The 288,358-nt window shown below is 39.4% G+C and overlaps 3 protein-coding genes, 1 non-coding gene and 1 pseudogene across 5 annotated transcripts; 4 read left to right on the top strand and 1 right to left on the bottom strand.

Annotated features, from left to right (window-relative positions):
• The first annotated feature begins 4,502 nt into the window (after window positions 1–4,502).
• On the top strand, window positions 4,503–6,039 carry LOC144255173 (gamma-crystallin C-like; annotated as a pseudogene).
• A 6,504-nt stretch (window positions 6,040–12,543) lies between these two features.
• On the top strand, window positions 12,544–14,169 carry LOC113186970 (gamma-crystallin D). The gene is made up of 3 exons (XM_026394600.2): window positions 12,544–12,552; window positions 12,653–12,895; window positions 13,897–14,169. The coding sequence occupies exons 1-3, from the start codon at window positions 12,544–12,546 to the stop codon at window positions 14,167–14,169; spliced, it is 525 nt and encodes a 174-aa protein (XP_026250385.1).
• A 6,215-nt stretch (window positions 14,170–20,384) lies between these two features.
• LOC144255171 (gamma-crystallin E) lies at window positions 20,385–22,748 on the top strand. 2 transcript variants are annotated; one of them, XM_077799299.1, is made up of 4 exons: window positions 20,385–20,393; window positions 20,494–20,736; window positions 21,379–21,386; window positions 22,481–22,748. In XM_077799299.1, exons 1-4 carry the CDS (start codon window positions 20,385–20,387, stop codon window positions 22,746–22,748), a joined length of 528 nt encoding a protein of 175 aa, XP_077655425.1. The 2 variants fall into 2 exon arrangements, with proteins under 2 accessions (XP_077655425.1, XP_077655427.1); XM_077799301.1 differs by lacking the exon at window positions 21,379–21,386 and having other exon boundaries at window positions 22,476–22,748.
• Window positions 22,749–79,390: 56,642 nt separating this feature from the next.
• Window positions 79,391–256,067, top strand: Plekhm3 (pleckstrin homology domain containing M3). The gene is made up of 8 exons (XM_026394591.2): window positions 79,391–79,491; window positions 97,527–98,443; window positions 125,778–126,713; window positions 150,563–150,708; window positions 163,548–163,741; window positions 187,004–187,067; window positions 234,116–234,273; window positions 254,767–256,067. Exons 2-8 carry the CDS (start codon window positions 97,831–97,833, stop codon window positions 254,942–254,944), a joined length of 2,289 nt encoding a protein of 762 aa, XP_026250376.2. The 5' UTR covers window positions 79,391–79,491; window positions 97,527–97,830; the 3' UTR covers window positions 254,945–256,067.
• A 25,133-nt stretch (window positions 256,068–281,200) lies between these two features.
• Window positions 281,201–281,277, bottom strand: Trnaa-ggc (transfer RNA alanine (anticodon GGC)). Its single transcript has one exon. It is a non-coding gene; the product is annotated as a tRNA-Ala (tRNA).
• Window positions 281,278–288,358: the final 7,081 nt, after the last annotated feature.

The following is a 288,358-nucleotide window of genomic DNA, read 5'->3' as shown; positions in this document are numbered from 1 at the left end:
ATTGTTCTTAAAAATTATTCTTTAAAATTGGTTGTTCCTATTCCTGGTATCTAGGCAAAGAGAAAGTTGTTCTCCCCTTAATCCCAACATGAAGAGAAAGTCACCTGGGGAATGACCTGGGGAAGAGATATGCCCAAACCCACTCCTAATTCTACCCTTTACTCCTTTCTCTCCCTCCTCTCTCTAGTGCAAATGCTGGGACCTCAGAGAGTTGAATGAGAGGAGGAACTAAAATGAACCAAGAATTTGAGACAACCCCAGTTCAACCTACATGCTGTTCACTCTAGATACTGCCTGCCCCCCATACACACACAGGTATTTCCAAGTCCAGACTTAAAACTTTCTCTTCTTTTTTTCCCCCTCTTTTCGCCCTTTGAATCTGCAATATCTTCTTGCCCATTTAATCTTACTAAAATGTCCACCAAACAATGAAACCAGAGTGGAAGCTACTACATAAATGAGTGCCAAATATTGCCATACCGAGTTATGTCCCCAAAGGGGTCTCAGCATGAGCTTTTCCCCCAATCTTGCCATCCTGCTGTTATGGGGTTAGGTCCTGACGTTAGTATGTGTTCTTTTTCTCTTCCCTTTGGAACTTGGGAGTTCAAATTTTCTTCTTTGTGAGTTTGTCAGAGCAGAAGTGACAATGACAACCACCTATTGCTTAGACAAAAAGAAATATATCGTCAATTTGTTCCAAGGGGTATCCTATAGGAGTCTAGCAAAGGCAGGTCAGTGATTATTCCTCTCTTCTTGCCACTGGTTGTATGATCATCAGAGATAAACTGAGAAAGAGAACCAGAGGCCGGTCTCTTGTCCAGTCTCTTTGTTTGGGACACTTTGATCTACATGGTCACCACTCAAATGATCTATGATTATTTAACCAAGCATGTATTTAATACAAACACCACATTAATTGCTAAGAAGCAGAAAGGTAGACGATAACATCGACTGCTATCTGGGCCTCAGACACCAGCAAAACTCTGAGAATTGCTGCTGCTGTTGCAACACTAATTGGTCATTTCACAAGACAAAAAAATTCAACAGTTAAAATGACTGCAGAGTCGAGGGCTTTGGAGACCACACAACATTCTTGTTTTCTTCCTTTTGCTTACTCTTCTCCACCATTATAAAAGCCCATTAGATAGATGAAGCGTGGAGTGTGTCTTTCTACACACGGAAGGTTGCGAATGCTGAACTTAGATATGAATGATACCCTATGAGCTCCTGTGAGCTGAGCATTGGAAATCAGTCCCAGGGACTACTATGACAATGAATTTCAGACTAGAGAAAAACATTCATTCATTCCCCCACCACCACCCTAAGCATTTACAGAGTAAACTTTATGTGCCAATTTGTTTTGTCAATTAGTGAGAATATTAAAACAAAGATAGTCCCTGCCCTCCTGGGGCTCCCCATATCTATTTTGAGGGTGTGATCTCTAAACAAAATAATCAAATAAGTGAAGGTTACTGTTACAGTGGTATGAACACAATACTTGGGGACCAAGGGAACCATATTAAATTCAACCCAGAAGATTAGAAAAGGTTCTAGAAAATCTTTACAGTGGAATTGATGCATGAGCTGAGCTTCCAAGAAAGGGTAACATTCCTCTGGGTGAAAGGTAGAGAATTGGTGTTTCCATGAGAAAGATCATTATATTGAAAACCAAGAGCAGTGTGAAAATAACATCATGTGTTTAGGAAATGACAAATGGTTCAGCATGATCGGACAGTGTGGCAAGAGACAGAGGCGGTCATGCCTGGTGCTAAGAAATCAGGACTTGATCATTAAGGCAACGGGAGTCAGGGAGCGTTTGGAACAGATGAGCATGTAACTTGATGTGTTTCTATTCCCATCATCCCAGCATCTTAGCAGAGTGCATCATAGAGAGGAGGCAAGACTAGGCAGAATCTGGAGACTGATAAAAATCACCAAGATAGAATAAGGACCCTAAATACCCTTCTTTCTTCTTCACCATTAAATCCCTTGCTCCCTTGGGGAGAGCGATTTGAGTAGGGTAAAGCATAATGCAGAACTATCCTAGCATCCCACTGTGTTTCCTGGGCTTGAGATGCTGGACAGCATCCAAGCCAGACTGTTGGTAATGTAGATCTCATAGTGTGGTATGGGGACCTTTGGAGTTCCCAAGACATTTTCAAAGTATTCATGAATACAAATTTGTCAGGACAAATTTCAAAATGATTTTGAGATGTTATTTGCCTGTTTTACCAGGGTGTGATTTAAGTGCTGGTAACCTTGCTTTGGTTCTCCAAATTTTGTAGAACAAGAAATAGTGCTACAAAGCAGAGTATGTTTCTGTCTACAGGTTTAAAGAGAATCTTAGCAGAGATGTTAATAAGGCCTTACCTGGGGATGGCTAAAACACATGATGTCCTTCTCAAAAAATGAAGGAATAAATCACAGAAGTGTATTTTTAAATTTGGTCCAAGAACTAATTGGTGCTGGTTAAAAATATAGGGGTCTTGTTCTGATCTAATGATGTCAAATCTTGGGACTGGTAATTTGCATTTTCTTTTCTTTGTAGTAATTTGCATTTTTAACAAGCAAGGTGATTCTTTTTGGGAGAATGGGTACTGGGGATTGAACTCAGGGCACTCTACCACTGAGCCACATCCCCAGCCCAAATTTTTGTATTTTATTTAGAAACAGGGTCTAGTTGTTTAGCACCTGGCTTTTGGCTGAGGCTGGCTTTGAACTTGCAGTCCTCCTGTCTCAGCCTCCCAGTAGCTAGGATTATAGGCATGCACCATGGTGCCTGGCACAAGGTGATTCTTAGGCATAACAGAGTTTTTAAAAACTAAAATTCCTTTCAAACCTAACTTTGTTTTTTATCCCCCCCCCAAAAAAAAGACTTTGTAGAGAATAATTGTCTCAGGAATCCTTGAGATTCTTTATCTTTAAGAGAGATAAGTAGGCTGAAGTTATCCTTGATGATGTCACTCACTTCATTACCAGTATCGATGTCACTAGGATTACTAAAGCTCATTTGTGCCCATTATGTGCCACATACATTATACACATAATATCATTTACTCATGCCAAAGTCCTTTAGCTAAAAACCACCAGGAATATGCCTGTCTTTAAACAAGTTAGGCTTATGACTGGTTGTGTCCTGGGAGAACTCACATGATGGGGAAGACTGGAATGTTTTCCGTGAGAAGAGGTTGAAAGGAACCTATTCTAGGACTTGTACTTGGTTGTGTGATTTGGGGAGGGGTCTAAAAAGTGGGGGTTCACTCTTGATTAGATATCATCATAAAGCAGGATTAACTTTATGATTGGTTATCTCTATAAATCTTGCCCATGGGAAGAGGAGGCTAGAATTAGGATAATTATAATTGACAAACAAGTAGCAGTTAATTATTTTGGCTGAGAAGGGGGTGTTTGTTATTTTGTGGGTGACACATCAACTTTATTTATGCTTGAGTTTAGACAAATTGGTGAAGTGACCTTATTTCATCTCATTTTATCATGTCTCAGAGTAATCTTGCCAGAAGTTGGCACTTTATGGGATTGTTCATGTCTAATAGAAGAGTAAGCATGGCTTAGCTGCAGCTTCTAAATGTCAGGCTGCTCCTCTTTTGCTTTCTTCCTCATTCTTCATATTCTCTCTCCCAAGTAATTTGTGCTTTGAGAAGTTTGTGCTTTGAGAAGTTTGTGCTTTGAGAAGTTTGTGCTTTGCCATGGCCAGGCCATGCTGCTATTCGGTGGACTTGAGTCAGGACAGGCCCAGTCCAAAGGTCCCCTCTTGCCTGGGAAAAGCTTCCTCTGCCCTTGGAAAAGGGGAAGCCATCCATAAAGTCATGCGCCTCTCAGTCTCGGGCCCCACGACCACAGAAACCTTTGCTCTGTTTCTTATAACAAGTTAATAGACTTACATAGGGTGCACCCACCAAACTAGGCATTAATAACTATGTTTTAAAGCATAAGGTCAACACAATCAGAAACAGTCAAGAGATCTGAATCTAGATTTGTGTCCTGCATTGAACTGGCAACTTATGTAAAGAAAAAAAAATAAAAATAAAAACTAAGATAGGCCAGCCTCTGTCATCTAAAAATATCAGGAAAATTCTCTCTCAGAATTCAAACCTCCCAGAATTCTGGAGATACTTCCACAAAGGCACAGATTTTTTCCAGGAGACTCATGAGGTATAATGGAATCATAGTGTGGAGACATGAATTTTAGGTCAGAAGTTCAGACTGGTGTGCTGATAAATTTAGAAAACAGTAAGAATCCAAATAAAAGCGACACAGAGCAGCACATACAGGACAGTGTTAGAATATACCAGAGAACCAGGGCAAATCTTTAATCACTGCCCCTGAATGCAGCGTGCAAAAGGGATCCATAAAATCCCCTTATCACCCTCCCCGGCCCCTTTTGTGTTTTCCTGCCAACGCAGCAGGCCTCCTGCTATATAGACCTGCTGGGGCTGGCCGCTTCCAATGTACTGAGCTCGCAAGGTCTGTGTCAACCGGCCATGGGGAAGGTAAGCAGAACACAAGTTAAAGAAAAATTTTAAAAAAGAGGAAACAAAGCCTTTGTGCTTTGGGAACAAATGATTTCATTCAAATTACTTTTCCTTTGCAGATCACTTTCTACGAGGACAGGAGCTTCCAGGGCCGCTGCTACGAGTGCAGCAGCGACTGTCCCAACCTGCAGACCTACTTCAGCCGCTGCAACTCCATCCGTGTGGACAGTGGCTGCTGGATGCTCTATGAGCGTCCCAACTACTAGGGCAACCAGTACCTACTGCAGCGGGGGGAATACCCCGACTACCAGCAGTGGATGGGCTTCAATGACTCCATCAGCTCCTGCCGCCTCATCCCCCAAGTGAGTCCTGCTGCCTAAGGGACTCACTTGGGGGATGTTTTATTGATGTGGGTTTGAGGGAAAGAATTTTCCCTTTAAAAGTTAAGTGGGCTTTAGACACCTGCCTGGGCCTAGATGTGTACAGGCATGAAAACAAAGAAAAAAAGAACCCACTTAGAAGTGCCAGTTTTATTTTTAATTTCTGTCACCATTAGGTCAAAGTTGTTTGTGACAAGTGTAATATCATAATGGGATACACAACAAAACTTGCAGACGGAAAGTTGGCTGGGCATAAGATGGCACTGTTTCTAGCAAATATATTTTTATCTACATGAAGGAATTTCTAATAAATGAATTAAACACGTTGTACTATAGACTAGAAAACAATGAAAACTCAGTTTATCAAGATAGGTTATGGAAAGGTAGTATCCAAGTTTGGAAAAGTCTTTTAATTTGGAAGTGACTATTAAAACCAAAGTTTCATTGAATTACATTTTTAAAATCTTAAATCTGCTGTTAAGTTTATATGTGTATTAATTGGAAGATATTATTCTTATTAGGAGAATACTGGTCAAAATAGACTATTTGTTTTTACCCAAAATACAGGTTTAAGCTAACACAGGGAGTTAGTAATCAAGATATTTGAGTTTGTAATCAATTCTGAGAGACTGCACCTCTTTAAAATCCCATCTCCTAGATTAGAAAGAAAGGAAGGAAGGAAGGAAGGAAGGAAGAAAGAAAGAAACTAAGCATATGAATATTTGCTAAATGATAGCAGAAAACTTCCATGTACAGCCCTCGCAGCAGTTTTGAGTCTCAGATTCTATATTCACAACCACAACACCCTGGCTTCCAGATTCATGTGGTGTTTGGATGAATTGTGGAAGAGACTCACTTACTTTTTCCCATTCTTCTTTTTGTGGATGGAACAGGCAGGCTCCCACCGGATACGGCTATATGAGAGGGAAGACCACAAGGGCCTCATGGTGGAGCTAACCGAGGACTGCTCCTGCATACAGGACCATTTCCACCTCAATGAGGTTCCCTCCCTCCAAGTGCTGGAGGGCTGCTGGGTCCTCTATGAGATGCCCAACTACAGGGGACGGCAGTATCTACTGCGGCCCCAAGAGTACAGGCACTACCAGGACTGGGGAGCCGTAGACGCTAAGGCAGGCTCTTTGAGAAGCATGGTGGATTTATACTAGAATAGGTTAACACTTCCATTTTCTCATTTTGGAACCTAATAAAGTATTTAGTCTGTATTGTAGGCAACTGCTTGACTTCTGTTTTTCTTTAATTGTGTGCAAATCAAGCCACCTGTAAATGTTAAAGTTTAATAGATACGGGGCACTCCTGTAATTCTAGCTACTTGGGAAGCTGAGGCAGGAGGATCTCAAGTTTGAAGCCTGGGCAACTTTGTGAGACCCTGTCTCATAATGTTTAAAAGAGGAAATATAGCTCAATGATAGAGCATTTGCCCTGAGTTCAATCTCCAATATAGGAAAGGAAAAAAAGAAAGAAAGAAAAAGAATGAGGGAGGGACCTGTTCAAGAACTTGTGAGTTTGAACAAGTTCCATAAGTTGGAAGGGGGGGCGGCGTGTCAGAGCCGGAGACATGGCAACTGGTGAATGGAGTGAATATAGGAAATGTGATACACACACACACACACACACACACACATATATACCACATATATACCACAGTGGACTTTACTACTTTACTCAGCCAAAAAGAAGAACTAAATTGTGTCATTTGCCAGAAAGTGGATAGAACTTGAGAGCATTATTTAAACAAAATAAGCCAAACTCATAAAGTCAAGGGTCAAATGTTGTCTCTCATATAAGGAAGATAGAAAAAAGAAAAAAAAAAAGACGGGGTGGGGTGGGGAAGGTGAGGTCTCATGAAAATAGAAGGGAGACCAGTAGAGAAAGGCAATTAGGGGAGAAGGAATAAGGAAAGAAGGGGTATCGGGAAAGTAAACTGACCAAATTATATTGTTATATTACGTGCAAGTACAAATGTGTAATAATGAATCCTACTATTATGTATAATTATATGGCACCAATAAAATTTTGTAAAAAGCTAGAGACATGGGAGAGAGCAGTTGCTGGGAAAAAAAGCATTCAGCTGAGGGCCTTGAAGAACAGTATTCTAGAAGTTTCTTTCTGACCCAAGAAATGGTTGGAAACCCCAAAAGACAGAACCAGATGAGTTGTGAGGGCAAATTCAACTTGGCAAAAAGCCTAACTATACTATATAAGGAACTGTAGTTTTATTCACTTTCAAATACTATACTATGTAACTAAGGCCAGGGCTGCCAATGATCATTGTTGTGCTTTTGTACAAAGTTACAGGCCCTTCACCTTCTTCAAAAACAGTTCCCCTGAGTGTGACTCCTGGCCAGTACTGGCCTTGGACCAAACATGCAGAAACTGAATGGACATAACATGGCACCCAGCCAATGCAAGTATATGCCACAAACAAAAAGATCTTTAACTACCCAAAATAGGCTCAAATTTAAAGGCATGTTAGAGAAAGCCATAATTTCTATCAATTTCATATAATTTTTATATGAAATAAATTATATATAAATATATAATAATTATAATTTCTCTTCTAGAAATCTTTCCTTGTTTATATAGATACCTTGTGAAACATGTGCTTCTTTTCTTTATGAAAATGAAATCATGCTGTACATATTAGTCTGCAACTTACTTGTAAAGTGGAATATAATATGGACATGTACCTAGGTTAGAATCAATCTCATTCTGTTTTATGGCAGAATGACATCCCATTCCAGAGGTCCCCTAAATTATTGTACCCTTTCTCCATCGCCATAGGGATTTTCCATTGTTGCTTTTATATATAATGCTGCAAACAATATCATTGTAAATGTTCTCTTATCTTGACATGGCATAATTTCAATAGAATAGAAACCTAGAAGTGACACTTCTTGCTCATTGTGCAAGTTTATTTTTTCTTTTAAAAGACCGCCTAATTATTAGATACTAGGGATCCTTACTTCTCTGAGATAGGATCTTTTTTATTTGAGCATCTATTATGGACTAGGTATACATGGCACTGAGGGTGAAAATAACTACCCAAATGAACAAATGGCATTATCTTTATTGCCACAGAGTTCTATATAGAAGAAAGTGTAAGTATTAAATCTAACTAGTAATATCTAATCATTATTTAAGTCAAGCACATTACCAAGTGCAAAATAATACAGATTAATCACTTATTCATTGAATACTTTCACTAAGCATTTTAAAATCATTTCATGACAAATTTTTATTGAAAATTAAATGGAATAATATTTATTTATATATTTCTCCTGTTATGTGCTTATATTTGTTAACATTTGGGTTGGGAAAATGTTTTTCTGACATGACATACATATTTAATACTTCCTTATGCATCTTACCTTTCTATATTTCTTCTTCTTCTTCTTCTTTTTTACCTGCTATAGAATAATATCTCCAATGGAAAAAGTTTCTAGTGTGTAGGAAACACTGTCCTCTCCATGATAGTTGGGTAACAGCGGAAGAGTTGCATTGTAGGAACAACCACTTCCTGCCTTTGATTCTTTGGCTGGGGAACAGGAGGCCAAGAAGGAGCTTGTCCCAGGTTCTCTCCCTCTGCCACCTCCAGCTGATCCTCCTCCCATCCCACCTCCATCTCCTACCTTTATTCCCTTTCATTCACTTCTCCAGTACACAGGTCTTGGGGTACAAGCAAAGTGAATCCTCCAATACCCCCATTCTATAGGAAGGGAGGAATTTCAACAAGATCCAGTGCTGCCAGCTCCTTGTGCTAAAATTATCTAAGGTCCACTTGTAAATCTTCTAAGGAAGGAAAATCCTAAAAAGAATCCAAATATTTTGTAAACAACTTATTTTTTTCTTTCTCTCCCACAAAATTAAAGTGAGTTTGCCACCCAACATGAAAATGGCCTCTTTTTTCTTGAGACTTTCAAAAGAGAAATACTAAGGAACCAGTTTCCCATCACTTTTATAGTCAGGTTTGTGCCTTTCTTGGTGAATCATACATCTCAGTGAAGGGTTTTAAAGAACAATAAATATTAACGATAGTTAACAATTTAGGTGGCAGATAGGGATGAAGGTGCCTGGGTAATACCACTTCATTCAACATGAAATGTCATGTGACAAAAAGAGGATGACAGTTTTATAATAGAAGCTGTTAATAAAGAACATTATCTTGAAGTTTTTAAAAAAATAGCTCAATCACATAGGCAGCTTCTATTCTGAACAAGAAGCCTATTATTACAATACTTATGAAGAAACAGATGTTCTGTTACACTAAATAACACACCCGGCTTCTCATACCTAGTCAGAAGTAAGGATAAGACTGCCACTCAATTTGTCTAATGTCCCTAAGTCCATGTTTGTTCTAATATGGGGAGTTCTATGGAGGAATCATTTCTGAAATAATTCTAGGATAGAATTTATCCTAGAATCTTCAGAATTTATAATTATTTGAAAACACTGTAACAAGAAGATCCACCACCCCCAAATTCTTACCTTATTTTTCATATAATTTCAATCAAGCAGTTCTCAACATTTTAGATTTCCCAGGCCAATTTTCTTCAAATGGGTACATAATGTTGCCAACTTGTATTTTGATGGGCAAAGACATTTAAAACATAAAAACAAAAGAAGAAATTAAAAACTAAGTACCATCTATTCTTACATCATTTTATAAAAGACAGTTGTAAGAGGGCATTTTAGATCCCCAAATTACAAAAGTTTCTACTAACATACACTGCAGTCCAGGAAAGAATTCTTGGAAACTTTGACACGATGTATAGGTTTCTCAATTGGTAAAAAAATGGCCAAAGTTGAGCAAATTTGAAAACTCTTGTTTGGAGTTGCAAATCAATGCCTTTGGGTGCCAGGGAGATAGTGTCAATAAGTGAAACACTTCCATTAAGACAACAGGAATGCTGTGGAGTATGTGGAACTGTGAACAGTGTGAACCAATACAAAGCATTATAAAAACCATCTATACACTGCAGCAGCCAAACAAAATATCTAACCATGGACACTGTAGTAATTCCCCATGCATCTTCTCTCCCCATAAGGAAATGCTGTGGCACTATGTGTGTGTGTGTGTGTGTGTGTGTGTGTGTGTGTGTGTGTTGTGTGTATATATATACAACACACACACACACACACACACAATCTTCCTATGGAGCTTGTGGATGTGAGAAAAGAAACTCTGACAATGATGAACATTAAATTTTCTTTCCATCCTAATGGAATGAGACTTAGCTTCATAAAATATTTTGAGTTCTAGAAAATAAGAAGAATGGTATTTTTATGTGCTTCATTTTATAGACTATTATTTACACTAACTATACAAATGATTGACCCTGCATACAGCAAATCCCTAACCTGAGCAAGTCTCTTTCACCATCACTTTTGTTTGAAACCACCCCAAAATGTAGGCAATGTTACTGGACTAGACAGAGCTCAAGACCATAGTGCCTGTCCTTCAGCACTGCTTCCCCCTCCAATGACAGTCCCAATTAGTTATCCTAGGCAAATTGTGAAGAGCTCTCTGGCATAGCTTTTGTGCCACCACTGTAAGGATTCTCGGGCTTCATGTTTACCTAGCACACTATGTATAACTAGAACTTAAGTCTTACATACATTTGTCACTCCTGGAACTTTCTGTAGAATATTTAATCAAACTACATTTTGGCCTGAGGCATTAGCTTTTAAGCTCTATGAGAAGTCTGGGGTACTTTCTTGTTTCTTTAATGCCAGGCTGATATAAAATCTTCTCTCTTCCTGATCAAAGAAAAATCCAAGTTCAAATCCCCCTGATTGTATTTTCCATATGCATCCTATATTTCAGCTATAATTTCCTGTCAACAAGGGCAGTGGTTGACAGGAAATTATAATGTCCCCACTATGCTTTTTGAGTTTTTTTGCCTTACTTATTTACTTCCTGAACCACACTGTGCATACTCTCTGGGACTCTGAATTCTAGTTTTTTTGTTTGTTTTGTTTTTTACTTAAAAAAAAAGTACAAGAGATTGAACCCAGGGGTACTTAACCACTGAACCACATCCCCAGCCCTTTTTATTTATAGACAGGGTCTCCCTAAGTTGCCTAGGGCCTCAATAAGTTGCTGAAGCTGGCTTTGAACTAGCCATCCTCCTGTCTCAGCCTCCAGAACTGCAGGGATTACAGGCATGCACCATCACACCTGGCTCTAGTTCTTTCTCATATTTTACTGCTTGCATCCATCAACCTTCTCCCCACGGAATCCTGGACTCAGAAACAGCACTGAGAAAAACATGGTTTCAATTTATTCTTTATTACTTTAATGTTTAATTATAAGGTTATTTTTTTATGTGCTATGTTCTGGCTACTTATTTTCCACTACTTAAACATAAGTAACTTTCAACATACATCTTTACATAGTGGCTAACAAGAAACCAGAAAATAAGAATCAAAAGCATATTGCATATAGTCGCCATTTATTCATAAATACCAACTTACAAAGATTTATGACTCAAAGACTTCCATGGGTTGACAGAGGGCTGTGACTCACTCTTTGAACATGAAAAAGGCTAGACACATAGGCTATCTTCCACTCCAGTGCTCTTTCCAGTCCATCAAACTGTTTTCCAGACGAATAAATATTTTCTAAAGTCTTCCTAGCGTCCCAGCTTCTAGACATTTATTCCTTCCTCTCCCTACACCATTCCAGCCATAGCTCCTCTTTGTGTTTGTACAATTAATTTCCTCTGAGTCAAAGGGCTCTGTTTACTCTTGTTCACCAGAGAACAAAGGCCTGTCTTTGATCCTACTAGAAATGTGTTTCTTAGGAATTTGTTTTTATCTTATAATAAGCTAAGAGGTAATCTGTTTTGGTGTTTTAAATGTATTCGGTTTTCTTATTTCCTTAGACATCTTCTTTTACTTCTTCTGAGTATCTTAAAACAATTTTCCCTTTGGAATCACAGAACCACAATTAGCTCAGAGAAAGGTCTAACTCTCAGACTTCTTGCCCATGCCTCTGCAACAAAAGCAGAACCATGAAGATCATGGAGTTTCAGTTCATAGAGTTTCAGAACTCTGTTTTCTACCATATGGAAAATCTGAAACTCTATGAACCCCCAGAGGAAAACACTCCAATTTCTTCCGTCTTCTAATCCTGAAGTTCTTCCAAGGGACTAACTTAAATTTTCAACATTCGTTTGGATCCATTTCCATCCTTTTTCATAGCCAGTATTCTAGATGGGTGCACATAGACATCATGGAAGTTCTTAACAGATTAACCTATATTTATCATTTTAAGACTTTGCTTTTCTTATTCCCCCACTTAGACTTCTTTTGTTTTTTCCCAACCTGTATGAATAAAAGTGTGGACTATATATGAAATGGCTGAAGCTCTATTTCTATTATTAAATAGACAATGTCCCAAATTAGTTTTTTTTTTCCCCCCAAACCATCTCAATAGCATCAGCCAATGATACCAACCCGAATCCTCCAGAGAGAATGGGACCACAATGAGTCCCGTGGACTATGACAGCAAAGAGAAAAGAGAGAGACCTGCCCCTGCCCCCCGCGGGCCCCTTTTGTGCTGTTCTGCCAACGCAGCAGCCCTCCACTATATAGACCGCCCGCCGCGGCCCCACACACTGAGCTCGCGCCGTCCGCCTCCACCAGCCATGGGCAAGGTGAGCCCGGAGGGCGCCCGGGGCCCGGGGAGGGGCGCTGGCACCCGGGGACCCGACGCCGCCTCAGGCCTCTGAGCCCGCGCCTGGCCTTGCCTTGCAGATCACCTTCTATGAGGACAGGGGCTTCCAGGGCCGCCACTATGAGTGCAGCAGCGACCACTCCAACCTGCAGCCCTACTTCAGCCGCTGCAACTCGGTGCGCGTGGACAGCGGCTGCTGGATGCTCTATGAGCAGCCCAACTACTTGGGCGGCCAGTACTTCCTGCGGCGGGGCGACTACCCTGACTACCAGCAGTGGATGGGCCTCAGCGACTCTGTCCGCTCCTGTCGCCTCATCCCCCACGTGAGTCCGGTTCATCCCAGGACGAGGCCCTGAGGACCCTGACTGCATAGTTTCCTGCAAAGGTTAATCATTTGAAGTACAGGTGATCATTCAGAATGAAAAACAACCTGTTTGGGAAGAAGATCCACAAAAGCTGTAGTGGATTCCTTCAGTCCAGTCCCCTCACCCACCCTCCCACACACAGAGACACAAAAGCAAAGCATTACTCAGATACCCACTAAATCTATCGATATTTATTACCTAGAACTGTGATGTATATGATTCAAGTCCTGACCTGGAATCATTTAGAATGGCAATGTAGAAAAATCACTAATACCTAATAGAAGAGTGATTATGTGCCTGATGGTATGGTAGTTATTGAGCATAAGTGATTTTTTTTTTAAAGATTCTTTCCCTTCTTTGCTCCCAAAGTGAATATTTTAGTTCACCTCGAAGTACTTTTCTCAATAGAGAGCAACAAAGAATTTGCCCATGTGCCACATATATTTCTGTGTGTTTTAAAAACACTAAACTTTGTGAAAATTTAGTCCTTGAACTTCCTGGTTTTTCTTTCCAATTTTTCCATATTCTATTCAAAAATTGAGTATGGATTGTCTGAGACCTAAGATGTTTAGTGTTTTACATTTTATATTTTATTTCTGTTTTAATATAAAACATTTCCTTAAAATGGGGGGGGGGGGAGAGAGAGAGAGAGAGAGAGAGAGAGAGAGAGAGAGAGAGAGAGAGAAATCAGCTGTTAAAGGTTTGTCTGTAGTACAGGGGGTAATATCAATGTATTCAGGAGCAGTATATCTTTCTTGGTCATTCAGTCAAACTTTATCTTAGAAAGATACTAAACCTCGGCCCTCAGTAAGGAGAAAGTCCTAAAAATTAGGGATTCTTTTTTTTTTTTAATCTACTTCAAAATGACTCCAACCAGTTCTCTCCAAACTGGCCTGCACTAATGTGTTAACGTGATTTCTTTTTTGCTTTTCTCCCCTTCCTGTTTCTGGGCCTGCCAGGCCGGCTCCCACAGGATCAGACTGTATGAGAGGGAAGACTACAGAGGCCAGATGGTAGAGATCACTGAGGACTGCCCCTCTGTTCAGGACCGCTTCCACTTGAGTGATATCTACTCCCTGAACGTGCTGGAGGGCAGCTGGGTCCTCTATGAGCTGCCCAACTACCGCGGACGGCAGTACCTACTGAGGCCGGGGGAATACAGGCGTCACCTCGACTGGGGCGCTGTGAACGCCCGAGTGGGCTCTTTGCGGAGGGTCATGGATTTCTATTGAAATGTGTTCTCCTCCATTGTTTTTCAATCTGGAAACTAATAAAATATTTTCTTTGTGTTCCTGGCATCGATTTGCTTGTGTTGTTTTCTTATCTCCTACCTCCTAATAATAATTTTATTTGCACACATCTGTGCAGGCACATGCGTGCACACACACACACACATACACACACACACACACACACACACACCCCACAGTGCAAATGGCAAACCAGATGTGGGATCCACAGGTAAGAAAGGAAATTCTCACAATACAAATAGAAGTACACCTTCATATTAAGAGAACTTTACGGTTTACAAAATACTTTCATAATATCTCCTTGTACTCTAGACATTTAAACAATTTTACTGCTTCAAACGAGACTTTTAGAAATCTATTCAGTTTTTAGTTTTCTCTGAAGACTGAGACTCTTAAAGTCAAGACCCAGACAGTGTGACCTACTTTTGAGATCAGAGATTCTAAACCTGGTTACCATAAACCATTTTGGAAGGTTCTGAATCCCCTAAACTTGTAGACAATAGTTGAGTTCATGAATCTGTCAGATTCCCTTCCTGCTGAGGTGACCATGTAACACTCTCCTGGCCATTGAAACATAATTGGAGAAATGTTAATAGGGAGATAGAAGAGATGGTTCTGGAAAAATGTCTTTCTTTCCAAAGAGAGGGAGCAGATGTTCCTGGTGCCACAATTCCCTCATTTCTGTCAACTTACACACAAGAAGTGACAAGTGTGAAAGAAAGGTCAGGAGAATTGCGGAGATGTTGTCCTGATGTAGTGGAGGTTCTGAAGCAATGCCAAGACCCTTTTTCCTTGAGATTTCCAAGAAAGGAAGTAAAACAAACCCATATTTGTTTAAGCTCAGTGTTAACTGGGTGTTATCTGCAGTTCAACCCAGATTTCCAGATGAACTACAGGTGAATTTTCTTGTTTAAACCTTATTCAGAATCTCAGAGTTCCCTGTTTGAAAATGAAAAATTAAAAAGAAAAGAAAAGGGAGGGAGGAAAAAAAAGAGAGGGAGGAGAAGGAGAAAGTAGACATTATGGAATAATGTAGTTATGTTTTACATAACTTAGACCTGTGGACCAGCTAACCTAGAAAATTCATTTTATACAAGGTAAACTGAAGTCCAATTCTATTGTCACATGGTCAGTTATAATAATGTGGCATCAGAATTCAGAATCACAGCTCAGAAAATTACTGATTTCCCATTATGGAATCAGGAAGATTTTTGTCAAAGTAATGACAGCACTGGCTTACAGATTCTTACCAGGAAATCTTTGCAAACAACCAATCAGAAATTGAATTGAATACTTTGGATAATCCAGAATGACATTTCTCCCTGTACAGGCATGCACACATCCACATACATGCAGTTACATATTTTTATCTAGCTTTATACATACATAGTATGTGTGTTAGTATAATATCTATAAAAACACAGGGAAATAGAACATTGTATTTACTTATACACGCTCTGTCCCCACCCCTTGCTTCTCTTTTCCTTTTTTTTTTTCCTTTGTGTACTTGAGATGGAATCCAGGACCTTGTGCATGCTAGGCAAGTACCCTACCATTGAGCTACATTTCCCACCCTGTTCTATCTTACTTGTGCTCTCACTGCTAGAATTTTAGAAAGGAGGAATGACTAAGTGCCTAGAATCATTTTCCTGATTAAAAATCTTTGCTGTTTCTCTATTACACAGAGGAAAAAAATAAATTCCTTCAAGAACCTGGCCCCAACTTGCCCACTTCATTACCTGTTACCTGGCCCCTGTAGTTCTCTGCATCCGTCTTGCTGAATCCTCCATGCACACCAAAAATGGCCACATCTCTTTGTCCTTGTTCACATCTTTTCTTGACTTGGATTACTTGTCCCTACCTTCTGGTGTTCTGCTTTTCCTTCAAAGCAAGGTCAAAATTTGTCTTTAATCCCCCATCCCAAACTGCATCTGAGCCAGTTAGGATGCTTTAGAGTGAAAGTAGCAGCAACGCCATGCATATGCAAGAGGTAAGCAATACAGAAACCTATTAGCTCAGATGGCAGGAAGTCCTGAGATAGCACAGGATTTAGGGATGGTTGATTCAGCAGCTCAACACTATCATCTGGGCCCCAGGTTTTTGTCTGTTTCCCACCATACTTAGCATTATCCTGAAGCTGGTATTCCTGGTAACCATGGGATAACTGTAAGTTGCAACTGAGGCAATATACAAGAAAGGTTGATGAAGGAAAATGCCAAGAGCAAAGTTGACCTATGTAATACAATTATGCCCAGACCACAAATTCCCAGGATTCAAGAGGATCTTTCATATTATCAGGTTCTTGAATGTATTTTTTGGTGGAATAAAGACATGGAGTGAGTAAAGGGAGATAAAGGGAGGAATTCCAGAAAGAGAAAGGTAGTAATAGAAAAAGAAATTAAGGTATTAATTATATTATTTGTCATTATAAAGTAAGATGACCACAAAAATTTAAAATAAAGTGTTTTAGATACTTTTAATTCTCTTATAATCCCTGGAATTGATCACATTTTTTGGGGGGGGGCATTTTAATAGTACCTACTATTGAAAAACTTTTATAGTCTCTTATGCTTGTGTGATAAGGAATGTCCTTAAGAGCAGCAGAGGAAGAAACATAAACTTTTGACCCAGTGAGTTCATTTCTAGGAAACTGTCCTAAGATACAAATTCTAAACATGGAAAAAATGTTGTGCACAAACGAATCATTCAAGTAATAGTTACATAATAAAACAAGTGGAAATTGCCGACTTTTCCAGCAGTAAAGGAATAATCAACAGTGGCACTTATACTTAATGAATACTTCAGTGTTTTTCAAATAATTATTTATGAAGTGGTAACCTGAAAAGCCATTTGATGTAACATTCACTGAAATCGATAAACTCAAAATTATATTTGTATGTATTATATTTGTATGTTTTCCTGGTAGGTGCTACATTTTCTTGCTGAAATACAACAGAATTTTAATAGTTGCTTAAAAACAATGCACCTATTACTCTCTTTATTCTGACTTGGAAGTAAAACATTTTTGTCCCCCAAAATATTGAGACATAAGGAAAAATTATTGAGGCAATAATAAAAATTACCCCACTCTATAGAAATGAAAATAAGAACAGAATAAACACTGTTAAAATTTTTAGTTCATGCGATATTTTTAATGCATATATTTTTCTTAACTAGTTAACAATATTTAAAATGTGACATCACCACTATCCTTCTCTAGAACTATTTCATCATCCTCAACTGAAATTCTATATCCATTAAATAATAACTCATGAGGTGCAGTGGTGCACTCCTGTAATCCCAGCAACTTGGGAGGCTGAGGCAGGAGAATTACAAATTCAAAGCCAGTCTCAGCAACTTAGGGGAGACACTGCCTCAAAAAAGGGTTCTGGTGTAGCTCAGTGATAGTGTCCCTGAGTTTAATTTCCAGTACCATGCACACAGGTGCGTGCACATACACACACACCACACACATACACACACACAACTCCTTATTACCACCACCACCCCAGGCCATGATAACCAGGCTTCCATTTTCTCTCTTGCTCTCTTTGCATCAAAATCTTCTAGGTACCTCAAATCAATGGGAACAGCATATTTGTCTTTCTGTGTCTGGTTTATTTCACTTAGCATAATGTCTTTTCCCCATTGAGTGATCTTGACACTCTTGTCAAAAATAATTTAGCAATGCATAAGGATCTTTTTTCTGGACTCGCTGTTCTATTGGTTTATATGTCTAGGTTTATGCCAATACCACATTGTTTTGATTACTATAGCTTTATAGTAAGTTTGGAAATCAGGAAGCATGAGTTCTCCAAATTTGTTCTTTTTGAAAACTGTTTTGGCTATTTGGGTCCCTTGAGATTCCTAAAGAATTTTAGGATAAATTTTTCTGTTTCTGCATAAAATATTGGAGTTTGGGCAGAAGATTGCATTGACTATGTAGCTTGTTTGGGGTAGTTCTACCAAATTAACAATATTAAATCACCCAATCCATGAACATAAGATTTCTCTCCATTTATTTCTCTTTAATTTCTTTCAGCCATATTTTGTAGTTTCCAGTGTATCTTATATGTGGCTTTTTGTTTGTTTGTTTGTTTTAAGTTAACATCTGGTGAGTATTTCCATATCTTTAAATAAATTTTTGAAGGATGTGGGTTTTGGTAGCTCCACAGCTTCTTATCAAATAGATGTTACATACGAAACTTATTGAATGGGCCATTTTGGACATTCTATTAGTATCTAATTTTCTATATTGTGAACAGTGTTTTGATTAATTAATCTTTATAAGTATTTACTTCTGTTGGACAAATTCCTGGAGATGGCCAAAGGAGTGAAAATTAAATTTTTAATATACATCAACTGTGCTTATTATTATATAAGACTAGGATTTAAATTTCTTCTCCTTTTTACACCTCTATAGTTTCCAAATTTTCCATCAAAGTTATAATTTTCAAAAGAAAAAGATGTGACTAGGCTTATTAAGCTTTTGCAACCCAAATGAAATTTGTAGAGGGAAAATTGTTTTTAGTATTAGACTTAGGTAGCAAGAATCCCTACTAAGAAATGAGAGTTTGGCAAGGTTATATCCATCAGAGGACTAGAGTCTTCTAAACCAATGATTCTCAAAGTAGAAGGAAGGGGACTTTGTTCTCCAGGGGACATTTGGCAATGCTAGACATAGTTTTGGTTGTCACAACTGGAGAGTGGCACTACTGGTACTCAATTGGTTGAGGCCAAGATGCTGCCACATATCCTGTAATGCACAAGACAACCTCTCGTAACAGAATTTTTTGACCACAAATATCAAAATAGTGCCAAGGTTGAGAAACACTCTTTGAGAGAGTGGAGCATCCAGAGTTGCCATTTTGGGTACACATATGGAGTCTCTAGCTTTTAGATCCAGAGCCTGCAGTTAGAAAACAACCAGGTTTTTGCCACAGGGTGAAGAAGGTATAATGGGAGGGGGAGGAGAATAGAAGTTCATTGGAGTAGACAAGGGGAATGAAGGGAAGGGAGAGGAGATGGCAATAGGAAAGACAGTAGAATGAATTGGACATAACTTTCCTATGATCATATATAAATATACCATCAATGAAACTCCACATCATGTACAACTGTAAAAATGAAATCCTAATTTGAATAGGTTATACTCCATGTATATGTCAAAATACACTCCACGGTCACATATATCTGAAAATAACAAATAAAAATAAAGTTACTTTTACTTAACTGTAAAAAAAAAAAGAAGGTAGAATCTTTGCAAGATTTGGGGATTTGAAAAGTGTACTAGATACAGCAAAATAAATAAATAAATAAAATTTAAAAAAAGGAAAAAAAAGAAAAGTGTTACATTTGTGAGTTAAAGGTATATTCGTAGGCAGTTAGAACCAACTAAGCGGAATCCTTAATTAACAAATATACAGAATAAACAGAATAAACAAAACAAATAAACAGAAAGTTACCAGTATAACAATCACCATGGGTCACCCCGGGAATCCCAAAATTGAAGGTTTCAATGACTGTGAAGTGGCAAGCACAGTGCTGAGGTCCAGGGAGCAGCGTTGAGGCCAGGATTTAATCAGGTCTTCCTCCAGGGGAACCTCCTGTCACTCACCCCACCCCCCATCAGTTATCTGATCCTCTGCTTATCAGCACACAGGATCACAGCAAGCTTCCACTTGGAGGAAACCCCATCCTCCTTTAAACACCTCTTGGAGAAGATAAATTTATCCTCAGATTCCACATTTTCACAAGAAGAAAACACTCTTTAATCTAAATGCCCCCTGCTATGGCCCATTCTAACCTCAGACTCAACTCTACCTTCCCTTGATCCAAAAGACACCCTAAAGTTTTGTGTTTTTTTTTTTTAAGTAATCAAGCATTTAAAACAATGGTTAACTCATTAAGCATCTCTGCTTAATTTCAATTTCCTAAACAGGCTTCATTTAAAGGCCCGAGCGGCATCAAGTGACACTGCTAACCAGGTCATCAATTCGAAAGCTCTGGAGATTCTAAGAGAAAACATACAACAACCCCCCCCCACCCCCACGGTCATTCTATAGAAAAGAGAGAGACCTGCCCCTGCCCCCCGCGGGCCCCTTTTGTGCTGTTCTGCCAACGCAGCAGCCCTCCACTATATAGACCGCCCGCCGCGGCCCCACACACTGAGCTCGCGCCGTCCGCCTCCACCAGCCATGGGCAAGGTGAGCCCGGAGGGCGCCCGGGGCCCGGGGAGGGGCGCTGGCACCCGGGGACCCGACGCCGCCTCAGGCCTCTGAGCCCGCGCCTGGCCTTGCCTTGCAGATCACCTTCTATGAGGACAGGGGCTTCCAGGGCCGCCACTATGAGTGCAGCAGCGACCACTCCAACCTGCAGCCCTACTTCAGCCGCTGCAACTCGGTGCGCGTGGACAGCGGCTGCTGGATGCTCTATGAGCAGCCCAACTACTTGGGCGGCCAGTACTTCCTGCGGCGGGGCGACTACCCTGACTACCAGCAGTGGATGGGCCTCAGCGACTCTGTCCGCTCCTGTCGCCTCATCCCCCACGTGAGTCCGGTTACCTGGTCCCTTCCTGCCCTGTGATCCAGTGATCCAGACGTGTTGTCCACACCATGGACTAAGGGTGGGATGGCTGTCGCCTTCTTTCTGGCCATAACTATAGTCTCTCTGTTTATTAAGATCTTCAAGGTTTCCTTCCACTGAAAAGTATATGGTGCAAAGCTTTTAACTGGACAGTTTATTTTTACTTTGCTAAATCAAATTCCACTCTGCTGGTAATGCGTAGTGCAAGGTTTAATTCAGAACGTATTGGCCACAGGGGATGAATGGGCAATGGATAACTCCTTCCCTTCGTGAGGCCCAATAGAAGGCCTTGGGCTGGTTTCTCACTTTCTTTACCTTGTAAAATGGAGCTAATAAGAGAAATTCACTAACAGAGTTGTGATAAGGATAAAAGGAGGTCACCTGGCACTGGGAGAGCTGCCCCTCCCAAAGTATTAACTATTATTATGAACGTTAAGGGTCTCTGGCCTTTTGATGAGGCAAAACAAGGAACCAATAATAAGATTCCAAAAGCTCCTGCAGAGCCCTCTGTTACCCAAAGGAAGCCCACAGAATTTCAGTGCGGCTTCTCTAATATGGAAAATGAACCACTTCTGTGAAGTTTGAACCCCTGGGGGGGGGGTGCAGGGTGCGGGGTAAATACCTTGGTAAGGCCCAGAATGCAATTAGGAGCCTAAAATCCTGGGTTTTCACTTCCTAGTCCTGGTACTTCTAATTCCAGGCTGCAAGCTCTGGGCTTCATTTTCTCATAAAAGAAGGAAGGGCTTATAATGGTAGTCTCACAGGGGCCAGACAGTCCTGCAGATCAAATTTGGCTGCACACATGTGAGTCCTTTGCAAGCTGTGAAACACTGATCCGAGGGAAGATACATTAGGAGCAATCAGTTTATACCTCAAACTGAGTTGTTTATGAGAATCCTTCCTCCAGAGGGTTTGATGGGGGAAGAAGAAAGTCACTGAGACACCAGGGGCCTGCTGGGAAGGAACTAGCAGATGCAGGAAGAGAAGGAGCTCAACATACCAGAGAGGATTTGCTCTGTACAGACATTCTCACCTCCATTTTTTTTTTTTTTAAAGTTTTATACTCTTGACCCTGTTCAGGCCTTCTTTATGAGCTTGAATTTATATTTTTGTTCATCAGAGCTGGGAACCCAAGCCCAATATTAAGTTGCTCTGTTTTTTTCTGAAACAGAAAGGGACAGCAGGGCTGCCTAGGCTGAGCTTTCTTCCTGAGTTGCAGCCAGTCTGTGCCTCTTGCAGGAAAAACAACCTGACTTTCTCTCTAGCTTCCCTTAATGCTACTGAGATTCAAAATAATGCCTTTTGCCAGAGGTATATTTGTCTTTTTACTCTAATGTGTAATTATTTTGTATGTCATCCAAGGAAAGCCTTAGTTAGACCATCACAAATCTAAGAAAGAAATAACAAAACAAATACACAAAAAATAATTACTTCAAAATGGTCCTGAGCAGGGCCACTCATATGGTTCCTGCAGCTTGTGGTACCAGAAAACGCTAAGGAGCATCCTTCAAGTCAAAGGAAAGGTGGATGGCGCCCTCTTGAGTTTCACTTTTGTAGAGGTGCTGGTTTGGGCAGTCTCTTAATTTGGTCACCTCGTTATGAAAAAGTAAAGAAGTGCCCATACGCAGGGGCGGGTGCGATAGGTTGCTAAAATGCGGTCAGGTTTTCTGATGTCCCCTCCTCTGCTCTTGCTGGACCCACAGTCCAGCTCTCACAGGATCAGGATCTATGAGCGAGAGGACTACAGGGGCCAGATGGTAGAGATCACCGAGGACTGCTCCTCTCTTCAGGACCGCTTCCACTTCAGTGACATCCACTCTTTCCACGTGCTAGAGGGCTACTGGGTCCTCTATGAGCTGCCCAACTACCGGGGGCGACAGTACCTGCTGAGGCCGGGGGAGTACCGGCGCTACCTCGACTGGGGCGCCCTGAGTGCCCGAGTGGGCTCTTTGCGGAGGGTTATAGATTTCTATTGAAATGTTTTTACTCTTCCTTTTTCTCCATCTGGAAGTTAATAAAGTATTTCCTGAGTGTTTCATGCAATAATGGACCCCTCTGTTCCTTTCAGCCTCCTTGGAAAGGCTCAACAAAAATGTAACCAGGAATAATGGGGATTTTCTTCTCAAAATAAATAAATAAATAAATAAATAAAAGGTGGTATAGAGTAGTATCAAGAGCACAGCCTCTGGAGCCAGGGTGCCTGGGTCCCACTTACTAGCTACCGGTGTAGGGCAAGTAATTTAGCATTTCTGTGCCTCAGTTTCCTAGTTTGTAAAAATGTGGGGGTAATATACTTTTCACCTCGTGAGGCTTAAAGGTAGATGAAAAGAGCTACTAATAGTAATTCTCTTACAATGATGCCACAAAGTAATTACTGTACAATAAGGATTTATAACCTTGCTTATTATTATTTGGATTGTATATTAGTGTTTTTCACAAAGTATCAATAGCGGGTTAAAGATCAACTGCATCAGAATCTTCCTCCCCATACTCATGCTTGTTAAAGTTCAAATTTCTAGACCTCCAGCCCAGGTAATTATTATGCAGATGACGTTTGAGAACCACAGTTCTAAATCACATGTTTGTAATACAGAATTATATCCAAAAACATGCACACCCCTATTTACATACTGCACTTTTCACTGGGAAACAATGATCAGAATGACACACCTGAGAGCTCATAATGGGAGAGCTGAAGATCCTATAGAATTTGTACAATAATTATCCCAGTAACAGACTAGCAGCACGTGGGTCTAAAGAGTGGTGGGAGCATGAGGACAGGAACCCAAGACACTAGGTAGTCTTCTGAAGTGCTCCAAATGCAACCACAGCTAGGATGGACTTTGAATGTTCCGAAGACCATGCAAAGCAGATCACTGCGCACAAGTATCAAGGATGCCGCTCCAAAACTGATTGGTAAAATATCTAACATTTTCTAGAAAAAGAAATTGAAACAGTCGTCACACTGACATGACAGGCAATACCATTAAGGGATTGGAACTCTAAAATGTGATTGAAGTCTGAGTGGTAGGGCTTGACTCTGAACTGTGCCTTGTATTACAAAGAAGAATCTCAAGCGGGGTTTCCCCAGACACAGATCATGAACCAGTGACTCAGGGGGAGGTGAGTTATTACTAGGGAAGTGCTTCCAGGGGAAAAGATGAGGGAATTGGGAAGCAAGACATACTTTGGGAAGAAGCTGGCTGGGCCTGATCTTGGGAGAGCCCTGGGACAGAATCGCAAAGGTTCCAGATGCTTGAATCCCACATCAGTCTCTTCTGTCATGGGAAAGGAGGACACAGGACTCTCAGAGCCTTCTAACTCTCCTTACTAGTGAGGGGCAATCTGCAGAAGATTGCAGGGCAGGTTTCAGCAGCAAAGCCTACAGAAGCCAGTCTGAGCACTGAGAGCTGCTAAAGAGGTCCTGTGGGGATCTGGGCAGATCAAAGCAGTAGGAATGAAGGGTCTACCTTGTAAGGTATGGGCTTAAAATGACATAATGACCCATATGCACTTCTCATCAAGTGTCTGCTATTATTACTATTAGGTTCTGAAGATTTGGGTAATAGAAATGTCGTGAACTGATTTTGTCCTGTAGAACCATAGAAAGAAGGCATGACACATACCAAGGAAACACTGAGTAATTCAAGTTGGCAGAGACATGAGTAGAAAGTTTAGAGAGAAAGTAGTCAGGCAATTGAGGCAATATTGATGCAGGATAGAAGTAAAACAAACAAACAACAACAACAAAAGAAAGTTACAAAGGAGACAAAAGGAAGCACAAGGAGATATACTTTTAATTTAAATTTCTTCGTGTCTTTCCACGCCTGTCATTCTCCAAGCCAGTCTCGGTTCCAGGCCTGCCACGAGGAAATCTGTAAATCTTAGAGTTGCCATAAGTTTACTCACTTATGATAATTACCTTGTGCACTGCTAACTAGCCTGTGCAATAAAAATATTAGGCAAATTGAGGTATAATATTTTTAAAAATCTATGATTTAGGGGGATTTCCAGTATTATCTGTTCATCAAATAATGGAGACTATGTCAGCTTAAAGAACCCAAGAACAACCAGACTACCATAAATCAGACTGATGCCATCCCCACACACCTTCCCATGCCCACGCATCACCAAGTTTCTTTTTTTTTTAAAAAAAAAAAAAAGGTGGGGACTCCAAAAGTGCATTCTCCTCTTGAGATGGCCCATATTCTCCCTTGAATGTGTATCTGCTTTTCTAAATAAATCTCAGCCTCTGACTGACATGTGCTGAAATTTTTTCCCACCATCTATATCAAGGACCTCAGGTGTCCTGAGTTGAGGAACCCCTCTCCAGGAATTCCTCTTCTGGTGCCAAAATCTGGAAAGGAAGTGGCATTACTGATCAGCTTAAACTGAGACAGAATGATGTCATTAGAGGGCTAACAATGGGTGTCTGGAACCTGAGCTCCAAAGCAAAGGAGACCAGGAAAACGATGGAACAAGCAAAACCATTTCAAACTCATAGGAGCAGAAAAACATTAAAGAGAAGCATCAGTATAAAACATTGGCCCTGCTCCTTCCACTCCAAGCAAGGCCACCATATTCTCCTCCCAAAGCTGCAGCATGTGGGGCATGTGGACTCTGAATCTGAAGAGGTTGTTGTACAAGAATCAACGAAAGCTATTTAAAATGCTTCCATTTTCCTTCTGCTCCTCTCATTTCCCTCCATCTGAACTATTTTAATGACTTCTTAACTTAGTTACCTATATCCAGACCTTCCAGCTTTTGTAAAACAATTTTTCCTCTAAAAAGAAAAATTGGAATATTGTATACAGTTGTTTTGTTTACATATAAAGTGTCCCCCCAAATGCTCATGTGTTGAAACATGATCCCCAGCAAGGTTCAGAGGTGGGGCTTTTAAGCAGTGATTACTGCTCTGATCGCATCAGTGGATTAATCCATTTGCTGGGTTAATTCATTGACAGCTCAATGGACTCCTGGATGTAATTGGAGGCAAGAGGGGCATGACTGGGGACTACATATTGTCCTGTCCCCTTCCTGTCTTTTTGCTTCCCAGTTGCCATTCTCTTCTGCCATGATGTTCTGCCTCACCTCAGACCCAGAGTAATGGAGCTGGCCAGCCAGGGACTGAATCCTCTGAAACCTTAAGCCCAAAATAAACTTTTCCTCCTTTAATAGTTATTGTCAGATATTTTGGCCACAGTGATGAAAAGCTGACTAACACAACAATGTTTTATAATATGGGTTATTTTAGTTCTATTGTCTGCTAAGTTTATTTAAAGAAACTTTTATTTTAAGAGAGGAAGAGGTGAGGAAGAAAATAGTGGCCAGCTGGCAAATTGCTGCTGTCATTCAGGCAAGAGGAGAGGGTGGCTTGAGGCAGGGTATTGGCACTGGTAAAGGTGCAAAGTGTTCAGACTTCTAATATATCCTGAAAGTAAAACCAACAGAAACTCCTGATGGGTTAAATGGGGCACAAAAGAGATTTGGTCCAAGCAACTAATTAAAAGGATGGAACTGCATTCAACCCAAATAGGAAGGGCTGCAGGGGAAGGAAGAGTTGGGGAGGAAAGTGTCCTATTTGGGATAAGAAGAGTTTGAGATACCCATGATCATCCGAGAGAAGTTGTTAACCAGGCAACTAATTACATTAGACTGGAGTTCAAGTAAAAGGTGTGGGCCAGGCTCTGTGTCCCAGTGACTCAAGAGGCTGAGGCAGGAGGATTGCAAGTTTGAGTCCTGGCAATTTAGTGAGACTCTGTCTCAAAAAATAAACGGACAAGGAATGTAGCTTAGTGGCAAAGCGCCTCTTGATTCAATCCCAGGTAGAAAGTAAGAAAGGGAGGAAGGAAGGAAGGGAGGGAGGGAGGGAGAAAAGGAGGGAGAAGTGTGTGGGCTGGGAATAAATGTTTGCAAATTATTAATGAGGAGATGGGATTTAAAGTCATAAGTTTGGATAAGGTACCCAGGGTGGTATGTGTGTACCTGTATGAGAAGGCCCTGGGCAACCCAGCTATAAGGGCAAGGCAAAGAAGAATAAATGGGGGGCGGGGCTGGGTTGTGGCTCAGCAGTAGAGTGCTCGCCTAGCACATGGGAGGCCCTGGGTTTGATCCTCAGCACCACATAAAAATAAATAAATAAAATAAAGATATTGTGTCCAGTTACAACCAAAAAATAAATATTAAAAAAAAATTTAAAAATAAAAAGAATGAATGGGTCAGGAAGGCTACCTGCTGTAACAAAGCCTAAATAAATAAATAAATAAATAAAGGAAGAAAAAGAAAAAAAAAGTAAGTTAACTTAAAAGTTAATTTTAAAGTAAGTTAACTTCTAAAAATAATTTTTGAAAATGATAATGACTGTTAACTAATTATTTAGATAAGTCTGGGATCATTGAAGTCAGCAGGAACAATGTAGTATAATCACAGAAGTGGAATAAAATTGTTTTGTATCACTTTTTATTCCCCCCCATTATATTAGAAACTACTACCTACTGACTCATTAAGGAAAATTTAAAAACTAAAGAAAAATTCCATAATGTCCATGTACTCATATTTGGTTAAAAGAGAGATTGAGACTTTGAAGTTCTAATAAGCCCAGCAATAGGAACCAGGTGCATAATGAACTCCCTAGATTAAGTGAGGGCAGCCACCCAACAGTACAGGGCATGCCCTGAGCTCACTAAAAAGGCAGAATCTTGGGATGCACCTCAGATCTGCTGCATTTTAATGAGCTTCTCAGCTGGTCCTTATATACACACAAGTTTGAGATCCCACAGCTAAAGAGTACAAGTGTATCCTAGAGTGATAGTGTCCCCCCACCACCAACCCCCCCAAAATAAATAATATATGGATCTCTCAAGTTTAGCTGTACAGCCACTATAAAGCTATTTTAAGTGTCAATACTTGGGCCCCACTCATGCATTAATTCTGAATCAATTACACAACTTACAAATAACTTCTCTCTTTTGATTTAAACTCTACCAACTCTCCTTAGGTATCCAGATATTCCTAACACTCAAGAAAGATAAATCTTGGGTAGAAAGCAGGGTCAAGATGGGAGTCCCTACTTCCTTACAAATTGACCTAACTACCAGACACAGGCAGAGGCAGCTGTCCACTTGCAGGTGCCCTCCTGGTGGCAGAGCTAGGCACAGTAGATGGCCCAGCAGAGAGCCAGGAAGAGGCCTAGTGACAAGGGGGCCACAACCTATCCCAAGGTGGGCTTTTCACTGGTTAGGCCAGTTGAACCACCTGAGGACCAACAAGACATTTATTTAGCTTAAGAACAGGATTCTTAGAACATGAAAAATCTTTAGAACCCAGCTAGACTTAAAGTCACTGTCAGTTTTTCATTCATGTGGCATGCATCTCTTTCTCTTTGTGCCCCATTTCTCACCCCTTTCTTTATTATTGATTTATGGCTCTTTTATTTTTTCCCTGTGTTTTCTTCCCTTTTATCTTTCCCTTCTCCTTCACTTCTTCTTCTCCCTAGTAAAAAGTTGGAAGTCCCTTTTGCATAGAGATTAAACAGATAAAAATTCCTGAAGTACCAACTCTTTAAAATAGCCGGTTTTTCTTCCACTTAGACAAAGTTTTTATTTAGTTTGATCAGATCTCTACCCAGTGCTCACCAGAAGGAAGGTGTGGTTTAAAGACTTTTTTCAATCATTTCGCACCTTTGAATATACTTTGCTATGCAGTGTGTGCAGAGTAAATTTATAATCTGGCCAGAGTTCATTAAGCAAATATCAATCTTATTTAAAAAAAGAAGTGTTGTTTGCATGTGTGAGGCCTGCCCTGGGTTCAATGTCCAGCATAGATTTTTGACATCTCATAAGCATTTCATGAGTGGCAAGACCATTGACCTTGAGTTCCCCAGAGCAGGTGGAGGCCTTTTAAATGGGTAATTCGTCATGCCTACTGCATATTTTAATAGAGTTCAGTGCTGCCCCCCACTCCCCTCATCCCTAGATCTCAATGTCCCACTGATCTGCTTCTGGTTTATGAAACTTTGAGTTCATGAGTAAAGTAGATCTCACATCCTTGTCCAAATATTTCCTCCATTTTACCTTCAAACCCAATCCTTATTTATTTATGATTTCTCTTAAACAACTTTTCGATATGCACTGTATTTTTTTTCTTATCATTGTATATGAATACTTTTTCATGCAACTCTTGATTAATCTCCTTTAGAAAAGGAAAAAAGAAAAGATATCTATTCTAAATCTTGTTGATTGGCTTCTGCTCTTCTATCCCTCTCTCAATATCTATAGATATATAAGGATGCAGTCATCCCACTCATCTTAAAACATCTTAAATAAATCTAAGTATATTCAGAGATAATGGCAATGTTGTTCCTCTGCTGCCCTCCTTACATTTGAAAGCCATAGCCCTGACCCTAAAAAAAAAAAAAAAAGAAAAGAAAAAACACCAAGCAAGGCATCTCTAGGCTGTTTGTCTTCCTGCCTGAGCTCTTCTCTTTCTGGCTTCTATTAGGACATATAAACTATTGATATGGCTAACAAATCTAGTTGGTGTTCTCACACCCTTTGGACTTTGTTACACATTCCTGGAAGCCCCTTCTACAAGCACAGACCCCTGCCAATAAAACCAGATCCCAAAGCCCTTCACGGATCCACCAGATTCCAGCTTTACCCTCTCCTTTTCATTCTGATTTTGTAGGCACCTGCCTTACACTCTCCGGTCCTGGATTGGAAAACAAGATAAACCCTTTCTTAATTCATCGTCTTTTTCATCAGTGAAATTACATTAGTCCCTTAGCTAAGTCTCAGCATCGCTCTCCATAGGAACCCACCATTCTCCACATTTCAGATTGTTCTCCATGGTTTTCACGTTCCATGGTTCCCTTTTTCCCTTTAAATAATCTTATTGTATAGTACTTTTCTTCTTGTTAATCAAGCTCCACTTAAACTTTTTCTATTCCTCCCTCGTCTTCCATTATAAACCTCCATTCAAGGATTCATGGTACATCATACTGCATTTAAAAAGAAGAAGTAACAACAACAAATTCAACAAATGACTACCAGAACCTTTAAAATAACTTAGTAGTCACGACTACAGTTCACTAGACCCATCCAGCTGGTTTCTTGCTAGAGGTATTGCTCCTATATTCTCAATAGCTTGTGAACAAGAGACCTAATTCTGGAAATCAAACTGAGATTCCAACTACCACGAACTCATTGTGATATGTTGGGAAGCCATTTAACCTCTCTGAGCTACAGTGTTTGTATTTGTGGTTTTTTGTAAGTTATCATGAAGTCCAAATATTAATGAGGAGTGTCTTAGGTATAAAGCAGTTTAACTACAACTAATGCAATAAAAGTGTATTTATAGACCTACAGTCCTGGAATACAATAAATAAATAAATAAATAAATAAATAAATAAATAAATACTGTTCTTCAAAATCATCAAATAAATTGCTCAGTCTAGGCAATGCATTGTAAAGAGATTATTCCTAAAATGTTCTATTTTCTAAAGAAGACATCAGGATTGTGAGGGTCTAAGAACCTTTTAATAATTAAAGACTAAAAGAACCTCACATATATGCTGCTTTCCAGTTAGTGAAAATATTTCTCACAAGGGTGTGCGTTACCAATCTTGAATTGCTATACATGCATGTACAAATAAGTAAATGCATTATAGTTAATGAGTAGGAAGATATAAATAAGGAAAAGGGAAGGTTAAAATGAACACTGGAGTGTTGGACTAGAATCTAAGGTTTCAATGCAAACTCATGGCTTGATTGACAGATAGATATTAATATGTGTTTATGTGAGTTAGACATACACATATTTTGTAGTTCAATCTGCTGAGAAAGTCTAAATACACTGATATTCAAGGCAATAAGAACACTCCTAGATCTTGGTCTCCAATTTTATTCTATTTTATTTTTTAAATTTTTTAAATTAATTTTTATTTATATATGGCAGCGGAACATTTTGCAATTCTTATTACACATACACAGCACAATTTTTCATATCTCTGAGTGTATTCAAAGTATATTCACACCAATTCGCGTCTTCATACATGTACTTTGGATAATAATGTCCATCATATTCCACCATCATTGCTAACCCCATGCCCCCTCCCTTCCTTTCCCACCTCTCTCCCCTATCTAGAGTTCGTCTATTCCTCCCATGTTCCCCCTCCCTAGCCCACTATGAGTCAGCCTCCTTATATCAGAGAAAACATTTGGCATTTGGTTTTTTGGGACTGGCTAACTTCACTTAGCATTATCTTCTCTAACCCCATCCATTTACCTGCAAATGCCATGATTTTATTCTCTCTTTTTTTAATATTTATTTTTTAGTTTTCGCTGGACACAATATCTTTTTATTTTATTTTTATGTGGTGCTGAGGATCAAACCCAGCACCCCACATATACCAGGTGCACGCGCTACCACTCGAGCCACATCCCCAGCCCGGATTTTATTCTCTTATTGCTGAGTAATATTCCATTGTGTACATATATGCCACTTTTTTTTTATTCATTCATCTACTGAAGGGTATCTAGGTTGGCTCCACAGTTTTGCTATTGTGAATTGTGATGCTATAAACATTGATGTGGCTGTGTCTCTGTAGTATGCTGTTTTTAAGTCCTTTGGGTATAAACCAGAGTGGGATAGCTGGGACAAATGGTAGTTCCATTCCCAATTTTCCAAAAAACCTCCATACTGCTTTCCATATTGGCTGCACCAATCTTCAGTCCTACCAGCAGTGTGTGAGTGTACCCTTTTCCCTATATCCTCGCCAACACTTATTGTTGTTTGCATGCATAATAGCTGCCATTCTGACTGGAATGAGATGAAATCTTAGAATAATTTTGATTTGCATTTCTCTAATTGTTAGAGAGGATGAGCATTTTTTCATATACTTATTGATTGATTGTATATTATCCTCTGAGAAGTGTCTGTTCAGGTCCTTGGCCCATTTATTGATTGGGTTATTTGTTTGTTTGTTTGTTTTGATAAAAGGAAAACAAGATTCCTAGAATGGTTCATCCCAGGACTGGAGCAGAGAAAATACAATATGGGTCTGGGGAGCCTTATGGTGCCAGAAAGTAAGGAAATGCTTAGAAAACAGGAAGGAAGGAAGGAAGGAAGGAAGGAAGGAAGGAAGGAAGGGAGGGAGGGAGGGAGGGAGGGAGGGAGGGAGGGGAGGGGAGGGGAGGTTGAGGGGGACAAAGGGGACACAAGAGCCCACTTGATGATGCTCCTAATGATGAAAGCTGAAACAACTTAAATTGTTCTAGCTCAGCTTGTCCAGGGCTGATGAGGATTGATTGTAACTGCTGCCCTACAGGGAGCTTTAAACTATCATGAGCTAGAGAGAAGGGGCTTCTTCCCTATCCCTTTCCTCACTGGAGCTATTGATGGTATTACATCTATTAACTCAAGCAACAAAAAATCTCCCCGTGCCCCCCCATGTAGTGCAATACACATTGTGATCGCTTTAGAGATAAAGCCTAACCTACAGTGCTTAGATGATTCTCCCCTGAGGTTTTACTGCACAGGACATACTAAAATTCTTTAAGCATCCATTTCCATATATCTATTTCTGGCTGGTTGGCACTGTGTGGTCTAACCCACGCATTGTGAGCAATGACAGAGCAGGTGAGAAGGACAGCAGTTCTGGGAGGCTGTCCTTCCACATTTACCACATGTCTTTCTGCCACGCAGCCCATAATAATAATTGACGACATATATAGCCTGTTTCTGGTGTGCCAGGCATTGTGCCAGTGACATTCTCCTTGTTTGATTATTCGATTCTTTTACAACAACCACATGAATCAGGTCAGTAGTCTCTGCACTTAACATGGGTACAAATTCAGAGATTAAAGGGTTAATCCAGTCTACACAAATAAAAAGAGCAGAACCAGATTTGAAGCCAGGATTTCTCGGATTCCAGAATCCCCACATTTCACCCGTAAATGATCTGCCTCTGTGCCAATAAGAAAACCATTGGAGAGAGGAAGATGGAGTAGGGGATGATTACAAAGAGACATGCATGTTATTCCCTGGACGTGGCATCTTGTAGCAATTTTCTCAAAGGCTGCAATTTTCTCATCCAAAAGAAGAAACCACCCAAGGGAGAGGCAGGAAAAGTTCGCCATCTACTGGACTGGAAGCAGAGAGCAAGGAAGACAGGAATCCAACTCAAAAGTGAAATCTGCTTGGGAGACTTCAGGCCTGGGAAACCCAAGATGGATACTGTCACTTCTGTCATTTTATTTAAGGTGGCCAGAAAGACCAGGAAAGGCGTGATCCATGGAAAATCAGGCAAGAAATTAAAGCCAGGGAAACAAAATACTAATTCCATTAGAAGAGTGGGCAGGCTGGTAGACAGAAGTAGCTTGATATCAAGAAAAGAATCTGGGGTATTGTATACCTCTATTGCTTTGAGAACCCTGAGTATAACACATGTGGGTAGTAAAAGCTCCCACACCTGAGAGTCAAGGTTCCTTTATCTTAACAAGTAAACTTTCTCTTCAGCTTGATGATCAGGTCAGAACCTGAAGGTAACAGGTATGGCTGATAGCTGGGTTGACGCAAGCCATGAGGGACTAAGAAGGATACTAGAACAGCCAGGCTCAGTATGGCTAAGAGATGATATACCAGTCACAACAATCAGATCTGAATACTGCTGAGTTAAGCAGAGAAATTTCATAGAGGATAAGTCAGTCACTGCCATTAAGGAGAAGGGGAAGGAAATACCACTGGTTGAACACTTGCTCTGCACCGATCAGATCATGATAACAGGTTTGGGAATGCAAAGAGGAATAAGATGGGCCTTTCCTCTTGGGGAGCTCAGAGTCTAGCAGAGGAACCCAGCCCACAATTATCTCAGTGAGGTAAAAGTGTGTAGGAGACAAGGGTGTGAAGGGCTACCAAAGCACCCTCCATGAGTAGGTAAGGAGAATTGCAGAGTAAGATCTTCTATCTCCTGAGGGGTTGACGCTTGATGGGTTTTAAATTACACATAGGAATTTAGCAATTGAGAAAGAAGAAGGGGATTGTTGGCACATGATCAACGTGAGGCACAGTGTAGTGTGTATGTGGGAAGCTCTTCTCGGAAGCGCAGGGCAGAAGGGATGGGTGGAGGCAAGGGGTCAGAGCCGGGTATGAAGGACTTTCAAATAACAGGGCACCATGGAAGTCTTCCGTTAGCCCAGGTTTCCCAAGAACTGGCAAAGCTGAATATCAGGGAGCCACAAGAGTATTTGCAGAGAACTGGGCCAGCTCCAAATGCTACTATCTACCCCCACTCTGGTTCTTAATGTCTCTTAAATGTTTTGAAATCATCACAAAGAGAAAGCAAAACATACTCAGTTAAATTTCTGCACATTTAGGAATAAAAGAGAGACTTAAAATCCAGACAGTGTAATTTGGTTATTAATCCCTGGAGTCAGTTCAGCCTGGGTTTGAATTCTGGTTTTTCCACTAACGAACCAGGAGGTCATGGGCAATTTAGATTGCCTCTCTGAGTCTCCTGATACAAGACCGTTAGCATGGTTTCTGTGAAAGATAAATATAAATTGAATAATGTATTTAAGCATTTAGCACAGGACTTGACATACAGTAAGTGCTCAATATATAAGCTTCTGTTGTATCTGTTGTATTATCTTATACATTGTGCCTTGTATTATTGTCTAGTTGATGTGTCATTCTCCATTTTATAAATTAGACTTGACATTTTCTTTATAGTTAAAGCACCACAAGTAACTATGATAGCCTAAAAAAGAAAGAAAGAAAGAAAGAAAGAAAGAAAGAAAGAAAGAAAGAAAGAAAGAAAGACCCTGTCTTCAGTTTTCACATGCATGGTAATAAAAAAGATATAAAAAGTCTAACTTTTTCAGCAATGGATTTTTGTAGACATTTGTAATAGCCTAACCTGAACTTATAATTAAAGATAGAATTGACTGCTTAAAGAAGATGCCTGAATGAACAAGTAACTCCATAGCTAAAGATAAGATGCTTTACACTTAATCCCCAAACCCTTGAGATCCAACTTTGCTTAGAGAGCATTTAACAGAAGATTAGCAGCCCCTGTTGATCTATCCTTGGCTCACATTTCTGTCTTCTAGCAGAATAGGAAAGGTAAGATTAGTCTACCTGGGATCAGCATACAGAGAGTCCCAAATGAGATCACTGTTTTAATATATTGGGAAGGATTCTCAATTTTAAGTGAGTGGAAACTACCTCAAGCTTGGTGCAGTGCCACATGCCTGTGGTCCCAGCTATGTGGAAGGGTGTGGCAGAAGGACTGCTTGAGCTCAGGAGTTCAGGGCCAGCCTGGGTATCATTTCTGGGTATGCTGGAACTGAGTAAATTCCTTGGGATTTTGAATGTTTTTTGAAAAAAATATTGGAAGGATTTAGAACTAGATAAGAGCTTCATCTTGGTAAGGGTGAGAAGATTCTGGAGTGAAATTACTGTGTAAAGTCACAAGATTTTTCTACATTGAACTGTCTAGAAAATAGAGCCAATGCCCAACTATCCCTCTCTTCAGTTTATACCCCAAAAGACTTAAAAACAAAACAGGGACACAGCCACATCAATGTTTATAGCAGCACAATTCACAATAGCTAAACTATGGAGCCAACCTAGATGCCCTTTAGTGGCTGAATGGATAAAAAAATTGTGGCATATATACACAATGGAATTTTACTCAGCAATAAAAAAGAACAAAATCATGGCATTTGCAGGTAAATGGATGGCGTTGGAGAAGATAATGCTAAGTGAAGTTAGCCAATCTCCCAAAACAAATGCCAAATGTTTTCTCTGATATGAGGAGGCTGACTCATAGTGGGGTAGGGAGGGGGAGCATGGAGGAATAGATGAATTCTAGATAGGACAGAGGGGTGGGAGGGAAAGGAAGGGGGCAGGGGATTAGCAAGGATGGTGGAATGTGATAGACATCATTATCCAAAGTACATGTATGAAGACACAAATTGGTGTCAACATACTTAATATACAACCAGAGATATGAAAAATTGTGTTGTATGTGTGTAATAAGAATTGTAATGCATTCTGCTGTCATTCATTTTTTTAAAAAAATTAATAAAAAATAAAAGAAAGAAAATAGGGCCAATGAACTTGCTGAACTCTTACAGGCAAGTACTGGAGTGATCTACAAGAAGTCCCATCCCTTTCAATGGCCAAGTCTCCCCATGTATTAGGATTCTTCAGAGAAACAGAACCAATGGGATATGCATATAAAAGATGAACTATGGGAATTGGCTCATATGATTATGGAGGCTGTGAGAGTAAAGATTAAAGAGGAATCTTTCTTGCAAGCAGGAAAGCTGGTTGGTGGTGTGATCTCATGGGAAGACAGTCTGAAGGTTTGACAACCAGGAGAGCCGATGCTGTAAATCTCAGTTGGAACCCAAAGGCCTGAGAATCAAGAGCACTAAATGTGTTGGCAGAGAAAGATGGATGTCCCATTCAATGGCTGCATTCACCCTTCCTACATCGTGTTGTTCTACTGGGGTCTAAACGCACTGGCTAATGCCTGCTTTTCATCTATGAGGATGGCCTTAAACTTGAGTCTAAGCAACTCCATTTAAAAAACTCCAGTTTGAAACCTGCAGTCTCACCAGGCATAGCTAACAGAGCCCTCCAGTACGGCCCTCAAGCACACTTCTCCCCACCCTGATAAACTCAGAGTAAAGCCTCTGTCAGGCTATCCTGGCTGATAAGAGGGAAAGGCGAAGAGATCAGGGTGGGGACCACCAGACCAGATGTTTTAACCCCAGGATAAATTATGTCACTGAGAAATCTGGTGGCAGCTGATAAGGATTGAAAGGGGGGTCAAAAGCCCCCAAATTTTGTATAAGTAATAGAGCAAACAAACAGATACTCAGCCAGCCGATACTGGTGCCCTCATGCTGAGAGCCTGTTGCTGATCCTCTGCATTTTCCTCACTGCTCTCAAACTCTCCAGTCACATTTTGACCCTGGTGAGAGCCACAACTTCTCCCTAAGACCTTCTCCTCAACTGGCCGTCAGCTCCACCCCAGGAGGAGCCTGCCTTGGTTCCTGATGGATCACCATGGTCTGAGTGAGTGTGTAACTGCTGGACTTAGAGCCTAAGGCTTGAGACTTTTGATCTAACACATGAACTTAGCATGCAGAGGGAATGTCTGTCATGAGCCTGTCATGATTAAGTGTGTTTGCAGTGCTTAGAATTAATTAATCTAGAATTGTTTGCTGTGAATTGATCACGTCTATTGCAGTACCTAGCATTAAACATTGTCCTTTTCTTGATTAAAAACCTATAGAGTAAAATTGTATTGAGTGATTTGAGTGAATAAAGCAGAAGTGCGTGGACATTCTTTATTTCTCCCCCTCGACTGCATACACAATTTTTGCCCCTCAAGATATCACTATCACATATGAAGATAATCAACTCAATAAGAAAAAGGGTTTATCTTGGCTCACAGTTTTGAAATTCCAGTCCACAATTGGGTATAACCATTGCTTTTAGCCCTCTGGTGGGGGAGGCAGCACGTCGTGGCTGGAGCATGTGGTATAGCTAAGCCACATACCACATGGCCAGGAAATGGGAAAAAACAAGAGGGATATGCCAAGGTCCTACTGTCTCCTTCAAGGGCACACCCCAGTGATCCTAGACCCCACCTCTTTAAGTTTCCACCACCTTCCAATGGTGTCAAGCTGAGGCCTGAGCTGTTAACAAATGGGCCTTTGGGAACACTCCAGATTCAAACTGTATCACATGTCAAGGTGGCGGCAGAAACTGGGAGAAAGGGACACATAAATCATCCGTTTAAAGCAATCTAACAAGTGTTTCAGAAGGAATACATAAGGACAAATTGCAATGACACCCCAGAGCCTCCTGGGTTCAAGCTCACATGTAAATGTGTAGTCCAGACTCTTCTCAGAACTTTAAGTCTATTAAAGGTGGGGACAGGGACAATAGCCATTAGGAAGTTATTACAATAACTGGGCAAGAAACCACAGTGCTCAGAGACGGATTCAGAGCTCATCATTACCCACTGGGATTACTGCCACAGCCTTCTACTTAATCCCCATTCCAACTGATGGGGTGTAGGACATGTTACCTCAAAACATGGCACCTTGGCACATTGATAAATTGCAGAAGCAGGCAAGTGACTATGGCCTTCCATTTGCCCTGTTTCCCACAGCAGGTCAGAAAAACCTAGCAAGGATTTTCTGACCTTCCCTTAAAGGTTATATGAGAGGTATTCCCTCTCCCTGTATCCAGAGGGAAGGAACATCTTATCTGCAAAGATGAAAGGTCACAGAGAAGAATCTGAACCAACAGGCCTGCTAAGTTTCCCTGGTTTATTACCATTAGATCACACTCTTTTGTTGACTATCCATTCTTCACCAGACCTACCAAAAAAACATTCATTTTTAATTATTTGTTTGTGTCTTAATTTTTTTCAATTATTTTATTTTTTTATTTAGTGATATTAGGGATTGAACCCAGGGGCATTCTACCTGAGCTATATTCCCGGTCCATTTTATTTTTTATTTTGAGACATGGTCTCATTAAGTTGTTGAGACTGGCCTCAAATTATGATTCTCCTGCCTCAGCCTCCTGAGTAGCTGGGATTACAGGTGTGTACCACCATGCCCAGCTGAGTCTTTATTTTCTTATAAAGTTTTCTATATCATATAAATTTGTAGTAGATAAATTTGCATGCTTTTTTTTTTTTTTCCTTGCTAATCTGTCTTCTGTTACAGTACTTCCCAGGGAAGCACTCATTTCCTGAGCTAAGAACTCAGTAAGGGTAAAGGGAAATTATTTTGTTCCTCCTCTACATGACTCTGTAGGATAAGTATCAGCACCCTCATTTTAACAGATGAAACTCAGATATTGGATGACTTGCCCAAAGGGCAGAAATTGTAAATGACTAAGTACAAACTCAGCCCTAGTTATTCTTATTTCTTTCTTTCTTTTCTTTCTTTCTTTCTTTCTTTTTTTTTTTTTTTTTTTTTTTTTTTTTTTGCTACTGGGGATTGAACTCAGAGGTGCTTTACCACTGAGCCACATTCCCAGCCCTTTTTATTTGAGACAAGGTCTTGCTAATAGCTGAAGCTGGTCTTGAACTTGTAATCCTCCTGCCTCCGCCTCCCAAGTTGCTGTGGTGGCCCATGCCTGGCAAGTCCTAGTTTGTCTAACCATAAGTTTAGTGTTCTCTTTACCTCCACACAATCACCTCCCCAGAGAAAAGGAAGTTTCTGTACCCTCTCTATGTGGAGAGTGGAGTGGTCAGGTTGAGTGAGCATTGTCTTGTGCTATATTCGTCATCTGTCCTATAGTTGTGTAGCCTTCAGGCTTTTCCAAAAAGCATCATTCACTTTTTCTGCACATCTTTATCAACACCAATACATTGAAATGTGTCTTTACACATTTCAGATTTGTTAAGGAAAAATAAATGGGTTGCAAAACAGTTTACCAGATTCAGTTCCTTTTACTATTTATATCATTTTTCACCTTCTTCCCTCAGACCTCAAAGCACTCAGCTTCACATTCCGTACCCTAATCCACCTATTCACCTCCAAGCAGGAAAGGAACACACACACACACACACACACACACACACACACACCAGAAGAAGCAAGGAAGTCAAAAGATAGGAAGACACATAGAAAGAAGCCAGTGTTCATGGAACCCAGAGATGGGAGTGGACATCAGAGCAGAATGGACTGCGGACTAGGAGAGAACCCAAAAGCATTGTGGACTAGGAGAGAAACAGTCACACAAGGTGGAATACAACGAACTTCAGAGAGGAGCTGGGCAGCTCTGAATCACTGTTTCAAGTCTCAAGTTTATCTTTAGAGATTGCTTTTCTGACTGATCAAGCAAGATTATGCTCAGTTTAAGACACATTGTGGGCTGGGGCTGGGGCTTAGAGGAAGAGCGCTTGCCTGTCACTGGGTTTGATCCTCAGCACCACATAAAAATAAAATACAGGCATTGTGTCTATCTACTAGAAAAAGTATTTTTTTAAAAAAGAGACATTATTAATTACCACTTAGAATAATTGAAACAGCCTTTTCCCGTTTTAACACAAATATAATTTCGGATCTTTGGAATCACTATTTAAAAAGCAATATAGGGCTGGGGATGTGGCTCAAGAGGTAGCGCGCTCGCCTGGCATGCGTGCGGCCCGGGTTCGATCCTCAGCACCACATACAAACAAAGATGTTGTGTCCGCCGGAAACTAAAAAAATAATAAATATTAAAAAATAAATAAATAAAATAAAAAGCAATATAGACAGCAACATGGATGAAAATGTAACACACAATGTAATCACAAATGTAATATTGGGCAAAAAAAGATAAAAACATACAAATGGGTATATATTGTACAAGGTTATATTTTATAAAATATAAAAGCAGGAAAAATGAATATATACTGTTCAAGCCACAATAGTGGTTACCCTCAGGTAGGGTAGGGACCAGAAAGGATTCTGCATTTCTGGGACATTCTGTTTCTTGATCTGTATACTGGTTGCATGTATGTGATCATTTTTGAAAATTTATTGAACAGTATATACACTAAAATTTGTGCACTATTCTATATGTATGTTATATGAAGAAAAATGATTTCTCTAAAATTAAGTAACATAACTTTTCTAAAGAAAATTTCCAGCACAGATGTTTTGAACTTAGTTTTTTTTTTTTTTTTTTTTTTTTTTTTTTTTTGATACTGGGGATTGAACTCAGGGACACTTGACCACAAGCGACATTCCCAGCCCTATTTTGTACTTTATTTAGAGACAGTGTCTCACTGAGTTGCTTAGTGCCTGGCTATTGTTGAGGCTGGCTTTGAACAGTTTTCTCCTATCTCAGCCTCCTGAGCTGCTGGGATTACAGGTGTGCCCTACTGCGCCGGGCTAAACTTAAATTTTCTATTACTCACTGAAGTCAGCTAGAGGGAAGAAGTGTTAGAGACTCTGGACATTCAGCCCTTTAACATATATTTATTGCAGAATGATGCCAGGGAAACAGTCCCTGCCTCAGACAAAGTACAACTTGTAAAAGGGGAGGAGACAAATGCCAATCAAATAGGCACACAAATCAATATACGAGGGATAGGGAGGGGGGAGTTGAGAAAGGGGAGGAGCCATGTCAATCAAATAACCACACAAATCAATATGCAAGGATGGTGAGGAGTAGGGGTGGGAAGAATGCGAGAAGCCTGAGTCTAAAGGGTGAGTTGAAAATGCTCTGGTCCAAAAAGATTGGTCCAAAGTAGCTTTAGACGTTAGACGAATGTGGTCCACTAGAGGGCGATCACAGACAGGCATTTATGGCAATTCCTAATGAAGTTTGCTTAGCCTCATCTTTGATAGTTTTGGAGGAGCACAAATTACTCAACAGAACCTCAGAATTCGAGGGCAAAATTAGAAATTTAGATGCTGCTGGTTAGTCCGCCAAACAACAAAATGCAGATTCTTTACCAAATGCAGAATTACCTTAAAAAGAAAAAAAATTTAAAGGTTATTAAGGCCTGATTAAAGGAATCTATCTAAAGAAAAGCCTTTTCTTGACTTTCACACATTCTTAGAGAGCAGACTGCAAGATGGAGACACTCTGACTTTTTCTTATTTATTAATACCTCCCCTCCACTACCAGGCTCCTTACATCTGCTGCACCCCAAATTCCTTACAGAAAGTATTCCATTGTGGATCTGGTATATGACAGTAACAGTTTCTCATTCAGGCAGCTAATGAACTAGTACAATTTTATATGCTATAGACAAACAGAAGGTAGGTATGCTGTGTCACCCTAGTGTAGCAAAAGTGTTTTGCTCAAAAACTTGAAGATGAAACGTCAAAAACAACTAGCCGAGAAAGCAAATCTAGTGCGGATTCTGAATATAAGATGGATGAAAGCAGTTACACTGATTCAGGTGCTGAACCTGGAACCAGTTTGTATGTTCTATAAGATGATGTCTTCATGGCAATTTTTAGAATAAGAAAAATGATAAGACTCTTTAAATTTTGTCTGAGAAATTCTCTTTTGCAACAAAAACAATAAAAAGGAAACTGTGTGTCATTTCAACTGCAAAACACTAAAACATACACAAGAAAATAGTTGAAAAAATTTTAAAGACCCTAAATTGTAATTAAAAAAAAATGTTTTTTTCCTTACTGGAGATTGAACCCAAGGGCACTTCACCCCCTGACCTACATCTCTGGCCTTTTACAATTTTTTTCTTATTTTGAGACAGAGTCTCACTATGGTTGCCCTGGAAGTTGCAGTCATCCTGCCTCAGTGTACCAGGTAGCTGAGATAAAATTGTTTTATAACCACTGAAGCTAGCTCTGATGGAAGAGAAATGTTATGAAATTGAGAGAGATGTTAAATTGCTTAAAATCTGTTTGATAGTAATTGAGCATTAAGTAAATATAATGCAAATCTTGTTATCAAAAACAGACTTCTGTTTTGAGCAGTCTGCTTTTAAAAGACATTATAATCAAATTGCTTAATGCATAGAAATGTAATTTCTCATTAAATATTTAAGCAATGTTAGTAGTTGATGAGGTAGAAAACTTTTTTACCTTGGCAAACAAAAATGGAATAGCTCAATTAGCAGAATCATTAATGGAAAGACTTTTGTGTAGGAAAATATGCTTTATCAGAAGAAATACACTGGCTGGAATATAGCTCAGCGGTAGAATGTGTCATTACCATGTACAAGGTCGTGGGTTCAATCCCCAGCACTGGGGGAAAAAAAATAAAAAGAACAGTGAATGTCACTGGGGACTATTCCACCATGAAGTCAGAAATTGATCTAAAATCTGAATTAGCAAAGGCAAATATTGACTTTAAAAGAAAAATCAAAATCAGACAATTTTTTTTTTTTTTTTTTTTGTTACCAGGGAATGAACTCAGGGACACTCAACCACTGAGCCACATCCTCAGCCCTTTTTTGTATTTTATTTAGAGACAGGGTCTCAATGAGTTGCTTAGCAACAAAAACAATAAAAAGGAAACTGTGTGTCATTTTTGCTGAGGCTGGCTTTGAACTCATGATCCTCCTACCTCAGCTTCCCAAGCCGCTAGGATTACAGGCATGCACCATTATGCCTGGCAGAAAGACAATTTTTTCATCATTATAAAAAGAGAATGAGTTTATGATAAGTAATATATATCTTAATTTGAAGATGCTTCTAGACATGCTCTTAATAATTTAATTAACATTAGCACAAAATTAAAGAAACATTCAACATATGGAATATGTTACATGAAACAAAGACCAAGACAATCAACACAATTCATTCTTTTTTTTTTTTAGAATTTTAATATTTATTTATTTTTTTAGTTTTCGGCGGACACAACATCTTTGTTTGTATGTGGTGCTGAGGATCGAACCCGGGCCGCACGCATGCCAGACGAACGTGCTACCACTTGAGCCTCATCCCCAGCCCTACACAATTCATTCTTTCTGTTTTTTTTTTTTTTAACTTCTTTTTTGGAGGGAAGGTTTTTATTTTTTAATTAAATGAAGACTAGAAACTATCCCTTGACTGGTCAATCTTGTCTTAGAGATTTCAGAAATCTCATTTTTTAAATAAAATTTTAATTTTATTTTTAATGTTACATTAAAAAATTTAAATTGTACCTATTAATGAGATAACATACATGATGAATAGTATAATGAATATATAATGATACAATGAATGATTGTATAATATTTAAATTAGTTTAAATATATGCATTTCCTCAAACTTTTATTATTTCTTTGAGGTAAAAACTTTCAGAATTCTGTCTTCTAGCCTCTGGAAACATACAGTAAATTACTGTCATCCAAGTCACCGACTGTATGGTGGTACACCAAAACTGCTTTCCCTTAACTGTCGTGGTACCCATTGGTAAACTGGTCCCCATTCCTCCCCCTGCTCACTTTCCCAGCCTCTGGTAACCACCACTCAATGGTCAACGTCTATGAAATCAGCTTTCTTAGATCCCTCTGAGTAAGATCAGGCTGTATTTGTCTTTCTGTGACTGGTTTATTTCACTTTACATAATGATCTCCAGTTCTATATGCTGTCTGTCACAAAAGATAGGATCTCAATGTTTTATGGCTGAATAATATTCCATGATACATGGGCCAAATTTTCTTTATCCATCCATCAGTTCATGGGTACTTAGATTGCTTCCACTTCTTGGCTATTGTGAATAGGCTGCAATGAATGTGGGAATGCCAATGTCTCTTGGAATTTCGTTTTAAGAAAAGATAACCTTTAAATTTTAAATGTTTGTGCTATTATCTTTCAATTGCTTAAATCATTTTACTTGGCATTTACTGTGAATTAATGTTCCCTTCTTTTAATATTTTATATTCTCAAATGCCAATATCAAGTAGAGATCATCAAAATGTACCATAGGGGCTAGGGTTGTGGCTCAGTGGTAGAGCTCTCTCCTAGCATGTGGGAGGCCCTGGGTTTGATCCTCAGCACCACATAAAAATAAATAAGTAAAATAAAGGTATTGTGTCCAACTACAATTGAAAAATAAATATATATTTTTTTAATGTAGCATAATCTTGTCCAAATATATATGCCTATGGTAATAATAAACCATACAACTCTAGAATTTATTACCAATGTTTTAGTTCTTGAGTTTTGCTTGTTTGTGTGTTTTGTTTGGCAGAAAAACCTGAGAAACTTTTAGTATAACCCCATCACAGAAAAATGGCTCTTTGTTTACTTCCAGTCCTTATTATTTTGAAACATACAAAGAAGGTGTTCTGGAGAAAGTACAGAATGACTTAAAATTTTGAGGACTCCCTGAGAATTCTAATTTCTTGTTCCAGAATCCTAAAGATTGATATCTATTAGGAATTTTCAAACACGGGGTCAGTGCCTGGCATGGGAGTAGGTGCTCCACATACAGTTAGAATGAGTGGGTGTTATTGTGTCTAATAGTCATGGAAGTTCTATGCAGTAGATGTGAATGTGTCTACATTACCCTCTGGAAACACCAAGGCTTCCCTTGAGGGTGATGTGGGACACTGCTTTAAGTTTCCTAAAAGTTCTGCTGTTTACTGAAATGGTCTATGAGGCACAGTCTTGGGATTCTCTTTTTTTAAATTTTTAATTAATTTATTTTTTTTAGTTGTTGATAGACCTTTATCTTATTTATTTATATGTGGTGCTGAGAATCGAACCCAGTGCCTTACTAGGCAAGCGCTCTTCCACTGAGCTACAATCCCAGCCCCACGGCCTTGGGATTCTAAGGCCTGAACTTACATTTTTCTAACATAACCTCTTTCTTTTTTTTTTTTAATTTTTTAATATTTATTTTTTTTTAGTTTTTGGCTGCACAACAAACATCTTTATTTGTACGTGGTGCTGAGGATCAAACCCAGGGCTGTGTGCATGCCAGGCGAGCATGCTACCACTTGAGCCACATCCCCAGCCCTCTAACATAACCTCTTGATCTTAGCTCTGAAGCTCCTTTTCCTCCTCCTCCTCCTCCTCCTCCTTCTGTTTTTTTTTTTTTTTTTGTTCTGGGGATTAAACCCTGGGGTGCTTAACCACTGAGCCATATCCTTAGCCCTTTTTATATTTTTTATTTTGAGACAAGGTCTCACCAAATTGCTTAGGGCCTCACTAAGTTGCTGAGTTTGGCCTCAAACTTGCCATCCACCTGCCTCAGACTGCTGAGTCACTAGGATTGCAATCATGAGCAGTGATCAGCTCCAAAGCCACTTCTTATGCGTGAATCTTTTTTTTTATTTAAAGTATTTTTTCAATTGTAGGTGGACATAATACCTTTGTTTTATTTATATATTTTTAGGTGGTGCTGAGGATCGAACTCAGTGCACTGAGCCACTACCCCAGTTGCTGTGTGAATCTTTTGATGGGAGAGGCTGAAACTAGCTGTAGTTTTGTTTTAGAACTCAGCAAATCCTGGGTGTCCCTGTATTTCCTTCCAATTCTGCTAAAAACTTGGACAATTTATTCTTTAGAGCAAAATCAGTTCACATTATCTATTGCTGTGTCATAACTTAGGGGCTTGAAACAACAATTTATTATTACTATATTCCAAAATGGCACAACAAGGAACAAAATGTCTGGGGCTGGCTGCACTGTGCTCTCTCTCTTTCCCCTATTTCCACACACCTTCTTCCTGCAGCAGCTTAGCTTCCTCCTTTGCTGGCATCTACCCATAGTCAGACTTCTTACCTGGAAGCTGGGTGCTCTACTCAATGTCCAAGTATTAGCAAATGGAAGCTACCAGACTTTAAAGGCCAAGCCTGGGAACAGGGCTGGTGCCACTCACAATATTCTGCTGGCCAAAACAGAAAGGGAGGAGTCATAGGCTCCTTTTTGAGAATAGTGTCAAATAATGTGTGGTTATCGTTCTTCCCCTATGCTTTTAATACCTTTATTCTAAAATACAGTAAAGCTCTGTGATACAAAGATTTAGATGTGATTTTACTTCTGCACAGACCCATTCTCACAAAGCGGGTGGCCTCAAGTTCTTGTGATCATTTTGACGCTCAGTTCAGCACACAGAACCACTGGGTTTGAAATTACTGACATGTGGCTAATTTCCCTTTTGTTTCTCCAGGGACTGTCTTTACTCTGTTTCACTGCTCCATGCCCCAGGAAGCTGATTCCTATTTTCTGACTCTGGTACTAGCTGAAGTTCACTGGAAGCAGATGAGGATGAGTGGGGTCGCTGTGTTTGGTCCCCCACCTCTTTCTCAGCGGAGTCACTGTGGTTTGGCTTCATGATGCTACCTTCTCCTTTTGTTGACACCATTTTCTCTCTGAGTTTGCTCAGGCCTAGCATGGTAATGGCTTCCTGGTCCTTGCTAACTCTAGGGTACTGTACCACTCTCGTTTATTTCCCTTAACCTTGACTCTTGATTAAATTCTCCTAGTAGAGTATTTTTTTCTGTTAATGGAAGCTGGGTGCGGTGGCGCACACCTGTAATCCCAATGGCTTGGGAGGCTGAGGCTGGAGGATTACAAGTTCAAGGCCAGCCTTAATGAATTTATTGACATGTGGCTAATTTCCCTTTGTTTAGTGAAACCCATAGCAACTTAGTGAGAGAGACCCTGTCTCAAAATAAAAAATTTAAAAAAGGAATGGGCATGTAGCTCAGTGAAAAAGTGCCCCTGGTTTCAATCCCTAGTACCCACCCACCCCCACTTCAAAAAAACTAATGGAGATTGATATAGATGTTCTATTTCTTAAAGTGACAAATTGAAAATCCCCCCCTTTCCTTATGAAGATTTTCTACCAGTGTGTAGTTAACCCATTTTTCTATCAGGTTTTTGGTCTAATACCCCTCCATTTTTAAAAGTTCTTTACATATTAAGAATAGTCTATCTCTGTACATATTAAAAATATTTGTTACCAATTAACTCATTTGTGTGTGTGTGTGCGCACATGCGCACGCGTGCGTGCATGTGTGTGTTCTGGGGATTGAACATAAAACCTTACACATGCAAAGTGTATACTCTACCACTGAGCTACATCCTCAGCCTTGCTCACTGTTCCCTTAAAAAAACAAAACAAAACAAAACAAAACAATGTTTGTCATGGGTTTCACAGTGGACTTGTTCATGGGTAAGCAATAAATTGATTTAGGAAAAACTGACATGTCCCCTAAACCTGATGACTTTAAATTAGATATTTTAAATATACACACACATGCACAACAGATTCTAAAAACTCATCCCAGATGTGGAAAAGATCAGTTTCATTCAATTCAGCAAGTATTTTGTTTCACCTACTGTTTGTAAATTACTATCATAGAATATAAGATGAGTGGGTTGGTCTCTGTCCTCAAGAAGATAGCCACCTGAAGCAGGTGAGAAGCACTTACATAAATGATTCTAGCGAGGCTTCATAGCTTTCAATACAGTATCTTTCAGGTTAGCGTCTCTCTGAGCCACTGAAATCTGCAGTCCAAACATCCAGTATTTGCAAACAGCCCATGGTGGAAATGTAATTTGTTTGCACTTCATATTTCCTCTGGCATGCTGATTTATAGTCTTCGGGTATCCTGATTACCTCTCACATGAAGCCTCATTCTCAAAATAGTTATGGAAGAAGAAAGGATAATGATGAGACCATTTATTCATTCTACAAGTATCAGAGTGCCTTCTACATGTGAAGCACTGCTCTGGAGCTGAGCACAGAGTGGATCACAAGAAAGACCACATCTTTCCTTGTGGAGATGGCATGCTGGAGGCTGAAACAGAAAACAAGTTAAATGATAGAGCACAGTTCAAAATATAATTAAATTTTTAGAAAAGGGAAGGAAGGAAGAGAAAGGGAGGGCTGCCATGAGGGAACACCTTCCTGGGAGAGCCACTTAGGCAGATTTGAATTGCATTGATTAAACCACAGGAGGTCCTTGGAGGACCTGCAGTCCTTGGAGGGACATCATGGGTGCCCGCACAGCTAGAGGAGAAAGCCAGGGAAAGATATGCAGAAAAAGGCTTAAAGTCAGCTGAGCCTAGATCAGGGAGACACTCTGGATGAAAAGGATTTGGGATTTTGTTCTGTGAAATGGGATACCTTTCAGCAGGGGGATGACATATGTGATCTGATTTACATCTTGCATCTGGCTGCCATGGAGAAAACAGATGGTAGTGAGGGTACAAATGGGAGACCTGTTAGGAGTCATTTTGCTGATCATGCAAGAAATGATCAGAGCTTGAGCCAAGCTTCTTCTGGGGAGAGGAAAAACAGCAGAGAAATGGAGGAATGTGGGAATGTTTTGAAGGCCCGCTAACAGCACTTGCTAATGGGCTCAATTTGGGAATGAAAGGAAAAGAAGAATCAAGAGTGGCTCTGTGGCAATTGGGCGAGCACCAGTACAGCAGATCAGGAAGGGCTGATGAGTGGAGAAGGAGTAGGTTTGGAGTAAAAATCGAGAGATCTCTTTTGGACTCCTAATTCAAGATACTTGGTTCCTTCCCACTAATTTTCTAATGTCCCAGCATAAGCTATGTTTTCCATTTCTGTTCTTCTCTCATCTCCAATTAGAGTTGTTCCCAGTAAGATGATTATTAAGTCAGATGTCTTAAGAAGTTATGGTAAATAATTATTTGATCTTTTCTCAAGGTCTTAAACATTATCATTATCATTCTATAAAAATGATTAAATCAATACTATTGTTGACATTAAAAGCTCTTAGAGGGCTGGGGATGTGGCTTAGTGATAAAGCACTTGCCTTGCATGCACAAAACCCAGGTTCAATCCCTAGAACTAAAAACTAAATAAGTAAAAGCAGTTAGAATCTAGCCAATTTCAACTGTAATCAAGCAAGGAAAAAAGCTCATACGGGTCAAACTATGTTGTCTGCAATGGTTCACATGGTCAGGAGATGAATTTATAATTTGCAGCCATCTCTGTTCAGGCCAATAGTACAGATCACAGTGCTTTGGTTAACTGGTAGGCTGATGCCTCAAGATATAACCAAGCCCTGGTGTGATCTCTGAACTGGAATTATGGAACATTTTCCTGGTGACAATACCCTGTGCCAGGGATGGTCACCGCTTCGTATTGTGGCCCTGCCACTGTGGGTCTTGGACACCACTTTATTCCCAGAGAGTATCCCATAATTTCTTAGATCAATTGATGGTTTGGGTTTTGTCTGTGGAACTGTGAAGTCTTTCAAACCCATCATGTACTTGAATAAGACCATAACAGGCTAAAGCCTATGCAGTGTTTTACGATGTTCAGGTCAAAAACGTGCAAGAGTGCCAATTAATATTATCATTTACTTAATATTACTTTTTACTTAAACAAGACAATAAACAAAATATAAGTTTTTAAAAAGCTGTGAAGTTGGGCTGGGGATGTAGCTCAAGCGGTAGCGCGCTCGCCTGGCATGCGTGCGGCCCGGGTTCCATCCTCAGCACCACATACAAACAAAGATGTTGTGATCACCGAAAACTAAAAAATAAATATTAAAATTCTCTTTCTCTCTCTCTCTCTTTTAAAAAAATAAATTAAAAAAATAAAAAGCTGTGAAGTGGATGTACTTTATAAAGTCCTTAGGATCTGCCATCAATTCTTTCCTGGATAATGAGAACCCTGATATTTTGTGAATGATGAGAGAGCACGACACTCTGGGCCTCAATAGTGGGAAATAGGAGATAGAGGAAGGCAGAGTGCCTACAGTCACTGTGAATTGTGTATTGTTTTGCATTTTGTGGAAAAAGAACAATGAGATTAGACCAATTATGAATGATTTATGTTTTAAAGCATCATATATGAAATGTTTTCCTCCAGGAAACAAAAGGGTTTTTTCTTATAAGAAAAATAATGCACATTTTATATAAACAAATTAAAAATACATAAAATGATCTTTAAAAGAACATTTAAATTAGCTATAACCACTACTCAGAGACTATCTGTTAATATTTTTACTCATATACTTCAGATATGCATGTATGTTTATGTGAATATATTTATATAGAGAAATCACCTTTTTAGGACTACTGATTTCTACGAGTATTTTCTTTAAGAGAACATGATTTGAAAGTTGAAAGATCAACTTCTAAAAGAACTTTAAAGTTATAGTGAAAAGTTGTTTAGCATAGGCATACCAATTACTTAGATTTTATAGCATATCAGACATAAATTATCTCTTTAAGTATCGGTAGTAGCTAATGTCATTAACATAACAATAACCTTTAGTGAAATATTAGTAACAGAGGAAAGAACATCTTGCTTAAGTCCTAGAGGCCTAAGTCCTAGCTCCAAGTTATGATTAGACACAAGACGATAAACTACTTCGAGTCTCAGTTATGTGCCCAATAAACATCTTGGACTAGATGAAGTCTGAGACCTCTTCCAATTTTAAAACCTTGTCCAAGTCTTATTTTGGAATATGGACATTTGCTGAGATACATTTTCTGAGATGCAAATTTTTACTTTCAAATATCTTATTCGCAATGCACCTGTTTTCAAGCTAAGGAAAATGGATCACATTTTGAAGAAAATGTGAAGTCTTTGAAGATGAGGCCTATTTACAGAGACCAATTTGTTTCTCTGCATTATTTTAGCATGCAACTCTATTCCAGAAGCCTCCCGACTATCCCAGGCTTCTAAAAGTGGGGGTAGAGGAAGCTTATTACCATGGAGACAGATGGGAGCAAATGGTCACATCATCAAAAGCAAACTAGGGATGTACAAAGCTTTTGTGATGCTGATCCTTTTTCTTTTTTTAAGTAAGAAGAAGAAGGGAAAAAAGGCACAAATAAAAGGACAGATCTCTCTCATTAAATCCAACACTAATTTAGTAATCAGCGAAATAAAGGTACCCTTGAAAGCTCGCTGCCAGAAAATACAGTACAACAAAGAAGCACAAAAGGTTGCTGGCTGCCAGGTGTAATTTCCAGGTACTCCAAGTGCATTTGGAGTCCCTGTTCTCTAGCTTTTCTTTACAGATTGGCTGTCTTCGTGGTAGATTCGAACTATCCATTTAGTCACCCTAGTGTGTTACCCAAATATTTAGAAGGAGAAAAATTGCAGAAAAATAACCTTTAATTTTATGATTCTGTAAGGGAAACTTCAAATTTATAAGGTATGAAAAGCTACTGTTTATTGCCTATCACTTTGGATAAACTGGAAATAGTTTTGACAGCAGGATAAGAGTTAAAGTCAGGGTAAGAGTCCAAATTTATATACAGTAGCTCATATCAGAATATAACAACCACCAATTGGATTGCTTGTATAGATATCTTTATTTACCTATCTATCACCTCTCTCTCTCTCTCTCTCTCTCTCTCTCTCTCTCTCTCTCTCTCTCCTCTCTCTCTCTTTTCCAGTTTTCTGTCACACCCATCCATTACTCTATTTTAGTCTTGTAGAAGCTGCCAAAAACCTGAAGGAAGAAAAGATTCACTCAATTTTTCATAAGTGCCCCCAAAAAGACATCACTTAAGAATGATTATACAAAAGGGAAAATTTGATCAAGATTCTGTTTTGAACTTTCAGTCAAGGCATGATTATGGGATGTTTTAGAAATTAAAGTGATGTTTTTAAAGTGTTCGGTGCTATTTAGAGGAAAATGTGATAGATAGATAGGTAGATAGATAGATAGATAGATATAGATAGATGGAATTTTATTTTTGTGGTACTAGAGATAGACCCAAGAAGTGTTTTACTATTGACCTACAATTTAGCCTATTTTTTTTTTTTTTTAATTTTGAGACAGGGTCTCACTAAATTACCAGGCTGGTCTTGAACTTGTAATCCTCCAGCCATGGCCTCTTGAGTTACAGATGTGTGCCACTGTACCTGGTTATATTATATTTTAAAATGTAAATTATGAGGAAACTTGTTTTGTTTTTAAAAATCTCCCTCTTTTTCCTTTTCCTCCTCTTCTTCCTTTTTTTTTTTTTTTTAACATCAAATTTCTCCTCTTGGCCTACAGCACTGAGAGAAGACTATTCATAATAATAAAGACATTAATTTTCTTAGTTGATCTATCAGTTCAATGCAGAGTCAATTAAAACACCAAAATTAACCTAAAAAATACTAAAATTCATCAGGAAATATACATGGTGAATTATAAAAATTCTGAAAAATAAGAGTAGTGAGGGGCAATTAATTTTTAATGATAAAATATTTTATTCTAGAGAAGAATGAGTTAGCTAAATAGAATGACCTGAAATAAACCCAAATACATGTACAAACTTAATGTGAGAAAAGGCAGATGAGTCAAATTTATGTGGGGTTTGATGGAGGAAGGAAGTTGATAAGTAGTGATGGGTAAACTCTCTAGGAAAAATTTTAAAAAAAATCAGATTCTTTATATCTCAAAACTTTCCAGAAGCTTCAAAGATTGAATTGTAATATATAGATAAAGAATATACATAATTCAAAACTTTGGTGAATTTATTTTTGCATAATCTTGGAGTATAAAAGGACTTTTTAAGTAAGGTACACAATCTCAAATCACTTAAAGAGGACAAAAAAATTGAACATATAAAACTGGAAAAAACTGCATTATATTTGGCAAATAAAGAGATAAAGGCATTAGTGTAGGCCATCTTGTACAACTTGAAAAGTTGAAACAAATCAAAAGGAAAATGGTTAAACGCATTAATATCTTCATCTTATTCACAATTAAATAATGATAACTAAAAACAATTAATATATCCATACAATGAAGTTATCTGGCAATAAAAATCAGTATTATTAATAATAACCCCAAAGTATAGACAACTCAAAAGCTATGAACTGGTGAATGGACAAACAAGATGGGATTCCACTCATTCACATATGGGCTATTATTTAGCCATGAAAGGGGGTGAAATTTGGACTCAAGGACCTTGGAAACATTATGCTAAGTGAAAGATGCCAGACACAAGACCATTGTCATATGATTCCAGTTACATGAATTGTCCATAATAGGCAAATCCAGAGGACAGAAAGTAGATTCATGGTTGCCTAGAGCTGGTATAGATGGGAACTGAGGGAAGACTGGGAGTGATTGAAAAGGGGTAAAGAATTTCTTTTGGTTTATGTATAACTCTGTGATATACTAAAACCATTAAATTGTACACTTTAAATACATAAGTTGTCTGGTATATGAATTATATATCAATAAGGTTATTTTTTAAAAGTTTATCTAAAAAAAACCATAAGGTGTGTTGAACTTGTTCACTATATTACAAAGCTAGTTAATAATGAATGTTGTAAAGTATATTGGATACAGATTTTCTCATACTCTGTAGGTAGAAATGCAAATTGGTACAATTTTTTTAAAGGACTATTTAGTAATATCTTTTAAAATTTAAACATATCACATCCTTTGATTCTTCATTTAAATATGAAAAAATTACTAAATGGATGTACTTGCAAAAATTTGCAAAGATGCATATGATAGTACCTTGTTTGTAATAGGAAAATTGGAAAACATGTAGATAGCCATTAAGAGAAGCTTTATATTGCCTTTAGTAAGTATTATAGGCTGCAAATATAGCTCAGTGATATAGCACATGCCTAGCCTGTGTGAGGATCTGGGTTCAATCCCCAGTACCAATAAAAATATATACATATAATAAAATAGTTATATATATAATAGTTATATATGAGATAACTATATGAATTGATATGAAGATATCTAAGGGGGGAAAACTAGTATTTATTGAGCATGACTATATGACACTCTTCTAAGTGGTTTACGTGAAATAATACAAATAACTTACCTACTCCTCTTTGCAATCTTATATTTTTTGTATATTTTTACCTCCAATTTTACAGGTAATACTGCTGAGAGGCACAGGTAGATTGAAGTAACTTGCCCAAATTGCTACTTTAATGGTAGACACAGAATTCAAACCCATTTGATTACATTAAAAACTATAGCTGTACAGAAATGTGGCTTCATGGTTAATTATTCTTTCTAGAAGCTTATGTAAGTAACTGGTGAAGAGAGGGGACTGAACTGCCTCCTCACTGGTTGATAGAAGGTAAACTAACAAAAACTACAGAGTGAGGTGAGATTGGTGAAGGGAGCTGGTTTTAGTTTGTGTGTTGTATTACTGCGATGAAATGTTTTAGAAGAGAAAAGGCTTATTTTGGCTCATGATTTTGGAGATTCCCCTACAAGATTGGGTGAACACATTGCTTTGGGGTTCTGGTAGGAGTGTCTGAGGGCAATGGTGGGGAGCATATGGTTGAGCAAACTGCTTGTATCATGAGCAGGGAAACAGAGCAAGAGAGGAAGAAGAGACTGGGGTTCCACAATCCCCTTACGTGCATGACCTCGATGACCTTCCATAGACCCCATTCCCTAAAGGTTCCACCATCTCCCAGTAGCGGGAAGCCTTGGAGATGGTGATCATGAGGACCAAGACTTTAGTACATGGGCCTTTCAGGGACTTCAAGAACCAAACAATAGCATATGTTCTATCTTTTAATGTCCTCACTACTGATTTAAAGCAGAATACTAAATCCATAATCCAGTCAAACAAACAGAATTTGTATGACATTCTTGGATATGAAAAATCAAAGGTCAGCTCAACAAGCCTAAAACTAAATGGCTAATCTTCTTAACTTTGATCTCTTCCTTAAATGAAATAGTGAGTATACAAATCTAATTTGCCTTTCTCAGGATGTCTAAGACATGACTATCTTTTCTGTCTATTTATGCCTGGCCTGCTCATAACCAGATCGCAGTCCAATCCAGCAAAAAACACTGTCCATGGTATTTGCTACCCACTGGTTTCATCATACCACTCCCTTCCTTACACTATAAAAGCCTGTAACTCTTCCAGGGAGGAAGACTTCATCCTTAGATCAAGTTTCAAGCCTGATCTGGCTGAAATCTTTCTTTCCAGTATCATTTCCCACAACTTCACCCTCCTCACCAGCTTTACTGCTTGCTGTGTAAGACTTTTGTTATTCCTAAATCAGCCAGTCTCCTTCCTCTCTGGCCCTCTCTATCATAGCCTCTCATCAAGGTCTAATTTGCTACCTACCCTTACCTACGGCCTTTTCCTGACCGCCTGTTTAGGTTGGATATTAAATGTTCACCAAAGGCCGGTGTTGGAGTCTTTGCTGCCAGCCGTGGCGCTGCTGGGAGGCAGTGGAAGCTCTAGGGGGTGGAGCCTAGTAGAAGGAAGTTAGATCAATGCCGTCATGCCTTTGAAAGAGATATTGGGACACTAGTCCCTTCCTCTCTCTCCTTTGGCTTCCCAGCTGCCATAAGCTGAACAATTCTGTTTCACTATGCCCTCCCTACCATGATGTTCTGCATTACCACAGGCCCAAAGCAGTTGGGCCAAGCAACCATGAAATGAACTATCAGCCAAAATAAATCTTTCTTCTTTGTAACATATTTATCTCAGGTAATTTGTAACACACCATCCCAATTTACTAAAGAAATACATTTACAACTTATTTCTCATAAGTGCATCCAGGAATACATGTCTTCATGGTTTACTTCACAATGGAATAAATGGCAACCCCTCCATACAGGCTCTGGATTCCTCTTCTCTCCAGGAAGCTCACACTATAGATTATTCTTTCTCACCCCTGTATCTTTTATTTATTTATCTATTTTTGCATCCCAATTAAAAAAAATTTTTTTAAATTTGTTCTTTTTAGTTATACATGGCAGTAGAATGTATTTTAATATATTATATACATGGAATATAACTTCCCATTCTTGTGGTTGTACATGATGTGGAGTTACACTGGTTGTGTATTCATAAATGACCATAGTAAAGTAATGTCTGATTCATTCTGCCTTCCTATTCCCATTCCCCCTCCCTTCCCTTCATTCCCCTTTGTCTAATCCAAAGTACTTCTATTCTCTGTCTCTCCCACCCCAACTAGCCTTACTCTGTGTTAACATCTGCATATCAGAGAGAACATTCAACCTTTGGACTTTTGGGATTGGCCTGTTTCACTTAGCATGATAGTCTCCAGTTTTGTCCATTACCGGCAAATACCATAATTTCATTTTTCTTTATAGCTGAGTAATATTCCATTGTGTATATATACTGCATTTTCTTTATCCCTTCATTTGTTGAAGAGCACCTAGCTTAGCTATTGTAAATTGAGCTTCTATAAACATTGATGTGGCTGCATCACTATACTATGCTGATTTTAAGCCCTTTGGGTATATGCAGAGGAGTGGGATAACTGTCACCTCTGTATCTTTAATCTCTCACTCCTACTGGTTCCTTCCCATCTCCATATTAAATTTTCCCCCAAATCTCCAAGTACAAATGATAGCACAGAGAAAGTTCTGGTCTCTATAAGTAAAATGCTAAGAAGGGAGTAAAGAGAAAGCAAGCTGTGGCTGTCATTATGAAGAACAGTGTAGAGTTTCCCCCCAAAATTAAAAAATAGATCATTATTTGATCCAGTTATTCCACTTTTGTATATATATCTAAATGAAATGAAATCAGTATACCAAAAACATACCTACACGCCCATGTTTATTGCAGCCCTATTCACAACAGCTAAGAAAATGTGGTACATACACACAATGGAATATTATTTGACCTAAAAGAAGACTGAAATCTTGTTACTTGCAGCAAAATTGATAAAACTGGAGGGCATTACTCTAAGTAAAATTAACAGATACAGAGACATATGTGGAAACTAAAAATAATCAACTTGAATAGTGATTACTAGAGGTTGTGAAGTGGGGGTGGACAAAGGTAAATTATAACAAACATTTTGGAAAAGAATTTCACATTAAAAAGTTGAAGATTATTATCTCCTATGACCCAGAAATTCCATTCTTAAATGTAGACTGCAAAGAATTTCTTGAATATGTGCACCGAGAGACATGTATAAGAGTACCCAGGGTAGCATATTTATCATAGACCATGGACTCAACTCAAATTTCTGTCAAGGGTAGAGAAAATAAGTAATATATGATCGTATCCTAATACACATAAATGTATTATGGTGCATATGATATGTTGAACAGTATCCTATAGAATGGAATATTATTGAATATAATAGAATATTACTGAGTGGCAAAATGAATAAAACATGGCTACAAATAACAATGTCGATGAATCACATCTATGTTTGAGAAAGAGAAAAGCAGCCCCTGCTATCCAAGAGCAGCTCTGGGATTATCAGATGTCCACTCATGGGTAGACTTGGTGTTCCAGTGAATGTAAATAATTTCACATGACATAACACAAGACAAGGCCATTCTGTTGCCTGTGATAGATGAAGACAAAAACAAGACTTCTCTGTAATAATAACTGACCACAGACAAAACATGGATAGTGTCCAAACCACAAAAAAATGACCAAATATTCTCTTATCTTACCTGATATGATTGCTGCTTCTTTTCCAGTTACAATTTTTGCCTTGGTCTAACCTTCCTTTCTTCTAAATAAGATTTAGAGTGATATCCAATCTAAGAATTACACCCCCCACTTCTTGACAGTATCCAATACCCAGCACAGCCCGCTTCCTTAAACTCTCCCCCAAACCAGTTAACAAAAGCCCAAGGCCTCTAAGTCCTAACACTCTGTTCCTGAGATGCTTCCTGCTTCCATGGTTCACATCCCCTTCATTGTGATGAGTAATTAACTCAACTTGTTCAAGTACAGGCTAGTTCTTATTGGACCGGACTGTGTGGATACATTAAATTAAATGAAAAAAGCAAGTCCCCCAAATATAAAACCCCATTTAAACAAGGCCAAGAAAAGGTAATTCAAATTAAATTGTTTAGGAACACATTACCACGTAGGTGATAAAAACTACAGAAATAAAAGGGAAATGATTATGTCAGGTGTTGGTGTAGGGTTTGTTCTAAGGGGAAGAAAGGGACGGCCTGAGCTGAGCTAAGGGGTATTCACAGAGTGGATGCCTGGGAAGGATGAGCACAGGGGAAAGCCAGCTCCTACCCACAAATGGATCTGAGGGCTCTGAAGGCGACCTCTCCTTCAAATATGTCTGGGAAAAGGATCCAAGCATTCTTTCACTCAATAGGGAAAGAACAGATGTAGGGAGAAAGCTTCCGTCCAGACAGAGCATACTTTATTCCAGGATGGGTAAGAGAAGAAAATACTGCAGCCTAGGAATGCTGTTGCCCAAGAGGAGGAAGGGAATAACCTCCAGATGAGTTCAGGGGAGAGCTTGTCCCCAGAATCCATCTACTGGAGGATCCAGAAGAAAACCACAGGGAACTGGTAGTCTTCATAGGATTTTTTTAAAAGGAAAGTGTTATGTGTTATTAAAAGAGGGGAATAAAATGGAATAAAAATACAATGTATTGGTCTGTGTGGGTTGCTATAACAAAATATAATTGATTAGGTGGTTTATAAACAATAGAAATTTGTTTGTGGTAATTCTAGAGGCTGGGATATCCCAAACTAAAGTTTTAGTGTGATAGCGTGAGAATGATCCACCAAGGACCATGCCTAATTCTGGTGTGATAGACTAATTGCTATAGGCCAAAATTATTTCATGTTGGTACTTTTTGTATCTTAATGTTTTTCCACTTATGCCATTTTTCTTTTTTACAACCAAGCAGTGTTAAAATAGTCCATTGTCATATTCCATCACCATGAATAAATATCATAAAGTCCAGAGACTATCAAAACCAGAAGCAAGCCACTCCAAAGGCAAATATTGACTCTTTTTTTTTTTTTTCACCACTTGTCTCTCAAGTTCTTGAACCTATTTAGAGTTAAAAGCAGCAGTGGCCCAGTAGCAATATTAACTATTTACCATTTACTTAGTTTTTTTTTTTTTTTTCCCCCAGAAAATCTGATATCCCATAGAGGAACTGTCCTCCCGAAGTGCTCTCATTCAAGGGTCCCAAATACATTTGTTTTCAGAGCCAGAGCCAGAAAATGTTCTGGAGCCTGTAGTAGTGGAATAGACTGTTGCAAACTCTTATATAATTTTTGTCCTCTCTCAGTTACTAAGAAAATGTGCAAACCTGCAAGCCCCAGTTAACATGCATCCCATAAACATCTCTTGGCTCTCATCCTGCAGAGGACACAGAGGACAAGGATCCTACTCTCAAGGAGCTGACAATCTAATGATTTGTGTTTCATAAAATCAATGAAACCACAGAATGAGTCTTAAACTTTTGAGTCCTGGATCCGTGCCACAAGCACCAACACTATTTGAGAGTCCTGTTGGAAACGCAAACTTTGGGCCCTGCCCCAGTCCTACTGGATCAGAATCACTGGAGGGTGGAGAGACAGGAAATCTCTGCAGGGAGGTTTTATACACACTGACCTTTGAAAGGCATTATAAAATTGAGAAAAGAAGAAGTTGGAGTAGACTAGGAACAGGGGGAGGGAGAGATTCAAGGAGGCCCTTGAATTGAAGCTGAAGTGCAGGTAGCTAGAGTTTGGAGTAATAAAGGGCTCTCAGCAGAGCATTCCAGGCAGGAGGAACAACAGGAGGAAAGGCAAGTAGAATGCTGGTGGCAGAAGGGAACCTGATTGAAGCTGAAAGCCCAGGAGTGATAAGAAGGAAGAACGAGTAGGAGGGCAAGGCCGGATCTTGTCAGGAGGTGGATTCAGAAAACATGTTCCCTGTAAAATATGAATATGAGTATGTGTGTGTGTGTATATATATATATACTCTGATCTCAAAGATAATTTATTTCTGTATGAAAGTATAAAACGCTAGAGAAGCAAATTATACAGCAAAATGTAGAACATTTCTCCATGATCTCCTTCCCAGCAAAAATTTTAAAAGGGTAGCATTTCGAAAATATTCCCCTAGAATATTTTTTTGTTCTTAGTCTTATCATCCTATTCCCACATACACTAAATAAGATTGTCCTTTATTCTCAGCTCTGAAACTTCCTTTGTTTACATATTTTTGTTAGAGGTTAATAGTTCTCCATCGTAGTTGGGTTCATCCTGACATAATCATACATGGATGGGATTTGACTTCAGTTCCCTTTTCTCTCCATTTTCTTCCCCTAACTTCCTCCCCTCCCCCATTCTCCTTCCTCTACTCTGCTAGACTTCCTTACACTCTTGTGTTTATTTATATTCGATCAGTTATTTTTATTTACACAGAAAGGTGAAATTCCCTGTGGTATTTTTATATATGCATATAACATTATTTAAAAAATTAATTGCCTATTGCCTCCTCTTTCCCATTCCTCCACTCTGCCTCTTGATCTTCTATACCACTGATCTTCCCTGTATCTTTACAATATCTATTCTTCCTTTCTCCTTTCTTTCATTTTATTCAGGCTTTCACATAGGAGAGGAAACATTCAATCTTTGAGTTACTGAGTCTGGCTTACTTCATTTAGCAAGATGTTCTCCATTTCCATACATTCTTCTCTATGGCTGAGTAGAACTCCCACTGGAAAAAACATATTCTTATAATAAGACTTTCTTTGGTTTCTAGACTGTCCCCTAGACTGGTGGAACCCTGAGGCTGGTGGATACAACTTGATTATAATAGAGTGGTCTAAATCTAGGTGACCATGGTAAGTGTGAAATGCAATCCTGAAATTGACTTGTAGCTTTATTTTTGTTTTATTTGTGGTGCTAGGCATAGGACTGGGGCCCCTGTACATGCTAGGCAAGTACTCTAGCACTGAGCTGCAGCTCCATCCCTTGCTTTATTTTTTTAAACAAAGAGGGGATACATGAACTAGTCAGCACTCTGTATGAATCCCTGGCCCATTCAGTGTGAATTGGGTGTATCAGCTGGCTGCATATCAGCTGGCCTGATGGCCTTCTCTGCAGGACAGCCCAAAGCCACAGGACACACACCTAACGCATGCTGTTAGTCTACACCCACTAAGGCCCATCCTTTTTGTTCCAACCAGTAGAGAATGTCCCCAGTTTTCTTGGGGACCACAGACAATGGGTCCACCCTTCTCTGTGCAAGCATGCCTGGAGCGCTGAGAAAATGTAATCATTGACTCCCCTCTTTAGGTAGATCCTCCATTCTCCTTCCTATGGGGTCTTGAGCATCATTAAGACCTGTGTGTGTTCGTTTGAGTTACTGTTTAAAAGTTGGCTTCTTAGGAAAATAAGAATGTGCTTCTAATTCTACCTTGAGGACTAGAAAAGTAGTCCTTAATCCTATAGGGAATGAAACTGAGCCCTTTACATTGATACAGGGAAATATAGGATATAAGTGGTCTCCAAATACAGCAGTCATGGGAAACTCTCAGGGAGCAAACTTTGGTTGATAATGAAGGGCTGGGGGTGTGGCTCAGTGGTAGAGTACTCACCTAGCATGTGTGAGGCACTAGGTTTTATCCTTAGCACCACATTAAAAAAAATAAACACAATAAAGTTATGGTGTCCATCTACAATTAAAAAAAAAATTAATTTTTTTTAAAAGAAAGGAGGTTTAGTGCTTTAAATCACTATCTACAACACCACAAATATTTACTAAGCACTCAGGTCAAACATTGTCTTGGGTACTGAGGATGTAATGGCACACAAACACAGACATACTTATTATTTATGGAGCTTATGGTTGTTATCTTGATGCTTACAGTTTCACAGGAAGGTCATTACAAATCTAAAAGCATTCTGATAAGTATAAAAGCTTAATTATTGTAAGTGATGTAAAGAGGAACATATGGTACTTGAAATTAAAACATGAGACAGAAGTCATCAATCTAGAGAGGCAGTAAGGGAAGACTTTACTGAAGGTCTGACACTAAACTGAGAGCTGAAGGATGACGGGGGATTGCCAAGGCAAAAAACATTCTAGGCAGAAAGATGTGCAAAGGCCCTATGGCAGGAATGTGCATGGCTGGTTCATGGCACTGGAAGAAGGTCCCAGTGACTGAAGCAGATGTTTGCAGGCAGGTGTTAGTAGTAAGATGTTGCTGTAAAGGAAGAAAGGACGAGAGTATGTGTGGGGCTCCTAGAGCACAGTAAGAATTCATATGGGCAACAGGAAGCCTCTGAAATTCTGAACCAGGATTCTGTTTTGAAAGACTTGTCCTGACTATAATAGGAACATGGATGAGGAGGGCTGACCTTGCCTCTGGGAGACTTTGCAGGAACACTGCAGAGGAGAGCAGGTAGAAGCTTGGTCTGTGGTTGAGCAGCGGAAACGAAGAATCATAACGTCTAAAAGTTCCCTAGGGTACTGCAAGCTTTCAAGAGAGCTGGGGGCTTGCCACCCCTGTTCTAAAGCTGGCTGATTCTAAAACAGCAGTCTGTATTGAGGTGGTCATACTAAATTTGAAATGTGAATGTGTGATTGACTTCCAGCTTTGTGTTTTAAAGGAATAATGGGACAGGCAGTTTTTCTAGACAAGTGAATCCTAGAAAATGAGTAGAAGCAGCAGAAGACAAATTCCTTAGGAGTGTCATTCTGCTTTATGACCACTGAGTGCTGCTGTTTCCAGTGACAAGTTCCCAAGAAACCAAAGGGGGAGCACCAATGAGAGAAACTGGGAAGGGGGGTTAGCGGGTGTGGGGGGGTTAGCGGGGGGGGGGGGTAAGGGAATCACCTTATAATACAAGAGAGCCAGGAAGACAAAGAGGTTTCCTAATTTTGATAAATCCGAGTCCTAAGCAGCAGGGGTCCACACCAAGTTTTCGTGAAGGTCATTTTGCAGTATGGTAACTTCTGGCTTTACTGTCAGCATCTCTAAAGACAGTCCAAGTAACACAGGGGCCAAGAAGGGGCTTTTTTAGAACCATTAGCGTCCTTCCTCCCCCACAGTCCCATTAGAGGGCCTTATTAAACCAACGCAGACAAAGAGCAAAGATGCCCTAGTTAATGGAGAGTCTCCGATAATTACTCTGCTCAGCCGCTTCTTTTAGGGTCTGAATGGTCTTTAAATAATGTTTCTCTTGCTGTGGTCATAGACAATGACCTAGCAGTCTGCTTTAAGCAGTGCCAATCCCATTAGCCGAAGAATAGCAAAGCTCTGGGTGAGTGTGCAGCGTGCCAAGGAGAGAGAGAAAGAGAGAGAGAGAGAGAGAGAGAGAGAGACAGACAGACAGAGTGTGTGTGTGTGTGTGTGTGTGTGTTGGGGAGCTTGGCTTATGGCAGGGATCAGGTATATGTGTCCTTTCCTCCCTTCCTCTTTGTACCCATCTCTCCCAGGAATCAAACACACCCTTGTGTCTATTAGATTATTAGATTATCTATTGCATGCCACCCAGTCTTTTCTGAAAATGGCAAGGAACTCCCTCAAATACTTGAGGAAGATGACACTTATTCGCTAAACATTTTTTTTTTAAGAGAGAATTTTTTTAATATTTATTTTTTAGTTCTCGGCGGACACAACATCTTTGTTGGTATGTGGTGCTGGGGATCGAACCCGGGCCGCACGCATGCCAGGCGAGCACGCTACCGCTTGAGCCACATCCCCAGCCCTCGCTAAACATTTTTTTCTGGAGGATATGATATCAAACATGTCCCTGTCCTCTAAGAAGTTCAAGTCCCCAAATCACGAGATTACAAGCAATACGAAGACACCTCCAGTGAATGCCTGCCACCCAGATTTGGAAAATGAGGAAAGTTTCACTGGAAAGAAAAGGAGTGGGGGAGGGGCGAATGTTGTAGGGGGAACCTCAAGGTCCTTGGGATGTCTTCCTCTCTAGCCCTCCTGGTACTGGCAACTCTTTTCTTCTGAGACTCAGAATACTTGGTTATATTTAAAGACAATTTATACCTGGGAACAGGCATCTGAATTCATCCAGGAAGGATCAAACTTTGCAATATGAAAGCAAGTGAATTCAGTCACGAGCTGCCCTGTCATATAGATGTACAAAATGACAAAGTCACCGCAGGAAATGGAACCTGCTTTTGCCCACCTTTGGAAAAGTTTTTTTTAGGATTCTGGAGTGGTCTGAAGTGACAGTTTTTGAACAAACTAGGTGTGAAAAGAGGTTAGCATAAGGAAGTTGTTAACTCTCCTTCCACAAATACATAGAGTGAGTTATGTGCACATCAGTGAGAACCACAGGCTCTGCAGCCACCAACATACATATGTCACCTGCCAACTCCTGGGAGAAATGACAGACTGCAACCAACAGGATCAAAGAGGCATTTTCTGGTTCTGACTTCTAGAAGACACCATATGCAAAGAAATATTCTACTTGGCAAAACTAAGAGGCTACTCCGTTCAGTTCTCACACCCTTTAACTTTGATCTGCCTGTCATTTGAATGACTCTGATCAGCTTATGCATGGGGTTCCTTCTGTATTATTTAATTTAAATTTCTGATGTTATTAATTTTCAAAAGCATGAAATTACTATTATTTGAGAATTGCTGGCTTCCTGTATAGGTACCATTAACAACCTATCTGTGGGGGTAATAGCTTTCATTACTATAATAATTATTTAAATAATTAAATAATTAAAGGTGCAAAAATAAGGAATCATCAGTAGAAATGAACTCGGTGATTTTGTTTGTTAGTTTTTTTTTTTCTGGTGCTTTGTTGTTTTTTACAGTAGGGGGGATGAAACCCAGGGCTTCACATGAGCTAAGCAAGTGCTCTACCACTGAGCTATGTCCTCAGCCTCACTCTTTTCTATGCTTTTGTGTCATTGATTCCGGTTCTGGGGCAAAGAACAGAATAATGGTATAAGTTTACCTGGGCCTTAGGGTGGTACAGGGGGAAGAATTTTAGATCATATGGGAAAAGGACAAAGAGATTTGGCTTTTAAGAGTAAGATCACTAGGACTGGGGATATAGCTCAGTTGGTAGTGTGTTTACCTTGCATGTACATGGCTCTGGGTTCAATCCCCAGCACCACAAAAGAAGAAGAAGAAGAAAAAAAAGGATCATAGCTTGGGATAGATTTTAAATATGAAAACAAAAGCAAACACAAAAGACAAACAAAAAGCATCCTGAAAGCAAACTTAAAAATCACTTTTGAGAGCCAAATGGAATTCTGGAATCATGGCAGTCTTGAGTATTATAAATGTAAATTGCTCATTAAGTCTTACTATGGATTATCACTGTGCTTGGTGTTTGAAGAATAAAAATATAGCAAAACCTCTCTTATGACATAACTACCTCATCACAGCATCATATGTGCTAAGGATGAAATAGGATGGATCCTCAGTAGAACCTCCAAGTACTGCCCTTAGACCTGGAAAACTGGGTCACTGACCTGGGTTCTATGCTCCAGGGGGTCCCTGTAGACATCCTCTGGCTGCATCTGTCCCTGGCCAAGCAAGCAGCATTGGTGCTCCTGCCTTCTCAATTAGGTATCTAAGGTCTCAGAATTTCTTGCCCCAAAGTTGGGGGGCTGCTCTAAGAGTTGCTAGGAATTTTCCCCAGGGCTTGTCCTCCTGGGGGTCGATCAGCTGTCAATGTATCTTTGTCATGGTTTAAAGGTATCCCTCCAAATTCATGTTTTGGAGACTTTATTCCCAAATTCATTTGTAAATGGTATTTCAAGGTAGGGCCTTTGGGAAGTAATTAGGATTAAATAAAGTCATGTGGGAAAGGCCTGCAGAATGACATTCGTAACTTCTTGTAAGAAGAGGAAGAGAGACACTGGCTAGCACTCTTCTGTCTCTCCCTGGGATGTTATGATGCAGCAAAGGCCCCATCAGATGCTGTCACCATGCTCTTGGACTTCACAGCCTCTAGATCTGTGAGCTAAATCAATCTCTCTCTCTCTCTCTCTCTCTCTCCCCCCCACCCTCTTTGTAAAAATTTTTTTTATACTGGGGATTGAACCAGGGATGCTTAATCATATCCCCAGCCCTCTTTATTTTTTATTTTGATACAGGGGCTCACTTCGTGGCTGAGACTGACCTTGAATTTGGGATCCTCTGCCTCAACCTCCTGAGTTGCTGGGATTGTAGGCATGAGCCACCACTCCTGGAATAAACCTCTATTCCTTATAAATTATCTGGCCTCAGGTGTTTTGTTAGAGCCACAGAAAATGAACTAACACAGTGCTCACAGCCTGAGGAGTGGCTGCAGCTCGGAAAATAGTAAAGTTTGGACATGGCAGTTAAGGTACTTACATATAAATGTGAGTCCTTGTGGTGCAGGACAGGGTGTGGGCTGGGAGACTGAGGGCAGCCAATCATTTTTTTTTTGTCCTAGTCCTTATAAATATCAGGGTGTGCCTGCCATCAAGGACAAGTTGTAATGAAATGAACTTTTGCTTTTTGAAACTTTTTTGGCAATTGAATTCTGATCACATGTCAAAGTTTTGTTACACTCTTGCTGCCAGAACAGGCCAATTCCACGGTTCACTCTTGTTAGGACATTTTATAGGAAAAGAGAATAGTTCATCACTTCTGGTTAAAAGCCATTATGGGGGCTTTGGTTATTATTATTTTTATTATTATTGTACTATTATATTTTGCTGCATGCAATAATATTGGAGATCAAATATTACCAAGCACTATTATAAGTTCTATTGTGAACTAATTGATTCCTCCAGCACTTTGAAGTAGTTATTATTACTATTATTATATCACTATTATTATAACCACCCCAAATGCCCCATGGGGAAACTGAGGCAAAGGGAATTAGTTTGTTCAGGGCTCAAGAACTCAATGCTAGAGCCAAGATTCTAATCACAATGCAATGCTGCTTTTATTCAATGTCCTCTGCTTTTCTATTTCAGTTCTGTTTATCCTTCAAGGCAGGCTCACACCCTGGCTCTTTCGAGTCCTATTTGTGCAGCTCTGTCTGATTTCTTGGAATTCTGGAGTGCACTCTGCCCTTGTCACTTCATGGGTATTTACTGTTGAAACCGGTATCACTCAGCTTTTTTGTCACTATGACCAAAATACCTGACAAGAGCAACTTAGAGAAGAAGTTCATTTTGGCTCACAGTTTCAGAGGTTTGGTTGGCTGATTCTATTGCTCTGGGCCTGAGATGAGGCAGAACATCATGGCAGAAGAGTGTGGTGGAGGAAAGCTGCTCAGCTTATGGCACCCACAAAGCAATGTAAGGGACCAAATATAAACCCCAAAGGCTTGCTCCTGGTGACCTACTTCCTCCAGTCACACCTTACCTGCCTACAGTTATTACTCAGTATTAAAGTCCTTTCAAATGATTAAATGATTAATCCACCTGGTGGATTAATCTACTGATTACAGTTCTCATAATCATGAGCTTTTGTGGGATACCACATATTTAAACCACAACAGGACAGCAGGGAAGCTTCCCTATGTTTACATACTAACTCTACCATCTAAGAGTGGAAGATGACTGCACTCTTGATTGACAGTTGAGTGGGAACATGACTATTTTTTTTCAGAATAAGTATGGTGGACTCTTTGGTGCAGCTATGCAAATCCAAAAAGGAGTTGCCTTGGCAACTTGGAGTACTGTCAGCAGACTGTCCTTAAGTGGTCATCCCCTTCAAGAATTGTGTCAGCTGCAGAGAACTGCCTTGTCTAAGGCTGTGACACCTCCCAGAGAATCCTACATCCAATTACTGAGGGATGTGGGAGCATAACCTCCTGACTTTCTGGGGAAATCACATGCTGGAGCCAGCTTTTCCTGACTCTTGAGGCCTGACTGTATACTCTACACTATGTTCTGTGATGGTATGTCTAGATTCTGAAATTAGATATGATAGAGGTATTTACATCATGGAAATTGGTAAAGAAATTGAGGTTTTTGCTTTTTCAGAGTTGGTTTATCAGCACACCACTGTTGCAGGCCCAATCCAAGATTACTCTGCAGCTCTGAAGGATCACTCTATCTCTGAGATGTTTGTGGGATTAGCTGAGGCTGTTTTGGGGCCTTATGGCTGTGACTCTTCCCCTAATTTGACTCACCTTCCCTCCCTTGAACATATGTTGATTCCAAGGGCACTCCTTGCATGCCAAACTCTATCAAAGCTGCTGTCTGAAGAATCCAACTTGCCAAAACAACTCTCAATGCTTTTAAACTTTAAACTTTGCAGATTACCTAGGCATTTTATCAGGAATGCTGGGCTTTTCCAAGAAGAAAGTAGAAAATATATCATACAAAAAGGTTCTATTCCATATCAAGATTAAGACAGTTTTCCTTTTATAAGGTTTTAAGTTTCTGGATGATTCTCTCAACCAGTAAGCTCTTAATAAAGTTTCCTGGTTAGTAGTAACCATTATACAAGCTACTATGAACCCATGAGGACAATAAATTTCTGCAGAATATGCTTGTTGAATGGCCACATTCAAATCTCCTGATGAAAGAGTCTTTCTGTAAATTCTATCACTTATTCTTAATCTTTCTGGTTGAAAAGGCTTTAATAGGTGATAGTAGGGGGACTCATTGAATAGTTTGCTTTGCTGAAAGCTTTTTAGTATTTTTTATTATTCATTGTTCAAAACATTACAAAGCTCTTGACATATCATATTTCATACATTAGATTCAAGTGGGTTATGAACTCCCATTTTTACCCCAAATACAGATTGCAGAATCACATCGGTAACACATCCACATTTTTACATAATGCCATATTAGTGACTGTTGTATTCTGCTACCTTTCCTATCCTCAACTATCCCCCCTCCCCTCCCTTCCCATCTTCTCTCTCTACCCCATCTACTGTAATTCATTTCTCTCCTTGTTTATTTTCCCATTCCCCTCACAACCTCTTATATGTAATTTTGTATAACAATGAGGGTCTCCTTCCATTTCCATGCAATATCCCTTTTCTCTCCCTTTCCCTCCCACCTCATGTCTCTATTTAATGTTAATCTTTTCCTCCTGCTCTTCCTCCCTGCTCTGTTCTTAGTTGCTCTCATTATATCAAAGAAGACATTTGGCATTTGTTTTTTAGGGATTGGCTAGCTTCACTTAGCATAATCTGCTCTATTGCCATCCATTTCCCTGCAAATTCCATGATTTTGTCATTTTTTAGTGCTGCATAATACTCCATGGTGTATAAATGCCACATTTTTTGTATCCATTCATCTATTGAAGGGCATCTGGGTTGGTTCCACAGTCTAGCTATTGTGAATTGTGCTGCTATGAACATCGATGTGGCAGTATCCCTGTAGTACGCTCTTTTAAGGTCTTCAGGGAATAGTCCGAGAAGGGCAATAGCTAGGTCAAATGGTGGTTCTATTCCCAGCTTTCCCAGGAATCTCCATACTACTTTCCAAATTGGCCACACCAATTTGCAGTCCCACCAGCAATGTACAAGAGTACCCTTTTCCCCACATCCTCGCCAGCACTTGTTGTTGTTTGACTTCAGAATGGCTGCCAATCTTACTGGAGTGAGATGGTATCTTAGGGTGGTTTTGATTTGCATTTCTCTGACTGCTAGAGATGGTGAGCATTTTTTCATGTACTTGTTGATTGATTGTATATCCTCCTCTGAGAAGTGTCTGTTCAGGTCCTTGGCCCATTTGTTGATTGGGTTATTTGTTGTCTTATTGTCTAATTTTTTGAGTTCTTTGTATACTCTGGATATTAGGGCTCTATCTGAAGTGTGAGGAGTAAAAATTTGTTCCCATGATGTAGGCTCCCTATTTACCTCTCTTATTGTTTCTCTTGCTGAGAAAAAAACTTTTCAGTTTAAGTAAGTCCCATTTGTTGATTCTTGTTATTAACTCTTGTGCTATGGGTGTCCTATTAAGGAATTTGGAGCCCAACCCCACAATATGTAGATCAGAGCCAACTTTTTCTTCTATCAGACGCAGAGTCTCTGATTTGATATCTAGCTCCTTGATCCACTTTGAGTTAACTTTTGTGCATGGCGAGAGGAGAGGATTCAGTTTCATTTTGTTGCATATGGATTTCCAGTTTTCCCAACACCATTTGTTGAAGATGCTATCCTTCCTCCATTGCATGCTTTTAGCTCCTTTATCAAATATAAGATAGTTGTAGCTTTGTGGATTAGTCTCTGTGTCCTCTATTCTGTACCATTGGTCTACCCGCCTGTTTTGGTACCAGTACCATGTTGTTTTTGTTACTATTGCTCTGTAATATAGTTTGAAATCTGGTATCGCTATACTGCCTGATTCACACTTCCTGCCTTGAATTGCTTTTGCTATTCTGGGTTTTTTATTTTTCCATATGAATTTCATGATTGCTTTATCTATTTCTACAAGAAATGCTGTTGAGATTTTGATTGGCATTTCATTAAACCTATAGAGAGCTTTTGGTAATATTGCCATTTTGATGATGTTAGTTCTGCCTATCCATGAACAGGGTATATTTTTCCATCTTCTAAGATCTTCTTCTACTTCTCTTTTTAGGGTTCTGTAGTTTTCATTGTATAAATCTTTCACCTCTTTTGTTAGGTTGATTCCCAAGTATTTTATTTTTTTTGAGGATATTGTGAATGGAGTGTTTTTCCTCATTTCCGTTTCAGAAGTTTTGTCGCTGATATACATAAATGCCTTGATTTATGTGTGTTGATTTTATATCCTGCCACTTTGCTGAATTCATTTATTAGTTCTAGTAGTTTTTTTGTAGACCCTTTTGGGTCTTCTAGGTATAGAATCATGTCATCTGCAAATAGTGATAATTTAAGTTCTTCTTTTCCTATTTTTATGCCTTTAATTTCTTTTGTCTGTCTAATTGCTCTGGCTAGTGTTTCGAGAACTATATTGAATAGAAGTGGTGATAGAGGGCATCCCTGTCTTGTTCCAGATTTTAGAGAGGAATGCCTTCATTTTTTCTCCATTCAGAATGATGCTAGCCTGAGGCTTAGCATAGATAGCTTTTACAATATCGAGGAAAGTTCCTGTTATCCCTAGTTTTTCTAATGTTTTGAACATAAAGGGATGCTGTACTTTGTTGAATGCTTTTTCTGCATCTATCAAGATGATCATATGGTTCTTATCTTTAAGTCTGTTGATGTGGTGAACAACATTTATTGATTTCTGTATATTGAACCATCCTTGCATCCCAGGTATGAATCCTACTTGATCATGGTGCACAATTTTTTTGATGTGCCTTTGTATCCAATTCACCAGAATTTTATTGAGGATTTTTGCATCTAGGTTCATCAGAGATATTGGTCTGTAGTTTTCTTTCTTTGAGGTGTCTTTGTCTGGTTTCAGAATCAGGGCGATGTTGGCCTCATAGAATGAATTTGGCAGAGCTCCCTCTTTTTCTATTTCCTGAAATAACTTGAAAAGTACTGGTATTAATTCTTCTTTAAAGGTTTTGTAAAACTCCACTGTATACCCATCTGGTCCTGGGCTTTTCTTGGTTGGTAGTATTTTGATTGCTTCTTCTATTTCATCCATTGAAATTGGTCTGTTTAAATTGTGTGTATCCTCCTGACTCAGTCTGGGCAAATCATATGACTTAAGAAATTTATCGATGTCTTCACTATCTTCTATTTTATTGGAATATAGGTTTTCAAAATAATTTCTAATTGTCTTCTGTATTTCTTTAGCATCTGTTGTGATATTGCCTTTTTCATCCCGTATGTTAGTAATTTGAGTTCTCTCTCTTCTTCTCTTCGTTAGCATGGCTAAGGGTCTGTCAATCTTATTTATTTTTTCGAAGAACCAACTTTTAGTTTTGTTAATTTTTCCAATAGTTTCTTTTGTTTCAATTTCGTTGATTTCCTCTCTGATTTTAATTATTTCTTGCCTTCTGCTACATTTGCTGTTGTTTTGCTCTTCCTTTTCTTTCTTTGAGATGAAGTGTGAGCTCATTTATTTGTTGGTTTTTCCTTTTTTTGAGGAATGACCTCCAGGTGATGAATTTTCCTCTTAAAACTGCTTTCATTGTGTCCCATAGATTCCTATATGTTGTGTCTGTATTTTCATTTATCTCTAAGAATTTTTTTATTTCCTCCTTTATGTCTTCTGTAACCCATTGATCATTTAGTAACATATTGTTCATTTTCCATGTGATGTAGGATTTTTCCTTCCTTCTTTTATCATTGATTTCCAGTTTCATTCCATTATGATCAGATAAAATGCATGGTATTATCTCCACCCCTTTATATTTACTGAGGGTTGCCCTATGGCATAATATATGGTCTATTTTTGAGAAGGATCCATATGCTGCTGAGAAAAAAGTATATCCACTTGATGATGGTTGATATATTCTATATATGTCAGTTAAGTCTAGGTTATTGATTGTGATATTGAGTTTTATAGTTTCTTTATTCAACTTTTGTTTGGAGGATCTGTCCAATGGTGAGAGAGGTGTGTTGAAGTCACCCATAATTATTGTGTTGTGGTCTATTTGATTCTTGAACTTGAGGATAATTTATTTTATGAATGTCGCAACACCATTATTTGGTGCATAAATATTGATAATTGTTATGTCTTGTTGGTGAATGGTTCCTTTTAACAGTATATAATGTCCTTCCTTATCCCTTTTGATTAACTTAGTCTTGAAGTCGATTTTATTCGATATGAGGATGGCTACTCCTGCTTGCTTACGAGGTCCGTGTGAGTGGTATATTTTTTCCCAACCTTTCACCTTCAGCCTGTGTATGTCTTTTCCAATCAGATGTGTCTCCTGGAGGCAACATATTGTTGGATTTGTTTTTTAAATCCATGTTACCAGCCTATGTCACTTTATTGGAGAGTTTAAGCCATTAACATTTAGAGTTACTATTGATATATGGTTTGTACTGCCAGCCATGTTTGATTATTTATCTTTTTTTTTTTAATTTAGTTTGTTTCTCCATGATTAGCTTTCCCCCCCGCCCTCTGTCATTACCGAGGCACTTCCCACTGATGGTTTTGGTTGTTGTTTTTCATTTCTTCCTCGTGTAGTGTTTTGCTCAAGACACTTTGCAATGCTGGTTTTCTGGCTGCAAATTCTTTTAGCTTTTGTTTATCATGAAAGATTTTTGTTGTTGTACCTGAAGCTTAATATTGCTGGATACAGAATTCTTGGTTGGCACCCATTGTCTTTCAGTGTTTGAAATACGTTGTTCCAGGATCTTCTCACTTTCAGCATCTGTGATGAAAAATCCGTTGTTAACCTTATTGGTTTACCACTGAATGTAATCTGCCTCCTTTCTCTTGTAGCTTTTAATATTTTCTCTTTGTTCTGTATATTGGCTATCTTCATAACAATGTGTCTTGGTGTTGGTCTACTCTGATTTTGTGTTCTCGGTGTCCTGTATGCATCTACAATTTGGATATCCGTTTCCTTTTTTATTTCTGGAAGGTTTTCTGTAGTTATTTCATTCAGCAGGTTACTCATTCCCTTGGTTTGAACCTCTGTACCTTCCTCTATCCCAATGACTCGTAAGTTTGGTTTTTTTGTTATCCCATATCTCCTGGATGTTTTTCTCGTGATTTTTTACCAGCCTTTCTGAGTTGGCTAGACTCTTTTCAAGATGATATAATTTGTCTTCATTATCTGACATTCTGGCTTCTACTTGCTCCACTCTGTTAGTGATACTCTCAATTGAGTTTTTTATTTGGTTTATCGTTTCCTTCATTTCTAGAATTATTGTTTGATTTTTTTATAATCTCTATCTCCTGATAAAAATGCTTAACTTCTTCTTTTATCTGTTTATGTAATTCATTTTCAATGTGTTCTTTCACTGTTTGAATTTGCTGTCTCATATCCTCTTTAAGGTTCCATTCCATCTGTCTAAGGTATTCCTTGAGTTCTTTATTTGACCATTTTTCTGATGACTCTGTGTCCTCCTGAATATTTAGGCTGTCCTGCATTGTTTGTACTCCTTTTCTTCCTTGCTTTTTCATGCTGCTCATGTTACTTCTTGTTCTGTTTGACTGCTGAGTTACTATTTTCTCCTATAAATTTATTTGATGCTTGGGTGGAAAGGTATTAGAAGGGAAGGGAAGAAGTCACTAAAGAGAATGAGAGTAAGTAGGTAGAATTCAAGGAAGGGGGAATAAGAAAATTGAAAAGAAATGAAAAGACAAAAGAAAAAAATAGAAAAGAAAAAAGAAAAAAAATTAAAAAAAATAAAAAAATTAAAATTAAAATTAAAAAAATAAAAATAAAAAATTTAAAAAACAACAAAAAATGAAAATGAAAAGAAACCCAAATTAAAAAATTAATAAATGCAGTCTTAAAAAATTTAAAAAAATTTTAAAAAAAACCAAAAAAATGAAAATTAAAAAAAAACCCAAATTAAAAAAAAAATTAATAAATGCAGTCTTAGAGTTTGATTAACTTCTCTTCCAGTAGGTGGAGCTGTGCTCACCGGGCCAAGCTTCTCCTCTCAATAAGCAAGAACCAATCACTGTGCAGCAGCTCCTCCTCCCAGACTGGGCGGGTCTCCAATCCTGAGTGCCTAGGGCCTCCACTTGTGTCTAGTCACTTCCCCACTTTTCCTCAAGCCAGGCCCCACTCACCGGTGACGCTCACCACAATACTGGCTACATGCCAGGTCTGCTGCTCCCAGGAGCCCTGTTTTCATGAATGAGTGGACACACTCTCCCTGTTTGCCATTCCCTCAGACCCTATGTTTGTAGAGCTTGAGGCTGAGAATCCTCAGCGAATTTTGCTTGCCCTCTGGTAGCCATGCCCCTGGTAGCTGGTGCAAGAGATCTCAGTTGTCAGCACTGGTGGGAGCGGTAGCCGGGAGTTCCGCATCAAGGGTCCCGCGCCACTCCTGATTCCCTCGGTCTCACTATCGCGCTTGGGAGAGCTGGGAGGGGCCCTTAAGGTTTCCCTGCTGTGTGGAGATGGAAGGCTAGGGGGTTACCCACCCTAGCCTTCTGGTGACATCAGTTCTCTGCCATGGTGGTATCTCATGCAAATGGCGACAGTTCGTTTCCCTTTGCAGGGTGACCAATGCAATGGGTGGGTCCTGATTGGCTCTCCCAAGCCCCGTTTCAATCCTGTGGCCACTGCCTATGAAGGCTCAGTTGGCATTTACCTTTGTAGGTTCAGAAGGGCCGACCAGTTGTTTCAGCGGGATCCTTTAGTGCTGAGTCACAGCAGTTTGTCTGCGAGAGGCAGGCTAACAGGAGCTTGAATTCAGCCGATCTGGGCTCGGTGTGTGTTCTGAGAGGCCCAGACTGTTCGCCCCAGATCCACGTCAGCTCAGCATTGCCTAGTGATCCTGAGCAAACAGCATTTAGATGGTTTATGACTCCCTATGCCCGCGCAGCTGAAGAGGTCAGAGACTTGATCTCTCCGCGCTCGCCGCCATGTTGGATCCTCAATCTCCCATCGTATTTTTGTTAATCTACTTGTAGGATTGATCATCCAAAGATTATGAAAAATGTATGGCCTGGCCATTGACTTATCAGAAAGAGTCTTGGCTATAGTTCAAGAGCTGGCTCTTGGTGAGTCTCACCATTCCAGCCAAAGAAGGTTAGGAATTAATCTTTAGGTGTTGGATGTGGAAGTTTCCTTGGAAATAAATCTTAGATATCTAGAAAGCTTAGAGAAAGAATCTAGTTACTAACTTGTAGGGAGCAGTTTCAATATTTTAACAATGGGCGTGGCCTTGCAGGGGCCTGTCCACTGAATGGCAGGCACATTAAATTTTTCAGGGAGTAATTCCATTTGCGACTTTAAATTTTTCATCTCAACTAGTTTCAATTTATCTAAGGTTAGAAATTAATTGTCATATTGCTCTTAATGAATATCCTAATTGTCTTTGGGCATATTTGGGGGAATAGATGAGGTATATTGCTGAGGGCCATTACCAAGTAGGTATGACGCATCAAAATCTCCTTGCCAGCGTACCCCATGCTGCTTAGGACATTCGATGGGACATTGCATGTACCCTTTAGTAAGATGACCCTGCTCAAGGTGATCGAGGGTGGATCCAGGTTTGAGGAAGTATCCTGCAGGTTTGAGGAAGTATCCCGGTCCTTGGGTTTAGGGTGTTCACGCTGGCAAGGAGATTTTGATGCGTCATACCTACTTGGTAATGGCCCTCAGCAGTATATTTTGTTTGTTGGTTGGTTTTGGTACTGGGGATCTAACCCAGGGGCCTTTTACCATTGAGCTACATCCCCAGCTCCCTTTTATTTTTTATTTTGAGACAGGGTCTTGATAAGTTGCTGAGGTTGGCCTTGAACTTGTGATCCCCCTGTTTCAGCCTTTAAGTCGTTGCAATTACTGCATCATGCATCACTACACCCCACTTGCTTTTATTTCTTGAAAGACAGCATTGCTTTATTGAATTCTGGCTTGAGCATTACTTTAGTAAATGAAAACTAAAAGGAAAAAAAATTCTAACAAATGAATAGAATAATGGCATCTCCTTACCTGCCATTTGGTTTCATTTTAGCAAGTATTTGTTGTGATCATTTGCTAGACTATGATAAGTGTCATGGTACATGAAAATATAAATATGTTAATATATCTGCCTTTTAGGTGATAACAGAAGGAGGTATAATGGATGAAACTCTTTGTTAATAAATCTGAAACCTCAATAAATCTGAAACATAAACAGGGGAATCTGAAGCAGGATAATAAGAAATGAAGTATGTCCAGGAGTTGTTTAAAAAAAAAAATTGTGTCTGAAGTGTAGACCGGGAAGGAGGGAGTATGTGGAAGGTAAGTCAGGAAAGGTGGAGTGTCAACCAAGACACTTCCAGCTGTAAATGACAGAAAGCAATTCAAATTACCTTGAGCAAATGCAGACTTAACTGTGATGTAATTGTGAGGTCTAGAAGGTGGAGTTGGCTTCAGGCCTGAGGAGATCATGAAATTCAAATAAGGTTATTAGCTCTTACGCTCTCTTTCCTCCACCTTCCCACTCCTCTCATATAAATTTTTCACCCCTTCTTCTATAGAAAGCTTTGGAGATGTTCTAGGAAAGATGACTATTGGAAGCCGTCAATGCATGTCCTTTCTAACCTATGACCCAATACACAAATCACTTTCCATAATTTCAAGCAGAAAAATTCCAATATATGATGATTGATTGCCTGGGTTATGTGCCTGTCCTTGAAGCAACCATGGAGACCAGGGTACCATAGGTAGTAGGATGTGCCTAGCATTGATGACATGCTTATCCTGAAATTTAGAGGTAGAGGCAGTTTTCCAAAGGAAGTGGGAGCGCTGAGTAGAGAAAAACAAAGTCATATCTCCAACATGTAGGATGCCAATGAGGTAGAGAGCCTGAAATGTGGAGCCTTAGGCTCTGGAATATGAACTCCTTCTGGCAATAATAAGGTCATCAAATTCTTTGGAGTAAGAAAGTGGCCTTGGATCATGGTTGGAGTAGATCATCTTTTGAGTTTCCATTCTGTGTTGAAATTATTCTGAATTTGAAAAAGATGGTGGTCTTGATATAAACTATAGACTTTAGGTGATAATGATGTGTTCATGTAGGTTCATGGATTCTAACAAATATACCACTGTGGTACAGAAGATGATCTGGGAGTTTGTGCATATGTGGTGGCAAGAGTATATGGGAACTCTGTACTTTCTGCTTAGTTTTTCTATGAATCTAAAAATAATCTATTAAAAAATGGTGGTGCTGCTGTCAACAGACAGCCTTTTGAATGAAGTCAAGAACTTAACTATTTTTAACACAGAAATGTAAAATGTCTCCAGTTGACAAACAGACCCACCAGTCAGCAGCTGCCCAGCTGAGATTATTCTGGGTCTTCATCTTTTCTCCAGAGATCACCACTTAACTCTGATGCTGAAGATCTACATTAATGATAGTAAGTAAAGTTAGTGATTTTGCAAATATGGCTTCTTTAATGCATTTTACTTGCCAAATGTTGTGCTTTAATGCATGGTGCACAGACCCATCAAAGTGTGGTCCATGAATGACCTACATTATAAGTACTTGGTACTTGTTTAAAAAAATCACATAATTCAGGATCATATTGCAGGTAGACCTTCAAAATAATTATCTGCAGGTATATGACTTAGGAATTTTGACACTCAAAATGTGGCATCACCTAGAAGTTCACTAGAGGTGCTGAGATCCCAACTCAGATATACTGAATCAGAATATGCATTTTAAGAGGCTCCTCAAAGCTTAAAGTCTGAGAAGCATCATTCTAGAAAATTCTGTTACACTAAATTTTGAGAATCACTCATCTAACCAAAGGCTAATGAATGTAGAGATGATTACAGCACAGTGTGATGAGTGTATTTACAGAGGAATGTGTGATTTCCTCTAGAAGTGCACAAAAGTAGTAAATTCCATGTCAGGGAAGGTTTTCAGGAAAGGTGTGATGTTTTATACTTCTAAAAGAGCAAGGAGATGTTAGCCAGGCTAGGAGGGTGGGGAATCTCATCAGTGGGATCCACATGTACACAGTCTTGAAGCAAAAGAGAATACTGCAAGTTCAGGTAACAACAGCAAACTGTACCTCAAAGTGCATGGTTTGGTAAAGAGTTTATTTAAATTCTGAACACCAATTAAATGAGATTAAAAAAAACCTCAACAGTTAAAGATTTGCTTATCAATCTTTGGGAAGAGGGGTTGGAATCAAATTTTTAAATTTCTATGATGTCACTTTCTCTGACCCCTCTGATGATTTCTTTTTGCATCCTTTATTGATTCACCTATCCATTCAAACATACATACATGGTCCCTGTGTTAGGTTCCTAGGATGTGGTGGTGAATGAAACCAAACTGTTCCTGCCCTCAAGGGATAATTTATAGGTGAGACTAGGGAGGAGTGGAGAAATTAATAACAGTATGATGTGATGGAGAATAAGTCAGGAAACCACAAGGAAGATCTGTTCCCATTAGACCTGAATATCCCTACCAAGGGGCCAAAGTCACTAGAGCGAAGTGGAGGGGGTTCTATGAGAAGCATCCTGTCCCCATCCCATCCCCAAGTGTGTACACACACTTCTGTTTTCCTGGAAATCTTCTGTGGGGTAGAAGACCTCCCCTCAAAAGCACTCACTTTCCACAGGCTGGAAACAAGAGGAAAGAGCAGTAAAAACTGACTTTCATCCCAGCTCCAAACACAATCTTACTTTGGGAAAGAACTGAACCTCAAAACTGACCCGGTTCTGGTGTGTTCCAAGTGACACTTTCCAATTGCAAACATCCATCTTGGAGTTGGGAGGAGCAGTGAGGAGACTCTGCGGCACGCGCCACTGCTTTTACAATGTATGTGATAAAAAAAAAAAAAAAAAAAAAAAAAAAAACGGTGTATTTGAAAGTAAAGAGATAAGGATGCCCCGGGGAGTGCGGTAGGGCGCTTCCCGCCCGGTCAGTCTTCGCGGCCTGGAACCTTGTGTGTCGGGGCCTGGCTGCCGGGCCTCCGGGGGAAGCATTTGGGAGTGGGACCGCGAGCAGCCGCTTGTAAACAGAGCCGGGCTGGGATGGTCAGCGGCCGGACCGGCTGTCACCGTGCGGCGGGCGGGCTGCCCAGGCCGGGACCCCGCCAACAGTAGGCTGCAGGCCCCGCCGCTGAAGGGAGACGAGCCACCCGGTGAGCATCCGCTTGCTTCTGTGCTGCCTACCGGAAACGGGGAGGGCCAGGGATGGGGATGACAGCGTGGTAAAGACCGAGCAGCTCCCCGGGGTAGCGGTGATGTTGCTGTTTCTTCTCCGCACAACGTTTTTTTTTTTCGTGCCGGAGACTGCACTCCATGGCAATGGATAAAGAGTGAAGGGAGATTACGTGATGCTCTGTTGCTCATTTTTTTTTTTTTTTTTTGGTGTGAATCAGGTAAATATCTGAGTCGAAAGTAGTTGATGTAGGCGGTCTTGCTCTGTGCGTTGCTTTTGGTCCCCTCTCTCCAGGGGTCATGGAAACCAAGTCTCAGCAGAGCTTTTAGTCACATCAAGCCAGGCCACCCCGAGAACACAAGGATTGCTCTTTCTGACGACTCTGCCCATTTTAAATGTATAGTAAATGACACCACATGACTGATGACAAGCATGGGCTGGTCTTCTATGAAAGGATTACTAAGCTAAAAAAAATCAACATAGGGAAATCTCAGGCCCACTTCTTAAATAAAATAAATTACTACCGAGAAATACTACTGGATGACAAATTGAGACTGCTTTTTATGTATATAGCTCGCAAAGTAAAATCAGTTTAAATTTACTTGGTTAAACTGAGGTGGAGCCATGCGGTTGTAAACTTATTTGGAAGGTATTTTTCCTCTTTTTATTTTTTTTCTCATTGGAAGAAGTTAAAGGGAAATAGTTATTTCCCCCATATTTTAAAATTTCAATAATCACAGTGTATTGTGATTTGTATTTTTAAGATATGTTATTATAAAACATCACATGTAAATTATAATTGGTTTTCTTAAAATACTAAGTAGTGTTTGTCTCATTAACTTCAAGAAAATGCCTTAACAGAGACCAGGCTACATATATTGTCTCTAAAAGGTCAATAGACATGTGTCACCTTGAGACAAATATTAGGTTAAATTGCACATAGAGACATCTTTTAAAATCACGCACCAAGAAATAATATTAATGCCTGTTGAGTTTATTTTTACAATGACTATTATCATGATGTCATGGTTCATAGCAAGAACTATATAAAGTCAGACTACTTCAGTTTAAATTTCTGCTTGATCACTTCCTACTTGTGTAACTTGGGCAGTTTACTTAGCTTTGCTGTGTTTGTATCTGTAAAATAGAAATAATAACTATACTGACTTCACTAGAGTTTTTATGGGGATTAAGTTAATTTTTTAAAGTGCTTAGAACAGGGCCTAGTATATAGTAATTACTATGTACATATTTGTTAATAAATATATAAAGTAAATACATACCCCTGTTGAAATGTAGAATGGTGATTACCAAGGGCTGGGGGAGGGAGAGAATGGGGAGTTGTTCTTTAATGGGTATTGAGTTTCACTTTTGCAAGATGAAAAGAGTTTTGGAGACTGTACAACAATGTGAATGTACTTAACTGAATGATATTCTTAGAAATGTTTAAGTGGTAAATTTCATGTTATAATTATTTTACCATAGTAAAAAAAAAAATCACAGTTGACAAAGTTAGGCCCTCAAGATCTTTATTGACACACAGTATCCCATCCACAGTTGCCTTTGCCATTGTGAAAGTGCAACTTCCAAGTAGTCATCAGGAAGATGAATTTATTTAGTGGATGCATGCAATTGGGATTCATCATAAGGAGTACAAATAAATTATATGAAACAACACCTAAGACTCTGGGGCAGGCACAATTCTAAAAATGCCTCTCCATCAAAGTTGTTGTCCCTAATCCTTGGAACCTGTGCATATAAGATATCACTCCCTTGATTGTATTCTGCTATATGGCACAGTTGAGTATAAAATGAGTAGATTTCCTAGGTGGCCTAATCTAATCACAAGTGGAGGGCTTTCTCTGGCTGGGAAATCTGAGAGATTTGAAGAATGAGAAGCTTAGCATGTTGTTGCTGTTTTAAAGATGGAACTGTATAGTTGAGAAAGAATTCAGGCAGCCTTTAGGAATTTAGAAAGTCTGGAATTACTGAGGGGGTGGCCCTCATCTGACAACCAGCTTAGAAGTGGGACCCACAGAAAGGCCACGGGCACTGATTTCTTTCAACAACACAAATGAGCTTGAAACAGGATTCTTTACCAGAGTTTCTAGATAAAAGCCCAGTTTAGTGTGGCCAACACCTTGATTTATAAGAGAGACCCTTAGCAGAGAACCCAGCCCGACCTATCCAAACTTCTGATTTTAGGAACTGTGAGATAATAAATGGATGTTGTTTGAACTACTTAGTTTGTGGAAATGTATTATGCAGCAGTAGAAAGCTAAAACAGACTCCAACAGAAAAATGGCAAAAGAAATGAAGAGACTAACTACTCATGTTTGGATCTGAATATCCCCCAAAGGCCCATGTATTAAAGACTTGGTCCCCAGGTTGGTGCTATTAGGAAGTAATGGAACCTTTTACAGGTGGGGCCTAGTGGGAGGCCATTAGATTTTGGGGGGCATGTCTCCAAAGGAGATTGTGGGGTTCCAGATACTTACTTGTTCTTTTTGTTCCTAGGCTCATGATGTAAATGATTTTGCTCTACGAGGCATTCTGACTATGATGTGCTGCCTCACCACAGGCCCAAATAAAATGGGGCTAATAATATACTGAAACTTCAAAAACTATGAGCCAAATTAAACCATTTCTCTTTATAAATTGATTATCACAGGTATTTCATTATAGTGACAGCAGGCGAACATACTGTTCATAGAAGAGAAAATCAAAAGCCAATAAATATATAAAAACATTTTCTTTCCATTAATCAAAGAAAATTGAAAATATAGCAAGGTACCATTTTCCCAGCTCTCCAATTAGCATAATTTCTACAAGTTCTCATTCCCCATTTCAGTAAGGGTTCAATGGAGTAGACATTCTCAAATACTTTGAGAAGCACACAATTATTATGACCTTTCTGAAAAGCACCTTGGCTAAGTTATGAAGAGCCCCAATAATGCTCCTAACTTTGACCTCTGCTAACATTCCTTTTCTGGAAACCTAATGAGGAATATTTTAAAGGTTAATATTCAAAGATGCTCAGTATAGCCTTGTTTAGAAAAGTATTGGCAGTAACCTAAATATCCAATAATAGGAGAACAGTTACTATGGTATCATAGAAAATATAGTATTATATAGACATTAAAGACCCTGTCTCTAAATAAGATATAAAATTGGGCTGGGGATATGGTTCAGTGTGTGAATGCCCCTGAGTTCAATCCCAGGTAACCCCCCACAAAAAAAGAATATCTATAGGTGCTGGATGTCGTGGCTCATGCCTGTAATCTCCGTGACTCAGAAGGCAGAGGCAGGAGGATCACAAGTTCCAGGCCAGCTTCAGCAGTTAACAAGACCCTCAGCAACTTAGTGAGACCCTGTCTCAAAATGGGACTGGAGATGTAGCTTAGTAGTACAGTGACCTTGTGTTCAAGATCCCCAGAATGAACGAATAAATAAATAAATCTATAGGGAAGGACTGAAAAGGCTAAAATGGTGCAGTGTTGACTAAGCATTGCTTATTTTGCCTTTTATTCTTCTGTGTTTTCAAGATGCTGAACAATATACTTGTGGCACTTTTTTTATAATCATGGAAGTCAATAAGCTATTTAAAAACCTGTCTATATTGTGGGGAACACAATGAATCTAAAACATTGTGCAGTCAAATTATGAGGATAGTAAAATTCATAAATATGTGGCAGAAATTGACCTTTTTAGAAAGTAATATGAGGCAGGAAGCAATAAATATTATTGGAAAGATTAAAAATAAAGTTGGATAATATTTCTTGTTATATAATCATTGAAACCTTTGTGGTGGAAAGATCACCTAGTATCATGTAAAAGCAATAGAAAAAGAAGGCACATGGCTGAATTTTTATTAAAAGTCCTCCCCCCCCCAAGATTAATAGATTTAGGCTTTAGGTTATGGATCAAGTTTACTTATATAAAGGAAAAACAAAGAACTATGAGAAATTATGTGACCATTTGTCAAAAAGAAAGAGCTTTGCACATTAGGACTGAGAAACCAAGCTGGACATAGACCAGTATAATCTGCATTAGAAACATCCAAAGCTAATATTTATTGAATATTTATCAGAGACTTAACATACTCTAACTGTGGTTTGTATGCTTTTGGAAGTCTTGAAGTCATTTGTTTCCCTATTTCAGAAGCAGGCAGATAGATGGTTACTACTCTAATCTCTACTTTCAGAAGACCTGATTTTAATAGGTCATTTGGGCAGAGATTTTAGAGTTCTCCATCTCTAGACAGTTTCCAGAAGTGCTTGGCTACTGCTGCTCCCACTTTTATTTTCCTGTTGGCTTCGTTTCTATTTTCACTTCACCCTATGCTTCCATACCCCTAGAGAAGTAGGAAAAGTGTCTGCTGGCCCATTGGCTGCTAGCCAGATGCTGATTTGCTTCATGGGGAATGTTAACCCTTTAAAAGAAGAGGTATGGGGGGATATCTAGCAAGGAATTGCTTTTGTTGTTATTATTATTTACTTGAGGAGCAGATTTGGGATTTGATTCATAAAGACTTGAACTGTTTTTTAGCTTTTGGTGCAAGCCAAATGATTTCATGAACATTACTGGTAATGATTAAGAATGTGATAAAAATGACCATCAGTAATAAAGTCCACACACTGTTTGCTCTCATTTTGTTGGGTATTCTGGATCATAATAAACACTGAAAATCTCATGTAATTTACCTTCCAACCGACAAGAGAGTGAAAGCTTTATTTGGCCAAAAAGTGTAATTAATCTTGATGGCAGGATGAGTTATGAGCAAAAACCAAAATCAAAATATAGAGGCCATTGCATTGAGATGTTACACATGCTGTTTCCATTAACATTTCATTTGTTTTTCATACTCTGATTAATTGTTAATTGGAGTTACATGTTTCAAATCGGATTACCCAATTATATGCCACATTTATGAGTATGGTAGAGATTTATTTATCTAATTAGCTTGATTAGTGTAGCCAACTTATAATTCCATTCAAAGTAAAGCTATGCTGTTCAGCATTATCCAGTTCACTTGCAGACATTTATCTAATTGGGAAATTGTTAATTATTCACTTCACTTTGTGGTCTGTAGATGTGATTTTAAATGTTGATCTTCAGTCACAGAATGGGGAACATATATTATGGGTTAGAAAACATCAGAGATGTAATCAGCAGTTTTCATGTCTAGGAAATTAGCTAAATGATCTCTTCCCATGTGTTTACCAGGACTTCAGTTTTCCAGAACAATTTTTCTGCTACCTTCAGGGGTCTATTTATTCACTGATTCAACAAATGAGAATTGAACATTTACTTTATGTCGTGGCACTGTACTTAGAGCTGGGAATACAGCCTTGAACATGACAGGCATAGTCCTTGCCTTCATGAATCGTATAGTCTTTGGTGGAGATAGAACTGACCATTTTTTGAATAATATAAGAAGCATTCTAATGGAGGAAGTCAGGGTACTGTGGAAGAGTATAGGAGGCCTGTTCAAAATGAACCTGGGAGGTTCAGAGACATGATTCCTCAGCAAAGACCTGAAGGCTGAATTAAAAATTAGTTTGCAGGTGGGGGTGGGGGAAAGGTATGCTTAGGGAGGGAACAGTAGTGGTAAAGGGATGAAGATGATGGTGGCGGGAAAAAGCATTTCAAGGCAGGCAAAACAGGATAGTTAAGAAGCATGTAGAAAATTATAGTTTGTAAATTCTTAAAATTTTTTTTTAGTTGTAGATGGACATACTTTTTATGTATTTATTTGTATGTATTTATTTATATGCAGTGCTGAGGATCAAATCCAGTGCCTCACACATGCTAGGCAAGCGCTCTACCACTGAGCCACAATCCCAGCCCCTAGTTTCTAAATTCCTCATGGCTGGAGACAAAGTAGTATTTCGAAGGGAGAATCAAGACATAAGCCCAGGAAGGAGAGTGGCTATGAGCCTTTTCCGGTCATGTTAAGAAGTAGATGGTTTACCCAGAAGCCCTTGTAGAAAGCCCACTTTGATTGCAGTGTGGCAAATGAGTAAGAGGAAGATTAAGACTGAAGGGAAGACAACTGGATGGTGATGACTACACCAAGGCATCAGGGGTGGGGAAAATGGATAGATCTGGCAGGTATCGTGGAGGTAGAATTCATGTGAGTTGCTGAGGTGGAGTAATTGTAGGTGAGAGAGCTAGCTGCAAGGACCAAGGCTGATATTCATCTTTTGGGGGCAGATAATGATATCCTTCACTCTCAAAAATGCTGGGACAAGGGACAGGTTTGAAGGGCAGATGAGGAGTTTGGTTTTGTGCACATCAAGAATTAGGGAACCTACAGAAGGCATTTGCTTATGTGGGTCTAGCGCTCAGAGAGTGATCTGTTCCTCCTTTGCTGTGTGGATTGGAGATCACTCAGGGAGGGCAGAAGAGGAACAGATAAGAGGATTATAGGTATAACAAGAATACTCACATTTATGACATTGGCATAGAGGGGAGTGAGAGGAGCAGCTAGAGATGGAGAAATTCCATAGTAGGTTGGGGGTTGAGAGCAATAGAGTGGGTGCTCTGTAGGCCACATGCCCAGTGGTTAGTGAGATGCGAAGGGAGAACCTGGATTTAGTAACAGAAAATATTGGTGCCCTTTGCCTGTGAAATTTCAGCTGGAGCAGAACCGACTGCTTCTGGGGGGAGAACAAATGGGTGGTGAGAAATGGAGTCTGCAAGAATAAAGAATGAGTTTCTTCCAGAAACTTAGACAAAGAAGAGAGGAGAGGGAATGTATCCTCAGTGTGGAAGAGCTTGGGAAGCAAGAAAGGGGTTTATTTTTGTGCTGTTATTTGAAAAGATCTGTTCCTTTTAAGTAATACAACGCTTGCCCCACTGAATTCCTCCATTGCAGGGCCACCAAAAAAATGGAGGCAGATCAACTCCTGCTGGCTTGGACAAGGCAGGAGGCACCCTTGAATAGGTTAAAACCTATCATAGAGCTTTTAAAACTGATTGCTGTCACTACTCTGTGACTTTGTGTTGGTTTTAAATGGGAGAAGATCAAAGAGATGTGGTGACCTTTTCCTTGGTATCAGACAGACACCTGTGGGCATCCTTTGGCCTGATTTGGAGTTCATCAAGCACTACATTATGTTATATGACTTGTGCTCCAAAACCACATTTGAAAGTGAGGCAGGTATCTTTATTCACCCTACTTTGTAGACAAAGTAAGTGAAATCCAGGTTCCAGTGGCTTTCACAGAATCACACTTCTGGTGGTGGTGCATAGAAGATTGAGACTCAGGTCTTCTAATTCAAGATCTTATGGTCCAAAAGTAGTTGTCTTTCACCAAAAGGTTATATATGATGTCTGTATTTTCATTGTAGTGTGGCATTATTATCTTTTAGTAGATTTAAAGTAAGACTGAAGATTGTGGGCCAATTTTTAAGTTTTGTTTGAATCCTATGTGTCTTGATATTTGTCACCCCTTAAAGTCAAGTTGGCGTTAGAAGGAGGTAATTTATTTGAATATGTCTTAATAGTTAAAATGTTTGAATTATCTATAGTAACATCCAATTTGAAAATATTTCTCTGTAATTCTTTTGACAGAAACATTTGTTTGCAAGTTCTTTTAAGCAAACATTTTTACAAGTGTTTCTATTTATTGGCTAAATGAAAAATGATGTCTTAGGGAAACATTAGTAAAAGGTTCAGGCAATTAGGACTATGTAAACATTTGCAAAAGCTCTTGTTTGGCCTAAATGAAGTAATAGTTATTATACCCTTGCAAACATTCCAAGTAATGTGTCCAAGGTCAAAAGAGAATTGAGTTTAGTTATTTAGATAGAGAACAACTTTTTAACTCTGTTCAGGGGCTTCTCATCTACCATTCCCTTAAAGAACTTACAAGTGATTTTTTTTTTTTTTGGTAAATTAAATATCAACTATTTCCCTGGGTGAAAAAGATGATATTTATCAATGAACTCCCTAAATCATGGGATTAACAAATAGAAAGATTTAAAAATAAATGTTAAAGTGGCTGGTGTTTGACCCTAAAATTTGAAGCACTATGTGTGTAAAATGTCAGCATATTATTTTAGGATAATTAATTTTTTTTGAATTGTCATATAGACTGTGTGTGTATTTTAGGCACAGTGATTAGAAACCTTGCTCCTTAGACAAGTTGCTTCATCTCCTTACATCTCAATCTCCTTGTCTGTGAAGTGGTAATAATAATAACAGCTCTCTAAATAGTGTTGTTGTGAAGTGAGGATTTAACAACACCGTGTAGGTAAAGGGCTTTATATAATGTCTGCCTTTTAATGAGTTAAATAATTTCAACCTTTAAAAAGTTAAATAACTATACACCTTTTAACCTTTAAAAAGTTTAATAACTATTACTTAATTATTATTTAATCTGGTCTTGGCTTCGGAGCTATAAGAATTACCTTGATTTTATTTTTAACCATTTGATTAAGTACATCATTCCACTTCTAACACATGACCATCCATATCAGAGGGAGCCTCTGCAGGACATTAGTATAGTTCTAGTTAGTAGTCCCTAATCATGGGCAGCTATTTATATGCTTGTTATCATAATGTCAGGTTAAAACAATCAAGAAAATGTAGATTAGAACCCTAAAATTCAACTCCCAAATATTCACACATTGCAGAGTTGTTTTGTAAAAATCCATTGTACACTAATGATAATGATCCTTAATAGAAGATATTTAAGCCCAGATTTGGGTAAAAATATTGGTCCTACTATTCTTTTCTTTCATACTTTTAAAACTTTCCCTATGTCCTATATGATGGGAAGATTTTTCTGGCCTGCATATTGAACATAGTTAAATAAGAAAGACTCATTCTGTTATTTTGCCTTATCATTTAGGGTCAAAGACAGTGTTTTGTCTGCATTTGCCAGCCTTGCTTGCTTCCTGACTAAATTGGTCATAGGCTGATAAGTAGCTAAGGTCATTGTCACAGATTAAGTACAAAAGTAACCAGGGGTGATGGATGTAGCCTATCACCATGGCAGACAGAGTTTATTGTTTCAAACTAGAGTTGAGTCACCTTTTTGGACCTGATCATTGGTTTGGTATTCTTGGGCTGCCATTTGACAAAGATCCAATCTTACTTTTTAGCAGGTTCAAGTGAAGCAGAGAAAAGAAAAAAAAAATCCTTTAATTTTCATGTGCATTCACTGTTAAGTGCCTATAGGAAGTGATTTTGTGAATATGTGCTAACCCATAAGCTAATGGTTAAAATTGTAAGTATTCTTCCTTCTGCTAATCAGCTACAGTAACCTAAGAAGTTAAAGTCAACAAAAAGTGAATCATTTCCCATGACATCTCAGTCACCAGCAAAGGCCTTCTGTTGGACAGGAATGTTTCTATAGGTCAGAAACACTTGAGTAGTACGTGAAGAAGGTCTTTACATTCTTGCCTTCTGTGTGTTTGCTCATGTAGAGCTCACTCTTTGATGAGACCCTGGAAGCTGTTACTATAGGCTGACAGCTTCATGTCAGAAGGAGCTTCATTTCTAGATCAGGTATGATTGGCTTTGTTTGTATGTTTCCTTTGTTTTTCTCTGAGATTATCTCTGTTTACATATCATTGTCACTTAATTCTCTTTCTTTTCCTTTGATTAGTAGTTTTGTCTCCCCATAACACCTTTTGTATACTTTTGCTGAGGCACTTTTTAAAATTTTTATATTTATTTATTTTTTAATTTTTAAATTTATTTTTATTTATTTATATGTGGTGCTGAGAATTGAACCCATTGCCTCACACGTGACAGGCAAGTGAGCTATTGCTGAGCCATAGCCCCAGCCTGCTAAGGCCCTTTTTATATTTGTTTTTGTGTCTATTCCCCACTAGCTATTAATTACTTCAAGGGCAGGAGCTGTGTTTTGTGTCTCTAGTATTTAAGTAATGTTTGGGTACCTGATCCATCCTTTGTAAATACTTGTTGAGTAAGAATAGTTGTATATTTAGGAATCAGCTCACTTCTAACAAAAATAATAATTATTTTAGATTTTGCAAAGAACTTCCACATGCATGACCTACATTTGTGCTTCTCAACTCTCTAAGGAAGATGGGAGCAAGTGTTGGCAGGATTTCCATTTTACACCGGAGGGCCAACAAGCTCTGAATTGGCCTGACTTGCTGGATGTCATTCATCTTAGAAGACAGTGCTGGGACATGGACCCTCTCCTGGTGTTAAAAATTTTGTTTTGCCCATTGCCACACCTTTGTCCCACTGAACAAACTCAGTATTAGCCTGGGCAGCTCATGTGTTGGGTTCAACCTACTTACTCCCTGTTCTATCACCAGGGCGCCTATGAGATTTAAGGTGATTTAAAAAATAATTGAACTTGGGTGGCCCACAAGACTCAGTAATTAGACAGGGATTTCAAGAACTTCTTTTTCTTCCCCATGGGCCTTTACCGACAATAGATGAATCATCTTGGTCTCTCTTTCATCATCTTTGAAATAGTCCTATTACTTTACCTACCTCTCTCTTTTGAGATTACTACAAGTATTTATTAAGAAGCTTATCAAGCACTTTATAAACCACACTCTAAAGCATGCCTGTGAAAAATGAGTATTCTCAGTAAAACCAAGTGATTTTCCCATAGGTTAACTTTGAGGGGTTACATGAGAAAAGTGAATGAAATTCAATCCTGTATTGGTTTTGGAAACAGAAACCCATTTTCCTGGTTCAAGTAGAAGACTCTAAGTAGTTACATGGGCTGATAGATATCTTTAAATCTGAAGCTACTTCCCTAACTCTTTTAGGGGAGCTCAGATCTTGGGTTCTCACTGCACCTTCTTGTTATATTCCCGGTTGTGGTCTGTCACACATTCACCCTGTGCCAGCTAACTTGGCTCCAGTGGTACTTAGGTACACCCAGCTAGTTATTTCTGTTGCAGTCTAGAAATGTGGTTTTTACAATGGAAGTTTTCACCTTTTTCACCCTGGTCGTAGGATGAGGTTTCCCCTGTTTGCTTTGAACTTACCATTCCCTTCCAGGGAGGCAGAGAGAGATGGAAACATCAGTCTGCATTTTTAGTCTACATAACTGAACTTTGTTTCTGTGTGTTTTGTTTTCTAAGAGCAGGACACATTGGAGTACTAGTGGTTTTATGGAAATGGGCTTCCCAACCAGAAGCTTTTGGTTTTCCAATTCAGTGGTTGACATAGGGTTGTAATAACACTGCTGCTTTTGGTAGCAAAGCAGCCTGAGATTTGAAAAACCATGCTTATTTTAGCTTGGTTTTTGGGAAAACATCTTGGGGCATCAAATATCTCAATGAATTTGCAGGTGGAAAACAATAAACATGTGCTGAGATGTATTGAAAAAGGCTTTGAATTGATTGAAGTTATTTCAAAGGGAACATCTTATTACCCCAGTCAAAAGAGCTGGAGTTTTATGTTACTGGCAAATGAGACCCACCAAGTTGCCTGATATTGTAGTGGGTCACAAAATAATTTCTAAGTTCTGTAATAGCTGCTTTTGTTTCTATGAAAGGTCTAAGTGTAGTCTTTGCCACCTGACTTTTGTTATATTATTTTTCAATCCTGGTTTTAATAGCTAGGAAGCTTTTTCTACTAAGAAAAAAATTAAAAGCTTGAATCAATATAATGTCTTAGAAAGTATGTCAACTTTTACTTAAGCGAACTTGCAAAGAATTCAAATATACCTTTGCCAGAAAACTATACTTTTACATATCTTTATATATCTTTACAGATTTCATGCTCTGAAAATTTTGTTCTTTATGCTCTCTATCCAATTATTTATTCAACAAATATTTACTGAATATTCATTATGTACTAGCCACAGTTTTAGGCCCAGTGAGGGTTATAAAAATAGAATAGAGCTGAATTGCTGCTCTCAAGTTGCTGTAAATTCAGTAGGATAAGTGTGTGACCTTAGTCAAGGTAGCCCCAGTTAAGTCTTGGTTTCCTCATTTGTAAAGTGGGAATCACAGTGCCCACATTTACACGTCCTGACACTTAGAGATATAAAGTATCATGCCACATACCTGGACCAAAATAGGATTTTGATAAATATGGTTATCATCATCATTATCTCAGAAAGAGGATAGGGCATGAATGTATGTTGTGGAGGTGGTACTAAGATATTCTATGGCAGTTTTAAAAAAGAAGAGATCATTTTAGAATCAGGAGTAAAAAAAGAAAAAAAAAGTTTGCAGAAGAGTTGGTGTTTGAGCTGGGCCTTGAGGAGTGGATAGAATTTTAGTAGGTGGAAGTGGGGCAGGGAAGCTCAGTGATAACTGCTGGCAAAGGCTTAGAGTTGGAAAAGCATAAAAGTTAGCATTATCATTCCAGTTGGGAGAAAAAGAGAAGTGCAAAGTTGGACAGGCAAGCTGAACCAGGGTTGAGGATGGCCTAGAATGCCAGGTTGAAGATTTGAACCTTATCATTAATGGAAGTTTCTTTGAACTTTTTGTTTTTGTTGCTGTTTCCCCAGTACCCATCCCATAGTGGTCACTCAGCAATTATTTACTGAATAAATAATTGAGGGTGATTTTAGACACATTAGGTTTAATTTTGCCATGAAGGAGGGCAAATAGAAATGCCCTACAAATAATTGGGAACACAGGGCCACATGCCAGGTCTGAGATTGAGGCTGATGGTAGAAATTTGGGTGACATGAATATAGAAGTCATTATTGAAATTGCACTTTTGGTTTCATTGACTTAAGGAGAACATGTAGCTTCAGCTTTAGAGAAGAGAGCTCAGGCAATGCCCACATTTCATTAGGAGAGCAGCAATAAAAGGAGGAATACAGAGATTAAGACTGAGTGAGTAGAAAGAAGAGGAAACCTACGACTATAGTGCCCATGAAACTCTGGGAGGAAACTTTTAAGGAGGGTTCATTAACAGTGTCAAAGATAGTAAGAACTTTGAAAAACTGTAGTGGCTATATAAAAATGAGGTCACTAGATAGCTGTGAAAGAGAAGTTCAATGGAGTGGGGTCTTATGCCAGTAGTAAGGTGTCCCTGGGGCTGGCCAGTGGCAGGCTTACTTGCTCTCTTTTCCTTCTTCTTCCTCCTCTTCTTCTTTCTCCTCTTCTTCTTCATTAGCATTTCTTGCTGTTCACTTTTGGAGCATGTATTTAAAGAGACAGTGTGACCAAACTATATATGTAATCTTGATTCCAATTTAATACTGGCTAAAAAATCGCTGTTAGTTTGCTTTCCCTGAGTCATGATATTATGACTGATTTTTCTTTTCCATATTTGTCAGAATTTTCCAGAATTTCTATGAGTACTTATTACATTTAGAACAGGAAAAAATACTATATAAATTATTTGAATGAATGGGATGTTCAAAAAAATAGCATAGCAATAGTCTTACCATTTGTTGGAATTTGAATACACTACAGCCATTTAGTGTTTCCTCTAAATGTATAAAAGTGGGATGCCATCTGTGTTTCTAGTTGTCCATCTCATCTGAAAACCCCCTGAGCTCTTTATATGAGGTCTGCTCCAGCACCACTTCCTAATCTGCTTGTGGCATGGCTGTGCACCATTAGTATACTTACATTGTCTTTATGACAAAACACCATGAAAAATCATAACCTCATGGTCCAGAGAGGTCATATTACTAAAGTCAGATCCTCTTTTGGTGGGACCATCATGTTATGCATCTCAGAAATTTCTTAGTCAACCACAACTTTAATCGAAGTAAAGAATGTGAGAACCATGAGTGCTGACTGCCCTGTGACCACCCTTTGTTCTAATTTTTGAAAAAGGATTAGCAGAAACAAGTTATCATAGGTATCTTTGGCACTGCTTTTTTTCTGTCCAGTCCAGCTGCTTCTAAAACTACATGGCCTCAGATACCTCCAGCATTCATTAAATTCTCATTACAAGTCATTTGGTCAAGGAAAGAAGTCAGCGTTTTTGCCAGTGAGCTCAGGAGAACATGGCATTTCTGTGTGGGAGGGCTGTCTGCTCCACCTCTGTGTGGGAGGGATGCTGTATTCATCCTGTTAATTAGCCATGCCTTCTGAGCATGTAAGGAAGATTGTCTTGTTAGAAAATAGCAGTAAGCTGATTTCCTATGCAGTTACATTTTGATACATGCTTGGGATTCTTGGGGTTGAGCTCTTTTATTACTGTGTGGACAGATGGACCTCAGTTTCTCAACTATATTAAACAGGAGATATATTTCCCTTTATAGAAAGGGTATTCTATATAAATATAAGATAAAATATCTATAGGTCACTGATTTGGCTGAGAAGTAGTGTTCTATAAGAAGCCAGTTGCTGACTTTGCTTCCTCAGGCAGATGAATCTAGGGAGAAATCAAGAGCACATGGTTGTTGAGTCAAATCCAATGGAGTGCTCCATACTTATATTGCAATTTGCATTTTTAAAGGCATACTAGAATAGCTACCTAGTGAATGATCCACATGCAAAGCAATTTGATATTAGCAACTTTGTTGGAAACAGGTAGTTGAGTTAGGCACCCAGAGGTTAAAAGGTTTGCCAGAGGCTACCCAGCAAGTGTTTGGTTGAGCCAAATTTAGAACACAGTTCAATTGGCCCCTTTGCATTGATGCACACCATCAGCTTTGCATTGATGCACACCACCCTGTACCCACACACTGATGTTCACTTTGTCAGAGGAAGGATCACTTAATATTTTAACCTGTCTGAATATGTTGTTATTTTTTTTAATTAGCTGATTCAAAACCAAATAAGCCAGGCTAGTAAGAGGTATTCAATTACAGAGACTAAACTCTATTTAAGGGCAATAGAGCCCAGGAAAAGATGATGCCTGATAGCAAAAACAAAACAAAATGAAGAAGTTTGGAAAACCGAGCCCAAGGGATGAAAACAGATTGTGTGGGAGGATGAATAAGGCTCTGTGCCTGCACAGAGCTCAGAGTGGGGTCTAGAGAAATTGTCCCATCATTTCAGTACAATATGGCAAACCCAGAGTGCCAGGAGAGCCTGGGCAAATAGAAAAGATTCTCCAACCTGAACAAAAGCACAGAGGAGTAGAACAGTGAGGTGGCAGTAGGGTGGGGGGATAGTCCAGGAAAGGTCATGAGTGCCATGCAAAGGAATAACAAAGTGTGTGTCATCTATTTAATGCCTTTACATGTGTGCCAGACACTGTTCTGTATACTTGGGATACCTTGGTGAAGAAAATGAGCTTACATTCATGGACTTGTAGAGCTTATGTTTTTGTGGGGAGAGAAAAACACTAAATAGTAAGTAAGTAAATTAAGTGATATGATGGAAATATAAGGTGGTAAATGCTTAAGGAAAAAGGGCACCTCAAGCCAGGTGATCAAGGTTAACATGAACAGTAGTAATAGTCACGTTGATAATATGTCATCATGATATATGATGAGAATGGCGCTTCACTCTGCGGTCTTCCTCTCCAAAACATAGCTCTGGTCTAATCATGAGAAAAACATCAAATTGATCCCACAAGGCAGACATTCTATAAGATATCTTACCAGTTTTCCTCAAAACTGCAAGGTCCTCAAAAACAAGCAAAGTCTCAGAAACTGTCACAGCCAAGAGAAGGCTAAAGATACATGACAACTAAATGTCATGTGTTGTCCTGTATAGGATTCTGGAACAAAAAAAGGACATTAGGTGAAATTGAGAGAATTGAAATAAAGTATGGGTTTTAGTTAATTCTAATGTGTCACTATTGGTTCATTTATTGTACAAATGCGCCATACCAATGTAAGATGTTATATAAAGGAAACTGGGTGTGAGGTATATAACGACGCTCTAATATATTTGTAATAATTCTGCAGATCTAAAACTCTTTCAAGATGAAAAATTTATAAAAACAACAACAGAAAAAAAATGCAGAGTAAGTGAGATCAAGAATCCAGGGCAGAGCTGGGGATGTAGTTCAGTGTAGAGAAGTTGCCTAGCAGAGCTATGGATTTGCTCCTCAACATCACTTGGGGTGGAGGAAAGAGTTCAGTATGGAGATGTTTTAGATTTAAATAGAATACTCAAGGGGCAAGCCTCATTGAGAAGGAGACATGAATAATCACTTTAAGAGAGAGTTGGCCATGTTGGTATTTGGGGGAATAGTTAAAGACCTGAGGTGAGAACATGTTTCCCTGTTTAGGAATTAACACAGTACCACTCACGGGACCTCTTAATCTCTCTGGGCCTCAGTGTCCTCTTCTGTGAAAGGCTGGGGTTGAAAGGATGATTTCCAAGGCTGCTTCCTGTTTAACAGTCTGTGGTGTTGCCATGTGTGATACAAGACTTCCAAGGCCTCAGTGCTGGCCATCAGCAGTTACTTGCTTCTAACCAGCCTGTGAATACCCAAGCAGAGAGCACAAAAAGTGTGTTCCTAGATATTTTGACAAAGTTTTAAAAACCCACCTACCTTGCAAGTATTTATTTTCTCTCTAGCATGGTTTAAAGATTGGATTTGAAACATGAGGTTAAAAAAAAGAAAAAAAGAGTATCTGGAATCTTTTAGGATTAACTTAATGCTCTGTATCTTAGTATCTCTTCTGTAAAATGGGAATCTTATATTTTGTATTCATTTGAACTTCTGGTAAAGAAAGAATTAGAAGTTTTAAGATTGATTGTTTATTTCTTTTTCATAGTCTCTGGTATATAAGATGCAATTGAAAAAATTCCAAGTTTCAAAATTACAGAAATACTAAAACCCTGTTACTCAATTCAAAAGTCTTAACTTTAGACTTGGGGGGGAAAAAAGGAAAAAACAAAAAGGAAAACAACAAAACCTCTTTGTATCTAGAAAAATTTTATGAAGTACTAACAGTTCATATAAAAATATACAAAAGTAAATTCATCATAGTCATTATCACTTTACAAGAGGTTAACTAGTTTCTGTGAATCATATCCTTGATAAATCTAAAACAAAGGTTTATATATTCTAGTTTCATTTACATATGTTAATCAATGTAGATTAGTGCTATTGATATAATTGTTTAATAACCTAAGTGATAAAAATTAATTAGCCATAAACATTTTCACGTTTTGGGAAGGAAAGCATGTCTGTCTACCTTTGCAGCAACATGTAATGGTGTTACTGATTGACTAATTCTACTTGTTTATTCACAGTGAAAGAAAAACCTTTGGCTAGCTGTTTTGTTTATGTATTTGATTTTTGTAAAGGTACACAGGTATATGCAAATGTTGTGCAGTTTTGCAAATGTGGCTAGTGTGACCAAGAGACTTTGATTTTACTAAATTTAAACTTAAATGGCCATATGTGCATAGTACTACTGTATTAGATTGCATCATTGTCAAGTTCTGCTCTATTTAACCTAATCTTGGAGATCTAGTGTTTCCCAGAGTTAGTTGGTTTTCCTGTAGGATTCTTTCTCCCCAGGCAGAGCTGTAAGGGGTCAAGGCTTGAGGTCTCAACTAAAGCCTGTGCTTAACCCATAGACGCCCCCAGGCTAGACCTGTACTCTGAGGCCAATCCTGGAAGCCTCAGGGAGTTTGGAGCCTGAAACCAGTTTCCAAGAAGACTGGAGGAATCCTGAAGTCTTGGAGTCATCATAGGGCATTATATAATCTCACCAGAGTCACAATAACATTCAGGTTTGATAAAAAGAGAGAGTTTCCTTCTCTACTTCCCTCTTGCACCTTTAAGCCCAGCAGATTATCAGTGCTTTCAAGGTTTGTAAAGCATTTAGGACTTTCAGACTAATTATGATAAAGGCCAGTCACAGAAATGCTACTCTCTTTTGCTTACTATTTTAGGACAATGTATCAAAGCTTTTGCCAGGGTAGTCTTTTCACAACTACTTTCAAAGGTTTCTCTGTGTGAGTAAAAGCTATTGGCCTTATTTCTCCTTATGAAGAATTCCATCCTGCTCTGTGTAAGTTCTAGTACAAAGCAAGGAGTAATGTGTCCTCCTGACAGTGGAACTTTGTGTACATGGAAGGGTTGTAAAGATTGAAAAGTAATTGGGCAGATTTGAGTATTATAGTATTATAGTACTCTGAACCATGTACCAATGTTGTCCTATTTATTTTATTCCAGGAAATCAAGAATTGCCACTGCATTACTTTGACAAGCACTACCTGTTGTCTTCAAGAGATTTCACTGAAGAATAAGCTCAAAGAAACACCTCTCTCCCTATACCTCTGTTAGCTAGCAAATGTTTTCAATGACCAGGAAAACATCAATCACTCTTGAGCTTGGCCTGTTCTAGGCAACTGAACGAAGGTTCCTTCCAGTGGTTTTCATAGCTCTATTGCTGAAGCAACTCTCTTTGTTGGATGAATGTTCATGAAGCTCTTTCCTGAACCAGCTTAGGAGGCCTAGGCCTCTTGGAACCTGTGAAATGGAAGCTTTGGAAGTGGATGATATCAGCCCAGCATTAGAAGTTACTGAGGATTTCTTTAGTACTTTTGATAGCAAGCTAGAAAAGGCTGTTCAGCAAGCAGAAGTTTATGGGATTCAGGAAGTCCCTGAACTGGTGGGACATGAGGTACTCAGTAACATAACAGACAATGGTGCTATGAGAAATGTTGCCTCCCTGGGCAAGGGGGGCATGATCTGGGACCACTGTAAGAGCAAGCTCATAGAAACCAAAGCTCAAAATGTCTTCCCTGCCAAAGAACAGTTTGTGGTCCAGAGAGGGACAACTCCAGATAATCTTTCCTGGATGGAACAAAAGGAAGCATCAACCTTTAATTTTTTCAATATCTGTCAGCGTCGAAGGGATAGACCTCGTTCTGTGAATGACTTATTGGATGAAACTTCTACTTTCAAGCCAGGGCATGCTCGATCAAGGTCAGATATTACCCAAGTGGACTGGCGCATGGTCCTCAAAACCATGCCTTTGCAGCAACAGCAGCAGCAGCAGCAACCTTCTCTTCCAGGTCCTCCCTTCACCAGGCCACCTTTTCTGTTGCCCTCTCCAAGTAAGGTAGAAGATGCCCAAGGAAATACTGGTATGTTTTTATATTTGAAGTTTATTGAACAATGTTAATTTTTTCCCTTTGTCTCTCTTGCATCTGCTTCAGGAGAATGTTACTGTCTAGTATTCACGTCTGGCTTTCTTTATTGAAGTTCTCTCTTCCATTTACGTTTGCATTTTACCTTACCTCTAGTCAACAGTCCTAGTATCTTCTTAAAAGGCATTTAGCAAAAAGACACCTATGATTAATTCTTCCTTTCTAATCTTGTGCATTAAAATCAGAATAGTCTCATATTTAATGTATTTTCCTTTGAGTATTGTATGTTACTTGTGTTCACATTAATAGCTGCTGATTGGTACACCTATTGGGCTGAACCTTGTGTTGTGATGGATTTGAAGACCTGTGAAGAAAACACAGTTTCAGCCCCCACAGTGCTTCTGTTCTAGCTGAAGGCATCAGACACTAATGAAGACTCAAGAAGTTCCTTAGTAATGAACGACGGTAGATGGTCAACTGAAATGTTTGTGGGGAAACATCTGCTTTACTTTATAGCTGAGTGAGTGGCAGGGACTATAGAGGACAGAGGAGGGAGAAGACAGTGTAGACAGTGCAGACCTCAGGCTATAGGGCCTTGAATTTCACTTCTCCTCACATTTTATACATATACATGTGCATGTGTAGGTAAAACTCACGTACTTACACATGAAATTTCTCTTGTGTAAGTCCTAACAAAAATCTTTCCATTTTCCTTCAAGATAACCTCATTTATACAGACTATCCATTTTTATTCCTGATGATTCTTTAATCACTCTGCTTGACCCTTAATTTGGATGGCTTCTCCCCCAATTAATGGGGTTTCTGTGTATGTGTGTACTTTATATTGTTTGATAGTTACTTTCATCTGTAGCATTGCTTGGCAGTCCATTGATACATTTTACATTATAATGTATAAAATTAGTTTGTAAGTGCAACCCGAGGCAAGGGTATAGTTTAATATGTATATTAAGGAAATGAGCTGTCCCTGCCACAGTGCTGCAGTTTCACATATAGTTCAAATTCATCCTTTTAAAATTCTTTCTTAGCCAGATATGGTGGCGCATGCCTATAATCCCTGTGAGTCAGGAGGCTGAGGCACTAGGATCATAAGTTTGAGGCTAGCTTGGGCAGTTTGCAAGACCCCACCTCAAAATAAATTGATAGATAGATAGATAGATAAAAATAAATTACAAGTCAAATTCATGACTCGTAATTTCTTTCCTCCTCTCCTCAGTCTTCTTTACATCTAGCCAAGGGGGATGACCTTGGCAATAAAAGGAAAAGGACATTATAAAGCAATTATAAAGCAAGGATATGGTGACTGATCAGATAGTAGAGGAAAATTGAGTTGCTAAGTCCCATTCATATCTAGCAGAATGATGGCTTTGCCTTTTAACTGCTTGGGTGCCTGTAACACGTGTACTCTTTGATTAGAAAATAACCTCAGCTGTGTTTTTGTTTCTTAAAATTCATTAGAATTTTATCACTAAGTCTCCTTGACCATTCTAAAACCCTGGCATAAGCCAAATTAAAAGGATGTCATATTTTCAACTTTATTTTTCCGATATTCTTCAGCTTTAAATTCAAGAACTAGACCTTACTTCTCTAAAGTCCTGAACTTTTCCTTGAGTATTTGACAAATATGATTATTATTCTTTAATTCTCAATTGAAAAAAAAGTCAAGGGAGAGGGAGGAGGGGAGGGAAAGAGGAAGTAGTGGGAATTGAAATGGAGCCAATTATGTTATATAAATTTATAAATGTGTCAAAATGAACCCCACTATTATGTATAAGAATAATGCACTAATAAAAACTTTTAGAAAGTTGCCTATAACTTTATATTAAAATAGATCTAGTGAGTGGTATTTTGAAACAAACTGTAACAAATGGCATTTGCAGGTATTTGTATAATACATTCTGGACACTTTGGGTCATCTACAAAGTAGACATCCGAAAGGAATCAGCAAACTTGAGCAAAGGACATACTGAGCTTCAGATCCATTTTTTCTGGCATGCTTTGGTGAGCAAGTAAGATAGGTCATGTTTTATTGCTCACTAGGTCAAGTGCAGGAGCAAGCAATGGCCAGTCATTCTTGGGCTGGGAATAAAGATAAGTTCTAGATTCATGGATGATCACCCTCTCCAGTGACTAGTTCTCACAAGCATTTGAGGAGAGATGTGCCAACATCTGGTGCATACTAGTCAAAATCAGCTAATATCATTAGGTAGAGTTTATTTCAAAATCTTTAAAATTAGCCATACAAACTGAAGAGAGGCTCCTTGTTTCCCCTGAGACATATCCCAAAAACCGAGGGAGGTGGTGTAGTATCTTGGCTAGAACTGGAGATGAAGACCCATTACTTCTGAGTCAAGCCTGAGCTGCAGACTTCCATGTCCAACTGCTTGGTTAACATCTGTGTTGGACTGTTCCACAGGCACCTCAAACATGTTTATATTATATCCCAGAATGTTTCATAATCTTATCATCTCCCACTTCTGCTGTTCTAAGAATTAACAAAATTTAATGAGAGACTGGGGGATCCTGAGAAGAAATGATATTTAGTGAAATGTATTTATTTTGATGTGATCAACTTGGTTTTGTGTCCAGCTCTGTCATTCTTATGGGCTTTATTACTACATGGTCTTATATTTTCTCCAGTTGATATTCATTTTTTATCCTGTCTTTTTCTGATCTCACTTTGAATAGTTTAAAGACGTATCAGGAATGACTTTCCTTCTCCTTGTCCATCTCTTCTTCTTCTCCTACTTTGTATTATCCCCTCTTCTTCCTCCCATAACAAGTTCAGAGGTCTTTATTAAGTAGGACCTCAGTGTCTTCTGCCACCATTGATGATGAACAACTGGCTCTTGAGCCATATCAAGGTAAATGATGCTTTGGGCACAAAGCAGATTCTGTTCTGGTGTAGTGAGGGCAGCGGGTAGCTGTGGGTGGTAGCAGCTATTTTGCTGTCTGAAGAAGACCTTCTGATCAAACAAATAGCATTTTAGCTAAAAACACTGACTCTGAACTTAGATTGCTAGAGTTCCAAACCTTCTTCTAGTCCTTTCTAGTGGGGCAACATAAGACAGGTTTCTTAATATCTTTGTTGTTCACTTATTTTTTCCATAAAATGTGGGCTAATAGTAATATACATTCAATTCTTGTGGACATTAAATAGGAGACATTAATACAGGAGAAACTGAGGCACACAAAAGCACTCTAGCTAGGCAAGGACTGTCTCCTGCATTTAGAATACTTACTGAAATACATGGCTACCGCAGAACTGATCACAGTTCTTTGGGGGACTGGTGAATATGCAAAAGAGAGACTGTAACTTTGCCTTTCACACTCTTAAATATTAGCCACACAGAGAGCTGAAGTGAACTGACCCCGCAGATTTGGAAGCATAGAATAAGGGCCTTGGGTTTTGGCCCATCTTTGGGCCATCTTACTTAGAGGCCTGTGAATACATTCTAGAGATTGTGTTGCCTCTGGCACAGGCAGACCCAAGGCTGACTCATTAAGAAGGAATGTTGCCTGGGCCCATTGAAGAAGGGTGCTGCCAGGGTGTCTGTGCAGGTCAGTGGGGGTGTGGCTTGAATCCAGTGTAATGACTGCTGTCTGCATTCCCTGAGAATAATTGGATAGTAAGGTCAACAGGTTAGGTTCTAAAGTGATGGGAGGAAAGACCTCAGGCAAGGTAGTAGCAGAGGCAGTTATTTCTAAAGAACCTCCAGGTAGGTGGTGGAGAGTAAAACTTCTTCAGGGTAAGCTCCTTTCCTTACTGACAACCCAGTGTCTGACATGCCCTGGACAGCTGTTGACTGGGAATTACTTTGAGGGAGAGCCCTAATCCACCACCAAAATGGCTGATTTCTAGTTCTAGCACACCTTAATTAAAAAGACATACTCTTGATTAGTATCCATACTTAACCCTCTTCCCCTCTGCATCATTGTCTGCTGCTCACTGAATATTGATACAACCATAGGTACTAGGAATTTCCCATAGGGTGGAGAAGGCAGAGTCCTAACATTACAGAATTACAATTCAAATATACACATACCTTTTAGGTAAGAACAACAACAAAATGAACATGGTGAATGTTAGATATGTTATATATTTGAAAGATAGGTTATAAACACATACAAACACACACTTGTCTCTACAAATGAAGACACATTGTAGAGGAAGGTGAGATTTTATGGAACTCAAAAGTGTCTTAACTCTACTTCTAATTAAGTAAGTTTGGAAAAACCACTTATCGAATGTTGCCTTTGGTTTACAAACCTACAAGGCAGTTAAATGATCTCCACAGTCCTGCCCAGCTCTAAAACTGTCTCTTTTAGGACATATTAGAGTTGACCCTGACTCATGGTTGTGTTGGAGCTAATTAGTAGTCAGATCTGTAACAAAAGATCAGGATGAAACATGGGTATGGTTGAAATTATTTAACACTGAAAATTTTCTGTGTGCCCTGTAACTCTACTTCTGGATTAACTGTAGTGGCAATTTTTAAAAATCAGAAATGTTAAAAGAAATCTTTTGCATTGGCTAGAGAGCTTTGAAATTCAACAAACTGTCAGAATCTAACTTACTTTCCCTCCCTGGCTGTGTCCACATTTTCATCTGCTTGGCAAGCACCATAGTCACCGAGCTTCTGTTTCCATAGGTCTTACTCTCTGGTGACCTAGTACCATTCCTATGCTTGTATTTTCTTGTTCTGAGTACTTCAGGAGAAGGTCTCAAGCAGAGATTTTCTTTAGGACTAGAAAAACCATGGCAATATAGTTTCTTTATCCTGGGTTTTATGTTACTCTGTTTCGGTTTCTTTTTTCCCTCCTGGTCTTTCACTTAAAAAAAAAAAAGCCAAATATGGGACTTAAACTAAAATGACTGCTATTTCAATTATGATGTTTCTAAAAAGACTTGGAATCAGTAGAGGTGGGAATATTCCTGTGGGCTTAAAATAAGTGAGGTCACCAGGACAAGGTTTCTTGCTGAATTTATGATTCACCATTCAACAAGATTAGTCAGTACAAAGAAGTTGCTAAAATAGGCTATAGGAAGTTGATTTTGTATGGTCATAGAGTCTCCCTGGGTTGCATTGTTGAATGTTGGTTTGTGGCAGCTCTCTGGAAACCCTCCATGCTCATCGACAGTCTGCATTCTGATTCCTAACACTTCTGTGTGGGAATTGTGAAAACAGTGTCTGATATTCTTTGTGGTTATTCTTTTAATGTCTTTTATCTTTTTTTTGGCTAAGGAAAACTATGGTTATTAATTTTACAAACTGACAGAGTTATCTTCCTCAAACATAAGTCTTTTCATTCTTAAAAATGAACCCTGGATCCCCATTACTTGAAAAATTAAGTGTAAACTTTATAAAGCCTTCTGGTTTCTTCCCAGCCTCATCGCCCACACCTTCCTCCATCCTAACCTTTTCTGCCAGTTTTTAATGTGCCATGTGCTTTCAAGTTCCTGGGCCTTTGCTTGTGCTATCTCTTCATCCCAGAATACTTTCTTTGCCCTTTTCACTTACCAAGAATTTTCCATTATCTTTCAAGGACTAATTCAAATGTCACATCCTCCATGAGACCTTTCCAGTTTGTTTCTCAATTAATATCCTTTTCGCCCTTTACTTCTGTTTCCCAAGCACATTTTATTCTGTTGAACATTATTGTTAATTGCCTATCTAGCCAGTTTTCATACTAGGTTAGAAGTCCTTTTTTTTTCTATTTTTTTTTTTTTTTTTTTAGTTGTAGAAGGACACGATACCTTTATTTATTTATTTGTAGTGCCAAGGATCAAACCCAATACCTCACACGTGCTAGGCAACTGCTCTACCACTGAGCTACAACCCCAGCCCGATTGGAAGTCTTTTGAAGATATGAACCGTATAGCAGAAGACTTTGTACTGTACCATATATAAACCAATGAAAGGTTGAATTCTAGTATCAATGCTTAGAAAATCAGGACAGAATAGTTACAATTTTTTTTCCCCAAGAGGAAATGCTTTCTTTTCTCATTACGTACACCTTGTGTCAAGTTGAAAGAAGTTTGTTATTAATGTTTCAATGAGAACTATCATTAAATGAGGGTTACCTTTATACCCAGCCCTCTGTTAAGTATTTATTCTTTATCTTAATGAATATTCTCAGTAATTTAACATGGTAGGTGATAATGTCCTGATTCTACAAATGAGGAAACTTGGGCTAAGAGACTTGAACCCACCTAAGGCCATCCACAAAGTGTGTGGTGAGGCTGGGATTCCAAGCGAGGCCCAACTCCAGAGATGACTCACAATTCCTCTGCTAGACTATCTTTCAAGCCCAAGGACATTTAAGCCTCATCCCTTCAACACAAATAAAACAGTTTGCCCTATTTCGAACATCTGGAGTTCTACTTGCAACTTGTCTACTTTGTGGTATGAACTTGGTGAAGTCATTTCACCTCCAGAAACCTCTTTCCAAATCTGTTAAATCAGAATGTTTTCAGAAGCAAATAAGAGAATACTTGACTAAAAGTGGCACAGGTGGTAAGGCCATTATCATCTTATTTTTTCATCTAACTTATATATAGCTATTGAACACTTAATGAATGTCAAGCACTATTTCAAGAAGCCCAGAAGTGGGTGGTCCCAGTGTCATTTGTTTTTCTGCCTTTTTGCTCTTTCTGTTCTCAGTGTATTGGTGATGCCTCTTTTCTTCCCTCATTGGTACAACAATGAGGGGATGGGATGTGCTTATAAAATATGACTTGGTTAAAAAGAATAAAATATGAATTGGTTTCTGAATTATAAGATCATGAACCATTTTTATTCAAATTTTCCTGCATTTAAAAGAATAGCCGGGGTGTAACTCAGTGGTAGAGTGCTTGTCTACCATGTGTAAGGGCTTGGGTTGGATCCTCAGCACCATAAAAAATAAATAAATAAATAAATTTTAAGAAATAAAGAACACTTTTTTTTTTCCTTCAAATTTTTATACTAGGATTGAATCCAGGGGTGCTTTACCACGAGCCACTTCCCCAGCCCTTTTTAAATTTATTTTTTAAATACTTTTTTAGTTGTAGGTGGACAAAATATCTTTATTTTTGGTGTGTGCTGTTGAGGATGAACCCAGTGCCTTGCATATGCTAGGTGAGCACTCTACCACTGAGCCACAACTCTCCTGTCCCCTCCCTTATTGTTATTATTTTTTTTTAATTTTAAGACTTAGGGCCTAGCTAAGTTGCTGAGGCTGGCCTTGAACTTGAAATCCTCCTACCTCAGCCTCCAAAGTTGCTTGGAATACCAGGTATATACCACCATGCCTGGCAAGAACAAATTCTTCAAAGAGAACAAATTGACACTGTAGTAAACCCTAGCCTTTCTTCTAGCTGGTGATGGCCTTCGGGTCTTGGGTTTTGTCATCTCAGCCATTCTAACCCACATCCACAACTCCAGAGGTTTCTTTGTCCACAAAGACAATCCCCTCCACACCCAGACCCACAGCATCTGGATTTCAAAGACCAGAAAACCCATCACCATTTATTGATGAGTGGACTTTTGTCCTTTCCAACTTTCAGTTGTTCAAAGGAAGTTCATTTAAAAAAACTACAGCATCCATTGCCACAAAACTGAGCCTATTTTCTTACCCTTTATGTAAATGGATTTGAGCTTATGAGTCCTTTCCAAGAAAGGACAGTTTGCAAACTTAAACAAATGTGCACAAATATCTGTATAACTTCTCAATTTTACCAAACTACTGAAAACATCCTCAGTGCAGTGTTAAAAATGTCCACGTGCTGCAAGAAATCAGGCCTGTGCTGAAGTTACTCAGCAAGGCAAACTTCTGCAGAAGGATGTGCTACAGAACGGTGAACAATCTGGCAAGCAAGCATGTGTAGGCAGGTAGTCTGTCTGCTTTTATCCATATCAGCACTGCGCTTGCTCTGATAGAAGGAGCTCAGGATTACAATCTATGTGATTGGCTCTGAAGAGGGCAAAGGGAAGAGCTACAGTTAAAATGGCTAGACTGGATACAGGTTGGGAATCTCAAACTAGCTCTGATTGAATCTTAACATCCCACTTTTACACTTAAGCCTAAATACTATGTTCTGAAAATAGACCACCAGACTTTCTATTTCTTAGGAGTGCAAAGCCAAACTGTTCAACTGTTGAGGGAAGGGTCTTTTTTGAAGGAGTCCACTCCTGGAGGACTCTCCCAACAATTATTTTTTTGTAAAATATTAGAAAAAGTCCAGGGAGTATGTAAAAAATCAGAAAATAAAAATGGTTTATCAAGTGAGGTTGTGCATGTCTGAATTCCAATTACTCAGGAGGCTGAGGCAGGAGGATCACAAGTTGGAAACCACCTAGACTAATTGGTGAGATTTCTGTCTCAAAAAAAAAAAAATAAAAACAAATAGAGATGTAGCCCCATGGTAGAGTGCCTCTGGTCTCAATCTAGTTTCCAAAAACATAATTTTAGTGGTTTTTAGCAAGGTGTGCAAGCATCACCATTATCTAATTCTGAGCCATCTTCACTACCCCAAGAAGAAACCCATGCCCATTAGCAGTCACTACCCTGTTCCCTGCACCTTTCCTGTCCCTGGCAACTACTAATAAAGTCTCTTCCATGGATTTGCCTATTATGGACATTTCACATAAATGGAATCATGTGGCCTTTCCTGACTGGCTTAAAAAATGCCCCAAATTCATTTTTTTAGGTATCAACAGCCAAAGACAGGAAGGGCAAGCAGGACATTTCCTCTGGGTCTCTTTCCCAGATGCTCCCAGTAGAACCCCCTCAGTGCTAGAACCAGGTCACATGCCCCACCTCATGGCATCTCTGGTAAAGGAAGATAGGAGTACTGATTAGTTTGAACAAATTATAATTCTTTCCATGAAGCAGGGTAAAGGCCATTGCCCCTCACCATATTAACCAGCAAACCTAAATAAAATCAGGGTTTTCTTGGCAAAGGTAACTGACAGGTTTTGCACCAGATGGGGCTGGGCTGATGGGATTTCTGGGATCCCTTCTGGTTCTAAGTTTCTATTATTCTGTAGATGGACAAAGATATAAGTAATGGAATGGCATTTATCTTAAAATCTGTCATCTGAAGTTTTGTTTTTTGTTTTTGTTTTTGTTACTAGGGATTGAACCCAAGGGCACTTAACCACTGAGCCACATCCCTAGACTGGGTCTTGCTGAATTGCTTAGCACCTCACTAAGTTGCTGAGTTCGCTTCGAACTTGCAATCCTCCTGCCTCAGCCTCCTGAGTCATTGGGATTACAGGTGTGTGCCACCACACCTGACTTTTGCCCTATGGCAAAGCATGAGGAGCTAACATTTATTATTGCTTGTGTTCTTGATAATTGCCATTCTGACAAAAGTGAGTAGTTTTGATTTGCATTTCTCTAATTGCTAGAGATGTTTAACATTTTTTCATATATTTGTTGATCAATTGTATTTTTTCTTCTGTGAAATGTCTGTTCAGTTCCTTAGCCCATGTGTTGACTGGGTTATTTGTTTTCATTAGTGTTAAGTTTTTTGAGCTCTTTATATATCCTGGAGATTAGTCCTCCATCTGAGGTGTGTATGGTAAAAGATTTTCTCCCATTCATAGGCTCTCTCTTCATGTTATTGTTTCCTTTGCTGAGAAGAAGCTTTTTGGTTTGAATCCATCCCATTTATTGAATCTTGATTTTATTTTTTGCATTTTAGGAGTCTTGTGAAGGAAATCAGGTCCTAAGCTGACATAATGAAACTTTGGGCCTACTTTTTCTTTTATTAGGTGCAGGGACTCTGTTCTAGCGCCTCCACATTTGTTCCACTTTGAGTAGAGTTTTGTGCAGGGTGTAAGATAGAGGTTTAATTTCATTTTTCTATGTATGGATTTCTAGTTTTCCCAGCACCATTTGTTGAAGAGGTTATCTTTTTTCCCAGTGTATGTTTTTGGCACTTTTGTCTAGTATGAGATAACCATATTTATGTGGGTTTTTCTCTGTGTCTGGAACTGTAAATCAGTGCAGCCACTCTGGAAAACAGTATGGAGATTCCTCAGAAAACTTGGAATGGAATCACCATTTGATCCAAGTATCCCACTCCTCAGTTTATACCCAAAGGACTTAAAATTACCATACTACAGTGATGTAGCCACATCAATGTTTATAGCAGCTGAATTCACAATAGCTAAACTATTAACCTAGATGCACTCCGACAGATGAGTAGATAAAGAAAATGTGTTATGTATACATAGTAGACTAGTACTCAGCCCTAAAGGAGAATGAAATTATGGCATTTGCAGATAAATGGATGGAGCTGGAGAATATCATGCTAAGTGAAATAAGCCAAACTCCAAAACCCAAAGGCTGAATGTTTTTTTCTGATAAGCAGATGCTGATCCACAATGGGGGCAGGGGAGAGAATAAAAGAACTTTAAATTGAGCAGAAGGGAATGAGGGGAGAGGAGCCGGTAGGGGGGTGGGAAAGATGGTGGAATAAGATGGGCATTATTACCCTGTATACATGAATGATTACACTGCCAGTGTGACTCTGCACCATGTACAATCAGAGGAATGACAAGTTGTGCTCCATTAGTGTACAGTATGTTAAAATGCATTCTACTGTCATATATAACTAATTAGAACAAATTTTAAAAAATGGGTTTGTGATCTCCTAATCAGGTTCACACTCAAGGAGGAAAATCAATCAAGGACTGTATTGGTTGTTATCACTGTTGCCCACAGTAAAAAACTTACGTAGAAAAATATCCCTAAGATGATGTATCTAGCTATGGAGCTAGGTATGTTAGGGATTCGTTTCCTCTGCAGCCTACACAGATAATAATCTGCCTTTCCCCCTAGGTTTATGAGGAGACAATGAATGAGATATACTCTATTTAGGTCTTCAAAGTAGCCATAGAAATATTATTACTTGTACCTACATCTTTTCTGACAGAATAAGTTTGTTAAGAAATACCTATGGGATAACATCTGTGCACTGTGCTGCCCAGCACTATGCTAAGTAGGGCCTGTGAAGCAAATTTACAGTGTACAAGACACAGTCACTCTTTGGTTCCATAGTGTCCTTCTCTTCATGTTTTTGCTATGCATATTTGTAGCAGTGTCATGACTAATGTGAATCTTATTAATTTCACTTCTCTCCTATTCTTGTAATAAGGAGAACAAAGACCTAAAATTAGTTAAAAGTGTTTTGCCAGTTTCTGGATTAAACATAATTGAGTACTATAACATGAAATAATTGTGCTTGGAAACTGTTTTAACAACCAAAAATGCAAAGAGAAGAGTGATGATCGTGATCTAGAATGTCAGAGAAGTCTTCCTTGAGGAGAGCATATTTCAGCTGAGCTTGAGGGTTGAGCACAAAGCCCAGGTGCTGAGCACAAGTACACATGAGGGATGGCCAGGAAGTAGCCTGGAACTGGTTCATTTTGGATAGCAGTGGACTGAGGTTATGAAGCTATATATATATATGTATATATATATATATCTCATAAGATTATATTTAAGCCAGACAAATAAACTTGGTGTGATGTTTGGCAGAAAGCATTTGAAAATTTCCTGAAAGTTAAGATTAGAAGGGTACTTTATTTTTATTTTTTATATGTAGTTTTTAGTAACACATGACAGTAGAATGTATTTTTACATATCATACATAGGATAGTATAATTTCCCATTTTCATGGTTGTACATGATGGGGGGGTTACAATGGTTGTGTATTCATATATGAACATAGGAAAGTTATGTCTGATTCATTCTACTCTTTCCCATTCCCATCCTTCTTCCCTAGAAGAGCACTTTACAAGAAGTTCACAAGTTACCAAGGGTAATAGGGTGGCAGGACCCTCCTTTCTGTTAGCCGTATGCTGCCCCCATCTAGTACGCAGCTGAACTAAAGTCACTCGTGTGAATTTGGGGTGACACAGAATACCTTTTATAAGCTTCAGGACAGCTTTCCCCAGCTCCTGGCCTTAGGCTCCCCAAAAAGGGGGGCAAGAGAAGGTCCCAAGAGGCTGACGAGAGAGAGAGAGAGAGAGAGAGAGAGAGAGAGAGAGAGAGAGAGACAGAGACAGAGACACAGAGACAGAGACAGACTAGATATAGAAATGGGCTTTTTGTGGTGGGGGGGCAGAAGGAATAGCTTTACAAAGGAACAGGTGAGTGTAACTTAACCCTAGCAGGTGACTCCTACTCTTGGAGCCACACCTTGTTATCGGAGTTGGGGTAATACCCAAGTAACTGCCACCTGGTTCAGAACCCCTTGCTTCAGGACTTAAAGCCATATTCATCCAGGGTGGCTTCCCACAGCCTTATGTATCCAATAAAGAGACATGCATTGGAATAGCACTTTTGACCTCTCTCCATTCCTTTGCACACTCCACCCCTGAGAAGGAGGAGTGACTTATTTGCAAGCTTACAAGAGGAACCAGGTAATTTGGCTCTCTCACAAGAAGCACTAATTCTGGCCAGCTCCTACAGATCTGTTCCCACATGCAATCCACCATTTATGTATGGTCCCCCAGGAGGGGAGACCTGGAGCTATCCAATGTTGCTTGTGACTCAGAGGTAGGTCTGTATAATCCTGGGATTCAATTTATTGCTACACACCTAATCCGAATGCTCTAATTGGCTTATATTTTTATTTCCATGTGTCTCAGTACCCACTGTCAATCTCAATTGGTTCAAAACTTGGGTGAGAAAAGGGGATGCAATCTACTGTCTCCACTAGCCCAAGCAGTAAGTATAATGTTGGTAGGTGGAAAAAAATCAGAGATACGGAAACCAATTAGAAGGTTCTTCTAGTTTATCATAATGTGAGGTGATGAGGACTCAAACTAGGGTGACTGTGGCACAAAGAGAAAGTGGGACTTATGAGAAGAAAAAGAAGGGCTGTAACTGAGGATAGCTGAGTATACATCAGTGAAGGAGAAAGAAAGCCTCACCCTTTCCGCTTTCCTGCCTTCTTCAAATACTGTCTTCCATGTCCATCTCTGACGCTGTCACCTCCTCAAGATTCTCAAGAACTTCTCAGGCAGAAGTTCTCTCTTAATTCTCCGAGACTCAGAGCCCTTTAGCTGTACTTGTCAGAAGGCTCTGAGCACTTGGTGCAGAGCCTTCTGGGCCTGTGTTTTTCTTTCTGTGGGCTATAAAATGTCTCAGGGGTGGAGTGTGCAAAGGAATAAAGAGAGGTCAAAAGTGCTATTCCAATGCATGTCTCTTTATTGGATACATAAGGCTGTGGGAAGCCACCCTGGATGAATATGGCTTTAAGTCCTGAAGCAAGGGGTTCTGAACCAGGTGGCAGTTACTTGGGTATTACCCCAACTCCGATAACAAGGTGTGGCTCCAAGGATTTGTATCTGATTCATTTGGCATTTCCACAGATTCTAGCACAGACTTTTGTTGATACAGTCAACAAATATTTTTAAATTTATTATTATTTTTGGTACCAGAGAATTGAACCAGGGGCACTTAACCATTGAGCCATGTCCCCAGCCCTTTTTATTTTTATTTTATTTAAACACAGGGTCTTGCTAAGTTGCTTAGGGTCTCACTAAGTTTCTGAGGCGACCTTTGAACTTGTGATCCTCCTGCCTCAGTCTCCTGAGTCACTGGGATTACATGTATGCACCAGTATGCCCAGCTTACATTCATCAAATATTTATGGAGCCATCCACTGATATATAGGGGTGAGAGTTATCAAGATCCCTGCCTTCAGGAGAAGGAGAGGGCACTTTGAAGGAAATAAAGCAAGGTGGTATGACAGACAGACAGACTGAAGGGCTCTTTAACTTGAGTGCAAGGGATGGCTCCACTGAGAACAGCACCAGTTAGGTAAAAAATTGAGAGATGTAAATAAAGCAGTGGAGTTGGGGGAAGTGTTCCAGACAGAGGGTGCAGCAATTTCAAGGGCTTTGCAACTAGAATGTGCATGACTTGTTTAAGGAACATAAGAGAGGATGTGGTGAGAATGAGAGAAGGGATGTTAGAAGTCAGAGCAATAGTGAGAGTCCCGACGACTATGAGCAACAAGAAGTAGAGTCATTGTAAGAACAGCCAGATTCTGCCATTGGAAAAGTATGATCATGTTCATATTTTTTTTTTTAGTAAAAACAGTGAATATTAGAAGATAGAGGAAAAGAGGTTAGTAGAAGGAGAGTTTTAAAATGTTTCAGATGACAGGTAAACAAAGTTAAGATTGTTAAGTACCTTATAATGAAGTGTTCTCAAAGGTCTAGGATGTTACTATTGTGAAGAGAGATTTGGTCTCTGGAATCAAAGAAAGTAAGGAGAGGTGCTGATAAAGATCTTTAAACCAGACAGCAAATGCATAATGTAGATCTTTACCACCACAGTGACACCACAGCACTGTTTTCTGCTGAGTCTAGATGTGGTCTTAGCATCTTTCACAATACAGAGCTTCAGGCAGTTATTATCAGTTAATGGAAGATGCTTTCTGTCTCTGCTTCAGACAGTGCTAGAAGGAACCATTACTTTAGGCCCAGGATTAGGGGAGCTAAAAGCCAGGCAGTCTGTAAGCAATGAGGTCCAGGAGCCCCTGGAATTAGAGTCACTGGCTCGAGGTTGTAACTGCTCCTCAGTTGCTTTTTACTTCCTTACTGATTTTCAGAATAATTTTATAAAATTTGACAAATATTTTATGAATGTGAAATAGTAGAGCCATGGGGGTACAGAGGAGGATGGTTATTTTCATCCTGAGGGTTTGGAAAGACTTCAGGAATAGGTAAGATGTTATAAGAGCCTTTGAGTATGAGGAGAACTTGGTGAGCAGAGATGAAGGGAACCCAGGAAGGGGACCCATGAGAGAAAATGCGTGAAAGGTTGAGAGAGGTGAGCAATAGAAACAATCATCAGGTGGAATACAGATTCAACCTCGAGATCCAAGTAGCACTTGACAGAAACCACGAGAAATGGAGGAACATTTAAGCAATATTATGGAAATAGACTTGACCAAATCCAGAATGCAGAAAATTTATAGGACAAATAAACCAATTTCTTCAATAAACACAGGTAGAGTTGGGGTACAGTTCAGTGGTAGAGCATTTACTTAGCAAGCATAGGCCCTGAGTTCAATCTCAAGCACCAAAAAAGAAAATTAAAATGAATAAATAATATGTGGAATAAAAAAAAGGAGGAAGAGGGAACTATTATAGATTTAATAATATGTCAACCAAATCAGTATATGAACTCAACTTGAACAGACCAGCTGTATTAAATGTTTTGAGACAACCTGGGCAAGTTAGACATAGACTGAATATTATTACATAAGGAATTTGAGGGGCCGTGAAAGTAGTTATCATATATAATTTTTATTAGAGTTTTATAGTTATACAAAGTAATTGGGTTCATCCAGACAAACTCATACATGCATAGAATTTGATTTCAGTTTATGATCGCCCTTTCCCTTTCCTTTTTCTCTCTTGTCCTCTTTCCCCTCTCACCTTCTGCTTTGTCTACTAGACTTCCCTTTGCTAATCTATTAATTTATATTTGATTGGTTCTTTCTACTTATTCATAAAGGTGAATTTCCTTGTCATATATTTATGTTTGTACATAACATGATTTTTTTAAGAATTCATTCTTCATTTCCTTCTCCTACTCATCCCTCCACCCTTATCTCTTGACCTCTTTCTTTTATATTATTGATTATCTCTTTATCTTTATGTTATCTTATCTTTCCTTCCCTATTTACTTTGTCTCAAGCTTTCACATATGAGAGAAAATACTTGACCTTTTAGTTTCTAAGTTTGACTTATTTCACTTAGCAGGATATATTTTCCATTTCCATCCATTTATCAAAAAATGCCATAATTTTATGCTTTTATATTGGCTGAGTAGAACTTTAGTGTTCTACACACCCCACAGTTTCTTAATCCATTTATCTATTGACAGGTATCTGGGTTGATTCCATAATTTAGCTATTGTAAATTGTGCTGCTATAAACATTGAGGTGGCTGAATTGCTGTAGTATGCCAATTTTAGATCTTTTAGGAAAATACTAAGGGTGGGATAGCTAGGTCACATGGTGGTTCCATCCTTAGTTTTTTGAGGAATCTCTTTACTGCTTTCCAGAGTGGCTGTACTAGTTTGTAGCCCCACCAACAGTGTATAAAGTGTGCCTTTTCTCCCCAAACCTCATCAGCATTTGTTTATATTCTTGATCATTGCCATTCTGACTGGAGTGAGATGAAATCTTAGTGTAGTTTTGATTTTCATTTCCTTGATTGCTAGAGATGTTGAACATTTTTTCATATATTTGATAGTCATTGTGTTTCTTCTTTTGAGAAGTTTCTGTTCAGTTGGCTTGCTTGCTTTTTTGGTGTTAAGTTTTTTGAGTTCTCTGTATATTCTGGATATTAATTCCCTATCAGAGGGGTTGTTGGCCAAGGTTTTCTCTCATTCCATAGGCTCTCTCTTCATACTCTTTTTTTCTTTTCTTTTTATTATTTTTTTAGATGCATGGACCTTTATTTTATTCATTTATCTATATGTAGTGCTGAGAATCGAACCCAGTGCCTCACACATGCTAGGCATGTGCTCTACCACTGAGCCACAACCTCAGCCCCTCTCTTCATACTCTTAATGATTTCTTTTGCTATGCAGATGCTTCTTAATTTGATGGCATCCCACTTATTGATTCTCAGTTTTATTTCTTGCACTTTGTGGGTCCTGTTAAAGAAGTCAGTATCAGCCCCTATATGATAGAGTGTTGACTCTGTTTTCTTCTAGCATTTATAAAGTTTCTGGTCTAATTACTAAATCTTTGATCCATTTCAATTTGAGTTTTGTACAGTGTGAGACGTAGGGGTCTAGTTTCATTTTTCTATGTATAGCTTTCCAATTTTCCCAGCACCATTTGTTAAAAAGACTGTTTTTTAATCCAAAATATATTTCTGGCAGTTTTATCAAATACCAGATGATTGTAGGTATGAAGATTTTTCTCTGTGTCTTCTACTCTGTTCCATTGGTCTTCCTGTCTATTATGGACTCTCTCTCTCTCTCTTTTTTTTTTTTTTTTTTTTTTTTTTTTTTTACTACAGCTCTATAGTATTTTCAGATCAGGTATTATGTGATTCCCTTCTTCCATTTTCTTCCTTAGTGTTGCTTTGGCTATTCTGAGTCTCTTATTCTTCCAAATGAATTTAATTTTTTTTATAATTCTGTGAAGAAGATCATTGGTATTTTGATGTAGATTGCATTTAATCTGTATATTGCTTTTGGTAATTTGGCAATTTTGACAATATGATTCTGCCTAAGAACATGAGAAGTCTTTCCATCTTCTAAGGTCTTCTTCAGTTTCTTTCTTCAGTATTTTATAATTTACATTGTACAGTTCTTTTATCTCCTTGGTAATTCCAAGGTATTTAAAAATTTTTTTGAAGTTATTATAAATGGGATGGTTTTCCTGATTCTTCCTTGGCTGAATCACTGTTGGAATATAGGAAAGCTATTGATTTATAGGGTTGATCTTTATCCTGATACTTTGCTATACTCATTTGTAAGCTCTAGAAGTTTCCTGACTTCTAAAAGTTTTGGGAGTCTTCTAGATATAGGACCATATCGTTGGCAAACAGTTTTTTCTTATTTTCCTATCTGTATCCCTTTATTTCCTTTTCTTGCCTGATTGCTCTGGCTAATATATCAAGGACTGTATTAAAAAGGAGTAGTGAGAGTGGGCAGCCTTATGTTGTTTCTGATATTAGAGGAAATGCTTTTAGTTTTTCTCCATGCAGTATGTGGTCAGCTTTGGGTTTGTCATAAATGGCCTTACAATGTTGAGGTAAACTCCTTCAATCCCTAGCTTCTCCAGCATTTTTAACATGAATGGGTGCTGGATTTTATCAAAAGTCTTTTCTGCATCTATTGAGACATAATGTGATTTTTATAATTAATTTGGCTTCAATGATGCATTATATTTATTGATTTGCATATGTTGATTCAACCTTGCATCTCTGGAATGAAATCTGCTTGATCATGGCTTATTATCTTTTTGATGTGTTTCTAAATGTAGTTTGTTAATATTTTTTAAGAATTTTTGCATCTATGTTCATCAGGGATATCAGTCTATAGTTTTCTTTCCTTGATGGATCTTTGTCTGGTTTTGGTATCAGAGTTATATTGGCTTCATAGAATGTATTCAGGAGTGTTCCCTCCATCTCAATTTCATGGAAATACTAGTGTTAGTTCTTCTGAAAAGGTCTGGTATTCAACTGAGAATCCATCTAGTCCTGGGATTTTTTTTTTTAAGACTTTTAATTGCTGCTTCAGTTTCAGTATTGGTCTGATATTGGTCTGTTTAGGTTTTCCATATCTTTGTAATTCAATTTGGGCAGGTCATACATGTCTAGAAATTTGTCAATGTCTTCCAGATTTTCCAGTTTATTGGAGTATATATTTTCAAAATAGGTTCTAAGAATCTGGATTTCAGAAGGGTCTATGGTAAAATCTCCTTTTTTAAAAATCTCTGATCTTGTTGATTTGAGTCTTCACATTCTTCCTTTTGGTTTGTTTGGCTAAGGGTTTGCCAATCTTATTTATGTTTTCAAAGAACCAACTCTTCATTGCATTGATTCTGTTCATTGTTTTCTTATTCTTCGTTTCGTTGATTTCAGCTCTGATCTTAATTTCCTATCTTTTGCTTTTAGAGTTAGTATATTTTTCTTCTTCTAAGGCCTTGAGGTGGAACATTTTTATTTGGGATATCTAATTTTTTAATGTAGGCACTCAGTTCTATAAATTTTCCTCTTAGAACTGCTTTCATACTGTTATAGAGATTTTGATATGTTGTATCTCTGTTCTTGTTCATTTCTAAGAATTTCTTGATATCTGTTCTCATTTCTTCTTTGGTCCATTCTTCATTTAGGAGAGTATTATTCAATTTTCATGTGTTTATGTGGTTTCTATTTTTTTTTTTTTTTGCTGTTGATTTCTAGTTTCGTTCCATTATGATCTAATCTGATACATGGGATTATATTGATTTTTTTGGATTTGCTTCATAACCTAGAATATGATCTGTTTTGGAAAAAATTCCATGAACAGCTGATACAAAGGTTAATTTAACTGTTTGAGGGTAGAATAGTCTGTAGATACCCATTAGACCCATTTGACTTATAGTGTTATTTAGGTTGCAGATATATTTATTGATTTTATGTTTTGATGACCTATTGGTAATAAGGGTGTATTGAAATTACCCAGTATTATTGTATTGGGATCTATGTGGAATTTAATATTCTGGAGGGTTTTTTTTTAAATGTAATTGGATGTGTTGGCATTTGGAGCATAAATGTTTACTATTTGTTATATCTTTTTGTTAGATTGTTCATTTTACCTGGATGTAAAGGCCTTTTTTGTCTTTTCTGATTAATTTTTACTTGATATCTGCTCTGTTAGATATGAGAATAGCTACTCCTACGTGTTTTCAAAGTTTGTATGCATAGAATATTTTTTTCCATCCTTTTACCTTTAATCTGTAAATGTTTTTGCCTATGAGTCCCTTGTAAACAGCATATAGTTTATTCTTGTTTTTTGATCCATTCTGTTAATCTATATCTTTTAGTTGGGAAGTTGAAACCAATAACATTCAGTGTTAGTATGAATATGTATTTGTGGTTTCCTGCCATTTTGCTTTTTGCTGTATTTTATCCTGTCTTGATTCTCATTTAGCTGTTTATTCTTCTATTGAACTTCCTCTGTTTGACAATTTGAGAATTGTTTTTAGTTCCTCTGTGTGCAGTTTATCTTTGAGTATTCTTCTTGGTGCTGTATTGATACTCATGAATTCTTTTAGTTTATTCTTGTGGAAAATTTTTATTTTCCCCTCAAATTTGAAACTGAACTTTGCTAAGTATAGCAACCTTGGCTGACAGGGGTTTTTTTGTTTTTGTTGTTTGTTTGTTTTTGTTTTTTTATAGCTTGGGATATCTCATTGCAGGTCCTCCTTGATTTTAGGGTCTGAACTGAGAAATCAGAAGTGATCCTTATTATTTCGCCTCTAAATATGACCTTGTGTTTCTTTTGGGGCTTTTAATATTCTTTCCTTATTTTTAACATTAGGCATTTTGATTATGATATGTCTTGGTGAGCTTCTCATTTGAATATGTCTATTTAGGATCCTGTAAGCCTCCTATATGTGCATGTCTATCTCATTTCTGATATGGGAAGAGTTTTCTGTAACTATCTCATTGAAAATGTTCTTTATAACCTTCAGTTTGTATCTTCATGTTCTCTTCTATCCCAATGATTCTCAGGTTTTGTCTTTTCATGTTATCCCAGAGTTCTTACATATTCTGATCATGTTCTATAATTTTTCCCGTTTTTGCATTTTATGTACTCAAGATCATATAGCCTGTGCTCAGTGCCTGAAGTTCTGTCTTAAAGGGCTGAGGTTCTGTTTTCTATGCAATCTGATCTGATTAATGCCTTTAATTGAATTTTTAATTTGATTGATCGTGTCTTTCATTTCTAGTAGTTCTGTTTTTTTTTTTCTCCCTATTTCAATTTATTAATGTGGTCTCTCATCTCCTGTAATTGATCTCTTAATTCCTTCCTTAGATCTTCTTTTAGTTCATTGAACATTATAATAATCAGTTTTTATACTCTCTTTGGGATTTTGTCCACCTCACTGTCAGTAGGATCCTTTGTTGGAAGATTGTGTATTTTGCAGGGTGTTTTTTTGTGTTTTCAGAGATCCTGGACTTGTGCATCAATTGAAGTGGATTCTCCTCTTTTTTAGGCATGTCCTTTGTTTGTGATTATCTTATTTATTCTGGAACTTCACTCTGTTTTTGATATATGAGTAGATGCCAAAGGGTGGGAACAGAGGTCCCTCTTGGATTCTTTCTGCTGTTTCTTTTTATTGGTTTGGGGCTTTTGTCTCCTCACTTCTTTGTTTTGGAATAATGTCAGGGTTTAGATAGGATTAGATTATGTGTGAAGTAAAATTTTTTTATTGCTTAGTTGAGATGTATTTCACAGCTGCAGGATCTACTCTGTAATCTTGAACTGTCCCAATCTCTTTCTGGCCCCTCTTAGAGGGAGGAGGAGCCAGAAGTGGCATTAACATCAACAACAAGAGTACAGTTTTATGTTAAATGTCCAATGTCTACTTTGAACTCTGTAATACTATTTGCTATCTATATAGGAATGATGAGGTCAGCATTTAACAACAGTACTACCAATTACAAAATGTTAACTAGGTCAGGAATTCAACAGCAAGTGTCTACTATATTGTCTAGTATATTTTTGATCACTCCAACTTGAATGGAGTGGGAATTACATATTCTAATCATTAGTTTTGGTTTTTGTCTCTTCTATTCTTTGCATTAAAGTATGGCTGAAGATTGACTGTCATTAATTTATGTATGGAGCAAAGTGTGCTGCATTTTGATTGAGTTTGGTTCAGCATCAAAATCTCTAACCTGTGAATTTTTCGTGTCCCTGTAGGTTCCCAGCACTTCAGAGAATAAAGCAAAATACACAATAGTGACAACCATCACAAACAATACACAGCACTAAAGTAGAAACCCACTTCCTACTATGATATCTTCAACCTTAAATACCACCAAAAATCAGGAATGGTGGGTTCAGCAATTGTCAACAGTAAAACCAGTAACTATGCACTAGGTCTAGCTTTAAAGCAAACATCAAATGTCAACTATATTATTCACAGCAGTAATGATTGCATCAGCATTAGTCAATTAGTTCTGAAAGAAGGAACAAATACAGTTAAACAGAGGAAAATAAAATGTGTTAGAATTAGAAAAGAATTACAATTTCAAATATGAACAGAGAGGATGCAGAAGAGAGGTAGCTGGTGATGTTTATATAGAAGGAGGGGGGAAAACAGAAGAAGCAAAGCATTGGGAGGGAGGGTGGTAGGAAGGGAGGGCAAGAGAACAATAAAATCTGGCCATTAGAAGGAGAAGAGAAGAGAGAAAGAGAAACAAGAGAAATAAACAAATGAAAATAATACAAAGCTAAACCAAAATATATAATCCCCAAACCCCAAATCTTCAAAAGACAAGGCAAGGAAAAAAAACTACATTTTTAAAATGCTAAAAATGAGAGAAAAAGAAACAAATAAGTATATGTATATAGGTCCCTGAACTAATCAGCACAGCATGAATTCACACACACATACACACACACACACACACACACACACACACACACACGAAAAGACAAAAAAAATTCTTGGTGAAGAATGAAGGAAACTTCCTCACTGAGGTAGTCAAAAAAGACCAGATTGAGTGGTCACTGTCTCTGTCCAACAGTCTTTTTTTTTTGCACTTCTTGAGTTATGTACTTATAGAGGTTGTTAACCTCTTTTTGTTTTTGTGTTGCTCTCTGAGCTGCCATTTGGAGCGGCCTAAGATTGAAGCTGTTTCATGTAAGACTCAGTTTCCCTTCTTACCAGAGTGAGTGGGAGAGGTTAGGTAGTACTGTTAGTTGGCATTTTGTCCACTGAGACCAGTTCAGTGCCCTTCCAGGGTACAGCTTCTGCAAAGTTCTTGGGGGCATTCTAGCAGGTCTAGTCAGGCCTCAGTGGCTTTGTTGGGTTGGGCCTTCTTTGGAGAGATTAGATCTATCCACCCGCAGGGCTAGACAGTGGCTGATCTCTGATATGGGTCCAATTCTCAGGAGCCCTATACTGATCATCCATTCACTGCTGCCCATGAGCACAGCCTTCCTGGGCTTAGTCCCCAAGTGTATTCACTCACACCAGCTTAGGCTCCTGGCTCTCTTCAGCTGCTCATGTGAGCCACTACCACAAAGGAGAAGCTAGTCAGGCTCCCCTTCGCCCTACACACTTGAATCCCACTGGGTACAGACTGTTCCTATGTTCAGCCAGGCACACCCTAGGTCACCCATTTGGTGCCTGCCAGGATATTGTGGCAGAATTTGCTCTGATCTCCTGCCTCCAGGAGGGAGCTGTCCTTACAGTGAGATTGCCTCAAAATGGCTCCACCCCAACTCTCTCTGACCAGTTGAGATACCGAATGTGCTTTTCAAGCACCACTGTACGGTACAGTCTCTGGATTAGCTAAATTTAAGCAGCTTTTAAAAAAATTTTTAATTTTTTTTTAGTTGTAGATGGACACAGTACCTTTATTTTATCTATTTATTTTTACGTGGTGCATAGAATCGAACCCAGCCCCTCACGCATGCCTCACACATGCTAGGCAAGCTCTCTACCACTGAGCTAAAACCGCAGCCCCTTGGCAGCTTTCTTTTGATCTTAGCTTTTTCCTTACCAAATCTCTCTTCTCCCCTTCCCTCTGTGGTGAGTCGGTGCTGCCATCGCCACTTTTCCATGCTGGGGTAGCCAGGTCAGCTCCAATGTATTCTTTCTTCTTTATTTTTTGTACTCAAATTCCTGAGTCTGTAAGCCACTTTGAATGTCCAAAATTGAATTTTAGTTCAATCCCTATTTTACCCACCTCACTGAGAAGCTGTACACCTACTGCTTTGGTCCTAAGCCACTGCACAACTTGGAATGAGGCTGTCCTCTACTCCACAATCTTCCTTGTGCCTCATATATAGATTTTGAAGTTTGAATTTAATAGATTTTACAGGTAAAATTATAAAGTGTCTGGGATTTGCTTTCAAACATTCCAGAAAAAAATTAGAAAACGTGGAAAAAAAAGAGTTGGAGAGGGATGGGAGAAACTAAAAATGTTAGAAACTTGAAGGTTTCTGAAAAGCTAAGTGGTAAGTACTTAGTGTTCATGTTTACTCTTCTACATGCTTTTACGTGTGTTTGAAATTTTCCATAATGAAATGTTTAAGGCCACACTAAAGAGTGTGAACTTTTCTCTGTGGCTCCCTGAACCTGTGAAGAGTTTTGGCCTGAGGAAGGGCATGGGAAGGGCTATGAGACCTTAAAAAGCTTAACCTATGACAGTACCAGGAGGAGAAGGATCAGACCTTGATGAAAGTGGTGGCTATGAGAATAGAAACTTTTTAAAGAACTTATAGAGGATATAAATGCAAAAGAGGTACTCTGGTGGTTTGGTAGTACAGAAGTGAAACAGATGCTGAACCAGAAAATTCCCCTGTTCCTCTTTAGTCAATAGCAATTTTTGTCCTGGAACCAGTATACTGGGGACTGTAAGGACAAGGAGGAGAGGGAGAAGGGATCTTCACTGTGGAGGAACTGAACCAGGTCTTTGTACTAGATGAAGTGGAAACCAGTGGAGAAATGAAGAGTTCTGGGCTGGTGTTTTGTTTTTCCATGAGTAATTTCTGTCTTGTAGTTTCATTATAAAATTCATGGGTAAAATGGTTTGATCATCTGTCTCTATTTTCACTGGGGAAATGGGAAAAATATTGTTAATGATACAAATCACTTTTATTAGTTAAGATTGAATTATGTTGTTCATTTATGAAATTGAACACTTTAAAGAATATTTGTCTTTAATCCCTAGTACCACCAAAAAAATTAAAAAAAGAGAAAGAGAATATCTGAGGAGTTAATTAAATGAGTTCATTTATTTATTTTTAATATTTATTTATGTATTTTTTTTAGTTTTAGGTGGACACATTATTTTGTTTTTATGTGGTGCTGAGGATCAAACCCAGTGCCTCACGCATGCTAGGCGAGCACTCTACCACTGAGCCACAACCCCAGCCCCAATTAAATGAGTTTAAATGACAAGGTCTGGGAAAACAAAACTTTGAGCTATAGCAAATTAATGAAATTTTAAATTTATGTAGCTTCTGATTTATCAATAGCAAAAATATTAAAAATAAACTCTAGATCCAATAGAAAGTAGCAGTTGGTAGAGATTAGAGAGAAACAGTAGTTTTCCACCCCTCTGTAGTCAAAGATAACTAGTACATCACATACAAACTATTAATAAGGTATGACATAACAAGACCAAGAGATACCCCAGCAAGAAGTTTCTTGATCACCTTTGCTGCCTTCTTGATTCTTATTTTTCAAGAGATTCCACTTTTAACTGCAGGCTATAAGAATAGATCATTTCTATGATTAATGCCACATCATTTTCTGTCTCAGTGTAACATACCATCTACAAAGGACTAAAGCTAAGGTCAGGGAACAGAGATAAGACCTGCTGTATCTAGTGAGAGGGAAAGCAGTGTTGGAACACACCATATTCTTTAGCCTTACTACTTTGGAGATTCCCTGGCAGGACTTATTCCCTTAACCCAAGCTGTCATCTACCACCCCTATGCTTATGCAGTCAGAAAGAAGTGAGGTTTTGGTCAGATTTGCTGCTGGATTTGGGACTCAATTAAAATTGAACTTCTAATTCATGGTAGCTGTTGTAAAAAGCTCTCAGGAAAGTAAAAAGAGAAGACTGCAATTTCTAGCTAAAAGCAAGAGAGGTGGTTTCTATTTTACTCAGGAACTCATGGCTAAGCCGCTGGGTCACAGGAGGATTGAGGATAGAGGGACACATAGTTGTAAGTCGTATTATGGAGAAGGCTGAACTGTCATCAGTGCCTGATGGAAATGAGAGCGGGGAGGCGGCAGCAGTGTCTCTAACAGCACTGCCTCCCTTATTGCATTGTCAGAAGAGAAAGATAACCTGAGAATAGGCATCCATTATCTCTTTCTACAAAGGGATTAGTGTGGGTTGCAAGAAATTAATGGCTTTTGAGTTACCACAGAATTACTAATGAATGTCAGGACCAGAGATGTAAAGCAGATAAAATAGGCTTTTCTCTGCCTTATTTCTCTCCTTTCTCTTTTGGTTTGCTATGTTAAGATCAAGATCTTACTTTCTATAGTCAAAAGCAAAAATTTTATCCTCTGGGTGTATGACTTGCGTTCTTTAGGGAATGATTCAATTAGTTTTTTACTGTCTCCAGTGTGTGCTGGCACAGATTGAGAAACATCTCAGAAATTAAAACCTTGACCAAGGAGGAGTGCTTCCTTTTGCATGGCTGTCATTGTCATGTCTGATTAAAGTCTCACGTGGTTCCTCAATTGACAGTCCCCTTTTACTAAAGTATTAAACTGGAATATATTGCCACTCATCAGGGATTATAGGTGGCTTGATTAGATAAACACATGAAATGGAAATGGAGAAAAGAGGAAGGCAAGAGAACTAGACATACTATGCACTGGACATTGTGCTAGAAGCTTGATTTATAATTCAACAAGTACTTATGAAACACCTACTAAGTACCAGGCATAGTATTGCATGCTATCGCATAAAAACGAAAAGAGAGCCAGGTGTGGTGGTGTGTGCCTGTAATCCCAGTGGCTCCAGAGGCTGAGGCAGGAGGATCTAGAGTTCAAAGCCAGCCTCAGCAAAAGAGAGGCACTTAGCAACTCCATGAGACCCTGTCTCTAAATAAAATACAAAATAGGGCTGGGGATGTGGCTCAGTGGTGTCCCTGAGTTCAATCCCTGGTAACCTGCCTCCTCACCAAAAAATGAAGAGAGCTTACTATGCCGTAGGGAAGGCAGACTTTTTTAAAAAACAAACTTTAAAATGTATTTTTTTTGTTTGGATATTTAATTAAACTATTATAATGCAGGCTGTTAAAAGCCTATGAAAGAGGAACATAACTGACCCAGGGAGAAGTGTGTTCACATGAGGTGGGGGAGGGGCTGAGAGCTGGACAGACTGTCTTTCTGAAGGAAGGTAAATATGTAGTCCCTGGTTGAGGCAATGGAAAGGAGCATTGCAAGCTAAGGGAGCAGCAGCATAAGCACATTGAGGCTCCGAGAGAAAACTGCATGTAAACAGAAGCCTAAAAAATGAACTGAAGGGGCTTACCAGAGAGAGGCCCATGAACTGGCCTTGGGGACTAGTGGGTACTCTGAGAAATGGGAATTTGTGAGCAGTACACTTCACTGCTTTTTTTCATTGACCCTTCCTGGCATCATGAACTTAAGGAAGGATAAGAGAATCAGCAGGAATTCATTCACATGGCAGGTTTTCTCTCATGTATTTAATACTCTGTAGACTGTTACCTAGAAAGCAAGGAATCCCAAAAGAGTGTGATTGGTCCTAGGCCTACAGGGTATATTAAATCACACTTTTTTCCAGTATTGCTGTTTTCTGCACAGACTTCGTCATATCACATTCATATCATACACCCCATTACTTACTTTTATACTCTCTCACCAAGGTAGTTCAGTTTTTAGACAAGAGATTTTTCCCCAGCTACATTTTGCCCATTAGATACTGTCCTGGAATTTTACCATTTATACTTGGTTTAATTTGAACCAGGAAGATATCAACCTTTGATCTGTTTGGCCTCTTGCACTCACCTTCTTATAACTAATCGATACTTTTATGCCTCCTTTTTTTTTTCTTTCTAGAACACAAGCAGACATTCCCAAACATTCTGAAGAAGGGTTACCTGGAAATTAGAAAGGACCATGACAGTTACTGGCAAAGCTGTTACGCAGAACTGTCACCTTACAACTTATACTTCTATAGCCTCGACAGCAGTGGGAATCAAAACCCCTATGCCACGTACCAACTTTCCCACTTCCAGAGCATCTCTGTTTTGGGCAATCTTGAGGCCAGGATGGTAGACACCGTTCTCTATGACAACACTCAGCTACAGTTAAAGGCAGAGTCACCGTGGGAAGCTTTGGACTGGGGACAGAAGCTTTGGGAAGTTGTGCATGCTGCAGTGCCCGGTTACATGGGACGGCAGGATGAACTGGCAAACTCACCAGGGCTCGGCCATCATGTTGACTATACACAGAATCATTGTTTACAAGAGAAATCCAACGGGCTGCTACCACCGTCTCCTGTCTTGGATAGCTCCAAACAGTACCAAAACATCCTCAAATCAGGGACACTCTACAGACTAACTGTCCAAAACAACTGGAAGGCATTTACATTTGTGCTGAGCAAGGCCTATCTTATGGCTTTTCAGCCAGGCAAGCTAGATGAGGATCCCCTGCTGAGCTACAACGTGGATGTGTGTCTGGCTGTCCAGGTAGACAACCTGGATGGCTGTGACTCTTGCTTTCAAGTCATTTTCCCTCAAGATGTCCTCCGCCTCCGAGCTGAGACCCGGCAGAGGGCTCAGGAATGGATGGAGGCTCTGAAGACAGCTGCCAATGCAGCGAGGAGTTCAGAGCAAAACCTGCAAGTCACACTGAGGAGCAAACCCAAGGATCAGCTGGGTGGGCATGAACTCAGGAAGAACAAACGTCAGTCCGTGACCACCAGCTTCCTGAGCATTCTGACAACTTTATCTTTGGAACGAGGACTCACGGCTCAGAGTTTCAAATGTGCAGGTACAGAGCAAATTTTCAGCTTAAAGCTCATTAAAGAGCAATCTTGAGTCCTGCAATTGGAATTTATTTTTTAAACACCCTTAATAAGACAGTCATAGATATCACCTGTTTACAAGAAGCATTTCTCCTGCAAGGAGTTTACTATGTTAAAAAAAAAAATCTGTCCATCCTCATACTACATTGATTAATAGAAACAGCTATGATATACCCCACTGAATCAAAATTACTTGGCTGAAGCCTAACCAGACTGGAATTTAGGCTTCCTAAGTAGGATGTGATTCCATTTCCTCTGCCTGCTTGCATAAAGTCAGGGTGACTATAGCTGTCACAGATTTTCTCATGAGAGACATTCAGTCCAAAGCTAAGTACTCACACTCCTTAGGCAAAGCAAATGTCCATAGTCAGTAACTGTCATTGATCATGACCTTGTCAAATCCTGTTAAAGTGGAATCTGGAAAGTCAGCCTTGACAGAAAATGTAGAAATAGCTAAAAGCAGGGTAGATGATTATTCAGCAGATGACTACTGAGTCACAATGGATCTGTGCCTCACCATGAGGAAGCCTAGGTTTTTGGAATTGCTGTGTAAGGGTGAGTCACAAAGTGGAGTCCAAGGCCAATACTCTGTTATGTCTGAAAACGTCAATACTGCTTCTCTCCTCTACTCCCTATTCTTCCTACTTCCCCCAAAATGGAGGGGGGTATTAAAAATGAAATCAAAATTATTTCCTTTTTATTAACCCCACAATATTTGATAATAAATTTACTGTGAAGATAACTTTAATTGGAAGTCTGTTGGGGAAGGTTTTAACTCAAGTCTATTAGATTTAATAATGCTGTTTAAAAACGAGCAAGAAACTTACCTAAAGCTGAGACTACATTTAAAATTTTATTCTTGCTCCTGCTTTGAAAGCCAAATTATAACAAAATGAAAATCCACATTAAAAAAAATATATATATTAGTTGTAGATGGACAGCATGCCTTTGTTTATTTTTATGTGGTGCTAAGGATTGAACCCAGTGCCTCACATGTGCTAGGCAAGCACTTTGCCACTGAACTACAGCCCCAGTCTCAAAATCCACATTTTAAATATGGTTAGTTGTGATGATGGTCTTTTCTACTGAAGAATAGTTTACTTAAAGGGAGGGAGTAAGTGAATAATCCTTGCTTTGCCCCAAGGTCTTTAGTGATTGTGGAGCAGAAACATGCAGGGTGGGATTGGAGAGATGAGAAGCTCCAAGCTAGTTAAGAAGCCATACCAGGTATGTGCATGTATTTGCAGATATGACAGACCTTGTGTTAAGTCAGACAGTTTCTTGGAATTTTCTTTTTTTCTGGTATGGGGGATTGCACCCAGGAATACTCTACTACTGAGCTACATTCCCAGCCCTTTTTAGTTTTTATTTTGAGATAGGGTCTTGCGAAGTTTACCCAGGCTGGCCTCGAACTTGGGTCCTACTGCTTCAGCCTCCTGGAATCACAGTGTGTGCCACCACATCCAGCTTTGAAATCAGTTTTGAAATAGGAGACACCAGTTTTAATACAGTTTTTAAGAAATTATTGACATTTCAGTGTCTTCTTATTCTGGTGTATATAGTATATTTCAAAGTTCAGGCATTTGACGGTAATTTATTGTGCTTACTCTGGACATCCTGGAGTTATGATACACTTCTGTGGCATTATATTACTGAGAGTCCACAAATCTGTTGTTTTCATGGAATAAGGGAGAACAGCCCAGCTTAGTTTTCAAGGTAGAGACTGGCATATCTGAATCACAAATCCATATAGTAAAAGAGTGAAGAAAAGTCTCAAGTGCTACACGAAGGTTGTCACCTAGCTGTCACTTATTCACCTTCCTCTCAGAAGTTTGTATCCTGATGGAATGTGCATTGCCGCCCCGTTCTGTACGGCAATATAGTGTTCTTAGCCATCAGAGGGAAGAGAAATGTCAGACATAGAGAGCCCACTGCATCCAGCAGTAGGAGAAATGAAAACAGGAAAAAGATAAAAGAGAAGTGAAAAGAGACAGGGAAAGGGAAGCAAGGAGAAAAGAAGAAAGTATTATAGAATAAGCAGGAATGGATCTTTCTGGTAGCTCCTTTGGGTTCTGTGTGATAGGATGCTTCCCTTTGCTGTCTAAATTTGGTGCTCACTAAATTTGGCTGATTGGAGGGCAGTGGGAAAGGGTAGGGGAAGGGACTCAAGGGGGTAGGATGACAAGCCTGCAGTTCATTTACTCTGCTTTTACCTTCATGCTTTGGTTTGGAACTAATGGGGGTACGGGTATGTTTCTAATTTTGGAGAGAGGATAATGCTGATTTATATAGTAGGGCACATTCCAAAGCAAAAATTGATGTATTTCATTTAAATGTCACCTTTTCTATCAGAGAGTACTACATTCAGTTGCTTTGTGATACATGTGGCTTACTTGCCTGCTTTTCATTCTTGATGCTAGCATGTGGAATATTGGTTTCCAGACACAGGCAGGAGCACATTATCTCCTGTAGGGGGCAGAGTCTCAAAAGAAAAAGGCAAAAAAAAAAAAAAAAACTTGTTAAGCAGAGCTCTGGATGTTTTTTAAATTACTTGGGAGGCTGTTCATTATATCAAAGATTATTATAGCAGATGGAACAGTAAAAATTGACCTGTGTTTCTCAGAAACACAGTTAATTTAAACCAGCTGCTTCTGCCTTTTGTACCTTTATTGTCTAACTTAGCATCCTCATAAAAAGACACATTTAGTAAAAAGTAACATAGCATGTTTACCTTCTAAAACACCCAAAAGTTTAATATATTGGTTGTAGTGAGTTTGGGCTTTATATACTAGTTTAAGGAGAAGTTACTTCACAGTATTACATGGCTTTAGTGTGTCTCTTTAAACTATAAGTTCATATATGTATACATGCATATGAAGTTCTTCCTCCTTTAAATAGTTTGGATGAATAAACTTTAAATGTGGAAGATTACACTGAGTAGCTCCTTATTATGTCATTGAGTTGCTATTCAGGGGAGCCACAAGCACTGGCTTTTAAGTCTATAAAACAGTACTGTTGGCCATAGTTCACTAAATTCTTTCTATAAGTGGAGACTTTTCTATATCCTTCTTTAAAATTTAAAGAGCCCCTGCAGAGAAAATGGACCATGACCATCCAAAAATGTCTGAGGTTATGGTTTTGAAAATATATGCTGATTGTAACTATATCTTTCTTTGCATGTGCTTGGACTTTTGATAGTTATATTTGATTGTGTGTGATTACTCCATAACTTCCTTTCCAGCTCCTTGGCTGCCTGTGCTTGGGAAGCCCAACCACTGTGGTCTTGCTGTTCCTAAACTTACAGGGGTCCTGCCTGCATCCAGGGCCTTTTCACTTGCTAGCCCTACTTCCTGAAATTTGAAAATTGAATTCTTCCATTCATTCTGTCATTTATTGTTTGCCCAGAATCTTGGGTGCACCCAGACATACAATTTAGTGTTGCAGGAAAGAAGATAAAAGTCCTTGTCCTCAGGAAACTTGCAGTCTGCTAGGAAACACAAGTTGTTTATCAAATAATTCCAATAGTGGCTGCCAAAAAGGCAGCTATGACAAGAGCCTTCTAAGTGGGGCCCACATATCAGAAAACTGTCAGAGGTGGTGTGAGGTAGAACTAAATTAAATCATAGACCTCCAATCAGTTTTAGCCCACAAAAAAACAAAAAACAAAAAAACAGGCAGTTGATAAAGTTGAACTTAATATTTCACCTTGAAGTCACAGAAGATTTTTGTACAGAGGAGCGCATACCAGAAATGATATTGAAGAACTGTTAATTTGGAAGTGCTTTAGTCCAACTTTTCAGGAACACCTCTGTAGCAGAAAATGAGGAATGTGCTTTCAGTAAAATTGCTGGTTAGAATTCAAAATTATAGTTGGCAACAGGGCATCTGTGATGTTTTGATAGTAATGCTAAAACAAATAATTATTTAGCTTTTTAAAATATTTAGGAAGGATGTACATGGTAAGTGGTTATAAGACTATTCCTAAATGCTGTAGAGATTGGATTATAAGGTAGCAACTGTGTTTTCTTTAGGAAGTTGACATGTGTACATACCTGTTTACACTCAATAGAGACATGGTTTTCTTGGCAGTAGCACACACAGATGTTTTTCCTTTAATTTCTCAGCAATCAAGAAACCTAACAATTGAGTAGTACAATCAAAGAGCCCGGGGACTTGTTTATAGGTGTGACAAGAGTAGCAGAGCTCACCTTTGAAAGCATTCCTGTGTGACTGTTTTGTAATCTGGAGCTAAAACTGGATGACCCACTGTGGGGCAATGTTCCTGATTCTGAACTGAAGTTGAACATGTTAAGGAAGAAAACAGAGAGCCTTGGGGATCTCCTACACCATTTTCACAATGTTAGTTTTTATGGTTTTACTCCTTTGGCTGCTGTTTAACCTCTTGGGACTGCTGTTGATAATTACATCTCTCTGGCATTAAGAGCTTTTTGCTTTCCTTTTTCTTGCATCCAACCCTTGGGAGGGGTAAACCCAAGGGGGGGAAAAGTTTTGCTGTGAATTCTTCAGCCATTTAGTGCAAATTCCTGTAATTACCGGCATTGTGTCTTCTCTGAATGGCACATAATACAGCAGAAGCCATTCCTAATTGAGACCTTACAGGAGGTACAAATCCCCTCTTTGTTCAGCCTGACAAATTAGTGCCAGAAAGTGGCAGGGTCCGAGTGGGAATCAAAGGCAAGAAACACAAAGATGGAACTTAAGGCTACAGTAATAACCCTCTCTTGTCCTGAAGGGAAAAAAAGTAATGACCAATGAAAAATGAAGGTTTTTTTTTTGTTATAAATTCCCTTGACGTGACAGCACCTCGGGGCTGCTCTATTTATTTAGCAAAAGTGATTAAATAGCAATACAACAGGGCGGCCCCTTGTTTCCCTAGATGCCCCCCACCTCACAGACCCCTGCTGCCTTGGCTAATTGATTGACAATGAACCTCTGATAAAGAAGTATGTTGTTAGGACCTGGGATGGAGGGGAGCATCCCCCCACTTTGTGTGTGTGTGTGTGTGTGTGTGTGTGTGTGTGTGTGTGTGTGTGTGTTTCATTTTTGTTTGAATTGCACTCTAGTTTTTTCCCCTTTTCTCTCCCTTGCCTTGTCTTCCCCTTACCCTCCCCACCCCACCACAGAGATTCAGACAGGTATAGCTATTCAAATTATAGCACAGCTTTTGACAACTTCATACTTGGAACCAACTTCCTGGATTGCTGTCCCCCTGCTCCCAGAGTAAGGCAGAACAACAGTGTGAGAAAGGGAGAAGGTGCCACTTTCTGGTACTAATTTGTCAGATCCCTGGCACTTTAAGGCCAGAAAAGTGGTGGGTTAGTTTTTCATGTGTAAGAATGGATATCTGAAATTAGTTTTTGCACTAGGATTTTCTCTTCAATTCCTTGCTCAGTTTAAAAAAAAAAAAAAAACCCACACATTAAAAGCATATACATGGTGGGGGAAGGGGTTGTTGTAGAGTAAGAAACAAAGACCAGAAGTTGTGTGTCTCCCCTCAGTCCTCAAGAAGCCAGGATTGATTATTTGAGGATCAAATCTGGCTGCTTATGGTGTAACTCAGTACCCCAAGGATGCTGTAAGTTGTGGGAAGGTGACCAAAAGCCTCTAGGCAGATAATTAATAGCTCCTGGTTATATATGCTCAACTAGCTAAGCTGAAGATAAATCCCTAATTTAGCTCTGTTACAGCTGCAAAAACAAATCATTTCAAGCCCCTAGGAAAGCAAAATATATTAAACAAACAGTATCGACCTTGTTAATACCACATGGCATTTCATGTGATAAATGAGGGCGTATTTCTGGCAAAGGCCTGTTTTATGACATCCTTTAGACATAAAGGACACCTTTACCCTAGCAATACAAGCATCCCTGATAGAAAGTATGAGGTGGTTAATTATTCATTAAATAGCTGCCAGACTGGAAGTAAGCAATATTTCTGTGTTGGGCCTAGTTAGTTACTTATTGGCCTTGGGGTAAACCATGCAGAATAGCAATTGTTAAGAAAAAGAGAAATTGAATCTGGGAGCTGATTATGCATGTGAAATTGCAGATCTGTTGGTTTCTAAGTGCCAACAAGGGCAGTAGTGTATTACGCTCTTGGAAAAAATAAAAAAAGAGGTTTAGGGTAGCCAGAATTTGTTTGCAATCCCATGTGAAAAATTAGGGGTTCCTTTATTGCTCAAAATTCCAGATCTAAGGAAATGAAGATGGAAACAAAAAGAACTAGATTTTTCTTGATATTTTTAATTCTTATCTTTATTGCTATTTTGAAATTTGTCTCCCACTTAGTAGGAATAGCAATAAGTTGAAGATTTATTTGATTTAGGGAATAGGCAGATAGCCTATTCCCTAAATAGACAATGAAGAAAAACTCAGATATGCCCCCTACAGCATATGAACAGCTTGGATAAGTGAGAATGGTGTAATCTGTTGTTGCCTTCTCATATTGTATTGTCCAAGTTAATTTGTTATTGTTTTCAATTGTTGTCTCTCAGAGGAGAAATCCCTAGGGGTATGTGCACTAACAGGCTAAATTTTATTTCCTCCACTTTAAATATGACCATGGAGGGGTTGCTGGTAGCAAAATCCTTAAGTGGAGTTTTAGGGAGAGTTCATTTCAACAAGCATGTATTCATCCCCTTATGTGTGCCACACATATTCTGTCAGGCACCTTGGGAATATGCAAATAGGAATGAGGCGCAGATTGTTCCCTTCAAAGACTCACAGAATCTTCCCTCCCAAAAGATGGTGAGGACTTGAAGTAGGTGAGCAGGAGTATGGGACTGGTGACCAGGGGGCAAACCATCATGGAGACTCTTACATCCTTGACTCTGCTTATGCCAAGGAATCCATGTTATAGCGAATTTGAAAGCTCATAACCCCATAACCCATTTTAAATTTGTCCTTATATTTTCCACAGAATTTAACTCAGGGGAAATCTTCTTGGCTTTTAAAATAGTCTGTCAAAAATAAAATTTGAATTTCTATTGAGTGCCCATTGTATAGTAGGTACTATGAGAGATAGTTACAATACAATTATGATATGTAGCCCCCAGGTCTCTACTCTGAGGTTGAGGAGCCACAGAGGAAAATGGGGACTACTAGGCAACTAGGCCAGGTCTGTGCTGTACAGTGCTTAGTGTTTAGGAAAGCATTTGGCAAAATCCCAAGACAGAGAAGCTTGGGTTATCAAGAGATTATAGTTATGCTGTTTTTGTGAATGACTGGCAGTTTTACCCAAGGACTGTTGACTGATAGGTCCCTTTCAGCCTAAAAGGTTGTTGGTAAAGATACATGAAAATAAGCAGCATAGTTGAGTAATTAAGAGCAAAGACTGGAGTCTTTTTGCCCTAGTTTCCAAATCTGCTGCTCACTGGCTATGTGACTCTGGATAAATTACTTAACCACCATGGACCTCCTTTTTTTCATCCCATATGTGAGAAATAATCACATGTACTTTATTAGTTTGTAGTGCAAATAAATTGAGTTAAAGGGCTTAGAATACTATCTAGCATTTATAGTAAGTGCTACAAAATGGTTATTAGTATTTGACCACCTATGGTAATAATTACCAGGATAAAGATATCATAGGTATATTTACTAAAATTGTAGCCATTACAAAACTTGGTTGGACAACTAATATGTAAAAATGACAGAGTTGAGATCCTGAAATGCAAGCCAGAGGAATGGATCAAAACAACTTAGATGAAGTTTATAGTCCAGATAGTCCTGTCCTTACACTCAGAAGATCAACTGCATAGATACAAAGTAGAGGAAACTTGACCTTGCAGAGGTCATGCAAATGAGGCAACTGGGAAGTGAGCATTTGTGCTTCTATGGCTGGACAAATCAGGTCCAGGAAAAAGAGATAATATTCCCAGCAAGACCTCATCCGGAAATTTGTTATGGATGCTGCTTTTTTTCCTTCTTCTTCCTGTTACTGGGGATTGAACTCAAGCCCTCACACATGCTACGCAAATGTTCTACCACTGAGCTATATCTCCAGCCATTTTTTTTTTTTTTTAAATTTGAGTCATAGTCTCAAGTTGCCCAGCCTGGTCTTGAATTTGTGATCTTCTGGTCTCAGCCTCTTAAGTCACTGGGATCACAGTGGTGAGCATAGTGCCTGCCTAGACTTTGCTTTTTGAGAACAAATGTGTGATAAGATAGTGAAGGGACTAAAAACCATAGCACTGAAATATAACCTAGGATAGGGATGACATAGTTTTCCCTCTGCATGTTTGAAAGCTGCCATTTAGAGAGAAAATAGGCACACTCTGTTTTATCTATTTCATAGGATGAAGGTAACTCAGAATGGACTGGATTTACCATGGTCATAGGTGAAAATGCAAGATCCTGACCAAGGAGATTGCAAAACCTGGAAATCCTGACCTCAAGACAAGGTGCTTAACTTGTCTGATTTAGAATTTTCTCATCTGCAAGATAAAGAGATTTATTCATTCAGCCCTTCTACAAATGTTTATTGAAACCCTACTAAGTACTGCACTATGCTATAAAGAAAATAAGACAATACCATTACCCATCCTCACAGAATAGGAAGAATTAGAAGGCAGACATAGATAAGCAGTTGTGACACACAGTTGAACTACAAGGTCTTTGACTCTCCTTCCAACTCTTCTAGCTCTGTCTGGCATATTTTAGAGGGAATGCCCTTGCTCTATGCAGTCTCTCCCTTTCTCATTCTGTGATTCTTTGAATGTCTATAGAAGATTAGAGAAAATGAGATTAATGTTCTCCAGTTAAATCTCATTTAATAAGTAATACTTTATTCCTTTGGGGAAAAGTAAAACTAGTCGAAATATCAATGACTGAGGGAATAGGAGATGGGAATCCTTTTCCTGGCTCTGATGTCTATCGTTGGAGGAATTACTTTTTACAGCCTAAGTTTCTAGGTCCAAGAAATAATTTAAAATAAAAATAAGTGGAGGATAAGAATGTGAAAACATGCTAAAATAGTAATGTGAGTCTACGAGAGAAGAAAGTGTTATATAATTTGTATTTTAAACTGTTTCACATCCTGAAATTCAAAGAGATTTGATCACTTTATATAAGTAGGCCTTTTGATTTTATAGGATATAAATTTGCTTTTTTGATTTATTCCTGGTATTCTCATCATAGAAGTCACATGTTCCTCTTTGATATGTTTCAGAAGAATAAAATCATTTTGAATTTCAGAAGATATAGATCTTTTGATAGACCTTCCTGAACTTCATAGGCCATAGCTGTGCTCTTTTTTTTTAAGCCGTTCATTTCTCCCAGTCTTTGTTGCTATACTTTGGTCTGGAAAGTTCTTGTCCCTTTTTGTAGCTTCCTTTTTGGTTAACATTGTTCTCATCACATGCTCATTTCTGGCTAAACTTCTAAAGAAAGTGTTAATGTACCATTGGACTCCACATTGAGTTAAAAGTTTCTATTTACTGACCTTTCACTGGGAGAGAAGTTGGTCTAGGTATGGTTTTAGGATAGACTGGGGTAGGTCAAGATATTCCTTAATTTCTACTAGTTCCTTGCAAAACCTAAGCTTTTCATGGACCCATTGAAAGAATTGCTTGAGAGTTTTCTAAAATCTGTTATACTACCTGGAGTGAAAAAATTTGTCATTTTAAAATACATCTCTAGATAAGAAAATCTGATAAATTAACAATACCAAGTTATTTCTTGCCTTAATATTTTCATCAAATTATTCATTTATTCAACAAATATGGGCCACAAATAGTGCCAGAAATTGAGGTATGGGACTACCAAACTTAATTTTGTAGTAGAAAATACACGTATATGCTTTGAAATATGCCAACACTGAAAATATTTTAATTAAATCACATGAATAAAAAACAAAGAGCATAAAAGTCCTTTCCTCTCCTCCTTTTATTCTGACCTTTCCCAGATCTCATCTCACCTTCAACAAGTGTGATTTGTTATAATTCAGATTGACCCTAGTCATCCTCTCCCTATGGCTATTCCATGCCTTCCCAGTTCTTTCTCTCTCAGCACCAGCAACATTTCATGACCTGCCCCTCTTGATTGCAGCTTACCCTTTGCAATCCCACCCCCCCCCCCCAACTAAGTCCAGCCACACTGCTTCCCTCTGTTTCTCAAGTGCATCAGCTCCTTCCCTCTACCTCAGAACGTGTTTGGGTGCCTCTCCCTCATCCCCACCACTACCCCCAACTTAGATGCTCAAGAACACCTTCTCCAATCTCTCACACTGATTATTAGATTCCCTCCTCTCTAATGCTGATTTAGTGCCCCCTAACTCTAGTGCTGGTCATAACTGAGATTATATTGTCATTTGTGTTATTTATTTAATGTCTGTTTCCTCCACTTGGTGCACATGCTCTGATGGCAAGGGCTGTGTTGGTATTGTTTCATCTTTTGTTGTTGTAGTTGAGCTGTTTTTTATGTTGCCATGGCTAGCCTTGAGCTTGTGGCTCAGGCAGTCCTCCCGCCTCAGTCTCCCAAATAGCTAGGACTATAGGTATGCACAACGGTACCTGGCTCTGCATTGGTCCTGTCCATTGCCAACTCCCTGGTTCTGCATCTGGCACACAGTAACAAGTACATAGTAAATATTTCTGATCATCTACTGTTTTGGACTCTTGCTCTCTATTCCCATCATTGGGTTTTCTGCTTTCACCATCTTTTCTATGAGTCCTATATCATCTATAGATAAAATCAATGTGTTCTCTACTCGATCATCTTGGTTGTTAAAAATTACTTATAAATGATGGTACCAGCATTTACCGTTTGGCAAACTGGTTAAGATTTTGCAAGTTTCCAGGGACTTTTAAAAACATTTTGACTACAGGTCCTCTCAGAACCTTTATTATACCAAAGTGAGGGATAAATATGGAACATTTCCAAACTTACTTAACCATAATACCCCCTCTTAGTGGAACTAGGATTCCTCAACGAGGTTGCAAACCCCCTGCTCTGGGAACTGTATTGTTAGAGTTTAGTTGACATATTTGATATAGTTGTGCAATCAACATTTTGCAGTTCAATTCTAGCACTGTTAGCCCAGACCGCACAAGTTAGGGGTTCAGTTCTCCACAAGATTGCTCCCACTTTAGATTCCAGCCACAGGTTTAGGGTTTGGGCCACCTCCACTCTGACTGGATACAAGTTCAGACACTCCCTCAATGCACTCAGGTTTCACTACTTGCTAGGAAAAACAAAAACAAAAACACAGAACTCAGGAAAATGCTATATTTAACAATTACAGTTTTATTGTAAAGAATACAAATTAGGAAAGACCAAATGAAAAGACTCAGAAGCCAATGTCTAGGAGGGCCCCCCAAACATAATTCTGTTTTCTCTCCTTATGGAACCAGGGTAGATTACCGTCCCATCAATCAGTGAGTTCAATAAGAAAGTCCCCCTGAGCTTCAGTGCCTGGACTTTTTTGTGGAATTTCATTTTTGTAGGTATAATTGAATCAATTGCCATGTGATGGAATTAATCTTCCAACTCCCTTCTCCCTAGAGGTTAAGCTGGCTCAAAAATCCAATCCTCTTATCACATAGGTTGACCAGATCTAATCCTAAAGCTGTTTAGTGGTTCACCTATTAGCATAAACTCAGGTGTTTTATCTGAGGGGCTCATAAATAGCAGACACTTGTATCATGTAGGGAGATTCCAAAGTTTTAGAAACACTCTGCCAGAAACCAAGGTCAAACACTAGACAATTATTTATTACACAGTGGCTTAGGACACTGAATGGGCTATTTCTACAATAAAAATGGCACATGGATGAAAGAAGGATGAACATTGTATATGGTTGCCCCTCAGAAAATGAGGAAGCCTCATTTCATTTGCCCTGTCCCCTCATTTCTAATCAGCTACTGTGATGTGGCTTTCTGCACTTATTGCATCTACCTGGGCAAAGGAAGTTTCTGGTGGTATCTTCCTGTATGCTTCTAGAACCAAGCAACTTCAGAGACAGACAAGAAATTGACCAGCTCCCGGCTGCCCAGCCTGCTGCAGCCTCCCTGAGCCCCAACTCAGGGTGGTGGGATGATGTCCAGAGGTTTTGTGGTCCCAACTCTCTAACCCAGATACTACACTCAGATATTGGTTTAATATAGAGAATGTTTCCTTTTTAATAGATATAAAAGTCACTACTAAAATTTATTTACCTTTAACTGAAAAAATTTAAATTATGCTATATACCATTTCTAGAAGGAAACTAAGATTCTAAAACTTAAGACGTGTGAGCTCATTTCAATTTCTTATAATATTGAAAATCACATTATAACCAGGTACCAAGGGTTTTGTCTTCCTCATATTTTTTCAGTAAAATAAGTAAATCATGTAGAGCTGAACCAAAAGCTTTCCTGAAAATCACTACCCTTTCAAATCACCATACCTGTGCTTCTGACACAGAGGAACAGACTTTGAAAGTCTTGGTCTCTTTCTCCATCTCCATCAATAAAGATGATCTTCTCAAGCCCCAGACTGTTAGACACTAGACAAAATTTTAGATACACTTGATGCAATGGCTAGGAGGCATCCAGATCCAGAAGACTAAGTAATAAATTAGGAGCACGAGAACTTGGTCTTCCCTTTGTAGCTGTGCTACTGGTGTGTTAAATAACTTGGAGCCCACCTTACCAGTCCTGTGGGTCAGCATCTACAGTACACCATGTTGAGGGAAGATTAAACTTCCTTCCTTGGCTAGAAACAATTCAAATGTTTTAAAATATTTGCTGAACCAAAATTAATGTACAATATCACTGAAATTTTGCCCAGAAAATATGGGGAGGTCCTTCAAGTGACCCCTTTAAGAGAAGTCTTTCTGTGGCCTACCCATGGCCTTTGGGAAAATGATGTTTTTCATCATTAAGATAAAGAATTTTAGCTTGAGCAAAAGGTGCTTGATAATGCAAATCATCCCCATCTCTTCATAATCTTTACCCAGTGTCTTGAGTGTTGTTACCATCACATTTGCCTTTCCTCCCTATTCCCGCTGTTGGATGCTGTCTGAGCCATCATCCTTAAGGAATTTACCAGGCTAATAAATAAAGAGGTCAGGAAGTTGGAGATCAAAATATCACATGTACTGCTTAGAGATCACTTTTATTATTATGTAATAGATCCCTAAATTAGACACACACCAGAGTCAGACAAAATAGTAGACACACATGGTGTGGTAGCTGGAATCTCTAAAGCCAGGCACTTCTTCTAAACTTACCAGTCAGATGCCTTATTTCTCCACCCATAAGGGTTGGATAAGGGAGAGAAGCAGGGTATGTTACTCTAAGAAATGCCTTTCAAATGGCAACCTGAGGACCAGAGAATAGAAGTTCCCACTTATGGCATTTTTCTGTCTTGCCTCTCAAGTCTAAATAATCGATTATAAGCAGTGTATCTTCAAATACTAAACATTTAGTTAAAAGATTGGCTTTGGAGATGGTCACATGTTTAGAGAGACAGAAATTAGAAGGTGTAAGATAAAAGAATAAAGAGGAAAAGCAAACCAAAGGCATTCTCTAAATCCAATAGAACACAAAGAATTTGGTTTGGGGTGAAAATGAAGAAATCCAAGCATGGATTTATGAGAAGCTGATGAAAGTAATCTTTTTCACTTTGAGACTGTTCCTAGTACTACTCAGATCCACTCTCATGACTTTAATTTTATCAAATTGTTGTCATTACCAAAATAGCGCAAGTAGACATTACTCTAAGAGATGCTGTCGGGGTTTTTTCAAAGGTTTTAGCAAAGAAGAGGAAAGATTGTGTTTAAAGATACTGTAAAGTTCAAAGAGATGAGATGCTTGTAAAATATAAGAGAAGCAGGTGTTAAGAATGGGGAATGACGTGAAAGAGAAGTCAGGGGGATGCTGTAGAGGCACTGCATGTGATCAAACTGCAAACCTGATGAGATTAATGCAAGATGTGACTTCTAGATCCAAGCTGAGGGAAAACCAAGTTTCAAAAACAGAGTCAGGAAAGACGGGTTGCTTCCCCCGCAAAATAATCTGAACTTCTAAGCCAATAAGAGTTGTTGGCCTTTCCAAGCATCCTAATAGAGATGTAACTGGGGAACCACAAAGAGAGTTAGTGGAGGTTAATAACATGTTAAATACCTAGGGAAATCATTATCGAAAGAACATAATTGGGGCATACATTGGATTCTCTGAAACAAAAGGGACAAAGCAGGGTTGGGACTAGAGTAAGGTGAGTGAAGTCTTTGCTTTAGTCTTTTGCTTTAGAATTTAACGGGTGTCCCAAAACCTTGGCAAACAAGATAAATAATATTTTAATATTATTAAACATTAAAATTAATTCTCAACAGTCCTTGATGAACAAAATATAAAAAGTTAAGAGACAATGTCATTATTACTGTTTTTCCTTTTGCTTCAGTCTAATCTAACTCAGCACTGGTTTGGAGGAACATTCGAGTAAGACAGTTTACTTAATAAGATATCTTCCCCCAAAGTTCTTAGTGCATAAGTTCCACAAAGCCCATCCTTGCATTTGTCTTTTCACAAGGACAGTGAAGTTGATCTGTCTTTCCTGTCTGGGATTGTAGGAGAACACACAAGGAATCCTAGTATCCCTATGTTTAAGATTCAACTGACAGAAAGAGATAAACTGGAACAAAGGAGTGTCAGTCCCACCAGCAGCAACTTTCAGGTCTGAAACAGCATAGCTGAACTTTTCTGGTTTTGCACTTATTTTTCAAGTAAGAGTTCTTGGTTGACAAGTGTTTTACCAAAAGGATTAGTATGCATAGAGAAGAGCCCCAAGCCTGGCACTGATCATCACTCATGGTCACCTAGTGGTACCATGTGGACAAAGTCTGTCTTTCATGATACTTCTTCAAACTAATTGAGCAGCAAGAATCTATTTTCTTACTATAAGAAAGCAGAGCTGGGGAAAAAACTCTTCCTCCTCTGTAATAGATGTCATACCCATCGCGGGCAGAGAAAAGTGACAAAGTAGAGTCAGTATATGGAAATCTTACTTGACCCTCTTGTCTTGGTACTGTCACTGGGCTTATCAACAGTGGCACTATTGGCATGTGGAGCTGAGGAATTTTTTGTTGTGCAGGGCTGTTCTGTGCATTGTAGGATGTTTAGCAGTATCCCTGGCCTCCATCTACTAGATATCAGTAACTTTGTCACTCCCCTTTTCTGACAATCAAAAATGTCTGTTGGGACAGATAACTCCCCTGGCTGAGAACCACTGGGCTGTCAAGAAACCAGGATTGTCAACTATGTCCAATTTTCCTCATTCAGCTTTTTCTCACTTCTTTGTAAAATAATAAATGTCTTTTGCTGAAATACATGTTGATTCAGACCAATTAACATTTTATAATCTAAGATCTCTGCATTTTCATGGGTTGATTTAATTAAAAATAGTAGGTTATAGAAATAGAACCCTCACCAACTAACTTTCCATATCAAATATATCTGATGCTTTCAATTACAAGAGAATATCCAATTTAATTTGTTTTGTACAATAAAGAGTAATCATTCTCAAAAAACTGAGCTCTTGACATCAGTTGACCTGGTAGCTCAAATTTTTAAACTCTGTTTTTTTGGGAACGAATACGCCAAATAGCATTGCCCCCACCTCCAACCTCCTGCCCCTCTAATAGAGCTCATGTAATCGTCACAGCTCAAAACATCATTGGCATCTTTGTTGGTCCCTTTTCCAGACCCCTGACATCAGGTAGTTGCCAAATTGTTTGCATTTTGTTCTGTAACATCTCTTTCTCCCTTGCTGTTCCCAAGCCTACCACCTTATCATGCACAAACTGGTACAATAACTTATTAACTGGTTCTCTCCCCTCCCAGTATTTTCTTACTAATTAATCCTCTCAAAACTCCTTCTCGAGACAACTCAGCTGTTCCTTTATCTTATTGATTAGTAAGGACCCCTCACCCTGAGCATTTGGCATTCTTATGTTTTAGTTTCACTTTATCACCCCAAGCTCTTCTCCCAACATCCGTCTACTTATGACCCTCATGTTTTCCAAACATACTCATATTTTTCTGATTTCAGCCTTTACTGATATCATTTTTTCAAAATCTTTTTCTTCAAGATCCAGCTCAATTGCTCACATGCCTACACCACCTTCTTGATCTCCCTAGTTAGTTGTGATTGCTTCCTCCTTTGTCTTTTTTTCTACCTTGTAGATTTGCATTCTTGCTCCCCATCTCACCAAATGTGTTCAGAGGGGACGCTAATGCTGGTAAGGCCCTAGACCAAATTCATTAATGAACTGAACCATGTTCTTTTGTATAAATTAATTAATTTTTTGTCCTTGTCATTTTGTCATCTACAAGGAGACGATTTTTATATCTTCCATAAAATACCTGTGCAAAAATTCATTTTTATAGTTGCTTGACGTTGCTCATCAAGGGCCACTTCAGCCACTTCTGTTGGACTCAGACTTTTCACCATCTGTACAACTGCGGACAGAATTGTTTTATCACTCTTTGTCAGTTTTTTAATTTGTAAAACGGGGATAATACCTACCTTGTAGAATTGATATGAAGACTAAATGAATACATTCTCATGTGCATATGCACAAGTATATATTATGGAAGATGCCTATGAAGCACCATATATTTGTTTATCCATTTACCTATTATTATTATTATTTTGATTTTTAAATTTTTCATTATTCTCTTGAAAATCTCTGGGGAAAGGACAAACACAGAAATAAATGAGAAAATCTAGTTATTGACCATTATGAGGAAAACAAGATGGAAAAAATATTAAATTTAGATTGACTTAAACATTCTAGAAGCTGAATTTATAACATTGCATTATTAATGAATTTTACACCAATGGAAACACTATTATTGATGTATCTTGCAAGAAAAATAAAAGTAACTTAACAACATGCCAGGCACAGTGGCACATACCTGTAATTCCAGCTACTTGGGAGCCTGAGGCAGAAGGATTAAAAGTCTAAGACCAGCCTGGGCAATTTAGTGAGACTCTGTCTCGAAATGAAATTAAACAAATGACTGAGATGTAGCTTAGTGGTAGAACACTTCTGGATTCAACCACAGTTTACTGCCAGAAAATAAATAAATAAATAACTCAACAACTTAAATCATACCTTTTGGAAGTAAGAATCTGTTACAGATTATTTTATTTACAACTCAAGGCAGATATCTAGTAGATAGAAAAGCAGATTCTCTAGAACAGTGCACATGTTTACTTAGTCACCTTAGCAAAAATCAAGATTTATTGCCTTTCAAGATAAATTTTGACTAAATATTGACTTTAGGTTCTCAATCATTGTTTACCTGAAAGGCCAATAAATCTTGACATTTCTCAATGTGAGTTGGAATCTACTTGGTATTTATTAATTTATTTCACACAATTTTTAATCTTAATAACAACATTCCATGAGATTAGACAAATATTGTAGAGTTTAGCAAGTTTATATTTTCAATCAGCAGTAATTACCTACACATGATATTCCCTTCACTTCTTATTTAAATATATTACTTTTAGCACTGTTTATACAACCTGGGCCCTACAAGTCAAAGCTGTCTTAGCTATGTAAATATTCAGTGCAAAACAAAAGCAAAATCTCACCAAATAACTTACAGGATACTTTAAATTTTAAGCCAATTAGTATTCAGATTGGTTGTCCTTTTTAATTGCCACAGTTCTGCAGATTAATCAAGTAATACATGAATCTGCTTCACAGATGACCTCTGTCTTGACAGTAGATATCTTTGGTTCTGTCTTGGTCTCATCTGTTGCTCTGTCTCTCTAGATGTAATGCATCAGTATGCATCAGATGCATCAACTCTTGCTGCATCTATGCCCCGTGCTAATACTTTCCAAGGATAACATTTACCATATTGCTGTGTTAAAAGGAAGATTCTTTAGGTGCCTCCATTTTATTTCAGAGGAGTTATTTATTCCTGCTATATTCTTAAGGACATAGCTCGCTAGCAACAGCTGTAGTCCATTCTACAGTTGCCAGCTTAAGTTGACCTAAATGTGTGTCAGCCACAGTAGGAACAATTTCCTTTCAAGTATGATTTATGCTTTTGAACATGTGTCAGTCCTCTGACCGTTCAGAAGAACTTTATGAGTCAAAGTTTCAGCCAACAAGGAGTGACAATTTCCCATGGATAATCTCTTGTTCCTATAAAATTTGTAGATGTGCAAAATATGAAATCCATCAGAAAAATGTCCTGTTCTGATGAACAGAAGAGAATTTCAGTATGTAGCATTGGAAATAACCAGTGAGTATATTTGAGGATTGTTTTAGCATGTATATTTCCTCCTACCCACAAAGTTTTAATCCCCTGGGAAGATAATTCATTACTAGGGACTTAAAACCTCATAGAGAAAATAATTTTGAAGTGTTGCAGTCTATAGTGGATCCATAATTCCAACAACCACTTCATCATATTCATTATTAGCAATTACAGGTGGTACACAATTGATTTTTTAAAAGTTCTCCTAAGTAAATGCCTTTTACTCTATGGGTCACCACCTGGGCCCAGAGAAACTTGGATGCTTGAAACAGGAAAAGTTTTGTATCACTGGTTTCCAGGTAGTTATTTTTCAGTGTCCCTCACCCTTTGCCCCCTTTCATTCTACAATTGTGTAGAATTCCATCTTCTCAGTTCCACTGTGCTAACTGAAATCACATGTGTGTTCTTGTCTCTTACATCTCAGCTCTGTCCCTTCTGACTGTGGAGGATGCAAGTCTAGGGCCCAGGTTTGTTTTCCACTTCCTTTAATCAACACTAAGGTTACACTGAAAAAATTGCTTGTGCTGGGTCAGGCAGACCTATGTTTAAATGTTGCCCAGCTTTTTGCTAATACCAGGTTGAATAAACAGAACTTTCCATTTATACCAAATTTAACACTTTCTTTTAAAAAGTATAAGTTCAACACTTAACTACTTAATGAGCCAATGGTTATAGACTGTAATCTAGGAAAACTAAATTCTTCATGACTTTCCCCACTAATTCTTGTAAAACAGCAAGTCATTGAAACTCAATTTCTGGTTTCCTTCATTTTGGAAAATCTGGTCTCGAGAGCCTATGATCAAATCCCAGGTCTTCAAGCAACATTTTATGTCACACTTACCCCAGCTCACTGATCCCTGCCAAGACCCTGGAAGAAAAGAAGGGAAGGAGAGGGAAGTCCCTTCATCTCTTCTGTGGACATCTTGTTCTACCCTGTGCAAATGGTTAAAGAGTGTGTGACACCAGGTTTTTTCTCTTTTTACACAACAGATGAAAATTTGTCTTCTCACTTTGTTTATCTCTTTTCCTCCCTTTTACAAAGGCACCTTCTCTTTCTTTTATTTGCCTTTATTCTTTTCTTAGAGCGTTTCTTACCTCCAGATACAAAGAACTGGCTTTACCTTAAAATTAGGTAAAAGCTTATTTTAAGGGACGGGAAGGGGGTGGTGTAACTGACCAAGCTTAAATGTGGTCTGTGCATGCTCTCCTCCATGAGGGAGATTTACCTGGGCCCAGCACAGCTGATGTTACTCCCTTCAGAGACCTGTGCATTCTCAACTCCTGGCCAGGAAGGCGGACTGAAGTTGGTAGCTATGAAGTAGGAAGAAGGTGTTTGGCTCCTGCTCAAGATCTCAACTTCAGTAACACCACACTGCAGCCAGCTGAGCTCACTAGGTACTCTTGATAGAAGAAAGACTGTGCTTCATGGAAGTTCATGCCAAAATTTCTGCTTCAACCCCCAGCAACAGATTCTTTTGGGTGTCTTAGTGAAAGGCCATTTGGGAAATGGACTGTACATGCAGCAAATAGGATTTCAGTTAAATGGTGACATTTGTTTCCAAAAGTGTATCAGAGGGGAAGCTAAGCTCTTCAGAGCATGTGTTCATTAAAGATTTGAAGTGGGGTGGGAAGCAAAAAAAAAAAAAAAAAGGCCAATGGGTTCTCTTGTGAGATAGTTTTTTGTTCCTATGAATTGAATACACTGAAAAGTTTCAAAAAGAGACTGGGAAGAATGTATTTGCTTTGATCTAACATGTAGAGTGTTCCCTTCTACAAATGCCCTTTAATTTAGAAACATTGTTGAAAAATCTGTTGGAAAGTACATAAAAATATATGTAAATAAGCTCTAATTAGTTATTTCAATTAATTATTTTTTGTCCTTACTTTGCAGCTCTATTTTTCTCCCCCATAATGTTGCTTTTCAGAATCCAGCTTTGGCACTCTCCAAAAAATGTGTTTTTTAACACTCATTATTAAGAAAACACATTTTTTCCCCTGTTGAAACCTTACAATGATAAAGTAAAATCCAAGATTGTGTATCTTTATGGAGAATTGTTTCAGACATTATTAGTCCATGATTTGCTAGTATGATATTAAAGGAAATCTTGCAGTTAATTGAAAGACCCAGTGTTTCTTTGTTGAAATAGATGGTATGTGTTGTTTTTTAGAAAATGAGTCTACATCAGGCCAGTAACTAGCCTCTAATCTTTTTTCTCAACCATCCTATGCTCTTTCAAAGACAAATACATTGGATTTGGGGGTGAAAATTTTTATTTCTTTCCAAGTTGAATGGAGTACTTCCTAGTGGAGATAAGAATGCTCTGAAAAATATATGTAAAATGAACTTAGCTTACATCTATACTGCCAATATTTAGAAATTGACTAAGAACCTGAAATGCTGATTTTGAAAGCCTAGAAAGTAAACTATGTGACAAATAATGAGATTTACACTCAGCAGTCTGTGTGTCCTCTGCACTTTGGTTGAACAGAAAGTCTTAATAGCTTGGAGGGACCTTGGAGGAAACCTAGAAATCAGGGAGCAGACCTTAGCTTTTATCCATCTGAGTCCCTGGTAGAGACAGGGAAGGATGATCATTAGAAATGCTGATCATCCTGATCAGCTACTCCAAATCTACACACTAGAATTCATTTAGAGAAAGGGGTCCAAGTATTTCACCACCATCTCCAGAACATTCTGGTGTTGAATTTGACAGTCTAATTTAGGTTAACCCCTTTATTTTGTGGCAAGGAAGCAGGCCTTGAGAGTTTGATGGATCAGGCTCACCCTGAGCCCTGGGTAAGAGGAGACCCAGGTCTCCCGACTCTAGTCTATATACAGTGTGCACAAAGCTGTGCCCAGGCAAATGGACAAGTTCAAGCTGACTTCTGGGTCAATAGGGTGATTTCAGCACTGAGAGAAGGACTGCATGACTAAATAGGGTATGAAGGTGAAGATACCCAGGGACTAGGGGTAGGAGTTTAGGTGCTACTCCTCTTGTCTAAACTAAACCCTGAATGAACCCTAGCCATATGCTCTCATCTTTTTAGCTTTTATGAGCCCAGAGACCTCTCTGCAAAATTGTGAGAATGTTTGGCTTATTTGCTCAATAGTTGAACCCCCCAGCTTTGGGCCTATGTGCCCAACTGATTTAAACATTTTTAGGCTATGTGTTTTTTTCAAATGCATATTTTAATATTGCCTTGTTGCATCCAGAAAATTATAATGAAGTCATTAAAATCATAGGCTGAAGCCTAGCAGTACCTACTAAAGAATATATAAACATTTAGGAAATGCTTACTGATGTTTACTATATCCAAAATTCAAACAACCAAAAAGCTAAAATAATTTTTTTTTTAGTGTTCTATTGTGACAATTTAAACTATAATGATCCTGAATTTCTGCAGGATTCACCTTCTAAATCATTAGGAAAGATTGAATTCTATTCTCTGTTGCTTCAGTGTCGATTTAGTTTGGCTATTTCTAATATTTGGAAACAGCAATATTCTAGTGTCTAGGATATGTTAGGTTCCACTGAATTTTGTCCCATAGTTTATATGTGAACACATTTCATATACAGTTCATAGAATGGGCAACATATTTTAACAAGGATGTTAATGAAAGTGGACCGTTGTAAGAGACAAGTGGTCAGATTAAAAGGATTACTTTTGGAATAGCTATGGGAAATTAAATTCTCTTTATGTGTACATGTGCCAGATAATACTTAGTTTATCATTCCTTCAACATAAACATTTATTGATGGTCCAGTATGTGTAAATCTCTGTGTTAAATGCTGTGGATAAAAATATATATATATCTGAGAAATTTAATGTGGCTGGCTGGAGAAGCCCATAGAAAGGCAAGACCATTTAAGGAGGCATGTGCTAAATGCCAAGTGAGTAACACAGACAATGAGTGCAGCAAAAAGCATTCCAACATCCACAGCCTTGGCTTGCGCAGCATCTCCTCTGTAGAGCAGGAACTTGTTTGGTTCTTCGTTATCTTTCATGCATTCTTTCTCCTTCCTCAGCCAGCCTGACAAACAGGAGCTGGTAATGATTTTGTTGCTGCTCAATAGTAATGAAATCCACTGAAGGATCAAGTTTTTGAAGCATAACACTTACATATTTACTTACTATTTTTCAGTACCTCTTGTGTTTACCAAGAGTAGGATCTAATTCTCTTTCTGGAAGATGCACCGTGAAGCTACTTGATTATGAATGTCATTTTATTTGTGATAGAAGTTCCATTGGGTGTTCTGATACTTTTGTTTTAGGAGCTCATGTGAATCAGTATCTTTTTAGGTTGGCAGTTTGTTGAATAAATGTGTCTGAGCTCCTTGTATGGAAATGGAGTGCAACACAGATCATTACATGATTATTCTTGTTATTGAAACAGTAATTCAGTTTTCTGCATCATGAAATAGTGTCAGATCTCTTAGATCAACATAGTTTTTGGCACCCAACCGTGAGAAGTGCCATAGTGGAAGGATTTCTGAAATGGAATCTGCAGATCGGAAATGTCAGAATAGTCATACTGTTTGTGTATTCTTGATCATCAGTTCTGGGGCTGCTAGGATTTTGTCCTTTGGGATGATCATAACAGAATTTCCATTCTAATTATGTAGGAGGTAGGACTTCACTTCCAAAGAAAAATAATGGCTACTTTGTGGCAGGGCCATGATTATTACCAGGGCCCCTGGCAATAGCTGGACAATGCTCACAGAATCACAAACTTTCTGAAATATGAAATGGGTGTTAGCAGTCACTTGCGAGCAGCCAGTGCTCTTGAATAACGGGCAGGATTTGTTGGCGTAGAGAGCAGAGAAGGTGTTGTATAAGGAGAAATAATGTGAGCTACTAAGTGAAGGGTAGAATGAGCACATTGTGTTTGTTTGGGGAGCCATGTGGAGAGTTATCTGACTGGAATAAGAGGTTGTATTCCCATTGGAGAGTAGTGAGAGGGAAAGGTGAGATGGGGCTAGTCAGTGGCCAAATTCCTTACATTGATTTTGTAAGCAAAGCAAGGCTACATATCAGATTTTAGAATCATTTTAGCATCAGAGAAACCTAGAGCCAAATCTAAACTCCACCATTTATTGGCTTGATGACCTCAAACAATATGTGTAACCTAGCAAAAAATCTTCTTTTTTACATAGATAAATTAGAGCTGATGATATCTTCTTCATACAAATGTTGTGTTGGTTAGGCCAGAGCCTGTATGAGAAGCTCTTTGCAAACTGCCTGGTACAAATCAAGTTTCTGCTCTGAGAAGCCAGGAGATAATGGTGTGTTTATAGAGAAACTGCTCTCTAGCAGCTGAATGAAGAAGAAATAGAATAGATTCAGATGAGACCAGAGACAGGAGAGCAGTTAGGTGACATAGTAGCCCCCCAAGTAGTGAGAGAGGGTGGAGATGGTCAGACCAGGAAGAAGGGAACTCATCTGTACCCTGTTGCAGACTTTCATTTAATTTGTGTAGCCTTGTCCTCTGGTATCAAAGCACAACAGTCATAGACTTTCTTCTGCCTTGAACAGGCTGCCATCGACCCATTGGCCTTTCCAACGGGAAAGCCAAGGTGTGCAATTACAGTGGCTGGTATTACTGCAGCAGCTGCCACGTGGACGACAGTTTTCTCATCCCAGCACGCATAGTCCACAACTGGGATACTTCAAAATATAAGGTAAGTCCAAAAACTGACTTAGTAGTAATTCAGGTGTCCACTTGTTGCAGGTAGATTATAATAAAAGATAACAAAATAATTTAAAGCAAATTTGATTAGGTAGTCTCATAAGAGCTGCCAGATTTTATTTAATATTCTTACATATCTCTCAGATTAAAGGCTTCTTAACTATGACTCATTAATTTCCTAATTTTAAAAGATACATAGCAACTTAGACTTTTTGGCCTTGAAAATTAATGATAGAGGTTAAAAGAGAATTCTGATAGGCCATTCTTTTTTTTTTAAATTTTTTCTTTTTAGATTTACATGACAGTAGAGTGTATTTTGACATATTATACATACAGGCAGTATAACTTGTTCTAAAGAGGATCCCATTCTTGTGGTTGTACATGATGCACAGTTTCACTGGTCATATATTTATTTATATATGAACATAGGACAGTTATGTCTGATTTATTCTATTATCTTTCCTATTCCCATCCCTACTTCCCTTCATTCCCTTTAATCCAATGAACTTCTGTTCTTCCCCTGCCCCTTACTGTGTGTTAGCATCCACACAGAGAGAATATTTGGCCTTTGTGGGATTGGCTTACTTTATTTAGCATTATAGTCTACAGTTTCATCCATTTACCAACAAATGCCATAATTTCATTCTTCTTTATAGCTGAGTAATATTCTATTGTGTACATATGCCACATTTTCTTTATCCATTCATCTGTTGAAGGGCAAACTTGGTTGGTTCCATAACTTAGCTATTGTGAATTGAGCTGCTATAAACATTGATGTGGCTAAATCATTGTAGTTTGCTGATTTTAAGTCCTTTGAGTATATGCCAAGGAGTGGAATAACTGGGTCAAATGGAGGTTCCATTCCAAGTTTTCTGAGGAATCTACATACTGCTTTCCAGAGTGGTTGCACCAATTTGCAGTCCCACCAGTAATGTATGAGTGTACCTTTTCCCCACATCCTTGCCAACATTTATTATTACTTGTATTTTTGATAATTTCTCTTCTAGAGTGAGATGGAATCTCAGTGTAGTTTTAACTTACATTTCTCTAATTGCTAGAGATGTTGGACATTTTTTCATGTATTTGTTGATCATTTGTATTCTTCTGTGAAGTGCTGATACGCTACTCTCTCTCTCTCCTTTTCTCCTCCTCCTCCTCCTCCTCCTTCTTCCTTCAGTGCTGGGGATGGAACCTATGGCCTTGCTCATGCTAGACAAGACTCTATCACTGGGCTACCCCTGGTCTTTTTTTTTTTTAATCTTATCTCCAACATCACAAGGTTATGGGATGATAAAATGGGAAAATAATGTATGAGCATGAGCATCTGGTGATCTTTGGAGAAGGCTTATATAACCCAGATGCTTCTCATGGTGGAGTGGCTGTCCTCCTCATATAAAGGTCTGTCTTCAAACACATTCAGCCCCTGGAGCTGGAGCCATGAGAGAAGTTATGAGGTCTTCTAGGTGGTGGCCTACCGAAGGAACACTTTTCAGAGGCGTCCTCAGACCTCGTGTGGACTGTTGCTTATTTGATAAGGGGAGCAAGTGAAGAGCCAAGGAGGCTGCCCAAGAAGTACAGGTAGTAGGTTGTTTAGCTATAAAACTGCAAGTCGACCATGATGGGGAGAAGACTCAAGCCTGGGGGCACTCCAACTCAAAGAGGTAGAGAAAAGAGGAGGACCAGCAAAGAAGGCCAAGAGGCTACGAAGGGTAAGCAATGAGGTAGAAGAAGCCCAGGCTATCTGACAAGCCATGTGAAGAAAGTGTTCCCAGATGAATCGTGACAGATGCTGATAGGTCAAATAAGATGAGCAGTAAGAATTGACCATCAGCTTTAGTAATGTGGAGGTACTTAGTGACTTTAATGAGAGCAGTTGAATGGAGTAGTAAGAGCAGTGGGTTCCACATAGACAAGGAAGGGACAAAAGACAATTCTTTTGAGAAGCTCTGTGCTAAAGGAAAGAAGAGATGGGGAGAAATTCAAAGAGAAGTGAGTCAAGTTAGGTTTGATTGTTTTTGTTTTAGTGGAAAAAAATAATAGCACATTTTCTCTGCTGATTCAGACTATCCAGGAGAGAGGGGAGAATTGCTAGAATGATATGGTTGAGTCAGTGAGGGTAGATTCATTGTAGACAGGAGGGTTTGGCCATCACTTGGAGCATGTAATGATAAAAATGGCAATCTATGCATGTGGGTGAATGGGTAGGTAGATGTGATATTTGGAGCTTATAGAAGCCCTTCTATCTGCACTAGTATTTTCCACCAATTTGTTTTATTTCATCATCAAAAGAAACTAAGGACCCAGATCCAGTTACTCTGAGAATTGCCTTTACCTTCTACTTCATAGGGAAAATTACATGATTGGGTAATAGTTCCATCAATTCACCAAAAAACTTGTCTTCATCTACACACATCCTTTTTGCCCTCCTTCCAACCACAGAGGACCACTCTTAGAGAAGGTCCATTCCTCTGCTTCTGATCATGGCCTTAATTCCTCTCTTCTCCGACACAGTTTTGACCAGTCGAGTTGACCTGTGACCATTTCCTATTCTGCTGGACTTGTCTGGTATATAGTACTTGAGCAGGTGGACCATACTCCCCTGGAATTCTCCCACCTTGCCTTTGATAACACACACTTTGTTCTCTTCCTCCTTTCTAACTTCTTTCTCAGTTACCTCCCTTGGTTCCTTGTTATTGGCATTCCTTGAAACTCATTCTTTGGTTTCCTTTTCTCACTTTATACTCTACTAGATTATCTCCCTCTATTCTTTTTGTTTTGTTTTGTTGTTTTGTTTTTTGGGGGGTACTGGGGATTGAGTTCAGGGGCACTCAACCACTGAGCCACATCCCCAGCCCTATTTTGTATTTTATTTTAGAGACAGGGTCTCAGTGAGTTGCTTAGTGCCTCACTGTTGCTAAGGCAGGCTTTGAACTCAGGATCCTCCAGTCTCAGCCTCTGGGATTCTATTCTGCTTTAACTACTAGGATTCATATGCTGATGATCCTACTTTTAACTCCAATTCTACTTTGCTACTGAAATTGAAGACTGTGGCTTTAATTGCCCAATAGACATCTTAGCCTTAGTTTTCAATCTAGTAGTCTTTGATATATATGAGTTAACTAGCTGTATTGTTCAGCATTGTAGAATTTGGCAGATCCAGCAATCTAATTCCCTACTGGAGTGGTACTCTAAATTTAGAATTCTGTTATTGGTTGGGTGTAGTGATGCATACTGAGTAATCCCAATGACTTGGGAGACTGAGGCAGGAGGATGGCAAGTTCAAGACTAGCCTCAGCAATCTAGTGAAGCTCTAAGTAACTTAGTTAAAAAATAAATAAATAAAAAGGTCTGGTAATATAGCTTAACAGTAAAGTACCCCTGGGTTTAATCCCTGTAACAACAACAACAAAAAAAAAATTCTGTTATGGTCCTGTGTCTTGCCCACAGAACAGTGAACCTTGCATGCAAGACACTTACTTATTTTTATTGTAACTTTGTCATCTGGAGCAAGTAGGTGGAGTCTTTGAAGCCTAAAATGAACATGAAAATTGTGAGCAGCCAATTGACATATAACCTTTTCTATGTCCCTGGGCAGCTCTGTCTCCTGTTCTATCCAGTAGCCAAATTTTCACTGTCCTTAAGATTCCTCATCCCAATCCTTCCTGGCATCTTACCTTGCCTTCTACTGCAAGGAAAAATGGAGGTTATGAGATATTAATGGGAATATCTATGAATCTATCTATATTTGTATTTGTCCTTCCTACTTTCTCTCCTAAGCTGGGAAAAAGAACAGCACTTTCTCCCGTTCAGTGATCATCCTTCCATGTGTGCTCCAGATGTTTTTATCCAGCTAGTGGATCCCTGTTCATTCTTCAGAGTGAGTAAGAGCACATCTTCTGGTGAAATCGCTGTTGCTCCTCATCCCTCCTCATTTGCTGCATCAGTGGCTGTCTCTTCTATGTCACCATCATGTCAAGCATGGGTCTCAAAAATTGTGCTTACTTAGGGGTTTAATAGCAGAGGCTTAGAGTTAAACAGGGATTTGTCCAAAGCATACCTCTGCCTCTTATTAAGTGCTTACTTTTTGGGGAAAAAAATAACTCAAATGGGATTGAGTCTCAGTTTCCTAATTCATAAAATTAGCACAAACTGTCTGGGTTCAAGTCTTGTTTTTATTGCTTATTAGCTATGTGACCTGGACAAGTTATTTGACCTGGACAAGTCTCTCTGTGTTTCAGTTTCCTCATCTGTGAAGGAGGGTAATAATACCTCATAGGGTTACTACTGTTCAGTGGGTTCAAGCATATGCTCTTAGAACAGTGCCTAGCATCACTAGTATATGTCAAAGAAGCATTTGTTCTTCTTGTAATTCATAATTTACTTAAAAGAGTTGTGTGAATCGGGATAATAGAAGGAAGGCACTTATCAAATGACTGTGGTAAGCACTTAATGAATGGAAGCTCTTTTCATTGTCACCACGTCTATTCAACAGCCAGTTGCTTGTCTTTTTTTTCCTCTATAATGAAAGCAAGCTCCTTGGGCATAGGGAGAGTATCTTAGCACAGTTCCTGGCACACAGTAGATAGGCATGGATGTATACTGAGTGAATGGAAGAATGAAGCCTGTCCCCTAACATGTCAAACTCAACATGATCACATTGCTCACCAAATGTCTCCCCAGGTATACATTGCCTGCCTTGGTGTCACCACTGCCAGATCTGGGAGATATTCTGGCCTCCTCCTTCTGCTACACCTGCCCTTCCTAAGCAGCCAGCATCATTAGCTCAGAGCTCAGCATCATTCACAGGAAGGAAGTTAATAGCCTTCTAATGGTGCTTCTGAGCCTCACCTCTTCTGGTCCTAATCTTACCCGGGGTCAGTGCCTTATACTCTCCTAGTCTCAAGTTCTTCACCATTACAGTGGAGATAATAAAAGTCCCTGTTCCATAAGGTTGCTGTTTGTTTAAATAAATGAGTCACAGCACCTAGTACAGTGTCTGGCACATAGTAAGTGCTCATTTGGGACAGTGTTTACCATAATTGCAAGAGAAATACCATTCCCTTAGCTGATGTACAAGATGTTGCTGCACTCCTGTCCCTGCCTGTCTTTCTAGACTTTCATCACCCCCACTTCCATTGGTCTCTTCATTAAGATCACATCCTTCTTTCCTGTTCCTCATCAAGCCAGGCTGTCTCACACCTCTTGGCTTTCTTTTGTCCTCACCCAGCCCAGCAAATCCTAAAAGCCATCTTAAACCTCATTTCCTTTCCTAATTCTTTCCTTCCCTTCACCAGAAAGAACTATCATGCTCTCCTCTGTACCTTATACTTGACACTGAATATAGGCTATAAATATATTGTCCACATGTGTATTAGATAAAAACATAGCGAGAGGGAAAGAAGGCTGGTTAAGTTTGGTTTAGATTAATATGTTCTAGCAGGGCTTTGACAGTATAGAGAGCAAGCATGTGAGGCAGTCCCAGCCCTGTGATCTGCTGAGAGCTTGGGCTGGTAGCACCTGCCAGCAGAATCCACATCAATTAGTGGAGCAAAAGCAGAGAGAGGTGGCACTAGCTGAGAAAATGAAAAAGTCAGAGATGGTTTCCAAAGGCATGACATGGAAGAGCAGATCCAGGTGTGTTTGGAGTGTGCTCTGAAGACCACGGAAACTATCAACATAGAGCTGTCACTGACACTTGTACTCTGTCTATAAAGCAGGCTGTTGTATTGTGGCAGTCATTCAAGTAACTAGATTTGATTTTGAGAGGATAGGTAGCTAATTGAAGATATCTGCTAGGTATACTCACTTCATCCATGCTGCCTGTGATGAAAATCTCCTTCGTCAGACCACTCCTTCCCTCGTTCTCAGTGGACCAGGGAAGATTTTAAAGCAGGAACATAGCTGGCTGATTTTATCTGGATCAGCTCTTACTGGCATGAAATAATTCCATTTACCAGTGTCTGTCTCTTTGCTCAGACACCAGGATTTAACTTAATGCTCCTAATTGTGAGGATCAATTTGGACCTATCAGTCTCTAAAACCAGACATCGTTCTATTGGATCTGCTTGCTTCCTTAATAGCAAGTACGTGACTGGCTTAAACATCCATTTAAAAGAGCAAAAAAAAAAAAAAAAAAAGGCTTTTCAGAACAGAGTAAAATCTGTCATCTTAAGCATTTCCTTGTCTGTCCTCTGGAGTATTAATAATCCTAATTATTTTAAAGCAATATTTCATCTATTTTCTGGTATATATCCTGCATATTGAATCGAGCTTCAAGATTAAGAAGCTGCTAAACCCCACCCTCAAATTCTATGGCCATTTTCTAATGAAATTCTCTTTAAGGGTAACCTGCCTACAGTTTAAAAATATCAGGCATGACAAAGAAGTGGTAGGCAATGTATTTAATTCAGCTCTTCTCAAACCTTTCCCCATAGCTGTGCACTTTCAGAATTGTTTCTATGAGTGTGTATCAGCCCGAATATTCACATTCCACTTAGCTAGGGGTTTTCCGTGTTGCATAAACCATTTCTATCTCTACATCTGAAGAGGCAGTCAAGGCAAGCTCTATGGCCCTTGCAGAGCTGGAGAACAGCTTGATGATGGGAAAAAGCACTTGATCGGAGCCATTTAGAGAGTTTGAGAACAAATTGTAATTAAACTTAAGGTCTTCTGATTCCTCCTCGGTTAGCTGACAGTCCCTATTTTGATAGGAACAAGAAGTGTTGTGGTTGGGATTGATTTTGTTAAGACTCCAGATATGATATTTCATAATGGAGATGGAAATAAATACTGGGAGGAAATGTTATACCAAAGCAAAAGAGGTTATTTTACTGTGGCAAGATTGTGGATAGTTTTTTCTTTCCTGATTCTTATTCTCCAAATTTTCAGTAATGTGATTGTTACATTTTTAATTTTGTAAATTTTAATGATCCCTTATCCATTCTATTTAAGAAAAATATATATTAGAAATAAGCCTTTTTAATGCCTCAGAATTATAATCATAAATACAAGCGATCCTTCTGTCCTGTGATAGAGAACTTCAGAATTTGATGTGGTTTTTCCCTCTAGATCTTGCACTGCTTATACTTACACAACTGTACTCTTATTCTTTATTGTTTGAATATAATATTCTTTCACAAAATTCAAGATTCAGAAAGTAAAAAGAGCATGCATATATAGATAATTTCCCTCCCTCCCACCCATCCACCTTCCTCAAGCAACCAAATTATTCCCTTCCCATTTATCCTTCAGGATATTTTACATACATGTGCCTTTTCATATAAAAATGACAATACTCAATGTAGTATATACTCTGTGCTTGGAGAGCTTTCCAGTTAGATCATAAAACTCTTCCTTGGACCTTTTTTTTTTTCATTTGTTTTAGTTGTAGATGGACACAATACCTTTATTTTATTTTTATGTGGTGCTGAGGATCAAACCCAGTGCCTCTCACACATGCTAGGCAAGTGTTCTACCACTGAGCTACAGCTGCAACCCTTCCTTGGACCTTTTAATGGTCATTTCTTTGGTCTACTGAATCACACACGCACGTCTAACCAATCATTTTTTAATGAAAATTTAAATTTTTTTCAGTCTTTTACTGAGAACAGTAATTCAATGAATAACTTTGTGCATCACTTTGAATATAATTTCTCTGATTCATGAATGAGACTATATGTAGATAATTTCCTTGATATAGAAATGTAGATTTGTGAGTTTGGAGGATTTTGCCAACTTGCCTAGAGTCAGGGTTGTTCAGTTTAGTTTTTACCTTCTGTGTCCTTGCAGGTACCTTTCTTCCTTTAGTACCAGGATGTACTGTCACTTCTGTTGTTGCTTTTCTTCCTGTAGCTGCTCTTTTCCTGTCTTCTTTATTGACTCTAAATATGTTATGAACTTAGAAACAACCAAGTTGTTAGAATTGTATCTAAAAGTAGGAGTGTGTGGTTCAAAGTCATGGCTAGAGGGTTGTAGATTAATCATTTGTTTGTTATCATCCTAAGCAATTCCTGCACCTATGAATCAAACCTTTTATTCCAGAGAAGGAGAAAGACAGTAAACAAGTATACAAATAAGTCACTTTTGCATAAAATAAATGTTATTGAACTTTAGCTTTTACTTTAGAGTTAAAATCCAATGGGAGCCTACATACCAATATACATTGAGGGTCTGTCTCCATTTACAGCCTACTTGCTTTCTCTTTGGCGGGGAGGAAGAACAGAGAAGGGTCAGGGATCACCTCTACTATAAAACCATAAGCTGACAGGTTCTGGGAGAGTAATGAAAAATAAAAAGAACCATGACCGTAAACAAGCTGCACAGCACAGAGCAGGGTGTCCAGAGATCTGAGTTCCAGCTTTAGTTCTGCCACAAAATGACCATAAATAAGTCACTTAAACTCTAGACTCAATTTTCTCTTCTATTAGTTATGGATAATAGATTCATTTGGTATATTTCAAAGTTTTGTACATGTTAATAAATATTATTGAAAAAGAGAGCTCCATGGGAAAGCCATCAGGCCAGCTCTATGAGGCTTGGCAAAAGAGTCCCCCTGCTCCCCAACACAGCACAGTTCATCAAGCTCACAGCTTGGCAAAGAGGATGGAGTAGAGTGAAAGTAAGATACCCGCTCCTCTCATTGGTAATCTGGGCTCAGGCAGGATCTTACCTCCCACTCCCCTACCCCGTTTAAGCCCCACATAGTACTAAAGAGCTGCCCTGTCTGTAGTCAAATAAATCTGGAAGTGGCTAGATTAAGTAGAATTTTTCAGTGTGACATGTTCCCAGGTTTTAATGTGCCAAAAAACTGCACTTTGAATCACCAATAAAAGAAAGTACTGTGTGGCATATTTCTTTTTTGGAATTTAGAACATCTTTTTTTGTGGGACTAGTATTCCTTGGAACGTGAAAAGAAAAATTGAACAAGATTGTCTTTACCTGTCCTTGGTATTCCAAGATTATGTTCTCATCTGGTCCTCACCACTAACACCGCACTATCTCTACACTGTTATCTATGGTTAGCCATTCTCTTGGCTTCATTACATTTTTTTTTTTTTTTTTTTTTTTATCCAGGGCTGTTTTGTGGAGGAACATACCAGCACACCATTTCACAGCCTCTCCTTCAGGATTACTCAAACCTAAACTGAATCTGAGAACTTTGTTTTTAAGTGGTCATTGTCACCAGCATAACAAAACATGGATTTTACTAGAATCTGGAACAACTGCAATTAGTGTTCCAATCAAGTGAGATATGTGCTTTTTTAATAAATATATGTGTAAATAGCAAATTTAGGGTAATTATAATGTGATTGTGCTGCTGTCTTCAACTCCTGTATGTCAGGTGGAGGGGCCTGTTTCCACCCAGATTTTCTCCTTCTTGCCGCTCGAATCATACAGATGCAGGCCTTTGAGTGGGTTCATAAACTGCAGCACAATCACAGTCGTGGCCCTGAGTTCTTATGGCTTGAACCATAAGTTTATGAATACTGCTGTCAGTAGCTGCTGTCAGTAGCTACTTACAAGCTAAAACAGCAATGTGAAGAGATTCATTTATGTGCATAATGTGATTATCACTACTAAATGTTAAATATTATTTGGTAATACTAATAAGCTAAAAGGTTTAAAAAAAATGAACCATTGACCCTGTAAAATGGATTCTGATGTGAATGAAGTGCGATCATAGAAAATAGTGCCAGCTAAAACCATTTATTTTTAAAAATAAAGGACTCATCCATCTGCACCTGATTCATGAGCTGAGTTGTTATTTACACCAGAAGCACCATCAAGCAGTTCATGTTTTTCATAATTCACTTGGCAAGAGTAGGACAGTAGCTCTTAGCTCTTAGTTGGAACATATTTGGTGTTCACATATAACTCAAGTAATATTTATCTTAACAAGAAAAAAACTTTCTCTCATGTAAACTTTATCACCTAAGAATATCATTGGCTTCTTTCCCTAAGTAATTTTTTAAATTTTCTTTTTAAAAATCCTTTTCATTTGTATTTGAGTTTGAGAATGGAATCCTTATGCCAATATGAGGGGTTGTTTAGAACTTAAGAAGTCAGCAGAGATACAGTGCTCTATTTTGCAAAATTAACATTCCATGCCAAATTTTGAGATTTCTAAAAAATATCCTCACTAGTCTTAGGGGTCGAGTCTCCACACGAAGAACATGTGCTCAGCCTTGTTGCCCCAGGTGGCTGCTGTGGTGGATTTGTTCACATGCCCGAGCCATGGCATCAAGGGTGTTCTCCATGTACTCAAGGCTGCCTAATCACTTGTGAAGGCAGTGCCTTTGAGTTTGTGGGACTAGCTCAGCTTTTGTTTTCTGTCATCTCAGTTTATGAATACTGCTGTCAGTAGCTGCTGTCCCATTTGTCTCACTGCTTTTACTGTCTCTGTAAAAGATTTTTTTCTCTCTCTCTCTTTTTGCTCTTGGGCTTAAGTACCACCTGAAGAGAGAAGCCTTTTAAGGCCTGGGAGACTGGCCAGTGCCCTTTGTCCTTCTGTTCACCTACTAAAAGGTAGCATTGTTAACCTAATTCAGCAGGGCCCGGACTCAGTATAAACACTGTTCAGTAGAGCCAGAAAGACTAATTGAATTGTACAATACATCATTTTTTAGCAACAGTTTCAAGTGGTTGTACTTTATTTCCTAGAACACTGTCGGTTTTTTCCTCATTGAAGACATTTAGATACAGCAAATATTTAAACATGATAAATAAAAGATTTGATCCAATTTCATCTTTCCTTACTGAATTGGAAACCACCTGAGGACCAGGTCATGCCTGTTTTAACCTCCAGCAAAGGCCTACCTGCTATGGTGTCTGGCATGTACCTGTGTCTATATGATTTAAAAATAAGAGTGAGGATTATTTCATTCAGTCACCTTGTTATTTCCAATCTGGTTAAATACTCAAAGGTTTTGGCTAATTCCAGGTACCCTTTGTGACCTGGATTTGCAAAGACTATAAACTCCTTTAACTCTGTACCTCTGCAGGATGCCATAGAATCAAACAACAAATAGTTATCTCAAAAATAATTGTTTTAGGAAAAAAGTTATTTTTTAAAATGATGCATGTTTTTGCCTTCCCATAAATAACATAAACTGTGTTATGAATTTAACAATATAAAAATGATAATGTTGAATTTTATATATGTGTACCTAAATGTATGTTTTTAATGAACGCACAATAGCCATATATCTAATGATCACATGTATATATTGAGGGGGTTTATGATTGTGTCTGCCTGTTGTACTCTCTTTGGTCCCACCCTGACCACCAAGTGAATTTCTTTCTATTCATCTTTCTGGATCTAAATCCAATGTCTTCTGTTTTTCCAGGCCACCCTGGCTCCTGGCCCTCTAACCAGGAGATGTAATTTCTTCCTTCTTTAAGCTAGCAAGGGGCCTCATCCATACCTCTGTAGCAGAGGATAGGGTATGTGTAGTTTTTGTTATAAATATTTGTCTTTTATACTAAACAAGGAGCCCCTTGAGGGTGAAAACTGTATCCTATTTATCTTCATTAGTACGCTTCTGGTCTAGAGTGTGAAGCATAGTGAATTTTCAATTTTCTTTTTAACGAGCATAGTTATTTGTTTATCTTAATGCTGAATTCCAGCATTACTCCTAGAGAGGTGATAGAAACTTTTTGGAGAGGTTTTACCTTCCATAAATAGAAAATGAGCCTACTCAGTGTATCACTAGCCAATTTACATCTTAATAATCAGTGAATTGGCATTTAGAGGTTCCAAAAAATTATCCAAATATTATGCATTATTTAAGCTACTTCCTCTGTGTCTCTGGTTAATTGTATTTCCAATGCACTATTTATTTCTACTGTTGACAATGATATTTAAAAATCAATTTTCAAAATCTTATTTACTACCAGAAAAAGTTGGATGGATATGTTGGTCAGAGTCAGCGCAAAGTCAAAGGTGTTCTAGTCAGAACAACTTCTTTCTGGGCATTGAAGTATTGTGTTCAAGCCTGTTTTCTATTCAGTCAAATTATTCTGCATGTAATATTTTTTTTCTTTTTCTTTTTCCTTTGAGAATATCCTTTTATTCCTTTTAATTTTGTAATATGTGTGTGGTTTACTTTTTTTAAAAAAATGTCTACTTATTTAAAGAGTCATGGACTAAAAATACATATATGTAAATTTTTTAAAATCAGTGTTGATTTTAAGAGGATCCTAATTAATTCTTTTTTCCCTTACTTTCCATTTTGAAATAATCACAGATCCATAGGAAATTGCATAACCAGTACAGAGATACTGTGTATCTTTCCCTCAGTTTCCTCCTTTGGTTACATATTAATTAGATAACTACCAAAAGATATAAAAACAAAGTAGGAAATTAACATTAGTATGATGGGTCGCCATAGTTCGGTGTCATTTTATCACGTGTAGGTTCTTTTTTTAAAAAGAGAGAGAGAAAAAAAAATTTTTTTTTGTAGATGGATACAACACAATGCACAATGTCTTTATTTTTTATGTGGTGCTGAGAATCGAACCCAGGTCCCGCCCGAGCTAGGCAAGCATCCTACCACTGAGCCACTGAGCCACAATCCCAGCCCACATGTGTAGATTCTTATAATCACTACTATAATCAAGATACAAATTAATGAACTTTTTCCAAGTTTTACCAGTGGAGTTTCCAGAAGAGAAAAAGGGAAGCCAAAGTTTGTATTTTGTTTAAGTATGGGCTTTTTAAAAGCTGTGTTCAGAAAATAATGTTACTTTGGTATTTAAGCTTTGGTTCCTAGTTTGAGCTGGTGTGGAAAGCTGATGATTGGCCAGAACTGACTGCCCAAGCTTGTTTTGTAGGTGTCTAAGCAGGCCAAAGAATTCCTGGAGTATGTGTATGAAGAGCCCCTGATCGACATCCAGCAGGAGAACCCCATGCTGTATCTCCACGCCGAGCCACTGGCCACGGTGGTGCGCCTGCGGCAGCGGCTGAAATCACTCCGAGCCTATTTGTTCAGCTGCCGGGCAGCGGTGGCGGAGGATCTGCGTCGCAGGTAAGAGTCATAAATGTTTGATGGTCCAGGTTGCCTTACCTCCCTGCCCAGGGAGGATGATTAGAAAGTCTTCAAGGACCTTTCCAACGTGGACCTACTGAAATTCTGTGGGTCTCCCTCTGGGCTGGTCTTTGACTTTCTCTGAGGTCCTCTATTTGTCAGGCAAAATGGAAATCACCTCTCATCATAACTGAAGGCTTTGAATCCATGATCTAGTGCCCAGGACGTTGAAGCCTTCTCTTACCAATATGTTAATTTGAGATAATAATCACAAAAGTGTCTTCACTGGTTCTTTATGTAGTGTTTTTTTCTTTGTTTTTTGATTTTTTGGGGGGAGGGGTTACTTTTCACAATTTCGTTTGCTATTTATCACCAGTAAACAAGCATATTTAAAATATTTAAAAACTGAACATCATTTTCAATGGGAAATAAGTGGGTGGTTGTTCAAAACTTATTTTCCACACAAATATAGCTCCATAACTGATGCAGGCAGGAGAGCTGGAATTAAAGTACACAGGCCCAGGATTCATTTTTTCATCATTCATCTTTTCTGACCAATGGTACAGGCTGCTTTTCCATAACTGAGTTAGCTCACAGTTCATGGCACACACAAGTCCCAACTAGGCTCACATCCTTAAAATAAAATTGAAGTTAAAATGTGCTTGCTCTCATAAAATTCCTCCTTTTACAGTTAGATTTTATGAGCATTTAAATTCTCACCCTCAGTATATACAAACTAGCTTATACTTGAAATAATTGTGATGATGTTCATAAGTCCCTAAAATACGTTTTGATTTTTCAGTTTTAATAGAAATGACCAGCAGCATACATCAGTCACATTCAATGGAAGTAAGCCTACCCACACAAGAACTTTTGGAAAGAATTAAAATGCTAGAGTTTGCAATTTGAGATCTGATTAGATCTAAAGAAGTTGGCATAACTGTAGGCATCTGAAGAAGATATTTCAAAAAGAACTAAATGTAAATAGTGAAGGATACATAATATGTAGACGAACTCTCATAAAATAGTAATGAAAAGGCAGCTGCCATCAAGCAAAATACTTCTCAGTGGTAGTCATTCTTTTACCTAGTTGTTTTTCAGCATGTGCCAAAAAGTGGTTGGGATTTATTCTTAAAACATTTAGGCAAATCTTAATTTTAAAAGATCAGGGCTTTTTCCAAAAGGCAATAGAAGTATATATCTCAAGTTAATTTACCAACTAAAATAGGTACAGGATCTTTAGTGTTCAATGTGTGTTTGTTCTGTTATTTTCTGTAGCTTTTGGCTTTGCTCAAAGCTTTTCTTGTGCCAATATGTTTGTAGGTTATATGAAAATCTACATGTGGGAATCATGTTAGGTACCTTTCTGCTATGTTTTGCTTTGGTTAAAATATGCCAAAGCACAGCACACATTTAGAAATTAAATAGGAGGTCGTCTCCTTTCATGGATGACTAAGAATCCCCACTCTATTCCTGCAGTCTGGTGGTTTACCACCATGTACTGTGCCTTATGGCCAGACCACCAGGAAAGAAATGAAAGTTCTAGAAAGAAGGCAGTCCCAAAGCTGTATGAGTGAAGACAGCAGTCCTTTTTTCCTTTCCCTTCAAGTCCTTTCCTGGACTTGTTCATGACCATTATATGAAGCAATGCCTGGCTCAAGGTATTGAATGGCAAGAGGGAGAGATGCAGTGAAGAAGGAGAGAGGGATGAATATTAAGTGTCACTTTAGACCACTGAGCAATCGCTAATAGTACAATTTGGGGGAAGGAAATATCTTTAGATTCTTTTTCTTACTCCTCTATTTGTCACTTAGCAGAGCATCCAACACATCCAAAACCCTCAAAAATACTTGTTGAGTGATTGAACAAATGAAAGAAAAAAACAGATCAGATCAATAAAAAAAATTAGTTTTGTTTCTGAGATATCTCAAATTTGTATGCTCTCAGGCCTATTGCAGTATCTTTCTCACTAGTCTATCAGTTTTTCTTTCTCCCATCCAGTCTTTGCATTAGATAAATTATTAAAGTACAGGCATGGAATTAAAAATCTGCCCAAATCTAGCCTAATATATTGTTATTTTCTCTCAAATATCCTTCACTTAAAGAAAAATTTAATTATTAGCCATATTGCATTCGGTTGTGGGAATTAAATGGATTTGTACAATTGAAGTGTTTAAAGTAGTTCTTGTACATAGCAAGTACTCAGGAAATATTATTATTGTTATTAATACTGCTTTCTTTCCTTAAACTGTGCTTATATCTGGCTTACAAAAATCTTTAATAAAATAGAATGTTTCAAGAGAAGTGGGATGGAAGGCTAGCTGTGCCCAAGACTGCAGTTTCTGAAGAGTCAGTGCATACTTTAGCCATGTGGTTGTTTCATTAACAGAGTCTCCCTAAGAGAAAACAATGAGATGTTTATTCCTCTAGAAACTTAGAGGAGGCACACTTTAGTTCTTAAATTTTTCATTTTTTTTAGATTCCCACCATTCAGATGCTATTAGAATAATGTTTGGGGTACCATTTCTTTGCAATTGAGGACAGAGAGAAGTATGCTGGTCATCAATAATATTTGTTACAGCCTTTGCAGGGGAGGGATTTGTGGGAGGCTGGTCTTGTCTTATTTCAAATCTTTTTGACTCATGTTGAAATATGACTAGTGGAATAATCTCTAAGAGGTTCTCTGAGGTATCTGTGCTTCCTGCAGCAGCCTCCACTTAATATCAACTCTGCCTTCTTTGTCCATAAAAATAGCTGTAAATTAGAAGAGGTAATATGCTAAATTTCTGTTGCTAGAGGACACCTCATACCTATTTCTTTCACTTATATATGGAATGGAATTTTCAAAAGCAAAATGAGCCAATCATAACCTTTAGAGATGACAGACTTATCCAGTCAATATTTGAGGTTCCCTTTGTTTCACCTGAGGATACAACATCTAAAGTGGGGATGGTTAAAACAATGAGGGGAACCTTGTAGGCATGACTTTTATACCCCTGATAGAGATTGGGAGAGGGAAGAGTTGCTGGGGCACTGGGGGTTAGGAGCAAGGAGGAAGAGAATACAGTTGTTATCTAGTTGTAAAAGGCATTCTCTCCCTGACTGGATTTTACCTCAGTATAAGAGTGGCCATTAATCTCTAGCAAGTAGGCCCAACATGCCGAAGACCTGTCAGCACCATATAAACAACATAAAGCAAACTGTTAATATTGCTGTCGTGAGAAAACCGAAAACAGACTGATTAATCGTATTGGCGTTCAACAGCCAGGGAGCCAACTTTGGTCGTCGCCTTATTAGGGAAGTCACAGTTTGCTTTTAGGCCTTTCATTATTATGACTGTCCGTTTTCATCCTCACTGTTTTTGTTATTGTTGTTAAATGGACGCCTTGTTCTTAAACCCATACCGCAAGTCTTGACTGGCAGGGGTGATTAGTTTTGCAAAAGTCAGTGTCCTCCTTGAAGCCTAAAATGTTTACAGTTTTGACAGTTCACTGTGTCTGACAACTCCCAGATGGCGACCCTGCTGAATTAGTTCAAGGCCTAGTTAACTTCTCATGAGAAGAATTATTTACCATGTCCACACGCGAAGGTGCATGAGGAACTCTGGAAAATTGTGGCTTGCTTGGCAATGTCAGGACACATCCGGAGCAGCAGCCATTAGGAAAGTCTTTAGGAGGGACACTGAGAAAGCTGCAGGGTGCTCAGCTGAGCACAGGAGCAGTAGGATATGTGTAAATCAGAGGTCACAAATAGGCACCTCAGCTGCGTTTTGTTAGGCTTTACAGGAACAGCACCCACCAAGCTTTGAGATGATGAAATAGTTGCCAACATTTAAACAATCAGGAGTTTTTAGGACATACAAAATGAAGCTTTCTGGTTCCTCTTGGGAAATCTGAAGCTCTGATGCCACAGGGCTTCCCTTGTTCTTGTGTAGCAAATACATTGCTGCCCTTTTTTTCTTAAACCCAGTGCACTTGATTCATTTATGGTGGTGCCTGGGCCCATAGGCATTTGAGGTTTTGACCCTGGATACATGTCATTAAATAGTAAGAGTAACAGAGTTTACTGATATTTCAGTTATTAGTTCCGTGGCTCTTATGGGAGGTCCATCTAAAGGGGGGCAAAAGTCTTAGATGTGGTTCTTTCAAAAAACAAACATGAAGAAATTTTTAGGATTCGAAGAAATAACACAAGGTCATCTTTAAATTGCATTAGATATGGGCTGGGATGTCCTAGTGCTTGGTTGGGCTGTTACAACATGCTCCAGAGGCATTTGCATTTGCAGGATAGTGACTTGAGGGACTGGCAGTTGAAGCAACATCCTACAGCAATTCCTTGTCACCACAGAGCTAAAGATTACCAAGTCCAAGTGGGATAGACTGAGAAAAAGAATAAAATGGGGGCTCAAATGGACGTAGTTGGTATTGTAGGCCCTGAAGTTAGACTTGTCCCTTAGCTTAGGGCTCTCTTCTATCTCTTATAACCTTCAGAGCCAGTTGTCTTGCCTATAGATGGCAATAATATTCCACCTCATAGGGAAAGCCTGAGGATTAAGAGAGTTAGTGCCCAGGACAGAGTACATGCTAAGCAAATATTAGCTGCTGTGATTTATATATATATATATATATATATATATATATATATATATATATATACATACATATATTTTAGTTGTTGATGGACCATAATTAATTAATTAATATGTGGTGCTGAGAATCAAACCCAGTGCCTTGGCAAGCTCTCTATCACTGAGCCACAACCCCAGCCCAGCTGCTGTGATTTTTATTATAAACATATCAAAATTCAAAGGAAACAAGAGGTAAGTAAGCAGGTGGGAAGAAGCAAAAAGAAGTGAGTCTAGAAGCATCAAAGAACCTGGAATTCAGGGCTTTGCCATGACTTCCTGTGCAGAGCATGCAGCATTCACAGGAGTCATTAGATGTGGACTCTTTCCAGTGGTGATACAAGAAGGTCCTTCAGAGACTGGGCCCCTCCTTATAGCACATTTAATTAATGGCTTGCTCTCCAGTTTTCTTCACCTACACTACTGCTTTAGAAAAACCACCATCTTCTGCTCATACTGCCATCTAAGCTTATATCTTTGGGCATTCCTTTGCCAAAGCTCTCAGATGTCTCCATTTTCTCTTTGCCCACTCACTTCTCACTAGACCCTTTACAGCCTGATGGTGATTGCACTCTGCTTCCACTGCGGCTTTCTTAGGCTCTCTTTTCCTTGACCTTCTGGCCTCTGTTGGCCACCTTCCTCATAGATCTCTCTTCTTCCTGCCCTTCTTTGTCCTCCAGCCTTTCTGCACCTGCCCCTTCTCTGCGCCCTTACTGCTTTCATGTCTTGCTCCTGCTCCCTACAACTAGGAATGGCCAGTGCCTCAGTGCCTTTCTGCATGCTCCTCCAGCCCCTACATGAGCCAATATGACCACTTCATGAGGGTCAGAAGAAGCTGCACTTCCTCTGGACACTTTGCATTTATCTTTAGGATGAATGTCAGGATCTCTCTATAAATCTACAGTGAAAAGAGGGAGCTCACCACTACCTTGTTATCGCTTGCTGGCTGCCTGATGGACATCTCCACTGAAGTTTCAAAGGGAAGTCATTGTTTTACTCTGAAAAGTATATCTACTGTAGTCAGGTCCATTTCAGTTAAGCATGGCGTCATTCTCTTAGTTTTTCATAGTTTCAACCTTGACATTATCCTAAGCTTTGCTTTATGGTTCCCTAGGAGCTATCTAGTCATGTCTTGTCTTTACTTTTCTTTCCCATTGGCATCCCCTTTGCCCTTATCCTCAGCATCTTACTGCTAAAATTTCCAAACTGGGAATCCTACCCCCCGTGACTCCCCTTTGCAGTCCATCTAATATATACACTATCATCAAGTGGTCTCATTGGACAGTGGGTAGTTGAGCTACCTGCAGAATGTAGGATATCTTATCTGACCTACATTCATAACTTGTTCTCTTACCTGGTCTCCACAAGGATTATAGCCACCTACCCTAGCCAAAGTGACGGACACATTTTTCCTAACATGGCACATGCCTCTCCTCTCTACTTCACTAGGCCACTCTTACTTTAGGCCAGCTCCAGTGTTGCCTCTTTCCACCTGATCTCAGAAGCTAATACCTTCTCTGATCTCTTCCAGTGACGATCCTCTGAACCATTCATTTGATGCCTAAGTGCCTGAGTAACTTGTGTATATATTCTTTCTTGTTGACTGGACTGGATGGCTCTTAAAGACTAAGATTGTCCTGTTCTTCCTTATAGCCTAAAAATAGAAGACTCTACATGCTAGCTGTGCAATAAAGGCTTATTAATAATCATATCATCTCATGTTTGTAAAATTGCTTACTATATGTAAGATAATTGTGATTTTTATCAATTAAAAGGGATTTTCCCAGATTTTTTTTTTTTTTTTTTGGTGTGTGTGTGTAGGGAGAGGGAGTATTGTTTGTTTTGGTAGTAGGGATTGAAACCAGGGCCACTTTGCCTCTGAGCTACATTCCCATCCCTTTTTGATTTTTTTTTTTTTAATTTTGAGACAAGGTCTCACTAAGTTGCTTAGGGCCTTGCAAAATAGCTGAGGCTAGCCTTGAACTTGCAATCCTCCTGCCTCAGCCTCCCAAGTTACTGGGATTACATGTGCCACTGTGCCCAGCCTGTTTGTTCTTTATAGCAGCCCATTTAGGTAGATAGGACAGAGAGTATTTAGAAAGAAAAGAAAGAACCATGACTCTGAAATGCTGTGTGACTTTCCCAACGTGATAACATTGGTGAGCAGCAGAATCCAGCTAGAACCTGTTTTTTTTGCGGCTTAGTTTGCTGTTCCCCCAGTGAATTTGCTACTGGTGACAGGATGTCCAAAGGTCTCCACATTCTTAAGAGAACCACTTTTTATCCTCCTGAAGCCTTGATTGTGGTCATTTAGCAGAGTGTGAAGATGTCAGGAAGGTGGCTGACAGGGAGAGGAAGCTGGGATTGCCAAGGTGCTCCGTGCTCACCGCCAGGCCTGCTCAGCCACAGTGAGTCGGGCACGATAGTGGGCTTAGTGCCAGCTGGTGCGTTTTCTGTAGGTCATGTTTTCCAGGCCTTTTCATTTTCCAGACCTGAAACTTAAAACAAAAAAATCTATAGGGTGGCGGTATATATGTCTATAGTGAAAACAAACAAAAACAAATAGTATCTATTTCTCACCATCATTTTATATATGAAATAAGAAACAAGAAAAAATAAACAAACAGACTAAGAAATCAAACAGCTTTTTAAAAACAAATAGATTGGAAAATAATTTATTTTTTCCCCCTCATTTTCACTTGGACTGCTTGCTAAAAACATTACCCAGACTGACACCAGCTGTTTGGACTAGGTTTTCAGAAACCTTATTTTAAGTCATATTTTTCTCTTCTAAGTACTGAAATAATCCAGTACAGGGAAATTTATGTGATGCTTGAGTACTTCCCATTCCTTATCAACAAAAGTATGATTTGGAGTCTGGGGGTGACTGGTAAATCCAAAGTTTCCATTATGACATAAATTTAAAAATAGTACTCTCCAATCCTAATTGTGGGCAATAGGCACTATGAAGCTTATTTTCCCAGTATCTTAGAGCAGAATTGTGTCAGTTCTTAGGGAATGTTTGGTTCTACATGTTTGTCAAGTTTCATCTTTGGCTTAGATCATTTTGAAGCAACTTAACAGTTTGACTTGGGAATCTCAAGGGAATACTGTTTAGTTAGCTTTTTTGCTTTTGTGATTAAAATATCTTACCAGAACAATTGTAGAGGAAGAATTTTATTTGGGAGCTCATGGTTTTAGAGGTCTCAGTCTGTAGACAGCTGGCTCCATGCCTTGGGGCTCAAGGTGAGGCTGAACATGATGGTGGAAGAGTGTGGAGGAGGGAAGTGGCTCACATGATGATCAGAAAGCAGACACACACACACACACACACACACACACACACACACACACACTCCACTCACCGGATATAAAATATATACCCATAGCCACACCCACCAATGACCACCTTCTCCAGCCATACCTTGCCTGCCTTCAGTTACCATTCAGTTAATCCATCAGGGGATTAATTCACTGATTGGGTTAAAACTCATAACCCAATCATTTCTCCTCTAAGCCTTCTTGCATTGTCTCACATGTTAGCTTTTGGTGGACTCATCACATCCAAACCATAACAAATACTAAAAGTGACTCTTCTACCTCCTAACCCACCTTTTCCTGTCTCACATTTTCTTTCAAACTATGATTATATCCTGCCTGAGTTCCCACCAAATTATTAGTTTTACCAAGCAATGAACAATTTCTATCACAAAGACCACCATTTTTAATTAACTTTATTGTGACGAATGCCAGGGGAAAAAAAGTGTGTGTGTATTGTGTATGTTTGTGTCCTGTCAAATTCTTGTTGCTTCTTCTTTCTTCAAGCAAAGTTTAGCAACTTGCTCAGCTGTTAGACCAGTCCCCATAAAAGTCATTCAGTTTACCAGGACTCTTTTCCTATTCCTTCCCTTTTTACCCCAGAAAGACTATCTTTCTAGTGACTTCACTGGAGGTGAGGCTAGGTCCAAAGGTTAAAATGTTCTTTGGATATGTAATAACATCTCAAACTTAATAGTCCAAAACTGACCTCCTCATAATATCCCCCACCCCCTCCCATTACAAACTGCCCTGCCTCTGCAGCCTTTCCCATCTCACCTAATGGCACTTCCATTGATTTAATTATTCAGGCTAAACACCTTCCTCGCCAGGAACCCTGTGAGTTTTAGATACAAAACCTCCTTACTACTTCCACTTACTACCACTTGGAACTAAGCCACCATCATTTTTTTTCTTGGATTATTGTAGCAACTGGTATCCCTGCCCCACCTCCTCCATCTGTTCTTAAGACTATAGCTAGAGTTCATGTGTAAATTAGATGTTGTCACTTCTGGTCCAAACTCTCTGATAGCTTCACCTCTCACTCCACATAAAAGCCAAGGCCATACAGAGCCTCATTCCCCTCTACTTCTTTGCCTCACCTCCCACAACTTCCCCCTTATTCCTTCTGTCCCAGTCACACCAGCCTTTTTTTGTTGGTCCTGGGCACAACCAAAAAGGCTCCTGCTTGGGTTTCTATACTTATTTTTCTTTCTTCAGAAAACTGCAGAGTTTGCTTCCTTAACTCCTTTAGATCTTTAAGCAACCATCACTTGAAAGAAACATCCTTGTCCATTCTATTTTAAATTGTTCCCTGCACCTGTCTTGTTTCCTTGCTTATCCCCATATAACATAGTATTTCATTTTGCCTGTCTCCCTTTCTTGGCCATCGTGTATAGATGTGGATGCTTTGGTTTGCTCTCCCCACTAGATGTGAGTCACACAGGTCATGGCTCTTTTTCTGTGTTACTCACTGCTGTGTCCCCAGGGCCGAGAGCAGTATCTGACATGGAGTGGGGGCTAATAAATATCTGTCAAATAAAGTGATCAAATAAACGAAATACTGTTATCAAGGTTCTGCCCACACAATTTGGTGAAACTGATTTTTGTTTTCTTATTGCAGAAGATACTGTTCATCATAGAAAATACAAAGAAGATAGCTATCCATTATCCTTTCACTCTGGTACATCTTCCAGACCTTTTTCTCTGCAAATGCTTTCTACCCATTCAAATGGTTTCACACTGTACCTACAATTTTGAAACTAATCATTTTATTTAGTATATTGTGAACATCTTTTTATATCAGTAAATATTTGTCTACAGCATCATGAATCACCAAGTGAAAATGGTGTTTTGATGTGTGAGCATACCTACCTATCACAGATCTTTGGAGTAAATGAAACTTTTTATTCAGCATACTTAACAAAAGATTGCATGAGTGATCTAATAATAAATGAGCTGGCAGAATTTTTTCATGTTAATATCTCTTCCTTTCACTGCTCCCCAAAAGTTAGATACATTAAGTGGAAGAATTATCTGATAGAAAATATTGCATGCTGTTGTGAACCAAATATGCTTAATTTAGTAGACTAATTTATGAAGAACTTGGCAGTAATTTTTTTTATATATATATATTTTTTATTGGTTGTTCAAAACCTTACACGGCTCTTGACATATCATATTTCAGACATTAGTTTCAAGTGAGTTATGAACTCCCATTTTTACCCCAAATACAGATTGCAGAATCACATCAGTTACACATTCACCTTTTTACATAATGCCCTATTAGTAACTGTTGTATTCTGTTACCTTTCCTATCCTCTACTATCCCCCCTCCCCTCCCCTCCCATCTTCTCTCTCTATCCCATCTACTGTAATTCATTTCTCTCCTTGTTTTTTCTTCCAATTCCCCTCACAACCTCTTTTATGTAGTTTTTTTTTAACAATGAGGGTCTCTTTCCATTTCCATGCAATTCCCCTTTTCTCTCTCTTTCCCTCCCATCTCGTGTCTCTGTTTAATATCAGTCTTTTCTTCCTGCTCTTCCTCCCTGCTCTATTCTTAGTTGCTCTCATTATATCAAAGAAGACATTTGGTATTTGTTTTTTAGGGATTGGCTGGCTTCACTAAGCATAATCTGCTCTAGTGCCATCCATTTCCCTGCAAATTCCATGAATTTGTCATTTTTTAGAGCTGCGTAATACTCCATGGTGTATAACTGCCACATTTTTTTAATCCATTCATCCATTGAAGGGCATCTGGGTTGGTTCCACAGTCTAGCTATTGTGAATTGTGCTGCTATGAACATCGATGTGGCAGTATCCCTGTAGTACGCTCTCTTAAGGTCTTCAGGGAATAGACCAAGAAGGGCAATAACTGGGTCAAATGGTGGTTCCATTCCCAGCTTTCCCAGGAATCTCCATACTGCTTTCCAAATTGGCTGAACCAATTTGCAGTCCCACCAGCAATGTACAAGAGTACCCTTTTCCCCACATCCTCTCCAGCACTTGTTATTGTTTGACTTCCTGATGGCTGCCAATCTTACTGGAGTGAGATGGTATCTTAGGGTAGTTTTGATTTGCATTTCTCTGACTGCTAGAGATGGTGAGCATTTTTTCATGTATTTGTTGATTGATTGTATGTCCTCCTCTGAGAAGTGTCTGTTCAGGTCCTTGGCCCATTTGTTGATTGGGGTATTTGTTGTCTTATTGTCTAATTTTTTGAGTTCTTTGTATACTCTGGATATTAAGGCTCTGTCTGAAGTGTGAGGAGTAAAAATTTGTTCCCATGATGTAGGCTCCCGATTTACTTCTCTTATTGTTTCTCTTGCTGTGAAAAAACTTTTTAGTTTAAGTAAGTCCCATTTGTTGATTCTTGCTGTTAACTCTTGTGCTATAGGCGTCCTGTTAAGGAATTTGGAGCCTGATCCCACAATATGTAGATCGTAGCCAACTTTTTCTTCTATCATAAGCAGAGTCTCTGATTTGATATCCAGGTCCTTGATCCATTTTGAGCTCACTTTTGTGCATGGTGAGAGGAGGGGATTCAGTTTCATTTTGTTGCATATGGATTTCCAGTTTTCCCAACACCATTTGTTGAAGATGCTATCCTTCCTCCATTGCATGCTTTTAGCCCCTTTATCAAATATAAGATAGTTGTAACTTTGTGGATTAGGCTCTGTATCCTCTATTCTGTACCATTGGTCCACCCGCCTGGTTTGGTACCAGTACCATGCTGTTTTTGCTACTATTGCTCTGTAGTATAGTTTGAAATCTGGTATTGCTATACCACCTGATTCACACTTCCTGCTCAGAATTGCTTTTGCTATTCTGGGTCTTTTATTTCTCCATATGAATTTCATGATTGCTTTATCTATTTCTACAAGCAATGCCATTGGGATTTTGATTGGCATTGCATTAAACCTATAGAGGACTTTTGGTAATATTGCCATTTTGATGATGTTAGTTCTGCCTATCCATGAACAGGGTATATCTTTCCATCTTCTAAGATCTTCTTCTACTTCTCTTTTTAGGGTTCTGTAGTTTTCATTGTATAAATCTTTCACCTCTTTTGTTAGGTTGATTCCCAAGTATTTTATTTTTTTTGAGGATATTGTGAATGGAGTGTTTTTCCTCACTTCCGTTTCAGAAGTTTTGTCACTGATATACAGAAATGCCTTTGATTTGTGCGTGTTGATTTTATAACCTGCCAATTTGCCAAATTCATTTATTAGTTCTAGTAGTTTTTTTGTAGACCCTTTTGGGTCTTCTATGTATAGAATCATGTCATCTGCAAATAGTGATAATTTAAGTTCATCTTTTCCAATTTTTATGCCTTTAATTTCTTTCGTTTGTCTAATTGCTCTGGCCAGTGTTTCGAGAACTATATTGAATAGAAGTGGTGATAAAGGGCATCCCTGTCTTGTTCCAGATTTTAGAGGGAATGCCTCCAATTTTTCTCCGTTCAGAATGATGTTAGCCTGGGGCTTAGCGTAGATAGCTTTCACAATATCAAGGTAAGTTCCTGTTATCCCTAGTTTTTCTAATGTTTTGAACATAAAGGGATGCTGTACTTTGTCGAATGCTTTTTCTGCGTCTATCGAGATGATCATATGGTTCTTATCTTTAAGTCTATTGATATGGTGAATAACATTTATTGATTTCCGTATATTGAACCATCCCTGCATCCCAGGGATGAATCCTACTTGATCATAGTGCACAATTTTTTTGATGTGTCTTTGTATCCGATTCGCCAGAATTTTATTGAGGATTTTTGCATCTAGGTTCATCAGAGATATTGGTCTGTAGTTTTCTTTCTTTGAAGTGTCTTTGTCTGGTTTCGGAATCAATGTGATGTTGGCCTCATAGAATGAATTTGGAAGTTTTAAGAGGGAAATTCATCGCCTGGAGGTCATTCCTCAAAAAAAGGAAAAACCAACAAATAAATGAGCTCACACTTCATCTCAAAGCCCTAGAAAAGGAAGAGCAAAACAATAGTAAATGCAGCAGAAAGCAAGAAATAATTAAAATCAGAGCGGAAATCAATGAAATTGAAACAAAAGAAACTATTGAAAAAATTAACAAAACTAAAAGTTGGTTCTTTGAAAAAATAAACAAGATTGACAGACCCTTAGCCATGCTAACGAAGAGAAGAAGAGAGAGAACTCAAATTACTAACATAAGGGATGAAAAAGGCAATATCACAACAGACGCCACAGAAATACAGAAGATAATTAGAAATTATTTTGAAAACCTATATTCCAATAAAATAGAAGATAGTGAAGACATCGATAAATTTCTTAAGACATATGACTTGCCCAGACTGAGTCAGGAGGACACACACGATTTGAACAGACCAATATCAATGGATGAAATTGAAGAAGTAATCAAAAGACTACCAACCAAGAAAAGCCCAGGACCGGATGGGTATACAGCGGAGTTTTACAAAACCTTTAAAGAAGAATAAATACCAATACTTTTCAAGTTATTTCAGGAAATAGTAATTTTTTTTTGTACTGACAATTGAACCCAGAGGCATGTTACTACTGAGCTACATCCCAGTCCTTTTTTTTTTTAATATATATATTTTTTAGTTGTAGGTGGGCACAATACCTTTATTTTATTTGTTTTTATTTTTATGTGGTGCCAGGGATTGAACCCAGTGCCTCACGCATGCTAGGCAAGCCCTCTACCACTGAGCCACAACCCTGGCCGCCCAGTCCTTTTTATTTTTTATTTTGAAACAATTTGCCTAGGGACTTGCTAAGTAGCTGAGGCTGCCTTGAATTTGCAATCCTCCTGCCTTGGCCTCCCAAATTGCTGGGATTATAGATATGCACCACCATGCCCAATTTAGGGTGGTAATTCTTAAAACAAAATCTACATAGATTAGACTTTTTATGTATCTGAACCACATATACGGAATATCTTATAACCAAAATCTGAAATCAAAATGTTCAAAGTCAGCTTAATATTGAATTTTAGAAGAAAAACCCATTTTGGCAATCATTTTTTTCTTTTTCTGCTGAATTATTTTCATTAAAGACTAGTGATGATTAACACTTCCAGTGTATGTATAACACCTCTAAGCTCAGAAAATGAATACAACTCTTTATGTTCTCTGGGAGATTTAAGGTTAGCCAGGCTTCTATGACTAGTTTTCAAGTTAGTCAGTTTGAAAAGTCATTAGCTATAGTTGGGGCAGGAGCCTTACCAAATCAACTGCATGAATCTGTCAGGACTCAGAAACTACTAAAATATAGGATGTAATTTTTTATGTTTTCTAAAGTAACTGTTCTTCTCATTCTACTTCAAAAATTTATTTTCTCTGGGATGACCTTTAGCAGCATGGTTTTCAAATCATCTATTTTCCTCATCTCCTGACAGCTCCTCCCCTTCCTTCACTTTCTTCAGAGGTCTTATTTGGCCAGTGTTACACACACATACACACACATACATACATACACATGCAGGGAACTACTGGCTGTTCACAAAAGAGTGCCATTCAGTGCTAAACTGATTAATAAACTCTGAAGAAGGAAATCTGAAGAGATTACATATGTTAATTTTACTAAGCTATATACATATATAGCTTTTTACTGTGAAATTCTTCAAAAAACTTAGGAAGTGGTTTTGTGTTATTCCAAGATTAAAAGAAATACACATAAATTATTTAAACTCATTTTCTGAGACAAGAAAAATCTCATCATAGGAAAAGTATTAGGTTCCTGCTATTGTTAAAAAAATATTTAAGAATTTGAGCTAGGATATATGACAGCTAGGATATAAGTTGTCATTTTTATAATCAGACTCCAGAATTATCATTACCAAAATTACTTCCCAAGTATTTCTACTCTAGGCTTTAGATTATTGCTAAGAAACTTAAGCACAATTTCTGAATAAGCAGGTAAGAGACCCTTATTTCCTATAACTACTGCCAAGATATAATATCTGGTGCAATCTCACCACTTTTCTAACCAATGAGATTAGCAAAATGAGGTATCTAGAGAAATGATTGAAGCTTGTTTCTTCCACGTGAGTTGCTATCGAAATATCTGCCTTTGATTTAAAATTGTTTTCCATTAGCTCAGAGCATGGCTGGACATATGAGTCCTATCCACATCCAGCCCTAATGTAACTATTTCAGGGAGAGTTTGCAGCTCCTATCAAGAACACAAAATTGCATCTCCCTGGGGATGCTCCATAGTGCTTTTTGCTGATTTTGGTGGGGGTATGTGTGCCCTCGAAAGGAGAGAGACTGTGACACTCTCAACTCCATACAAATTACCTGCCCTGGAGCACATATTCTTTAAAAAACACAGTAATACTATGTGAATAAATGGTTTTCTTTTTAAAATTATTCCTTATGCACCTCTATCTGTATATCCATATTCTTGTTTTAGACCCTTATCATTTAGAATCAAATCCTGGAGGTTTGCATTGGGTATTATGTTATTTATTGTTTGATTGTGTGTGTGTGTGTGTGTATTTTGTGAGCCTGTTCTTTAAAGCCTGTCTAAGCTGTAATATTTTCATTACAAAAATTTTTTTTCCACTTTATCATTGGGTCTTTAAGTACCAGTTTTACATCTGAAAGAACTGAGCTTCAGGAAAACAGTGATGTGTATTATTAAAACTAACAGAATCTTGCAAATAATCTACATTCTTCAGAGTCTGACCCCCATCCCCTTTTTCTCATGACCATCAGGGGCTGGTGGGAATGGGGTCAAAGTCTTCAGAAAGTGGTCACATTAAATGAGTCTTGATTTATTTGACTTAATACATAGAACAAAATGGAATGAGATCCCTTTACCTTTTTTGTTAAGACTACTGCCTTTTATTTCATAGGCAATTATCTCTGAATGTTTAACCCCAAGTACTAGCTATTATAGGACTCTGAATCATATATGACCCTTTTCCTTTTTAATTTTCATCTTTTCTCATCTTTCTCATTAGACCAATCTATAAACAAGGCCTAAGTTACTTTCCCAGTATGTCAGGCAATTCTAAACATGATAAAAATAGAAAATGTTGGCATTGAAAATGATTTTGCTAGTTGATTTTCATGATCCTGTAGCAGTTTTCTTCAGTGTTCTTTGGTACCAGGAGACTTGATAATGCCACCTGCCAGTGATGTGATCTCCTTTGATGGATGAGAGAAGTGTGGAGTTGACCCCTCCTTATCTCTTTTGTCCTTTGGCTTGGGTGTCAGGGCCGCCCAGACGAACTTGCACCGGCATGAGCGGGGCTCTGTACATGGTTGGTCCGCTGTAGAAATGCTGCCAGATCTGATGATTAATAGGATTGTGGTTCAGCAAGGTCACTTAATGCATAGAAAGCCCTAAACACAGCAGCCTCATCAGAAAACAAAAGACAGTGACCTTTTGCAGCAAGGATCCTATTTACCAAAGGATGGCTAAGTCAGATAACCTTCAGTGAGTTTGCAGCTTTTGGGTCCTAATATGTTGAAGTTTGGGGGTTACTTTGGAGAAATTAGTAATTACCTTTTATACAACATTTTACCAAAATTTGAGGCATTTCAATTAAGAAAATACTTTGTGTGTATGTGTGCGTGTGCACACACGTTTGCAAACATGTATTTGAAGGAGCTTCCAGCTGGGTCTGCATTCCATTTCCTGTAGGCCTTTCCAGGGCCAGCCTCTGTCAGTTTCTCCTACCTCTGTCTTCAGGTTCACTTCTGTGCTAGCTTCTTTATTCTGGAATATAAATATGCCCAAGTCTCTCCCATCTTAAAAAAAGAAACATTTTCTTAATCCTACATCTTTCTTTAGTGATGGCCCAATTTCTCTCCTTTCCTTTAAAGCTGACTTCTTAAAAGAATAATCCACAATTCCTACCCCTCTGCAGTCTGGCTTCCTTCCTCCTGCTCTGAAACTGCTGTCTGAGTTTATTGATGAATTCCTCCTTTCCAAATCTTGCAGCACTTTCCAGGCGTCATGAGAGCTTTCCTTGTGTTATTTGACCTCCCAGTTGCCTTGAATGCCATTGACCCCCTTCCTTCTTGAAATTCTCTTCTTCCATGGCTTCCATGATGCAGCTCTTCTGCTTTTTCTTTTCACTGTCATCCTACACTTTCCAGTCTTCTTCCTCCATCACTTTTTAAATGGTGCCATTTGGCCAGGGTCCAGTCTTCTCATTTCCCAGTGTGCCATCCGGGCCTCTCCCTTAGTCTCTTGGCTTCACCTAGAACTTCTAGGATAGGGGCACACAAATCTCCTCCCTGAAGTCAGGTGACTCCACTTGGACATTTTACAGACAATTCCAGTCTACTCTCCCAACAACGGAGCTACCCTTTTCCCAACAAGATGGCTCCTCTTCGCTATTCCGATGCCAGCATACAAAATGGCCTTTTCACACTTTACCTACCTAGACCACTGTGAATACCCCAGGCTTCTTCCTGGCTTTTACTTTCTATTAGTCAACATGATCTGCAGATTCAGCTATGGAAATCTCTCTGATGGTAGGCCTGTCTCTCCAACCCTGGGGCAACTATTTTAATTCTGTTCAGGCCTTTATCATTTCTCATGTATCCCTCCAACCAAGAGATCTTCTATTCACTCTCTTCTTCTATACCCTCTAACCTTCTAGTCACAAGCTAACTACACATTCTCCTGCTTGAGACACTTGGGTGTACCTCATCTTTTGGGGGGTAGAATCTTGGTGCATGGCATTGGAGACCCCTCATGGCTTGCTGCAACCTAATTTTCTAAGCTCACCTCCTGCAGTGTGCCTTCTCAAATCGGTGCACACATATATCTCTTTCTTGTCCCTAGGACACAAGTCCCAAGCATTGTACTCATCCTGGCCTCTGAGCTCCTATCCCTGCTGCTCCCCCGGCCTAGAATGTATCCTACTTATTCCCATCAACTTGAGCTTCTTAGTTCTCAGAGGCCTTTCCTAATCAGGTGTCCCGCCAGCTTCCCTCATGCTGCATAGATGTCTGTATGTTAAAACTATGTCTTTCCTAAGTCCGTGAGGGCCCAGCACACTGCCTGGCACATGCCATGAATGCAGCATCTATTTATTGCAATGAAATATGTGCTGGTTTTAGGTTCTTATTTTAAATTCTTAACCACAGTGAGAAGTCACAGATATTGCATTAAATTCATGGAAGATAAACTGATCACAAGTGTTTTTTGAGAATAAAAGTAATCACCCATTCTTTACTGAATACACTAATAGTAAATTTAATTGCAGACATGACTATCTTTTTTAATCTTTATTTATTTTTTTTAGTCATACATGACAGTAGAATGCATTTTGATATATAATACATACATGGAATGTACATACATCAATCATATTGCAGACATGACTATCTTAAGGGAACACCAAGCTTTGCATCCCAGACATGAATGGTTGCTCCCCAGCAGGGTCCCTGAAGTGACTATGTCCCTTGGGAGCCCCATATTTCTCTTGTCAGATCTGCCTCCGGCAGTTTAATTCTACCTGAACAGGCCTGAGCCTTCAGGTTTCTCCCAACCCCTTCTACTACTCAGAGTTCTGAAGAAGAGGCCTAGGGAATCCCAGCTTGTTTAGTCCATTTCACCAAGGGTTCCTGTCTGATGGGCCAACTTGTAGAACTTAATTCACAGCAGGGAAGAGCCCTGGGTCACCAAAAAAGGAAGTTGCCATGGTCAACCTTTTCCTGAATTTGATTTTTATGTCCCTATTTGCCCTGCCTACCCCTGTGGTTGGCCTGCCTGAAGAAGATACTCAGAGAATATATTACAAATTCAGTCTGCCTCAGGGACAAGAGAAACAGGGGACAGTGAGCTCTGCCTTAGAAACTGTAACTTCCTCTGACAGAAGAGCATGACCCTACCTCTAAATAGGTGCAGAAAACTCTTTTATTCTTTTATTTACATTAAAAAGCATCACTACAAGAGACACAGTTTAATACTTCCCAGTTGTCCCTCTCAGGAAATTTATTCTTCCATTTGACTTCAGTGCTTTTATGCCACAACTTCCTTCCTCCAGGGAGAAGAGCTGATTGGCATTATCTATCTTAAAAGTCTGTTTTTTAATGGTTGTCACTAAATCTTTTGGACACAACATCTTCTCCAGACACAATAAGCTTGGTTCCTTTATCTTCTCTGCACATATTACATTTTCCAATTCTTTGGGTTTATCATGATCAACCTCATATAAATTATGGTACTAGACATTGAAGAGTGATAAAGGGAGACAGTAGACAAAGTGTTCTTGGAGAGACTTAGAAGCTCTTGGAAAGGGAGAGGGAAAATAAACATACATGAGATATAGTTACACGCTTAGCAACATTAAATAAATATATTGCTAACTTCACCTGTACAAATAGTGTTGAAGGAGTATTAGAGATGGCCATGTTCAAAGTGAGTTAGTTATTGTGAAAACAATAATGAACAATGTTTGGAAGTAAGAAGGACCCAGAAAGGAGAAAATGGAAAGTCTCTTTTTTGCTCATCAGTTATGTGCATTGAAGAATCCATCTCCAGTGCCTGACACAGGCCTGGCTTATTTAGACACCCAGTAAGTATTGTTTGATTGGATAATTTAGTACCCTAGTTATCTAGAGCATAAAGGGCATGCCAGTAGGATTTGGTTTGTAAATTTACAAATAATTCTTGTATTCTACATACAAGATATAGACATTTTAGAAATTTGTAGAGATTTTAGAGTAGAGAAAATTTTAAGTAGCAAAACCTAACAGATATGCTGCCTTCCATTTGTCCTTGCTATAGATTATTTCAGTCATCTCCCTTCTGACTCTGTCCAGCTGACTTGTCTTCCTGAAAACCAAAAGAAGAGGTAGGAGCTAATCTTGAATGACAGTTCAGCCACTTATTTGAATCACAATGTTGCTGTTTCTTAGTATGCTACCACATCACTTTCATTTTACTCTACCTAAGGATTTTCATTATCAATTACCTTTCAAAAAGATTATTCCTCACATTCATGTACTCCCAATCACCCTGTCCCCCATACTTGAACATCGTATACTACTACCCTCAGAGTCCCTCTGAAAGACTGTCCTCGGTTTCCTTTTCTGCACATATGTTTGAGTTTCAAGTTGCCTTGCAAATGCTTTAATACATTCAACAACAATAGCAATAAAACAATAATATCTAAATGTTCTGTTATATTCCAGACTGAATCCTGAAACAGAGATAGGGCATTAGTGAAACAACTGATGAAATCTGAATGAAGTGTAAATATAATAAATATAATAATTAATATCTGAGTTTTGACCAGCATTCCATGGTTATATAAGATGTGAACATTTGAGTGAAGCTGGATAAAGGGTATAAAGATGTGAACATGTTACACATAAAGAGGAAATTTAGACACTCAAATACATATCCAGTCCTGATTCTTTGCAAAATGTATTTCTCAAGCATGAGAAAAGTTGAAGACCACTAAAGTATACTTTTAGATAGTTCTGGATATTGTAAAGTAAACAAATTAAAAACAGATGACCCTTGTCCATGCTCAGTCCCCTTCCTGTTAACTCTCTCTTGGTCTGTTTCATCCATCCCCACTACTTTTGCTGTCAGTGTATGCTGATGCCAGTAGTGCCCTGTCTCTTCTGCATCCCTCACACACTCATCCATACTTGTTGTCCCCTACACAAGCACTCAATATTCAGCATGTATAAAACTCTACTTGGTTGTCCTCTTCCTTGACAATCTGCCCTCCATTGGCCAATGGCACCACCATTCTATCACCCACACCAGCCTACTTCAGCCACCTTCAACTCCTTACTCCTCACCCATTCTAAACATTGTTAATTCTTCTTCCAAAAGCCTCTTGTGTCTACCAATCCCCCACTTTTTTCACTACTTGTCATTAAAAACATGTAAGACCTTGTCGGGTATAACTGCCTACAGTCTCTCCATCTCCCTACTGAATTCAGAGGGCACAATAAAGTGCATTTTGACTGCTTCAAAAAAGTCATTTGATTATACTGCTACTGGCCTAAAGAGTAACAAACATATATCTGGAAGAGATATGCATGCTGTAGCTAAATAGAATGGTTAACTCATACCTCCCTCCCTCCTTCTTCCACCCCCAACCCCAGGAAACTGGAAGGAGACCTATGGACTCAGAAATCCTGGCCTTGAATCCCAGCTTGTGACCCTGGGCAAATAAGTCAATGCCTGTGAGCCCATTTCCTCATATGTGAGACAGAACTTATACTTAATGTTCAGGACTATTGTCAGGACTGAATGAAATGACGTGTGTTGAGTGCCAAGCCCAAAATGGGCTTCTTTTACTGTTCTTAGTGCTTAACACTATAAGGTACCATAGGAATAGGTCTCTTGATCATCTTTGTCATGTGTTATTGCAAATGGAGGTTGTTTTGTTCTATTATTTAGTACTGATTTCTGGGCTCTACACATATATAAGCCCTGTCATTTTCAAAAGCTCCCTGAGGGATTCTAATAGACAGCCAGGGTTATAATCCACACGTTATATCAGTCCAGAAGTATGTACTCCATGCACAACTCTTACCGTCTTCTATATCCATGTTATGCCTTGCCCTCACTCGGCTTCCCGATTCTTGAACTCAGATCTTATTCACAGATATCCCCCTAATGACTGGCATAGTGTTTGACATGTAATGGACAGTCATAAACGTTAACTGAATGAGTTGGCTTTTTTTCATTAATAATAAGATAATTGCATAGTAACATGTTAGACAAAGAAAATGCCAGCACCATGAGTTTCAAGTATGTGTGGTATTTTACAACTATCTATACTTTGGTACCTTTTTGCTTGCTCATTATCCATTTCTTTAAAATTTATTTATTTATTTATTTATTGCAGTACTTAGGATTGAACCCAGGGCCCAGAGCCTAATACATGCTAGGTACTTGGGATTGAACCCAAGTATTTATTTTTTGTTTTGAGACAGGGACTCACTAAGTTGCCAAAACTGGCCTTGAATTTGTAATCCTCCTGCCTCAACCTTCCAAGAAACTGGAACTATAGATGTGTACTATTATCCCCAGATCAATTTTTTTTCCTGTTCACACACTGTCATCTCTCCAGATGTAGTAAATTGACAATAGCAAAGATATGAACTTTGTTCGAGAGCCCCTTTTTAATATATTTTTTTAATTGTGTTAATCAGCTTTTAGTCACTATGACAAAATCTTGAAAAAAACAAATTGATGGAGAAAAGACTTATTTTGGTTCATAGTTTGGGAGGTTTGATTCATAGTCATTCAGCTCCATGTTTCTGGGCCTGTGTGAAGCAGAGCATCATGACCAAGAGCATGGTGCAGCAGAGCTGCCCCCTTCATGCTGACTGTGAAGCAAAGGGAGAAAACAAGAAAAGGACCAGCGACAAGATATACTCTTCCAGTGTGTGCCCCTAGTGATCTACTTCCCCCAAATAGGCCCCACCTTCTCTAGTTTCCACCATCACTCAACAGTCCTTTCAATTCTGAACCTTTCAATGGACTAATCCATTGATGATACAGCTCTCATCACTTCCCAGCCTTACCTCTGAACACTGATGCTTTGGGGACCAAACCTTCAACACATGAGCCTGTGGGGGACATTCCAAATCCAAACAGTAACACTCATTATTCTCATCTGCACTTAGGTTTTAAATATTCCCATCACTATACATTTAAAGGATAGTTCATTAATGTGATATCAGTACCACAGTTCCCTATTAATGAAAACCATAGAAGGTTCTGACATACATGTGGGTTGTTAATCCAGTGTTCCTAAACTCTGAAATTAATTTAGGTATGCAGTATTACAGCTAGAAATATATTTGGAGAGATTTCAGTTTCAGTCACCCTTATTATATAGTGCAGAAGCTGAAGTTTCTGGGGCTTGGGAACTTGCCCTAGTTCATACAGCTTTTTAGGGACATAGCTGGTATGGGAAAACTAATGCCCTGGTCCTCAGGTCTAGACCATTTCACAGTACTTGTAGTATTTACAGTAAAAATGAAAGACCAGGTCTAGAGATGGAGCTTAGTGGTACAGTGCTTGCCTAGCATGTGTGAGGTCCCAGGACCACAAGAAAAGAGAAGGAGAAGGAGAAAAGGGAGAGGGAAAGGGAAACAACAATGACAATGAAACTCATACTGCCATTTCTTTTCATTCTGGGATCTATGTTAGAAAAATATTTGAGGAAAAGAAATTATTGTGAGTTTCTTAATAGATTTGGAAAAAAAGATTTGGAGAGTAGGGGTAGAAAGGCAAGAAGTCAGAGAATAAGAATTCTTGAATAAGACTTTGAAATTTATGAGAAAAGGTGTCTTGCGGCAACACAATTCACTTATGTATCTGCCCTTTTTTCAGAATTTTCCCCAGAGAATACCTCCTTCAACAGATCCACCTGTATTCCCTGGCTGACCTGCAGCAGGTAAGTGCTGAGGGGCCATTGCATTTTTCATTTTCTTCTAGGGAATTGTCTCTTGATTATGGTCTTGGCACCGAGTCCTGCCATCACTGGGGTCATGTTCATCACAATCCCTTATACTTAATTTCTGTTCAAAATGGGAGGGAAAAAAAACAGTATAAAAAGATACTATAGGACAATAACAATTATTGGCAAGAAAGTGGAGAAACTGGAGCTCTCATGCATTGTTAGTAGGAATGTGAGTAGTATAGCCACTCTGGAAAACAGTTGGCAGTTCTTCAAAAAGTTAAACATAGATTTACCATATGACCCAGTGATTCCTCCCCATAGTATATACCGACATGACTTAAAAACATAAATTCACATAAAAAATCGCACAAAACTATTTTGTGCAGCATTATTCATAACAGCAAAAAAACTGGAAGAGACCAAAAGTTCATCAGCTAATGAATGGATGAACAAAATGTGTCTATCCATTCAATAAAATATTATCCATCCATCCAAAGGAGTGAAGTGCTGATACATGCTATGACATGGACAAACCTTGAAAACATCATGTGAAGTGAAAGAAGCCAGATAAGAAATCATTTGTATTTTATGATTCTATTTAAATGAAATATTCAGAATAGGCAAATTCATAGTGACAGAAAATAGTGTTGGCTACGATCTGGGGAGCTAGAGGGATAAACAGAGACTGCTAGTGGATGTGGGGTTTCTTTGGAGGGTGATAAAAGGGTTCTGGAATAAGTGATGGTGGTTGCACAATCATGGATACTAAAAATCAGTGAGTTGTTTACATTAGAAGAGTGAATTTTCTGGCATGTGACTTTATTTCAGTTTTTTTTAATGTGAAGAAAAAAGATGAAAAACTTAATGATTGCATGTGTTAAGCCAATGATTGTGCTCAAGCCAAACAGATGAATGACTTTTAAAGTTTAATAAAACACAACAGAACATTTAAGAGTCAAATCATTTTTATACTTTTGTTAGTACATGTCCTTTTAATGGTTGACCAGGTTTGCAGCCAGGAAGAAACTAAGGTTTTGTGTGTCCAGCCCTAAGTTCTGAGTATGTTAAGTTTTGGTTAATCATTTAAATCAACATCTTACTCCCTAAGAAGCTGTCAGACACCAAATGAAAACATTACTTTCCTTCTATATATGTACTGATTCTTTCAAGAGTCAGTTAAAAAGCAATTGTGACAACTTTCCGAATATCTCAAACTACTGTGATTCTGATCTTCTGTTGTTTTCCTCTCTGGTTGTTTCGCCCAGAAGGAATGAGATCCACTTAAAACTGTGTTCATATCCTTTGGGTGTTCTTCAAACTTGAAATTCTTTTTTAAGGTGTTTTTTTTTTTTTTTTTTTTTTTTTTGTGTGTGTGTGTGTGTGTGTATTTTCATTAAAAAAAACTGAAGACTCTTGTGTTCTTTGTCCCTCTGCAGGTAAGAAAGTTATTTTGTTTTATTATTTTTTTAAAAAAAAAATTTTGTAGTTGCAAATGGACAGCATATCTTTATTTTATTTGTTTATTTTTGTGTGGTGCTGAGGATTGAACCCAGTGCCTCACACGTGCAAGGCAAGTGCTCTGTCACTGATCTATAGCCCCAGCCCAAGAAAGTTATTTTAAATAACAGAAATAATTTTAGAACATTTAGTTGAAGAGGTCGGAGAGAAGCCTGGGGCTTTAATTTCCACTCATGTGTCAGATTCAAACCTACTGGAACATATCAGTTTGCTCCAACTCCTTCAGTCCTGCGTGTTCTTTACTGCTCAAGCAAGCTTTACTGCACTGGCTGCACTGGATAGGGGTATATTTTTAATTACAATTATGCTGTGGTGTTCCAAGAATAATAATCAGCTGAAAAACTCAATGTGCATTTCCTGTTACTTTTTAGCAGTCCCTCTAATCATAGTATGAGGACCCAGACTCTATCACTTGAGAAGTGGGTTTAAAGGCACCAAACATTCTTGTAAAGGTGGTTTAAAATAGAATGGGTGGCTCCAAAGTGAATACTCTTTGAGGAAGCCTTTCAGAAACGAGTTTTGATATTAGATGAAGAGAAAGAATCAGAGTAATTCCATATTCATTTTAGGGTATCAAAGTAGTGTGTGCCCGTTTGGAATAATAAAACCTGCTTTTTAAGGCTTTCCTGTACCCTGCTGTCTTTTTCTTCTTCTTTTCTTTTTTCCCCTTATAATAATCAAACCATACGTGCCAAGCAGCTTGCTTAAATCAGTGCTGGTGGTGTTCTTGGTGGCCAGGCCATTAGCCCCCGGAGCCCCATAAGCAGCTTAATCAGTTTTCAGCCTGGTAGTAAAGTGATAGAGGCAATCAACAGCTTATCAAACTCCCCGTGGGTGGGGCAGCTAGAGCTCAATGCATCCATTTACTGAGCAGCTCACTCTAACCCAGGTCTTTGTGCCTGGCTTAAGAGCCCCAAACTTATCATATTTAGAGGAAGTTTAATTCAATTACATTTTCTGCCTGAGGTGGGTTAAATTGGATTTAGCTTTTGATCTGTCTGCATTTTGACTATCTGCACTGAAGGGCACCCCCTACCCCATCTTCTTTCAGTTTCTGGGTAAATGACAAGCATGTTTTCTAGGTTTGAACTGATCTTGAAAACACATAAGAGTAAGAACATAAGGAGAGGGAGAGGAAAAAAAAATACTTCTGCTTTGTGAAAGAGCTAGTCAATGGTAGCAGGAAACCCTACCTTCCTGACCCAACCACCAGCTCCTCAACGCCCTGGGCCGTTTTCACATCTCCCTAGCTGCTTTGTCATCCTGTTTCAGCTTCAGGAATTTAAGAATAAATTATTTTCCCCTGTTTGATTTCATTCCTCACTCCCAAAGGTTTCTATAAGAGCAGATTTTTCTATCTTATAAAATAACTGTAGAAAAAGGAATTTTCATGTACAGATTTTGAAGGGAAAAAGAAGATAAATTAAACCAAGTGCTTGAAGAATCATAGAAAATGACAATACAAATATTCTTCCTAAATGCACAGATTCCTTTCTAGAAGTTTCTCTTGAGTACATTTGAGTACATTTTTCCATTACTTTTTATTTCAAAAACAAACGTTTTTCTTTAAAAAGAAAAAAAGGTAAACCTTTAACGAATATGGTAGAGAACTTAAAAGTATTATAGTATGCAAAGCACTAATAATACATAAAGGTGCTGAAAGGATTTTGGTGCCAAAAAATTTGCCACCTTCTTGTCTTTCTCCAGATTCATATTTATAAATAATAGTCTCTAAAGTTTTAGTAAATAGATTTAGTCCTCAATTTGGCTGAAGATTTCAAGCTACTTTTATACATCTATTTTTACAGTCAAGACAATTTCCCCCCGCTTTTCATTATTTGAATTTATTGCCCTCTTTGCATGTATTCTTTCTTACTGTTACACACTTGGATAGGAGGAAATAAATAGCAAGGGTTGATGATTGCCTAGTAAAGGAGATTCTTTCCATTTGTTCTGGGAACCACAGTCACCTGGCTACTGCTCACTGAGCATCAGTTATTGGCAAAATTTATTTGGATGTTAAGTAACTAAATTGCTCTCCGTGTATTACTAGCATACGCATGGAAATGGTAGTAGCTCAACAGTACATTGTCATTATCTACTGTGATCAATTGGCAGCATTTAGCCATCACATGTGAAATAGAGATAAGAACCCCTCTGGCCTAGTGGCAGGGCCAAGAAAGCAGCTTAGAGAGGTGGAGGGTCTCCAAATCTGAGAAGTTCCTGAGAATACCAGCTTGATTCACTCATTTCTTAAGTTTGGAATTCCAGATAAATTTCTGTTCTACAAAGCATATAATATTAGAAGAATATATTCAATCTGTACACTTTGAATATAAAATTAACATTTACATTTTCTGCCTAAGGTAGGTTAAATTGTAAAATAAAATCCCCTTTTTTTGGTAAAATAAAATCTTATGAACAGAAACATTCAAGAAGTGTGAATGCATAGTGGGTTTTTGAAATGACAAAGCAGTTACTTATAAAGGAAATCACTAACCATATGTGAACAAATGGTCATGTATTGGTGCATATTTTTAATGGGAAACTTCTTTTGAGAGCTTTTCCTTGGTTTGATGCTTTGAGAAGGGGAAATAGAATAGAATTTATGTTTGGTTATTTTCAGTCTTTCCACCATTATCACAAATCAGTGGGAAAGTTTAGGTCAGGAATTCTATAAAAAGATATGCTCAAGTGAGGCAGTGGGAACATACCCTTAGTGCCTTAGCTTTCCCCTTTCCACAGTGAGTGTATAACAAACCATCCCTTACTCATGTCCCTTTGGCTCTCTTACCACTGATAAAGAGGTTCCAAATTTTACCAGTATATGTAAGTTACTATTCAAGAGTTCTAGTTGTTCTTATGGTGCAAATCAGAACCTTGGTTTAATATGTCATTCCTTGGACTGTGTAAATGATAGGAGAATTCTTCTAGAGTTCCTTCTACTTGCTAAAAGAAAAGGTCAAATTGACTTCTAAATTCTGTCTACCTGTGCTCTTGCAACAAAACCTAAAATGCATATTAATGACTAACTCTTCTGGTGTTACTCACCTTTGGGGCATTTGTAAGTTAAGTATTGAATGATTCTATTTATACATGATTCAAGAGAAAGGATACTGGATGGTCCCTTGGGGGAGGCAGTTAGTTAGAGTAGCCCCTTTCCATCTATCTCTCCACTGCCCACCACCTCAGCTACACATACACACACACACACACACACACACACACACACACACACACACCTCTGTGAGACAATCTAGGGGGCTGATTTTCCCATTATTCACCTTCTCAGAGTCCTGAATTTCCAAAGTAGGCCCTTCCTTAAAGTTAAGAAGTTTATATTCTACTTAACATAATATATATTGCCCAAGAAAATAAATTGTTACTTTGGCACAGATTCATTTGTCTTGTTAATAAATTGAAAACATAACATGATATTTCAGGAGAAAATATTTCAACAGATAAGTCTTAATGACAGGAAAGGAAGGAAAAGTCTAGAATTTGGAATAAAGGGTTGCAAAGTGGGAAGGATGCCAAAGGGAAAGACCTACAGCACCTGAGAGCCAAGACAAGAGAAGTAACCAAATGCACACTACCTTTTTAGAGTTGCCTAGGTCCCAGCTGTTTGTTTTATTCTAAAGCAATGAACACTTACACAAAACAACTGACATAATTCATGGAAGATGTAAATGTTCAGTGAATCACTGGGAGGCTGGGTGGGCAGATCGGTAGATGAATGTATGCATACATATATATATTTGCATACACTATCCTGAGATCACTAGCTATCCCTCTAAGTGGAACTTAATTTAACATTTGCACCTAAATAAAACAAAATTACAAGTGTTCATCTGAGTAATATCAAATGAAAAATTGCTTTTTAAAGTTTTTTATTGGGGCATTGAAAGATACATAATAGTGAGATTTATATATATATATATATATATATATATATATATATATATGGCCATATTTATGCATGCACATAATAAGCTTAATCAATCTCACTACCTAGAACCTTCCCTTTCTCCTCTGCTCTCTCTCCCTGGTCCATTTGCTCTACTCTACTGATCTCCCTTCTATTATTACTATTTTAATTAGTGCATTGTGATTTTATATATAAATGGGGTTCATTTTATCATTTTCACATATGGACATAGCACAATTTAGTAATGAATCTCTGCTTTTTTATTTTTTATTGATTTTTTCAAATAAATGACAACAGAATGCATTACAATTCACATTACACATATAGGGCACATTTTTCATACCTCTGGTGGTATATGAAGTATGTTCACACCAATTCGTGTCTTCATACCTGTACTTTGGATAATGATGTCCATCACAGTCTGTCATCATTGCTAACCCCCTGCCTCCTCCCTTCCCCTCCCACCCCTCTGCCCTATCTAGAGTTCGTTTATTCCTCCCATGCTCCCCCTTCTTACTCCACTATGAGTCACCTTATATCAGAGAAAACATTCGGCATTTGTTTTTTGGGATTGGCTAACTTCACTTAACATTATCTTCTCCAACTCCATCCATTTACCTGCAAATGCCATGATTCTATTCTCTTTTATTGCTGAGTAATATTCCGTTGCATATATATGCCACATTTTTAAATCCATTCATCTATTGAAGGACATCTAGGTTGATTCCATAGTTTAGCTATTGTGAATTGTTCTGCTATAAACATTGATGTGGCTGTGTCCCTGTAGTATGCTGTTTTTAAGTCCTTTGAGTATAGACCAAGAAGAGGGATAGCTGGGTCAAATGGTGGTTCCATTCCAAGATTTCCAAGGAGTCTCCATACTGCTTTCCATATTGGCTGTACCAACTGGCAGTCCCACCAGCAATGTATGAGTGTACTTTTTTCCCCACATCCTCGCCAACACTTATTGTTGTTTGTCTTCATAATAGCTGCCATTCTGACAGGAGTGAGATGATATCTTAGAGTAGTTTTGATTTGCATTTCTCTGATTGCTAGAGATGATGAACATTTTTTCATATATTTGTTGTTTGATTGTATATCATCCCCTGAGAAGTGTCTGTTCAGGTCCTTGGCCCATTTATTGATTTGGGTTATTTGTTTTTTTGGTGTTTAGCTTTTTGAGTTCTTTATATACCCTAGAGATTAGTGCTCTGTCTGATGTGTGAGGGGTAAAAATTTGCTCCCAAGATGTAGGCTCTCTATTTACCTCACAGATTGTTTCTCTCTCTTTTTTTTTTTTAAGAGATAGAGATGAGAGAGAGAGAGAGAGAGAGAGAGAGAGAGAGAGAGAGAGAGAGGAGAGAATTTTTTAATATTTATATTTTAGTTTTCTGCAGACACAACATCTTTGTATGTGGTGCTGAGGATCGAACCCAGGCCGCACGCATGCCAGGCGAGCTCGCTACTGCTTAAGCCACATCCCCAGCCCCACAGTTTGTTTCTTTTGCTGAGAAGAAACTTTTTAGTTGACTCCATCCCATGTATTGATTCTTGCTTTTAATTCTTGTGCTATAGGCGTCTTATTAAGGAAGTTGGGGCCTAATCCCACATGATGAAGATTAGGGCCTACTTTTTCTTCTATTAGACGCAGAGTCTCTGGTTTAATTCCTAGGTCCTTGATCCACTTTGAGTTGAGTTTTGTGCATGGTGAGAGATAAAGGTTTAATTTCATTTTGTTGCATATGGATTTCCAGTTTTCCCAGCACCATTTGTTGAAGAGGCTATCTTTTCTCTCATGTATGTTTTTGGCACCTTTGTCTAATATGAGATAACTGTAATTTTATGGGTTAGTTTCTATGTCCTCTATTCTGTACCATTGGTCTACCACTCTGTTTTTGTGCCAATACCATGTTGTTTTTGTTACTGTTGCTCTGTAGTATAGTTTAGGGTCTGCTATAGTGATGCCACCTGCTTCACTCTTCTTGCTAAGGACTGCTTTAACTATTCTGGGTCTCTTATTTTTACAGATGAATTTCATGATTGCTTTTTCTATTTCTATGAATCTCTGCTGTTTATATGTCACAATAATAGTGCGTTTTTAAAGTTGCAAACTTTATGAACACCCACTAAAACATTCTTGAACTAACTCTTCATTAAGTTTTTTGCTAGTCCCATACCTAGAGAGCTGTAAATTGTCACCTGTGTGACCTAATCATTTGTCAAAACAGAAATACTACAAACAGCAGTCCCACCTCAGCAGCTTCACAGTGTGTTCTAGTTAGTGAGTAGGGTCACCAAAAGTCGATGCCTAAGGCATGTCAAGGCCACTTTTTGAAAACATACTTTGCTGAATTCTTTAAGGATGTTATATCAATTATTTTGCATGGCCCTGTCCCAACAAATAAACACATCATCAGAGAATGTTGTTCTCTGTAGGCACTCTTCAGAGTCAGTGGACAAAGGCCAGGCCTAAGTGGGCACTCAGCACAGCTGCCCTTTCACCAAAGAAGTAACAGGTGATGACCTTTATTCATACTGGGGCCAACATCTTTGAATCCAGAGCCCACAGGAACAGCGCCTCAGTGCCCACAACCCAGTCACCAGTCCCCAAGCTTCAGGAGCCCAAGGAACTTGTATTCATAGCCTCTCAGCAGCTCTGAGCCCTGTGCCATTGTCCACCCAGGCGTTAGCAGGCAGGATAACTAATTAGGAGCATTCGGATTTAACAAGCAGAAAAACAAAGTGTGACAGCTCGCCTGTGTTGTTCTGCGGCCAGCGCCTGTGTCTGCAGTGGCCGCACTGCCTTCACAAACCCCTGAATGCAATCTGGGGCAAGACTGGAATGAGGCTCCATTAAAACATCAGCCAATCTGTTAGCTACTTTTTCCAGGGTTAGTCCAACCAATTAATGAACTAGGAAAGAAGACCATAAGTTATTTGGGGGACAAGTCATGCCTTTTAAATAAGCAAATTTTTATAAAATGAATGTGTGTGTTTTCCTCAAAAAATCTTTCCTGGGCAGAGGGAAGGGATCAAATGTTATTCTTTGAAGGCTCCACTAACAGTTGGCAGCAGATGGAAAGTTGCTGCTTCTCAGGCGAGCAGGTGTCTCTAAGTAGGTGCTGAACAGTTCATGCCTCATGCTCAGACTCCCAGGCTGTTTCAGATTATGTGGAGAGGAGAAAGGGCAGAGTGACAAGCCCTGCCAAGGACCAGGATTAGTGCCAGACCAGAGATCCTCAGCCTTTAGCATCTGGACCACTTGCTGATCATAACTACTGGCTTTCTGGTGTTTTGGTGATGGGACCAGGTAGCCAAGGGAGTTAATGCATGTGGTTAAGAAGGTGACAGTGTAGACTGTTCTTTAGACAAGCTGGTTAGCCATTGCCTTGAGAACACTTTCCTAGGCACCACACCCAACTACAGCTTGGTTCGCAGATGTATTAAAGGGTTGGGGGAGGAGGGCAGAGCCTGTGGCAGAAAATGTGATGGCTAAATGCAAAGTTACTTCCCTTTTTGAAAAGATGACCCTATGTGAGAGTGTTGGATGGAGGGCCCCATTGTACAGGAAAGAAAGAACTGGGTTGAGCTCCAGAGGCCAACGCAGAGCCCCTCAGGGGTAACACTACCATAGTAGACGAGAATAAAGCCCAGAATTGGAGGGTGTTCAGTCAGCACTAAAATCAATTTCTTGGGATCCCAGACTCCTGACTCCCACTTTTGCTTTGGCTTCTAGCCATTTGGGTATTGTTACTATTGGGTTTTGTTTATTGTTGTTATTTCCCATTTATCAAAAAGCAATCTAGTACTGGCTAAGTAAGGGCTTGTTTTCAAAGGAAATGGCAGAATTAAACTATCTCCTGTCTATCTGCTCAGGCTAACAGAAATGTTATTACCTCCCACAGAAATGTTATTAGTCACCAGGAACAGGTAAAAAGGGCTTGGGTCAAAACCACTCCATTACATGATCAGAGAAACTATCATTTGGTAGGTAAAGCATATTTCTATGTATTAGTTATCTGTTGCTATGTAACTGATTACCATGAAACTTAGTAACTTAAAACAAGAGTGAACAGTATTTGTCTTTCACAGTTTCTAAGGGCTGGGAGTTCAGGAACAATTTAATTGGGGTCTGTACTGAGGTTGCAGTTGAGATGTTGGTTGGGCCTGTAGTTACAAGAGGCCCCTTCCCAAGGTAGGTGATTCCCAAGCCTGGTGAGCTGGTGCTGGTGGTTGGTGGGAGGCCTTCTGCTTCCATCCACATGGTCCTCTCCACGGGCTGCTTAAGTGTCCTCATGACATGATAGCAGACTTTTGAATGTTGTGAGAGAATGAAGCTATCCTTTCTGTGACCCTGCCTTGGAAGCCAAGATCGCATCATTTCTGCCCCAGTCAGTTCACTAGAAATGAATCCCTGAAGCTGCTCCAGGGGTGCAGTTGATTAGTACACGGTGCATAGACAGCAGAAACGGATCACTAAGTCTGATCCACATTTAAGGACCCGAGAATTAAGTTCCGCATTTCAAATGGAGGCATTTTTTTAAAAATACTTTTAGTTGTAGATGAACACAATACTTTTATTTTATTTATTTTTATGTGGTGCTGAGGATCAAACCCAGTGCCTCACACATACGAGGCAAGCGCTCCACCACTGAACTACAACCCCAGCCCTCAAATGGAGGCATTTTAAAGAGCATATGAATATATTTAAAAACTACTATAATAATAGCATCTCATATCTGCATATTGGTTTACACTTTAAATAGTGTTATTCCAAAAACAACTTTGTGAGATAGACAGGCCTGCCTTTTTAAAATACCCACATGATAGGCAAAAATTCCAAGGCTTGGGAAAATGAGCTGGCTTGCCAAAACTGTACAGCTTCTACTCAGTGAATGAGCTCTGACTGACAGCCATGCTTTCTTACTCTTTGTCTTGGGTCCTCTCTGCTCTACCAGATGGGTGTATGTACATAAAAAAACAGATCTCCACTTATGTAATCTTGTACTTGCCATGTTTATGGCACAAAGATATAAGGGGAATGGATAAAATAATGTTTGCAAAAAGCACCAAGAAAAGGAAAATATGAAGTCTGTCATGATTCCTGTAGTTACTTCCTGTACATAGCCTGGGAGGCATCAGAAAGCATTGGGTCACCTGTCATACAGGATACATTCACAGGGAATGGCCTTGGGCCCCAGCAAAGTGTTTTGGCACTTTCCCCTCACTTTTTGTTATCCTGGTCAGAATTCCCTTATGCTACCATAGCCAGCATGAGAGGAGGCCCCAGGAATCCCTGATTCTTCCCTGCTATTCAATTCGGTTCAGCAAATATATGTTGAATGCCCACCGTGTGCTAGCACTGTGCTAGAAACAGAAGAGACAAAGGTGAATAATTCAGTTCCTTCCCTCACTGAAGTTACTGTCAAATGAGAGAGGCAGACAAGCTTCCTTTTTCTTTTTTTAAGTCAGTGGTGTTGAATACAAGGTAATTGGGAAACCCATCTAACTCATCGCAGCAGATTGCATTTATAGTGTTGGCCATAACAGTATCTCCCATCCCACACTCATGCATACACTATGACTTTAACACTTGCCATTGAAAGTGGGGTCTTTGTTCCCTTTCCCTGAATTTGGTTGGGCCTATAACTATGGAAGTGTTGCTATAGGATAGAAAGCCAAGTCATGAAAGGCAATACAACTTCAACCTAGTGTTTGGAGGATGCCCACTCTTGGAACCTAGGCTCTATCTCACAAGGAAATCCAAAGTAGCCCAGGGACAGGCCATTTATGGTCATGGTAGCTGATAGCCCAGCTGAGCCAAAGCAGCCATCACCCACCAGCAGATATGTGAGACATGGGACTCTGAATTACACAAGATCCTCACCTTCAAGTCTTAATCAAGGCTACAAATGAGTCTACGGATATTTTGGAGCAGAGACAAGCCACCTCCACTGACTGAACTCCTGACCTATAGTATCTGTGAGTATAAGAAAATTATTGTTTTCTACCACTAGATTTGGGGTAATTTGTTTTGTAGCAATAGTAATTGGAACACCCAGTAATTTGGCTGTCAGAGTGGGCTATCTAGAAGCTGTGATTATAAGTTAGATGTGGAGCCTATAGACATGAGCCAGGCAATGGGAATGGGAAAAGGAATTTTAGGGTTTGGTGGCCTCAAACCCCTCAATGACCTAATCCTCAGTATTTCTGTCACGGAGGCCAGCAGGAGAAAATTTTAATTACTGACTATTTTAGTCAGCTTTTTCACTGCTGTGACTAAAGGACCCGACCAGAACAATTGTAGAGGAGAAAGAGTTTATTTGGGGGCTCACGGTTTCAGAGGTCTCAGTCCATAAACAGCTGGTTCCATTCCTCAGGGCTCAAGATTAGGCTGAACATCATGGTGGATGAGTGTGGTGGAGGGAAGCAGCTCACATGATGATCAGAAAGCAGAGAGAGGTCTCCACTTGCCAGATAGAAATATATATCCCAAAGCCACGACCCCAGTGCCCTACCTCCTCTTGCCACACCCCTTCAGTTACCACTCAAAATTCACTGATTAGGTTAAGGCTCTAGTAACCCAATCATTTCTCCTCTGAACCTTCTTGCATTGTCTCACATGTGAGCTTTTGGGGGATACCTCACATCCAAACCGTCACACTGACTTTAACATTTCTAAAGAACATTCTATCTGCAAGCTTCAGCATTATTTTGATAAATGTCTTAACAAAACATTCATGGGATAAGTATAATGGTGTTGCTTCATTTTCCTCAGAAATGAAAGATTGCATAATGTACCTAGAGCTAAAGAGAATAGAGTTTTAAAATCTTTCCATCCCACTTGTGCACCTCAAATGTGAGCCCAATCTGTGTCACCAAACCCCTGCTGGGTGTTCATTTAGCAAATATTTATCAAGCGTGTACTATATACCAGCAGCTATTCTAGCCTTGATATTGAGAGATCTCATTTCTCAGAAAAGGACTGAGGATATCTAATGAATATGACCAAACTCTGCACTCTACTATATGCCAGCGACTTCCAGTAGAGGCTTCTCATGACTCTGTTCAGCCTGGTGATGTTCAGTGGGATTTTATCCCCTGGTCCTTATGCCAACCATCCTACCACATTTGCACTTGGTCTTCAAAGGACCAGAGGAATAACAAGAAGGCCCCATCTAGTCAGGTGTTGAGGGCTGAGCACTTCTAGCATAGATAAACTCACTTGACAATGCCCCCAAGATGGAACCAGAAAGTATGGCAGCCCCATAAGACAGCATCATCACAGGTGTCCTAGCTGACACCATTGACTGCCTGTGAGAAGAGCCACTCTACCTATTTCTTCTACCCATGGAACTTGCAGCTTTTCAATAATATCACCCCGCCTTTCTGAAGGAAAACTTGAAAGACAACAGGGGCAGCTTCTCCTTATTGCTGTTTGGTTTTTATCTTAATTTCCATTAAAATCCTAGAAAACCATCAACACATTTGCCCCTGGAATTTCAAATAAAGAAAAGATATAGGGAGCAGTACTGGTAACTCAAAAAGCTGCCAAAGCATCACAAGCCCAGGCTTTCTAGCCAGTGAGCAGATAGATTTTTTTATACTCTCTTCGGGAGTTAGTCTTTTACATATTCATCCATGTAAGAAGAAAGTAACAAACACCTATTACATATCAGGCACTTACTGTAACAGGTGCCAGGGGCAGGATAGAAAACTGCCCTCTTGGAGCACATTCTCTCCTGACTTTCTTCTAAGGGAGCAGCAAATGATAGAGGCAGCCTAGCTAATCCATTCCCCATTTTAAAGGAGAGAAATGCAGAGCAGAGCTCTCTTGATTGGGATTCCTGCAGAGACCAGGCGAGTGGCATCAGTGCCCACAGCAGGCTTGGGGTAAGACTTCAGGTTGTGATGATGAACCAGAGGGCACCTCCTTCTGGAGGGGCAGCTATTCCTTAGTAGCCCCCGAGTCGTCAGCTCTACCCATTTTCCAAGAGAAGCCGGAAATCCTTATTTTTATGTGAAATTTCTCAATATTTAAACACTCTGCAGGCCAAACAAAACACAGCCACCAGTTTTGACCTCTGCTTTATAATAGAGAATGCCTGCTTTTGTTCCGTCAAACTAATGAATGCTCAATTGCGAGAAGGAATTTGGAGGTTAGTGTTAGATTGTGCTCCTCAATAGGCTGCAGTCCCCATCCCACACCCTTAAGATACTAATTGACAGACTTGCACAGGCTGACATCTGGGCTCTCAAAGTGGACACACACAAGGAAACAGGCAAGCTATTCCAGGTCACTTTGCAAGGTCAGGGCAGCAATGCAAACATTAGAAAGGCTGAAGACGAAGGTCAGGTGGCAGCAAGGGAGCCCTACAGTGCCTTGAGCTGTTGGTTAATAAATCATATTCGAAAGGTATCAGTGGCCTCCCTCTCCCTGGCATTGCTTTGTGAGCTGGAAAATTAAATAGAAATCAAAATTAAGATGGCTGTCAGGAGCTTTAGGAGACCAACACGCCAGTGTGAGGCCAACATGGGATGAAGTTTCTCCCTGGAGCAAAGGTCTTCAAAGGGGTGATGATATCTGACACTGGGCATCGCAGAGGGCATAGCTACTGCAGTAGTGATGCATGGAGCTGTGGAGCCTGCCTGTCCACGTTCAGTGCCTGACAGGCAACTTTGAGCAAGTCCCTTCCCTTCATTCTTCGAGCATGAAGTACTTCATCTCTAAACTGGGGATAACAGTACCTGCCTCCAGAGGGTATTGTGAGGCTTAGTACAGGTGAAGCACTTAGAACTCTGCCTAGAAGATGGGACTTCACTAGTGGTACAGTACTGGTATTAGTGTTGCTGGGAAATGTGGGTTTTTCTTCAGTAGCTCCCTGGAGCCTTCTTCAGAGTCACAGAGCCATTACATCTGTAGACATTAGATTGTAGCCATCACCACAGATATCATACTTGCTGAATCCCAGCTTTGCCTATCAGATTCTGCAGAGGAATCTAGGCAACAGGAACCTTCTGTAGCTGCAGTTTCACAGTCACCTTATGGAGCAGCAGAAAAATGCTGGGTGGGTTCCCTCCTACAGGCAATGTCATCCTACAGGGGGATTGCACCTGGAGGGCCCTCACCCTCAAGGTGATGCCCTCTCCCAACAGAGTAAGTCAGCAGTCCCCTGGGCTTCTCACCTTTCTTTGCTATTGCCCCGTCTTCAGACCATGTACCTGAAGATGAATTTCAGCTTACCAAGAAAGGTGAGCGCCTCCCACATCTTTTTCTTGGAAGAATTCATGCCCTTTGGGTGGGTTATGCATAGTTCTCTTCAGTGTTAACAAAAAGCAGTCTTCCTGTAAATTTTGTAGAATCATAAGAGTACACATTTTTGTGCTTAAGGAAACCACTGTGCCCATACTGTTTCTGCAGCTATAGGAATGGCTTACTAGACTGAAATGTTGGCAGAAACAAAAAGAAGCCCTGTTTCTTCCCACCTGCAATCATAGTTTTACTAGCTTGTAAAGCACACGCAGAATTTGCAGTACATTCTTCTCTTGCAGTAGGGGAGAGGCCCTGCTGTGAATGTAATTGGCTTTCTAGCTTCCTTTAACATTGAGGTAGAGGGAGCTGGATTGAAGGGCCTTTACTCTTAGAATTAACCCATGTTGAATTGTGTTTAAATTCCATGCATCTCCCTGAATGGATGTGTTCCATTAAGTCTTAGAAGTGGCTTATCTCAGAATATATCCCCATCTGTATCAATTCTCATCACTTTGTTGAAACTAAGTTTCTTTTTCTTCTCCCTTTCTCTCTCTCTCTCCCTCACTTTCTCCCTCCCTCCCTCCTTCTCTCTCTCCCTCTCTCATCTCTCAATCTCTAATGGATTTTTAACTTAATCTTAAAAGGGATTATTTTGAACCATGGTAACCCCTGTTAAAGATATATGGCATCTTCACATGACAATGTCATATAGTACATCCCATTTGAACCACGTTTTTCCTCCTACTTTGGCTTTGTAGGATGTCTGTTCCTCAGAAAAGGACCACAGGCATAATCTAGATGGAAACTGTCTTACTTTATCTCTAAGATCCTGAGTTTCCTCTTGTATGAAGTCAAAATATTGGATTAAGCAATCTTTACAGGCCCTTCCAGCTTTAGGGCCCCGGTTCCATGATTCTATGATCCATGAGAAGCAATTAAAATGCAGAAGCGGCTCCGGCTCCTTGTGTCTCTACTTCCTGGGGCTTCCCAGCCAGTATGCTTAGTGCAGCCAGGTGCAGCCAGAAACCTGGAATCAGCTGGATCTCTGAATATGGGCTCAGTACCTTCAGTTCTAAGTGACAAACAGAAAGATTTCTGTTTGACAAAGGTCAGCTGTTCTAACTTCTTGTCATTAAGTAGAAGTTTTAAGCATTTTCACAAATATGATCTGAAGAAGAGCGTACAAAAACAAGTTAAATATACAAGCATTGCTTGATTATGAGAACAGATTCTAAGAAATGCATTGTTAAGCAATTATGTCATTTTATGAACATACTATGTACTTACACAAACCTAGATGATACGGGTCAATCACTTGACATGGCCTCTAGCTACAATCAAGAGATAGGGTAAACCCAAAATGTGTAAGACTGCTGCCAATTTAACATGGCAGTCTGTTTTACTGTAAACCTTTTATAAAAGTTAAACAAGTAAATGTTAATGATAAAAAATATAGACAGTATAATAAATACACAAACCAGTAATATAGTTGCTTACTATCATTATCAAATATTGTAAACTGTACATAATATATTATACATGCTATATATATAGTCTTGCATAATTTAACAACATTGTTTTGTGAAATGTGCTAGTATACCATTTTGTCATCATGCACACCAGGCTGGATAGCTTAGCACTAGGAGGTATAATCTTATGAGACCACTGTCATATATGTGGCCTGTTGATGACTGAAATATCCATGTGGTACCTGACTATACTGATTTTACCTATTCCTTAAAGACAAATTGTCTTCTTAGTACTTCACAGTTCAGTAGCAGTTAAACTAATATCTAGCCCACAAAAGTTAGCTAATAAAAATTTTAAAATGGCAGATAACATGCTATTTCCTTCAGAAACAAGTAGACCCAGTCAGGATAGTGTTCTACTAACAGCAGAGAACCCAGTACAGTCCGCATGCAAGAGGTGGAACTGTTTAGGAACTTGTGGTTTCAGGCACATTGAGGCAATGAGGCTTTGTAAGAGAAGGTTTAGAGTAAAATTTGTGTTTCAGGGGAAGGAGATGGAGGAAGGATTCCTGGCTGGAGTAGAGGTCAAGGGTGCAGAGAGAAAGTAGGCGAGGCAGTCATGGGTAATAAAACTACTGATTTGAGTTTCACCTTTTTCTCTCTTCTTTGCTTACTGCCTGCTGGGGACAGGGACTGATCATGTGGAAGACAGGCAGGAGGAGCTAGAAAAACCGTGATCCTAGCCTATCTATTTTATCCCTGAGTCGTAAAGGCACAGTCACACTGAAGACAAGGGACCTACTCATTCCACTCTCCTTTTACAGCAGTTAGCCAAGAGGGGAGAAGGAGGAACAGTTGGTGTGTTCTTTACCAAGTCACATAATATCTCTGGTGCTTAAAATCTTTGTAAAGTGAGAAGGTTGTTCTAAGTAATTGGATTAATAATTGCTCCCCATTATTATGTACCCAAGAAATGTTACATACTTTTATTATTGAGTGCTGACTCTAGGCCAGACCTATTCTAAATCTACGTGGATTATCTCACTTAACCCTCACAATAGCCCTTCAAGATAGGGACTATTATTATCTACATTTTACCAATTAACTTGCCCAAAATCACACTGCCCAAAATGGAGGAGCTGGGAGTTAAACCCACTCTGTCCTGTTCTAGTACACACCTTGTTTGGGTTTTTTTTTTGGTTGTGTTGATTTGTTTGTTGTCGATTTTGTGTGAAGTGTTTCAGGCTTATCAAAATATGAAGAAGAACAAATACTACTAGCTGCATGATTGCCTTGGCAGTTGAAGTCCCCTCACTGGAGAAATGAGCAATTGCTCATGGGACTGCTTCCTTTCAGCACTGATGTTCTCTCTTTGTAGAGGCAAGCTGCTACCAACAACTGCTAGCAGCAAAGCAAAGCCCTCACCAAGCCAAAGCTCCACCAAGCCTTTCCCTGGGTGAAAGGAGGGAATAATAGGGCAAAAAAAGGGAAGAGACACAGGCAAATTCACCCATCACTAGCCACAGAATGCCAGCACTATGTATGGCAGATAACTCAGTGCCCAGAGAGACCCAGTGTAGACACTATGATCTTAACAATCAGTCCCAGTTTCCTGCCAGGTTCCCTCTTAATAGCCATAACCACTAAAATTACTTACCTATCATTTTAACCAGTGCCATTTTGGTCAAAATATTTTCATTGTGTCCATATTAATGACCTGTAGTCATCAAAAACAGCAAGATTCTAGAATAAAGAAAAGGGATAGTTCATAGAATATACTTTAGTTCAAAAGGGAAAGCAGGCTAATTACATGTAGATTTATAATTCTACTAATTTGCTTTTTGGTTTTGTTTTTCAAAAATTGGGGGTTGAGAGCTGGGGTTGTGGCTCAGTGGTAGAGCACTTGCATAGCATGTGTGAGACACTGGGTTCAATTCTCAGCACCACATATAAATAAATGAATAAAATAAAGGTTCATCAACCCATCTAAAAAATTGTTTTAAAAAAATTGGGGGATATAGCTCAGTTCAGAGTGTTTGCCTTGCATGCAAAAGGACCTGAGTTCAATCCCCAGCATCACAAAAAAAAAAAAAAAAAAATTGAGAGGTTGGTGCATTCTGTATTTATAACTATGACTGACTTGTATCAATGTCCTCCACCCCCACCGCCCATGTACATTCATAACTGTGATTAATTTTAATCCTTTCCCCTTCCATTGGTTAGAGTCAGCATATATACTTATCAAAGATGATTCTTTGCTGCTTAGGATTCCATATGTCTGGAGTTTTGCTAGCATCCCTCCCGCAGAATGTGGTTAGAACACCCAACTCTTCTAGAATTGCTGTCAGCCTCAAGGTTCCATTCTGGAAGGAGAGTGAGTAAAATTTCTGATGCAGCTGATGTTTTAGGTGTGTATATAATTTAGCAAATTGTTGACCACTCAGCTCTTATTCAGTGGTCACAAAAGGAATTAGCAACCCTCCCCTGCTACCCCAAAACCCAAAGAAGGAAGGGTGTTACTTGGCTTTGGCCCAGAGGCCCCTAATACATAGAGTCAAACAGCAGCACAATGGTACATTTTGGCCACAAAAAGGCTTTGGGGTGGAAAAAAGGGCCAAAATAGTTGTGGCATAAGTTGGCCAGGATATTAAGCAAATCCAAGTTTAATTTCATACAGAGATAACAACTCTTTTTTTGTTTTGTTTTGTTTTGTTTTTTGTTTTCCAACTCGCTGCTGCTGCTGTCTCTGTCTCCAAGGGGTCAAAGATTTCAGCTAGGAGTTAATCCATGGGGGCATTCAAGTTCCAAGTGATACATGGAATGGTCTTTACATAGGCTTCCACATTTGCCTGGGCAAAATGGAATAAGAATGAAAAGGCACAGGGATAGCTGAGGGAAGCTGAAAATGGATCTTGAGGTTTGAATTCCTTCTATGAGTTTGCTTAAGCCACATTGCCTGAGCTTAGAATAGAGAGGCAGGCAGTCTGTCTCCTTGGGATAAGGAAGGATTTGGAACTCAGCGACTGTGAGGTCTTGGCCCCTACTGTGTTTTCTGGTTTGTTTTGTTAGCAGGAGCAAGTTATTCTCGTTTCTTGCTTCTGGGTTTTTCTTCAGCACACTTTAAGTGCTGAGCCTCCACCCGACTGATGGCAATGGTTGGATGGAATGGGATAATGAAGGGGTGGAGAGAGAAGTTGATTCAGCTGCTTAGGATGAGGGAGGCAAAAGTGCCTCAGTCCTTGGAGCTGTCTTCTGAATCCATGGAGAGAAGGGGGATCATGGGGCTGAAGTCATCTCGAACTAGGAGAGAAGCTAAGTCCTCAATAGTTAGAGAAGCTAAGGACTCAATAGTTAGAAGAACCAGCTTACGGTCGAAACTGAAATTCTTTTATCCATGAAATGGTTAGCAGTGGAGGAGAAGCTATAGTATTTAGAAAAGTAATCAGTGCAGCATAACAAACGAAAAATGACTATGATATATATATACCTAAAAAGGGTTAAAATGGTGAATTATGTTGGGTATATTTTCCTCTATATAAACAGAAATACCATCCCCTTTAAAATAAATGGTTATGAGCACCTCAGGAAAGTCCCAGTAATCCTTGACCCATGGACTCTTTTTACAACCTTTTTTACAACCTGAGAATTGGTGAAGTGTTCATTAACTATGCACAATGATGCAGTGAGTTCAAAACATGTGTAAGACAAGGCATACATGCTAGGTGGTTGTGTGCTGAAAAAATCCTCTGGAGTGAGAAGAGAGAAACACATTTAGGAGGAAACCATCAGCCCTTCAGAGCCAGAATCCAGAGGGACCCACCCAGCAGGGTGTCCTCAGGTCCCAGCTGAGAACACATGGAGGTGAGACTTTGATTCTTGCCAAGTCTCTGTTTTACCCTCCCAAAATGAAATGTCTTCTGAGTTACTTGGTTCTTAAAAGGCTTGCAAGAGCCTTTCAAAATAGTCTATAATTGAGAAGATTCTATTTTGGATGCAAGTCTTTATCTTTTCCATCCTGGAAAAGAACAATGCCTGTTACTAAGAACAATACCTGGGTGAGAGGAAGTGCCCAGAAAATAAGGAATGGATGAACTTGTCAGTTATAGAAAGAGGAAGATGGGGAGAATGAACTCATCAGGGGTTCATTCCTTTCAGCCACATTATGGTATAAGTGAATATTTGTGAACCAAAGACCTCACTAACATTTATCATTTGCTTTTTCTTTAGGATGGCTTGGTCCTGAGTTCAAGTAAACAGTTGGCTTTCAAGTAAATCTTTTAATAATTCTGGCATATGGGGTAGCTTCTGCTTGCTGTCTGAATGGCAGTTTGGCATAATAGTTGAAGGCATAGAATCTGGAGCCAGCTGACTTGGGTTGAATCTCAGTTGTGTCCCCTTACTTCTGGCTGAGCAAGATTGAATATATTATGCCTCAGTTTCCTTCTCTATAGAGTAAGGATAACTGACAATCTTACCTTACAAGGTTGTAAGTTTAGATGAAGTATAAATTTGTAAAGTGCTTAGAAGAATTCTTAGCACAGATGCATGCTCTTGTGTGCTGTTAGAGAAAGCCCCTCTCTGTAGTAGTAACAAGATTCATCCAACTAATAAAACTGTCACAAGGTTTTAGCATGCCCCCATGACCAAGACTCTTTCTTTCCCTGTGGTTTTTATTCTGATCAGTAGCTAAAGCTATCCATGAATAACAAGAACACCTTAACTGACATTAGAAACTGTCTGAAATATTATAAAGGGGATTCCCTGTGTGGACAATTTCATATCTTAGTTTTACTGCTACTACCAATCTTTTCTAATTTAGGTTTCCTCAATTTCTGTATCTCTGACATGGATAATAATTTACCTCACATGACTGATAAGGAAGCTAATAAAATAAATATTGAGATTTTATTGAAGGTTGTTAGTAAGTAATTAAGTGTAATAAAAATGCTTTTTCAAATGGCCCAGCAGAAATCACCAGTGCTGGCTGACATTTTAAAAAGTATCATGAAACTAATAGTATATTTGCTTTGGTCCTCATACCCTTTACAGCAATATTAGCAAGCTAAGTGATTTGGCCCAATAGAAAAAGAAAAAAAAGACAGTATGAAACCATCATGTTACAAAGCTGAAAATGAGAATAGAGGTGGGTGAGGTAAAAGCCCTAGCAACATTGCATTCTTAAATGTTGGCTTTTTCTATTTCCAGGGCTTACAGTATATGCTCTTTAGTAATAAATGACATTCTATGCACATGTGAATATATATGTAAATATACATGCATTGTCATGTATTTAAGGAAATTGTCTTCTTTCCAAAATTTGAAAATTCTTGGTAACTCCAGTTTATTTTTTAACACACATCCTCAGCTGATTGTAACTGCAACCTTGTGAGGCATGGGGATTCTGTGTAATTAATATTGCTTGTATTAATTCTATCACCTTGTGATAAAATTATAAGGACTATAGCAAATTTGCAATTCTTAAAAAATGAGTGAGAAGATAGTACAATGAAAAGACATTATTACTACATGTATATATGTGACCAATATGATTCTGCAACATGTACACTCAGAAAAATGAGAAATTATATCCCGTCTATGTATGTCAAAGTGCATAAATGCATTCTACTGTCATGAATAACTAATTAAAACAAATGAAAAATTATTTTTTAAAATGAGCGAGAAATAAAGAAGAAAAAAATAATAACCTGTGAATGGGACAAGGCTGGGGGTGGCCAGAGGAAGGCAGTTCTGCTGGGGAAGGGCTTCAGAATAGGGAGAAGAGAGAACCAACTGCCTCAAGACATGTTATTTTTCCTGTGGCTTCTTGCTTCGTTCCACCCCCAACTCTTCCAGTCTGAGCTCTGAGTACCGTTGAATTTTCACCACAGAACTTGGCTAGGCCTCCTAAGGGACTTTCTTTTTCCCATCTTTCCATAAATTATAGGTTTGCACATGAGAACAGAACAGATGATTCCCATTATGTTTGGGGTTGGGTTAGGAGTGTGTGTGTGTGTGTGTGTGTGTGTGTGTGTGTGTGTGTAAAAAGAACCTCCTGCCCACTCTTAAGTGCATATCCTAGTTCAGGGAGGTGGAGCTTTTGTTAACACCCACAAATTGGTCACCCCTACCTTTAGAAGGGTGGTTTTAACCTGGTTTCCTTGACCGGTGTTAACTGCAGGCATTTAAATAAGAAGTCATGACTCTGTGACAACAGGGCCTTGTGGATTGTTCACCAAATCCCCAGTACTTGGAATAGTCCTTGGCATACTGAAAGCTTCTCATGAATGTATGTGGAGATTTGTCTAATTTTAATAGCAAAGTGACATTTCTAGGATACTTTTACTTTCATAAATGACCCAGTCAGATCATTATAAAGGAATTAGATAGATCTCAAAAAATTAATTCATCCGAGAACATAGGGGTTATAGAGTGTAGAACTCACCAAAGGTAGAGCCACTGCTAATAGTTAAGTGTAGGGAGTTCCAATCCAGGGCAATCTTTTTGCTTAGGAACCTAGACCAGGTGCAAGCATAGTAATGGATGGGGGGAAGGAGTGTACTGCACTGTATCTGAGCTTATTCTGCTCTTTTTTTTGGTATCCTAAAGTACTTTCATCAAGCCATCTCAAAGAACCAAGTCCTAGGAAAACTGTGCAAAGGAAAATGAAGAGATGTGGCCTCTAAGGTAAAGGGAATAGAATGTAATTTACTTCAGGATCTGGAACATTTTATTGCTTATAGACAAGTAGGAGTAGAGTGAAGAAATTATAAGAAAAAAAATATAACTCTGATAGTACCAAAGGAAGAAGAGGGATAGGAAAAAACAGATAACATTTATAAAGAATGGTCAGGCACAGTGGTTCATGCCTCTAATGCCAGCAGCTCTGGAGGCTGAGGTAGGAAGATTGCTAGTTCAAAGCCAGCCACAGCAACTTAGCAAGGCCCTAAGCAACTCTGAGAGACCCTGTCTCTAAACAAAATATAAAAAGGTGCCCAGGGTGTGGCTCAGTGGTTTAGCGCCCCTGGGTCCAATCCCCAGTATGAAAGAAAGAAGGAAGGGAGGGAGGGAGGGAGGGAGGGAGGGAGGGAAGAAGGAAAGAAGAGTTAATGTTTGATATACAATTCAGTAAAAAAAGTTGAGGAACCTGTCTGAAAGAGCAGAGCAAGCAAGGATGATAATTTCACTTACTCAGAGAAGCCTAGCAATGAAGAGGTCAGTGAATAAAAAAGAGCCAAGCTTCAGATGGTGGCTCATAACAGTAAAAAGGAAAAGCTGAAGTCAGTGCTCAGGTTGAGAAGCTGGAGGAAGAATTAACCAGTTAGCTGTGTGAGGAAGGCACATGCCTATAACTCTGGCCACTCAGGAGTCTGAGGCAGGAGGATCGAAAGTTCAAGGCCAGACTCAGCAACTTAGTGAAGCCCTAAGCACCTTAGTGAGACCCTGTTTCAAAATAAAAAATAAAAATGCCTGGGGATATGGTTCAGTGGTTAAGTACCCTGGGGTCAATCCCCAATACCAAAAACCAAAAGAAAAGAAAAATAACAGAAAGATTGAGTAAGCTGAAGTTGTGCAGAGAAGAGGGGAGGTGAGAAAGATGTTACCAAAAAGCATGTGGTAGAGATGGAAGAGAAACTGTGACTGAGGAAGACAAATATTTTTATAATTCAGATCTTTTTGAATGGGACCACAGTCAAGGTAGGCCCAATATAGGGTCTAGAGATTGCCATAAATTTCCAATGTAAACTTATCTTGTAGTTTAATAAGCCAAATATGTGCTTGCCCATTATCTCCTGCCCTAACCTTGACCAAGGCCTACTAAATTAATACCCTCTCTTTCTACTTGACTGCCCTGGCAGTGCTGTTGTTCTGTCTGTACTAAATATAGTTCCAGGGACAAAAGGGATGAGACACATGAAAGGCAGCAGCTTTGGATATGTTAATATATGTCTTTCTTGTTCAGACCAACTAATCCATCTTAGAAGCCCCCTAGAATTACTGCTTTTTGATGTTAGCATTTTATTTGATGATTTATTGATGAGTAAGTTCTCCCTTACTGTATTTCATAATATGAATTAAAGTATAATATGTGTAGTCACTCTGAGGATTAAATCCTACGTTGATTCTGTTGTTTACCCTAAACAAATGAGACACTGATTTCATAATTAAAAAGCTAATATACTTGGACAGCTTTGTTTAAGTAGTGACTTACAGTTAAGATCCTGAAAGCTTTTCTCTGTGATGTGACATTTTCGTGTCAAATGGACTGACTACTATGCCTTAAAAGCAAAAATATATCATTCAGATTTGTTGTTGACCAGGTAAATGAAGCATAGAAGGAAGCTTAAGCAAAATGAAGAACAAATTGCCTTAGATACATATGTATTTTTATTATTTTTTTTCTGGTACTGAAGATTGAACCTGGGTGCTTTACCACTGAATTGCATCACCAGTTTTTTTTTTGTGTGTGTGGGGGCGGTGAGAGGTGGGTACTGGAGATTGAACTCAGGGGCACTTGACACTGAGTCACATCCCCAGCTCTATTTTGTATTTTATTTAGCAGAGGGTCTCTCGAAGTTGTTGAGGCTGGCCTCAAACTTGACAATCCTTCCACCTCAACCTCCAGAGTTGCTGAAACTATAGATGTGCAGCATTGCACCCAGATAGGTTCATTTTAACTGAACTTAACAAAATAATTGCCATTCTTATTTTATAGCTATATATTCTTTTCAGAAATGTGTTATGATATTGCTGTATTCCTGGTATCGTCTAATATAGGCCCAGATCAATATCCTAATATGGTGTTTCCCAAGATGTGGGATAATAAGAATAATAACTGACATTTTTAGCTTTTATTATATTTTAACCTCTGTTCTAAGAGTGCTTCATATATCCATTTATTCAATCCTCATCCTACAAAGTAGGCATTATTGGCATCCCCATATCATAGGTGAAACCTTAGGCAGAGAAGGTAGGTAGCTTATTCAAGGTCACCAGCTAGCTGAGGAAGGCTCTTAATTATATGCAAGGATGCCTCTGATTCCTGAAGCGTCTACCAAGATGATGTGAGCTGATAACAGAGAATGATTTTAGTCAGTACTTGGGCATGGCTTAAAAAGACATGGAATTACATAATGAGAAAATTATTCCCTTTAGTTCCCTCTATTCTTCAGGTTAAATCAAACAGAAACTTTCATTCTGGTGTTGGTATGACTTGAACCCTTAACACCTATTAATCTCCCTTTTCAACAGTGTTGCAATCAGTAGTGCTGCCAGTAAGTAGTCAGGGGACCAGGGCCTTCCGGTGTTTGTGATAGTTCATGGCAGAGGATACTGGTTTTCCACTTATGGTGTTCATATAAGCCTTTCATTTTAAATAAACTATTAAGTACACCAATGATTCAATGCAAATAAAGCATCAAATAAATGACATAAGTGGAATGCAGCTAGGACAATATTGCAAAGATCTTTTCACATGTTTGAAGTATGAGAAACACTGCTGCAATTCTTCCATACTATGCTTTGCTCTAAAGCAATGGCTTTGACTTTTAATGACTTTTAATCTATAAATTATTTCTCTCTTTATCCTTGTTGGGATCCCCTATCCTTTTATCACAAAAATCCCAAATTCCCTCTGTGGGTTTGAGACTCATCTGGGATGCAATTTTTACCAAATTTTAATAATGTCACATACATATATCCATTTCAGAATATTTCTTTTTTTCTGAACTCCTACGGTTCCGATGTTCTCTGTCTTAAAATCCCCTTTCATTTTGTGAAGTGATGGTGATAGTAGGTGATAGCTTTTGTTTTGTTTTTAGAATCTTTACTTGCAAAATTAAAAATTGGAAACCTGACCAAAAAATCATACTGATTCTGAAAACACAAAATCTGAGTGCCACTAGTCTGCTCTCCACCTGTGGTATAGTTCTTCCTGGTTGCCTAGCAGTCTTGAGTACTACAGGAAAGGCAGTATGGACTCATGCCAAGCTTTCTTTCTAAAATGCATTCAAGAACTTTCTTCAGGGAAATTATTGAAGTGCTCCTGCTAGTGAAACTCTCTTATACCCAGTCCCTAGGTTTATAGTTTTTCTGTCAGGATAACAAATAAATAATTACTAATAAAGCAATTTTAATAATATAATCTTTTAAAGATGAGGTAATAGCTATTTATTGTAAGTAATCAATCCATTGGAATAATTATACAATTGTTCTTCAGTATCCACAGGGAATTGGTCCAGCACCCACCACAGATACCAAAATCCATAGATACTCAATTCTCTGATATAAAATGGTATGGTGCTTCCATATAATAAATCAAAATCTTTATTTAAATCTACTTTAAATCATGTCGAGATTACTTAGAATACCTAGTACACTGTAAATGCTATGTAGATATTTGTACTGTATTATTTAGGGAATGATGAGAAGAAAAGTCTATAAGTGTTCAACACAGACACAATTTCTTTTTCAAATATTTTCTATATACAATTGGTTGAATCTACAGATGTGGAGCCTACCAGTATGACTGGCTACACTAGCTAAGATATGTTTATTTCATATTTAGTTTCAAAATAGAAAGTTCAGAGCACAATTAAGAAATAACTAAATGATCATTTTGGTTTTTTTTTTTTTTTTTTTTTTTTAATGCTACTGCTGTTGCTTCTGGGACTCAGGAGAACAGGGAAGCTAAATACCTTGTACAGATTTTTAAAAATCTGTATTATTTCTTCATCTCTGCTTCCTCATTTTTTACTTTGATAAACATGTAATTTTGCATGGGATTTCAGAGCTAGTCTAGAAGGAGGCTGGAGATGCTGATAGATTTGCAAAAGGGAGAGAAGTGCCCCTGTCAATGCCTTTGGCTGAATCCCAAACAGGAAGTTAAGTTTAAAAACCCCAGCAAGACTGAAGCCAACTTGTAAGGATCTGTAGCAGTCTGATTCAACCAGGGAAGATTTGGCAAGCATAAGACCATCATGCATCAGCTAACCCAAAGCAACAGGATCCTCGCTGTAAGGAAAAGAGTAGGAACTCACTGGAGATCTCTTAGACCAAGACATTTCCAAGCCCCTGGATCACATAGTGGACTTGGGATATTATTAGATGGTGTGGAGCTTTTATTTCAATAACTCCAAGGCATCTGGGCGGCCCTTGTCCTTACTTCCATGCCTCTCCTTGTGCCTTAAAGGATCTTCAAAGAGAAATGTGAAGGTTCCCATCATCATCTACACAAGGACCTCAGTTTCAGCACACATGGTGATGGCTCATTTCTGTTCTGACTCTAGTCCCCTTATCTATCTGGGATTTTTCATGATCCAGGCCAAGAGGACCTGGAACAAGCCTATCAGATTACTGTCATCTGTTCTTTTGGGAGTAAACATGCCCCAGAGTACATGCAGGGGGTGGGGCCAGACTGAACTATGTGAGCACCTAGGCAGGCTACTAATTTATTATCTAATGCATCGATACTCTTTAAACATATTTTCAATATGTATTTAAATAATAATCAATGTATTGGGAAGTAAGGGGAAAAGAAAGGAGGTGTGTATTTCATGCTCTGACAATAACACTACCCTTTTAACTTATTTGGAGAGGGATTCCCAATACATTTTTCCATAACTCTGAACTGGATAGTGTAGTCATTTAGTCTCTCCAGGAGTACAAGCAGCAAACATGGATATAGTTACAAAGTCTTGTTCAAAATAGATTTGAGTTATTTTTTCTGACTTTCATGTCAGCAAAAGCTTTCTAAATTTTCTATACACCAGATCCTGTCATTTGAGACTAGAGATAGTTTTACTTTTTCCCTTCCAATCTGGAGTTTGTTATTTCTTTTTCTTGCCTGATTGCCCTGGCTAGAACTTCCAGTACAGATGTGATGACAGCAGACATCCTTGTCTGGTTCTTGATCTTAGGATAAAAACATTTGGCCTTTCAACCATTAAGTGTGATATTAACTGTGAGTTTTTCACAGATGCCTATATCAGGTTTGAGGAAGGTTCCTTCTATTCCTAGTTTATTGAATGTTTTTATCATAGAAAAGCATTGGGTATTGTGAAATATTTTTTCTGCATCTATTGAAATGATCATATGGTTTATATTCTTTAGTCTATTCATATAGTCTATTCTATAGTTTGATTTTTAGATGTTAAACTAACCTTGCATTCTTGGGATCATTCCCATAGATCTTAGTGTATGATTCTTTGTGTGTGTGTATGTGTGTGTGTGTGTGTGTGTGTGTGTGTGTGGTGCTGGCTTAATTATAATTTTTTGATATATTGCTGGATTCAGTTTGCTCATATTTTGTGTTGAGGATGTATTTCAAACTTTTCTGTAGTTATTTTCTATAACTTTTTGTAGCTTTTGTTGTTATTAGTGATTTTTGCCAAATCACTCTATTTGAGTATTTAAATCGATTGATTGAGTATTTAAATCGATTGATTGAACCCTGTTAGTTGACTGCTAACTCAGATGACTGTCAGCTACTTCAGTTGCTCGATATATTTTACATATGTGTTAGACTGGTGTGGCAAACTCAGTCATAGTGAACCATACTTTCTGAACTTGTATCAAAATGCTTACTAAATAAAGATATTTTTGAAAATTTTACTGCTTTCTATCCTCATGTGGGACTGGTTCATATTGCCAGTAACTTAAGGAATGACTGTGGAAGCCTGAGCTCTCTAACACCTTATTTCTGCTTTATTTGGTGATAAATTAGCAGAGTTTGTGTTCTAGAGTTTCTGGACCACACTTTAATCTAGCTCTAATAGTAGGGGCCTTAGAAGAACCTCACTATTGAACTACAGATGCTTTGATGCTTAGTCCCTTATAGTCAAAACAGATCTAAGACCACAGAAAAGGGCTTTCTGGAATTCTTTCCATTTCACATTTTGCCAGTCATGGTTTTGGAAACAAAATAAGAGTGACCCCTTATCTTCTCCCTTTCAGTTGCTTTCTTCAGGAGAAAGGAGGCAAGCACCTAGCCTAGCACATAGTACCCTGGCTTGTCCACTGGTGTAAAGACACAGGTGTGGAGCCTCACAAGTTCAGAATGTATGGTTCACTGTGACTGAGTTTGCCACACCAGCCTAACACATACCAAGATGCAGAGTTGAAACTGCCTTTTAGTCTGAACGAACTATATCGTCAGTGGAAAAATGATTTTTGTTATTTGATTTAGAACCATAGGATTAGCCAAGGTCTTTTAAACTGTTGCCGGGAGACAAAGAAAACGAGAGAGAGCAACTCTGACCATGGTCTGAGAGCCAGGCTTCTGTCACCAAGCAATAAAGAAAAAAGCTCAAGTAGCCCTTGCATAAGTGGGAATTTGTGGTTTCTAAAGCTGCCCGTTCCCCAAACGACTAAAATATGTTATTGGCATTTGGCAATGTTTCCTATGTTTTGCTCTCCTTAAATTTCTTTTTAAAGGGGTTTGAGTTTAAAGGCACAACCACTGAAAAATGCAATTTAATCAAAGAGCTGTGAAAGGCCAAGCCCAGAGTTAACCCCAGGATGCCCTGTGTTGTTTTGTTAAACCAGGATTGGAACCAGACTTATTTCCAGGATGTGTCTAAGAGTGGGTAAGAGGGAAGCAAAGGAGGAGGCCAAGGAAAGAAAATGAGTAAGCTAGACTGGCCCCAGGATGGTGCTGCCACGCACCAAGGCCCTTTCCTCTCTCCCTCCTTAGACTGAGCAGGCTCCATGGTTTACACTGGCAATAATGGGAGAAAGGGAAGGGAAATTGAAAAAAGGGAACCAGAGCTAAAGGAAAGAATAAGAGGACTCCGTGGTGATGGTACTTCTCCTGTACCTCAGGCTGTTGCCGGACAGAATACAGAACTTCAAAGGGCTTTATTTTTGCCCAAATTCGCTTTATAAAGAGTTGTGGCTTTTTTTCCTGATTATAAAAGTATGCCAATCAGAGAATTCGGGAAGACTAGACAGTTGCTAAAGAGAAAACAGTCCTGCAGACAGCATGGCAAAGAGGTTCAGACTCCAGTCCTTGGTAGACCTGAGTTTGAGTCCTAGGTCCTCATCTATAAAAATGTGTCAATAAGATGCCCATAAAAGCTGGTGCGGTGGCACATGCCTGTAATCCCAGTGGCTGGGGCTATGTCTTTTTTTTTTTTTTTCCCAATGTGTAAGTCATTTCAGTTTCATTTTAAAATAACCCACCCCTTTCATGTTGACTTTTGATGAATCATGTCATATTTATCATCATCTAATTAGATGTATGTTTTGGGATCTGTTTCTGAGCAATCCCTAATATTCCCTCAATAGCAATTTCAGTGTTATTATTATTATTATTTGAATTTTATATTTTGTTGGACTGGTACCACAAATACATCCTCACATTCTTGTTTTTAAAAATTGTCTAACTTCTTATTCCAGATCAATGTGGGAATCATTTTAACTATCATGCTTACTCTGAGTTGAAGTTTTGTACTATTTCATAAATGATGGGAATTTTTAGTTTGGGACTTAAAAGAAACACACATGTGGGGCTGGGGATGTGGCTCAGGCGGTAGCGCGCTCGCCTGGCATGCGTGTGGCCCGGGTTCGATCCTCAGCACCACATACCAACAAAGATGTTGTGTCCGCCGAGAACTAAAGAATGAATATTAAAAAAAATTCTCTCTCTCTCTCTTTCTCTCTCTCTCTCTTTCTCTCTCTCTCTCTCTCTCTCTCTCTCTCTCTCTCTCTGTCTCTCTCCTCTCTCTCTCTCTTAAAAAAAAAAGAAACACACATGTAGTTATATTTTTGTAAGAGAAGTAAGTTAAAGAATTAACTTATTTTATAATCCTAAATAAGATTGAATGATCAAAACCAAATGTTGCCAAAACTTGTTAAGAAGCAGTTGCAGACCCAACCACTTTCTGCCAAGTTGTGAGATTTATAGAGTGTACATTAATATCCACTTTTGATGCACAGAAGGAGCTGAACATGTATCAAATGTTCAATATTCATGTATTTTTATGCTCATTATTAACAAGAATGTTAGCTATTCCAGTGAGAAAATGCTTTTCCAGATCAATTCAAAAATTACCCATTATGGCCTTTCTGGCTACCCACAGAATTTACCCTTTTGTCCTCATGTTTAGAGAGCTGACTACTCGTCACCCAGGAATTACACATGTCCCAGGAGCTCATGAATCACACATGCCCTGCACGTCCTCCTAAAGCACTTACTTGCGGTGCTTGACTGGCAGCCACTTCTCCATTTGCCCTCTGTGTTCTTACCCTTAGACCGTAACCCCATCTGGTCAAAGACTGTCCATTTTGTTTGGACAACGTTGCAATTTAAATGTTTGGATCCAGGGCTTGCAGTAGGAATGTTTCAGGAATATTGTTGGATTTGTTTTTTTTTTTTTTTTTTTGTGGTTCTGGGGATTGAACCCAGGTCCTTGGCCATGCCAGGCAAGCTCTCTACCACTGAGCTACTTCCCAGCACTTTCTTTTTCTTTTTTTATTTTGAGACAGAGTCTTGCTAAGTTGTCCAGGCTGGCTTTGAACTTGTGATCTGCCTGCCTCAGCCACCCAAGTAGCTGGGATTACAGGCATGTGCCACTGCACCCATCCAGTTTTAGCTATTTTAAGACAAAGATTGAATGTACTTAGACCTAAAATAGAAATGTGACAAAAGCCATTTCTCCTTAACAAGTAATCTGTTTAGACTTGTGGATGGTGGCTGAGCAAGAGTAGGCAAACTGAGGACCCATGTCAAATATGCCTTAGGGATGAAGTGACATTTCAGCCAGGTGTGAGAGGAATTGTGGTTGAATGGGAAGAATCAAGCACTGAGATCAGATGGGCCTGTCCAACTCCAGTTAGGATGCATATTGACCCTCTGACCATAAAATCCCTAATCTTTCCTTTTTTTTTTTAATTTGTACATTATAATTTTACATGACAGTGGAATTTGTTGTGATATATTCATACATGCACATAACATAAATTGATCTATTTAATTCCCCTGCACTTCCCTTTTCTCTCCTCTCCTCCCTCCCCGTGATGCTCATTCTCTACTCCACTAGTCTCCAGTTTTCATGAAATTCCTTTTTTGCCTTTTTTCTCTCTAGCTTCCACATATGAGAGAAAAACATATGACCCTAATTGTTCTATGTCTCAGTTTACTTATCCATAATACTAGTATAATTGTACTTATTGTGGAAAGTCACAGTAAGAGTTTGGGGGAAAAAACTACAGAAAGCACTGAGAGCTCATATATGATAATAGCAATAAATGATAGTTGTTACAATCATATCTTTTCTAGGGAATAATCAGGCATCATGAGAATAGAAAATGGAGGCATGGTAGATAAAGATTGAAAAATAGCTGTACCAAGGACATAAGGCATGTGAAGAAGTTGGCACCTCATCCTATAGGGGTAGAAGACTTAAGGGATTTTTCATTTAAAAAATGCCAGCTCAAGACACTAAAGCATAGTAATTAGGGCTTGGCCTCTGTGGGATACAGTTCCCTACTGCACACTTCCAAGCTCAGTGACCTTAGATATATAATGTAACCCTGTTAAGCTTCACTTTTATCTACACATTGGTAATGATAGACACTGACATTTTAGGAATTTTATGAATGATAGTAATAATTTTTATTATTTATTTAATGCTCACTTAATGCTGCTAATGTTCTAAGCATTTTGTACATATTATCTTAAAGTGGATAATGAATTAAAAGTTTAGGATAGTGATTGGCACCTATTCAATAGTCTATTACTGCTATGGGGATGGTGGCGTTGCTGATATTATTATTATTATTATTATTATTATTATTATTATTATTATTCCTCCTCTTCCTCTTACTGTGTGACCAAATCTATATTTCATTAAGATTTTTCTGGTAACAGCATAGAGAATGGGTTGGAGTGATTGAAACTAGAGACCAAGGGAACAGATAGAAAAGTTTTACATGCACATCTTATAATTAATTCATTGAGATGTATCCTTAAGATTCGTGCACTTGGGCTGCGGGTATAGCTCAGTGGTAGAGCACTTGCCTAGCATATGTGAGGCCTGTGTTTAAACCCAATCACTGAAAGGTGGTGGGGGTGAAGGAGGAAAATGTGCACTTTAACTTAAACAAGAAATAACCGATGAATGTTTTCTCCTCGTTTACATAAGCTAGTCCACAACTAACTGCTTGGGGTTTCAGTTAGCTAAGCTCTTCACTAAAGAAGAGCTTAGTAAAATCTTTCTTCAGTTACCCACACTGAAAGGGGACAGGGAACACAAGGAACACTGAAACCTCTACAACTCATACAAAATGCTGTCCTGATTGAGAGATTACCCTTTGCTAGAGCTACCAACAGTAGTTAATGAACCTGAATGACAACCATCTCTCCTGGCCCTGTGCAGAGGTGCTCAAGGGGTAACAGACAGACACTTGGAACTGTCTAAGGACATTAGGTGCTAGACTGAGTCACAGACTGTCCACCCCTAATTGGCTACCCACTGGCTTCCTTCCTAAATAGGACCCTTTTCTATTTAGATTTTACCAAACCTCCGAACATGTCCCAGGTGGGAATGATATTCAAAATGCTTTTCACTTTGAACCTTATCTTATCTTTGCATGTCCCCCTGTTGTAAAACCAAAGTTTTCATTTCTTTCTTCAGGCGAAGTCTAGTGCAAGCCAGTCTGTACATTGACTTATTCTTGGATTAACATCAGACTAAGTGGTAAAACTTAGTTTGGAATCAGGTAACGTACTTCCCCTGCACAGAAATATTGTAACCTCTCAATGGAGGGGAAATGAATTTCAAAATCTGATACCAATACGGTTTCTCCTCCTTTTACTGTTCATTAAAAAACATAGTCTGAAAGTGGTACAACTTATCAGACCAACCAGGTGATCTAGATCAAGTAATGTGCTTGAGGCCATGGAGCCACTGAGAATAGGTCCTCTCTGACTAGGGCAAGAAGGAAAAAACACTGGCCCAACAGAGCTGGGTCTTAGCTGGTAGAAGACATTTTTAAAATATTTAAGTGAATTATTAGAAAACACAATATTCATCCCAGCCGATTGCTTACTTACTAACTCCCAGTCTAGTATTGAGAAAGATAAGATTAAATGTCTAGAATTCAGTGATACTTATGTAAACAAATCCTACTTTAAATTACCTGGTATTAGATATGGCTGTTGATGCTTTGCATTTCTTATATGTCATTCTAATTGAATAGGCAATGTTAACTTCCAAACTTGAAAAACTCATAAGTAAAAAAACTAATAAGGCAGGCAGGTCTCCTTAGATACAAGCATCAGGACTGATATAATCATGATAGATTTGCTGAAAGAAAATTTTGTGAAAATAAATGTTATCAGGAAAAAGTGAAAATATAGGTTATAAGAGAACAAAAATGAAGGTTTTTTAACATTTTTATAATGTTTACATATGTGCAATGCAAATTATATATTTCTACAATCATGCTTTGTAGAGCTGTCATTGTGTATTTTACAATTTGAACACTTATTATTATAAAAGTGACAATTGATATTTGTTATTTAAAAATTAAATACAGAAGAGTGTATTGTGCATGCGTGCGTGCGTGTGTGCATGTGTGTGTGTGGTTTGTGGTACTTCACAAATGCTAAGCAAACACTCAACCACTGAGCTACAACCCCAACCCCAGAATTACATATTTTTCCAGAATTATATTTTTATAGTCTGTTCTCTCTCCTACATCTCATTCTACAGAGGTAGTTTTTTTTTTTTTTGTAGCCATTTTATGTCTCTCCAGACAGTTCTTAACATTTGCAAATACTGATTTTTGGTGGAATTAAACTTTACTACCTTCTCTGACTTGACCTTTCTACTTAACAATATACTGTGGACATTTGGCATATATACACATTCAGTACACAGAAAAATTCACCTCATTCTTTTTATCAGCTATATAGTATAGAGTTAATTTATATGTAAGGTAACTTAGGTTTAGTTGGATAAGTTAAGTTTGGTAACTTAAACCTCTGGGTTCATTTTAACCTCTTGCAGGTTTACCCAGTGCCTGTGTTAGGAGCTATACTGCTGTGAATACCTCCACATCTCCCTGTGTGCTATGTGACTGTGTCTAGGGTTAATTCATTAAACTAAGACTGCAAGGTCAAAGGGTATGCTTGCTTTGCAGTTTGATAGACACTGCCAGTTTCTTTCTGAAAAGGTGGAACTAGTTTTGTACCTCCCCTGAGTATCTTGACAGTATCTTTTCCTGTACTTATATTAATTTTGTATATTAATATTTTGAATTTTAGCCTATTTAATAAAAATAACTTAATATGGTTGTTTTAATTTCAATTTTTCCATAGTAAGTGGGTTAAAAAAATACTTCTGTAGAATGAGATGCAGGAGACAGAACAGACTTTAAAAATATAATTCTTGGAAAAATATGTAATTCTGAGGTTGGGGTTGTAGCTCAGTGGTAGAGTGCTCACCTAGTATATGTGAAGTACCACAAACATATGCACGCACACACACACACATACTTCTGTATTTAATTTTTAAATAACAAATATCAATTGTCACTTTTATAAGTGTTCAAATTGTAAAATACACAATGACAGCTCTACAAAGCATGATTGTAGAAATATATAATTTGCATTGCACATACCACTATCGAATCTTTTTTATATTGCTATCAGATTTGTAATTGTTGTGAATTACCTATGTAGCCTGTTTTAAAATTATATTGTTGGTCTTTTTCTTATTAATTTGAAAGAGCGATTTGTATATTAATGAAATTAACACTTCATATAAAGAGGAAAAATAGCCATTTTTATCATTGTATGTTGTAAGTGGTATTTTGTCTTTACTAATTTTTACTTCATATTCACATTTATCACTCATGTAGCTTCTATTATTATAAAATGTCTATTTCTCATAAATGTTTTTCTAATATTTTATCTACTTTTTAATTTAAAAATACCTATATGACTTTCTATTTGTAAAGAAATCTTCAGTTAATTAGGAATTACAATTTTTATGACACAAATAAGGAATTCAGCTTTAGTTTTCCCCTGATGGGTAACCAGTTGCCCCAATAACATTTATTAAATAATGTGTCTGTACCCACTTTATTGTACACAAAATTCCTACATATTTGAATCTATATCCTGGGTTATACACATGCCCAGATATAGGAACACCCATAGCACTCCAGATACTAGTCTAGAAAAACAAGATTGTGGAATCATAACCAGTGCTGTGTTGTGAGTGGTGTTTACAACTTGTTAACACCTTCAGGCAAAGAATAAAGATGACCAACAGTCTTAGGCAATGGAATGCAAGCTAATAAGAGCACCTATTTCAGTTTATGTGCAGGGTTTGCTTTTCTTCATCAGTGACCTGGCAGTTTCTCAGACCATAGCCTTCTAGCCTGGAATTCACTTTAGCTTCTCACTTAATCTCAGTCAATGCTGTCCCCATAAAAGCTGTTAAGTACTAATAATGTTGAGTGCTTATATTGTACTTTTCATCCCCAAAGTGCTATCTAAACATTGACTAATTAAATGCATTGATGAGAGGAAGAGATTTTCAGAGGAAAACTGATATCTGGTTGCACACCTGTGAGGGGATGATACCTAAAAGGCCTTACTTCCCTCTTTGAATGGCACTCAGCAAGCGGGGGAATAAAAAGCTGGTGACATTATTTCACTTCTGTTAAAAATTTCCTGGGGTATCTTCTAATTAGTCTGGTTAAACTCACCTTTTATCTGTCTCCCCAGATATTCCCTTTCTACATTCCTAGGGCTATTCAACAACTTCTTTTGATGTTTTCTCTGTTCATTAATCATAAAATCATAGAATGTTCAAACTGAAAGGGATCCTTATTGATCAGTTCGTTTTGAATGACTTAGCACAATCACTTTATTTTGTAAATGAGGAAACTGAGGCATGAAGAAGTTATGTGACCTACAAGAAAGGTCATATTAAAAAAAAAAAGAAAAAAGAAAGGGTCATACAGCTTTACTCAGGACATGACTGAGAATAGAAACCAAGATTTCTTTCTCTCTGTCTCTTTTTTTTTTTTTTTTTTTTTTTTGTACTAGGGATTTGACTCACGGATGCTTTATCACTGAGCTATAGCCCCTTTTCATTTTTTATTTTGAAACAGGGTCTTACAAATTGATGAGGCTAGCCTCAAATTTGCAGTCCCCCTGCCTCAGCCTCCGGAATCAATGAAATTGCAGGCATGTGCCACTGCACCCATCAGAAACCAAGATTTCTAACTCCCATTTCAAATCTCAGTTGGCTGCATCCTTTTTTCTCTCTCTTCAGGAGCATCTGTATATTCTTTCTCTGGTCTTCATAACTTCTTTCCCTACAGCTCCTTCCCTTCTTTGCTTTTGATCTTCATGTTTCCTAACTCTTATGGTTCATTCCCTTATAGGATCAGTGTTGCTTTTGTTTTTCTTCTATTCTCTGTCTATTTAAAAGCAGGTTCTGTAAAGATGTCTCACCTTGGCCACCACTGAAGTCCAGTCTGAGAAGCTATCTTTCTTCAGTTTCTCCCATATTCATGTATATGCAGAGTTGCTTTCTTTTGCCTTGTTTTTTTCCAACTAGTTGCATCTCTTTTTAATAAAGTTCCTTCTCCAGTTTTGATAAATACAATAGGATTTAAGTTGATAGCAAGTCTATTTTTTGTCACAAATTTGGGGTTGCTTTATGCACCTCCCAAGTAATTCAACCACTAAGATACTACCTAAGATCATCACTACAGTCAAAAAAATGCACAAGATGTGACCATTTCAGAGAATTCTTATACTATCTTTCTATAAGCCAATGGCGCATCCAGTTCAGATCAAACCTGTGGGGGTACACATGGGCCTGCCTAGGTTGCCCATCCTGTAACAGAGACAGTCTTAGAAATTCTCCATCTTTACATGGTAAGTCAGTAGGCACACAGTGACCTCAGAATTCCTGAATTGATCTCAAACTGGGCTGCACACTGACCCCAGATGCTCTTGGAATAGGTCCTTCCTAGTAGTGAGGGGCTCTTAAAAGGGAAAGTGAGGGTCTATCACCGACCTGCTGGGCAATCTGAGGCAGCTCCATCACCTCTCTGGGCCTCAGTGTTTTCACACATCAAAAAGGAAATTGAGTTAAGAAACACATTCACACACACCCGCGCACGCGCGCATACACACACACACACACACACACACACGCACACACACACACATACACTTGGGGCTTTTTCTCATTTACTAATCAATAAATCAGTAATGTCATAACTAGAGCTAAAATGAATAATAAAGACAAATTCAATTTCTTTCAAATATATACTAATTAACTCAACAGAGAAGTAAAATTCTGATCATCCTTGGGAATTTTGTGGAACTGTCTCAATTTGAATCATTTAAATCTGTTTCCCCATATATAATACATATGCACCTGTATCCGACCATATGAATATGTGAACCACATTATTGTCCTTAGTCTTTGTAGATGCTTCATTAAAGTTCTGTGGAGTTATAGCTTACCTGAGCCACACCCCTTGCGGCACTTAAGTGCAGAAAACTGAAATAAGTCCCATTTCATGTATTTTTTCTGAATAAGAACTTCACACACTGGCTCCATCTTTGCCATTCTAACCACTGAAAAAATGAAATTGAAATTCCTTAAACTTTTATCCCTTCAGATAGTTTCCAGTAGGAAACAAAACATAATATGACAGGAATGGTCATGGCCACTCACAGGTCTGCCCTGTTATATTAAACCACATTAGCTTATCACACAGCTTCCAAAGCCTTAGTAGAAGTTGTCACCTCTACAAGATCAGGTAAGAGCTCATTGCTGACATCACAATCCTCAGCACAGAGCTTGAGTAACCAAAATCTAAGTCCTATTCAGCTGACCCAAAATGGATAGGGAGAAATGGAGAGAAGCTGATTAGAGAAGACATAGTTTATATTTATGTACAAACATTCCCAACATTGAGCTGTGATAAGAAGCTCAAAGGAAAATTATGAGAAAATGGAGTTTGAATCAACTTATTGAAATAGAAGAGCTGGGGTTGTGGCTCAGTGGTAGAGCACTTGCCTAGCATGTGTGAGGCACTGGGTTCGATTCTCAGTACTACAAATAAATAAATAAAATAAAATCCATTGACAACTAATAAAATATTTTTTAAAAAAGTAGAAGTATCTCATAAACTTTTGGTGGTATGCTTTTTATTTTCTATTTTTAACAATTTTTGAATGGAAGGATTATACTTTAGAATTGAATGGTACACACGGAGGATATAGTATGTGTGAGGGTTTTCACACTTGAGCAGAATCCATGGGCTCATTTTTCCCAACTTCCCATGAACTCACCTGGCCTTAGTCACTAGACATTACTCTGTCTACCTAATTATGCTGAGAAATGGCACACAGAGACAAACTGCAAGCTTTCATGGTTGTCTAGGTAAGCAAATGTGATTATACTGGAAATTATTTCACAGTGTGTGGCGATATTGGTTCTGCCATTTCATCAAGCTGACATGTTCCTAGTGAGTGCCAGGTGGCTTTGTTCAACATAAATTGAGTCTTTTGGTTAGACTTTTAGAGAAGGAGCCATTTGTCAAGTGCAGCAGCTTCTTCATCTGAGTATTCTCCCCAGTTGTTCAAAATCTTGATGTTACACAATGACTCATTTTGAAATGGAAGGTAACTTGACAAATCAGAGGAAGGGAATTAGCCAATGCATAAAGAAATGTGATGAGAAAGAGCCTTTTCTGTTCTTTTTTTCTGGCCCAAGTTACTAGTGCTCTGTTTCCTTTCCCCTGTAGATTTTGAATTTTGTGGTGGTGCCAAGGGAGTGAAGGTAAACCAACATAAAAGAATCATTTGTGCCCTTTTCCTGAGCCCACAAAGCTCTATTGGCTGCAGACCTCGAACATGACACTGCAATTTCCTGGTGCCACACATGAGTAATAAGCAGCTGTTTCTGAAACTGTGGTTTGGAGAAGGCAGCACTAGGTTATTTTTTAACTTAATTGTAATTTTTGATTGGTGTGCAAAAAAGTAAATCAAATAAAGTCTGTTGTCTTAGTCTGCAAGAAAGCCATAGGCCTCAAATTCCAATGCTGACCATCTTGACCAGAATAGAAAAGGGGGAAAAATGTGTATCCCCAGGCTGGAAGTTCATCCAGGCAGCTTTCGTGGGCTGCCTTTGCACAGGAAGAATAAGCATATTTGGTATGTCAGATGACTGGATTGTGGAAGGTGATATTTGACAGTCCCTCGAGTTCTGGAAGTACCTGAAATGATGGAAGAAGATATCAGCTTGATGCTCATTTTGTCCTTGTCCCACAATTGTGATGACATAATTTTAAATTACAAATGGAATGTATATTCTTTAAACACCCAGTCAGTATGACATCTCTGAAATAGTCCTATATGCACTTTCCCCAAGTAAATGAATAAAACTGGTACCTTCTTTAGGATAAGAAGTTAAGTTAATGGAAAACAGAAACAAACCCTTTTACTCCAGTTTGGACATTTACCTTTGCTCAAGGAGATAGACAGTTTGGTATGTGGGAAAAGTGGAGGAGGTTGAGAGCAGGGGGCAGAGGAGATGGGGTGGGGATTACATGTGTTTTCTGCTAATTACTTTGTTATGATTTTGTTTGTATAGTCATGTACTTTGGGAAAAATAAATGGAGAAATAACATCATCTCAGAGGTCTATTTCTCCATCGCTCATGACCAATCCAGTTAACCAGGATGGTTAACTAAAACTACCAGCCTTCTAATGCTAAAGATGAAGTATTCTTCCATCATTTGATGGGTTGTTATAAAGTTATATTAACCTGTGACTAATTTGATTACAAACAGGAAAGGAATAAGAAGGACAATTTCCAGGTGTTGCTAAAATGTTATCTTACACTAGTGATTCCAGTCAGATTTGAGATGTGCTAAGTGTATCCCTCCAGCATTTTGGCCTTGGCCAAAGCATGCTTGTCCAAACTCTGTTCTCTTATTTACAACAATACCAGGGAAATGAATTAGATGGCTTTACCTTAATTTCTACAGATGTCATCCAAACTATATAACAACTTGATGCCTTTAAAATAATGACAGATGAAGTTCATACTTTGTTTTCTTATTCACTATAAATCTCAAGTGTCTGCAAGGAGAAATGAACAAGTCATAGAAATTTTCTATTTGGATTATTAGTAATAAGCCATTATTTATTGACCACTTGCTCTAAGTCAGACACTGTGTTTGGTGTTTTCAGTACATTGAATCTGATCCCTCCCTTGCTCCTGCAAGGTGGATGTTATCCTAGTTTTTCAGTTGACAAAACTGAAGCCCAAAGAGGTTAAATAACTTCCCTAAGTCTCACAGCTGGAAAATTGATGAACTAGAATTTGTACTGAAATCAGCTTGCTTATTCCACTTGCCTTCATTGCTTCCCAGAGACAACCAAGTTCTGATGGGGTGTTGAAAGATCTTTAATGTCAGCCTCTTTAGGAGACTTTAATGAGTCAAACTGTCATGCATTGGAAAATACACCTAAGTTGTTGAGAAGCATAAACTGCCCTATGATTATGTCTATGCCTTTAAAAAAAAAAGAAAGAAAGAAAGAAAAAATGGGTTTTGGCCAGTTTTATTAAGGAGGTGGTTTATTTTGCCCTGCTCAGTCCTGGCTTGTTCTCAGTGATATTAGAATCCCCGGGGTCAAACCTAGCATGGATACCTAATCAGAAGGATCCCCCCACCACCATTCTGGCTATAGTGGACTGCTGTCACTCTGGTGAGGCATACCAGCTTAGGGTGGACAGAGCTGTGTCCACCTTCTGACCTTTCTCATAGCTGTGTTCTTGGCCAGGAGATCCTGTTGGACTTTGCCCCACCCATTGTCAATTTCCAGATCCAATGGCATGCTAGAAGCTCTTTTCTATTCTTCATTCTCAGTTGGAACCTGACGGTATTAGTCTCCTTGAGCTTTGGTCTTATTTGAAGCTGCCCTCTTGCTAGGGGTGGCTCTTCATCAGAACTTAACCTTAAGGTTAGGAAGTTGGCATGAATAGTACAAGGTTATTAGCAGTGGAGGGGAAGCTGTGGAAGAAATGACGATTTATTATTGAGGATTCAACCAAAATAAAGATATACCTTATTTAAAAACAAAACCAAGGAAATAACATACCTGAGCCCACTTTTCATAATGATGAAACTTCTAGACCAGAAACCAAAATAACTGATTCTATTCCTAATGCCACCAGTAGTCATATTCAGAGACAAGATTTAAGCCTTTTAAATATCCCTGAAAAATTATAACATTTTCCTTTCTATAATATTAAAGGAATGTTTGTAATTTCTAAAATAAATTTAAGAATATTACCTCAGTTTTCTGGAGAAAGAAAATATTCCAGCAACTTTAGCCATGTGGAACCCGGCCACCAACTTAAGCTGACAAATAAGAAAAAGCAATCTTAAAGCAGATCACTTATTTAGGAATCCTTTTTGCTTCTTCATAAGTGATCTGCCACCTGGTCCAGGCACTGGTTATGCTTCTCCCTAAACCATATAACACAGTGACTGAAAATGCTGTGACACAAAGATAACCCCAAAATATGACTGCCAACAGCTAAGGCAAGGGACAGAAATGCATTCTGGGTTAGTCAACGAGAACTGACAGGGAGGGACTCTTTCCCTTCACGCAATTTACTTTCCTTTAGTTGCCCCATGTAAATGGTCAAAAATCATTATTTTTGTATGGTCAATATGATTGGATAAGCAAATCACTCACATATTAAATAATAGAACAGAGCACAAAACAGCAAAATTAGATATTTTGATGTGAAAGTAAATAAGGATAAGCATAAAAGGTCCATGGAGCTGAAGTAGCCAAAGATAGCTTTTCAGATCAAACCAGAATACACCTAAGCCATGAAGCCTATGTAAAATTTAAATGAGTTTTAAGAAGTAAAACTCTCAATAGAGGAGATGACATGAATAAGGGCTCGGGAGCAAGAGAAAACATACTTTGTGCAGGGAAATTTTGCTTACAACACAAGATGAGTTTTTGAGAAATGGAAAATAAGTTGGGATCAATAGTGTAGAGTCAACTTACGGAGACTCTTGCACACCAAGCAAAACATAAATCCCAGTTTTGTGCCATTTATCTTTGTATCAGGTGTTTGAGACATGGTAACTCAGTAAAATTTTATGAAATGAATGTGGAAGAGTTTTTATTAGTGATAAAACAATAATTCACCAAAGCCTTGAGAGAAAAGATGATATATGATGAAAGTGATGTATAAAACTAGATTATCTCATTAATCTAGAAATGGGTAATAAGAGGATTGGGTAGGGTGGAAAAAAAGAGACTTACAGTAGAAACACTGAAAAGAAACTCAACCACAAAAATACCACATGTTGTATGATTCTATTTCTATTAATTAGGCAAATTTATAGAAAAAAGAAAGGGCAGGGAAAGATGGGAGTAATTACTAATGGGTGTGGGGGTTTAGAAGAAAGTTGGTGAAATGTCTAAACTGATTCTAGTGATACAGCTATGAATAAACTAAGGCAATCAAGTTGTAGGGTTTAGAGAGATTTTTTGTTTTCTGTTTAGGGGAGTGTTTTGTTTGTTTGTTTTACAGTGCTGGGGATCAACCCCAAGGCCTCAAACATGTTAGACAAGTGTTCTACCTTGAGCTGCATCCCCAGCCCTGGAATTGTAGATTTTAAATAGTTGAATTGTATGATATGTGAATTATCTGTCTATAAAGCTGTTACTTAAAAGAGGGAGAAGGAATCAATAACGTGGTAAATGACATGATATTTAGTAGAGAAAATGAGTCACTCACAGTAGACTGCATACTTTAAATTTGACTCTCAATGAAATAACAAGAGCAACCACTATCACTATTATTGTTACTTAATATTGTTTTAGAAGCCATAAATCATGCAATATGACATAAAGCTTAAGCAAGAGGCATAGTATTAAAATGGGAGGAATCCAATTTTTGTTTTCATAATACCCAAGAAAAATCACCTAAAAATGATTGCCATTGATGAAAATGCAGTAATATGGTCATGTATAAGATGAACACAAATGTCAAGATGTTCTAGTATCCCAGCAAAAGCTAATAAAAATATTATTCAAAAGGTTAACCTTGAAAGAACCTAATAATACATGGGAATGGTATGCAAGGAGCAAAACTGGTTTTTATTAAGTAATAATAAATGAAGTTTTAATAAAATACAGACATGTAGCAGGTTCTCCGATAGACTATTATGAAGATAGAAATCCTCAAGTTAATTTTCAAAAAGCTCATTAAAGCCCCTAGATAGGAAATGGCAGTGTACAGTTGGTGGAATATTACAAGAGCCTTCAAAATATTCATACACTTTGCCCCAGTGAAGCCTTCTTTCTGGGTAGAGAAAAAGCTTCATGACAAAATGCTCAGTCTTTTCCTTTATATCCACATGAAAACTCTCATGTCTTCCTCAAGGTCTTCTCTTATCCTCTTTTTATTTGGGGGGTTGGGGGGTTGGGTAGAGTACCAAGAATTGAACTCAGGGGCACTCAACCACTGAGCCACATCCCTAGTGCTATTTTGTATTTTATTTAGAAACAGGGTTTCACTGAGTTGCTTAGCACCTCACTTTCACTGAGGCTGACCTTGAATTTGCGATCCTCCTGCCTCAGTCTTCTGAGCCACTAGGATTACAGGCATGCCCCATTAAGCCCAGCTTCTCTCCTCCTCTTTACTCACTTGGTTTCCATACTGTTCAAAATTTTGGTGTCTCTCTTTAAATGAGTCATTAACCTTGGTTGTTTAGAGTGGAGTAAAATAAGAAAACTAAATTCAACTGAAGTATCATTACCACAATTTAGAAATTACTCCATGACACATTGGGAAGTGTTTAATGGTGGTTAGGCATATGATTTGTTGTGGTTATTTCTTAGAAAGCATGTGTCATGTGTCATAAGGAGTGTGCCTAAAACTGGAGTTTATCAGAGTCATTGATCCACAAAGAAGAGAAATGAAAGGAGGTCTATCCTCAGCTTCCTAAAGGTTATGGAGGCGAGAATAAGTTGAGTAATGATGGAAAACACTTGCCTGACTCAAAAATCAGCTATTTTCTACCTTACTTGTTAAGGAAAATAATTCCACTCTTAAAAAGCTGTAAACTTTATTTTTTTCTGTTCATTTTCTGCATTTTAGTGCAAAAATAATGTTGTTAATTAATTGTTTTTAATAATGCAAAGACATGGGGTGGGGATGTGGCTCAAGCCTTAGTGTGCTTACCTGGCATGCGCGGGGCGCTGGGTTTGATCCTCAGCACCACATAAAAATAAAATAAAGATGTTGTGTCCACCAAAATCTAAAAAATAAATATTAAAAAATTCTATCTCTCTCTCTTTAAAAAAAATGCAAAGACACAACTTTATACAAACTGATTGCTTCTCTGATTTGTTCTGCTGCCCAGAGTTTATCATTGTTTTGGTTATTTGAGAACACTATGGCATCATCCTGATGTTTAAAAACTATCTCAGTTTCTAGCTGCAGTAGAGCTTCATTGTTTTGTAAAAGGCATGATTACCTTCTCTGTTTTTTATTTTTTATTCCCTGTCACTACTACTTAGTCACCTTGACATTATGATTTCTTGGTGGACATTTCCCTCAGATGTTCTATGTAAAATTATAATTTTAACTATGTATTCAGTTGAAAGAAGGCATCCGGCTATTTCTAAATTAAATCTAATCTTCATTTTTTTCTTATATCAAAATCCACATGTTATGCATTAATGAGAGAAGAGTAAAGGCAGATTTTATCTTGTTGATGTGTGACGTGCTGAAGTCTTTGAAGCCCATCAAGTTAATTCAGTGATGAGGGATCTGATTGACCATGGGTTCCAAACTCACAGGTGTTTGCAGGTGAGGTGACAGTGGAAGAGCAGCATATGCAAGACACCAGGGCCTGGTGGGGGGCTAGGGGAGCAGGCAACCCCTGCTCAGAATCAGGTCAGAATTTAGAGTAGTTTTGCTAGATCTTGTAGTTTTTCAAAAGAAGGTTAAAAATCTGTGTTTTTATGAGCAATCTCCCAATTTTTAAATTGACTTTTTTTTTTCCTTTAGTGCTGGGGACTGAACCCAGGGCTTCCCACCTGCTAGGCAACTACCACTGGGCTACATCCTTAGCCCTTTTTCTTTTTGTTTTTGCTAATTTGCTCAGGAAGCCTTAAATTTGTGGTCCTCCTGCCTCAGCCTCCCAAGTCAGTGGGATTACTGGCATATGCCACCTCATCCAGCTCTAAATTGGCTCATTATTTTTAAACACTACAGTTTTTGTTTTGTTTTGTTTTTATAGGCTGAAAATGGCCCTCAAACTGCCACATTGCAGCCTCTTTCTATTATTGTACTCACCAGCAGCTAAGGAAACCTGTCTTTCCACATTTGCTATGTGTTTGAAGGGGAGATGATGATAAAACTACCTCATTGATTTATCAGAGAAAAAGTATTACTAAATATACCATATAAACTTCTACATTCACCTTTTTCCTATATGTTTCCCATCTATTTTAGGAAACCTACCACACTGCTCTTATACCAATACCATAACTGTGAAGTTGGTCTATTCAAGTAGAGTTCCCATCTGTTGGTCCTCAATCCCCTATAACCACACTATTAAAAAAGAGAAATACAAAAGAAGCTTCAGCATCTTCATTTTCCAGCCTCCAGTGGTTTAAACCCGAGTTCTTTTGGAGCAAAAATACTATGTCTTTTCTTCCTCAAAGTTGCTGAGAAATTATAATTAGAGGTTTTCCTGTTGTGTAAAGGAAAGGAATCCCTTTCCTGTGTCTGTAAGTCTTCTGTTCTCAACAATTTGCTTCCCTGTTCCATTTCTCTTTCTGCAGGTGATAGAGGGAAAGCTGGCTCCGTTCTTGGGCAAGGTCATTAAATTTGCCACCTCACACGTGTACAGCTGCAGTCTTTGTAGCCAGAAAGGGTTCATCTGCGAAATCTGTAACAATGGAGAGATCCTCTACCCTTTCGAGGATATTTCTACAAGCAGGTATGAAATATATTATCTTATAAAACCCCTTACTATGTTTTGCTGTTTTATTTGGTCAGATTCAGCTAACTTTTAGTCAAGTACTACATCTCTCCTCTTATCCGGGATCAGGTTTCCCTTGTTCTTAGAGAAAGTTTTTCACCATTTGGTTTTCTGTATTTATTTCCAACCCTGTCTTGGCTACCTTAATCCAGAATAAGATCACAGAGTTGCAAAGAAACATCACCTAAGTCTGTCTTTATTATATAATGAAGAGTATTCAGATTCAGATATAGAATGAAGACTGAGGATGGAGAATCCTCTCCACCTTTTCAGGGTGGAAGTTGCCCTCACAGAGGAAGACCAAAACTGGATCAACTGCTACAAATACAACCACTGAGGACCCTGGTGAACATGCCTGCTCACCACATGCTTTTCTCCACAGATGTGCTGCAGTGTGGTGATGAAAGTTTTAGGACCCAAAGGAGAGAAAAGTGGGAGTTTTGTGGGATTATTTTTCTAACCAAAGTAATACTGGGGCATCAGCACATCCATTGATTGATGGATGATTTTTTTTTTTCCTCCACTAACTGGAGGTCAGGGTTTTTATTACTGCTTTTCCTGAATCACAAAATGATACATATCACTTTTCCTTTCATTCCCAAAGCATAATAGAAATACACACTGTTTGTGTGTGTGCACTGGCTTCTTTGGCCATGAATGTCATGGCTCATTTCCCACCCTGCAAGGCTCACTTACATTGTGGTTCAGAACAGAAGGAGAGGCAGGCAGCCAGGGAAAGCTGAAGCATGTAGAGTAGAGCTAAGATGGTAAGAGTTGATTCAGCCCTTTTGGCTTCCTTTTTAAACCCAAAGACTATTTGTAAACATTCAGGAACTTGGGTTACCCCACACATGGAAAGATGGACACATAAACATATAGGAACATACATGTATACACACACACACACATACTCACACACTTACACAGACACACAGTGTTCAGCCTCCAATACTTAATACAGAGTTCAGCCTCCAATACTCTAGTTCATAGTCTAGAGTTTAAATGCCTTTTTTAAAGGCACCACACAGCCCTTCATGGAGCTAAGGAGGGATAACTAGGTGAAACATATTTTTAGGGCAGTGAAACTACTTTGTATGATACAATAGTGGTACATACATGACCTTATATTTTGTCAGAACCCAAAGAACTGTACAACACAGAGTGAACCTTTATTTAGACTGTGGAATTTAGTTAATAATGATATATCATATTGGTGCATTAATTGTAACAATTTTACCACACTACTATAGAAATGGAAGATGTTAAAATGAGGGGAAGGAAGGTGGGGGTATATAATGTAGCAAAACTGTATCTGTAAAATATGTGAATCTAAACTTTTCTATCAAAATTTTTAAAAATATGTCCATATGAATTTTTTACTGTAAGATCAAAGCTGAGCAGACAGTTTTAAATAAAACTTCACTGGAACAATGTTAGATTTGCAAAAAGAGCACAGAGAGTTTTCCTATACCACATACACAGTTTCCCCTATTAATAACATCTTACACTATTGTGGACACATGTTACAATTAATGAACCAATATTTTTATATTAATAGCTAAAGTCATAGTTTTTTTTTTTAAGACTTCCTTAGTTTTTACCTAATATCCTTTTTCTGTTTCAGGATACTATGTTTAGTTGTCACATCTACTTACTTTCCTCTTGGCTATGATAATTTCTCAGGTTTTACTTATTTTTGATGTCATTGATAGTTTTGAGGCATACTAGTTAAGTATTTTATAGAATCCCTCTGTTGGCATATGTCTGATATTTTTCTTAAAGTTAGATTGGGTTTTATGGGTTTGGAAAGGAAAACCACAGAGGTAAAGTGCCATTTTCATGACATCATGTCAGTGGTTCATACTATCAACATGACTGATCCCTGCAGTATTTGCTCCAGGTTTCTCCACTGTGAAATTCTTTCCCTTCCCCTTTTCTCCATACTGTACTCTTTGGAAGGAAGTCACTGTGTACAGCCCACACTTTGGTGGGAAATTATGTTCCATGCTCTTGGGATCAGAGCAGATACAAAATTATTTGGAATTCTTATGCATGGGAAATTTGTCTCTTCTTTCTCATTTATTTTTAAATTGTTTATTCTTATCAGTATGGATTCAGGCACAGTTTTTTTCTTTAATTTAGATTATTCAATAATTTTTTATTGCTCAGACTATTCCACCAGCTTTGGCCATTCACACTCTAAGTTGTCTCTTGTGTCTCTTTGACAGATTCATTATGGGGTTTTTGTTTAGAATGCATTTTTGTTTATTTGAGATTTCTTTTGTTGTTTTTATGTAGAATTTTCTTATTTTCTGGCACTATCCTGTTCCAGGTTCATGCTCATCTCTTGTGTTTCTTGCCCTGGTCCAAAATGCAGCCGACTATCCAAGGAGACCTGGTTCCTTTTATTGGAGAATGACTGTAGAAAGAAGATCTGAGCATGGGATTTCACACATATTTTTAAACTCCTCAGTCCCAAAACTTGTCCCTTGACTGGGGCAGAGGTGCTACTCTCTGACTATCTCCTATAAGTCTTTGTTTGTTTAAATTCCAGAATATGTATCTTCAAAGACTTTATGTGATTATAAGTCACCACCAGAAGAAAGAATCACTTTTCAAAGTTAGCTGTGGCTGTAGTTAGAGGTACTGGATTCTCACCAAAATAACCAGATTATCATGCCTCTGGGCTCATAGGGATCTTTACCCAGTGGGAGAGAATATATATGAATTTAAAATCTTGCTTCTCCCTTGGCCATCACAGTTCCTTAAGCTTGCAAAAAATATCTGAGTCAGAAGTAGCTCTGACCAGCTTCCCTGGAATTCCAGTTTGGTAATACTTTTCAAATTAAGCTTCCTCTTGGTATTCAGTTTCCAGTTAAATGCTAGGAGAAGTTTATATAGGTCTATGGGAAAAAGCAAAAGGAAATATTAATAAAAGATTTACTAAAGGAAACCTTTATAAAGATACCAAGTTGCTGATTAAAAAATAAGTCCATAAAGATATAGCAACTAAATTATTGTGATAAATAAAATTGAATAGTGGGTTAAATTTTAAAATTTGTGTATAACTGAAAATTTTATGAATGAAGTAATGATTATTCTGAGGTTTGACTCAGAATAATCTGATGATGGGTAAGGGGGGATGGATGTAGCTGAAAGAGGTTGCCATAAATCTATAATTGTTAAAGCTAGATGATATGTACACAGGAATTTACCATGCTCTTCTATTTTTTAACATATTTGAATTTTTCCCTATTAAAGCATGTTTTTAAATCTGTATATAAAAATCTTAGGAATGAGGTAATGAATTTGTTACCATATGTCCTTGACCATATGCTAAATTCAATACCTCCATGGCCTCAAAAATATTCTTAATATCCTTTTAGATCCAAATATCATTTGAATAGCATAATTACATCTGGCTAAAAAGCATTTCACAAGTATTAGAACTATGTGTTCTTTTAATAAATGATTTATCAAACGTATTATGTGTGAGCATTGGTCCAGGTGCTGGAGACACAGTGGGCATGCACACTCCTTGCTCACAAATAGTTTGCAGTCTAGGGAGGGACAGATGAGCCATCAGCAGTTCTGTGAAAGTATGGCTGGAGCACAGAGGGAAGTGAGCCTGCAGCTCTAAGAAGGGCTCATCGTCCATGAGTGAAGTGCATCATAGGTAAGAAAGAACAGGTTCCAGAATTTCAAACAAATTTAAGGAGCTTTAGTTGAGGTCTAAAACACTGATATAAGTACTGCCCCAAGATATAAGGCCAAAACATGATCCCAAATACATCTGACTCTAAAATCTGTTTTTTCCATTATATGTCATTGCTTCCACTCTACTTGTGGCCTCCAAACCCTTTTGCAGCACACTCACTAAAATTAATTTGAAAAAATTATGTGCCTCTGTCTTGAAAGTAGCCTCCAATAAAAGTGTTCATTTGAACTGTCCCTTCGTTTGCTCCCTTGGGACTTTTTGTATTTGGAGCAGACTCTAACCAGCCATGGTTAGATTGGGATGGGAAAAGAAATGCCTTTCTTTTGTTAAATGGAGGAAGGACTTTTGTGACAGAGAGGATGGCCGAGCTCTCACCTCCTGCACATCCCTAGGAAGCCCAGCTGGCTATGGAAGCTGAGGATCCCTGACTGTAACCCTATTTGTTGCTCCAAACCAGCCTCCCCTAGAAGATAATGCTAGCAGTTTTACCTTGTGATATCTTTCTTCTCAAACACAAATAATTACCTCTGTTTAGCCTTAGTAAGAAAAATCTCAAATCCAAATTGCAAGATTTTAAATACAATAGGAAGATCCTGAATTGCAAGACTGTTTCACTTAATCCTAATCCAGCTTTCACCCTCTAAAGAAGGACAAGGAAAACACAGGGATAGGAGAGATAAACATTTCCTTACAACAACTAAATCCCACATCCTAAAGAAATAGGAAAAGCAGCACATGCCCTCCTTGAGAATAAGAAATAAGGGATCTAACTTTTATGAATTAAAATCGTAAGAACAGACTGATACTGCCCTAAGTTATAAAAGAAAACAATGAAATGCAAGCAAAGAAGTCACATAAATCCACAAAGTGACCCAGGATTTAGACTTCTTATTATTTTTTTAAGTCCTTAAATTGCCTCCTCCACAGCTTTCTTTGCAACATCTCTGTATATCAGTGATCTTCTCTTGTTATTAAGAACACCTTCCTGATGTTGCTAAAGAGTCCATCCTGCTTTCAGTATTTCTATGAGGGTGCCATCCCTGAATCTTGAAATGCTTCAAGTACATAAACCCTTCATCTTAAACCACTCACCATGTATCTTAACATGGGACTTGCAAGATCAGCAGCCATCATAAATCAGTTCCATCCTTTCTGTCCTGACCCATTTGGCTTTGTTGATTTCTTCATATGGCATACAAGTTGTCCACAGTTCAGAAAACATTGCACTTTAAGGCGTATGACCTAATAACCTTTGGGACTGTATTCAAATGGAGGTTTCCTATAAAATTTTGCTTGACATTGAGCTTGGTGTCTTTTGTATAGTAAGCATTCCATAACCATTTATAATGTGGTTCAGCTTACTCAAGTATATCTAAATTCATCATTTTAAATAAACTAATTAACTAAGGGAATTTCAAATATTCCTAAAGACAGAGAAGCATAGTAAAAGCCTGAAGTAACATTGCAGCTTAACAAATAAGGTTGGAGCAACTGACTTACCACTTAAGATATTTCTCTGGCAGGAGCATCGGCCTCCCCTAGTCATACTAGCAATATTCGCTTACCCTTGGAATGGCATTAGAGGTGGGGTTCTTCCTGTGTGTTAGAGGGGCATCTGCAGTTCAGAGGTTACTCTTGTAAAAAGGTTTGTTGTTTTTTAAAACATCAGAGTTCAAAGATGCAGAATGAGCATTGCTTGTCAGTTTTCCTTTCTGTACAACAGTTGGTCATTCCCTCTCCTCCTTTGAGAAATAAGGACAGCATGCAGAACCTTGCACTTATTAACGCCAGACTCTTACTAGTTGAGTTAACATACTGTGCGACCACTTCCAGGCTGCACACATTTAAAGAACATTTTCCATATCAGTTGGCCTCATAGAAAAGACCATAGCAGGTGAGTTTCTAACAGAGTTTATCTTCTTTTTCATGTTTAAAATCTATTTTATCAAGGTAGCTTACAGAAAAAGAAGGGCTCCTAAGGAACTTCATCCAGGCCCCAATTGCTTTCATCCATCTGGCCAAACTCCAGAACTGTCCAATTTGCACTGAAGAACATAGAGACTCCTCCCACCAACCTTGACCTTTTGAATTGGTCTTTGTCATTTTTCATTTCATCAGATCCATACCACCCACCTCTGAGGACCTAGGCTTGTTGGGGCATGAACATTGTTCTTTGCATTGGCACTTTTCTGCCCTTCTTTAAGCTTCATGTACACATGAATCCTCAAATACCTGATCATGGTGAAACCTTATAAAGGTTTGTTTAAAAAGAAAGAGCCCATGGGCTGGGGTTGTGGCTCAAGTGGTAGAGTGCTTGCCTAGCACACGTGAGGCACTGGGTTCAATCCTCAGAACCACATACAAATAAAATAAAGATGTTGTGTCCACCTAAAAAACTACAAAATAAATTTAAAAATTAAAAAATAAAATAAAAAGAATGAGCCTGCTTTATTATATAAAGTGTTGAATCACTTCTTCCCATAGAAGACACTTAGATACATGATTTTTCTCAGCATAACTAGAATAGTTCATTAAGAACTGTTTCTGTGGCTCTGTTTGCCTTTGATTTGTTCATGTTAGCACAGTGCATGGAGACGGCTCCATGGGGGCTGAATATGGAGATGGCTTTGCCTAAAGTTGTCACTTATTAGTGTTCCTAAAACAACATTAAACCCCAGATTTTCCAGCAACCTTACAAAGACTCATCCATTTTTCTGGGGAGCCAATTGTAATATGCCGTTTTCTTGAAGAGTGTTTTTTTTTTAATATTTATTTTTTAGTGGGCTGGGGATGTGGCTCAAGCAGTAGCGCGCTCGCCTGGCATGCGTGCGGCCCGGGTTCGATCCTCAGCACCACATACCAACAAAGATGTTGTGTCCGCCGAGAACTAAAAAATAAAAATATATAAAAAAAAAAAAATATTTATTTTTTAATTTTCGGTGGACACAACATCTTTATTTTATTTGTATTTGTATGTGGTGCTGAGGATAGAACCCAGCGGCCAGCGCATGCCAGGTGAGCGTGCTACCGCTTGAGCCAAGTGTTTTATGGTAAGTGTTCAGGCATAAACTTTTGGGGAGGAAGGGGTGCAGGTGGAACAAAACTTAAGTAGAGAAGGAGAGGGAAGCACTACCCAGAAGATAGTTTTTCCCCTGGGGTTCCTATTTGTTCAGCCTTCGATTTTGTGAGACCTTGGACAAACAGACTGAATACCTGGATTATGCCCCCCATCTGGACTGAGCTACACATACATTACATACCCTTTCTCACTAATCAGCCTGACACATTCCTTTGTTGGTAAATGGTTCCAAAACAAACACTGTCAGTGCACCTAATTAGCAGGTTTGTGGGCTGTGCTTGGCAGTCTTGTTACATCCTGTTCAACAATTGAGGACAACAGCTTTGAGCGGTCAGGCTTACTGGAGGGAAGAGCTTCCCCCAATGTATATACTCGTTTAATGATATTTCCTTTCTGTGGCTTTTCTTGGGAAGCAGCCACTCAGTGCGTATTGTAATGAGGTGTGGGATTTTAGAAACAGCTAAAGGACATTTGGACTCCTCTTCATAGGTACTTTTTCTGGGGAAGCACTAACTTCCATCTGCTTATTGCTCTTTCTCTCTCTCTCTCTCTCTCTCTCTCTCTCTCTCTCTCTCTCAAATTAAAGAAGAGGGTTTTGAGGAACTTTCTCGATGGTCTTCTAGCACCATCGGTGGAGGATAGCCTCCTGCCTGTGATTTAGAATTATCCACATTCAAGGTGGAAGGACTGTGGAAACATCTAGACATTTTGGGAAGGGCAAAACCAAAGCCCAGAAAACTCATATGGCAGAAACAGGGCCATGACGAACCAAGATGGGATTCCACTCCTCTTAGGCCATATGACTGCCCATTCTTTAATGTATTTGTTATATCAGTGAAGGTTTTCTTTGGAAACTCTTCAGCACAATGCTGGTTTTTAACTTTGGTCAAAGAGTAACTTGGTAAATAACATTTCACCTTGGCCTGGTGGCTCCTATATTCACATGTCAAAATGTTTCAGAATGTCTGCTAACACAGACCAGACATTTGGGAAACTCTTAGGGCTGACCTGACCCTTTATGCCATTAAGATACTTGATAAATATGGTGCATTTATAAACACAGTACTAGCTGCTGAGGCCACCTCTGTGTTCAGAGGCCACTTGGTCATTTTAGTAAGCAGCTGTCATCTCCACCTAGATGTGTTTCTTACCAAGCTTCCAGTTAGATGTTTGGTTAATATTATGTTAATCATCTTATCTTTAAGCATTCCAAAAACCTAATTTTTATTGCATAAAGAGAGAAGTGTTCTTCGTTATTTGACTCATATTTTAACTGTTTAACTATAGAATTAATTGATGGACACTATAAAAATTTGAAAAGTATACAAAAATATGAAGAAATTCTCCATGACTTATTCTTTTTCTACCTATATACATACATATATGAAACTGAAATGATAGTTAATATATAATTTTATATCTAGCTTTTTATCACATTATATTTGACCCAGGAAAATAATCATATTTAATCTACAAGTTTTTATTGATGGGCACTTTTTAGGAAAAAATTGTAAGTGGCTCTAAAATCATTAAGATTTATAATATATGGAGACAAACTAGTACATGGAAAGATCATTGGAAAAGAGATAAAGAGGTCTAAATGTCATTCCTAACTCTACCACTAACTTGCCATGTGATCTTTGACAAGCCATCACCCCTGTGTGCCTACATACCAAACCTATTGCATTTTTAAAAATTCTCATTGACAAAAGATATAAGAGCTTTGCTTCAACTCCATAGCTTAGCATTTTTTATTTGTCTGATAGTTTGTCATGATGTTTTCAGTGAAATTGACTGATTTTAATGCTGTTAACCCAAAGAGATTAAAATACAAATTCTGATTGTCATTCAGGCCACCATTTTGAAAGATTGTAAGCTCCATGAAGAAATATATGTTTTTGCCAGATGTGGTAGCACATGCCCATAATCCCAGTGGCTCTGGAGGCTGAGGCAAGAGGATGACAAATTCAAAGCCAGTCTCAGCAATTTCGAGAGGCCCTAAGCAACTTAGTGAAACCCTTTTCCAAAACAAAAAATAAAAAGAGCTGGGATGTGGTTCAGTGGTTAAGTACTCTTGGGCTCAATCCCTGGTAACAAAACAAAAATTCTTTTAATTGCCTTATTTTAATTTTGCAAATCTGTAGTTGTTAACATAATTTGTTCAAATAACTTTCAAACTGATTTCAGGAAAATTTTTACGTAAGTAGACATTACCAAGATATGAGTAATTTATTGAGTGATGGCTAACAATCTATCATATGTCAAGAGCAGATGTGTTTTACTGGGCCAGTAGAAACTTTGTCAGGAGAGAGACCATGTCAAAAATTTAAGCTTTGGGCTGGGATTGTAGCTCAGTGGCAGAGCACTTGCCTAGCATGTGTAAGGCACTGGGTTCAATTCTCAGAACCGCATTTAAATAAATAAAATAAAGGTTCATCTACAATTAAAAATATTTAAAAAGAAAAAATTGAGCTTTGCTAAGCTACTTAGATAATTTAATTTACAGAACATTTTTTGGGTCACTTTTTAGTGTATACTTTTTTGCCCGTGAGACTGTAAATAAGTAACCTGAATACACAATAGGGAAAAGAAGAAGTATTTACCTTTCCATACAAAAATGTTGACTTTTCAGATTGAGCAGCATGTTTTGAAATGAACTGTTTTATGCTTTAGGATTAGAAAAGGTAAAGTAGTATCTTTGTTTTGTCAGTATATGTTTATGATATTTTGAGACTTTTTCTATACAATTAATTTTAGGAGCCTAATAGCATTATGTCATTAAAATTACTTAAAATTTTTTTGTTTTGTTTTTAGGCTGGGGTTGTAGCTCAGTGGTAGAGAGCTTGCCTAGCATTCATGAGGCACTGGGTTCGATCTCTGGCACCACATACAAATAAACAAATAAAGTAAAGGTATTATGTACATCTACAACTAAAAATATATATGTACTAAAATATATATATATATATATATATATATATTTTGTTTTAATGTCAGCATCTAATTCTATTATCATCTCTTTATTAGGCACCTTCAGTATTCTTAATATTAAACCACCCAGCAGTGTTACAGCAGGAAGCATCTGCACGTGAGATCTACAACTATCATTAATAACTGTCACTCAGGCCAGGCCCAGTGGTGCATAACTTGTAATTCTAGCTATTTGGGAAGCTGAGGCAAGAGGTGCTAGGCTAAACTGGGCAACTTAGCAAAACACTGTCTCAAAAAAAGAGGAGGGGGCACTAGGGATGTAGCTTAGTGGTAGAGCACCCCTTGGTCTAATCCCCAGCACTACAAAAAATAATAATTATCATTATTACCACTCATTCAGTTCCTGATGCTTTCAGAATACTTATTATAGAGATAAAGGTACAGTTCATAAATGTTCACACTCTGTATAAAAGTTGCTATTTGGATTGAATCACACTGGAGCATAGAACCTCTGAAGAGCTAGAGGGAGCTTAGCAATCATCTTCCCATGACTCCCACCTCCATTGAGGCTAGAAGCCCCTCTGACATCACAACTGTAGCTACTAAGATTCCCTCCTGAATCTCCATGCAGGGCCTTTTCTGCCTTAGCCTGTTGCCACAGCACTAGCTCTGAAATTTAAGGGTCTCACAAACCATCCATAAGGACAAAAGGCTCTACCTTTTGTGGAGCCCCACTTATTTTTGGCATGGTTTTTAGAACTCACCAAAACAATTAACAGGAAGAATGTTCAGCCTTTTGATTAGAAATTGGAAAAGAAAGGGGTTGGGGTTGTAGCTCAGTGGTAGAGCGCTTGCCTAGCATGTGTGAGGCACCGGGTTGGATTCTCAGAACCTCATAAAATAAAAGTCCATCGATAATAAAAGAATATTTTTAAAAAGAAATTTAAAAAGATAATATTAAAAAAGTAATTCATGTAAAACACAGAAATGTGGGAATTTTCTTATTTTAGAACCAATAACATAATAGAAAAACTTGCTAATAATGACCCTGAGATTTGCCTAAAGCCTGTCTTAGAAACATTGGAAACCATTAACTTGTACAGATTTCACTTAAACTAAAGATCTAGTTTGGCCTTGAGAGTTGGAAAGGTGAAGTATGATAAAGCCTTTCTTCAAAAAACGAATTTACATGCCCTTGTTCTCTAGAAAAGAAATATTTGATGGTAGAGGAAAAGGACATTTATGAAATTAAAAGACTTGGCGGGAAGGCAGCTTATATCTGTGATTGGAAAGAAAATCCTCCAAATCTAGAATGAAGAGACAAGTGAATTTTCCTCAGCAGCAGGGAAGACACAGTGTCTGAAGTGAGGAGAGGGTGGGGTCGGGAGCAAGGCTGAGCAGCCTCTGGTGAGCAAGCATGGTGTTCACCAGCACAGCAGTGGGGGTGGGGGAATTTGGAAAGATCTGATGCATGCATGTCCAGCTTCAGCCAGAAAAGGGACTTTTCCCTTCCTCAGCTTTCTTGAGAGCATATTTAAGATGGTCTGTTTAAACGCAAGAAATTTAGTCAGGGTCTAGCCTTGGAAGGCACCTAAGGGTGATTTTAACGCTTCTGTGCCTCTGTCGTAGGCTAAGCCCACCTGAAGGTGTCTCACCTCACTTTTTCTCACAGAGGGATTTGCAGCTTTTGCTCAGGCCACCCACCACCCAGAGACAATGAAAGATAAAGAGCCAAGGTATTGGTTAGCACAGCTTGTCCCTGCAGCCTAAGCTAAAGGCTTCCCCCAGTGAGGGACTGTGTTGTTCTTTTTGAGATTCTTTTTCTTAGCACCACTAGCCTAGAACACATTGAGTGTTAGAAAACTCTGTAATGCCATCTTGTTAAGAAACTGTCTTGGACTGAAGAAGCAGCTCCAGGGTAGAGCACTTGCCTGGCATAGGTGAGGCCCTGGGTTCCATTCCCATCACCACTGGAGAAGGGAGGGAGTCACGTTGGTGACAGGAGACAAATAAGGGAATAACCTAAAATAATGACAAAATACTTCAGGCCTTTTATTTGACTGCCTTTCTCCTAAAATTTGCATTAATGACCAATAACTTATTCCTAAGCAATTAATCATGCTGCTTATAAAATTGGTCTTATTTTCTGGACTTTTGCATTTTCTAATGTACCATGCTTGAAAATTGCTTTTATTTTGGCTCTACTAAATGCCTTGTACTTTGAAACTCAAATGTAATATGTAAATAACAGTGACTTCCATTCAGTGTCTTAGAGTTTGTGATTATAAGTATTATAAATTATTGTTTCTTTTAAAAGGCATACTTCAAAATATGACAGTTAAATTTCTCAGTTTTGCATTTTAAAAGGTGATACAACAGAAGTATATGTATAAACTAAGATTATTTGTTTTAATCTCCATTTGCCTAACAATAGTCTCATATACAGTTGCCTTTGTCTTAGATGTAGCAAGACATTTCTAAACATCCCATGGGCTCTAAGGAATTTTGAACAACTTTAGGAATTTTTACAGCAAACCATTGCTCTTATTTATAGTTTTCTGTGGCTACAATTATAATAAATTCTAGCTTTTCCAGCAATGGTAGAAAATATTTAAATCTTCCTGTAGTTCCTTTACTTTTGTCATGGTGTTTCCATGCCTAACATGCACCCAGTTCCCTCCACTGCAGCCACTCCAGTAACAGTAATAATCTCTAATAGTAAACAGATTTTCCTGAAGTCATCACAAGAAAAGGTGGGCACTTGTTATTTGAAAATGATAGGAACTTCCAGGTGAACCTTAAAATAAAAACTTAGCAGTTACAGAAACATCAGTAGTTTCCAAATCCCACAAAAATCTAGGACATTGAGTTCAAATCTATTATGATTTTGTACACATATAATGTGTGACATATATGTCTGACTGAGAAGTCCTGTCACCACCCATAGGTTAGTAGGAAGCATTTTTTAAGCATTTACACAAAAGATGACAGTTAATGACCCCAGTGGGATAGCAAATTAACAAATGAATTAATTAATCCTTGTTTGCCTTCTATTTTGAAGCCAGATTTTAAGTAAAGCTTTTGTCAAAGGTATTAGCTGAGCTTGGTTTACAAACTCAAAGTCCAAGACCTGTGAAAGCCAAATGCTTTGTGGGCTGCAATCAGGAAAAACCCCTCCTTAATTGCCTCAGGCTTAAAGGGCAGATAAAAAGATCATTGCAGGACATACCAATTGTCCTTCCCAGATTTGAGGCTTAGCAGGTATTTAGGTATGTGCTGAATAACTTAAAGGACCATGTAGCTAGTACCAGGAGAAGGAAGGCCAGATTTCAAATCAAAGACTGGAATTAAGTCCAAAGTTTTCACTCAGGTATTCACTCTGGTTATTGTTTGATATTGTATCTAATTATTTGCAGACAGACCTGTTAAAAATGGGAAAACAAATAATACCTTACTCAGAAAGCTGTTGTGGGGATTAAAAAGATAATCATTTACGTAAAAACATAGACAAATGGCCAGGCAGATGTTGCCTAGTTTAAATTTTTAATTTTGTTCTTACTGTATTTGCATTTGCCATTCAAAACTAATGGAATAGCTTTTCTTTTCTTTTTAAATTTTTTTTGTAGTTGTACATAGACAGCATGTCTTTATTTTATTTGTTTATTTTTATGTAGTGTTAAGGACTGAACTCAGTGCCTCATATGTGCAAGGCAAGCACTCTGCCACTGAGTTATAGCCCCAGCCCATGGAATAGCTTTTCAAACTAGCACATAGGCACCTAAATTTGCCAGACTTAGCCAAAGGAACTGGATCTTTTCCAGTCTCATACAATTCTAGTCAAACCATATAGATACATTTTTAATCCTACCACCTCTCACCTCCTGCCCTAAGCCAAAGTCGGGAGGCATATACCATGAACAATCCCAAATGTGATAAATGTAGTCTGTTTTCCCCTCTGCGTGGCTCCATTGTTTGTAATCTAAGATTTCTAGATCTCTTGTTCACGTCCTCCCCATCCTGCCTATTTTCCCTAAGTCTCTTGCATTGCCAAGCAAAACAGGGGGGGGTGGTTTGGAGAGTCCAGATTCCTGGTCAGCTTAGGGCAGACCTTTTTTGGAGATGGCACCCCAGGAAGCCGCTCTAAGGCCTTGCACTCTCCTCCTAGGTCCTCAGCACCCAACCAGCCACAATCAGTTATTTCTGACATTTATGTTAATCTTTCATTATTTTAATCTTCATATTCCTCCAAGGAGAATAGCTCTATTAAATTGTATTAAATCTTAAAATTTGTTTAAATCATTTTAATTTTTTTCCTAAGAATGTTTAGTAAAACATTCTGTGTATTTTTCCGAAGTGTATGTAAGTATGTACATAGCACATGTGTAACACGCAGGCTTAAGGTATACATGACACTAGCTGATTTCCTATCTAGGGAAATTACGAACTATTTGCTTATGTTCATTTACTTACACAATAACAGCAAAAAAGCACCAACCCAATACATTAAAATAGCCAGGCCCCAATAACTACTTTCCTTAACTAAGACATTTAAGTAATCATCTTGGTTTCTTGGAAAAGCCAATAATAGCTAGTGGCCATATGGGCACCTTCCATAGTAGCTCTACACAAACCGCACTCGCATGCCTGATAGCATGCACTTATTTCTGCACCCCACCCTATTCGTGTGGGCTCTGCAAAGTGGAAATCAGCCAAAGCTCAGCCCTACTCTGCAGGCCTTTTGCTCATCAGAGATCTAACCAAACTGAAGCCTAAATTTCAATCCAAGTGAAAAATCTGAAGCCATTGCCTGGGCCAAAAGTAAAAACACAGCAGAAAGAGAACCCAACATGCACAGAGCAGAAGCATTTCAGTGACCTCAGCTCAGGGCAGAGGCCTTTAGCAGTTTCCTGTGACCTCCCTGAGTGCATCCAGAATCTGGAAGGGTGCAGACAAAGCCATCGAGCCTGTCTCTAATTGGCCTCACATCATCAGCATTCCAGAACAGGAAACTGTCTGCAGCCAGGAATTCTTGCTTCTTTGCCATATTTGAGATGCAAACCTTTCCCCCCTGAACGTATTTAGTTCTATAGTTTGTAGCAGGACTGTTTTCCTGAATTTGATACCATAATAAGAACATCGTGTCTGTTCAATCTCTTGGTTTCTAGATTGTGAACCTCTGCCTTACTTACCATGGGTCAGTAAGTTAATTTTTAGGTCAAAGACTGTTCATAAAATGTACAGTCTCCTTCCATGATGTACTTGCTAAGATGCAAAGTGAGATTTGTGTTTCCCTGAAATGATGGAGATGCTCGCCTGAACTTATCCCAAGAAAGGGGACCAGTTTGCCAGGGCACACACAGATAATTAGTAGCTTCTATGGAAGCAGAACTCCAGTCTCTCTGTCCTAGTCCCATTTGTCGTGGTGTGTCCAAGCTTAACATGCACCCAGTTCCCTCCACTGCAGCCACTCCAGTAATTTAACAAACACTTCATATAGGGTGCTAAGCTGGTGTTTCCTCCAGCCAGCATTTACTGTTTCTCTCTCTTCTCTTCTCTTCTCTTCCCTTCTCTTCTCTTCTCTTCTCTTCTCTTCTCTTCTCTTCTCTTCTCTTCTCTTCTCTTCTCTCTTTCTCTCTCTCATACATACACAAACTCACACAAGCTCATGTTTAACAATCCTGTTTTGTTTTTTTTTTTCTTGGGTAAAGTGAGTATACACTATGGTTGGGCTGGGAGAAGCCTTAAAGGAATTTTCAATGTTTGTCTGGAAATTTTTGAGAAAGGGACAGAGTCAGCTCCTTTTGGCCACACTTCTTATAGTCACAGCTGTATATACTAATTTATATATGTTATTTTATAGTTTGATTAAAGCAAATAAATAAAAATAATGCATAATACCTTAAAGCCCCATCTCATTTTGTCCCAGCTTCTCAATTTGAGACTTTCTAAGGAGGAGGCAGGAAAACCACATTCACATTAATTCATCCACAGACCTTAGAGCAAGAAAATTTGGAGAGAAAAAGGTGTTACTGAGAATTTTTTTTTTCATACCCCAAACCTGCAAGTTGGAAGGAACCTTACATATTATATAACCCAATCTTGTTTACTCCTGTAGAGACTGAGGCTTAAAGATGAAGTAATTCACCTGAGGTCCCTGTGACACCAGAGCCAACCTGGGCCACGGCCTTGGACTCCTCACTCCATCGAAGCTCTGCCCTGTGCAGTGAGCAGCCTGGTGAATGTTCTACCAGGCTCTTTTTCATTACAGGAGTTACTGAAACCAACTGTCTCACAGTTGCACAGGAGCAATCTATTTTAGGAAGCAAATGCAAAAGTTTTTCACTTAGATTTGCCAGATGGTCTGAGAAGGGCATGAAGATGCAGAAAACACTGCAGAGAAATAGCCCAGAGAGTCTTGGCCAAAGAGCAACTAAATATCACTGAGGGCCAACCATAGAGAGGCCTTTAGGTAGAATTGAAAGGTCCAAGTAAGTTGGTAGAAAGTTAAGGAGTTACTGAGCAATGCACAGCCTCGTGTTGTAGGTACTATTGACTTCTTAAAAGATGTTCTAAATTTTAGAAGCCACAAGATAGTTAATGCTAGTGAATTTCAGGTATTTTAATCAAATGATGTGTTTAAAATAGATATTTGTAAAAGTTATTGAATAAGTGTACTACACTGGATCTTTTTGCTTGATAAAAGTATAAGTCAGTAGGTAATATTTGTAAAATTCAGAGGGAGGGAGGATTCTGTTTAAGCACCTCTTGGGCACCCCCTGGTGATGCCTTTTTCAGATAGATTAGGCCAGTGGCTCTCAATAGGGATGATTTTGTTCCCCAGGGGCATGTGGTGGTGTCTGGAGACTTTGCTGGTTGTCACAACTTGGAATGGGAGATGCTGCTCCTTGCATCTGCAGGGTCAAGGCCAAGGATGCTGTTTAACATTTAATGATACCCGGGCCAGCCCCTCACATCCAAGAACTATCTGATTAAAAAGGTTAATAATGCTGAGGTTGATGTCCTTGATTAAGTGGAAGCAATGGATTTGCTCAAGAAAAAGTGGAAAACCCCATGGCTGACTTTGGTCAATAGCAAACATGTCTCCCTGCACTTGCACCCTCTATGACCCTGGGAGGGGAGGACGTAAGGGCTTTGTTCCCTGTGGTGTACAGCAGCAGCCACAGCGCAAGGAAGCTGCCTATTGCCGGGATGATGACTTTGACGTGAAGATGTGGCTTTCATTGATTGTATCTGCAGAAACACCAAAAGCCATTTCTCTTTCATTACCTGTTGTAATTTTCAGCAGAGATGATTACATTGGTAGATTGGCCTTATATGAAAAACATGTTCCTGAAAAGTTGTGCATGTTAAATCATAAATAAATACAGTCAGGAAACAGTAAACACTCAGAAGCCAGCAAATCTTACCCCCCACCCCAGTTCTTGGGATTGAACCCAAGGCACTTTACCACATCCCCAGGCCTTTATATTTTTATTTTGAGACAGGGTCTCACCAAGTTGCTGAGGGCCTCATAAGTTGCTAAGGCTGGTCTTGAACTTGCAACATGTCTGTCTCAGCCACCCAACTCACTGGGATTACAGGTGTGTGTGCAGCCCCCTGATGCCAGTGAATCTTTTTCAAGTGAAAAAATCCCTTTAAATAAAGTCCTGTTCTCAAAGAGGAGCACACCTATAAATTGCATTTTTAATGTAAATATTTTTCCAGCATGTTACTTTTTTTGTGTATGTGGAGCTCCAAAAATTTTATATCATAAAGCAATTTCTTTCTCCTTCCTTTTCCTGTCCTTTTTCTTTTCCTTTGAAAAGAAAATCAGGGTGGGGAGGATTAACTCTAGATTGTCTGAATTGGGGAAGGTCATTAATCAATCTATCCATACTAGAGTTGAAAAGATGCCTGCTGGGTTACAAATTGTTAGAAAATTGGACTTGGTTCTATTTTGAAATCATTAATTTTTTATCTCATACTTTTTTTCAGTTACTGACCTTTGGCTAGAAAGAGCAGGTGCATTCGATCCCTCCATAACCCTATGGGTGTTTTTGCACCAGAAATATCCGATAACATTCAATCTCTTCACTCACTTGGGCCTGGTATCAGCAGAGATAAGGGAGTGGCACTGAAGGGACCCTTTTTCTTCATCACTCACTGCCCTAGGGCCACATCCCTGGATGTGTAAATCCCCAAATTACCCAGCAGGACAAAAGGGGCATAAAGGAGGAAATTTATTTGATAAAGCTACCATTAGTGTCACTTTAGTGATAGGTGATTACAGAGGTGTGATGGGCAGGGGAAGCCACTGCCTTTGAGGAAGGGCTTGTCAAGAAAAGCCTTCTGGGTGTGACCTTCATCCCCACAGACAGGAGGGAAGAGGCAGGGGAGAGGGAGAGACTAGAGGTGACCCTGCCATATCCAGTATTCCACCAATGTCAAGGAGGTGGATACTGGAGTCACCTGTGAAGGATGATGTCACACACCATTTGTGTGGCCTTCCACATATTTGCTCATTTTAGCCTCACAGCAACCCAGTGAGTAGGAAGGAGATCACCATGAGCAGCATGTTATAAAGTGGTAATAACTTACCACTCAGCTACAAAGAAAGATCTGTGGTTCAACACAGGTCTTCTGACTCGGAGCCCTCTGTTTCCCTGCACAAGGGCACATGCGCTTACTCAGATGGCCAGTAAGCAGCCTGGCGCTCAGTGGGAGACATGGCTGGGCTGCCAGGAGCCTTGGGTTCCGGCCACAACTGTCTTCAACTGTGTCCCCAGGAGACAATGACTAACCCTTTTGGAATCTGTTTTGTAATCTGTGAAATGAGGGGGTTGATTGAGATGTCCTTGGTCACATAGGTGAAGATAGTCCCTGCAATGACACAGGTGAAGTCTGCAGTGACGCCCCACAGAAAGACAGCAGGCAGCCTGAGGGGCAGTGGAAGGGGCAGTTCCAGTGTGCCCTGCACCAGGGATTATACCAAGCACCTTCCCCATGATCTCATTTTAGGCACTCAGCACCCCAACAAGGCAGATGCTGATATTACCTCCATTTAGCAAATAAAGAAACCGGCGCCTGGAAGGTGAAGTAACTTGCTCAAGGGCATTGTTTAGTCTGCTCAGAGTACCATACCAAACACCACAGACTGGGCAGCTTAAACAACAGAAGTGTGTTTCTCACAGATCTGGAGGCTGGAAATTTCAGATCTGGTGCTGGCAGGATGGGCTTCTAGTGAGACTACTCTTCCTGGCTTTTAGGTGCCCTGTCTTCCTGTGGCCTTTCCTCTTAGGCACAGGGAGAGAGAGAGACTGAGAGCAAACCTTCTGATGTCTCTTCTAAGGTTCTGTGCCTGTTGGATCAGGACCCCAACCTTGCACTAATACTGCCTAAACACAATGTCTCCAAATGCAGTTACACTGGGGGATTGAGCTTCCACATATGGACTACAGTGGGACCCACTTCAATCCATATCAGTGGCCAACAGTGGGAGGTGATTTGTAGATCCTTGCCTGCTCTTCTACCCACCACTGCATTTCCCTTTGCTTGGAGAGCCGAGCCTGGGCATGAGGACCTTAGGGTGCTATGAAGCCCCTATCTGCTGTCTCTCAGTTAGACCTCCTTCCTAATGTCTCCTGCCAAGTGACTGCCTCCTTTCCAGGACATGAGGTTAGATAGGAATCCTGAATGGTGCAAGGGACAAGTTGTGGCAGACTAGGAAATAACACCCCCAAGATCCGACTGAAACTAGAGGTCCTGTGGGAAAAAACAAAGAAGGCTGAGGTGGATAGGGCCTGGAGGAAGGGTTCCTCAATCCCTCTTTAAACCCAGTACAGTGCTGGTCCCCTCTACACTGGCTGCTGCTAACTGAACAGAATAATACAGGCGATTCCATGGGCTCCTAGGATGAGGTGAAAGTTGCTTGTCACTCATGTGTGGAAAGCTGAGAACTTGATCCACATCAGCAAGCCACTCACTGGAGCAGCTATAGTTGAGCTTGTCAGACATTATTAAAAACTTCGCAGTAAAAACAAGCTATTCAGACTCCTGTGCAGGCTTCCACTAGACTGAACAACAAACTAGTCATCCACCTGGAATGTCTCCCCTCCATAAATTACAATATCTGTCCTGTCATTGGGGAAAAGAACACATTTTCTTTCCTACTCTCTGGGGCTTCCTTGTTCATTCTTATGTTGTCAAGGTAGGCTTTAGAAAGTGGGAAGCTTTTCCTAATTTTTCAAAAAAAAAAAAAAGTTGGCAAAGAGTAATAGACCCCAGGACATCATTCAGAGAATGGAAATGTGTCATTTTACCTCCTCAAACTGTCAAATCAAGGCAGCAAGTTAACAAAGGACCACTTAGCTCATTATAACAGAAGTAGAAAGCTGTATCCTCACAGAGGTGGTGCTCAGCCTGCTGTGAGGTGCGAGTGTTTCTGGTTATCCAAGCAATTCTCATTTTCTGTCACTTTTCCTAGAGTCACTACCCACCCTTCCTCTTCAGTGGAGAGAAAACAGGTGCGTGGATCTTCCAGTGCTGCCCCTTGTCGCTGTGATAACATAGTCACTGGACACCTGCTGATTCCCCACCATTTCTCCTCCTGTGGGCAGGGATGTCCAGGATAGTAGATGTGTCCCCATCTGCTCCCTGAGTCCGCACACCTCAGCGTGTCACCTTCTTCACTCTCACACATCGTTTCGCTGGTTGGCTTTCACAGGTGTGAAAGCTGTGGAGCTGTCTTCCATTCTGAATGCAAAGAAAAGTCTGTCCCCTGCCCGAGGTGCGTCCGCAGAGAGCTGCAAAAGAAGCAGAAGTCCTTCTGGCAGAGGCTGAACGTGGATGAGAGCCTGGAGGAGGCGTGCACCATGTTCGAGCTGTCCTACCAGAACACCTGACCTGCCGTCCAGGCCACTCACCCTGTAATGACCTGGCCAGAGGCTTCCGAGGGGACACCTACACCCCTGTGAGGAAGAGCACCCTCTTCAGCTAGTTGTAGATATATATGTTTATTTATTTATATACACACTGTATGTCCTGTGCGTAGGTCCTGTGTAAATCATTGTCTAACAGGTCCACAGAGCTGCTGTGGCTGAAAACCTGCCGATGGCTGAGTTACACTTGGCCATGAATCTCAGCTGCTTGCTCCCAACAAAACCTGGTTTACACACAAGGCTGTATAGTTCTGACCTTTTTTTTTTTTTTTTAAGTTCTTCTTATTTCTTTCTTCTTTTTCTTTTTTGGCTCTGAGGACCATTTTGTTACACAAGACATGGGAAGAAGCATTTCCTGCAGAGCAACAGAACTTCGGGTATTTTTCTGAGTTATTTATTTTTAGCCTTCTCTGAAGCCAAGGGAATTGAGGCAGGCATCATCATGCTCTGTTTCATTAGGAAATCTCCAAAACACAGGAATGCTCCTGGATTCTTCCAGGACCAGTGTCCTGGACAGAGGTGGGGATCATCCCAGCAGAGCCGCACAGTGGGAAGCTGGGAGAGTGTGCTTCCTCTGACAGAGATTGAAGCTCTAACTCAGGAGGAAAGCTGGTTCTGGTTTTGAAGTTAATCTCAGAAAGTTTTTTTCCTGAGAAAAGAGGAGAACTCTGTGACCAATAACTGTATGTTGGTCTGTTTGCCACTACAAGTCCCAATGCCTGCCTAATGATGTGACTCTCCACCATTTTTGCCAGGTTGTAAATGTGACTCTCTTAAAACAGTTTTCCAAGGGTATTGTGGGTGATTGTTATGATTTTTTCATGGTGCTGGCTGGAGAAAATGTCCTAGGATCATCATTAAAGACATCGGAGCCTAGACTCGTAGGTGGAGTACACGGTCCGTGTCTGGGAGGAGACGAGCTTCGATTTCCTTTCACAGAGTCCTGCCTGTGTGGGCAGTTTCTACCCAGGCCTTTGAAATGCTTTATTTCTCAATGTTCACTGCACTTTCATTTTGATCTTTGTCGATTTAACCACTCTTGATTTCTGCATTTTTTTAATTATTTAAGAAATCCGAGTATCATTTTGAAAAGCATCTACTTTAAGCTATTAAGAAAATTTCAAACTTATAAATAGAATTAATGAATTAAATCTAATATTGTTTAAATAAGTAGATAGACACATATATAATTGCCACCTTAAAGTAAAGCAAAAAGTGCTAGTATAAATAACATATAGAAATAAGAAACATAACAAATTGCTTAGCTGTTTGGCAGGATAGTGGCTTCGCACTGCAGAGCCCTGGTAAGAGCCAGCATAGCAGTCTCTGTGACCCACGGCAGGTAGGACAGCACTGGAAACTGAACGGCTCCCATTCCTTCTATCTTGACCCTTTCTTGAACAAGAAAATATGCTTCTAATGGAACAGTTCTCAGTCTTCCTTATGAGAAGATCCTGTATCTTTCGCCCTGGCAGATGTCACCCATGCCTTTCTGGTTTGGACATTTCACCATTGCAATCTGGGGAGTCAGTGGTTCCCAAGGTCCATGGTACATCCAGCCCCACACCTTGCTCCATCCAGAGACCAGCTCATGATACTTCCGTCCATTTAGAGGCATTTCAGACTGACTTTTATGCAGTTAGCTGTAAGCATTTCACCTCCCAACCTATGCCTGTTCTTTCAGCCCCAGACCACACATTTCAACTTAATAATTCGGCACCAGGCATGCATTTATGTTCTGCTTATACAGTAGCTGTAACCAAGGCATGAAACTTGTTAAAAGGCCAGGGCCCTATTCACGAGACACCTCATGGTGCCTTTTACTCTTAGAAAAGTAGGTTGACTCCCCCCAACACATACACACTGTAGTTATAGAGAATGTTGCACACAAAAGAAAAAGGGTGGAAAGTCTCAGACACTTGGCAACCAGGCAAGCAAATTTGATCATCTCCTTTCCTCCTCCCCTTTGTGAAATACAGTATTTATATTTTCCAGCCTCAGAGAAGATAGCAGAACATGATCTTTCACAAGAGAATTATAGACCTGCTTATTATAAAACAGATGTGCTCCCATGGCAAAGTGCCTTCTCCCTCCGCCCCCAGCTCCCTGTCGCTGTAGCTTACTTTTGCCTTCGCTGTAATTAATGTATCTGTGATTCCAACTGTCAGCGAGGCCTTCCCAGCCCACTGAGATTGGAGACGGGAAGTATGATGCCCCCTCCCCAACATCTTCACTCTATGTACAGAATTTCCTGTCCCAGACACCCAGGGTCAACCCTGACAAGAGTTAAGGGTGACATTCTGAATCCCTGCTCTAAACACCTTTGTTTTTTTTACCAGTACCCGTTTAGAGGGCTCTGCTAAATATTAGCAGTCCCTGGGAACAACTAAGAATTTTCCACCCCCGTCATATTCTGCTTATTTTCAAAAGGGAAAAAAAATAAATGTGCTATCACCATCAGCTACCCAGAACTGGAACTGTGTCCCCACGGCTTCTGTTTTCTCTCCTTTTTGTACAACCCTGACAGCCTTGTTCATGCCAGCCACAGGCCTACAACAACACTCTGCCACCACCACCAAAATCTAATAGGACAGAGTGGAGCCAGCTTAGGAGCAGGTCTGCCATGAAAATTCAAAATTGCTGTTTTCAGTCCCAAATGCCGTAGAGTGTATGAACGCCCTTACTGTTTTCAACCCTAGCAAATTCCTTGTTGCAATGTTAGGTAATTGTTCCACTGCTTAGAAACTGTCAAAAAAAAAAAAAAAAAAAAAAAAAAAAAGGCAAGTCTGTGGATTTCCAACTTCTTAAGACCAAACTGATACCTGATTTTCCTCGTGTTCCATTTTTCATCCCATGGTAAATATACTGCACGTAAAGCATAGGAGAAAATGGCCAATTAATCTTCTGGAGCTGGCGGCCAAGTTCAGGGAACTGCTTTTCACTGAAAGGCCCATTCCCTGGTGTATAACTTGAGGAAATCCCTCCTACCAATGCCAGAAACTCATGTGTGAGACCGTCCAACCCTGGTGAAATGTTGGCATCCAACCCCCCAGTAAAGAAGCCAATTCCTAAAATAGACTTCAGTTTGCACCGCTGCAGGACAACCTCAGAGCACTTAGGAAGTGGTAGACTAGGGTGGGTGTGCTGTCCGGGGCCACCCCTTCCCAAAGTTGAAATGTCTCTACGTGAAAACCATGGAAATCCACATCCCCTTCTGCTTCACTGTCTTTTCAGAGGACTCACAGTCACTTTCCTGTCATAGTGGTAAGGGTCATCTTGTTAGGAGCTGAGGGTAATCACTTCTTAGTTCTTTTCAACTAGGCCTATCCCCAAAAGAGAATATGGCTGGTGCTTGGGATTTGTGGTGCCCGACCCAGTGGTACCCTTCAGGCTCCTGAAAAGGAACTGTGCCATGATTCCCTCTCAGCTGCAGTGGGAACCAAGGTGTCTCTATCACTCTGGTTACTGAACACAGCCTGTGCTGGCCAGGTCTGGACTCCATGCTCATCTCTGCATGTTGAGTGTTCACCCCAGCTGTTAACACCAGATAGTTTCGTTCCTCCTCCTCCTCCAAGAGGCTTGGCTTCCAAACCTGAGGCTTTGTTCTGTATCCATTGGCCAAAAAAGGCCACATATAAATTAATTGTCAGGGCGAGGCTGGCATGATGCCACTCACCCTGAACACTTATTACAGAGACAGGCATTATCTGAGGTCCATTCCGCTCTGGAGTCAGGGTAAAGCCACTGCTGCTGCTCATATGTGTGTGCAGAATTATTCTTCTCCATTATCTGCTGCACTTTGTTTTTGAAATAACTAGACTATGAAATAAATCTTCAATTCTCTATTCCAATACTGCCTGGCTTCAATACAGATGTTATTTTATTTTATTACTTCTCACAGTAGATTGAGTACAATTTTTTATTGCACTTTTTATTTCTTGAGCTACCTACTTTGTTTCATACTTTGAAATAATGTGAAAAAGTAGAAAATTTGGGACACGACTGAAAGAAACAACACTGCTCTCTTTGGCATGAAGGGAGTCATTGGCAAATCCCTCTGCTTTCCCTTTCTGGGTGCCGTACTTGTCAGTGATGGGCATCAGGGACTTCAGATGTCCTGCTCCTTGTGCCACTCTTCTGACCCAAGTTAGTGCAACCAGCTGCTCTAGGTCGAGTCCGGGGATGGGTGAATAAATCCTGCTCAGTTAATCCAGACAGACAGATGTTGATTTCTATCGTGTGGGACAGTGTTTTGACAGTTAAAGCTTGACACCCAACAGCCTTTTTATCAACAGACTTTTCATTTCATTGGGTTCAAAAACTCTGACTGAGGGTTTTTTCTCTAGTACGTTTTTGTAGGTCCATGGCTGAAGTCAAATCCAAGCCATTTGTTAAACTCTAGGTAAAAGCAAAACAAATATAAGTGTGGAATATCCTCCTAAGCATAGCCACAGTTGTCAGGGGTTTTACTTACAATGGGTTCCAAGTGGCCACGTTACATGGCCCTGTGCTCACAAGGGTCCTCTGCTGTGCTGAAAGGCCATTAAATGAGATAACTGCTGCTTTGCTTTGGTTTCTCCCATGGGCTGCTCATCTTGTTGGAAAGCACTTGAATGAAGCCAATTGTTGCCCAGGGTAGAAAATTCAGGCACCTCCAACAACTCTCACACAGTGAGGATTGCTTCTGACTGGCCATGAACCACAAACCAGCCCCTCTCTCCTTCACTTGCTCTTCCTTGTCCCTAGTCTTGAATCCCAGCCCAGATTCAGGGCTCACAGCTAATAACCCACCCAGTGGACCACTGGGCCTATGGCCCCTTCTCCATGTTGGCCTTTCCACTTGTTTCTCTTCCCTGTAGGAGTGCCTTATAGTGCTGTCTAGTGCTTCTAGTCTATCTACCTGACCCACTTGAAGCCTGCAGGACCCTTCAACTAAATATGGATCCCTTCACCTCTTCCTGGCTGGCTGCTCCTCACACAAGTGCACCTGCAGCCCACATACCCCGAGATGCACGAAAGACCTTCCACCTTTGCTTAACCTGGTGCCTTAACCTCATGCATAAAGGGATTCACATGGCAAACATGGTTACAGTGGTACAAGCATTGGCTTCTTAGTGCCATTGGCGCTTTTACTAAGAGACACAACCAATCAAGGTTTTAACTTTGTTTCGTACTGTTTCTTAGTCACTCTTTTTGATTGCTTGCTTGCTTGCTTTCATTAACCAAACTCAGGGGATGTCATCTTGTCACCAAGGCCAATGGAGAGAGAAGTAAAACCAGCTATCCAGAATTGAATCAGTAAAGTCAATGAACTTAATCTTTTTCAGGTTCAAAAATTACACAAACACAAGGAGTTTCTTTTCCTTTACTGTATGAAGATTTTCTTTTTATTTTGCCACCTATTTTCCACATGGGAAGTGGAAGCCTCGTGGGTAAATTTTGATGGTAACATCTCTGTGTGGCATGGGCAGTCCACTGAGCTATCAGATTAGGCTCGTGCTACTAGAGGCCTATGTTCTGGCTTTGGTCACCTATCAGACTTTGACTGTGAATAACTGTTAGCCACCATCGAAGAAGTAAGGAAAAAAACCTATTCCTAGCAAATGGGAAAAGGAGAGGCAATGCCTAGGTTGCAAATGCAGAGTGTGATGTGGTGCTACAGAAGAGTTTTGCACAACTTGTTCTCAGGCTCCTGCATCAGATCCATGGGTTTTCCTCATTTCTGCTCATGCAGTACAGAATTGACTAAAATTTTGGCTTTGGGCTATTGTATCGCTCTCTGTTAAGCTATTTGTCATAGCTAATGTGTTAACTAACGTACATATGTGGGTTTTTTTCTGGATTATGTTGCCTTTTGTTTTGGCATAACTTATCCATATTTTTGTTTACATAATTTAAAAAAATATCAGTAACTGTAATAATATAAAACTGAAGTTGTGTTGTTGACAAGAACCTATTGCTTTTACAGTCATCTGTCACATAATTTAAGTGCACCCGTTCTTAATGTATAGAATTATCTTGCTCAATAAACAATTTAGAAAGTACTTTCTCTTCTCATAACAACTTCACTGAAATACTGTTTTTGAGAGGTGTTGAAAGCCCAAGACCAGCCCTGGATATTAGTTCAAAGTCAAGATTTGAGGTTTATTGGAAGTGAGCTACCAGGACTTTAAAATCTCTCTTAACAGTAGCCTTACAGATGGTCTTTGTTTTTTTGTTTCCTATATTCATCAATCTACAGTATTCTCATTAATCCTTCCCATGTTTATAAAAAATGGATTGTCACTTGTAAAAAGACACATGTCGTGTTAGCCTTATATGCTGAATCGAAACATGATTGCTTTTAGTTGTGAGACAAGCTGCCCCAGCTCATGCATTGAATGCCCTAACCAGCTCTTTCCCCAAGGCTTCCTGCTCTGGTTTCATCTTTCCTCTTCCGCACTCTCCAAATTAAATGGACATGTGCCAGGCTAAGGAACTGGTTCCATGTTTTTGGAGTGAAATAGCAAAGTGTAAAAAATAAAGAGTCGGTGTTTATGCTCCAGATAGCAGCCCTCTGAGAGTTGGGAGTGATTGAAAATGAGTGCAGCTACCTCCTGCCTGGGCTGGCCCTTACTCCTCCACCAAAAAGGCGGTGGGGCACAACAACCGTCCACCTGGAACTTTTCAAAAGCACCATTTAAACTCACTTTCCCAAAGAAGGACATTGAAAAGAGACCAGAACAGGCACCTCTGGTAAACATTTACCAAAGGTGAACCCTGAGCCCTACTCCCTGAGACACACCCAAACTGGGTCATGCCCAGCCTCTCCTACCCCACCCTCAGGAAACCAATCAAGTCTCACGCCCACTCTGTCCAAGGAATAACTGGACTTCATCCTCACACAAAACCTGCCACAGTCTATGATAAAAAAAGGGACAAGTTAATGTTTCACTGCCCCAAAGTAGACACACGTTGTAGTCCGAGCCCAGATTCCACTACTTCTCAGGACAGGTGAGCTTCCCCCAGTTGGAGTATACTAGTGTGGCCGAGCAACTCCAGATAGTTTGGGCATCATCAAAGAGGAAGATATGCAAAGATGCTGTCAAAGTTCATCTCCCCCCACCCTCAGGAGACAGTGATTTGAATCTCCCTTGTTTTCCTGTTCTGTTCTTGATGATAGCTCAAGAGGATGGCTTAAGGCAGTGGTTCCCACATTAGAAATACAAAAATAAGAGCAAAATGTCAGGTGTCCTCACAGACGGTTGAATCAGGATCTCTGAATGGGGCCTGAGTATTGTATTTTTTATAAAGTGCCAGGTGTGGGCTGGGATGGAGCTCAGTGGCAGAGCACTTGCCCAGCACGCACGAGTCCTTGGGTTTGATCCCAACACCACAAAAAGAAAGGAAAGGAAGAACAGAAGGACTCCCTGGGTGGTTCTGATGTATTCTGAAAGTCAAGAACCACAATCCTAAATGAAGTAGATTTGAAATAAACATTGGCTTGGCATATGGCAGTCAGCAGCGGGACAGCGTCACAGCGATTATGGAAGGACTCTAGAGCTTTAGTTGCCTTCCCCTTTTCCCGACAGAAACGAATAGTGCTTTGGAACTTGCTGCTCAAAGACTATAGTTTTCATAAAATCTTACCTTTATACCCCTTTCATTGTCTGTCAGGGTGCAGATAGCTTTTATTAATTCAGTATATACCAACCTCTAGAAAGCCTGGTGAATAGAAGTGTCATGACTGCAGGTGACTAAGCTGGCCCACAAAAGAGCCTCGTAGTGTCCCTTTCATTTTTTTATTCCTGCTGGCAAGGCTGGGATCATTCTTCAGATGCATACATGTGAGAGTATGCTTCAGGCCTGGGCCCATCCCAATGTACACACACCTCATCACTCTGAATGGTGATGTTTAAAATGAAAAACTACCAGATGCCTTTTACCGAGACAGGCTCAGGAAATTCAGGAAATCTTGCCCGAGTTCCAATTCCCCTTGGTTCTATAGAAGAACTAGGCTATAAAACAAACCAGAATCATTCCAAATCCAGGTACCTGTTGAACTGATGATGATTTTCAATTTCAACTGCCAGATAACAGATGAATGGAAACTTAGAAATTCTTGTCCTTCTTTATGAAGTCAGTATCTTAACTAAAGGCAAGTATTGCTCCCTGATGGAGCACTTCAACAAAGAGTCCAGAGTCTCTTACCAAAGGTGTCAACTGCTCCATGCCCCCGATGCTTAATACTCAGGAACACCCACAGCAGCAATAGTTTGCTACTAAATCACTGCAGGAAATAAGTGTGAAGGGGCCAGAATGCAACTAGGAATGAACTTAAGTCTACCAGGGCCTTCCCTAGGACTTCTTCCAAAGCAGCATCATTAGAAACCACATTCCTGATTGGGCGGCAGAGGGAGGGGCGGGAATACTTTGGATTTAAAAAAAAAAAAAATTGCATTAGAATCTGATTAGGGTAGAGGATTCTTCTCCCAAAATAACAAAGGTCTCTGGTACACAATACTGAGGAAGCACAGGCAAAACACAGCCAACAGAAAAATATAGTTCGTTCTTCCCTCATTTGCATCTATTCCCTTATAGTTTGGGCAGAAAAGTCTAGCCAGAAGAACAAATGGTTCCCATGGCTGAGCATATAGAAATTCTGATTTATGTGTACTGACATCCAATTTACCTGGACAATAGGGAAATTCATTACTCCACCACTTTTATTTCATATTCCTCCATTAAGAGCTATTGGTTTTAAGCAAATCAGCTAGAGTTCACGAGTTCATACAATATTTCAGATTCTGCCATGCAACCTCAGGCAGCTGTTGGTCTGGGGAAAATTCCTCCAGCTTTTGTCCAGACTCTCCCAATATGATCTGTTGTTCTGAGGCTGAAGAGCTGCTATTAGCACTGTAATTTTTCCAAATGAACATTGAGCTAAATTATCTCAAATGTATAAAGAAACATCTCTCACTGTGTTATGGAAAATTGCCTCCCAAATTACAAGACTATACAAAGCACATATTAATTCTGGGCCCAAGGACATCCAAATTGCCTTGGATTCCGTGCTGCATTGTGGTAACACTCTTAATAATGTCAGGCTCAGGATATCACAAGGTGCATGCTGTTATGAAAATAAAACGGAGTTTTTGTCCATTAGGATCACCCTACACACACCCAAGCCCAGCTAGAGGTATTTTGCTCTGAGATTCAAGTCTTTTGCAGAAGAAATAAATTCGAACTGCACAGGCAGGGAGTGAATTTGAATTCTAAACTGTTATCAACTCCCCCCCACACACACCCCCAAGATGGCTTTCTTACTGCTGCCCAGGAGTGAGGCAGCCTAGAAAGTAGCTGGTGGCAGTCACCGTGCCTAGGGGAGACGCTACCGAGGTGTCAGAAGTAGCTCCTGCTCTAGCACATTCAAGCCCATGCCAAGATCAAGGAAAATCAAACCCAAGGCCTCACGCATGCTAGGCAAGTACTCTAACCCTGAGCCACGTCCCCAGCCCTTTTTATTTGAGACAGAGTCTCAAAATAAAAGCTAAGTGGCCATTCCAAACCTAGCCAAATCGATGGACATTCCTTGGTATCATCTCAATTCCAAATAAAATGTATCTAATTGTTTCAGAACATCTTTTCTTGTTTTGTTTGAAGAGATGGTCTTTTTTGAAAAATAGAAATAAGAATTCAAATAACTCCTCCTGAAACCTTGATAATATGTAAAGAGTAGGATACCTCCATAGCATCTCTTCCCCCTTAAGAAAGATAAGGCACCCCCACTCTTCCTCTGAGGGCACTATCCCTTCTCTTCTCATTCAGGTAGTCCTGCCTGTCCATCCAAGTCCCTTCCTTCAGGGTAAGACCTCACATGAATCTCGGCAGCAAGAATTTAAATTTTGTGGGAAGCTGGGCGAGCATATTGGAAGGCAGCTTCTAAAGAAGATGTTAAAGAGAGTGTTAAATAACTGACTCATTGAAACAACCTGCTCAAGAAATAGGGTGAGATCCTACAGAGTTGAGTGGACAAAGAAACCAGCAAGCAAGAGTTCTTGTCTAGTCCCTAGCACCGTGTTGAGAACCAAGGCATTCTGAACCAACAACCTTGTCCTCCTGAGCAAGAGCATTGCACCATTCCTGACCTGTCTCCAGTGTCACCCCGACCCAAGGATGATTGGATTCAAACACCCTTATTCAGTTCTTGTCCTGGGTGAGTATTAAGTATTTGTGAAATAAAATTAAAAGGCTCAAAATTCTATGAGAGAGGATTTGCCTAGTAGATCTTCCCAAGTAAAATAAGCTGTCCAGATATTTTCTATAAATGTCACTGTTTGCACCATGTTTAGGTACTCAATCAATCGTTTTTTTCCATCAACATAAATAACTATTTGATTAAGACTGTTATCTAAAGTAGGCAGGAGGAGCCCACGAACATTTTTCATTATGGTCCAAATTTTTCAACTTTAATTTCCCCTTTTGTTGATCTCAGGCCACAGAAAGACATAGATAATGGAAGAGATGGAGTTCCCTGCTATGATGTGAACACAGGACCACAGCCAAAGTGACCATTCTCAAACTTTGGTCCACGAAACAGCAGTATGAGTGTTAGTAGGAATGTGTTAGAAATACAGGTTCTCAGGCCTCACCTAGAGCTACTATCCAAGACACTCGGTGCGGGGCCCAGGGATCTGTGTTTTCATCATCTTACACACACACACACACACACACACACACACACACACACACACGGGATTGTGTGCATACTGAATCTGAGACCTACTGTGTGCTAGGGAGCTTTACCAATAATTTGGCCCTCTCTGCCCTCATTTAGGGAGCAGATCTTTATGGAGCCTCCTATATGCCAACCCTCTGTGAGATTCTGGGGATTCAAAGACACAGAGACACAGCCTGCCCTCCAGAAGTACAGAGTAAACTGCTGCTGGGAGATCAGCTCTCATGAAGGTGGGAAGGACAAACTCTCAGTCCAGCCCTTAGATTCCTGGCTTTCATGCTCGGTGAATTTGGTCAAGTTACGTAACCTCTGCGACTAAGAAGCCCCGTTTCCTTATATGTCTTTTCTGTGAGGGTAATAGAAGTTATGGGGTTGTCATGAGATTTAAGTAAAATTAAGTAAAATAAAATACAAGACACTTAGCAGTGGCTCGGTGCACAGGAATGGAGGAATCGAGGTCAGGGTCTATTATTTCAGGGTGCAAGGAGACTATGAAAGAGGGTGTGTGTCTAGTCTTCCTGAGCAGAGAAAGCTTCCCAGGAAGGCACGGTTGGGGTTGGTCTAGCACGGTGAGTCATTGTGTATAAAGGAAGGGCGTGGGCTGGAACAAGGTGGCACTAGGCTCCAGGTGACCTTCGTGGATTTCTGGGGCATTCTCCAGCAGGCCCGAGAGCCCTGGAAGCATCATTTGGCTTTGATTTTGTTCTCGTCTGCCATCGGGCCTGACTCCTCTTTAGGATCACTTTATAGGTCAGCGAAGGGGTAGGGATGTAGGTCAGCAATAGAGTGCTTTCCTAGCATGCATAAGGCCAATCCCAAGTAACCCCCCCCCCCACACACACACACACATTGTACAGGATAGAGGTCAGCATAGCCTTCCATATTATGTCCTGGATGTCCCTGGAGTCTGATATACCATAAGAAAATAGCTAAACCTCTCCTCTTTCTGGCTCTCACAGCCCAGAAATGTGGTTGAAATAGAGACACCACCACAGACCAGTCTCAAACACTCAGCTTTCAGTTCCCTGTTCTGTGGAGAGTTTTGCTCTGAGCCTTTTCTCACCAGCCTCTTCCATCGTTCCATTTGGTGGCAGAAACCCAGGAGTCTTGGAGTCCTGGTCAGGGAAATGGGCTCTACCTGTTTCCCTTCCCCAAGAAGGGCCATCACCCACACCTCACCTTCACCTCCTTCCCATCCCACCACCACCAGGGACCTGAACCAACTGCAGCACAGTCTATATTTTTCCAAAAATAATTCTTTTCTCCTTGGATTTTTTTTTATTATTATTAATTTAGAAAGCCCAGCACAAACCAGAGTGCTGGGCCCCCTCTGTGCCTCCACACCCCCCTCCACCAGGAACCTGGGCCTCCTGTCCTCCACCACCTCCTCCTCCTCCTCCTCTCCTTTTATTTCCATGGCTCCCTGATTGGAAAAGAGTGGGCCCCCTTCTTCCTCCCCAACTCCACAATTGTCACCGCCAATTAGTGCATTGTTAGGACACACAATGGCGTTACTGTAGCCAGTGGAACGGGAGGCCTTTGTGCTTCTCCAACCGGCCATGGGGGCAGTCAAGTTTCATTTAGAGACTTAAAACACAACACCAGAAGAGAAGTAAAAAGCACCCAGAAAAAAAAATTAGTGGTGGTGGTGGGGGGGGGACATATATACACACAGAGAGAGAAAAGAAAAAAGAAAGAAAAAAAGGAGAAAGTGAAGACAAAGATGAAGGAGAAGAAAGACTGTGGCAACCAAACGTTGAAAGGGGGAAAGAAAAAATCTGCTATTCAGGGGTTGGCTCCGACTCATGAAAAGACCCAAGTGGTGGCTACACACTGAAGTCTCCCCCTCAGAACACAAAAAGGACTCAAGCTTAACAGTAATTAGTGGCCTGATTGTGCTTGGAACACTGTGTGTCTTTAGAAGATCTTTCCAACTTTTTATACTTTTTTTTTTTTCCAGTCTTCTCCAATAAAGAGGATGGGAGGAGAAAGGTAGGGGCTGGGGAGAAAGTAAGGGACCTGCGGAGCCACATTCTCCCAGCCGTCTGGGGTGGGGGCAATTCAGCCTTTCTCTTTGACAGGTAAATTGGATTTTATTCTCTAAAGCTTGTAACTAATTATAGACGGTATTTTCCTGTAAGAATGTGACATATGGGTGCGTTTTGGAGTCACTGTTTTATTGGTCTCAAGTACCTTTCGAGCAGCCTAGCCCTTTTTGCAGCCTGGAAGATGCCCCCAGAGGGAGGCCCAGGTCTTTCATCCAGAGCCCACGGGCTGTGGGTCTGTTTGCTTTTTTTTTTTTTTTTTTTCCCTCTGTCAGCAAAATTTCTATATCTAGGAGAGTCTTTCCTACTTGTAAAATTAATATCCCAGTTTAAAGAGCGATCCACCTGAGGAGGCAGCCTTTGCATCTGAGTGCAACTGTCCCCTGTACCTGTGTGTTGGTGACATCACCTCCTGGTCTTCTTCCTCCCTCTTCCTCCTCACCTATCCCTAAAGCAACCAGACATGTTCCTGCTTGTTAGAGCACAGAGCAAGGGATGTTCAGAAGGGCAAAGTGGCCACCCCAAAGATGGGCTCATTCAGTGGACACCCAAGTTCATCCTCACTATTATCCTCCCACCTGCCCCCATCACATCTCCTAATTTCTAGAAAGTTCAGAGTTACCTCAACAAGTCTCCCTTACAAAACAAGGATGTTCATGTGTTGCTGTTTTTTTTAAAAAAAAAAAAAAAAAACAGTAATTAGTGGCCTGGAGTCTGATATACCATAAGAAAATAGCTAAATGTTTGGAGCAACCTAGCTCCATGTGGCCAAGCCATGACTTGTACCTACCTCACTCTGTGACTTGTGTTTTCATTTCCCTTCAAATCTGCCTCTCTTTCCGAAGAACTGATGCTTCCCCCACCCACCCCCTTTTTTATGAATAAGCTATTTGGAAATATCTGCTCATGGAAGGGTTAAAAAAAATCTCCCCCATCATTAGATACAAGAGCATCAGAATTTACTGGGAGGGAAAGTCAGGGAGGGGACCACCCTGGATGTAAAGACAAGTCCTAACACACATCCCACCAACAGGTGACAGTGGGAAGGTCCCTCTTGGCAGGTGAGCCTCAGTTACTTGTATGTAAAAGGTGAGTCATTGCACTCATCTTGAGGTGTTGAGGTGAGGATCGGAGACTTCTGTCAATGGGAGGGGCCCTGGCACTGAGCACCGCCGGCTGCTACTGGAGGTACCGCACAGTTTGGTTCTTTTCTATTCTTTCCTGCTATATATAGAATTGTCCTGGGCTCTTGATGACTGTCTTGTCACTTACTGGCTCCACAGCCATCAATGCCCCCCAGAAAGGCACATCCTCATTCAGCCCTCTGATAATGGCTCATGGAACATCACAAGTCCCCAAGTCAGGAAATGCAAATCTGAAGGGGGTTGTCATGAAACCAAGGATGATTTTGCTGCCTCCAAATGCTGTAATGTGGGCCCGGTGCGCTGGCGCATGCCTGTAATCCCATCAGCTCGGGAGACTGAGGCAGGAGGATCACCAGTTCAAAGCCAGCCTCAGCAAAAGTAAGCAACTCAGTGAGACCCTGTCTCTAAATAAAATACAGAATAGGGCTGGGGATGTGGTTCAGTGGTCAAGTGCCCCTCCGTTCAATTCCTAATACCAAAAAAAAAAAAATAGATAAATACTGTATTGCTAGGTAGGGTGAAGTGGGGATTTATTGGGCTCCCTCTAGATTTGGGTCAGAGAAAACAGCTGCCTCTGTAGAAACAGAGTAAGGGAATTCCCAAAAGAGTTCTTGGCCAGGGGCACGTGGCAGGCCCATGAGCCACTCGTGCTTTACCTCCACCCTCAGCCTTTTGCTGAGGGTGAGATAACGGAAGCCCAAAGACTCCAGAACCCACAAAGAGGGAGGCACAAGAGATATCCGTGGAGGGTGGCCTGGTCACGTGCCGCGCCATCAGGGTCCCCTCATCAAGTTCCCCACCCCCAGAGCTTTTAAGGCCCCAGTTCCTCGCCGCCCACTGCTGTGCTCTTCCCCCACCAGCTTCCTCTAGACCACTTGGACACTTCTTCACCAGACTTCCTTCAGCTGGGAGCGTGGCTTGGTTCATGCAGCCTCATCTTGCCTCATCTCAGCTTAAAAATATCTTGTCAGGACAAATTTCAAGCTCCAAACTGTCACTAGAAAGCATTTGATAATATGGTCCTACTTTCTCTTTAACTTCTCCTGCCACTGGGATGGCTTGCTTTGTGGACACACAACCTGGGCACCTGCTGGCTTTAATGCCTACCTGCTGCCAGCTTGAAATTCTGAATAATTTTGGACCAAAGGTCCCTGCATTTTCATTTTACACCAGCTTTGCCTGTGGTTTGCATGCATTTCCCTGGAAGCCTGTGCTATAAACTTCATCTCCAATTCAACAGAGGTGGCACCTTTGAGACCCCAAGAGGCCGTGAGTGCTCTCCCCTCATAAATGTACTCATGCTGGCTATAGAAGGGCTCAAGGCTGCGAGCTCAAACTCTGCCTCCTACCTACCACAGGGTGACACAGCCAGAAGATCCTCGCCAGACACCAACCCCTGGATACTGGACTTCTCAGCCACCAGGACTATGAAAAATCATTGTTTTCTTTATATATCGCTCAGTTTGTGGTCACAAAGCAGACTAAGATGTCCCACAAATATGGTGGCCAGTCCTGCGACCCTCAACTTCCCACTTCGTATTCCTCCTCACCAAACACCCTTCCGTTTTCCAAAGCTTTTTGTAATCCCCTCTAAATCTAGTCACCCTTCAAATCTTTGCCTATATATCTTTCTTTGAGAATCTTCACTGATCTCCTCCCCAAATGATTTATTGCCCCTTGGCAAATGTCCACTTTTGAGCTTATTATAACTTATTCTTATTAATTTCCTGCCTCAATTTAGAGATTAGGAATCCCAAAGGGGTATAATTTGTATCTTCCACAGTACCAGGGTGTCTAGATTTTACTCAAGTGACATTGAACCAAGTGGAATATTTAAGAAATAAATATTTATTAAAGTGTCATCATATGTCATCTTATAATAGCATTGAAAACTTGGGACTTAATGAATTCAGCTTTCACTCCAGTGACTTCACCTGTGCATCTGTACAGATTTATAGGACTATATCCTCACTCTAACCTTACCCAGGGCCCTCAGGCCGTGGAGCAGCTCCCCACTGTCTGGGACCAATTAGGCAACTTCTGTTATGAGGTTTGTCTTAGAGTAACACCATCCAATAGAATGTCCTGGAATGATGGAAATGTCCTGTAGCTGCTCTGTCCAGCATGGTAGCCACTATTCATGTATGCTATTGAGCCCTTGAAATATAACCAAAGCAACTGAGGAACTGAAGATTTAATTTGATTTCATTTTAATTATAAGTAACGCATTGCTTCCTGATGGAGATATGCTATGAGAAATGCGTAGTTAGGCAATTTCATCATTGTGTGAAATCATACGGTGTATTTACACAAACTGAGACAGCTATGACATCAGTCGGTGATAAGATCTCACGGGACCACCATCATATATGCAGTTCATCATAACTAACTAAACATCATTACTGACTCTAAATGCACATAGGCTCATGTGGCTGGTGGTTCCCATATTGGACTGCACAATCTCCCATAGTGTTACTGATCCTTGTCATGAGCTGAGAAGCATGTAAGCTCACAAACTTGTTGCTTCAGAAAGACTTTTTTTTTTTTTTTTTTGCAATGAGAAGCCTTTGAGTACCTCTTAAGAAGAAAGTTTGACTGTGGAAAGGAAAACAATCTTTTCTGACTTCCCCGAGTGACACCAGCAACTTCTTTCCACACACATACAGACAACCACATCTGGAACTCTCCCTGCTGCAGCTATATTTGGTCCTACCTGTGAAATGAGAAAACAAAAAGCCTTCCACACCTGGGGGGGAAATACCTGTTGGGGTCAAATACTTCTATTATGGTTACCAAGGGCAATAAGACCAGTTTACATTCCTTTCCTCCAACGTTTTCAGAAGATTCCTATTAAGGTGAGTTACAGTTCTGCACAGGTCCTGTGCAGTCAGGATCACAGCCCCAGACATGATACTAGCAGAAGGTCATCGGATGCTGGCTTGTTCAACACTAAGTGAAGCAGAAACAGAGAGAGAAAATTCCATTTTTGGAGGTACATTGTCCCACGTCCCCCCCCCGACCGCCACCCCACAACATACACACACAGAGAACTCCTGTGACTGATAACAGGGAACAGTACAATGCATGGAGACAATTTCAAAGGTGAGAGCACCTGGGTCAGTCAACCCCACAGCAAACCTAATGACCAAGGATCAGGACTGTCCCTGCAAATCACAGAAGAGAGAGCCCCTCCCCCCCCCCGCCTCTTCATATTTAAAATGATCCACAAAGTGGTAGAAGAGGGAAAACCTCTAGAAGATTTGAATTATAATTCCATATGCTATTTAAAATATCATCCTCAAAAGGATAAGTTCATGTCAAGGCTCCAAGAAAATGTGGGTCCTTCTCCTCCCCTCAGGCTGCCACCCTGCCAGTGTAACAACTGGCTCTGGATCCTGCACACTGCTGTCTCAGAGTCTCCTCTTCCTCCTCTGTGAAATGGAAGCACAAGAGCAATACTGCTGCCTGCTGAGGATCCAAGCCCAGCCTGAGCCTGCGCACATCGCGAAGCTCCCTCCAAGGCACTCGGTCAAGTGGAGAACAAAGGCTCTTCACGGGCTCCCCAGCCGGGGCAGGAAAGTAGCAGCCACTACCTACAGGGAGCCATCTTCAGAATTCCAGGGGCAGAAGAAGCCAGAAGGATGTGAGCTCTCCCAGGCCCAGGAATTGGCCCGTGGGCCTGGCTTGGTCCCCACACGGATTCCAACTGTTCCAGAAGAAATGCGAGTTAGGCAGCCCACTCCACCCCTGCACTGAACACAGAGGCCACTTACACTGTTTGCTCAAATCCAGACCTTTCTTTGGAGGTAGATCAGGTTACTGGCCAGGTGATTATTGTTTCTAATGGTCTGCAAACAGGTTCTCAACCGTTAACCCCTCCAGCCTCTGGGAGTACTTGACAAGCCAACTGGGCAGAGGCAAAGCAGGCACCACCCTGAGAGCTCCATGGTTTGACAGACACGCAAAGAACTGCCGAATTGAGTAGGGTCCTGTGCCAACGGGTTGAGGCCCAGCTCTAAGCTGTGCTCCCCAAATGGCCTGTGGCTCCTCCCAGTGTTCTTAGATTCCCAGGAGGACCTTGAGTTTAAGCCAGGGGCTGGAGAACTCATAGGTGTGCCAGGCATTGTTCACAAAGTAAAGAAAAGAGGCAAGTTTGAGAGGCATTAAGGCCTTCCTGCCTGTCAGTCTGAATTCTTGAGCCTCCACTGCTGATCAGTGTGAGCTTGGGCAAGTGGCTTAACTTCTCTGTGCCTCAGTTTCCTCATCTATACAGTATGCATAAAAATGGAATCCTTCCTGTGGTGTTGTGTGGCAAAGTGTCGATAAGGCCTAGAGAGCACTTAGCAAAATACCAGCACATAAGTAAGCACACAATAAACAGTAGCTGCTGTTATTATTTTAATAATATTTTAATATATGCAGAACTGTTGAAGTTAATAAAATGCAAGTTCGTTTTCAGACACTGCAGTTAAATTAAAAGCCGTTTTTCTTTTCCCGTGTACTTTCCTGTTCCATAGATTTCAAAAGGAGGAATGTCAGTGGGTGTTCAGGCCTTCAGGAGGGGTCCTCGTTCTTGGGGTACCGCTGACCTAGCCTCTGAGGGATCAGCGCGTCCCCCACACCCAAGTTTGCACAGTGGAAGTGAAGAAGAGGCAGGTGGAATTTAATGAGCACCACCGGAGGGGTCAGGAAAAGAGACGCAGGGAAAAGGGGATGGGAACCTGGATGAGGTGGGAGTGGGGACTGTCTTAAAAGTAGAGCAGTGAGGAAAATATGATGTCACCAAAACATTCTTTACCCATGAGTGGCACCCACAAAATCATCCGAAGTGCTCCAACATGGAAAAACAATTAATAATTAACAAAAGAGCAGGAAATTATTGAGGCTCAGAAATGGCTGTTTTTAATCTCATGCCTCGTGGCACAAAGACGCCTTCCTTTAGCACTATGTGCCGCCACAGAGCAGGTAACAGCACAATGTTCAGGAAAGTTCTGAGGGGAAGTCATCCATATCTACCTAGAAAGGGTCTCCAGAAGGTTATGGAATGAAACGAGGGACAGCAGTTAACTCCAATGTGAAATTTGGATACAGGAAAGTAATAAATGTTGCTTATTTCTTTATTTCTTATAATTTTGCAAGTCATGTACTATTTTTATTTTTATCTTTGAAATTCAGACATGACTAGATTGAGGTGCACAGATCTTAAGTGCACAGTTTGATCAGTTTTTTGTTTTTGTTTTGTACTGAGGATTGAACCCAGGGGTGCTTAACCACTGAGCCACATCTCCAGCACTTTTTTTGTATTTTATTCAGAGGCAGGGTCTCGCTGAGTTGCTTAGGGCCTAGCTAAATTGCTAAGGCTAGCTTTGAACTCTCGATCCTCCTGCCTCAATCTCCTAAGCTTCTGGGATTACAGGGATGTGCCGCCCTGCTCAGCTAGTTTGATCAGTTCTAAAATAGGCATCCATCCATGTAACCCCCACTCCCATCAAGAAAGGAACATTGAGGGAGAGTAGAGAGGGTGCATGGGGGCAGGAAAGATGGTGGAATGAGAAGGACATCATTACCCTAGGTTCATGTATGACTGCACATATGGTGTGACACTCCATCATGCAAAGTTGTGCTGCAATTCTGCCCAACGAATCAAAATGCATTCTGCTGTCATAGATGCCTAATTAAAACATTAATTAATTTAAAAAGAAAAGAAAGGAATATTTTCACAATATAGAACTTCAAAAAGTTCCCTCATGCCCCTTCCAATTAGCCCCCAGCATCTTCCTATACCTCTTCTGTTTCCCTATCCTTCTAGCTCTGCAGGGAAACACTAAACTCATTTCTGCTTTTCCCCCTGTATGTTATAAAACTTAGGCAACAGATTCATAATGAATGCTCTGATCTCTGGCTTCTCTCACTTGGCACAGTGTTTGGAAGATTCACCCATGCTAATACACGTATCAGTAGTTTGTGCCTTTTTATTGATGAGTGGTCAGACATTGCAAGGACCTCCCAGTTTGTGTATCCCCTGTTACAACGCATCAGGCTGTTTTCAGTCTTTAATTATTATCAGTCAAGATGAAAAAAAAAAAAAAACCTGACACCTAACTCTTCTTGAGACCACAGCTTTTCTCTCTAAGATAAAGATCTAGAAGTAGAATTGCTGGATTAAAGTGACTGCTTTAATTATTCTCACTTTTACTCAGGGCCTCATAATCCAGTGTCAAAATAAAGTGAAGGCAAAGAGAATTGGAGAGGTGGGGGGGATACAAGCTGGGAGGTAGCATTTTAGATTGAGAAGGTCCCAGAAATTGTGACTTGGAAGACCTTGCCCGAGCCTGGGCTGTCCTGGAAACCAGCTCTTTGTGTAAGTCAATCACTCTGGGCCCCAGTTCCCTCATCTGTACAAGAGCAATGTTGCTAAAGAGATGGAAGGAAGGAGACATGCCAAAAATGAGGTGGCTTGGGGGCTGGGGTTGTGGCTCAGTGGTAGGGCGCTCACCTAGCATATGTGAGGCCCTGGGTCCGATCCTCAGCGCCACATAAAAATAAATAAATAAAATAAAGGTAATGCGTCCAACTACAACTAGAAATTAAATATTAAAAAGGGGGGGGGGTGGCTTGTTGTCAGCTGTCTTGCCCTGGCTTTGAGTTGGGGACACATACCACACCCCCATCAGGGAAAAGTGAGGAAGAGGATGCTCGCTGGGGCTTCATGGACCTGGCTGAGAAGGAATGAATGAGCAGCTTGTCTAGATCCAAGAAGTTCTCTTCAGTTCTTAGCCCACCGTTGATCGGGGTGAATTCCCTGCCTTTTGCGCCTACTCCTTCTTCCTCCATAACCCAGACGGCAGGAAACCCAAGCCAGGTTTCACAGGCCCATGATATATCTAAGTGCTCAGGCAGGATGAACTGGGGTGCAGGTGTGAAGGTGGACCGAGGGGCAGCGTGCCCTTTGGCAGTTGTAGAGTGAGACTTCAGCCTTGGACCCCCAGCCAAAGGTGGCTCGGCAGGGGCTGATGAAGAGCCTGGGCAGGTCATTGGTCATCATCTACATTGGCCCCTAGTTCCTCCTGCTCCATGACCAGCGGGAGGTCAGGGGACCTGGGCTTTCACTTGTGTCTCTTCGCGTTCCCTGTCAACAGTAATGGTGTCCACTGAATGTTGATGGAGGAGGGAACCGTTGTTCTTGAAGCTTCAAGCTGGGGAGAAAAGAGGCTGAGGAAACATTTTTAAGGCATTGCAGGAAGGCTGAGCTGCCCCCAGTGACCTAATGTTAGAATTGTTGGTTCCAGAGTGTTAGATTTTCCTGCTGAACAATTCCAATATGTTTAAAATTCCAATCAGCCTTAAAATTCTAAGCCCTTCTCCTGGAACGATCCCTTTGTTTATGGGCAGGAACCCTTTCCCTCTGTGTCCCTGCCTCTGGCAAGATTTTAAACATCGTTAAGGCTGAAAACACATCATACAAACTAGAATTTTAGAAAGAGGAGAGGAGGAGAGGAGAATGTGAGTGTCTTTATTTTACAGATTTGTCCCTTCCTGGCTAGTGGGGTGTTTATGGCTCTGATTGTAATAATTTTGTCTGGATCTATTAGCTCGTATTTTATCAAAGTGCTTTACTATTGTTTTTGTTCCTTGTTCACAAAACCACAATCTTGGGAAGGAGACGATTGGGCAACTGGGAGAAGCACAGAAATAGAAGGGAAGCCGAGATTCTGGATGTGACTACAAGGCCAAGGCCTGAGGAGTAGCTAGCGCTGTCTTGCTCCTTTCTGAAAGTTGAATTGGGGGACATTCACTTGCATTTTGTTTCAAAAAATAAACGCAACCTGAAAAGTAAGCTTGGATTCTCGTCTTGCCCTCTACCAACCAAGGAAGGTAGGACAAGCTGCTTCACATCCCAGCCCTTCAGAGAACTCCCGTTCAGCAGCACGTGTTGTTTCAGTCAGCTTGCCGTCAGGGTGGAAGAGTGTGGCAGAGGGAAGCAGCTCACATGATGATCAGGAAGCAGAGAGAGAGGTCACCACTGGCCAGATACAAGTATATATCCCAAAGCCACCTCCCAGTTCCCTCCTCCTTCAGCCACACCCTACCATTTCATTTACCACTCAGTAATCTCTATCAGGGGAGTAATTCACTGGGTGAAGACACTTACAACCCAATCATTTCTCCTCTGAACTTTCTTGCATTGTCTCACATGTGAGCTTTTGGGGGACACCTGGCATCCAAACCATAACACATGTAAAGCAGGCTGACTGTCAAGACAGGAAGTGTGGCATAAGAAGTCACAGTAAAAGGTGCTGAGGAGTAAGGTGTAGGACAGAGAGAACAGCAACTCAAGGACCTCCCCAAGGAGTTACTTCTTGTCTCTTCCAGTCTTCTCTCTCAGTATCCTTGTTGCTAGTTTCCCAGTCCAATGGAACAGCATGCCTGTGCACACGCACGCGCACGCACACGCACACACACACACACACACACACACACACAGATTTCCTGAAGAACTCTGTTTCCCTGGTCTGCCATGCCCCCACTTGTAAAGGGCCAAATGGTTCCTGGCGAAGTAGTGGGGCCCCAGGTGGACAGGGTGCTGCAGGCCAGGGAGAAATGCACATCCCACTTCCCAGTGGGCCTATTTGCATCTAGGAGATTACTTAATTTCATTTTTAAACAGGGCCATATTATTCATTGGAGGACTCTTATAAGGATTAAATTAACACATGTATGTTTAGTATACTGCTAGCACCTAATAAGTGCTCCAATATATATTTGATTTGAAAAAACAAAAGAAAGGGCAGAATGATCAATGGGTGTTTGGGAGGAGCTTGGAAAAAATGTTATCCAGGGAAAGAAACTTAGACGTGGGCAGTAAAGGATCCATGAAGTCAGGGATACAGTGCCAGATATACTATTGGCATTTGATAAATAGTTGTCCAGTGAATTACTCCAGGTGACACGAGTTGGAGAGCAAACTATAAAGTCCTGTGATTGTTGTGTTCTTTTATTTCACTGGCATTAGTAAGTGCTAAGCATGGTGGCAGTCTCCTGGGGAGATAAGGAAGCCAGACTCTGCCTTCCTGAGATGTGACAGAAAAGTCGGGTTTGGGGATTGTGTTTGGGGTGAGGAGGAAGGTGAATGAACTGGAAAAGTATGAGGGAAGCTGGTGGGTCGGAGTCCAGCCAGGGGCTCTTGCTGTGGCTTGTCAGCAAGAGGCTCGGCCACGAATGTGGCCAGAGGTGCCAGGGGACCATCTCAATAGGTGGAGGGAGGGAGAAGATCTCAAGATAAATTCAGGGTTTCAAGGTGGGTTTTCTGTCCAGGTGTTGGCCATTGGAGAGTGGAACCTCACTTGCCATAGTCATAATGGGGGAGGATGCTGTCCCTCAATCTAGAAGGCAGTGGCCAGTGTCAGAGAACTCTTGGGACATGACTCCCCTTATTGTGGGATTTAGCAGAGCAGGGCTTTACCCAGTGCCCCTGAGAGCTGGCAAAATGATAAACTACCCCCTTCCCTCTTGACCAGAAACTCTGCTCTGCTCACAACAGGGAGACCGAGAGTCACCTTGGCCTTTAAGAGTTCCCCTGTGAGACACAGAATGCCACAGGCTGAGACCCAAGGCCTGGAGGCTTTTTGAAAGGCTCAGGAATTGGATTGAGCTCAGAGGAGCTTAACCAAATGTCAGAGAGAGGCACCTTTCAGTGTACAGCCTGCAGTTTAATTGGTGCCTCCTTAATGTGGCATTAACTGTTCCCATCTCACTCCATTTTATTTACTTTTCTCTCTTACACCACATCCCTTATGTTGGAAGATTGTTATCTATCCATCATTGAACACCCATTGATTGCCAACATGCTGGAGATACAGAGAAATAAGACCGAATCCCAGCTTGGCAATAGTTATCCAAAAGCTAAATGTGATTATAACCTTAGGAACTTTGACCCACCAAATTCAACTTACAAGAATTTATTCTAAAGATATACTTCCACAGGTACCAAAATTTATAGGTAAAACCGCAATCCCTGCAGTATGTTAAATAACAAAATTAGGGCTAGAGATGTCTACCAATAGTGAGCACATGAAATAGATTGTGATAAACCTAAATAATAAAATTCTGGGGCTGAGGTTGTGGCTCAGTGGCAGAGCGCTTGCCTCACAAATGTGAGGCACTGGGTTCGATCCTTAGCACCACATAAAAATAAATAAACAAAATAAAGATATTGTGCCCATGAATAACTAAACAAAATTTAAAAAATAATAAAATTCTGATTTTCAAAAAAGGTTGATCTTTATGCAATGTTAGGGAAATATCTCCAAGAAAGATTATTTAGTGAAAAGATGTAAATTATAATACTTTTTTCTTCTTTTTGATACTAGGCATTGAACCCAGGGGCACTTTGTCACTGAATCACATCCCCAACTCTTGTTATTTTTTATTTTGAGCAGGATGTCACTAAGTTGCTTAGGGTCTCGTTAAATTGCTAAGGCTGACCTAGAACTTGTGACACCCCACCCCACCACCGCCCCCCTCCGCAGCCTTTTGAATTGCTGGGATCACACGTGAGTGCCACCAACCCTGACTGATTTTTAAAAATATACGTAACTTTATAGAGAGAGACCATCTAGATTCTGTAGCTGAGCCGTACAACAGGTAGCTACTGAAATGTGGCTTGTCTGCACTGAAGTATGCTACATGTTTAAAATACACAGCAGATTTTGAAGACTCACTACAAATACAGGAATGTAAAATATTTCAAAAATTTACTTTTGAGTATATGTGAAACAATATTTTGGATATATGGAGTTTGATAATATATGTTGAAATGAATGTCACCTTAAAGCTTTTTGGTTTTCGTGTGACAATAAGACAATGTAAAATCTGTGGCTCACAAGTGCTTCTGTTGGACAATTGCATCCTAGGGGAGGGGCTGGCAGGGCCACATCAAGCTGAATTATGTTTTTGTACATTGTGTAATTGGAACACAGCCCTGAACATTTGTTTAGGTATCATCTGTGGCTACTGACAAAAACTTTCTCCTTTGACCAAGCCTGAGTCATCTTTTCTGAGTTCTCTGCTCCACTGGGCCGACCTTGGGTTTACCTCTCTGTCCCTGTAGAATCCAATTTGAGAAAGAATCCTACTGAATTGGTTTACTGAAAATTCCTCGCCCTCGATATCCTATCAACCTCACCTAACTTCAGCAAGAATTCCACTGGATTAGTCCAGCAAGACTCCCCCTTACTCCCAGTGTTTTCCTCTTGATAATTTTTCATCCACTGACCCCCATCTGCTCCTTGGTTTTAAATCCCCACTTGTCCCCATTGGAGTCAAACCTCATCTCTCTCCCCCACTGCAAAACCCCATGCAGTGGTCCCTATAACTATGGCAATATAGCCCCCTTCCTATCTCTAACAAATATGGTGAATAATTTCTTTTTAACATTACTTTCCTGCTTTAAGGTGAAAGTCAAATGGTTGCAAAAACATACAACCACAAATCCAAAAATATTTATTACTTAGTTCTTTACAGGAAAAAGGGTCTCAGCATTAACCCAACCATGATTCTAGAGAAATCTATAAAATCCACTGTCTACCATGATTACCTTTGGGAGCTGAGATTAAGGCAGATTCTTAGATTCCCCCTTCTCCCTCTTTAAGAATATATTATTTTCATCAACAGGAGGAAAAAACAATTAAAAGAAACTTTAAAAACCTGCCCTCAAGTGCTGCACATTCTAATAGGGTGGCGGTCAGGAAGCAAGTAAATAAGTCAAGAGCCAAGGAAAGGTACAAGTTCAGTAACTTTTTTTTTTTTTTTTTGCAATGTCAAGTATACAATAATAATAGCCAGCAATTGTTGAAGGCTTACTGGTGTTGGCCACTGTGTATAATAGTCCCTCCTCATCAGAGGGGGATGGGTTCCAGGACCCCTGCAGATTCCAGAATGGAGAATGTTCAAGTCCCTTACATGAAATATGGTGTCATATTTGCATATAACCTATACACATCGTCCTGCATACTTTAAATCATCTGTAGATGACTTATAATAACCTAATCAAATGAAAACTCTGTGTAAATAGTTGTTATGCTGGGGCTGGGTTGTGGTTCAGAGGTAGAGCGCTCGCCTACCATATGTGAAACATTGGATTTGATCCTCAGCACCACATAAAAATAAAATAAAGATATTGTGTCCACCTATAACTAAAAAGTAAATATTAAAAAATAGTTGTTATGCTGCATTATTTAGGGAATGGTGACAAGAAATTTGTACATGTTCAGTGCAGATGGATTCAGTTTTTTTTTTTTTTTTTTTTTTTTTTTTGTGGGGCTGGGGATTGAACCCAGGGCCTTGTGCATGCCAGGCAAACACCCTACCAACTGAGCTATATCCCCAGCAAACTTATTTTTAAATATTGATTCAAGGTTGGTTGAATCTGAGGCTGTCGAACCCACAGATATAGAGGGCTAACAATAATGCTTTCTAATTAGTTGAATTAAATGATATTTAATCACAGAATCCTCATTTTATATTTGAGGAAATTGAAGCCCAGAGACATTAAAACTTGCTAAACTAAAGAAGTCCAAGCTCTTAACCAGGCTGGACCACACTGGTCAGTTCGCCTGGAAAAGTAGTGTCCATAAAACCAAAGAAGCCCTTTTACTTCACATCCCATCTCTGTTTCCCTAAACTGCATTTCCTTCTGTTTTCCTATTGTAGTCTCAAATCCAAGAAAGGTGGTTTTGGAGCTACCCTTCTCTGGGAAGCACTAAATGCCTTTAAAAATCTTTTCATTATGGCATATCCTGTTTGTAAACTACTACCACAATCCAGAAGCAAAAGGCAACTTTCCCATCTTGCCCCTTCCTTCCCCATTTCCCTGGAAGACAGCCTCATACTTCAAGCATCAATCATGTCTTTTGCAGACGCAGTACACAGCGATACTATCAGGAGTCTTACTTGTATCGCTCAGTATAAAGTGGTTCTTTTTACACAATTGCACTCATAATCTACTTATTTTTTAGACAGCTGTCTACTATTTTAGTAATTCCTTTTTAATGAAAACATCAGTTAAAGCTCTGAGTGAATTCTAGAAAAGCACTTTTAAGAACCACTTCTTTGCTTTCAGGAAGTGGGTTTATCTTCATGACTTTTCACTGGGCCCAACAGCAGACTAAGTACAGCTCTGAATCTGTGCTGCAAGAATGGTGCCCATGACCTTTGGGGGTCAAGGTATGTTCTGAGGACCAAACCAAGTATGTATGTTACCACTGAGCCACACACCCAGCCCAGCCCATCAGTTCTGCCTGTGACAGTGTGGGGACAAAGAGCCAGGGCATAATAAAATGTGATTCTCTTTGACCCTCGTGTTCCTGCACAATCAACAGCATTATACACCTGTAAAACCCAAGATAATAACTGTCACAGTAATTATGACCTGCCAGGGAGGTAAGCGCCTGTTGTGGAATGTCAAAGTCGTGTCCGGGCAGAGTAGGCTGAGGAATAATAGCTTCGTGTCTGCCTCTCTTTTTCTACTTTTGCAGCAACAGTCTAGCTTGGACCTCTTCACCTTGTCCCTGGGCTCCTGTTGTAGTCTCCAGGGGCCTCCTAAACTGCAGACAATCCACTTGGCAGAGCACAGCCAGATTCTACTGCTTTGAGCACATTACCCCTGGCTCAAACACCTGAACGAAATTCCAGATCTCTATCTCGGCATCCAAGGTCCTCCGGCGTTGCCTCACCTGCTATTCTCGTCTTATCACTGAGTCACTGTGCCTGTCTCTGCGTCTCCAGCCAAAGTCGTCCTCCTGCCCCCAACCTGTCACGCTTTCTGCTAAGAAAGCCTCATGCCTGGTGGCCTTTGCCTGGCTCCCACCGTGGCCTGTTCTACCTAATTCCTTTCTTACCTTGAGTGAAATTCTCATGAAGACTGCTAATCCTCTCAAGCCCAAACTTCTCCCTCAGCCCAACGTAAGGTTGATTCCACCCTCAGCCTCTGATCATATGATGCGTTTGTTATTTTCACATGTAAAGATCAGTACACCACACCTAGAATGTACTAAATAGGAGAGGACCTTCCCTCTTATCATCTTGTACCTTCTGTAAATCGTACCTGAGCACCTTTCATACAATATATGATAAGAGTTGGCACAGGTTGATTAAGTGGAAGCTCACTACCTCTGACCCAATAAGTCAAGCCCTGGTGATCTTCTCTTCCTAGAATCCTCTCCCATCACACCATCATCCCTAGATAGGACATTTTGGAAATGTTCCGTGAATGCTCCCTAATTTATTTAACTGTTTCCCATTGATAGCCACTTATGTCCAATCTTCTAAAAGAAGAAAAAAAAAAACTACCCTGAATAATCTGTGCATCTGTATTTCTTTTTTTTTCTTTTTTTTTAAATTTATTTTTTTTAATGTTGGTTGTTCAAAACATTACATAGTTCTTGATATATCATATTTCACATTTTGATTCAAGCGGGTTATGAGCTCCCATTTTACCCCGTATACAGCTTGCAGAATCACATCAGTTACACTTCATTGCTTTACATATTGATAAACTCATGTCTGTTGTATTCTGCTGCCTTTCCTATCCTCTACTATCCCCCCTCCCCTCCCCTCCCCTCCCCTCTTCTCTCTCTACCCCCACTACTGTAATTCATTCCTCCCCCTTGTACTGTTTTTCCCTTTCCCCTCACTTCCTCTTGTATGTAATTTTGTATAACCCTGAGGGTCTCCTTCCATTTCCATGCAATTTCCCTTCTCTCTCCCTTTCCCTCCCACCTCTCATCCTTGTTTAATGTTGGTCTTCTTCTCGTGCTCTTCTTCCCTAGTCTGTTCTTAGTTACTCTCCTTATATCAAAGGAGACATTTGGCATTTGTTTTTTAGGGCTTGGCTAGCTTCGCTTAGCATAATCTGCTCTAATGCCATCCATTTCCCACCAAATTCTATGATTTTGTCATTTTTTACTGCAGAGTAATACTCCATTGTGTATAAATGCCACATTTTTTTTTATCCATTCGTCTATTGAAGGGCATCTAGGTTGATTCCACAGACTTGCTATTGTGAATTGTGCTGCTATGAACATCGATGTAGCAGTGTCCCTGTAGCATGCTCGCATCTGTATTTCTGTAGAATGAGTTCTAAAGGTAAAATTGTTAGAACAAAAGAAACGTTCATTTTTATTTTCAAAATATATTTTTAAACTTCCCTCCTTGGGGATATATAATAATTTACATGCTTGCTCATAAAGTAAAAGAGATAAGTAATTATGTTTAATGTTTTTAGTGTTGAGCAGAAGAAACATACTTAACTATACTCTTATTTTTGTATATTAGGCTTTGTGTCTCTTTAATAGAGAAACCTACTATAGCCCTGGAAACTGAGACCTTGAGCCCTTTGATTTCTAGGTCTCATAGCTTCCTCATGAAACAAGAATCAAAATGCATCACCTAACTACTTTCTTTTTTTTTTTTTTAAGAGAGAGTGAGAGAGGAGAGAGAGAGAGAGAGAGAGAGAGAGAGAGAGAGAGAGAATTTTTTAATATTCATTTTCTAGTTCTCGGCGGACACAACATCTTTGTTTGTATGTGGTGCTGAGGATCGAACCCGGGCCGCACGCATGCCAGGCGAGCGCGCTACCGCTTGAGCCACATCCCCAGCCCACTACTCTTTTTTATGGGAAGATATTGAATTTTTTTATGTTGCTGAAAATCTTTTTTTATTATTCCTGGCTACTTTTTATAGAGAGATTACTTCTAAAACAATGTATAAAACAACATTGTTTGTAAATAAAATCAGATAATTAATGAGAGGAATCAGTATAGCACAATAGAAACAAAACAGATTTTCGAACGGGTCTAATTTCTTTCTCTCTCAAAAAAGGGGTGACTTTGGACATGCCACTTAATTTCTCGGAGCCATACTCTCCCCCCTCTGAATAAAAAGGTCTAATGTTCTGTATTTGACATGAGTGACAATATGTGGAAGATCCATTTAGCCTTAGCTGGCAGCCCAGTAGGGACCCATGTCTTGTTCACTGCCCCACCTTCAGAGCAGTCCCCAGAATGGACCATGTACCAGTCCCAGAACGCACCCTCAAAACCTAAGCTAGTTGGCTTGTCATGGTCACGTAGTAATGACCAAGAAGAGGTAAAGGTAAGGAAGGAGGGAGCTTGGGCAGGTATGTACATATCACCTGGCCTATTGTTTCTCCCCCTGATCAAGCTCCACCTCCCAGGCAGGTTTTTATTCCAAGTGAAGAGCTGTCAGGAAGCTGCTTTCCTTAAGCAGTTTTGGGGGTCTCTCTCCTTCTGTACTCATTCATGTACCCCACACTTTCAGGATATCTTCTTTGATCACTGGAGAAAAGAGGTTTTATTTTGTATTTAAGCTTCAAGTCTACCTCTCCGACTTAATCAAACATTCTTCAAAATCGCCCGGTTCACAACTAAATACATCTGCCCCATTCATTTGAGTGTAACATTTTATACTCAAATTCCCTCTGAGCTCTCTCCTACCTCCCGTTCCTCTTTCTTAACTCTGTCATTGAAGATCTAGGACCTGTTGATGTTCTGCCATTTTCTCAAGTTCTCATATTTTGCGTCTGTAGTTTTACGGTAGGAGTCAGAAAAGTAAAATGATATTTCCAAGTTTTACGAACTGAGTTTAAGGTAGGAGTGGATTGAACTCAGGTCTTCAGGATCCAGGTCCACTCTTCAAGTCTGCATCGGTGTGCATTTTGCAAAGTGCCTTTGTTTCTAGTTGCTCGCATCATCATCATAATAGTCTCAGGGGGCATGGCACTGTCACTGGTTGGCCTGTTATCTCTCCTACTATCTCTCACCAATAGCCTCACAATTTAGAGACTGAAAAACCACAGTCCCCTCCCACTCCAGCTCCCGCAGCTGCAGTCCACCTGACAGCTAACTAGGTAGACCTACTGATCATGGCTGGATTTGCTCCTGCCTCTCTGGGCCAGCTGAATGGCCCTCTTCTAGGCTGGGCTGGGCTGGGCTGGGCTGGGCTGGGGCAGCTTCCTGGGGTCCTCCCTGCCCCACATATTTCTCATCCCCTCTGGAGACCAGCAGACTAGCCCAGTCATACTCTCCTTGTAGAAACAGCAGAGATGCAAGAGAGCAAGTCCAACCACACAAGCATATTTTCAAGCCTCTGCTTGTATCACATCTGCTGAAATCCTGTCGGTCAAAGTAGATGTTAGAGGCAGAGGATCAGGGATATACTCATCTCTTGATGGAGGAACTGCAAAGCCACATGACAGGGGGTACTGCTGATACAGGGAGGGATAAAGAATACAGGGCACGAACGCAAACCACCCCAGCCTTCTGACATCAAGCCCTTTTGGATGAAGCTATTTTTTTCCCATTGCCTCCAAGTTTAGGCTCCTGCTCAATACAGTCTTCCCTTCACTTAGGGACCCAAGCCCAAAAGTGCAGCAGAAATGGGCACAGGAGGCACCTCCATTGCTGAGGACTTATGTGCAAAGGCTGCACTAGGCCTCCTTCACGGGGGAGAAGGAGAAGGAGGTTGACAAGCCAGCACTGGCTCGCACCTCCCTGCTCCAGCCCCCACCCTGAAAGCTTCTTAGAATGTGATTCACTGCTCTGGTGAGAGAAAAATAATTGAGGGTGTAATTTATACTGGGAAAATTGCTCTGGAAAAAAATTAGAGTGAAACAGACCAGATACTTTGATTCAAAGGAAGTTTAATACCAAAAAAGATGAAGACGGATCAGACTGCAGAGTAGCTGTGTACCTGCAGAGGCGAAAGAGATCTAGACGGAGGAGAAGAAAAACAACAAGAAGAAACTATAGGATGTCTTAGAGGAGAAACATGGGAAAGCCTCAGGCCGCACATTTCCTGGGATCGGATTTGCTCTCTGGACGTGCTCACGGCTCACGCATGTAACACCAAGTTTTCATTGAAAACCTCTCAGAGAGATTTCTTTCACACACCCTGCCGCTTCCCTTGCCAGAATAAATATGCTGGGAGGCTGATCGCATATGACACGAAATCCAAACAAACGGAACAAACTCAGGGAAACCCGAGAGAGAACCTGGTTTCCAACTCGGATACCTTTGTGATCGTCAGCTCCCTATCTGGTTTAGATTAGGAGCTCACTGTGCAGACTTGTACAGTTACACGAATAATAATATTCACATGTGAATATGCTGTGGATGTTAAGTAAAATAATCATGCTTGCCACAAATTGTGCCAACAAAGACCACAGACTTGTGTGTCTAAGGGTGAGGAGAGCCCCCCCAACACACCCCCTCAGTCCCAGTCAAGACTGCCCTTGCTTTTCCTCATGAGTGTCTGAACTTTCTCTGATTTCCTCTTTGTTCAGTTTAAGATCTTCCCCACGTCTTCTTTTTGGATCCATTTCTTCATGTGTAAAATAAGGAGCATTAACTAGATGATCATCAGCCTCCTTTCCAGAATCCATAGGTGATTCTGTGATTTTTCTGGTTTTACCATTCCAACTTATTACCTTGTACTTTGAAAGAATGAAATTGGTGCAGCATTTACTTTGTCCAAGTCTTTAATAGCAGAGGTAAGTTGGCACCGACATTTAAAACAAAAACCACAATGGAATGACACCAAGAAGAATCCCTACAAGTCAAGCGTTGCCGCTTACTCACTTTGTGCCCTCTGGCAAGTTACTTAATCTCTTTATGCCTAGGTTTCCTCATCTGTAAAATGGGGAAAATAAGAGAACCTATTATTATTGGGTGTCCTGAGGATTGAATGAGATAATGCATGAAGGATTTAGTGAGGTGGCTTGGTACATAAAAAGCACCCTAGCAATGTTTTATTATTATTATCTGCAAACGTCATTTTGGCAACTCACAGGATGGCAGATTTTCTTTCACTGAGAGGTGAACGCTGAGAAAAAGAAGAGTTGTTTATAAATAAAGGATCTTGTTTAAAACAACAGCAACCACCTTTTCCCTCTTTCTTGACTTGCTGATGTGAACTAAGATTTACACATGTCTTGAGGGTATGCAGCAACCGGGGTTGAGGCATAACTGTAGTTTGGATTTCTTTCTTTTTAAAAAAATATTCTTTTTAGTTGTAGATGGACACAATATCTTTATTTTTATTTGTTTGTCTTTATGTGGTGCTGAGGATCGAACCCAGGGCCTCATGTATGTGAGGCAAGCACTCTATCACTGAGTTATGGTCCCAGCCCCGTAGTTTGGATTTCTGATTCACTAATTTTACTTTTCTTGTCCTGGTGCATTTGGCTTAGTTCATGTTCTGTTCTTACCTCCAACCAGAAAGGCAATTTTTCTCAGTCTTGGCTGCACATTAGAATTGGGAACGCTTACAAAAAAAAAAATCCCTCTGCTCATATTTTCTATGCTGTAGAAGTCAGGATAGTGGTTGTGTGTGTGTGTGTGTGTGTGTGTGTGTGTGTGTGTGTGTGTATGCTCATGCACATGTGTGCATGTGG

The sequence above is a fragment of the Urocitellus parryii genome, chromosome 1, assembly GCF_045843805.1.
Source record: "Urocitellus parryii isolate mUroPar1 chromosome 1, mUroPar1.hap1, whole genome shotgun sequence".
Lineage (NCBI taxonomy): Eukaryota > Metazoa > Chordata > Mammalia > Rodentia > Sciuridae > Urocitellus > Urocitellus parryii.
The sequence above is the reverse complement of the archived record's forward strand: the minus strand, read 5'-3'. Positions and strand labels throughout refer to the sequence as shown.

Bases quoted from the DNA above. Each gene is read 5' to 3' on its own strand.
- LOC113186970 (XM_026394600.2), top strand. The intron at 12,896-13,896 runs GTGAGTCCGGTT...TGGGCCTGCCAG, and splicing joins CCTGTCGCCTCATCCCCCAC to GCCGGCTCCCACAGGATCAG.
- Plekhm3 (XM_026394591.2), top strand. From the start codon at position 97,831: ATGGAAGCTTTGGAAGTGGATGATATCAGCCCAGCATTAGAAGTTACT. The intron at 163,742-187,003 runs GTAAGAGTCATA...CCCTTTTTTCAG, and splicing joins GCGGAGGATCTGCGTCGCAG to AATTTTCCCCAGAGAATACC. The intron at 187,068-234,115 runs GTAAGTGCTGAG...CTCTTTCTGCAG, and splicing joins CCCTGGCTGACCTGCAGCAG to GTGATAGAGGGAAAGCTGGC.